The 288358-nt window shown below is 47.3% G+C and overlaps 1 protein-coding gene across 1 annotated transcript; it reads right to left on the bottom strand.

Annotated features, from left to right (window-relative positions):
* Nucleotides 1-2658: 2658 nt before the first annotated feature.
* Nucleotides 2659-143653, bottom strand: LOC138647834 (uncharacterized). The gene is made up of 13 exons (XM_069737116.1): nt 143620-143653; nt 129061-129090; nt 95468-95669; nt 91134-91190; nt 90609-90774; nt 62364-62488; nt 61291-61405; nt 43261-43446; nt 42773-42892; nt 42315-42456; nt 13884-16460; nt 3638-3811; nt 2659-2941 (listed from the first exon to the last, which is right to left on the bottom strand). The coding sequence occupies exons 1-13, from the start codon at nt 143642-143644 to the stop codon at nt 2757-2759; spliced, it is 4104 nt and encodes a 1367-aa protein (XP_069593217.1). The 5' UTR covers nt 143645-143653; the 3' UTR covers nt 2659-2756.
* Nucleotides 143654-288358: the final 144705 nt, after the last annotated feature.

Raw genomic sequence — 288358 nt, forward strand, 5'->3', positions numbered from 1 at the left:
ACCCTCTGACGCGCCCTGGTACTAACCGGGAACCTTCCTTCCTTCGAATCAGCGCTTGCAGGACCTTGCGGTGACGTCGCGGTGACATCGCGGCTTGTGATTGGTCGCGCGGCCGGCCATGTGACCGCTCGCGTGACCAATCACAAGCCGCGACGTCACCGCGACGTCACGCAAGGTCCTGCAAGCGCTGATTCTTAGTAAGGAAGGCTGCCGGAAAGAAGCAGGGCGCGTCCGAGGGTGAGTATATACCTAATAGGAATATGCTCACCCTCGGACGCGCCCTGCTTCTTTCCGGCAGCCTTCCTTCCTAAGAATCAGCGCTTGCAGGACCTTGTGTGACGTCGCGGCTTGTGATTGGTCGCGCGAGCGGTCACATGGGCGGCCGCGCGACCAATCACAAGCCGCGAAGTCACCGCAAGGTCCTGGAAGCGCTGATTCGAAGGAAGGAAGGTTCCCGGTTAGTACCAGGGCGCGTCAGAGGGTAAGTATAGCGATATTTTTATTTTAATTCTTTATTTTACACTTAAATATGGATCCCAGGGCCTGAAAGAGAGTTTCCGCTCCTTCAGACCCTGGGAACCATTGAAAACCCAATGCACTACATTGGGTTTCGAGTTTCGGCCGACCCCGACCCCGACTTTTTTATAGGATCGGCCGATTTCACTCGACCCGACTTTTGAGCGGTGCAGTTTTTAAAATGGTGTCACTGGTTAATTTCTGTCACTTAGAACCCTCAAAGTCTCTTCAAATGTGATGTGGTCCCTGAAAATTAGTTTTGTAAATTTTGGTGAAAAAATGAAAAATTGCCAATAAAGTTTTAACCCTTCTAACTTCCAAAAAATTATGTTTAAAAAATTATGCAGATTACTTGTAGACATGTGGTAAATATTAAGTATTATCTATTTTGTGTGATATAAGGATATAAAAATTAAGCGTTAAAAATTGCTACATGTTCAAATTTTTTTTTGTTAAATTTTATATATTTTCAAAAATAAATGCCAATCGTATCAACCTAAATTTACTTCTAAATTGAAGTCGAAGATGTCACGAAAAAAACAGTCTCAGAATCATGTTAAAGAATTCCAGAGTTAAAACCTCATAAAATGACACTGGTCAGAATTCACAAAATTGGCCTGGTCAAGAATGGGAGGTGAAGCAATTAACCTGCTGACAAGAAATTAATCTCCAGGTTAATAGTTTTATCAAGGTCCCCGGCCACAGTACTGAAAGTACGGCACCCAGAAGAAAATGAACTTGATTGCTCTCTGAAACCACTGGCTTTCATTCATGGAGGCATGCCTGGAACACGCCTGGGCACTGATTGACAACTGGCTCTGCACTATTAACCTGCATATTTAAAGGGGTTAACCTTATGTGCAGAATAATAGCATATTCGTATCTGTCAGATTCCCTTTAAGGTCAGTACTTTCATTTGGCCATTCCAAAAGCTTTAATCCCCAATTCATCGAGACCAGCGATTTTTCACACGGATCTTCCTGAGGGGGCATTTTGGACTCAGATGCTCCTGATTCATGAAGAAGCATATGCCTGACAAGTGGGATATGCCTACATGCGCTATGCAACAAATCTTACTCTAATCAATGACTGGAATAAGATTTCTGTAGTAAGGCTTGTCATGCCACAATTACAGCACCTCATCGTGCCATATTCCATGTTCTCTTGAGATTCAGGGCATGGACAGATGTCCTGACGTTTTCCTTTAGTATTTGCTGATATAATTCAGAAATAATTGTTCCATTAATGATAGCAAATGATTCCAAAGACATACTGATAGGGAATCTAGATTGTGAGCCCCATCGGGGACAGTGATGATAATGTGTGCAAAACTGTAAAGCGCTGCGGAATATGTTAGCGCTATATAAAAATAAAGATTATTATTATTATTTATTTTTATAGCAAGCCATCCTGGCTAAAATGCAGCATACTAGTCCCAAACCATGATACTACCAGCACCGTGTTTTACAGATGGGTTGAAGTTCCTATGCTGTAATGCCATTTTTTAGTTACACAGCTGTCTTGGATCCATGCTTTGCTTCCCTCACCCTCTGTTTGTGATGAAAAGGTTTCACAATTTTTCAGCTGTTTTTTAGTGGTCAAACACTCACCCAAGTTTTGAATTGTTAGAGATTTAACCTTTAGGCTGGGTTTTCCCAATGCATACATAGTATGATGTTGAAGCCACTCTAGACATCAGCATGGACATCGGTATATTTTATGATGTTGCGTACCATGTTAGCAATAGATAGCTTATGCTACAGATTTGAAAATCCACGTAGTGTCTTTAATCTGCTGCATATTTTCTTCTTATTGGGTTTGTTAAGCCCCATTCATTAATGCTGTACTCTTCTAAAGGTTCACAACAGGGAGGTATAAAATGTCAATGTATCTGTCTTATTGGTGCCAAACAATGAAACGTGCACTATTTACAGAGGGCGGTCCAGGTCATACTTCTGCACCAGTTCATACTGTGTTCTACCACAACTGAGAGGTGGCTCTACAGTAAAGTATCACCCCTGTGCAAAATTATGCTACTTGTAACCCCCAGAAAAGACTAACTTTTAGCTTTTTAACGACCACTAAAAAAACACTATGGCCAAGACAAAAAACTGGGCAACCACTTTTAAGTAGTGTAAAAAAATATTATTTCTTTCTAAATAAGTGCTATTAGATATTGCAAAACATTGCAGTTTACTTTAGTATTTGCTTCTATTGTTTGCCATTGGAACATAGAAATGTTAACTGTCACAGCATTTGCAACTTTCATCAAAAACAAGGCTGGCTGGGCAGGTCTGTTTGTAGCTTATTCCATTTGAACAAAGCCAGAAAGCATTTTTATCTCCAGCTACTGGGTAGAGACCATTGGCTCGCCCTAAACAGAAGTCTTTTTGACTTTTGCCTGTTGTTGGAGGCAGATAATTACCTGTAAAACAGTGAGCAAAACAGTCACATTGAATTTATCAGCATAATACAAGGCACTATTGAAAAGTGACATTTCATCGGATGTCATCAGGTCAAAAATAGCCAGTTTCAGCCCTTCTGTTATTCCCGCTACTCTGCTGACTATTTTTTTCAATGTCAACCATATGTCACCAGAGAAGCAGGCAATGTTCACAAGGTTCTCTGGGGTGTGTCCTCAGGCTGCTCTGTACCTGTGAGCAATGCCCCTTAGGTAAAGACCATGAAAAATTACACTAAATTACAAGCTCATATCTCTGGAACCAAATGGCGGATTTAAGAAGAAAAAGCAATGAAAAAAGGAATAATCGGAAGCAGGTGGACAAAAACTGCCCACTTTTGTCATGGTGACAGGTCCTCTTTAAGGACCACATATTACAGCTACAGGTCAGTACTCCTAGTTGACAAACAGTACGTTTTATGTTGTTGTTGTTGTTTTGGCTATTAGTAGCACAAACCATAGCAGTAGTATTCTGCTCTTATATAGAGCAGCATTTTAAGTTGATGGATTCATTCTAATGTCAAATTAGTCAGCTTTCATATAAACATACAGGGTATTATTGGCAAAAAGAATATATTCATTTTCTACTGAAAGTCAATAGTATTGCTGTCATTCTAAGAAAGAAAAAATGCTTTAGATTTATAGTAAAATACTACCTACAGCATTTACAGCTCACATCAAAGACAAGACCAATGGGACAATATTGTTGGAAGGTCATCCCATTAGAACAATGCCAGAAAGCATTTCTATCGCTAGCCACAGGGAACAGACCGTTGACTCTCCCAGCACAGAATCCTTTATGAGCTTTCATTGGATTAATATTTGGAGTTTTACCTAAAAGACAAAGTGATTATACAGTATAGTAATGAAAGAACAATCTGAGAATACATACAGTACAGACCAAAAGTTTGCACACACCTTCTCATTTAACCCCTTCACCCCAAAGCCTGTTTTCACCTAAGTGACAGGGCCAATTTTTACAATTCTGACCACTGTCACTTTATGAGGTTATAACTCTGAAACGCTTCAACGGATCCTGGTGATTCTGACACTGTTTTCTCGTGACATATTGTACTTCATGATAGTGGTAAAACTTCTTCAATATGACTTGCATTTATTTGTGAAAAAAACAATTTGTCGGAAATTATGAAAATTTAGCAATTTTCAAACTCTTAGTTTTTATGCCCTTAAATTAGAGAGTTATATCACACAATATAGTTAATAAACAACATTTCCCACATGTCTGCTTTACATCAGCACAATTTTGGAAACATAATTTTTTTTTGTTAGGACGTTATAAGAGTTAAAAGTTGACCAGCGATTTCTCATTTTTGCAACAAAATTTGCAAAACCATTTTTTTACGGACCACCTCACACTTGAAGTGACTTTGAGGGGTCTATATGACAGAAAATGCCCAAAAGTGACACCATTCTAAAAACTGCACCCCTCAAGGTACTCAAAACCACATTCAAAAAGTTTATTAACCCTTCAGGTGCTTCACAGGAATTTTTTGAATGTTTAAAAAAATTGAACATTTAACTTTTTTTTCACAAAATTTTTACTTCAGGTCCAATTTGTTTCATTTTACCAAGGGTAACAGGAGAAATTGGACCACAAAAGTCGTTGTACAATTTGTCCTGAGTACGCCGATACCCCATATGTGGGGGTAAACCACTGTTTGGGCACATGGCAGAGCTCGGAAGGAAAGGAGCGCTATTTGACTTTTCAATGCAAGATTTGCTGCAATTGAGATCGGAGCCCATGTCACGATTGGAGAGCCCCTGATGTGCCTAAACAGTGGAAACCCCCACAGGTGACACCATTTTGGAAAGTAGACCCCCTAAGGAACTAATCTAGATGTGTGGTGAGCACTTTGAACCTCCAAGTGCTTCACAGAAGTTTATAATGTAGAGCCGTAAAAAAAAATTTTTTATTAATTTTCACAAAAAATGATCTTTTTGCCCCAAATTTTTTATTTTCCCAAAGGTAAAAGGATAAATTGGACCCCAAAAGTTGTTGTGCAATTTGTCCTGAGTACGTCGATACTTCATATATGGGGATAAACCACTGTTTGAGCGCATGGCAGAGCTCGGAAGGGAAGGAGTGCCATTTGACTTTTCAATGCAAAATTGGCTGGAATTGAGATTGGACGCCATGTCGCATTTGGAGAGCCCCTGAGGTGCCTTAACAGTGGAAACCCCCCACAAGTGACCCCATTTTGGAAAGAAGACCCCCTAAGGAACTTATCTAGATGTGTGGTGAGCACTTTTAACCCCCAATTGTTTCACTAAAGTTTAGAATGTAGCATTGTGAAAATTAAAAAATCATTTTTTCTTTCCACAAAATGATGTTTTAGCCCGCAATTTATTTTTTCCCAAGGGTAACAGGAGAAATTGGACCACAAATGTTATTGTCCAATTTGTCCTAAGTACGCTGATACCCCACATGTGGGGGGGGGGAACCACCGTTTGAGTGCATGGCAGAGCTGGAAGGGAAGGAGCACCGTTTGAAATGCAGACTTAGATGGAATGGACTGCAGGTGTCATGTTGCATTTGCAGAGCCCCTGATGTACCTAAACAGTAGAAACCCATCACAAGTGACCCCATATTGGAAACTAGACCCCCCAAGGAACTTATCTAGATGTGTTGTGAGAGCTTTGAACCAACAAGTGTTTCACTACAGTTTATAACGCAGAGCCGTGAAAATAAAAAATATTTTTTTTCCCTCGAAAATGATATTTTATCCCCTATGTTTTTTATTTTCCCAAGGGTAACAGGACAAATTGGACCCCAAAAGTTGTTGTCCAACTTGTCCTGAGAACGCTGATACCCCATATGTTGGGGGGAACCACTGTTTGGGTGCACGGCAGAGCTCGGAAGGGAAGGAGCGCCATTTGAAATGCAGACTTAGATGGATTGGTGTGCAGGCGTCATGTTGCATTTGCAGAGCCCCTGATGTACCTAAACAGTAGAAACCCCTCACAAGTGACCCCATATTGGAAACTAGACCCCCCAAGGAACTTATCTAGATGTGTTGTGAGAGCTTTGAACCAACAAGTGTTTCACTACAGTTTATAACGCAGAGCCGTGAAAATAAAAAATATTTTTTTTCCACGAAAATGATATTTTATCCCCTATGTTTTTATTTTCCCAAGGGTAACAGGACAAATTGGACCCCAAAAGTTGTTGTCCAACTTGTCCTGAGAACGCTGATACCCCATATGTTGGGGGGAACCACTGTTTGGGTGCACGGCAGAGCTCGAAAGGGAAGGAGCGCCATTTGAAATGCAGACTTAGATGGATTGGTCTGCAGGCGTCATGTTGCATTTGCAGAGCCCCTGATGTACCTAAACAGTAGAAACCCCCCACAAGTGACCCCATATTGGAAACTATACCCCCAAAGGAACTTATCTAGATGTGTTGTGAGAGCTTTGAACCAACAAGTGTTTCACTACAGTTTATAACGCAGAGATGTGAAAATAAAAAATTTTTTTTTTTTCCACGAAAATGATATTTTATCCCCTATGTTTTTATTTTCCCAAGGGTAACAGGACAAATTGGACCCCAAAAGTTGTTGTCCAACTTGTCCTGAGAACGCTGATACCCCATATGTTGGGGGGAACCACTGTTTGGGCACACAGAAGAACTCGGAAGGGAAGGAGCCCTGTTTTACTTTTTCAAAGCAGAATTGGCTGGAATTGAGATCGGACGCCATGTCGCGTTTGGAGAGCCCCTGATGTGCCTAAACAGTGGAAACCCCCAATTATAACTGAAACCCTAACCCCAACCCTAACCCTAACCCTAACCCTAGCCCTAGCCCTAACCCTAGCCCTAACCCTAGCCCTAACCCTAGCCCTAGCCCTAACCCTAGCCCTAGCACTAATGGGAAAATGGAAATAAATACATTTTTTTACATTTTATTATTTTTCCCTAACTAAGGGGGTGATGAAGGGGGGTTTGATTTACTTTTATAGCGTTTTTTTGGCGGATTTTTATGATTGGCAGCTGTCACACACTAAAAGACGCTTTTTATTGCAAAAAATAGTTTTTGCATCACCACATTTTGAGAGCTATAATTTATCCATATTTTGGCCCACAGAGTCATATGAGGTCTTGTTTTTTGCGGGACGAGTTGACGTTTTTATTGGTAACATTTTCGGGCAGATGACATTTTTTGATCGCTTTTTATTCCGATTTTTGGGAGGCGGAATGAACAAAAACCAGCTATTCATGAATTTCTTTTGGGGGAGGCGTTTATACCGTTCCACGTGTGGTAAAATGGATAAAGCAGTTTTATTCTTCGGGTCAGTACGATTACAGCGATACCTCATTTATGTAATTTTTTTTATGTTTTGGCGCTTTTACACAATAAAAACTATTTTATATAAAAAAAATAATTGTTTTTGCATCGCATTATTCTGAGAGCTATAACTTTTTTATTTTTCTGCTGATGATGCTGTATGGCGGCTTCTTTTTGCGGGACAAGATGACGTTTTCAGCGGTACCATGGTTATTTATATCCGTCGTTTTGATCGCGTGTTATTCCACTTTTTGTTCACCTGTATGATAATAAAGCGTTGGTTTTTGCCTTGTTTTTTTTTTTTTTTTTTTGCGGTGTTCACTGAAGGGGTTACGGACGCGGCGATACCAAATATGTGTACATTTATTGTTTTTTTTTTTTTTTTACATAAATAAATGGATTTATTGGGAAATGTTTTTTTTTTTTTTATTTGGGGATTTTTTTTTATTTTTTTTTACACATTCTATTTTTTTTTTTTTTTACTTTCTAACATTGTCCCAGGGTGGGACATCACTGTATTAGATCAGATCGTTGATCTGACACTGTGCATAGCACACTGTCAGATCAACGATCTGACAGGCAGCTTAGCTGGCTTCCAGCGCCTGCTCTCAGCAGGAGCCGGCTAGCCAGGTCACTTCATGACCCGGAAGGAGTCCAGCGGCCATCTTGGATCCGGGGACTCCTTCCGGGTCACCGGAGCAACGCGATCTCATTGCGTTGCTCCGGTGGGAGAGCGCAGGGAGCCCCCGTCCCTGCGCGATCCCCCTCTATGCTGCTGTCACTACTGACAGCGGCATCAGAGGGGTTAAATGCCCGCGATCGGCGATAGCGCCGATCGTGGGCATTGCTGCGGGGTGTCAGCTGTCGTATACAGCTGACACCCGCACCCGATCACCGCAGCGCTCAGCGCGAGACCGCGGTGATCGGTGCGCCGTACTAGTACTGCTGCTGGCACTAATGCAGTGCCGGCAGCGCAGTACTAGTACGGCGCGTGTCGCGAAGGGGTTAAAGATGTTTCTGTATTTTCATGACTATGAAAATTGTACATTCACACTGAAGGCATCAAAACTATGAATTAACACATGTGGAATTATATACTTAACAAAAAAGTGTGAAACAACTGAAAATAAGTCTTATATTCTAGGTTCTTCAAAGTAGCAACCTTTTGCTTTGATGACTGTGCAGCGCCCCAGAGATCTGGTCGTTGCAGTATGACACTCTGCCACTAAGGGGAGTGATGGTACGTCTGATGGCACTGAAGGAATTCTACTGACCAGGTATCACCAGCACACATTACACTTCACACTCCGGCCACTAGGGGGAGCAAAAGGCTTTATTTATTGGGTCACTCCTCACACTGGTAAAACTAGGGGTTGGATAGGAAGTTAGTCAGAAGCTGACTGGGTTGGATTCAGGCAACATCCCGTGGCAGGAGGTGTTGCAGAAAGAAGACACAGGGGGGTCCCTGTCAGGCGTGGGAACCTGGCAGGTGCCTAGTGAATAGAACAGAACGTTACGGAACCGCGCCTGCACACCCCACGGCGGTATCCTAAGAAAGTGGCACGAAAGGAAGGATTTTGTGGAACACTGAGAAACGAGATCAAGCACAAAGGAGAACCAGTAGGAGTCGTGCCGTGAGACCGAGGCAGCATCCTACTGAGGCGCGTAGCCGGTGGCCGGAACACCGCCGAAGTAACTGACTCTAGGCCTTACTTCAAACTCCGCAGGACAGTTAATTATAGGTTGGCTGTCTACCTTAAATTTCCTATGAAGACATAGGGGGCAACGCGTGGAGAGGGGCATCTCTAGGGTCCCGGAAGAGCTCCGAGCCTTCCCGTCATACGGGTGCGTCCTAGCCATAACATACTGGGGGACGAGAAACTAGTAACATCTGGAACAAGCGAGAAAGAATTAGAAAGAACGAATGAACGAGAACAGAAGTTGTGAGGACTATTCCGAATGCTCAGCAGGTTAGCACTACAACACACAGGCGCTAGTGGTAGGCACTGATTTCCACCTGCAAAGGGAACTCTGGAAGTGCCCATCGGACCGGCCGGTCTCAGATAGCACTGTTAAGCGTGCTCTGGATTGAGGATCCTGAAGTCTTCAGTAAAGAGGTAAAGAGACTGCAACCTTGTGTCCTCGTTATTGCCTGCACCTCACACCATCACCATCCACCTTACTGGGAAGCCCTGGGGACATACTTCACCTGTGGGAAGGTATACCATCCAGCTGCCATTCCATCACCCCAGCGGACCCCATAGCAGCGTCGGTCACCCTGACCAAACACCACAGGTGGCGTCACGAATCCCTGACAGACTGTACCACCTTTATTGGACGCCCCTTAGCAGGGTCGCGGACCGGGTCTAGCCACCGTGACAGCCTCAGAACCGAACCAGAGAGGCCCGGTACTGAGAACTCGTGGCCCTGTGTCTGGGGGCGCTCCAACTGCTTTGCACACTCTTGGCATTCATTTGATGAGCTTCAGGAGGTAGTCACAGGGAATCTTCTAACAATCTTGAAGGAGTTCCCAGAGATGCTTAGCTCTTGTTGACCCATTTGCCTTCATTCTGCGGTCCACCTCACCCCAAACCATCTCGATTGGTTTCAGGTCTGGTGACTGTGGAGGCCAGGTCATCTGGCATAGCACCCCATCACTCTTCTCTTTGGTCAAATAGCCCTTACACAGCCTGGAGGTGTGTTTGGGGTCATTGTCCTGTTGAAAAATACATGATGGTCCAACTAAACGCAAACTGGATGGAATAGCATGCTGGTTCAGTGTGCCTTCAATTTTGAATAAATCCCCAACAGTGTCACCAGCAAAGCACCCCCACACCATCACTCCTCCTCCATGCTTCACGGTGGGAACCAGGCATGTAGAGTCTATCCATTCACCTTTTTTGCATCGCACAAAGACATGGTGGTTGGAACCAAAGGTCTCAAATTTGGACTCATCAGTCCAAAGCACAGATTTCCACTGGTTTAATGTCCATTCCTTGTGCCTTGTATTATTTAACCCAAACATGTCTCTTCTGCTTGTTGCCTGTCCTTATCAGTGGTTTCCTAGCAGCTATTTTACCATGAAGGCCTGCTGCACAAAGTCTCCTCTTAACAGTTGTTGTAGAGATGTGTCTGCTGCTAGAACTCTGTGTGGCATTGACCTGGTCTCTAATCTGAGCTGCTGTTAACCTGCAATTTCTGAGGCTGGTGACTCAGATAAACTTATCCTCAGAAGCAGAGGTGACTCTTAGTCTTCCCTTCCTGGGGCGGTCCTCATGTGAGCCAGTTTCTTTGTAGCGCTTGATGGTTTTTGCCACTGCACTTGGGGACACTTTCAAAGTTTTCCCAATTTTTAGGACTGACTGGCCTTCATTTCTTAGAGTAATGATGGTCACTAGTTTTTCTTTACTTAGAATTTATATTATGGCAAGAAAAAAACAGCTAACAGTCTATTCAGTAGGACTATCAGCTGTGTATCCACCAGACTTCTGCATAACACAACTAATGGTCCCAACCCCATTTATAAGGCAAGAAATCCCACTTATTAAACCTGACAGGGCACACCTGTGTAGTAAAAACCATTAGGGCAGCACGGTGGCGCAGTGGTTAGCATTGCAGCCTTGCAGCGCTGGGGTCCTGGGTTCCAATCCCAACCAGGACAATATCTGCACCGGGTTCTCCGGTTTCCTCCCACATTCCAAAGACATACTGATAGGGAATTTAGATTGTGAGCCCCAACGGGGGACAGTGATAATAATGTGTGCAAACTGTAAAGCGCTGCGGAATATGTTAGCACTATATAAAGATTATTATTATTATTATTCCCGGTGACTACTGCTTGAAGCTCATCAAAAGAATGCCAAAAGTGTGCAAAGCAGTCATCAAAGCAAAAAATTACTACTTTGAAGAGCCAAGAATATAAGACATAATTTCAGTTGTTTCACACTTTTTTGTTAAGTATATAATTCCACATGTGTTAATTCATAGTTTTGATGCCTTCCGTGTAAATGTACAATTTTCATAGTCATGAAAATACAGAAAAATCTTTAAATGAGAAGGTGTGTCCAAACTTTCGGTCTGTAGTGTACATTATAAAACATTCGAAAGAATAACTGTGACAATAAACCTACTCTGTCCTTTGTCCTCACCAGTGACCCTAGGCAGCAGCCAGTCACTAGTGAGGGGGACGTAACGAAAGTAGATGCCTTTTTATCATTTTGGTGCTAATAGCCAAATGGCACAATATGTAGGATGACAAATTCAGATTTAAAGGGTTAGTTCAATACATAAAATGTCCTATATCAATATCTATTTTTAAGCCCCAATCACTTTTATAATTTGCTTTATTTTAAAATTATCTATTATTGTTCCTATACAGCTAGTAGTCTTAAATTGTGGCCTCATATTCTGCCTTCACTGCCACACTTCTTCTGTCATCCTTGTCCAGCAGCTTTTGTGCCCACTGCCTCTTGACTAAAATGTGTTGTCATCAGGCTGAGTAACACCAGTTTCGCTCCCTCATGCTGATTTGTTACAGGGCGGTGATAGCACCGGTGAGGTGGCGCTGCTTCTATCACATGGCTGTGATAACTACCCCTGATGACCTCTCATTTCAGTGAAACAGGTGGCAGGAAAAAAAGCTATGGGATGGTGGTGACAGAAGTAATGGGTTAACTGTGAAAAAAACAGCAGTCATTTCTTCCTGCCTCCTTCACTATTACCACAATTGATTCTATGCGTTATTAGGGACCGGTAGTGAAATAATTTGGGGTGACTGCATTACTATCCCTTTTGGTGTTCTAATTTGGGGGGAGGTTATAGAAGCTATGGGGAAGAGACTGCAGGGCCATCCTCTTGATGTCGTCTTATGTGAGACTCAATTCAAGCAAAACATCACAGGAAATAAAGTTTAAAAAAACATCTATAGGGTTTAACCATATAGGGAGAATATTAGGACATTTAAAAATAAAGAAATTTATAAAAATGGTTAGGCTTAAAAATAGATATTTCTGAAGGACATTTTATGTATCACACAACCCCTTTAACCCCTTCCTGCCACGGCCCTTTTTCATTTTAGCATTTTCGTTTTTCGCTCCCCTCCTTCCCAGAGCCATAACTTTTTTATTTTTCCGAGTAAAGGAATGGAGCGCACTCACTGGTCGTACGGTGCAGGTAACTTTATTCGAACGTAGTAAAAGACATCTTCATGACTGGGGGTGCTGTACAGAGAGTGCGGCAAAGCTGGACGACGGCCGTTTCGCGCCTGGCTGGCGCTTCAACGGGTCAGTTTTTTATTTTTCCGTCAATATGGTCATGCGAGGGCTTATTTTTTGAGGGACGAGTTGTACTTTTGAACGACACCATTGGTTTTACCATATTTTGTACTAGAAAACAGGAAAACAATTCCAAGTGCGGTGAAAATGCAAAAAAAGTGCAACCCTACACTTGTTTTTTGATTGGCTTTTTTGCTAGCTTCACTAAATGCTAAAAATTACCTGCCATTATGATTCTCCAGGTCATTTCGAGTTCATAGACACCAAACATGTCTAGGTTATTTTTTTATCCAGGTGGTGAAAAAAAATTCTAAACTTTGCTAAAAAAAAAATGCGCCATTTTCAGATACCTGTAGCGTCTCCATTTTTCGTGATCTGTAGTCGAGTAGGGCTTATTTTTTGCATGCCGAGCTGATGTTTTTAATGATATCACTTTTGTGCAGATGCGTTCTTTTGATCGCCCGTTATTGCATTTTAATGCAATGTCGCGGCGACCAAAAAAAGTAATTCTGGCATTTCAAATTTTTTGTCGCTATGCCATTTAGCGATCAGGTTAATACTTTTTTTTATTGATAGATCGGGCGATTCTGAATGCTGCGATACCAAATATATGTAGGTTTGATTTTTTAAAAATTGTTTTATTTTGGATGGGGCGAATGGGGGGTGACTTAAACTTTTATGTTTTTTTATTTTATTTTTTTCATATTTTTAAAAACATTTTTTTTTAACTTGTGCCATGCTTCAATAGCCTCCATGGGAGGCTAGAAGCTGGCACAACTCGATTGGCTGCTATGTAGCTGAAATGCAGGCTTGCTATGAGCGCCGACCACAGGGGGCACTCACAGCAGGCCAGCATTAGTAACCATAGAGGTCTCAAGGACCTCTATGGTTACCATCCTGATGCATCGCCAACCCCTGATCATGTCAGGGGGGTCGGCGATGTGCTCATTTCCGGCCGCGCGGCCGGAAGCTCCGGTTAAATGCCACTGTCAGCGTTTGACAGCGGCATTTAACAGGTTAATAGCGGCGGGTAAATCGCGATTTCACCCGCCGCTATTGCGCGCGCATGTTAGCTGTACAAAAACAGCTGACATATCGCGACTTTGATGTGGGCTCAGCGCCAAAGCCCACCTCAAAGCGGGGGACCTGACATGCGCCGTACTAGTACAGCGTATGTCGGGAAGGGGTTAAAGCTATAATATATAACCAAACTACTACTAATAAATTTTAGTCTTTCCAAAAAATCAGGAGAATCTAGCAGCTTATCAAAATTAAAACAGAGTTTTTGTGATGTTAAAAGTCTATGTTAACAACGTTGACATTAATACTTACAGCATTGACAACTTAGTTCAAAGACAAGGTCAGATGGGCAATATTGTTTATAGGTGATTCCATTAATGCAGTGCCAGAATGCATTTCTGTCCCCCTCTACTGGATATAGACCACTGGCTTTACCAATGCAAAAACCAGAGGAATCATTTTTGGGAATTGTATGTGAGTGACTAACTACTGAAGGATTGTGCTTATGACTGTTATGTGAAGGAATACCCTCAGAATGACTCGTTTTGGGGATTCCTCCAGAGGAACTGGTCTTTGGAATGTTATGATTGGGAATGCTCTCATGATGAGTTGTCCCTGTCTTACTGCTTGGACTGGTCTTGGGGTCTTTGCTAGAGGGACCAGCCTTAGGACTGCTTTGAGAGGGAATACTGTCATGAGTGGCTGTGGGGACATTGCCAGATACACTGGTCTTAGTCTTAGGACTTCTATGAGAGGGATTGTTTTCATGGTGAGTATTCTTAGTGTTGCTACTTGGGTTGTTATGAGATGGAATGTTCTCATGATGAGAAGTCTTTGGGATGGTGCCAGAAGGATTAGTCTTTGGGTTGTTATGAGAGGGAATGTTCTCATGGTGAGTATTCTTGGGGTGACTGCTTGGGCTGTCCTGAGAAGGAATGTTATCATGATGAGTGGTCTTGGGAATATTACTAGATGGACTGGTCTTAGGGCTGCTTTGAGAGGGATTGATTTCATGGCGAGTATTCTTGGTGTTACTACTTGGGTTTTTATGAGAGGAAATATTTTCATGGTGAGTATTCTTGGGGTTGCTGCTTGGGCTATTATGAGAGGGAATGTCATCATGATGAGTGGTCTTGGGTATATTGATAGATGGGCTAGTCTTAGGGCTGCTATGAGAGGGAATGTTTTCCTGATGAGTATTCTTGGTTTTGCTATTTGGGCTGTTGTGAGAGTGAACGTTCTCATGATGAATGGTCTTAGGGATATTACTAGATGGACTGGTCTTAGGACTACTATGAGAGGGAATGTTTTCATTGTGAGTATTCTTGTGGTTACTGCTTGGGTTGTTTTGAGAAGGAATGTTCTCATGATGAGTGGTCTTGGGGATATTACTAGATGGACTGCTCTTAGGACTGCTATGAGAGGGAATGATTTCATGGTCAGTATTCTTGGTGTTGCTACTTGGATTGTTATTCTTGGTGCTGCTGCTTGGGTTGTTATGAGAGGGAATGGTCTCATGATGAGTGGTCTTTGGGATGGTGCCAGAAGGATTAGTCTTGGAGCTGCTATGAGAGGGAATGTTTTCATGGTGAGTATTCTTGGGTTTGCTGCTTGGGCTGTTATGAGAGGGAATGGTCTCATGATGAGTGGTCTTTGGGATGTTCCCAGAAGGAATAGTCTTTGGGCTGTTATGAGAAGGAATGTTTTCATGGTGAGTATTCTTGGGGTTACTGCTTGGGATTTTTTGAGAAGGAATGTTCTCATGATGAGTGGTCTTTGGGTTGGTGCCAGAAGGATTAGTCTTAGGGCTTTTATTGGAGGCAATGTTTTCATGGTGAGCATTCTTGGGATTACTGCTTGGGTTGTTTTGAGAAGGAATGTTCTCATGATGAGTGGTCTTGGGGATATTACTAGATGGACTGATCTTAGGGCTGCTATGAGAGGGAATGTTTTCATGGTGGGCATTCTTGGGATTACTGCTTGGGTTGTTTTGAGAAGGAATGTTCTCATGATGAGTGGTATTGGGGATATTACTAGATGGACTAGTCTTAGGACTGCTATGAGAGGAAATTATTTCATGGTGAGTATTCTTAGTGTTGCTACTTGGGTTGTTATGAGAGGGAATGTTCTCATGATGAGAAGTCTTTGGGATGGTGCCAGAAGGATTAGTCTTAGGGTTGTTATGAGACGGAATGTTTTCATGGTGAGTATTCTTGGGTTTGCTGCTTGGACTATTACCAGAAGGAATGGTCTCATGATGAGTGGTCTTTGGGTTGGTGCCAGAAGGATTAGTCTTAGGGCTTTTATGAGAGGGAATGATTTCATGGTGAGCATTCTTGGGGTTGCGGCTTGGGCTGTCATGAGAGGGATTGCTGTGATGATGAGTGGTTTTAGGTATATTGCTAGATGGACTAGTCTTAGGCCTGCTATGAGAGGGAATGTTTTCATGGTTATTTGTCTTAGGGTTGTTTCTTGGGCTGTTATGAGAAGGAATGCTCTCATGATGAGAACTCTTGTGGATGTTACCAGATGAACTGGTCTTAGAGCTGCTTTGAGAGGGAATGTTTCCATGGTGAGCATTTTTGGGGCTGGTGTTTGGATTGTTATGAGATGGAATGCTCTTATGAGTAGTCTTGCCAGAGGGAGCGCCCTTAGGATTGCTGCTTGGACTGTTGTCAGATGGAATGCTTTCATGATGAGTGGTCTTGGGGATATTGCCAGAAGGACTAGTCTCAGGGCTGCTCTGAGATGGAGTGTTCTTAGAGTTGCTGCTTGGAACTTTCTGCGAGTGAATGCTGTCAGGATGATTGGTCTTGGAGTTACTACCCGAAGGACTGCTTTTGGGGTTTGTTTGTGAGGGACTGATCTCACGATGCCTGTAAGTTGAACCTATTGAAAATTAAGAAAAGAAAAAAAGATTATCCACTTTTGATATTGCAAATAATCAGTACACTGCTATTTTTGCTATTTTAATATATGCACAAATGCTAAAAATTGATTTAAGATTTTAAATGTTGCTGCAAAATGTAATGATTGTGTATACTTAAATGATTAATATTTTTTGCACTAAACTGTGCGAATTCAATTAGTAATCTGATAAACTGATCACTATTCCTAAAGTAATCCACAGCCTCCACAAGGTAAAAAAAAGTAGTAATTAATTTATTTATATGACCCATCAGTACAGTAAAATGTTAAAATTTCACTGTTTTAACATCTAATTTTGTTAATAGGTCAGTGAATTGATTCTTAGGCTGAAAACCTATCCAAATGAGACAAAGTTATGGACGTTGTTATGATATACTTAACCCCTTCCCGACATTACATGAGCCCTCTCCATACTGGGCTGGGGCCAGCTGTGGAACAAGCTATGTTCGCTCCTGTCTAAAGGGGTTGTCTACTGCTTGGATAATAATTTCTTAAATATGACATTCCCCAATGTAAAATTAAAACAACTTTGCTCAGCTACCATTTCAGCAATATCAGCAACAGGTTTCCCAAAGCTGTTCTGACATTGGTGTTCCGCAATAGCTGTGCAGCCAATCAACTATTGGGTAGTTGTGCGTCCATTTGCTTCAAACAAACTTCAGATATCTGAAGGAAATGACAGCACATCAGCTCATTGGCGACCGCTACTTGGCTGCAGGGCACACGTGGCAAAACAGTGTCACAAGAGACCCAGCGCCGACATTGCTGGAACAGCGTCGACATTGCTGGAACAGCGTCAGTAGGTGAGTATAAAGTATTTTTATTTTATATTGGGTAATGTAGTTTTATAAAAAGGGGTTGCCTGAGGAGTGAACAAGCCATTTATGTATGTGCACATGTGTTGTTTTTGCTGCATTTTTTTAGCCCCCAAAAACTCAGCATTTTACTATCCCAGCAAAGTGAATGAGATTTCTTTAATCAGTTTGAAATCTGCAGCATATCAATTCTTTCAGAATTTTGCAATGTTTTTCACTCATTGTAATGACTGGAAACAAAAACATATATAAACACTCAACAAAAACTAAATAAAAAACGTGGCAAAAACACAAGTTTGTTACGCAGTGTTTTTCCTGCCACGTCACATGTTTTTGATGCAGAGATGTCTGCAACAAATACAGAATGTGTGCACATGCCCTTTAAACATTTAGATGTAGCTGTCAATCTCTGTTCTCATGGTCTTGGTGAACCAATGAACCCCACTAAGAGAAAATCATTACTTTCACTATATACATTTTTTGAAGACATACTGCAACTTTACATTTAGTTAGGTTAAAGTCAATAAAACTCATATTTATCAATTTCACAGATTCCATGTCAACAAAGTATAGTTCAAACAAGTAGTTTTAGATATCTACTTTGTACATGATACAATCAATTTTTAATTTCTTTCTCTATATAAAAATTGCAGTGGGGCAGACATTTACATGTACTAAATTGAATGTGCTTTTAATATAAAATTATGATTTTAATTATAAATCATGATCAATTCCCAGATATTACTTAACTATGATAGCTACAGGGACTGTCATCAATGGATGACACTCTGAATGCTGTATAATTTTGTGCAAATCACTGATGCAAGCAAATTTTTATAGAATAGATTACTTTTATATATATATATATATATACAGTGGGGCAAAAAAGTATTTAGTCAGTCAGCAATAGTGCAAGTTCCACCACTTAAAAAGATGAGAGGTGTCTGTAATTTACATCATAGGTAGACCTCAACTATGGGAGACAAACTGAGAAAAAAAAATCCAGAAAATCACATTGTCTGTTTTTTTATCATTTTTTTTGCATATTATGGTGGAAAATAAGTATTTGGTCAGAAACAAACAATCAAGATTTCTGGCTCTCACAGACCTGTAACTTCTTCTTTAAGAGTCTCCTCTTTCCTCCACTCATTACCTGTAGTAATGGCACCTGTTTAAACTTGTTATCAGTATAAAAAGACACCTGTGCACACCCTCAAACAGTCTGACTCCAAACTCCACTATGGTGAAGACCAAAGAGCTGTCAAAGGACACCAGAAACAAAATTGTAGCCCTGCACCAGGCTGGGAAGACTGAATCTGCAATAGCCAACCAGCTTGGAGTGAAGAAATCAACAGTGGGAGCAATAATTAGAAAATGGAAGACATACAAGACCACTGATAATCTCCCTAGATCTGGGGCTCCACGCAAAATCCCACCCCGTGGGGTCAGAATGATCACAAGAACGGTGAGAAAAAATCCCAGAACCACGCGGGGGGACCTAGTGAATGAACTGCAGAGAGCTGGGACCAATGTAACAAGGCCTACCATAAGTAACACACTACGCCACCATGGACTCAGATCCTGCAGTGCCAGACGTGTCCCACTGCTTAAGCCAGTACATGTCCGGGCCCGTCTGAAGTTTGCTAGAGAGCATTTGCATGATCCAGAGGAGTTTTGGGAGAATGTCCTATGGTCTGATGAAACCAAACTGGAACTGTTTGGTAGAAACACAACTTGTCGTGTTTGGAGGAAAAAGAATACTGAGTTGCATCCATCAAACACCATACCTTGTGTAAAGCATGGTGGTGGAAACATCATGCTTTGGGGCTGTTTCTCTGCAAAGGGGCCAGGACGACTGATCCGGGTACATGAAAGAATGAATGGGGCCATGTATCGTGAGATTTTGAGTGCAAACCTCCTTCCATCAGCAAGGGCATTGAAGATGAAACGTGGCTGGGTCTTTCAACATGACAATGATCCAAAGCACACCGCCAGGGCAACGAAGGAGTGGCTTCGTAAGAAGCATTTCAAGGTCCTGGAGTGGCCTAGCCAGTCTCCAGATCTCAACCCTATAGAAAACCTTTGGAGGGAGTTGAAAGTCCGTGTTGCCAAGCGAAAAACCAAAAACATCACTGCTCTAGAAGAGATCTGCATGGAGGAATGGGCCAACATACCAACAACAGTGTGTGGCAACCTTGTGAAGACTTACAGAAAACGTTTGACCTCTGTCATTGCCAACAAAGGATATATTACAAAGTATTGAGATGAAATTTTGTTTCTGACCAAATACTTATTTTCCACCATAATATGCAAATAAAATGTTAAAAAAACAGACAATGTGATTTTCTGGATTTTTTTTTCTCAGTTTGTCTCCCATAGTTGAGGTCTACCTATGATGTAAATTACAGACACCTCTCATCTTTTTAAGTGGTGGAACTTGCACTATTGCTGACTGACTAAATACTTTTTTGCCCCACTGTATATATATATATATAAAAATCTTTTTAGAAATATTACTTACAGCACTGGCAGTGAATGCTGAAAACCAAGCCAACTGGACAATCTTGCTGATATGTGAGACCTTTCCAGCAGTTCCAAAAGGCGTTTCTTTTTCCTGCTACAGGGTACAAGCCACTGGCTTTTCCTATGCAAAATCCACTGCCTCCAGAGTTTTGGAAGAATGGTTATCGCTGCCTTTTGAATGGTCTTTAGATTCAGTGTTCTTTGTGTGGTCTGTAGAATCACTGCTTTTTGAATGTCCATTAGAACTACTATTCATATTTTTCTTGGGATTGTCAACATGACCACTTCTTGAATGACTTCCAGAATCATTAGCTTTTGAATGCTCGTTATTGCTGCTCATATGATTGTCACAACTACTGCTCTTTGGTTGACAGGGATCTCTACTCTTTTCATTGCAATCTGGGAAATTAAAAAGTTCATTTAAGTGTATTTATGGTTTAAAGATGTATCTGCTTTGTGGGTATATGTATTCATAGTTTAAAAAATAATATAAAGTAACCCACAATTTCTCGGATAAGTTTGTGACCAATGCATGAAGATTAATTGCAGGAATTTTGGAATGCGCTTCCAAAATAATTAATTCAAGTTTATGGCATAGGATGTATTACAAAACCACAGGACACTCACAGTATTCAGAATATCATAGACTATTGTGGACACCCACAGAAGATAAAAATGTGTTCATGCTTCAATGACCATTGAATAAACTTTTATGTGGTGAAATATAATTATGTTGAGAGATCCATACACCAGGATACTAAGGATTATTGTATTCTGACAAGTGATAATAAGCTTTATAGAAGGAAGCAAGATATTTCATGATTGTGGTGTGCCAAAAAATGTAAACAAAACCATCTTCATTTTATGCAAGTATGGTTTTTCATTTGTTGACTAGAATGAATGTTTAATTCTTCCATTCTCGATAACTTTAAAGTAATGTGTACGGTCATCTTACAGTGGCATGTAAAAAAGTTTTAGCACCCCTGGTCAAAATTACTGTTATTGTGAATAGATAAGGGAGTGGAAGATGAAATTATCTCTAAAAGGCTCTTAAAGTTAACATATTTTTTTATGTTACCCCTCCCCCCCAAAAAAAATAAATTATATATATATATATATATATATATATATATATATATATATTTATTTATATTAGGACTGGCGGAATGCACCAAATAATAATTACAGATGATTTAAGGTGCGTTTGCAGTCCGAGGTCCACCGTGCAGCTAAGACTCCTGCTGCTTGGTAATGATGGACTATATGGCTGTATAATGTGAGTACATATGGGTAAGCTTCACCTGGTTTGAAGGAAGTGAACCCTGTTGTGACACAGGGCCTGCAATACCGCACAGAGAGCGCAAGCAAGGCGACACAGAACTCTGCCCCAAGACTCAGGATAAGAGTCCCTCTAGATCTCTTGCACTTGACACTGCTACTGCGGTGCTAGGGAAACAACTAAAGTAAATATTTACAGAAGCGCATGCAGTGCCGCTCTGGCGGACGCCACTAACCACCCTAGGGCCTGGAAAGCGCACTATCTGCGCATGGCGCCGCTCTGGCGGTCGCTGCTAACTGGATTCTTAACTTGTGTAATTGTGCAGGATAGCACTGTCGGGCGCTAGGTAGCTCTACCATTTGCGATCAGGCAACAACACTAGGAATGGGAATGATTTGGAGCTTTCATCCATCGACAGGCATTCATCTACACACAAGTTAATAAGTTTGCACTAGCGCATGGCCGAGCAGCCATTTGAACCTTTTATAGCAGTAGTGCTCCGGGACCTTCCTGATGGTCCAATAGGAGCTGCAGCAGGACCTGAGCCTTTGACCCCCGACCTCCAATGCGAGGTTGCCCCGTGGGCATGCTCAGTGTGGGAAAAGCAGGACTTAGTCCTTGAAATGCCTGCTTGCTGCTGAACAGTGCTGGCTACAAAGGCAGAGCCTGGAAAGGTTGCAGTACCCAAGTGCAGAGTTTCAGCTTGAGCCAGATGCTGCGACTGACGTCTCTGCTGAGCAGGTTCCACTGTGGCTGGAGGAGAATGGGAGACCACAGTGGACATGGTTCAAGATTCCACCTGTGCAGCGGTGGGAACTTGACTACCTCTTGAAGCTCATCAAGAGTGTGCAAAGCAGTCATCAAAGCAAAAGGTGGCTACTTTGAAGTACCTAGAATATAAGACAAAATTTCAGCTGTTTCACACTTTTTTGTTAACTATATAATTCCACATGTGTTAATTCATAGTTTTGATGCCTTTAGTGTGAATGTACAGTTTCCATAGTCATGAAAATACAGAGAAATCTTGAAATGAGAAGGTGTGTCCAAACTTTTGGTCTGTACTGTATATATATATATATATAAATATATATATAAAATATAACGCTGGGAGCATCACTCTGTCCCACCACTTTGTAGACTGCGCAAGCGCAAACGCCTGCACAGTCTTGGACCCCACATAGTGACGCAGCCCAGAGGAGATAGCGGTATGCATAAGCACTGAACGCATACCGTGATCTCTGAAGGAGAAGCAGGGACATGCCAGGAGAGTGAGTATGCTATATTCACCTGTCCCCGTTCCACCACTGTGCACCGCCGTCTTCCGTGTTCTCTGCCTCTGACATTCAGGTCAGAGGGTGCGATCACGCGATTAGTGCGCGCCGGCGCAGGATGAGAGCAGCACATGACAGAATGGGGCGCAGGATGAGAGCAGCACATGACAGCATAGGGGCACAGCATCGGAGCAGCACATGACAGAACGGAGGTGCAGGATGGGAGCAGCACTTGACAGAATGGGGGCACAGGATAGGAGCAGCACTTGACAGAATGGGGGTGCAGGATGGGAGCAGCACATGACAGGATGGGTGCACAGGATGGGAGCACATGACAGGATAAGGGCTCAAGAAGAGAGTAGCACATGAAAGGATGGGGGTGCAGGATGAGAGCCGCACATGACAGAATGGGGTGCAGGATGGGAGCAGCACAAGACAGAATTATGGTGCAGGATGGGAGCAGCACATGACAGCATGGGGGTGCAGGATGAGGAGCACCACATCACCGGATGGGGGTGCAGGATGGGAGCAGCACATGACAGGATTGGGGTGCAGGATGGGAGCAGCACATCACAGCATGGGGGTGGAGGATGAGGAGCACCACATCACAGGATGGGTGAGCAGGATGGAAGAACCACATGACAGGATTAGGGTGCAGGATGGGAGCACATGACATAATGAGGGCTCAGGAAGAGAGTAGCACATGACAAAATGGAGGCGCACAAAACAAGATGGGGGCTGCACATGACAGGATGGTGGCGCAAGATGGTAGCAGCACATGACAAGATTGGGGCGCAGGATGGAAGCACCCCATACCAGGATGGAGACCATATACCAATATAAATGCTCGCCACCCGAGCGTAGAACGGGTTCAATAGCTAGTATATCTACAATATAATTGTCTAAGGGTCACTTCCGTCTGTCTGTCTTTCTGTCTGTCTTTCTTTCTGTCATGGATATTCATTGGTCGCGGCCTCTGTCTGTCATGGAAATCCAAGTCACTGATTGGTCATGGCAAAACGCCCACGACCATTGCCCCAACCAATCAGCGATGGGCACAGGCCGGCGGCAAAATGGCCGTTCTTTCCTCCCTGCAGTCAGTGCCTGCTCCATACTCCCCTGCAGTCAGCCCTCACACAGGGTTAATGGCAGCGTTAATGGTCCGCGTTATGCCACGGTGTAACACACTCCATCCATTCACGCAGCTATTAACCCTGTGTGACCAACTTTTTACTTAAAAGATCAAATGTTACAAATAATAATAAAAAAACCCGTTATTCTCACCCTCCGACGTGCGCGGTGTCCTCGACAGTGCAAGCTGCAAGCTCCGGTGCCAAGGATGCTATGCGAGAAATGTGACTGCGACATCATCACAGGTCCTGCGCTCATACCAACCCTGGGACCGAAAGCAGCCGCGTGCACCGCACACAGGCACCAGGACTGCAAGGGGCCTCTCGGAAGGTGAGTATATGTTTATTTTTATTTTAAGTCTTTTTTAACCTGTTACATATGTGTCTGGGCAATATACTACGTGGCTGGGAAATATACTATGTGACTGGCCAATATACTACGCATCTGTGCTGTATACTACGTGGCTCTGTGCTGTATAATACGTCGCTTTGCAATATACTAAGTGGCTGGGCAATATACTACGTGACTGGGCAATATACTATGTGACTGGGCAACATACTATGTGGCTGGGCAATATAATACGTCACTGGGCAATATACTATGTAGCTGGGCAATATACTATGTGACTGGGCAATATACTACGTAGCTGGGCAATATAGTACGTGACTGGGCAATATACTACGTGACTGGGCAATATACTACGTGGCTGGGGAATATACTACGTGGCTGGGCAATATACTACGTGGCTGGGCAACATACTATGCAGCTGGCCAATATACTACGTAGCTGGGCAATATAGTACGTGACTGGGCAATATACTACGTGGCTGGGCAATATACTACGTGGCTGGGCAATATACTACGTGGTTGGGCAATATACTACGTGGCTGGGCAATACACTATGTGGGCTGTGCAATATACTACGTGGACATGCATATTCTAGAATACCCGATGCGCTAGAATCGGGCCACCATCTAGTATATATATATATATATATATATATATATACTGTATATATATATATATATATATATATATATATACACTGCTGAAAAAAATAAAGGGAACACTAAAATCCCACATCCTAGATATCACTGAATGAAACATTCCAGTTGGAAATCTTTATTAATTACATGGTGGAATGTGTTGAGAACAATAAAACCTAAAAGATGATCAACGTAAATCACTACTAATATCCCACGGAGGTCTGGAATTGGAATGATGCTCAAAATCAAAGTGGAAAATGAAGTTACAGGCTGATCCAACTTCAGTGGAAATGCCTCTAGACAAGGAAATGATGTTCAGTAGTGTGTGTGGCCTCCACGTGCCTGTATGACCTCCCTACAATGCCTGGGCAAGCTCCTGATGAGGTGGCAGATGGTCTCCTGAGGGATCTCCTCCCAGACCTGGACTAAAGCATTCGCAAACTCCTTGACAGTCTGTGGTGCAATATGACATTGGTGGATGGTGCGAGACGTTATGTCCCAGATGTATTCAATCAATTTCAGGTCTAGGGAATGGATGGGCCATTCCATAGCTTCAATGCCTTTATCTTGCAGGATCTCATCTCGATACCTAATGGCAGTCAGGCTACCTCTGGCGAGCACATGGAGCACTGTGCGGCCTTCCAAAGAAATGCCACCCCACACCATTACTGACCCACTGCCAAATCTGTCATGCTGAAGGATGTTGCAGGCAGGAGGTCATTTTGCAAGGCTCTGACAGTACTCCTCCTGTTCCTCCTTGCGCAAAGGCTGAGATAGCGGTCCTGCTGCTGGGTTGTTGCCCTCCTACGGCCCACTCCACATCTCCTGGTGTACTGGCCTGTCTCCTGGTAGCGCCTGCAGCTTCTGGACACTACGCTGACAGACACAGCAAGCCTTCTTGCCACAGCTCACATTGATGTGCCATCCTGGATGAGTTGCACTACCTGAGCCACTTGTATGGGTTGTAGAGTCCGTCTCACGCTACTATGAGTGTGAAAGCACAACCAACATTCAAAAATGACCAAAACATCAGCCAGAAAGCATTGGTACTGAGATGTGGTCTGTGGTCCCCACCTGCAGAACCTTTATTGAGTGTGTCTTGATAATTGCCAATAATTTCCATCTGTTGTCTATTCCATTTGAACAACAGCATGTGAAATTGATTGTCAAACAGTGTTGCTTCCTAAGTGGACAGTTTGATTTAACAGAAGTTTGATTTACTTGGAGTTATATTCTGTTGTTTAAGTGTTCTCTTTATTTTTTTGAGCAGTATATATATATATATATATATATATATATATGTATATATATATATATATATTCATTTTTTTACTTTAAAAATCACAAAAAGGAAAATGAACAGGTGCAAATGCCAGATAACTTTGATCAACATTTCAGACCTTAATTAGGCTTGGTTCATATTGCGTTAATGTGACCGCGCTAACGGACAGCGTTGCACGGCGAAATTAACGTTGTGCAACGCGTCCGTTAGCGCGCCCATTAACAGCAATGGGGACGCGCATCACTAGCGCGTGCCATTTTCGGCACGCGCTGGCGATGTGCCGGTGTTTTGTGCCGCGCCGCGGACGCTGCTTGCAGCATCCGCGGCGCGCCCAAGGTCCGTTCCCCACTCTCACAGATCGGAGATCTGCGAGAGCGGGGACGTTTAACGCGACCCCATAAAACAACATTGCGTTAGCGCAATCTGCTAGCGCTAGGCGCTAAACGGATTGCACTAACGCAATATGAACCTAGCCTTAGACTGCTAGTGTTAAGGCTTGTTTAATATCATCGTTAGTAAAGAGGCCAGGTGATGCAAATTTCCCGGTTTTATAAAAACCCAGTCTCCTTTAACCATGTGCCAAAAAACAGTAGTATTGGGTTCTTCTAAGCAACTGCCTAGAACTCTGAAAATGAAAATGAAAATGGCGTAGGCCCACAAAGCAGGAGACTATAAGAAGATAGCAAAGCTGTCATGATCCCAATGGCAGGGGATCACTAAAGGACAAGCACAGATACAAACAAGCTCTAGGGCGATGGAACCTGAGCTGACCGCGACCCTGAACCTAACACACAAATAAAAGTAGCCGGGGAACGTGCCTACGATGATCCTAGACGTCTCGCTCCAGCCGAAGATCTAACTTCCCCTATTAGAAGAAACACAGACCTCTCTTGCCTCCAGAGAAATCCCCCACAGAAATAGCAGCCCCCCACATATAATGACGGTGAAATGAGAGGAAAGCACATACGCAGTATGAAAACAGTTTCAGCAAAATGAGGCCCGCTAAAGCTAGATAGCAGAGGATACAAAAGTGAACTGCGCGGTCAGCGAAAAACCCTTCAAAAAACCATCCTGAAATTACTTGAACTCATGTGCCAACTCATGGTACATGAGGAGCAATTTCAGCCCACTAGAGCAACCAGCAGCAAGAATCACATATCTGCAGGCTGGACTAAAAACCAAATAAAGCAAAACACCAAAACAGGAAAATCCAAACTTAGCTTGACCAGAAGGTTCTAGGAGCAGGGAGCAGAGGTAACAAGACACACTGGATACATTGATAACCGGCGAGGAAATGCCAGCAAAGCCAGGTTAAATAGGAAACTCCCATATGCTGATGGAACAGGTGGAACCCAGAAACCCAGGAAAGACAAGTCACCCAGTACCATCAGCAACCACCAGAGGGAGCCCAAAAACAGAACTCACAACACAAAGCGTATTCAAGTTGCCCTTTCCTCAGTTCGAAATGTAATTAATAAATGGCAGTTAACTGGGACAGTGGAAGTCAAAATAAGGTCTAGAAAACCAACCAAAATTTTAGTGACAGCTGCTCTTAGGATTGTCCGAGAGGCAAATCAGAACCCCCGCTTGACTGTAAAAGACATTCAGAAAGGTTTAGCAGACTCTGGAGTTGTGGTACATTGCTCTTCTGTTAAGAGACAACTGTACAAATATAGCCTTCTTGGAAGAGTCATTAGAAGAAAACCTCTCATGCATCCTCACCATAGCATTCAGCATCAAAAGTATGCAAAACATCTAAACAAGCTGTGGCGACACAGCATTGTATCTTAATTAACCAGATGTCTATGTTTAGCAAGCCAAAAAGAATACACAGTTATCTGTATGTCAACTTTTGTATATATGTGTTTCTTTCTGGTTGGTCAAGAAAACAGACTTTTGCTTGTGTAAGCTTGTAATTAGGGTTGAGCGACCTTCACTTTTATAGGATCGGGTCGGGTTTCACGAAACCCGACTTTTGGAAAAGTCGGGTCGAGTGAAATCGGCCGATCCTATAAAAAAGTCGGGGTCGGGGTCGGACGAAACTCGAAACCCAATGCAGTGCATTGGGTTTCCATGGTTCCCAGGGTCTGAAGGAGCGGAAACTCTCCTTCAGGCCCTGGGATCCATATTTAAGTGTAAAATATAGAATTAAAATAAAAAATATCCTTATACTTACCCTCTGACGCGCCCTGGTACTAACCGGGAACCTTCCTTCCTTAGAATCAGCCTTCCAGGACCTTCGGTGACGTCGCGGGTGACGTCGCGGCTTGTGATTGGCCGCGCGGCCGCCCATGTGACCGCTCGCGCGACCAATCACAAGCCGCGACGTCACCCGCGACGTCACCGAAGGTCCTGGAAGGGCTGATTCTTAGGAAGGAAGGCTGTCGGAAGGAAGCAGGGCGCTTCCGAGGGTGAGTATATTCCTATTAGGTATATACTCACCCTCGGAAGCGCCCTGCTTCCTTCCGACAGCCTTCCTTCCTAAGAATCAGCCCTTCCAGGACCTTCGGTGACGTCGCGGGTGACGTCGCGGCTTGTGATTGGCCGCGCGAGCGGTCACATGGGCGGCCGCGCGGCCAATCACAAGCCGCGACGTCACCGCGACGTCACGGCAAGGTCCTAGAAGCGCGGATTCAAAGGAGGAAGGCTGCCGGTTAGTACCAGGGCGCGTCAGAGGGTAAGTATTGCAATATTTTTTATTTTAATTCTATATTTTACACTTTAATCTGAATTCCGATACCAATTCCCGATATCTTAAACATATCGGGAATCGGGATCGGAATTCCGATTCCAGATTCAAAAGATCGCCGACTTCATGGCCGACCCCCCACTGGGGTCGGGTCGGGTTTCATGAAACCCGACCTTGCCAAAAGTCGGCGACTTTTGAACAATTTCGACCCGTTTCGCTCAACCCTACTTGTAATATTGTTTTGTAAGTTGACATTTGATGTAACAAACTGTGCTGCTATCCTGGATGACTTGAGATGTTTGCTGATATGCTAATTACACATTGTCCAAGCCAGCTATCTTGACTTCGAAAATAGAGGAGGAAAAATTATGCAAATAGATTACGTAATCAGGTCGGCACCATTCTTCCCCTTAACTGTGACTGCTGAATGCAGGACACTTGTTAATTATGAAAAGAGGTTATATGCCTCTGTATAGAGAGCTCAAATAAGAAAAAGGTTTATATAACCATAAGTGGTGAAATAAAAACAACTTTTCTTAATGTATAGTAAAAATACAAAAACATACAGCTAGCCAATATAGTGGTCCACAAACCAGTAAATCACAGTAGCATGATGAGAAAAAATCCGTCTAAAAACTGGATTAAATCATTGGGAAGTATATTGAGAGTAACAGGAGCAATGAATAGCATAAGTAATAAAACACAAATACAATGTGCATAATATAATAGTCTAAAATGTTGAAACCAACCACAATTTTTATAAAAGCCAAGGGTACCCAAAAATATGAATGTAAATAGCACAATAAAGGGACCTAAAACATAACATTTAATATACTAGTTAAAAATGACATAACCCAATACACACAGACAAACATGTATAATACCAACAGTTGGTCAAACAGTTATCCAAGGAAATCACAGAGAAACGGTACTTAAAGCAGAAAAATACTCAAATTTACAACTGCTTCTCCTGCTAGCATGTCCTTACCCAAAGCTCCAAAAAAACGGCTGAAGGAGGGTATGTAATAACTAGCTATTGAACCCGTTCTACGCCCGGGTGGCGAGCATTTATATTGGTATATGGTCTCCATCCTGATATGTGCTGCTCCATCCTGCGTCCCCATCCTGTCATGTGCTGCTCCATCCTGCGTCCCCATCCTGTCATGTGCTGCACCCATCCTGCATCCTCATCCTGTCATGTGCTGCTCCCAACCTGTGCCCCCATTCTGACATGTGCTGCTCCCATCCTGCGCCCCCATTCTGACATGTGCTGCACCCATCCTGCACCTCCATTCTGACATGTGCTGCACCCATCCTGCGCCTCCATTCTGACATGTGCCGCACCCATCCTGCGCCTCCATTCTGACATGTGCTGCACCCATCCTGCGCTTCCATTCTGTCATTTGCTGCTCTCATCCTGTGCCCCTGTTCTGTCATGTGCTGCTTCCATCCTGCGCCCCCGTTCTGTCATGTGCTCTTGCCATCCTGCGCCCACGTTTTGTCATGTGCTGCTGCCATCCTGCGCCCCCGTTCTGTCATGTGCTGCTCCCATCCTGCGCCCCCGTTCTGTCATGTGCTGCTCCCATCCTGCACCCCCGTTCTGTCATGTGCTGCTCCCATCCTGCGCCACCGTTCTGTCATGTGCTGCTCCCATCCTGCGCCCCCATCCTGTCATGTGCTGCTCCCATCCTGCGCCCCCATCCTGTCATGTGCTGCTCCCATCCTGCGCCCCATCCTGTCATGTGCTGCTCCCATCCTGCGCCCCCGTTCTGTCATGTGCTGCTCCCATCCTGCGCCACCATTCTTTAATTTGCTGCTCCCATCCATATGCCCCATACGCTGCTCCATAAAGGTTTATGGCCCCCATAAGATGCTCCAAAATATATGCCCCGTACACTGCTCCATAAAGGTTGATGGCCCCCATAAGATGCTCCATAGTATATGCCCCCGTACACTGCTCCATAAAGGTTTATGGCCCCCATAAGATGCTCCATAGTGTATGCCCCATACGCTGTTCCATAAAGGTTTATGGCCCCCATAAGATGCTCCATGGTATATGCCCCCGTACACTGCTCCATTATGGTTTACGGCCCCATAAGATGCTCCATGGTATATGCCCCCCGTACACTGCTCCATAAAGGTTTATGGCCCCCATAAGATGCTCCATGGTATATGTCCCCGTACACTGCTCCATAAAAGTTTATGGGCCCCATAAGATGCTCCATGGTATATGCCCCCGTACACTGCTCCATTATGGTTGATGGCCCCATAAGATGCTCCATAGTATATGCCCCCGTACACTGCTCCATTATGGTTTATGGCCCCCATAAGATGCTCCATTGTATACGCCCCCATACACTGCTCCATTATGGTTTATGGCCCCCATAAGATGCTCCATACTATATGCCCCCATACACTGCTCCATTATGTTTTATGGCCCCCATAAGATGCTCCATACTATATGCCCCCGTACACTGCTCCATTATGGTTTATGGCCCCATAAGATGCTCCATACTATATGCCCCTGTACACTGCTCTTTTATGGTTTATGGCCCCATAAGATGCTCCATACTATATGCCCCGTATGCTACTGCAATATATAACAAAAAAATACCATACTCACCTATCGTCGCTGGGCGCCGAGTGCTGAGGGGCCTGAGCAGGCGGGAACACCGGTGCGCTGTGAGGGTCAGGTGCCGGTATCGCCACCAGCTCAGGCCCCCCAGCTCTTGCTATATTCACCTGGCCCCGTTCCACAGCTGCGCGCCGCCATCTTCCGGGTCCTCTGGCTGTGACTGGTCAGTCAGAGGGCGGCGCCGGCGAGCATTAAGCGGGTCATCGCGCCCTCTGAACTGAATGTCAGAGGCCGAGGACCGGGACACGGAGACGGAGCCGCACGCAGCGCTGGAACGGGGACAGGTGAATATAGCCGATACTTACCCTCCTGGTGGTCCCTGCTTCTCTGTTGGAGATCGCAGTGTGCGTTCAGTGTTTAAGCATACCGCGATCTCCTGGGAGCGTCACTCTGTGGGGGCCAGACTGCGCCGGCGCGTGCGCTTGCGCAGTCTATAAAGGCTTCGGACAGAGTGATGCTCCCAGCGTTACATTATAGATGCTGCTATTTGTACCTGTGTGCTTTTGCTCAGAAATGTGACATCAAAACAGTATCATCAATTCTCACTGCATCTGCAAAAGTCACTAACACAAAAAATGCACCATAAAGTATGGAACAATCTCACCCGTTCCTGAAGAAGCCATACAAAGGATGCACTCCACCACTCAGTCATTTAGGAGATTCAGAAATTCGGTATAACACTCCATAGACCATTTCTTATTCAGGACCACCTCCCTACGCGTTACATTCAAAAGCAACTCATCAGGGGATATGAAGGTCAGGTAGCAGCCTTGTATGATGGAATACCCAGCCATCAATACTTTCTATCCTGTCGGAACTCTCATAGATCAATAATAGATACATATAATATGATATATCAGGTAGACATAAGTACAATACATTTACCTATAGCATACTGTGGAGCCAGGTACCCCTATGCATATTTTGGCTCTCCTTGGAGCTGCTGGAGATATGATAGTTTCTTTCCCTTTGTTCTGGGGATTCGCCCTCCCCTTCTCTCTCATTGTTGGTCGCGTCTCTATGGTGACGCTGTGCTTGCCTTTCCCGGAGCAGTGTCATGTGTTCACATGGGCGGGGTTTTGGGTCATGTGACCACGTCATTGTCATGATGCTTCTCATGATGCAATGAGCAGGGGTAGGTGGGTAATTGCATGTGCTAATGAATACCGGTGGTACGGCAGTGTGCTCTGTAACTAGACCATTTTGTATTGGCTAGTGATATATATTTAACCCCTTCATGACCTTGGGATTTTTCGTTTTTCCGTGTTCGTTTTTCACTCCTCTCCTTCCCAGAGCCATAACTTTTTTATTTTTCCGTCAATTTTGCCATGTGAGGGCTTATTTTTTGCGGGATGAGTTGTAGTTTTGAACAATATCATTGGTTTTAGCATGTCATGTACTAGAAAACGGGAAAAAAATTCCAAGTGCGGTGAAATTGCAAAAAAAGTGCAATCCCACACTTGTTTTTTGTTTGGCTTTTTTGCTAGGTTCACTAAATGCTAAAACTGACCTGCCATTATGATTCTCCAGGTCAGTACGAGTTCATAGACGCCTAACATGACTAGGTTATTTTTTACCTAAGTGGTGAAAAAAAATTCCAAACTTTGCTAAAAAAAAAAAAAAATTGCGCCATTTTCCAATACCCGTAGCGTCTCCATTTTTCATGATCTGGGGTCGGTTGAGGGCTTATTTTTTGCGTGACAAGATGACGTTTTTAATGATAGCATTTTAGTGCAGATATGTTCTTTTGATCGCCCATTATTGCATTTGAATGCAATGTCGCGGCGACCAAAAAAACTTAATTCTGGCGTTTTGAATTTTTTTCTCGCTACGCTGTTTAGTGATCAGGTTAATAGTTTTAGTTGATAGATTGGGCGATTCTGAGAGCGGCGATACCAAATATGCGTAGATTTGATATTTTTTTATTGATTTATTTTGATTGGGGCGAAAGGGGGGTGATTTAAACTTTTATATTTTTTTATCTTTTTCACATTTTTTTTAACTTTTTTTTTTTTTTACTTTTCCATGCTTCAATAGCCTCCATGGGAGACTAGAAACAGGTACAGCACAATTGCCTCTGCTATATAGCAGCGATCTGCTGTTCGCTGCTATGTAGCTAAAAATCAGGTGTGCTGTGAGCACCGACCACAGGGTGGCGCTCATAGCTGCCGGCGATCAGTAACTATAGAGTTCTCAAGGTCTCACCGCCGGAGCCCGCATCAAAGCATGGGATCTGACCTCGGACGTACTATCCCATCTGAGGTCAGAAAGGGGTTAAGGAATGCTAGGCACACATTAAGATCACTCTTCCCTGAAGAAGGCTAATATGCCGAAATGTGCGTAGGGGTACCTGGCTCCACAATACCCTATAGGTAAATCTATTGTACTTATGTCTACCTGATATATCATTTGATTTGTATGTATTATTGATTGTCTCCATCTGCACCTTATTTTAATCACTCCTTGTAACTAGTGTTGAGCGATAGCTTCTGATATTTGAAAGTATCGGTATCGGATTTTATCGGCCGATATCCGAAAAATATCGGATATCGCCGATAACGATACCCGATACCAATACAAGTCAATGGGACACAAATATCATAATGTATCCTGGAATGGTTCCCAGGGTCTGAAGGAGAGGAAACTCTCCTTCAGGCCCTGGGATCCATATTCATGTAAAAAATAAAGAATAAAAAAAAATATGGATATATTCACCCCTCTGGCGGACTCAGGACCTTAGCGGTGTAACCGGCAGCCTCCGTTCCTAAGAATGAGCGGGTGAAGAACCTTCGATGACGTCACGCTCATGTGACCGCTCACGCGACCAATCACAAGCCGCGACGTCATCGCAGGTCCTTCACTCGCTCATTCTTAGGAACGGAGACTGCCGGTTGCAGCGGTTACAACCAGGGCGCATCCGAGGGTGAGTATATTCATATATTTTATTTTTATTCTTTATTTTACACATAAATATTCATCCTGATCCTGATTCCCGATATCGCAAAAATATCGGAACTCGGGATCGGAATTCAGATACCGCAAATATCGTCCGATACCCGATACTTGCGGTATCGGAATGCTCAACACTACTTGTAACTAATGAAATAAACTATTTTTTCTACACAATTTGGGTTTTAAATCAGGTTTTTCTTTCTCAGTCTATGATTTATCCTTACCAATATGCCCCATACTATGTCCATGGTAGACATGTGGTGTTTAAAAAATACATACTCTCTTTACTTTACTACTTTTCACCTTCTATTAATATAATCAATAATTTTACATGTGTATGTTGCCTTTGAGACTCTTGTGCATATACCATTATACAGTAGACTATTATATTATACTCATTGTATTTGTGTTTTACCACTTATCATGCTATTCATTGCTCCGGTTATTGTCAATATACTTCCCAATTATTTAATCTAGCTTCTAGACTGATTTTTTCATGTTACTGTGATTTACTGGACTGTGGACCACTATATTGGCTAGCTGTATGTTTTTGTTTTTTTACTATTTATTATTAAAAGTTGTTTTTTTTCACCATATTTGGTTATCTACACCTTTTTCTTATTTGAGCTCTGGTAAATAGGTGTTAACCAATATTGGTCCTATATATTTAATATCATACCACATTGCTTACCATTTTCACAAATGTATTATTTATGATTATATATTGATACTTATTGTTTGTTGCCAATCCCATTGGTGCTCTGTATAGAGAGACAGAGATTCAACCAAGACATCCCAACATCCAAAGAGCCAGAGACAGGACAACAGCCAAGACATCATGGCTCCATCACAAGGCACACAGATTTATCTTTCAACAGGATGCCAACTTAGGGGACCACAGCCCCGGCTGGAAGAATACAGATCTACTCCATTGACCATTGTGAACCATTGATACATTTGTGAAAGGAATTGGACCCACCGGTCGCCTGGCTCCACCGAGCTGTTCGGAGATGCCAGGCTGTGACCATCCAGTCAACTGACCTTGTACCTGAAGGGAATGTCATCTTCCTAAGCTTGTCGTTACCTTCTCTTTGTGAGTGCCACAGGTGGGGTAGTTGGCCCTGGAAAATTAAGCCATGTTGTGACCCTCTGGTCAACTGGCCTTGTACCTGAATGGACTGTCATCTTCCTACACTTGTTGTTACCTCCTCTTTGTGTGCATGCCACAGGTGGGGTAATCGGTGCCCTGGAAGATTTGAAGTAACAGCTGCTATTGTCCCAGTGAGTCAGCGGAAGGGCGAGACTCTGTAATGTGCACCATCTTGGGGTATTTTGCTGGGACTATTCTATGTGTTATTTGCCTGTTTTGTGGTTCAAGAAAGTATTGGCCCACTGTTTCACTCTCACCCTGTGTTGTCTGAGTAGCATTATGATCATGTTAATTGGAGCATGGGTGTTCGATGGGACAACCCCTGGTCTATGCTGTTACGGTAAGCACCTGCCAACCCTCCGTGTCTCCACACAAGCCTGATGCATTTTGGAAACAAGTAGAACTCTTTGGCCACAACGTTCAAAGGAAAAAAAGGGAGAAACAAGTCCTGTGGAGAAACAAGGGCACAGAATTTCAGGAAAAGAACTTCTCGACAACCATTAAGCATGGGGGTGGATCAATCATGCTTTGGAGTTGTGTTGCAGCTAATGGCAAAAGGAGCATTTCATGAGTAGAGGATAGAGTGGATTCAATTACATTTCAGGTAATTCTTGATGCAAACATAACATCTGTAAAAAAGCTGAAGTTGAAAAGATGATGGCTTCTGCAAATGGATTATGATCCTAAACACACGTCATAATCCACAATAGACTACCTCAAAAGGTGCAAGCTGAAGGTTTTACAATGGCCCTCACAGACCTATGATCTAAATGACAATGAAAATAAATGGCTAGACCTCTAAATTGCAGTGCATGCAAGACGACCCAGGAATCTCATTGCACTGGAAGAATTTTCCAAGGAAGAATGGATGAAAATCCCTCAAACAAGAATTGAAAGACTTTTGTTTGGCTGCAAAAAGCATTTATAATCTGTGATAGTATCAAAAGAGGTACTACTAGGTATTAACTGTTGCATCGGTCCATTTTCCTTTTTGTAAATTTTAAAATGTAAAAGATGACAATATTTTTTTTGCCTAACATACAAAGGAAAATGTGTCATTTTTAACTCTAGGCCTTTAAGAGATCATAAATTCTTCAACTTGCTTAACTGTTCATAATAACAGTAATTATGGCCAGGGGTGCCCAAACTTTTACATGCCACTGTAACTATGCCATAAACAAAATAAAAAAATTCCTTCAATCATATGTTGATAAATAATAAATTTATGCTCTTTTCAGCAGCTTTAAAAGTCTGGAAAACTGCTGCTACTTTTACTACATGTCCATAAAGATTATTTAGGTGTATGGAATACAACCAGTACACTTGGTTTACACTTTGAACTGATCTATCAGCCTGTTATGCTGTGCTATCAGGCAACACAGTGTGCAGTAATCAGCGCACATACAGTGATATGGCAATAACCCAAAAACAATAGAACAAGCTCTGAGACGTGGAATCTCTGCAGACTGCAATACCTGAACCTATCCTCACACAACTAAAAGCAGCAGTGGATTGCGCCTAACACTACCTATGCAACTCGGCACTGCCTGAGGAGCTGACTAGCCTGAAGATAGAAATACAAGCCTGACTTGCCTCAGAGAAATACCCCAAAGGAATAGGCAGCCCCCCACATATAATGACTGTTAGCAAGATGAAAAGACAAAACGTAGGAATGAAATAGATTCAGCAAAGTGAGGCCCGATATTCTAGACAGAGCGAGGATAGCAAAGAGAACTATGCAGTCTACAAAAAACCCTAAAGCAGAACCACGCAAAGGGGGCAAAAAGACCCACCGTGCCGAACTAACGGCACGGCGGTGCACCCTTTGCGTCTCAGAGCTTCCAGCAAAAGAGAATAGCACAGCTGGACAGAAAAAACGGAAACAAAAACAAAGTAACACTTATCTAGCAGAGCAGCAGGCCACAGGAAAGATGCAGTAGCTCAGATCCAACACTGGAACATTGACAAGGAGCAAGGAAGACAGACTCAGGTGGAGTTAAATAGCAAGGCAGCCAACGAGCTCACCAAAACACCTGAGGGAGGAAGCCCAGAGGCTGCAATACCACTTGTGACCACAGGAGTGAATTCAGCCACAGAATTCACAACAGTACCCCCCCCTTGAGGAGGGGTCACTGAACCCTCACCAGAACCCCCAGGCCGACCAGGATGAGCCACATGAAAGGCACGAACAAGATCTGGGGCATGGACATCAGAGGCAAAAACCCAGGAATTATCCTCCTGAGCATAACCCTTCCATTTGACCAGATACTGGAGTTTCCGTCTAGAGACACGAGAATCCAAAATTTTCTCCACAATATACTCCAATTCCCCCTCCACCAAAACAGGGGCAGGAGGCTCCATAGATGGAACCATAGGTGCCACGTATCTTCTCAACAATGACCTATGGAATACATTATGTATGGAAAAGGAGTATGGGAGGGTCAGACGAAAAGACACCGGATTGAGAATCTCAGAAATCCTATACGGACCAATAAAACGAGGTTTAAATTTAGGAGAGGAAACCTTCATAGGAATATGACGAGAAGATAACCAAACCAGATCCCCAACACGAAGTCGGGGACCCACACGGCGTCTACGATTAGCGAAAAGCTGAGCCTTCTCCTGGGACAAGGTCAAATTGTCCACTACCTGAGTCCAGATCTGCTGCAACCTGTCCACCACAGAATCCACACCAGGACAGTCCGAAGACTCAACCTGTCCTGAAGAGAAACGAGGATGGAACCCAGAATTGCAGAAAAATGGAGAGACCAAGGTAGCCGAGCTGGCCCGATTATTAAGGGCGAACTCAGCCAACGGCAAAAATGACACCCAATCATCCTGGTCAGCAGAAACAAAACATCTCAGATATGTTTCCAAGGTCTGATTGGTTCGTTCGGTCTGGCCATTAGTCTGAGGATGGAAGGCCGAGGAAAAAGATAGGTCAATGCCCATCCTACCACAAAAGGCTCGCCAGAACCTCGAGACAAACTGGGAACCTCTGTCAGAAACAATATTCTCAGGAATGCCATGCAAACGAACCACATGCTGGAAGAACAAAGGCACCAAATCAGAGGAGGAAGGCAATTTAGCCAAGGGCACCAGATGGACCAATTTAGAAAAGCGATCACAGACCACCCAAATGACCGACATCTTTTGAGAAACGGGAAGGTCAGAAATGAAATCCATCGAAATATGTGTCCAAGGCCTCTTCGGGACCGGCAAGGGCAAAAGCAACCCACTGGCACGTGAACAGCAGGGCTTAGCCCTAGCACAAATCCCACAGGACTGCACAAAAGCACGCACATCCCGTGACAGAGATGGCCACCAGAAGGATCTAGCCACTAACTCTCTGGTACCAAAATTTCCTGGATGACCAGCCAGCACCGAACAATGAAGTTCAGAGATAACTTTACTAGTCCACCCATCAGGGACAAACAGTTTCTCGGCCGGACAACGATCAGGTTTATTAGCCTGAAATTTCTGCAACACTCTCCGCAAATCAGGAGAGATGGCAGACACAATGACTCCTTCCTTGAGGATACTCGCCGGCTCAGATAACCCCGGAGAGTCGGGCACAAAACTCCTAGACAGAGCATCCGCCTTCACATTTTTAGAGCCCGGAAGGTACGAAATCACAAAATCAAAACGAGCAAAAAATAACGACCAACGGGCCTGTCTAGGATTCAAGCGCTTGGCAGACTCGAGATAAGTAAGATTCTCATGATCAGTCAATACCACCACGCGATGCTTAGCTCCCTCAAGCCAATGACGCCACTCCTCGAATGCCCACTTCATGGCCAGCAACTCTCGGTTGCCCACATCATAATTACGCTCAGCAGCAGAAAATTTCCTGGAAAAGAAAGCACATGGTTTCAACACTGAGCAACCAGAACCTCTCTGTGACAAAACCGCCCCTGCTCCAATCTCAGAAGCATCAACCTCGACCTGGAACGGAAGAGAAACATCTGGTTGACACAACACAGGGGCACAGCAAAAACGACGCTTCAACTCCTGAAAAGCTTCCACGGCAGCAGAAGACCAATTAACCAAATCAGCACCCTTCTTGGTCAAATCGGTCAATGGTCTGGCAATGCTAGAAAAACTACAGATGAAGCGACGATAAAAATTAGCAAAGCCCAGGAATTTCTGCAGACTTTTCAGAGATGTCGGCTGAGTCCAATCCTGGATGGCCTGGACCTTAACCGGATCCATCTCGATAGTAGAAGGGGAAAAGATGAACCCCAAAAATGAAACTTTCTGCACACCGAAGAAACACTTTGATCCCTTCACGAACAAGGAATTAGCACGCAGTACCTGGAAAACCATTCTGACTTGCTTCACATGAGACTCCCAATCATCAGAGAAGATCAAAATGTCATCCAAGTAAACAATCAGGAATTTATCCAGATACTCACGGAAAATGTCATGCATAAAAGACTGAAAAACAGATGGAGCATTGGCAAGTCCGAACGGCATCACCAGATACTCAAAATGACCCTCGGGTGTATTAAATGCCGTTTTCCATTCATCTCCCTGCCTGATTCTCACCAGATTATAGGCACCACGAAGATCAATCTTAGTAAACCAACTAGCCCCCTTAATCCGAGCAAACAAGTCAGATATCAATGGCAAGGGATACTGAAACTTAACAGTGATCTTATTAAGAAGGCGGTAATCAATACACGGTCTTAGCGAACCATCCTTTTTGGCTACAAAAAAGAACCCTGCTCCCAATGGTGATGACGATGGGCGAATATGTCCCTTCTCCAGGGATTCATTCACATAACTGCGCATAGCGGTGTGTTCAGGCACGGACAAATTAAATAAACGACCCTTAGGGAATTTACTACCAGGAATCAAATTGATAGCACAATCACAATTCCTATGCGGAGGTAGGGCATCAGACTTGGGCTCTTCAAATACATCCTGAAAGTCAGACAAGAACTCTGGGATGTCAGAAGGAATGGATGACAAAATAGACAAAAATGGAACATCACCATGTACTCCCTGACAACCCCAGCTGGTTACCGACATAGAGTTCCAATCTAATACTGGATTATGGGTTTGTAGCCATGGCAACCCCAACACGACCACATCATGCAGATTATGCAGTACCAGAAAGCGAATAACTTCCTGATGTGCAGGAGCCATGCACATGGTCAGCTGGGCCCAGTACTGAGGCTTATTCTTGGCCAAAGGTGTAGCATCAATTCCTCTCAACGGAATAGGACACCGCAAAGGCTCCAAGAAAAATCCACAACGTTTAGCATAATCCAAATCCATCAGATTCAGGGCAGCGCCTGAATCCACAAACGCCATGACAGAATACGATGACAAAGAGCATATCAAGGTAATGGACAGAAGGAATTTGGACTGTACAGTACCAATGACGGCAGAGCTATCGAACCGCCTAGTGCGCTTAGGACAATTAGAAATAGCATGAGTGGAATCACCACAGTAGAAACACAGCCTGTTCAGACGTCTGTGTTCTTGCCGTTCAACTTTAGTCATAGTCCTGTCGCATAGGCTCAGGTTTACTCTCAGACAATACCGCCAGATGGTGCACAGATTTACGCTCGCGCAAGCGACAACCGATCTGAATGGCCAAGGACATAGACTCATTCAAACCAGCAGGCATAGGAAATCCCACCATGACATCCTTAAGAGCTTCAGAGAGACCCTTTCTGAACCAAGCCGCCAGTGCAGATTCATTCCACAGAGTGAGTACTGACCACTTCCTAAATTTCTGACAATATACTTCTACATCATCCTGACCCTGGCATAAAGCCAGCAAATTTTCTCAGCCTGATCCACTGAATTAGGCTCATCGTAAAGCAATCCAAGGGCCTGGAAAAACGCATCAACATTACTCAATGCAGGGTCTCCTGGCGCAAGAGAAAACGCCCAGTCCTGTGGGTCGCCGCGCAAAAAAGAAATAATAATCAAAACCTGTTGAATAGGATTACCAGAAGAATGAGGTTTCAAGGCCAGAAATAGCTTACAATTATTTTTGAAGCTCAGGAACTTAGTTCTGTCACCAAAAAACAAATCAGGAATAGGAATTCTTGGTTCTAGCATAGATTTCTGATCAATAGTATCTTGCATCTTTTGTACATTTATAACGAGATTATCCATTGAGGAGCACAGAGCCTGAATATCCATGTCCACAGCTGTGTCCTGAAGCACTCTAATGTCTAGGGGAAAAAAAAAAAAAAACTGAAGACAGAGCTGAGGAAAAAAAAATGATGTCAGGACTTCTTTTTTCCCTCTATTGAGAATCATTGGTTTGGCTCCTTGTACTGTTATGCTGTGCTATCAGGCAACACAGTGTGCAGTAATCAGCGCACATACAGTGATATGGCAATAACCCCAAAACAATAGAACAAGCTCTGAGACGTGGAATCTCTGCAGACTGCAATACCTGAACCTATCCTCACACAACTAAAAGCAGCAGTGGATTGCGCCTAACACTACCTATGCAACTCGGCACTGCCTGAGGAGCTGACTAGCCTGAAGATAGAAATACAAGCCTGACTTGCCTCAGAGAAATACCCCAAAGGAATAGGCAGCCCCCCACATATAATGACTGTTAGCAAGATGAAAAGACAAAACGTAGGAATGAAATAGATTCAGCAAAGTGAGGCCCGATATTCTAGACAGAGCGAGGATAGCAAAGAGAACTATGCAGTCTACAAAAAACCCTAAAGCAGAACCACGCAAAGGGGGCAAAAAGACCCACCGTGCCGAACTAACGGCACGGCGGTGCACCCTTTGCGTCTCAGAGCTTCCAGCAAAAGAGAATAGCACAGCTGGACAGAAAAAACGGAAACAAAAACAAAGTAACACTTATCTAGCAGAGCAGCAGGCCACAGGAAAGATGCAGTAGCTCAGATCCAACACTGGAACATTGACAAGGAGCAAGGAAGACAGACTCAGGTGGAGTTAAATAGCAAGGCAGCCAACGAGCTCACCAAAACACCTGAGGGAGGAAGCCCAGAGGCTGCAATACCACTTGTGACCACAGGAGTGAATTCAGCCACAGAATTCACAACATCAGCCCAAAAAAAATTGACTTTCTAAATAAGGTAAGTAAAATGACTCACCAGTTGAGTGAATGCCAAGAGTGCTCTTCAATGTAGAAAGTAAAGGGAATTTACCCTGATTACAGAGGGTACCAGTGAAGTCATCCATATCAATTGACCAAACCATAGCACCTCCAAAGTTATTATGAATGAGCCATTCTGCCTAAATTTAAGAAAAAATGCAAGCAGACATAAGTGATTTCTGCGGAAACTTAACTATGTATGCAGTTAGAAAGTGATACTGAGATTTATAAACCATGTATTGTAAAAGAAAAAAAGAGATATAAAGTATGTATTCTCAGTGGTACTGTTACTGCTATAGAATTGATGGTAGCAAAAAATATCTTTCCTAATTAAAACAGTAAATTGCAATATGCAATATAATAAAAATGTGATCAATATTATCTTTTCACAGCTCAATTTCAAAAGTCCTATTGAACTGAACGTGCATAACGAATATGTATCTCATTTTAACATACCTTAAGTTGAAAGCTGTCGACATTATCATATCCCACCCAGTCTTTCCCCTTAAATGCAAAAGGAACATATTCTCCAAATGACCATTCACTAGTGGCTCCATCTTTCAAAAATGTGCAAATCTGAAAAATAAAAAATTTCATTTATACAGATACGTATTGAAAGCAAATTTGCAAGCTTTCCTGTTACAGACACTTATATCCTACTGTATGTTTTTATGCCTCTGATTTTACATGTAAAAATACTGAGGGTTTTAAATACAATAGAAACAAATTGTGGCATGTTTCATTGGACTATATGTATAAAGGTAAGTGAAGCGCCTTCATCTGAGCGTAGTACAGCTTGCGTGTAAATGCACAGGTTCTGAACAGCTCAGAATCAAAGGAGTTGATTATAACATTGTGAATTAGCCCTAAAGATTAGTAATACCATAAAGACAAGTGTAACTTTGAATTCAAAGAAAAGAAGCAAACAAAGAAAAGTATAATACCTCATAGTAAGCCCATATACCAGGTTGCCTTGTATAAGGACCTGCAGGCCCAGGGCCTACAGTTTGAGCACCCATAGCAGTATCAGAGGAGTTCTTCAATAGGAAGGTGCGGCCATAAGTTGGAAAGCCAGCAATCAGTTTTGAAGCTGGAGCTCCATGGGTCTTCCAGTAGTTCATTACAAATTCCTAGAAAACAATGTGTTTCAATTTTACTCTTATAAAATAGGAATTCCAGCAGACAAACCACACTAAAGTTCAGCTGAACTTTGATGTGGTCATACATCGGATTAGAAGAGTTCAGGAGAACAGAAATATTAATAACATAACTCTATTGCAAATATCAAATTTTAGCCCAGAATCAATTTAGTAAAAACTATTGACACCAAATGTGTTAAACAGAAACTGTGCACCAATTTCAAAATGTATTATATACTGTACATATATATATATATATATATATATATATATATATATATATATATATATATATATATATATATATATATCTACTATATAAAGCTGAATGTGTGTGTGTGTGTATGTGTGTGTGTATGTCCGGGATTGGCATCTGCACCGTCGCAGCTACAGCAACAAAATTTTGCACAGTCACACGTCTGGACCCCGAGAGCGTCATAGGCTATGTTGTGAGGCGAAATTTTAACCCCGCGCGTTCCAATTCACCAAACAATTTTGCCCCTATCTACAAAATGGGGAAAAAAGTGAAAGGAAAAGTGTTGGAGGCGTCGCAGCTACAGCAACAAAATTTTGCATAGTCACACGTCTGGACCCTGAGAGCATCACAGGCTATATTGTGAGGCGAAATTTTAACCCCGCACGTTCCAATTCACCAAACAATTTTGCCCCTATCTACAAAATGGGGAAAAAAGTGAAAGGAAAAGTGTTGGAGGCGTCGCAGCTACAGCAACAAAATATTGCACAGTCACACGTCTGGACCCTGAGAGCGTCATAGGCTACGTTGTGAGGTGAAATATTAACCCCGCGCTTTCCAATTCACCAAACAATTTTGCCCCTATCTACATAATGGGGAAAAAAGTGAAAGGAAAAGTGTTGGAGGCGTCGCAGCTACAGAAACAAAATTTTGCACAGTCACAAGTCTGGACCCTGAGAGCGTCATAGGCTTCATTGTGAGGTGAAATTTTAACCCCGCGCATTCCAATTCACCAAACAATTTTGCCCCTATCTACATAATGGGGAAAAAAGTGAAAGGAAAAGTGTTGGAGGCGTCGCAGCTACAGAAACAAAATTTTGCACAGTCACACGCCTGGACCCTGAGAGCATCATAGGCTACGTTGTGAGGTGACATTTTAACCCCGCGCTTTCCAATTCACCAAACAATTTTGCCCCTATCTACATAATGGGGAAAAAGTGAAAGGAAAAGTGTTGGAGGTGTCGCAGCTACAGCCACAAAATTTTGCACAGTCACATGTCTGGACCCCGAGAGCGTCATAGGCTATATTGTGAGGTGAAATTTTAACCCCGCGCGTTCCAATTCACCAAACAATTTTGCCCCTATCTACATAATGGGGAAAAAAGTGAAAGGAAAAGTGTTGGAAGCGTCACAGCTACAGCAACAAAATTTTGCACAGTCACACGTCTGGACCCAGAGAGCGTCATAGGCTATGTTGTGAGGTGAAATATTAACCCCGCGCTTTCCAATTCACCAAACAATTTTGCCCCTATCTACATAATGGGGAAAAAAGTGAAAGGAAAAGTGTTGGAGGCGTCGCAGCTACAGAAACAAAATTTTGCACAGTCACACGTCGGGACCCTGAGAGCGTCATAGGCTTCATTGTGAGATGAAATTTTAACCCCGCGTGTTCCAATTCACCAAACAATTTTGCCCCTATCTACATAATGGGGAAAAAGTGAAAGGAAAAGTGTTGGAAGCGTCGCAGCTACAGCAACAAAATTTTGCACAGTCACACGTCTGGACCCCGAGAACGTCATAGGCTATGTTGTGAGGTGAAATTTTAACCCCGCGCTTTCCAATTCACCAAACAATTTTGCCCCTATCTACATAATGGCAAAAAATGAAAGGAAAAGTGTAGGAGGCAAATTGACAGCTGCCAGATGTGAACAAGGGGGACTTAAAGAATGAGAGCCATGGCGCCAAAGAGTATATACCGTACAGTTGCTAAGGTGGGGCCTCGACATGGGATACTCACCACACACGGGGATATGAACACACACAAAATGCGCCACACACTACCACGTGCTTGAACACATATTACCCTCAGCACACATTTCACCACAAATACACCAACCTCGCCACATAAAAGTCAAAACACAAAAGTCGCCACTCAAAACTCGCCACGCGCAGAACTCGCCACATGCAAAAACTAGGCTCTTGCAAAACTCGCCACAAGTGCAAAATTCTCCTCATGAAAAACTCGCCACACGCTAAACTTGCACACGCGGAAAAATTGCCACATGCACAAAAGTTGCAACACATGCAAAAGTTGCCTCACACAAAACTTGCACATACTCAAAAGGCACCACACATAATACTCGCAACGCGCAAAACTCGCCATGCGCAAAACTTGCTGCACACAACTTGCTACACTAACCTGTCACATGCAACTCGACACACAAAAAGTTGCTACACGCATGTTGCTACACAAAACTCATCTCACAAAAGTCGCTACATGCATGTCGCCACACGCAACTCAACACACACAACTTGACAAACGAAACTCGCCCTAAAAAACACACAAGTCTGGTATTATCCTTCAAAAATAAAAATCTGATTAATAAGCAGACAAACTACAACAATTGCACCATATAGGAAATACGGCAGCTGTCAGTCACATGACCTGTCTATTATGTGTATGTGTGAGCTAATATATACTGCCAGAGGGAGGGCTTCCTGTTGGCTGGGGATTTATCAGGCTGCCAATTTAGCTTACAAATACTGAGGTAAAAATACTGAGCAAATAACGTGTGAACGAGGTCTAATACAGGAGGAGATGACACACAGGTATATACTATATACAGGGGAGATGACACACAGATATATACTATATACAGGAGAGATGACACACAGGTATATACTATATAGAGGAGGAGATGACATATAGGTACATATATATACAGGAGGAGATGACATACAGGTATATACTATATACAGGAGGAGATTGACATACAGGTATATGCTATATATAGAAGATGACATGCAGGTATATACTATATGCAGGAGGAGATGACACTCAGATATATACTATATACAGGGGAGATGACACACAGGTATATACTATATACAGGAGGAGATGACATACAGGTATATGCTATATATAGATGACATGCAGGTATATACTATATGCAGGAGGAGATGTCACTCAGATATATACTATATACAGGGGAGATGACACACAGGTATATACTATATACAGGAGGAGATGACATACAGGTATATACTATATATAGAAGGAGATGACATTCAGGTATATACTATATATAGGGGAGATGACACACAGCAGGTATATACTATATACAGGGGAGATGACATACAGGTATATACTATATACAGGAGATGACATACAGATGTATACTATATATAAGGGAGATGACAAACATGTATATACTGAGGTGATGAGGTGAAAATGAGAGGTGTGAGGTGAAAATGAAAAGGTGTGAGTGCAAAATGAGAGGAGTGAGGAAAAATAGTGGAGTGATCAGAAAATGACAGATGTGAGGCTGAAATGACAAGTGTTAGTGGGGAATGAGAGGAGTGAGGGAGAAAATGAGAGGTGTGAGGGAGAAAATGAGAGATGTGAGGGGGAAAATGAAAGATGTGATTGGGAAAATGAGAGGCGTGATGGGAAAATAAGAGAAGTGAGGTGCTATAACTAACCACAGATATTTACTATGCCCAGGCAACGCCGGGCTCTTCAGCTAGTCTACTATATAAAGCTGAATGTGTGTGTGTGTGTGTATGTGTGTGTATGTCCGAGATTGGCATCTGCACCGTCGCAGCTACAGCCACAAAATTTTGCACAGTCACACGTCTGGACCCCGAGAGCGTCATAGGCTATATTGTGAGGCGAAATTTTAACCCCGCGCGTTCCAATTCACCAAACAATTTTGCCCCTATCTACATAATGGGGAAAAAAGTGAAAGGAAAAGTGTTGGAAGCGTCGCAGCTACAGCAAAAAAATTTTGCACAGTCACACGTCTGGACCCTGAGAGCATCATAGGCTACGTTGTGAGGTGAAATTTTAACCCCGCGCTTTCCAATTCACCAAACAATTTTGCCCCTATCTACATAATGGGGAAAAAAGTGAAAGGAAAAGTGTTGGAGGCGTCGAAGCTACAGAAACAAAATTTTGCACAGTCACACGTCTGGACCCCGAGAGCGTCATAGGCTATGTTGTGAGGTGAAATTTTAACCCCGCGCTTTCCAATTCACCAAACAATTTTGCCCCTATCTACATAATGGGGAAAAAAGTGAAAGGAAAAGTGTTGGAAGCGTCGCAGCTACAGCAACAAAATTTTGCACAGTCACACGTCTGGACCCTGAGAGCGTCGTAGGCTACGTTGTGAGGTGAAATTTTAACCCCGCACTTTCCAATTCACCAAACAATTTTGCCCCTATCTACATAATGGGGAAAAAGTGAAATGAAAAGTGTTGGAGGCGTCGCAGCTACAGCCACAAAATTTTGCACAGTCACATGTCTGGACCCTGAGAACGTCATAAGCTATGTTGTGAGGTGAAATTTTAACTCCGCGCTTTCCAATTCACTGAACTATTTTTCCCCTATCTACATGATGGGGAAAAGTGAAAGGAAAAGTGTTGGAGGCAAATTGACAGCTGCCAGATGTGAACAAGGGGGACTTAAAGAATGAGAGCGATGGCGCCAAAGAGTATATATCGATCAATTGCTAAGGTGGGGCCCCCGACATGAGATACTCACCACATACGGGGATATGAACACATACACAAAATGCGCCACACACTACCACGTGCTTGAACACATATACCACCCTCAGCACACATTTCACCACACATACACCAACCTCGCCACATAAAAGTCGAAACACAAAAGTCGCTGCTCAAAACTCACCACGCGCAAAACTCGCCACATGCAAAAAATAGGCTCACGCAAAACTCGCCACAAGTGCAAAACTCACCTCATGGAAAACTCGCCACACGCAAAACTTGCACATGCGGAAAAATTGCCACATGCACAAAATTTGCAACACATGCAAAAGTTGCCTCACACAAAACTTGCACATACTCAAAAGGCACCACACATAAAACTCACCACGCGCAAAACTCGCCATGCACAAAACTTGCTGCACACAACTTGCTACACTAACCTGTCACATGCAACTCGACACACAAAAAGTTGCTACACGCATGTTGCCACACAAAACTCATCTCACAAAAGTCGCTACATGCATGTTGCCACACACAACTCAACACACACAACTTGCCAAAACGAAACTCGCCCTAAAACACACACAAGTTTGGTATTAGCCTTCAAAAATAAAAATCTGATTAATAAACAGACAAACAACAAGAGCAACAAATGTACCATGTAGGAAATACGGCAGCTGTCAGTCACATGACCTGTCTATTATGTGTGAGCTAATATATACAGCCAGGGGGAGGGCTTCCTGTTGGCTGGGGATTTATCAGGCTGCCAATTTATCTTACAAATACTGAGGTAAAAATACTGAGCAAATAACGTGTTAACGAGGTCTAATACAGGAGATCACACAGGTATATACTATATACAGGTGAGATGACACACAGATATATACTATATACAGGAGAGATGACACACAGGTATATACTATATAAAGGAGGAGATGACATACAGGTACATACTATATACAGGAGGAGATGACATACAGGTATATACTATATACAGGAGGAGATGACACACAGGTATATACTGTATACAGGAGCAGATTACCTACAGGTATATACTATATACAGGAGGAGATGACATACAGGTATATGCTATATATAGAAGATGACATACAGGTATATACTATATACAGGAGGAGATGATATACAGGTATATAATATATACAGGAGATGACATACAGGTGTATACTATATATAAGGGAGATGACAAACATGTATATACTGAGGTGAAAATGAGAGGTGTGAGGTGAAAATGAAAAGGTGTGAGTGCAAAATGAGAGGAGTGAGGGAAAATAGTGTAGTGATCGGAAAATGACAGATGTGAGGTCGAAATGACAAGTGTTAGGCGGGAATGAGAGGTGTGAGGGAGAAAATGAGAGATGTGAGGGGGAAAATGAAAGATGTGATTGGGAAAAGGAGAGGCGTGATGGGAAAATAAGAGAAGTGACGTGCTATAACTAACCACAGATATTTACTATGTCCAGGCAACGCCGGGCTCTTCAGCTAGTGTTAGGAGTCGAGTTTCCTCTGCTGCACAGGGGGAATCTCGATCCGTCTCCGCTGCGGTCTCCCATTCTCCTCCAGCCGCAGTGGAGCCTGCTCAGCAGGGACGTCGATCCCAGCGTCTCGCTCAGTCTGACTCTGTGAGAAGAGTTACTGCTGCTTCTCCAGCTTCTGCCTTTAAAGCCAATACTGGTCAGCAGCGAGTGGACTTCTCTGGGACTAAGTCCTTGTCTGCGCACACTGAGCATGCCCAGGGCAAGATCTCCCGTTGGAGATCGAGGGTCATGTGCTCAGACTCTGCAGCGCATTCTATTGGTCCTCTTGGCAGGTCTTGGAAGGGCAAAGTTTCTGTGGCCGCTTCCTGTCCTGCAGCTATATAAACTGCGCATGACCGCACGGCCATGCGCTAGTGTACAACTTTATACGTGTGTTTGTTGTGAGTGCAAGTCGTCCTTTAAATACCCCTACCCTACTGTATGATTGTTCGCGTATGGTGTATGGCTGCTATCTAGCGCCCGACTTAACACTCAACGTGTCACACACGTGTCAGCGTCCTCTGCTGTGACCGCCAGTGCGGCGCCACGCGCCTGTGTGCGCTTCCTGACCCATGTCTGGGTACTTAGTGGTGCCTGCCAGCACGGCACAGTTTGCACTTCGGTGCCTCTATTGTATATACTTTTCACACCCAGTTGTGGTGTAGTGCCAGCAAGGGTCTAATCGGACTACTATCCCTGTTGGGGTCTAGTTCGCTGACCACTTGCTCGCGCTCTATGTGCGGTACCGCGATCCTGTGACGCAACAGGATCGCTTTCTTCACGCTGGGTGAGGTTTAACCCACGCGTGTATACTTATGAGTACCGCCATATCGTCTGTCATGTCCTAGCAGCAGGTTTCACCTGCACGGTGGACCCCGGACTGCGAACGCATCCATTACATCTCTCTTGGTGCGTTCCGCCAGTCCTAACATTACACTAGCGCCAGGGTCTGGCTAGTGATGACAGACATACAGCAATCTCTGTGGCATATCCAGCAGCTGGAGGGTAGGTTGGCGGCTCTCGAGAGCGCGACCTCAGCTGTGGATGTTACTGCAGTAGCTGTACAGGCTGCCAGCGTGGCTGCAGCTACTATGTCCATTGCCACCCCTGTTCCGACATTATCTCACCTCCCGCTGCCAGAAAAATTTTCTGGTGATAGCAAGTTTTGTAGGGGATTTGTGAGTCAGTGCTCTATTCATCTCGAGCTCCTGGCTACACGTTTTCCCACAGAGCGGGCTAAGGTGGGATTTATTTTGTCTCTATTGTCGGACAGGGCGTTGGAATGGGCTACGCCGCTGTGGGAGCGTGGCGATCATGTGGTGCAGAGTGCTCCGCTGTTTCTGAGCGCTCTGAAACAGGTCTTTTTAGGACCTCAAGTCACCCATGATACTGCGCTCCAATTGCTGGCATTAACTCAGGGTGAGTCCTTGGTCAGTCATTTTGCCGTCCAATTCCGCACCTTAGCATCTGAGCTGGATTGGTCGGATAAAGCTCTTATCCCCATATTTTGGAGGGGCTTGGCTGACCACGTAAAGGACGCTCTGGCCACTAGGGAGATTCCTGCCACACTGGAGGAGTTAATAACTGTCTCCACTCGAATTGACCTCCGTTTTAACGAGCGGAGGTTAGAGCGAGCCCAGTGTAGGCAGAGGTTTCGGCTGGCTCCTACTTTTGCCAAACCTCTTGAATTTCCAGTCCTGGTTCCTGAGTCACATGAGGCCAGGGAGGTGTCACAAGCAGGATCTAAGTCCCGGACCGCTTGTGCACTCAGGGTCTGTCATGTTTGCCAGCAGTCAGGACATCTAGCCACCAGATGTCCTCAGCGGTCGAGGAAACGTCAGCGTCTAGTGGTAGTTGGTGGAGGTACACTAGACACGGCGACGTTTGCCTCTAAGTTGTCCTTTAAGGGGACAATTACTATTGGCCCATTTTCCCACTCGGTAGAGCTCTGCGTGGATTCTGGGGCGGAGGGCAACTTTATGTCTTCTGCCTTCGCCCAACGTCACGCAATACCCTTGGTTATGCTTGCTCAACCAGTAACGGTGCGAGTGGTGAATAGGTCGACATTGCCCTCACAGATAACACACCAGACCATCCCTTTTACTCTGTCCATGTCGCCATCTCATCAGGAGATAATTTCTCTGCTCGTCATTCCGGAAGGAATTGATGAGATCCTGTTGGGAATACCTTGGCTACGGTACCACTCTCCTCATATCGAGTGGTCCTCAGGCAGAATTCTGGGTTGGGGTGAATCTTGTGGGGGTAGGTGTCAGAGGGAGTTCGTTCAGGTTGCTACTACTGAGGTATCCGCAGATCTATCCTCTCTCCCCAAGCAGTATTGGTCATATGCAGACGTATTCTCCAAAAAGGCGGCGGAGACCCTTCCGCCCCATCGCCCCTATGACTGTCCTATTGACCTCTTGCCTGGTGCTGAGCCTCCCCGGGGTCGAGTCTATCCGCTATCTCTCCCGGAGACGGAGGCAATGTCACAGTACATACAGGAAAATCTGGCAAGAGGGTTCATCAGGAAGTCAGTGTCACCTGCTGGGGCAGGATTCTTCTTCGTGCAGAAGAAGAGTGGGGAATTGCGTCCATGCATAGACTACAGGGGTCTTAACGCCATCACCGTTAAGAATAAATACCCTTTGCCTTTGATATCTGAACTGTTCGATAGGCTTCGGGGAGCAAGGGTATTTACTAAATTAGATCTGCGGGGTGCTTACAACCTGATTCGCATCCGTGAGGGGGACGAATGGAAGACGGCTTTTAACACCAGGGATGGGCACTATGAATATCTGGTGATGCCCTTTGGGCTCTGTAATGCCCCAGCCGTTTTCCAAGACTTTGTGAACGATATCTTCCGGGATATGCTTTCCACCTCGGTCGTAGTCTATCTGGATGATATTCTCATCTACTCTCCAGATATTGACTCCCACCGGAGAGATGTTTGCAAAGTCTTCGACCTCCTACAGGCAAACTCCCTCTATGCCAAGTTGGAGAAGTGCATGTTTGAGCAGGAGTCCTTACCTTTCCTAGGCTACATCATCTCAGCCCAGGGATTGGCTATGGATCCTGCCAAACTACAGGCTGTGATGGACTGGCAGGAACCTCATTCTCTTAAAGCGGTGCAGCGCTTTATGGGGTTCATCAATTATTATCGCCAGTTCATCCCGCATTTCTCAACTTTGGTAGCTCCCTTGGTTGCCCTCACCAAGAAGGGGGCAAATCCTAAATTGTGGTCTGAGGAGGTCTCCAAGGCCTTTATCTCTATAAAGTCACACTTCGCTAGCGCTCCCATACTTCATCGCCCCGATGTTGATAAGCCATTTATCATGGAGGTGGATGCCTCTTCTGTTGGTGCTGGAGCAGTCCTCTTCCAAAAGGATGCTCAAGGTCGGAAGCATCCTTGCTTCTTTTTCTCCAAGACCTTCGCACCAGCAGAGAGGAATTATTCCATCGGGGACAGGGAGTTGCTAGCCATGAAGTTGGCTTTCTCGGAGTGGAGACATCTCTTGGAGGGAGCACGTTTTCCCTTCCAAGTCTTCACAGATCACAAAAATTTGGTGTATCTGCAGACAGCTCAGCGGTTGAATTCTCGCCAGGCCAGATGGTCCTTGTTCTTCTCCCGGTTTCATTTCACCCTCCATTTCCTTTCTGGGGAGAAGAACATTCGGGCCGATGCTCTCTCTCGCTCCGTTGTGTCATCTGCGGAGGAGGAGGAGGAGCCTCGGCTTATTGTCCCCACCGAGAGTTTGAGAACCGTGGCCCCGGTTTTGCTGGAGTCTGTGCCCCCGGGAACGACTTTTGTTCCATCTAGTTTGCGGCCGGAGGTTCTCTCTTGGGCGCACTCGTCCAGGGTGGGTGGACATTTTGGTACTAAAAGGACATCTGAGTTACTGGCGAGGACATACTGGTGGCCGCATATGGCTCGTGATGTCGCGGAGTACGTTCGGGCGTGTGTTTCTTGCGCCAGGAACAAGACTCCTCGGCAACGGCCAGCTGGTTTGCTTTACCCTCTGCCCGTGGCTGACAGGCCCTGGGAGATGGTCGGGATGGACTTTGTGGTGGGCTTACCCAAGTCTCGTAATTGCACCATTATCTGGGTGATCACTGACCATTTCTCCAAAATGGTGCATTTGGTGCCTCTTCCACGGCTACCATCTGCACGGGCGTTGGCTGTCTTGTTTATCAAGCATATCTTTCGCTTACACGGTATGCCAGACTGGTCAGACTCCATTCCTCTTAAATTACGGCCAGCATCCACGTGTTCCAGTGCCCATGCCTGTGTCTTCCGCTGATCCCAGGGTGGCAGACTGGGCTGTGGAGGCACGGGACATTTGGGATCGCACGCAGGATGCCATTCGGGCCTCCAAGGAGAGAATGAGGTCCTCCGCCGATGTTCATCGGCGCCCTGCTCCGACTTTTGTCCCTGGCGACTTGGTGTGGCTCTCCGCCCGTAACATCAGGTTGCGAGTTGAGTCCACTAAGTTTGCTCCTCGCTACTTGGGTCCCTTCAAGGTTCTCGAACAGGTTAATCCTGTGGTCTACCGCCTGGCTCTTCCTCCACGCTTGGGTATCACCGACACCTTTCATGTGTCCCTCTTGAAACCCGTATACATGTCCCGGTTTTCCGAGTCATCTGCCGGGACATCGGGTTCGTCTACGGACGATTACAAGGTGAACGCTATTTTGGGGTGTAAGGTGGTACGCGGCAAAAAGTTCTATCTGGTGGATTGGAAGGGTTATGGTCCAGAGAACAGGTCATGGGAGCCTACTGAAAACATTCGGGCCCCACAGCTCATTGCTGCCTTCGAACGTAGCGAGGCCCAAGGAGGGGGGGGCCTAGAAGGGGGGGTAATGTTAGGAGTCGAGTTTCCTCTGCTGCACAGGGGGAATCTCGATCCGTCTCCGCTGCGGTCTCCCATTCTCCTCCAGCCGCAGTGGAGCCTGCTCAGCAGGGACGTCGATCCCAGCGTCTCGCTCAGTCTGACTCTGTGAGAAGAGTTACTGCTGCTTCTCCAGCTTCTGCCTTTAAAGCCAATACTGGTCAGCAGCGAGTGGACTTCTCTGGGACTAAGTCCTTGTCTGCGCACACTGAGCATGCCCAGGGCAAGATCTCCCGTTGGAGATCGAGGGTCATGTGCTCAGACTCTGCAGCGCATTCTATTGGTCCTCTTGGCAGGTTTTGGAAGGGCAAAGTTTCTGTGGCCGCTTCCTGTCCTGCAGCTATATAAACTGCGCATGACCGCACGGCCATGCGCTAGTGTACAACTTTATACGTGTGTTTGTTGTGAGTGCAAGTCGTCCTTTAAATACCCCTACCCTACTGTATGATTGTTCGCGTATGGTGTATGGCTGCTATCTAGCGCCCGACTTAACACTCAACGTGTCACACACGTGTCAGCGTCCTCTGCTGTGACCGCCAGTGCGGCGCCACGCGCCTGTGTGCGCTTCCTGACCCATGTCTGGGTACTTAGTGGTGCCTGCCAGCACGGCACAGTTTGCACTTCGATGCCTCTATTGTATATACTTTTCACACCCAGTTGTGGTGTAGTGCCAGCAAGGGTCTAATCGGACTACTATCCCTGTTGGGGTCTAGTTCGCTGACCACTTGCTCGCGCTCTATGTGCGGTACCGCGATCCTGTGACGCAACAGGATCGCTTTCTTCACGCTGGGTGAGGTTTAACCCACGCGTGTATACTTATGAGTACCGCCATATCGTCTGTCATGTCCTAGCAGCAGGTTTCACCTGCACGGTGGACCCCGGACTGCGAACGCATCCATTACATCTCTCTTGGTGCGTTCCGCCAGTCCTAACAGCTAGTATATATATATATATATACAGTGGGGCAAAAAAGTATTTAGTCAGTCAGCAATAGTGCAAGTTCCACCACTTAAAAAGATGAGAGGCGTCTGTAATTTACATCATAGGTAGACCTCAACTATGGGAGACAAACTGAGAAAAAAAATCCAGAAAATCACATTTTCTGTTTTTTTAACAATTTATTTGCATATTATGGTGGCAAATAAGTATTTGGTCAGAAACAAAATTTCATCTCAATACTTTGTAATATATCCTTTGTTGGCAATGACAGAGGTCAAACGTTTTCTGTAAGTCTTCACAAGGTTGCCACACACTGTTGTTGGTATGTTGGCTCATTCCTCCATGCAGATCTCCTCTAGAGCAGTGATGTTTTTGGCTTTTCGCTTGGCAACACGGACTTTCAACTCCCTCCAAAGGTTTTCTATAGGGTTGAGATCTGGAGACTGGCTAGGCCACTCCAGGACCTTAAAATGCTTCTTACGAAGCCACTCCGTCGTTGCCCTGGCGGTGTGCTTTGGATCATTGTCATGTTGAAAGACCCAGCCACGTTTCATCTTCAATGCCCTTGCTGATGGAAGGAGGTTTGCACTCAAAATCTCACGATACATGGCCCCATTAATTCTTTCATGTACCCGGATCAGTCGTCCTGGCCCCTTTGCAGAGAAACAGCCCCAAAGCATGATGTTTCCACCACCATGCTTTACAGTAGGTATGGTGTTTGATGGATGCAACTCAGTATTCTTTTTCCTCCAAACACAACAAGTTGTGTTTCTACCAAACAGTTCCAGTTTGGTTTCATCAGACCATAGGACATTCTCCCAAAACTCCTCTGGATCATCCAAATGCTCTCTAGCAAACTTCAGACGGGCCCGGACATGTACTGGCTTAAGCAGTGGGACACGTCTGGCACTGCAGGATCTGAATCCATGGTGGTGTAGTGTGTTACTTATGGTAGGCCTTGTTACATTGGTCCCAGCTCTCTGCAGTTCATTCACTAGGTCCCCCCGCGTGGTTCTGGGATTTTTGCTCACCGTTCTTGTGATCATTCTGACCCCACGGGGTGTGATTTTGCGTGGAGCCCCAGATCGAGGGAGATTATCAGTGGTCTTGTATGTCTTCCATTTTCTAATTATTGCTCCCACTGTTGATTTCTTCACTCCATGCTGGTTGGCTATTGCAGATTCAGTCTTCCCAGCCTGGTGCAGGGCTACAATTTTGTTTCTGGTGTCCTTTGACAGCTCTTTGGTCTTCACCATAGTGGAGTTTGGAGTCAGACTGTTTGAGGGTGTGCACAGGTGTCTTTTTATACTGATAACAAGTTTAAACAGGTGCCATTACTACAGGTAATGAGTGGAGGAAAGAGGAGACTCTTAAAGAAGAAGTTACAGGTCTGTGAGAGCCAGAAATCTTGATTGTTTGTTTCTGACCAAATACTTATTTTCCACCATAATATGCAAATAAATTGTTAAAAAAAACAGACAATGTGATTTTCTGGATTTTTTTTTCTCAGTTTGTCTCCCATAGTTGAGGTCTACCTATGATGTAAATTACAGACGCCTCTCATCTTTTTAAGTGGTGGAACTTGCACTATTGCTGACTGACTAAATACTTTTTTGCCCCACTGTATATATATATATATATTTTTTTTTTTTAAACCAACACAAATATAAAGCTACTAGATGGTGGCCCGATTCTAACGCATTGGGTATTCTAGAAAATGTATGCGTAGTTTATAGCACAGCCCACGCAGTACATTGCGCTGCCTACACAGTACATTGCGCAGCCCACGCAGTACATTGCGCCGCCCACACAGTACATTGTGCAGCCCATGCAAAAAATGTTGTATATTGCGCAGCCCACATAGTATATTGCCCAGCCCACATAGTACATTGCGCAGCCCACGGTGTACATTGCGCAGCCCACGTAGTATATTGCGCAGCCCACGTAGTATATTGTGCAGCACACATAGTATATTGCGCAGCCCACGTAGTATATTGCGCAGCCCACGTAGTATATTGCGCAGCCCACGTTGTACATTGCGCAGCCCACCTAGTATATTGCGCAGCCCACATAGTATATTGCCCAGGCCACGTAGTACATTGCCCAGGCCACGTTGTATATTGCGCAGCCCACGTAGTATATTACGTAGCCCACGTTGTATATTGCGCAGCCCATGTAGTATATTGCGCAGCCCACGTAGTATATTGTGCAGCCCACGTTATATATTGCGCAGCCCACGTTGTATATTGCGCAGCCCACGTTGTATATTGCGCAGCCCACCTTGTATATTGCGCAGCCCACCTTGTATATTGCACAGCCCACGTTGTATATTGCGCAGCACACATAGTATATTGCGCAGCCCACGTAGTATATTGCGCAGCCCACGTTGTATATTGCCCAGCCCACGTAGTATATTGTGCAGCCCACGTAGTATATTGCCCAGGCCACATAGTACATTGCCCAGGCCACGTTGTATATTGCGCAGCCCACGTAGTATATTGCGCAGCCCACATTGTATATTGCGCAGCCCATGTAGTATATTGCGCAGCCCACATAGTATATTGTGCAGCCCACGTTGTATATTGCGCAGCCCACGTTGTATATTGTGCAGCCCACGTTGTATATTGAACAGCCCACGTAGTATATTGCACAGTCCATGTAGTATATTGCACAGCCCACGCAGTCTATAGCAATGTGGGCACCATATCCCTGTTAAAAAAAAGAATTAAAATAAAAAATAGTTATTTACTCACCCCCTTATATACTGTATATATATATATATATATATATATTTATATATATATATATATATACAAAAATTTTTTTTTTTTTTTAAAGCAACACAAATATAAAGCTACTAGATGGTGGCCCGATTCTAACGCATTGGGTATTCTAGAATATGTATGCGTAGTGCATAGCACAGCCCACGCAGTACATTGCGCAGCCTACACAGTACATTGCGCAGCCCACGCAGTAAATTGCGCAGCCCACACAGTACATTGTGCAGCCCATGCATGAAATGTTGTATATTGCGCAGCCCACGTAGTATATTACCCAGCCCACATAGTACATTGCGCAGCCCACGGTGTACATTGCGCAGCCCACGTAGTATATTGCGCAGCCCATGTAGTATATTGCCCAGGCCACGTAGTACATTGCGCAGCCCACGTAGTATATTGCGCAGCCCACGTAGTATATTGCGCAGCCCAAGTTGTATATTGCGCAGTCCATGTAGTATATTGCGCAGCCCACATAGTATATTGCGCAGCCCACGTTGTATAATCTTCAACTATATCAATAGTAAAAGAATAAAAACTGAAAATGTAGGCCCCTTAAAAAATAGTGAGGAAAGAATGGTTGTAGATGATGAGGAAAAAGCTAATATATTAAACACCTTCTTCTCCACGGTATTCACGGTGGAAAATGAAATGCTAGGTGAAATCCCAAGAAACAATGAAAACCGTATATTAAGGGTCACCAATCTAACCCAAGAAGAGGTGCGAAACCGACTAAATAAGATTAAAATAGATAAATCTCCGGGTCCAGATGGCATACACCCACAAGTACTAAGAGAACTAAGTAATGTAATAGATAAACCATTATTTCTTATTTTTAGGGACTCTATAGCAACGGGGTCTGTTCCGCAGGACTGGCGCATAGCAAATGTGGTGCCAATATTCAAAAAGGGTTCTAAAAGTGAACCTGGAAATTATAGGCCAGTAAGTCTAACCTCTATTGTTGGTAAAATATTTGAAAGGTTTTTGAGGGATGTTATTCTGGATTATCTCAATGAGAATAACTGTTTAACTCCATATCAGCATGGGTTTATGAGAAATCGCTCCTGTCAAACTAATCTAATCAGTTTTTATGAAGAGGTAAGCTATAGGCTGGACCACGGTGAGTCATTGGACGTGGTATATCTCGCTTTTTCCAAAGCGTTTGATACCGTGCCGCACAAGAGGTTGGTACACAAAATGAGAATGCTTGGTCTGGGGGAAAATGTGTGTAAATGGGTTAGTAACTGGCTTAGTGATAGAAAGCAGAGGGTGGTTATAAATGGTATAGTCTCTAACTGGGTCACTGTGACCAGTGGGGTACCGCAGGGTCGGTATTGGGACCTGTTCTCTTCAACATATTCATTAATGATCTGGTAGAAGGTTTACACAGTAAAATATCAATATTTGCAGATGATACAAAAATATGTAAAGCAGTTAATACAAGAGAAGATAGTATTCTGCTACAGATGGATCTGGATAAGTTGGAAACTTGGGCTGAAAGGTGGCAGATGAGTTATAACAATGATAAATGTAAGGTTATACACATGGGAAGAAGGAATCAATATCACAATTACACACTGAATGGGAAACCACTGAGTAAATCTGACAGGGAGAAGGACTTGGGGATCCTAGTCAATGATAAACTTACCTGTAGCAGCCAGTGCCAGGCAGCAGCTGCCAAGGCAAACAGGATCATGGGGTGCATTAAAAGAGGTCTGGATACACATGATGAGAGCATTATACTGCCTCTGTACAAATCCCTAGTTAGACCGCACATGGAGTACTGTGTCCAGTTTTGGGCACCGGTGCTCAGGAAGGATATAATGGAACTAGAGAGAGTACAAAGGAGGGCAACAAAATTAATAAAGGGGATGGGAGAACTACAATACCCAGATAGATTAGCGAAATTAGGATTATTTAGTCTAGAAAAAAGACGACTGAGGGGCGATCTAATAACCATGTATAAGTATATAAGGGGACAATACAAATATCTCGCTGAGGATTTGTTTATACCAAGGAAGGTGACGGGCACAAGGGGGCATTCTTTGCGTCTGGAGGAGAGAAGGTTTTTCCACCAACATAGAAGAGGATTCTTTACTGTTAGGGCAGTGAGAATCTGGAATTGCTTGCCTGAGGAGGTGGTGATGGTGAACTCAGTCGAGGGGTTCAAGAGAGGCCTGGATATCTTCCTGGAGCAGAACAATATTGTATCATACAATTATTAGGTTCTGTGGAAGGACGTAGATCTGGGGATTTATTATGATGGAATATAGGCTGAACTGGATGGACAAATGTCTTTTTTCGGCCTTACTAACTATGTTACTATGTTACTATGTTACTATTTTACTATATTGCGCAGCCCACATTGTATATTGCGCAGCCCACCTTGTATATTGCGCAGCCCATGTTGTATATTGCACAGCCCACGTAGTATATTGCGCAGCACACATAGTATATTGCGCAGCCCACGTAGTATATTGCGCAGCCCACGTTGTATATTGCGCAGCCCACTTAGTATATTGCCCAGGCCACGTAGTACATTGCGCAGCCCACGTTGTATATTGCGCAGCCCACGTTGTATATTGCGCAGCCCACGCTGTATATTGCACAGTTCATGTAGTATACTGCACAGCCCACGCAGTCTATAGCAATGTGGGCACCATATCCCTGTTAAAAAAAAGAATTAAAATAAAAAATAGTTATATACTCACCCTCCTCGTGCGCTCCGGTCTGGACTGCACGTCATCATCTCGCGAGATCGCAATGCATGGAGCGGTCAAGGGGGCGTCGCAAGGAGCGTCGGTAACTGCTTCGATCCGGGGGGCCACCGGAGGGTGAGTATATAACTATTTATATATATTTGCCGCGACCAATCAGCGACTTGGATTTCCATGACAGACAGAGGCTGCGACCAATGAATATCCGTGACAGAAGGACAGACAGACAGACGGAAGTGACCCTTAGACAATTATATAGTAGATAGATGCAATATTTACAATATTTAAGTATCTTGATTCTCCGGAATTGCCGAAGAGAGGACTATTTTCTCCAGTATACCCTTCCCAAGAGCCATGCAGGTCATAAGTCATAACGTTGATAAAATCCAAGGCTCTGTAAGAGATGGAATCTTTGTGAAAATAAATGTTAGCTGCCTATACTGTATATCCAGAAAATAAAGAAAAACTAGTCGTTTTTTATACCAAAGCAACATTGAGGTTGCACTCCTGGTGTCAATGTTACAACTGGGAAACTTATGGCAACCAAATCCTATTGAATTTATTCATAAAATATCTTTCTATGCAGAATTTTACTTGGCCTATTTGTAATAAAAAGTGAAAAATGAAGAGTTATTTGGCACAAGATTGAGCTAGCCTAATATCCACATTCTACTTCCTTTCTCCTGTGATTTTACATACAGGTGCCCAAGGGATTTATTTCCATGTATATAGACAAATCTTGTATACTTCCATAAATTCTGTATCACACATTTACTATATTTACCCCCTCTAAGTGTCACGTGTAGTAGCTGTCTTATTGGGGAAAAAAACCCTTTAGGCTATGTGCACACGTTGCAGAATGGGGTGCAGAATTTTCTGCACAAAATCTGCATCTCCTGGCAGAAACCACAGGTGCAGATTTGCCGCGGATTTTGTGCGGTTTTTACCACTGTGGATTTCTATCATGGAGGGGTGCAGAAACGCTGCAGATCCGCACAAAAGAATGCATTTCTTTTAAATCTGCAGCGTTTCCGCACGGATTTTTCCGCACCATCTGCACAGCTTTTTTTCCCCATTGATTTACATTGTACTGTAAATCACAGTGCGTATCTGCAGCTTTTCTGCGTGGAAAAATCCGCTGCGGATCCGCACTAAATCCGCATCAAGTGCACATAGCCTTAGGCTCTTGGAACTATACACATAAATGTAAAAAAAAAAAAATATGTTAATAACTCACATTATGAAAACATGCCAATATGTCCATAATGGTTTAATAACATAATATAATGGAAGACAGAAGATAGTTTTATAGATACATAGATACAAGGACAGGAAAATACATATGTTCTTACACAGCAATCTGTGGTATTTGATAACTTGATTGGATATTATTGATGCTTGCAGCCACTGCAGCAGTCAGCAAGAGTCTTGGCTGTTTGGATCTTACAGCTTCTTTTTCAAATGCTTCCTTAATTTCCTATAATAGTGTAAAAATACAGTTTTATCTAAAACAATATTGATAAAATCAATCAAACCAAACTGGAAAATATCTGCTATATGTACAGCCTCCTAGGGAAATACAAAGTAAAGCCTCAAGATTACCTCTCCCTCACAATTTTACTGAGCGAGGTGTTAAAATGTATTTCTTTTCAACTGATCATCTAAAGTAAAGCTAAATTAAAGCATTTGTATGATGAATTTAACCCGTGTGTCCAACTCCCTATAATGACAGCCATGGCTTCCTCCACCTAATTTAACAGCATTAGTTGTATATGTTTATTTTACATTATAGTTACATAGTTACATAGTTATTAAGGTTGAAGGAAGACTATAAGTCCATCTAGTTCAACCCTTAGCCTAACCTAACATGCCCTAACATGTTGATCCAGAGGAAGGCAAAAAAACCCATGTGGCAAAGAGTAAGCTCCACATTGGGGAAAAAAAATCCTTCCCGACTCCACATACGGCAATCAGACTAGTTCACTGGATCAACGCCCTATCAGGGAATCTAGTGTATATATAACCTGTAACATTATACTTTTCCAGAAAGGTATCCAGTCCCCTCTTAAATTTAAGTAATGAATCACTCATTACAACATCATACGGCAGAGAGTTCCATAATCTCACTGCTCTTACAGTAAAGAATCTGCGTCTGTTATTATGCTTAAACCTTTTTTCCTCCAAACGCAGAGGATGCCCCCTTGTCCCTGTTTCAGGTCTATGATTAAATAATCATCAGAAAGGTCTTTGTACTGTCCCCTCATATATTTATACATTAAAATAAGATCACCCCTTAGTCTTCGTTTTTCCAAACTAAATAGCCCCAAGTGTAATAACTAGAGTTGAGCGACCTTGACCTTTTTAGAGTCGAGCCAGGTTTCGCGAAACCCGACTATCTCAAAAGTCGGGTCGAGTGAAATCGGCCGATTATGACGTAAAGTCGGGATCGACCGAAACACGAAACCCAATGCAAGTCAATGGGGCAGCATAGTCGGCAGTGAGTGGGGGCCAGGAAAACACCTAGAGTGCCCATTTTAATGTCAAAACCATCCATTCTTCTTAATGAAGCTTGTCAAGCGTAATTTACCTTATAATAATTGGAAGGCATTTGAAATTGGGGGTCATTTGGCTAAAGTTGTGGGGGGTAGGGCTGGTTCAAGTAATTAGTGGGCCCAGGAAATCTGGACCACGTCAGGGCAGTGGAGCAGGGAGAGGTAAGTATTTCAACTTTGCAAGTGCTGTGAACCTGAGCAAGCAGGGGGGGCCCACTCGTTGGCATTGGCACTGGCACAGGGCCCCTCAAAGTACAGCGGTGTGTTTGCACGGCGGGGGCGCCTCCCACCGGCAGCAACACTTTTGCGTACTATGAGAGGCCCTGTGCCAGTGACGTCGCCAACTAGTATTCCTCCCCCCACCTGATGAAGGAACCTGCACTTTCATCTGCACCTTCCTCTTTGTCCCCGTGTAAGGTGGTATGGTATGCGGGAAGAGCAACCTGACTTTCAGCAGGGTCACAATGTTGTTGTGTAGCGTGCACGGGGAATGTTGCGTTATGGGTCAATGTACCAGCAGACTCATCTATCACTGGCTGGGCAATGGGCAGGATGAGGAGGAAACACAGATATAGGCCCAAAGAATAAAGTTGGCTAAATGCAGTTCAAAATTGGTAACACAGGAATAACCAGGGGGCATTGCAGTGGAGGACAACTGGAATGAGAGGCTGACACAGAGAGTAGGCCCAAATCAGTAAGTAGTCGAAATGCAGTTCAAAATTGGCAACCGTAGTAAACAGGCGGCACAGCTTTGTTCAGTGGAGGAGAACAGCAAGGAGTGGCAGACACCGATAGTAGGCCCCAACCCAACTAGTAGGCCAAATGCAGTCTAACATTAACAACTACTTAACGAGCGCCTGAAAACGGAATTTCAGGACAGGAAACCAGGAGAACAGCAAGGAGCGGCAGACACTGTTAGTAGGCCCCAAACCAACTAGTACGCCAAATGCAGTTGTTCCATTTAACCACAATTTAACGAGAGCCTGAAGATAGAAGCTCAGGAAAGGCAACCTGGAGAACACCTTGGAGTGGAACACACCATCTCTCTCCACCCCATACCCATTTTGTAGGCCTAATGCAGTGTAGTTTTCTACAACTACTAAACGAGAGTCGGAAGACCGAAGCAATGGCAAGGAAACCTGGGGAACACCTTGGAGTGTAACACACCATCTCTCTCCACCCGATACCCATTTTGTAGGCCTAATGCAGTGTAGTTTTCTACAACTACTAAACGAGAGTCTGAAGACCGAAGCAATGGCAAGGAAACCTGGGGAACACCTTGGAGTGTAACACACCATATCTCTCCACCCGATACCCATTTTGTAGGCCTAATGCAGTGTAGTTTTCTATAACTACTAAACGAGAGTCGGAAGATCGAAGCAATGGCGAGGAAACCTGGAGAACACCTTGGAGTGTAACACACCATCTCTCTCCACCCCATAGCCAATTTGGAGGCCTAATGCAGTGTAGTTTCCAACAACTACTAAACGAGAGCATTAAGATCGAAGCTCTGGAAAGGCAACCTGGAGAACACCTTGGAGTGGAACACACCATCTCTCTCCACCCTATACCCATTTTGTAGGCCTAATGCAGTGTAGTTTTCTACAACTACTAAACGAGAGTCTGAAGACCGAAGCAATGGCAAGGAAACCTGGGGAACACCTTGGAGTGGAACACACCATCTCTCTCCACCCCATACCCATTTTGTAGGCCTAATGCAGAGTAGTTTTCTACAACTACTAAACGAGAGTCAGAAGATCGAAGCAATGGCGAGGAAACCTGGAGAACACCTTGGAGTGTAACACACCATCTCTTACCACCCCATACCCATTTTGTAGGCCTAATGCAGTGTAGTTTTCTACAACTACTAAACGAGAGTCGGAAGACCGAAGCAATGGCAAGGAAACCTGGGGAACATCTTGGAGTGTAACACACCATCTCTCTCCACCCCATACCCAATTTGTAGGCCTAATGCAGCCTACTTTCCGACAACTACTAAACGAGAGCATGAAGATCGAAGCTCAGGAAAGGCAACCTGGGGAACACCTTGGAGTGTAACACACCCTCTCTCTACACCATGGAAGGGCTGATTCTTAGGAAGGAAGGCTGTCGGAAAGAAGCAGGGCGCGTCCGAGGGTGATTATATTCTTATTAGGTATATACTCACCCTCGGAAGCGCCCTGCTTCTTTATTTGTAATGAATGTTTATTTGCAATGTGGTTTTGACTTACTCTATTTTTTTGGTAAATAATGATTTTATTATTTTCATTGTTTTGCATCTTCTTGGCAATAATATAAAGAAGACGCGACAGGACAACACTCGGTGGATGCCATATCTGTGTTTTAAATTGAAAAAAACTTTCAGTTAACTACTTGCAGGAGAAAGTTATTGTAGCTGGTGGCCATTTTTAGTACTGTACCAGATTTTTGTTGTATGTGTTTGTTTTTAATGTTAAAATGTCTGCATTTGATATCTCTCCAGTATTTTCTTTTTTATAAGCAAAATACTTATTTTTATATTTTCTGATGTTGGTTCAAGGGGTACACGGGCAGCAGTAGACAGGTCAGTGGAGGCCTAGTGGAAGGAGGGACCGCAGACAGGCTTCGAAGGCCTAACATAATAAATTGGGCTGGCTGTCGGCAATTTTAAATTGGTTCCAGGGGAACACGGGCGGCAGTAGCCAGGTCAGTGTAGTAGTAGTGGAAAGAACGGGCCGCAGACAGGCTTCGAAGGCCTAACATAACAAAGATTGGGCTGTAGGCAATTTAAAATTGGTTCCAGGGGAACACGGGCAGCAGTAGACAGGTCAGTGGAGGCCTAGTGGAAGGAGGGACCGCAGACAGGCTTCGAAGCCCTAACATAATAAATTGGGCTGGCTGTAGGCAATTTAAAATTGGTTCCAGGGGAACACGGGCGGCAGTAGACAGGTCAGTGGAGGCCTAGTGGAAGGAGGGACCGCAGACAGGCTTCGAAGCCCTAACATAATAAATTGGGCTGGCTGTAGGCAATTTAAAATTGGTTCCAGGGGAACACGGGCGGCAGTAGACAGGTCAGTGGAGGCCTAGTGGAAGGAGGGACCGCAGACAGGCTTCGAAGCCCTAACATAATAAATTGGGCTGGCTGTAGGCAATTTAAAATTGGTTCCAGGGGAACACGGGCAGCAGTGGCCTGGTCAGTGTAGTAGTAGTGGAAAGAACGGGCCGCAGACAGGCTTCGAAGGCCTAACATAACAAAAATTGGGCTGTAGGCAATTTAAAATTGGTTCCAGGGGAACACGGGCAGCAGTAGACAGGTCAGTGGAGGCCTAGTGGAAGGAGGGACCGCAGACAGGCTTCGAAGCCCTAACATAATAAATTGGGCTGGCTGTAGGCAATTTAAAATTGGTTCCAGGGGAACACGGGCGGCAGTAGACAGGTCAGTGGAGGCCTAGTGGAAGGAGGGCCGCAGACAGGCTTCGAAGCCCTAACAATAAATTGGGCTGGCTGTAGGCAATTTAAAATTGGTTCCAGGGGAACACGGGCAGCAGTAGACAGGTCAGTGGAGGCCTAGTGGAAGGAGGGACCGCAGACAGGCTTCGAAGGCCTAACATAAGAAAAATGTCAATACAATGGTATTGACAGTGCCAGGCATTGAAGGATGTCAGCGCATAGACTAAACATTGGTGGAGCTGTGAGAGAAAATTTTGCAAGTGGTAGAGCACTGTTTGAGCTGGGGGGGGGACTGTCTTGTGGCCGGCGGTACAGGCCCAGGGCCCCTCATGTTACAACGGTGTGTCTGACGTTGGGTGCGCACCACCACCGCCAGACACTTTATTGTACTATGAGGGACCTAGTGGCAGTGCCGTCGACCAAAAGCGGGCACACCCACCTCTTCAGACAAACAGTACTCTCACGGGTGCTGGCGCCAAGTGGCGATACCACGGCCCCGTGTGGGGACATTGGCCATTTAGGGAGGTGTTAACTTGTCGGATGCTGGACAATCAGGTGCTGCAAATTACGAGATTGGAAAAGTCGTTCAGAATAGTCCACAGGCAAGACCTTTACATAGGAAAGCTAGGTGTCAGCCGGGCAAGGTGGGGCAAAAGATTTCGAAATCCAGTTGAGGTTCATTTTAATGAAGGTTAGATCATCTACATTTTGGGTAGCCAGACGAGTCCTTTTTTCTGTTAGTATTGAACCTGCAGCACTGAATACTCTTTCTGATAGGACACTAGCTGCCGGGCAAGCAAGCTCCTGCAATGCATATTCTGCCAATTCTGGCCAGGTGTCTAATTTTGATGCCCAGTAATCAAATGGGAATGATGGTTGAGGGAGAACGTCGATAAGGGATGAAAAATAGTTAGTAACCATACTGGACAAATGTTGTCTCCTGTCACTTTGAATTGATGCTGCAGTACCTGTCCTGTCTGCGGTCATAGCAAAATCACTCCACAACCTGGTCAGAAAACCCCTCTGGCCAACGCCACTTCTGATTTCTGCCCCTCTAACACCTCTGGTCTGCTGGCCCCTGCAGCTTGTGTTAGAACGATCACGGGCGCTGTGTGCAGGGAATGCCAGAAGCAAACGGTCAACAAGAGTTGATTGTTTGGTTGCTAATATTAGTTCCAAGTTCTCATGTGGCATTATATTTTGCAATTTGCCTTTATAGCGAGGATCAAGGAGGCAGGCCAACCAGTAATCGTCATCGTTCATCATTTTTGTTGTGCGTGTGTCCCTTTTGAGGATACGTAAGGCATAATCCGCCATGTGGGCCAAAGTTCCAGTTCTCAAATCTGTGGTTGTGCTTGGTTGAGGGGCAGTTTCAGGCAAATCCACGTCACTTGTGTCCCTCCAAAAACCAGAACCCGGGCTTGCCGCGCCAACAATTTCCACTGGCCCCGGAAAAGATTCCTCATTAAAAATATAATCATCCCCATCATCCTCCTCGTCCTCCTCCTCCTCTTCGCCCGCTACCTCGTCCTGTACACTGCCCTGGCCAGACAATGGCTGACTGTCATCAAGGCTTTCCTCTTCCTCAGCTGCAGACGCCTGATCCTTTATGTGCGTCAAACTTTACATCAGCAGACGCATTAGGGGAATGCTCATGCTTATTATGGCGTTGTCTGCACTAACCAGCCGTGTGCATTCCTCAAAACACTGAAGGACTTGACACATGTCTTGAATCTTCGACCACTGCACACCTGACAACTCCATGTCTGCCATCCTACTGCCTGCCCGTGTATGTGTATCCTCCCACAAAAACATAACAGCCTGCCTCTGTTCACACAGTCTCTGAAGCATGTGCAGTGTTGAGTTCCACCTTGTTGCAACGTCTATGATTAGGCGATGCTGGGGAAGGTTCAAAGAACGCTGATAGGTCTGCATACGGCTGGAGTGCACGGGCGAACGGCGGATATGTGAGCAAAGTCCACGCACTTTAAGGAGCAGGTCGGATAACCCCGGATAACTTTTCAGGAAGCACTGCACCACCAGGTTTAAGGTGTGAGCCAGGCAAGGAATGTGTTTCAGTTGGGAAAGGGAGATGGCAGCCATGAAATTCCTTCCGTTATCACTCACTACCTTGTCTGCCTCAAGATCTACAGTGCCCAGCCACGACTGCGTTTCTTTCTGCAAGAACTCGGACAGAACTTCAGCGGTGTGTCTGTTGTCGCCCAAACACTTCATAGCCAATACAGCCTGCTGACGTTTGCCAGTAGCTGCCCCATAATGGGAGACCTGGTGTGCAACAGTGGCAGCTGCGGATGGAGTGGTTGTGCGACTGCGGTCTGTGGACGAGGTCTCGCTTCTGCAGGAGGACGAGGAGGAGGAGGAGGGGGTGCGAACGGCTACAGCCAACTGTTTCCTAGACCGTGGGCTAGGCAGAACTGTCCCAAACTTGCTGTCCCCTGTGGACCCTGCATCCACCACATTTACCCAGTGTGCCGTGATGGACACGTAACGTCCCTGGCCATGCCTACTGGTCCATGCATCTGTTGTCAGGTGCACCTTTGTGCTCACAGATTGCCTGAGTGCATGGATGATGCGCTCTTTAACATGCTGGTGGAGGGCTGGGATGGCTTTTCTGGAAAAAAAGTGTCGACTGGGTAGCTCGTAGCGTGGTACAGCGTAGTCCATCAGGGCTTTGAAAGCTCCGCTTTTAACTAACCAGTAGGGCATCATCTCTAACGAGATTAGTCTAGCTATGTGGGCGTTCAAACCCTGTGTACGCGGATGCGAGGCTAAGTACTTCCTTTTTCTAACCATAGTCTCATGTAGGGTGAGCTGGACTGGAGAGCTGGAGATCGTGGAACTAGTGGGGGTGCCGGTGGACATGGCAGACTGAGAGACGGTGGGAGATGGTATTGTTGCCGCCGGTGCCCTAGATGCAGTGTTTCCTACTACGAAACTGGTGATTCCCTGACCCTGACTGCTTTGGCCTGGCAAAGAAACCTGCACAGATACTGCAGGTGGTGCAGAAAATGGTGGCCCTACACTGCCGGAAGGGATGTTGCGTTGATGACTAGCTTCATTGGCCGAGGGTGCTACAACCTTAAGGGACGTTTGGTAGTTAGTCCAAGCTTGCAAATGCATGGTGGTTAAATGTCTATGCATGCAACTTGTATTGAGACGTTTCAGATTCTGCCCTCTGCTTAAGGTAGTTGAACATTTTTGACAGATGACTTTGCGCTGATCAATTGGATGTTGTTTAAAAAAATGCCAGACTGCACTCTTTCTAGCATCGGATACCTTTTCAGGCATTGCAGACTGAGCTTTAACCGGATGGCCACGCTGTCCTCCAACAGGTTTTGACTTTGCCACGCGTTTTGGGCAAGATACGGGCCCGGCAGATGGAACCTGTTGCGATGTTGATGCCTGCTGCGGCCCCTCCTCCTCCGCTTCAGAACTGCTGCCGCCTGCACCCTGTTCCCCCAATGGCTGCCAATCGGGGTCAAGAATTGGGTCATCTATTACCTCTTCTTGTAGCCCGTGTGCAACTTCGTCTGTGTCACCGTGTCGGTCGGTGGTATAGCGTTCGTGATGGGGCAACATAGTCTCATCAGGGTCTGATTCTTGATCAGCACCCTGCGAGGGCAATGCTGTGGTCTGAGTCAAAGGACCAGCATAGTAGTCTGGCTGTGGCTGTGCATCAGTGCACTCCATGTCAGATTCAACTTGTAATGGGCATGGACTGTTAACTGCTTCACTTTCTAAGCCAGGGACGGTATGTGTAAAGAGCTCCATGGAGTAACCCGTTGTATCGCCTGCTGCATTCTTCTCTGTTGTTGTTTTTGCTGAAGAGGACAAGGAAGCGACTTGTCCCTGACCGTGAACATCCACTAACGACGCGCTGCTTTTACTTTTACCAGTTTCACGAGAGGAGGCAAAAGAGCTAGAGGCTGAGTCAGCAAGATAAGCCAAAACTTGCTCTTGCTGCTCCGGCTTTAAAAGCGGTTTTCCTACTCCCAGAAAAGGGAGCGTTCGAGGCCTTGTGTAGCCAGACGACGAACCTGGCTCCACAGCTCCAGACTTAGGTGCAATATTTTTTTTCCCACGACCACCTGATGCTCCACCACTACCACTACCCTCATTACCAGCTAACAATGAACGCCCCCGGCCACGACCTCTTCTACCAGACTTCCTCATTGTTTTAAAAACGTTACCAAACTAACGGTATTTGTTGCTGTCACACAACTTAAACGGTGAGCTATAACTTCAGTATGATTTAGCTACCCCTTTACAGGTGGGTGAGACCACAACGAAAATCAGGCACAATGTTACACACTCTGTTGTTGGTGGCAACAAATGAGAGAGATGCCACACACGCAGGAATGTCACTGAAGCGCAAATGTAAATATTAATCTCCCACTGATTTGTGTTTTTTTTTTTAAAAGGGAGACTTTAGAAAAAAAAAAATAATAAAAAAAAATGATTTTTTAAGGAAGAATTTATAAACCAAATAAAATGAAATGATTGTTTCAGGGAGAATTTAGAAAACAAATAAAAAAAAAATAGGCTTTCTATGGCCCACTGAGGGAGAGAGGACGCACACAGGAGTCAGGAGTGGCACACAAGCCCAGAGGCCAATATTTATCTCCCACTGATTGATTTAGTGATTTTTTCAGGTAGATTTTGGAACCCAAATCAAGCAAAAAAATTAATAGGCTTTCTATGGCCCACAATTGGAGAGAGAGAGATGGCACACCCAGGAGTCAAGACTGGCACACAAGCAGAAAGGGCAATATTAATCTCCCACTGATTTGATTTTTTTTTTTTTTTTCAGGGAGACTTTAGAAAAAAAAAATACAAAAAAAATGATTTTTTCAGGAATAATTTAGAAACCAAATAAAATAAAATGATTTTTTCAGGGAGAATTTAGAAAACAAATAAAACAAAAAATAGGCTTTCTAGGGCCCACTGAGTGAGAGATGACGCACACAGGAGTCAGGAGTGGCACACAAGCCCAGAGGCCAATATTTATCTCCCACTGATTTAGTGATTTTTTCAGGTAGATTTTGGAACCCAAATCAAGCAAAAAAATAAATAGGCTTTCTATGGCCCACAATTGGAGAGAGAGAGAGAGAGATGGCACACCCAGGAGTCAAGACTGGCACACAAGCAGAAAGGGCAATATTAATCTCCCACTGATTTGATTTTTTTTTTTTTTCAGGGAGACTTTAGAAAAAAAAAATACAAAAAAATGAATTTTTCAGGAAGAATTTAGAAACAAAATAAAATAAAATGATTGTTTCAGGGAGAATTTAGAAAACAAATAAAAAAAAATAGGCTTTGTAGGGCCCACTGAGTGAGAGAGGACGCACACAGGAGTCAGGAGTGGCACACAAGCCCAGAGGCCAATATTTATCTCCCACTGCTTGATTTAGTGATTTTTTCAGGTAGATTTTGGAACCCCAATCAAGCAAAAAAATTAATAGGCTTTCTATGGCCCACAATTGGAGAGAGAGAGAGAGATGGCACACCCAGGAGTCAAGACTGGCACACAAGCAGAAAGGGCAATATTAATCTCCCACTGATTTGATTTTTTTTTTTTTTTTCAGGGAGACTAGAAAAAAAAATACAAAAAAAATGATTTTTTCAGGAATAATTTAGAAACCAAATAAAATAAAATGATTTTTTCAGGGAGAATTTAGAAAACAAATAAAACAAAAAATAGGCTTTCTAGGGCCCTCTGAGTGAGAGATGACGCACACAGGAGTCAGGAGTGGCACACAAGCCCAGAGGCCAATATTTATCTCCCACTGATTTAGTGATTTTTTCAGTTAGATTTTGGAACCCAAATCAAGCAAAAAAATAAATAGGCTTTCTATGGCCCACAATTGGAGAGAGAGAGAGAGAGATGGCACACCCAGGAGTCAAGACTGGCACACAAGCAGAAAGGGCAATATTAATCTCCCACTGATTTGATTTTTTTTTTTTTTTCAGGGAGACTTTAGAAAAAAAAAATACAAAAAAATGAATTTTTCAGGAAGAATTTAGAAACAAAATAAAATAAAATGATTGTTTCAGGGAGAATTTAGAAAACAAATAAAAAAAAATAGGCTTTGTAGGGCCCACTGAGTGAGAGAGGATGCACACAGGAGTCAGGAGTGGCACACAAGCCCAGAGGCCAATATTTATCTCCCACTGATTGATTTAGTGATTTTTTCAGGTAGATTTTGGAACCCAAATCAAGCAAAAAAATTAATAGGCTTTCTATGGCCCACAATTGGAGAGAGAGAGATGGCACACCCAGGAGTCAAGACTGGCACACAAGCAGAAAGGGCAATATTAATCTCCCACTGATTTGATTTTTTTTTTTTTTTTTCAGGGAGACTTTAGAAAAAAAAAATACAAAAAAAATGATTTTTTCAGGAATAATTTAGAAACCAAATAAAATAAAATGATTTTTTCAGGGAGAACTTAGAAAACAAATAAAACAAAAAATAGGCTTTCTAGGGCCCACTGAGTGAGAGATGACGCACACAGGAGTCAGGAGTGGCACACAAGCCCAGAGGCCAATATTTATCTCCCACTGATTGATTTATTGATTTTTTCAGGTAGAATTTAGAACCCAAATCAACCAAAAAAATAAATAGGCTTTCTATGGCCCACTATTTGTGAGAGAGATGGCACGCTCAGGACTGGCACACAAGCCCAGAGGCCAATATTAATCTCCCACTTTTTTTTTTTTTTCCAGGGAAAATTTATAAACCCAATAAAAAAAATAATAAATAGGCTTTCTATGGCCCACTATCTGAGAGAGAGAGATGGCACGCTTAGGACTGGCACACAAGCCCAAAGGCCAATATTAATCTCCCACTGATTGATTTATTGATTTTTTCAGGTAGAATTTAGAACCCAAATCAACCAAAAAAATAAATAGGCTTTCTATGGCCCACTATTTGTGAGAGAGATGGCACGCTCAGGACTGGCACACAAGCCCAGAGGCCAATATTAATCTCCCACTTTTTTTTTTTTTTTTCCAGGGAAAATTTATAAACCCAATAAAAAAAATAATAAATTGGCTTTCTATGGCCCACTATCTGAGAGAGAGAGATGGCACGCTTAGGACTGGCACACAAGCCCAAAGGCCAATATTAATCTCCCACTGATTGATTTATTGATTTTTTCAGGTAGAATTTAGAACCCAAATCAAGCAAAAAAATGAATAGGCTTTCTATGGCCCACTGAGTGAGAGATGGCACTCACAGGAGTCAGGAGTGGCACACAAGCCCTGAGGCCAATATTTTTCTCCCACTGATTGATGTTGTGATTTTTTCAGGTAGATTTTGGAACCCAAATCAAGCAAAACAATAAATAGGCTTTCTATGGCCCACTGAGTGAGAGATGGCACACACAGGAGTAAGGAGTGGCACACAAGCCCTGAGGCCAATATTTTTCTCCCACTGATTGATGTAGTGATTTTTTCAGGTAGATTTTAGAACCCAAATCAAGCAAAACAATGAATAGGCTTTCTATGGCCCACTGAGTGAGAGATGACACAGACAGGGATGGCACTCTTGCAGAAATGCCAATCTTAATCTCCCACAAAAAAAAAAAAAAAAAGGAACTGTCCTTCAATTACTATCTCCCTGCAGTAATCTCAGCCAGGTATGGCAGGCAGCAATAAGGAGTGGACTGATGCACAAATTAAATAAAAAGTGTGGACAAACAAACAAGATAGCTGTGCAGAAAGGAAGGAACAAGAGGATTTGTGCTTTGAAAAAAGCAGTTGGTTTGCACAGCGGCGTACACACAGCAATGCAGCTATCAGGGAGCCTTCTAGGGCAGCCCAATGAGCTACAGCGCTGAGGAAAAAAAAAAATGTAGCTTCCACTGTCCCTGCACACCGAAGGTGGTGTTGGGCTGTGGAAATCGCTACAGCACAAGCGGTTTGGTGGTTAATGGACCCTGCCTAACGCTATCCCTGCTTCTGACGAAGCGGCAGCAACCTCTCCCTAAGCTCAGATCAGCAGCAGTAATATGGCGGTCGGCGGGAACGCCTCTTTATAGCCCCTGTGACGCCGCGGACAGCAAGCCAATCACTGCAATGCCCTTCTCTAAGATGGTGGGGACCAGGACCTATGTCATCACGCTGCCCACACTCTGCGTTTACCTTCATTGGCTGAGAAATGGCGCTTTTCGCGTCATTGAAACGCGACTTTGGCGCGAAAGTCGCGTACCGCATGGCCGACCCCGCACAGGGGTCGGATCGGGTTTCATGAAACCCGACTTTGTCAAAAGTTGGCGACTTTTGAAAATGTTCGACCCGTTTCGCTCAACCCTAGTAATAACCTATCTTGGTATTGCAGACCCCTCAGTCCTCTAATAACCTTGGTCGCTCTTCTCTGCACCCGCTCCAGTTCAGCTATGTCTTTCTTATACACTGGAGACCAGAACTGTGCACAGTATTCTAAGTGTGGTCGAACTAGTGACTTGTATAGAGGTAAAATTATGTTCTCCTCATGAGCATCTATGCCTCTTTTAATGCATCCCATTATTTTATTTGCCTTTGTAGCAGCTGCCTGACACTGGCCACTGAATATGAGTTTGTCATCCACCCATACACCCAGGTCTTTTCGATTGACGGTTTTGCCCAGAGTTTTAGAATTAAGCGCACAGTAATACATCTTATTACTTCTACCCAAGTGCATGACCTTACATTTATCCCCATTAAAGCTCATTTGCCATTTATCAGCCCAAGCTTCTAGTTTACATAAATCATCCTGTAATATAAAATTGTCTTCCTCTGTATTGATTACCCTGCAGAGTTTAGTGTCATCTGCAAATATTGAAATACTACTCTGAATGCCCCCTACAAGGTCATTAATAAATATGTTAAAAAGAAGAGGGCCCAATACTGACCCCTGTGGTATCCCATTGCTAACCGCTACCCAGTCCGAGTGTGCTCCATTAATAACCACCCTTTGTTTCCTATCCCTGAGCCAGCTCTCAACCCACTTACACATATTTTCCCCTATCCCCATTATTCTCATTTTATGTTTCAACCTTTTGTGTGGCACCGTATCAAAAGCTTTTGAAAAGTCCATATACACTACATCCACTGGGTTCCCTTGGTCCAGTCCGGAACTTACCTCTTCATAGAAGCTGATCAAATTAGTCTGACATGAACGGTCCCTAGTAAACCCGTGCTGATACTGGGTCATGAGGTTATTCCTCTTCAGATACTCCAGTATAGCATCCTATAGAATGCCCTCCAGGATTTTACCTACAGTAGAGGTTAAGCTTACTGGCCTATAATTTCCGAGTTCAGTTTTTGTCCCCTTTTTGAATATTGGCACCACATTTGCTATACGCCAGTCCTGTGGTACAGACCCTGTTATTATGGAGTCTTTAAAGATTAAAAATAATGGTCTATCAATGACTGTACTTAATTCCTGCAGTACTCGAGGGTGTATCCCATCCGGGCCCGGAGATTTGTCAATTTTAGTGATTTTTAGACACCACCGCACTTCCTGCTGGGTTAAGCAGGTGACATTTAGTTAGGAATTTTTATCACTGATCATTTTGTATGCCAAGGGATTTTCTTGTGTAAATACTGATGAAAAAAAGTAATTTAGCATATTGGCTTTTCCTAATCCTCATCCACCATTTCACCCAGACTATTTTTAAGGGGGCCAACACTATCATTTTTTAGTTTCTTACTTTTCATGTAGTTAAAGAATATTTTAGGATTATTTTTACTCTCTCTGGCAATGAGTCTCTCTGTTTCAATCTTTGCTGCCTTGATTTGCTTTTTACAGAATTTATTTAATTTTTCTAAATTTCTTTAATTCTCTAAATGCATTCTTTTTGTCACTTATTGTGCCCCTTACAGCTCTATTTAGCCATATTGGTTTCCTCCTATTTCTAGTACGTTTATTCCCATGCGGTATTTACTGTGCACAGGTCCTTATCCAGGATGCTAATAAATGTCTCCCATTTTCTTTGTGTATTTTTGTGTCTCAGGATATCGTCCCAGTTAATTGCACCAAGATCATCTCTCATCCATTGGAAATTTGCCCTCCCGAAGTTTAGTGTCCTTGTAACCCCTCTATTACACATCTTTTTAAAGGATGCGTGAAAACTTATTATTTTGTGATCACTATTTCCCAAGTAACCCCCAACCCTTATATTTGATATGCGGTGTTAGGTGTCGAGTTCCCGCTTCTGCACAAGGGGAATTTCGAGGCATCTCCGCTGCGGTCTCCCATTCTTATCCAGCCGCAGTGGAGTCTGCTCAGCAGAGACGTCGGTCCCAGCGTCTTGCTCAGTCTCACTCTGTACAAAGAGTTACTGCTGCTTTTCCTGCTTCTGCCATTGAAGTCAGTGTTGGGCAGCGGCGAGCAGATGCTTTTGGGGCTAAGTCCTGCTTTTCTCTTTCTGAGCATGCCCAGGGCAAGATCTCCCAATGGAGATCGAGGGTCACATGCTCAGGTACTGCAGCACATCCCATTGGTCCTCCAGGAAGGTCCTGAAAGGGCAAAACTTTGGTAGCAGCTTCCCATTGGTCCTTTATTGGAAGGTCCTGAACTTGCTGCAACTATATAAGCTGCGCATGACCGCACGGCCATGCGCTAGTGTACATTTGTAAATGTGTGTGTGTTGTGAGTGAAAGTCGCTCTTTAAATAACCCTCCCTATTGGATGACTGTTCGCGGAAGGTGTATGTTTGCTATCTAGCTCCCGACTTAGCCATCAGCACGTAAACACACAATACAGCGTCTTATTGCTGTGACCGCCAGTTCGGCGCCTTGTGGTTTCACAGCGCTTTAGCGACCCAAGCCTGGGTGGTTAGTGGCATTCGCCAGTGCGGCACTGCATGCACTCTCGTGCTTCTATTGCTGTCACTCTGACACCTCAGTAGCGGTGTCGAGCGCATGAGGTCTATGTACTCAAATCCTGTGTCTTGGGATTGAGTTCTGAGACTCGTTGCTTGCGCTCTTGGTGCGGTACCACGGCCCTGTGACGTAACAGGGTTCGCTTCCTTCACACAGGGTGAGGTTAGCCCATGTGTGTATTCACTTTATACCTCCATATAGTCCGTCATTACTTGGCAGCAGGTTCCATCTCTGCACGATGGATCCCGGGCTGCGAACGCACCATACTCTCTCTGTCTTATTATTTGGCGCGTTCCGCTAGCCCTAACATTACACTAGCGCCAGGGTCTGGCTAGTAATGACGGACAAACAGCAATCCTTGCGGTATATCCAGCAGCTGGAGGGTAGGTTGGAGGCTCTCGAGAGCTCAACCTCAGCTGTGGATGTTACCGCAGTTGCTGTACAGGCTGCTAGCGTGGCTGCAGCAACCTTGTCCATTGCCACCCCTGTTCCGACATTATCTCGCCTCCCGCTGCCAGAAAAATTTTCTGGTGATAGCAAATTTTGTAGGGGATTCGTGAGTCAGTGCTCTATTCACCTCGAGCTCCTGGCTGCACGTTTTCCCACAGAGCGGGATAAGGTGGGATTTATAGTGTCTCTCTTGTCGGACAGGGCGTTGGAATGGGCTACGCCGCTGTGGCGATCATGTGGTGCAGAGTGCTCCGCTGTTCCTGAGCACTCTAAAACAGGTCTTTTTAGGACCCCAAGTCACCCATGATACTGCGCTCCAACTGCTGGCATTAACTCAGGGTGAGTCCTTGGTCAGTCATTTTGCCATCCAATTCCGCAGTTTAGCTTCTGAGCTGGACTGGTCGGATAAAGCCCTTATCCCCATATTTTGGAGGGGCCTGGCTGATCACGTTAAGGACGCTCTGGCCACTAGGGAGATTCCTGCCACACTGGAGGAGTTAATAACTGTCTCCACTCGAATTGACCTCCGTTTTAACGAGCGGAGGTTAGAGCGAGCCCAGTGTAGGCAGAGGTTTCGGATGGCTCCTACCTTCGCCAAACCGCTGGAATCTCCGGTCCTGGTTCCTGAGTCACATGAGGCCATGGAAGTGTCAAAAGCGGGATCTAAGTCCTGGACCGCTTGTGCTTGTGCACTCAAGGTCTGTCATGTTTGCCAGCAGTCAGGACATCTAGCCACCAGATGTCCTCAGCGGTCGAGGAAACGTCAGCGTCTAGTGGTAGTAGGTGGAGGTACACTAGACACGGTGACGTTTGCCTCTAAATTGTCCTTTAAGGGGACAATTATTATAGGCTCATTTTCCCACTTGGTAGAGCTCTGCGTGGATTCTGGGGCGGAGGGTAATTTTATGTCTTCTGCCTTCGCCCAACGTCACGCAATACCCCTGGTTATGCTAGCTCAACCAGTAATGGTACGAGTGGTGAATGGGTCGACACTGCCCTCACAGATAACACACCAGACCATCCCTTTTACTCTGTCCATGTCGCCATCTCATCAGGAGATTATATCTCTGCTCGTCATTCCTGAGGGAATTGATGAGGTCCTGTTGGGAATACCTTGGCTACGGTACCACTCTCCTCATATCGAGTGGTCCTCAGGCAGAATTCTGGGATGGGGCGAATCTTGTGGGGGTAGGTGTCAGAGGGAGTGCATTCAGGTTGCTACTACAGAGGTACCCGCAGATCTATCCTCTCTCCCCAAGCAGTATTGGTCTTATGCAGACGTGTTCTCCAAAAAGGCGGCGGAGATCCTTCCGCCCCATCGCCCCTATGACTGTCCTATTGATCTCTTGCCTGGTGCTGAGCCTCCCCGGGGTCGAGTCTATCCGTTATCTCTCCCGGAGACGGAGGCAATGTCACAGTACATCCAGGAAAATCTGGCAAGAGGATTCATTAGGAAGTCAGTGTCACCTGCTGGGGCAGGGTTCTTCTTCGTGCAGAAGAAGAATGGGGAATTGCGTCCATGCATAGACTACAGGGGTCTTAACGCCATCACCGTTAAGAATAAGTATCCTTTGCCCTTGATATCTGAGCTCTTCGATAGGCTTCGGGGAGCAAGGGTATTTACTAAATTAGATCTGCGGGGTGCTTACAACCTGATTCGCATCCGTGAGGGGGACGAATGGAAGACGGCTTTTAACACCAGGGATGGGCACTATGAATATCTGGTGATGCCCTTCGGGCTCTGTAATGCCCCAGCCGTTTTCCAAGACTTTGTGAACGACATCTTCCGGGATATGCTTTCCACCTCGGTCGTAGTCTATCTGGATGATATTCTCATCTACTCTCCAGATATTGACTCCCACTGGAGAGATGTTTGCAAAGTCTTCGATCTCCTACGGGCAAACTCCCTCTATGGCAAGTTGGAGAAGTGTATGTTCGAGCAGGAGTCCTTACCTTTCCTAGGCTACATCATCTCTGCCCAGGGATTGGCTATGGATCCTGCCAAACTACAGGCTGTGATAGACTGGCAGGAACCCCATTCTCTTAAAGCGGTGCAGCGCTTTATGGGGTTCATTAATTATTATCGCCAGTTCATTCCGCACTTCTCAACTTTGATAGCTCCCTTGGTTGCCCTCACCAAGAAGGGGGCAAATCCCAAATTGTGGTCTGAGGAGGTCTCCAAGGCCTTTAACTCCATAAAGTCACACTTCGCTAGCGCTCCCATTCTACATCGCCCCGATGTTGATAAGCCATTTATCATGGAGGTGGATGCCTCTTCTGTTGGTGCTGGAGCAGTCCTCTTCCAAAAGGATGCTCAAGGTCGGAAGCATCCTTGCTTCTTCTTTTCTAAGACCTTCTCACCAGCAGAGAGGAATTATTCCATCGGGGACAGGGAGTTGCTAGCCATGAAGTTGGCTTTCTCGGAGTGGAGACATCTCTTGGAGGGAGCACGTTTTCCCTTCCAAGTCTTCACAGACCATAAAAATTTGGTGTACCTGCAGACAGCCCAGCGGTTGAATTCTCGCCAGGCCAGATGGTCCTTATTCTTCTCCCGGTTTCATTTCACCCTCCATCTTCTTTCTGGGGAGAAGAACATTCGGGCCGATGCTCTCTCTCGCTCCGTTGTGTCATCTGCGGAGGAGGAGGAGGAGCCTCGGCTTATTGTCCCCACCGAGAGCTTGAGAACTGTGGCCCCGGTTTCGCTAGAGTCTGTGCCTCCGGGCAAGACTTTTGTACCATCCAGTTTGCGACCGGAGGTTCTCTCTTGGGCACACTCGTCCAGGGTGGGTGGACATTTTGGTTCCAAAAGGACATCTGAGTTACTGGCTAGGACATACTGGTGGCCGCATATGGCTCGTGATGTTGCAGAATATGTTCGGGCGTGTGTCTCTTGCGCCAAGAACAAGTCCCCTCGGCAACGGCCAGCTGGTTTGCTTTACCCTCTGCCGGTGGAGGACAGGCCCTGGGAGATGGTCGGGATGGACTTTGTGGTGGGCTTACTCAAGTCTCGTAACTGCACCATTATCTGGGTGATCACCGACCATATTTCCAAAATGGTGCACTTGGTGCCTCTTCCACGGCTACCTTCTGCACGGGCGTTGGCTGTCTTGTTCATCAAACATATCTTTCGCCTACACGGTATGCCAGACAAAATTGTTAGTGACCGGGGTCCCCAGTTTGCGTCTCGATTTTGGAGAGAGCTTTGTTGTCTACTCAGTATTGAGTTGAATCTCTCTTCGGCATATCATCCCGAGACGAATAGGTTGGTAGAGAGGGCCAACCAGACCTTGGTCACATATTTACGACATTTTGTTTCTGCCAGGCAGGATGACTGGGCATCCTTGCTACCGTGGGCAGAGTTTGCGCTTAACAATGCCGTAGCCGACTCCACCGGTCAGACTCCATTCCTCCTAAATTACGGCCAGCATCCGCGTGTCCCTGTGCCCATGCCTGTGTCTTCTGCTGACTCCAGGGTGGCAGACTGGGCTGTGGAGGCACGGGACATTTGGGACCGCACTCAGGATGCCATTCAGGCCTCCAAGGAGAGAATGAGGTCCTCCGCCGATGCTCATCGGCGTCCCGCTCCGACCTTTGCTCCTGGCGACTTAGTGTGGCTCTCCGCCCGTAACATCAGGCTGCGTGTTGAGTCCACTAAGTTTGCACCTCGCTACTTGGGTCCCTTCAAGGTCCTTGAACAGGTTAACCCTGTGGTCTACCGTCTGGCCCTTCCTCCACGCTTGGGTATCACCGACACCTTTCATGTGTCCCTCTTGAAACCCGTATACATGTCCCGGTTTTCCGAGTCATCTGCCGGGACATCGGGTTCATCTATGGACGATTACGAGGTGAACGCTATTTTGGGGTGCAAGGTGGTACGTGGCAAAAGTTCTATCTGGTGGATTGGAAGGGTTATGGCCCAGAGGACAGGTCCTGGGAGCCTGCTGAAAACATTCGGGCCCCACAGCTCATTGCTGCCTTCGAGCGTAGCGAGGCCCAAGGAGGGGGGGGGTCTGTTATGAAAGGTAATTCAGTACCACAATGGACATAGAGGTCAGCGCACATACAGTGACCTGGCAATAACCCAAAAAACAAGAACGAGCTCTGAGACGTGGGAACTCTGTTGACCGCAATCTCTAATCCTCTCCAACCACACTAAAGGCAGCCGTGGATTGCGCCTAACGCTCCCTATGCAACTCGGCACGGCCTGAGAAACTAGCTAGCCTGAAGATAGAAAATAAGCCTACCTTGCCTCAGAGAAATACCCCAAAGGAAAAGGCAGCCCCCACATATAATGACTGTGAGTTAAGATGAAAAGACAAACGTGGAGATGAAATAGATTTAGCAAAGTGAGGCCCAACTTTCTGAACAGAGCGAGGATAGGAAAGGTAACTTTGCGGTCAACACAAAACCCTACAAAAACCACGCAAAGGGGGCAAAAAGACCCTCCGTACCGAACTAACGGCACGGAGGTACAACCTCTGCGTCCCAGAGCTTCCAGCAAGCAGAAAAAAACAAATTGACAAGCTGGACAGAAAAAAACAGCAAACAAATAGCAAAGAGGAACTTAGCTATGCAGAGCAGCAGGCCACAGGAACGATCCAGGAGGAAACAGGTCCAATACTAGAACATTGACTGGAGGCCAGGATAAAAGCACTAGGTGGAGTTAAATAGAGCAGCACCTAACGACTTCACCACATAACCTGAGGAAGGAAACTCAGAAGCCGCAGTACCACTTTCCTCCACCAACGGAAGCTCACAGAGAGAACCAGCCGAAGTACCACTTGTGACCACAAGAGGGAGCTCTGCCACAGAATTCACAACAGTACCCCCCCCTTGAGGAGGGGTCACCGAACCCTCACCAGAGCTCCCAGGACGACCAGGATGAGCCATATGAAAGGCACGAACAAGATCGGGAGCATGGACATCAGAGGCAAAGACCCAGGAATTATCTTCCTGAGCATAACTCTTCCACTTAATCAGATACTGGAGTTTCCGCCTTGAAACACGAGAATCCAAAATCTTCTCCACAATATACTCCAACTCCCCCTCCACCAAAACCGGGGCAGGAGGATCAACAGATGGAACCATAGGTGCCACATATCTCCGCAACAATGACCTATGGAATACGTTATGTATGGAAAAAGAATCTGGAAGGGTCAGACGAAAAGACACAGGATTAAGAACCTCAGAAATCCTATATGGACCAATAAAACGAGGCTTAAACTTAGGAGAGGAAACCTTCATAGGAATATGATGAGAAGATAACCAAACCAAATCCCCAACCCGAAGTCGGGGACCCACACAGCGTCTGCGATTAGCGAAACGTTGAGCCTTCTCCTGGGACAAAGTCAAATTGTCCACTACATGAGTCCAAATCTGCTGCAACCTGTCCACCACAGTATCCACACCAGGACAGTCTGAAGACTCAACCTGCCCTGAAGAGAAACGAGGATGGAACCCACAGTTGCAGAAAAACGGTGAAACCAAGGTAGCCGAGCTGGCCCGATTATTAAGGGCGAACTCAGCCAAAGGCAAAAAGGACACCCAGTCATCCTGATCAGCAGAAACAAAGCATCTCAGATATGTTTCCAAGGTCTGATTGGTTCGTTCGGTCTGGCCATTAGTCTGAGGATGGAAAGCCGAGGAAAAAGACAAGTCAATGCCCATCCTACCACAAAAGGCTCGCCAAAACCTCGAAACAAACTGGGAACCTCTGTCAGAAACGATATTCTCTGGAATGCCATGTAAACGAACCACATGCTGGAAAAACAATGGCACCAAATCAGAGGAGGAAGGCAATTTAGACAAGGGTACCAAATGGACCATCTTAGAGAAGCGATCACAGACCACCCAAATGACTGACATCTTTTGAGAGACGGGAAGATCTGAAATAAAATCCATAGAGATATGTGTCCAAGGCCTCTTCGGGACCGGCAAGGGCAAAAGCAACCCACTGGCACGAGAACAGCAGGGCTTAGCCCGAGCACAAATCCCACAGGACTGCACAAAAGTACGCACATCCCGCGACAGAGATGGCCACCAAAAGGATCTAGCCACTAACTCTCTGGTACCAAAGATTCCAGGATGACCAGCCAACACCGAACAATGAACCTCAGAGATAACTTTATTCGTCCACCTATCAGGGACAAACAGTTTCTCCGCTGGGCAACGATCAGGTTTATTAGCCTGAAATTTTTGCAGCACCCGCCGCAAATCAGGGGAGATGGCAGACACAATTACTCCCTCTTTGAGGATACCCGCCGGCTCAGATACACCCGGAGAGTCGGGCACAAAACTCCTAGACAGAGCATTCGCCTTCACATTTTTAGAGCCCGGAAGGTATGAAATCACAAAGTCAAAACGGGCAAAAAACAACGACCAACGAGCTTGTCTAGGATTCAACCGCTTGGCGGACTCGAGATAAGTCAAGTTCTTATGATCAGTCAAGACCACCACACGATGCTTAGCTCCTTCAAGCCAATGACGCCACTCCTCGAATGCCCACTTCATGGCCAGCAACTCTCGATTGCCCACATCATAATTTCGCTCAGCAGGCGAAAACTTCCTGGAAAAGGAGGCGCATGGTTTCATCACCGAGCAATCAGAACTTCTCTGCGACAAAACAGCCCCTGCTCCAATCTCAGAAGCATCAACCTCGACCTGGAACGGAAGCGAAACATCTGGTTGACACAACACAGGGGCAGAAGAAAAACGACGCTTCAACTCTTGAAAAGCTTCCACCGCAGCAGAAGACCAATTGACCAAATCAGCACCTTTCTTGGTCAAATCGGTCAATGGTTTAGCAATACTAGAAAAATTGCAGATGAAGCGACGATAAAAATTAGCAAAGCCCAGGAACTTTTGCAGACTTTTCAGAGATGTCGGCTGAGTCCAATTATGGATGGCTTGGACCTTAACAGGGTCCATCTCGATAGTAGAAGGGGAAAAGATGAACCCCAAAAATGAAACCTTCTGAACACCAAAGAGACACTTTGATCCCTTCACAAACAAAGAATTAGCATGCAGGACCTGAAACACCGTTCTGACCTGCTTCACATGAGACTCCCAATCATCCGAGAAGATCAAAATGTCATCTAAGTACACAATCAGGAATTTATCCAGGTACTCTCGGAAGATGTCATGCATAAAGGACTGAAACACTGATGGAGCATTGGCAAGTCCGAATGGCATTACTAGATACTCAAAATGGCCCTCGGGCGTATTAAATGCAGTTTTCCACTCATCGCCTCGCTTAATATGCACAAGATTATACGCACCACGAAGATCTATCTTGGTGAACCAAATAGCCCCCTTAATCCGAGCAAACAAATCAGATAACAATGGCAAGGGGTACTGAAATTTAACCGTGATCTTATTTAGAAGGCGGTAATCTATACAAGGTCTCAGTGAACCATCCTTCTTGGCTACAAAAAAGAACTCTGCTCCTAATGGCGACGATGACGGGCGAATATGCCCCTTCTCCAAAGACTCCTTCACATAACTCCGCATAGCGGCGTGCTCAGGCACAGATAAATTAAACAGTCGACCTTTTGGGAATTTACTACCAGGAATCAAATCGATAGCACAATCACAATCCCTATGCGGAGGTAGGGTATCGGACTTGGGCTCATCAAATAAATCCCGGTAATCAGACAAGAACTCAGGAACCTCAGAAGGGGTGGATGACGAAATAGTCAGAAATGGGACATCACCATGTACCCCCTGACAACCCTAGCTGGACACAGACATGGATTTCCAATCTAATACTGGACTTGTAGCCATGGCAACCCCAACACGACCACATCATGCAGATTATGCAACACCAGAAAGCGAATAACCTCCTGATGTGCAGGAGCCATGCACATGGTCAGCTGGGTCCAGTACTGAGGATCGCCACGCAAAAAAGAAATAACGATCCTAACTTGCTGAACTGGGTCACCAGAGGAGCGAGGTTTCAAAGCCAGAAATAGTTTACAATTATTTTTGAAACTCAGAAATGTAGTTCTATCTCCAAAAAACAAATCAGGAATAGGAATTCTCGGTTCTAACATAGAATTCTGAACCACAAAGTCTTGAATACTTTGTACTCTTGCCGTGAGCTGATCCACACATGAAGACAGACCTTTAATGTCCATTGCTACACCTGTGTCCTGAACCACCCAAATGTCTAGGGGAAAAAAAAGGCAAAACACAGTGCAAAGAAAAAAAAATTGTCTCAGAACTTCTTTTTTCCCTCTATTGGGAATCATTAGTACGTCGGGACTCCAGTACTGTTATGAAAGGTAATTCAGTACCACAATGGACATAGAGGTCAGTGCACATACAGTGACCTGGCAATAACCCAAAAAACAAGAACGAGCTCTGAGACGTGGGAACTCTGTTGACCGCAATCCCTAATCCTCTCCAACCACACTAAAGGCAGCCGTGGATTGCGCCTAACGCTCCCTATGCAACTCGGCACGGCCTGAGAAACTAGCTAGCCTGAAGATAGAAAATAAGCCTTCCTTGCCTCAGAGAAATACCCCAAAGGAAAAGGCAGCCCCCACATATAATGACTGTGAGTTAAGATGAAAAGACAAACGTAGAGATGAAATAGATTTAGCAAAGTGAGGCCCAACTTTCTGAACAGAGCGAGGATAGGAAAGGTAACTTTGCGGTCAACACAAAACCCTACAAAAACCACGCAAAGGGGGCAAAAAGACCCTCCGTACCGAACTAACGGCACGGAGGTACAACCTCTGCGTCCCAGAGCTTCCAGCAAGCAGAAAAAAACAAATTGACAAGCTGGACAGAAAAAAACAGCAAACAAATGGCAAAGAGGAACTTAGCTATGCAGAGCAGCAGGCCACAGGAACGATCCAGGAGGAAACAGGTCCAATACTAGAACATTGACTGGAGCCAGGATAAAAGCACTAGGTGGAGTTAAATAGAGCAGCACCTAACGACTTCACCACATAACCTGAGGAAGGAAACTCAGAAGCCGCAGTACCACTTTCCTCCACCAACGGAAGCTCACAGAGAGAACCAGCCGAAGTACCACTTGTGACCACAGGAGGGAGCTCTGCCACAGAATTCACAACAGGGGTCCTAGGAGGGGGGGAAATGTTAGGTGTCGAGTTCCCGCTTCTGCACAAGGGGAATCTCAAGCCATCTCCGCTGCGGTCTCCTATTCTTATCCAGCCGCAGTGGAGTCTGCTCAGCAGAGACGTCGGTCCCAGCGTCTTGCTCAGTCTCACTCTGTACAAAGAGTTACTGCTGCTTTTCCTGCTTCTGCCATTGAAGTCAGTGTTGGGCAGCGGCGAGCAGATGCTTTTGGGGCTAAGTCCTGCTTTTCTCTTTCTGAGCATGCCCAGGGCAAGATCTCCCATTGGAGATCGAGGGTCACATGCTCAGGTACTGCAGCACATCCCATTGGTCCTCCAGGAAGGTCCTGAAAGGGCAAAACTTTGGTAGCAGTTTCCCATTGGTCCTTTATTGGAAGGTCCTGAACGTGCTGCAACTATATAAGCTGCGCATGACCGCACGGCCATGCGCTAGTGTACATTTGTAAATGTGTGTGTGTTGTGAGTGAAAGTCGCCCTTTAAATAACCCTCCCTATTGGATGACTGTTCGCGGAAGGTGTATGTTTGCTATCTAGCGCCCGACTTAGCCATCAGCACGTAAACACACAATACAGCATCTTATTGCTGTGACCGCCAGTTCGGCGCCTTGTGCTTTCACAGCGCTTTCCTGACCCAAGCCTGGGTGGTTAGTGGCGTTCGCCAGTGCGGCACTGCATGCACTCTCGTGCTTCTATTGCTGTCACTCTGACACCTCAGTAGCGGTGTCGAGCGCATGAGGTCTATGTACTCAAATCCTGTGTCTTGGGATTGAGTTCTGAGACTCGTTGCTTGCGCTCTTGGTGCGGTACCACGGCCCTGTGACGTAACAGGGTTCGCTTCCTTCACACAGGGTGAGGTTAGCCCATGTGTGTATTCACTTTGTACCTCCATATAGTCCGTCATTACTTGGCAGCAGGTTCCATCTCTGCACGGTGGACCCCGGGCTGCGAACGCACCATACTCTATCTGTCTTATTATTTGGTGCGTTCCGCTAGCCCTAACATGCGGTCTGGCCTGTTGGTTAATATTAGGTCTGGTAGTGCCCCCCTTCTTGTTGGGTCCTGAACCAGTTGTGAAAGGTAATTGTCTCTCATAGTTGTCAAAAACCGATTACCTTTGCTGGAACTGCAGGTTTCTGTTCCCCAATCTATTTCAGGGTAGTTGAAGCCCTCCATAATAATGACTTCTCCTTGAGTCGCAGCTTCATCTATTTGCTTTACGAGGATATTCTCCATTGCTTCCATTATTTTTGGAGATTTATAACAAACCCCTATCAGTAATTTATTATTTTTTCCCCCTCCCCTTATCTCCACCCACAGGGATTCTACATTTTCATTAAATTCACCTATATTATCACGCAGGATGGGTTTTAAGGATGATTTTACATATAGACACACCCCACCCCCTCGCTTATCTGTACGGTCATTTCTGAACAGGCTATAGCCCTGCAAGTTAACAGCCCAGTCATGGCTCTCATCCAGCCATGTCTCAGATATCCCCACCATGTCATAATTATGCTCCAACAGCATTAGTTCTAATTCGTCCATTTTGTTGGCGAGGCTTCTGGCATTAGTATACATGCACTTGATGTACCTCTCTGTACCTCTATTTCTTAAATTATTAACTGTTCTAACCCCACCCCCCCATGCCACCGCCACCCCCAACTTCCTTATTTGTGCCCAGGTCTCTATCTGCACTATCTTCCCCTCCTATAAAATGAATACCCTCCCCCCCAATTCCTAGTTTAAACACTCCTCCAACCTTCTAGCCATTTTCTCCCCCAGCACAGCTGCACCTTCCCCATTGAGATGCAGCCCGTCCCTAGCGTAGAGCCTGTAGCCAACTGAGAAGTCGGCCCAGTTCTGCAGGAACCCAAACCCCTCCTTCCTACACCAATTCTTGAGCCACTTATTAACCTCCCTAACCTCCCGTTGCCTCTCTGGCGTGGCACGTGGTACAGGCAGTATTTCGGAAAATACCACGTTGGAGGTCCTTGCTTTCAACTTGCGGCCTAATTCCCTGAAATCATCTTTAAGGACCTTCCACCTACCTCTAACTTTGTCATTAGTGCCAATGTGCACCATGACCGCTGGGTCCTCACCAGCCCCTCCCAGTAATCTGTCCACCCAATCAGCAATGTGTCAGACTCGAGCGCCAGGTAGGCAGCACACCGTTCGACGATCCCTGTCTTTGTGACAAATTGCCCTATCTGTTCCCCTAATAATTGAGTCGCCCACTATCAGCACCTGTCTGGCCTGCCCTGCTCTCCTATTTCCCTCCTTACTGGAGCAGTCACTCCTCCGGCTTTCAGAGGACATGCCTGGCTGCAGTAGTGCTACCCCTGTACTGGCACCCCCCTCATCTGCCAACTTAGCAAACTTATTGGGGTGTTCCAGATGAGGACAAGCCTCCCTGGCACTCTTCCCTCTACCCCGCTTCCTAACTGTCACCCAGCTTGCTACTTCATCGTCCTGCGGCTCCATCCTACCATCCCCCCCTCATCTATCCCATTGAGCATTTGCTCCGTGAGCAGAAGACTCCTCTCCATATTGTCAATGCATCTCAGTGTTGCCAGCTGCACATTTAGATTCAGAATCTGGGTTTCCAAATGCACAATGTGCTCACATCTCGCACAGCAGTATGCACCCTCGACCGGCTGCTCAAGGATTGCATATATGTGGCACGAGGTGCACTGGATGGCATTAACAAGAGTGGAGCACATTTCCTAATGGGGATTGCACCAGACAGAAACGTTAAATAAAAAAAAAAAAAAATAAATACAAAGTATTAATAAAAAACAGACAGCAATTCAGTAATTCCTCCCTTGGAAACTCCCTGAATCCAAAGTCACTGAATCACAAGTCACACTTACCGCCGTCCACACTCACACTCAGGTCACACTCAGCTCGCTCACACTCGCTATGCTGAAGATTTATAGATTTCTTTTTCTCTAGTTCCCTTAACAGCAATACACCTTGCTGTCCAAATGCACTTCCAAAAAGGACTGGAGCCCCAAACAGCCGCCCCTTATAAACCCTTAATTATGAGCCCCCACCCTAAGTTATCCCCTTATGAATATAGCTACCCCAATTCAGCAACTCACACCAATTCACACAGGTATTTGTTAAAGGCTTTCCAAATACCTCTTCACTGAATCACAGAGAGAACTTTGTTACCTGAACTAGAATGGTGAACAGATGCCTGTCCCTTGGTGGACTTCCTCTGGAGCCAGGATACTCCCAGTCAATGTCCAATCCATCAAATTCATACTTTCTGAGAAAATCAATTACCGAGGAAACAAAGGTTTGACGGTTCTTTGGTGTCGACACCATGGTAGTGAAACTGCAGTTGGAAAAAGGGGCATCTTTTTACACATGTACTAAATATGAATTCTGATTTACTTCTGCTTAAAGGAGTTTTCTGGTTTCCAAAAATATCACATATCCTTATGATATGTGATATATTAAATTGGAGTGGGTTGCAGTACTGGAACCCCAGCACTTCAAACACCAAAATAGGGGACTTACTTCCCCCATGCTCCACCAACTACTCTCTTGTAGCACCCCTGGCTGTAGTCTTGAAGCGAGGTGAGAGCATGGTGTGGCCAAAAGTGAACAAACTCCAGTCTAATAATTATTGCTTATTCAGTGGTCAAGACATAATTTTTGGTAACTGGAACACTAAATAAGTTCTTTACTTACGGCCTTGTTCCAAAACTCCATCCTCCAAGAGATATTAAAGTTTTCAAGTCACTATTTCTACAAAGAAACATAACACACGTATTATACACAATTTAGCAAATGACATTTTCCAATATGTTTAGAAAATACATGTGAGGATTAAATTGGAAGTTAAAATAAATTAAAATCAACAACTTAATATGCCATTCAGCAGCTTTCATTTCCATGATGGGTATTATTTTTTTGTTGAATGACTCAGTCAAAACTTGTATGATCAAATCATTGTTTAAGAGGAAATTACATATTTGACAATTTAGTTTAGGCATAATGCGCTGTTCACACTAGTGTTCTGTCTTTTTCAGTGCAGTCAATTTTAGAATAAAAAGTAAAGAAACATTTCTGGATGTTGATATGCATTTTTTCTCTGGCTATGCATAAACTGCTCTGCCCTATACACTTCATAGAGCACAGATCATCACTTGGTTATTTTACCAAAAAGTGTTGCACCGTGCTCCAAGAACATATATGTATAGAGGTATGTATGGGATGAGCCACGGTTACAATATTTACAAGTTTCTGTTGACAGCTAGCTAACTGCAGCTTGTTAGGCAGTTCACAAATAATATAAGGCACATTTTGGTGTAGCAAAAGGTCAATATCTATTGATGCAGCCAGTGTCCCCAACGCACGTTTTTTAAGTGTTGCTTCCACAGAATGCGTAGTTGCAGCTAAGTGGATAGGATTTATAGAGATTTCATGCCCTCTGTGCTTTTTACACACAGCATAAACTGACCTCAGATAAGGGTTTTAAATCTGCAGCATGTCAATTTTATCTTTCAAGTATACTGAGTTATAGGTGCAGATTTTCCCCATTTAATTGCATTAGATGGGAAAATTCACAGGTATAAAACACATACAAGCTGCACATGAGTATGTTATAGAGTAGAGAAGCTTCCCACTCCCTCCCTTGAAGATCTTATATTTATATAGTGCATTGCCATTTTGTAAATGTTGGTTTATCAGGTTTGCATTCTGCAAGAGAGGGTTAGCCACAGACAGTGTTAACTATTGGGGACAGTCCATAGTAGGAGTAGTTAAGTGGTCAAAATGAACTAGTACTAGTTGTTAGGGAGATAGGGAAGACTATTCAGAAGTAGAAGGACCTACAGTCCTAATGTAACAGACCTGCATTGAAGCGGGTGTTTGTGTGCAAAGAGGGGAGATCAGACATTGGATAGCAAGGACATGGGCTAGGAAACAAGAAATAAGTAGCAGTAGGATTCTTTATTAATCAGGCAAGCAGGTCTTAAGCAAACAATTAGGCTAGAGAATAGCCAGATCTGAGGGTCATAGCGGAGAAGATGGCCAGGCTAGGACACGATATTTCCTACTGGGATCAACAGCTGCAGTGGCACAATAAAGAGTGTGTGACCCTCATCGAATGAACTTTGAGAATAATAGAGGGAAGTTGTAGCGATACATCTCAGGCAGTAAGTTCCTCACAAATCAACTGGTGGTTAAGACTAGCTGTGAGGGGCCGTAATGACACCTCAACCTACATCGTCCTCACAAGTTGTTCAGTAACAAAAGTTTATTTTTGGACTCTAGTCTCCCTCATTAATTTCTATTCTCTCTCGTCTTGGCCTGCCAAGTTAAGCGGTAGCTTGCAGTCTGCAAATGCGTATCGCCAAGGTAAAAACATCACACCAGGCTGGGCATAGGTTTGCACAATGGCCTTGTCTGTCACCATGCCCATTACAACCATTTCAAGAAAGTTTTATCTGTGTCAAATACCAGGAAGTATCAAACACAAAGAGCCAAAATCCACAGCTTCAAAAATGCACTCAAATATTTAAGGAAAAAGTAAGCAAAGCACTTAATCTAATTGATCTACTAGTTGCAGAAATACAATAGAAAATATGAAACATCAAAAACTCACTAAATACTTATTGTGAGAATGTTGCCTCATGGTATGTGCACACAAAGCTTTTTTTACAGTGATTTAGAAATACATTTTGCTCCTAAATCGACATTGAAATCTGCATCAATTACTCTGTGAATAACTTTCTGACTGCATTTAATTGGATAGTTCCATTAGCACACACAATACTAGTTTTTTTTACGTTATTTTGAACATTTCCCAAAAAAAAAACAAATAGGAAGATTATCAAAAGAGTTTTTTAAGCATTTCTTATGTGGATTTGCAGAAAATTCTCCTCTACATTCTTGTAAAATTGTGCAAACAGGAAGAGGAAGAAGTCATGCATGCACATGGCTCTCTGCAATAGGTCATGTGTTTTTGCTTACTACCTAATGTTTCAGGACTGCCATAAACTGCAGTGGAGTGAGTCACAGACATTGATTGCCATCTGTCTAATTCATATATTACATTTTGCAGTGCCAAAGGGGTTAAGAGACCTCATTTTCATGTATGAGGCATCCAGAGATGTCTTCACCATTAGCACTTGCCAGCCTGTCTGTGGCTGCTCACATATAGTTTACCTGTCTATCAAGCATTTTTATGTCCATATGGTTGGGGAATGCACAGTTTAGCATCACAGGCTGCATGTGGCCCCCAAGATGCAGTTTGTTGCCCCCAGATCTACAATAAGAACAATAAGGATCTGTCCTGGCAAAAGTGTTGTTCAGCATTTTTATAAATTATCTAATTAAGGGAAATGAAGGTAAATTAATCAAATTTGCACACAATACAAAGCTAGGAGGGATAGCTAACACTAGAGAAGGCAGAGAAATGATTCAGAAGGCTCTAGATAAGCTTGAACAATGGACAGTGAGTATTATAATGGTATTTAAGAGGGAGAAATGCAACATGTAACAACACGAGTGAAAAAGACTTAGGTATACTAATAGATCACAGACTGCACATGAGTCAACAGGGGGATGCAGCAGCAGAAAAGGCTAACACAGTTTTAGGATGTATTAAGAGAAGCATAGAGTTTAGATAATGTGAAGTAATTATCTCCCTCTACTCCTTGGTCAGGCCTCATCTGGAATACTGTGTCCAGTTCTGGACACCACATTCTAAATGACACATTAAAAAATGGTGCAAGTTCAGAGAAGAGCTACCAGGATGGTAAGCAAACTGCAAAGTATGTCCTACGAGGACAGATTAAGGGATCTGGGAATGTTTAGCTTGCAACAAAGGCAAGAGGAGCCTTAGTAACTGTCTACAAATATCTGAAGGGATGTCAAAATGGAACTAGAGAGAGTACAAAGGAGGGCAACAAAATTAATAAAGGGGATGGGAGAACTACAATACACAGATAGATTAGCGAAATTAGGATTATTTAGTCTAGAAAAAAGATGACTGAGTGGCGATCTAATAACCATGTATAAGTATATAAGGGGACAATACAAATATCTCGCTGAGGATCTGTTTATACCAAGGAAGGTGACCGGCTCAAGGGGGCATTCTTTGCGTCTGGAGGAGAGAAGGTTTTTCCACCAACATAGAAGAGGATTCTTTACTGTTAGGGCAGTGAGAATCTGGAATTGCTTGCCTGAGGAGGTGGTGATGGCAAACTCAGTCGAGGGGTTCAAGAGAGGCCTGAATGTCTTCCTGGAGCAGAACAATATTGTATCATACAATTATTAGGTTCTGTAGAAGGACGTAGATCTGGGGATTTATTATGAACTGAACTGAACTGGATGGACAAATGTCTTTTTTCGGCCTTACTAACTATGTTACTATGTTACCAGTCTAGACGGGTCATCCTTATTCTAATTTTCACATAGAAACACAAGAAGCAATTGAATTAAACTGAAAGGAAGAAGATACAGACTAGATAATATAAAAAAAAAAACTTTTTGACAGTGAGGGTGATCAATAAGTGGAACAGGCTGCCATGAGAGGAGGTGAGTTTTTCTGCAATGGAAGTCTTCAAGCAGAGGTTGGATAGACATTTGTATACGATGGTTTAGTGAATCCTGCATTGAGCAGGGGGTTGGACATGATGACCCTGGAGGTCGCTTCCAAGTCTAACATTCTATGATTCTATGACAGTGAAAATATTACATCTGCTTAAAATTACTTTTCAACATGTAGGTAAAACATTTCAGTACATATAAGATATTACTTATTTACTTCATGTTACATTGTAGATTGTATAAGTTACGAGTCACTGTCAATATGGCCACGTTCCTGCATTCAGTATTTGGTCAGTGTTTTACATCAGTATTTGTAAGCCAAAATCAGGAATGAAACAATTAGTAAAATGTAAAATACTGACCAAATAATGAATGTGTGAACGTGGCCTAATGCAGAGTTATAATGAATAATCTGTTGTGGTTTGTTCCTGCAAATGACACAAAAGCAGTGAAATTAGGGTACATACTGCTTCTTTAGGCTTTTGAATGCATTATATTGGTTGACATCGTTCCATTCGGAGGCCGTGATGTGATTGTTGGACATTCCAGCATAAGAGTAGATTAGGTGTGTACACAGACATGGATCAATATTATCTGTGGTAAATTTCCCTAATCCAGGTCGATACTGTGCCAAGTTGCTAAAATAGCAAATCAATTTATAAGCCGAGCCTGTGTTTGGAAGAGGATAAATAAATCATTAGTAAGCTGCTTATGGCATGTAATACTTGCAAGTAAGTATATGTAGGCTTCATTTAGATAATAGAAAAGATACTGTATAGCTATGAAGAAAACCTGACAACAGTTATGAAAACTCCACACTAAAAAAATACAATACATATAGGTCTGTGGTAGAGAAGAGTTAATAGAGTCAAACCAATCAAATTTGTAGAATTTGCAAATTGTCTCTTCAGAGCGCAGCAGGGCTAGAACGCTAGTGCCACCTCTAGGAAGTAGCAATCCTAAAGTCAATATCGAATTTCTAGCGAGCTTTGCCACATATCTTAGGATAAAGGCCAAAAACAAAATCTCAATTTGCAGACACTGTGTTTTGGGGTAGTGACCCTCGTGACTGCAAACTGTGACATCTGGTTTTTGACTTCTATCCTAAGTCATGTGACAAGGCTCATTAGAAAGTCGATATTGACTTTTAGGATTGCTACTTCCTATAGGTGGAACAAAAGTTCTAGTCTTCTTCCTCTCTGAAGAGGAAATTTGCTTTTTTGCCAGAGGAGCATTGAGACTTAAAAGTCTCCTCACCTTGGCATGTTTGGCTTAACGTGTTGCTCTCCACATGGAGGAACATTACCCCTTGAATCCCAGTCAGACACCTGTCACCCAGCCAAACTAGATCTCACGTTTGGCACTGGCGAGGGGCAGTACCCAGAAACAGAGTGTCTGCAAACTGAGATTTTGGTTTTATCCTAAATCATATGACAAGGCTTGTTAGCAAGTGGATATTGAGTTTTAGGATAGCCACTTCCTATAGGTGGCATTAGAGTTCTAATCCTCTTTGTCTCTGAAGAGACAATTTACATATTTACCAAAGGAGCATTGCAGCTTAAAAGTCTCTTTACCTTGGCATCTCAGGCTTGACATGTTCCTTTCCACAAGGAGAAATGTTACCCCTTGGATCTCAATGTAGAATTTTTAGAAACTTACTGAACCCGGCGAAGTCAAACTAATTGCAATACACTTAACAAGAATCACCTAAAATGGTCAAGGCCATTTCACATATTGCAGAAGGTTGCATCATTTATAGAAGAATCATGTAATATCAGGTGTGGCCAGGACAGCTTCCTCATAATGCCTTTTAGCTATCTTACCATATAGCTTCAGCTATTTGGACTGACTACTACAGCCTGTATTAAAACAGATGCAGGAAATGCAGCCGCCATTTTTTGATACATCTGGATAGTGAGAGGAAGACACAACTCATAGCTTAGGCATAGAGATATGAAAGAAAGTCATTCAATGCTGAACAATGTGTGACAGCACACTACTGAAAGAAAATAGTCTATGAGGAAAAGTGGAAAATACAGAATTCTTTTGATGTGCAGTGAATTGATTCACTACAAGTAAAATTTGACTAAAAAATTCAGCTAATCTAAAGAACATCAAATTTCAAAAGATTTGCTCATCTCCAGTATGCTTCATAGAGCCAAAAACAAAGCATTTACATTTGTTAAATGTATGTAATGCAGTTTTGGTTCGCTTAGTAAAACTTTAAGAAATTAAACAAATTAGGTTTAAACCTAGGACTTTGAGGCATTCGGACCTTATAGTCATATGTCAAAAAATGGTCTGCTACTCATCAGCGTTTGGTCAGTATGTCAGATTTTACCATTAGAGATTTCTATCACTTGATGGAAGCTTCTCAAGCTTCTCCTGTCAAGCAGTCTGTGAAAAATTGACAGCACATGGATGGCACCCGAGTGCTGTCTGATTGGTTGAGGACCCTTAGACTTAAATTGGCAATTTTGATCCATGACTTGATCCGTGACATGACTACTTATCGGACAATTCTCTGTGATTTTGTGCGGACCAGTCAGATAGAACTTGTACATAAAAAACAGAGCCCTAATACTATCCTCTCTCTTCTCCTTCTGAGTCTCAGACAATAAAAGGTGAATTCTGTAGCAGTTTTTCTCCACTCACTCTTCCTCATTGGTAATTATTTACTATTTCAATATCAACAAATGTTTCAACGACAAAGGAAGTTTCTGAAGATTTGTGGTGAGCCTGCAGTCAGAGAAAGGGGAGCTAGAGAATGCTGGGAGATGAGGATGGTTTTACATGCAGTGTTAAATTGGGATGCCAAGGAACCACCAGTAACATTGACTCTGGGGGCCCACTGTCCAGCTATATGCATACTGTATATTACATTAATCACAGAGAAAAAAGCAGAGATGATTACCTGCTCAGGCCTCCAAAACAAATGCACTGGCAGGGTGCAGCGGACCCGATTAATGATGGCAGAAAAACAGGTGCAACAATACCGATGAAACAACTACTTTCAATCCAGTGTTGACTAGTGTTGAACGATATCTTCCGATATTTGGAAATATCGGTATCAGATTGGATTGGCCGAGATCCAAAAAATATTGGATATCGCCGATACCGATACCCAATACCTATGCAAGTCAATGGAACAAAAATATCAGAATTAAAATAAACCCTTTCTTTCCTTGTAGGTTAATTCTGCATGAAGGAAAACAACTAAGAATAATGTGGAATGTATTGGGGGAGGTGGAGGAGACATTAAATCATAGAGGTTTAGCCCAATCAAATGGAATAGCAGGAATTAATTTTTTTAAAGACGTTCGGAGTTACAAAGATATTGACTAGGGTGGAGCGAAACGGATCGGACAAATTCAAAAATCACCGACTTTCGGCAAAGTCGGGTTTCATGAAACCCGACCCGATCCTAGTGTGGGATCGGCCACCAGGTCAGCGCCAATTTTCAGCCAAAGAAAGAGGATGCAGAGTGCGGGCAGCATCATGGTGGGGCATGACAGTGATTGGCTTGCTTTCTGCGGCGTCACAGGGGCTATAAAGGGGCGTGCACACCGACCGCCATCTTACTTCTGCCGATTGAACGAGGGAGAGGTTGCTGCAGCTTCATCAGAAGAAGGGATATAGATCGGGAGGGAAGATTAACCCCCAAACCGCTTGTGCTGTTTCGATTTCCACTGTCCAACACCACCTTTTCTTTGAAGGGACAGTGGAGGCTATATTTTTGTGCATCAGCTCTGTAGCTTGTTAGGCTGCCTTATAAGGCTCCCTGATAGGTGCATTGCTGTTTGTATGCTGCTGTGCAAACCAACTGCTTTCTTAAAAGCAAAAATCCTGTTGCTCCTTTCTGCACAGTTATCTTGTTTATTTGTCCACACTTTTGTGTGCGGCAGTCCTTTTTATTGCTGCCATACTTGTCCTGAGATCATTGTAGGGAGATTGAAATTGTACTACAGTCCTTGTATTTTTTCATATATCTTCCAGCCACGTTCTGCCACTTACATTGTGCAGTGTTATACACTGGGCCTGAGTTTTGGTGCATTCTCCCCCCCAAAAAAGGAAGATTCAAATTGTCACAAAGTGGACCTACGTCAGTTCTGTTAGTTTGTCGTATATCTTCCAGCCACGTTCTGCCACTTATATTGTGTAGTGTTATATACTGGGCCTGAGTTTTGGTGCAGTCTTCCCTCCAAAAAAGGGAGATTCAAATTGTCACAAAGTAGATCTACGTCAGTTCTGTTAGTTTGTCGTATATCAACCAGCCACGTTGTGCCACTTACATTGTGTGGTGGTATACACTGGGCCTGAGTTTTGTTGCAGTCTCCCCCCAAACAAGGGAGATTTAAATTGTCACAAAGTGGATCTACGTCAGTTCTGTTTGTTTGTCATATATCAGCCAGCCACATTCTGCCATTTACATTGTGTAGTGTTATACACTCGGCCTAAGTTTTGTTGCAGTCTTCCCCCAAAGAAAGGGAGATTCAAATTGTCACAAAGTGGATCTACGTCAGTTCTGTTAGTTTGTCGTATATCTTCCAGCCACGTTCTGCCACTTACATTGTGTAGTGTTATACACTGGGCCTGAGTTTTGGTGCAGTCTCCTCCCCCAAAAAAAGGAGATTCAAATTGTCACAAAGTGGATCTACGTCAGGTCTGTTAGGCTACGTTCACACTAGCGTTGCGCCGCCCTGCGTCGGCGACGCAACGCGCGACGCATGCAAAAACGCGCGCAAAAGCACGCAAAAACGCGCGCGTTTTGCGACGCGTGCGTAGTTTTTTGACCAAAATCGGACGCACAGAAAATGCAACTTGTTGCATTTTCTTGCGTCCGACGCTAGTGTCGAAAACGACGCAAGTGTCGAAAAACGCCACCCAAAAAACGCACGCGTCCCCTATGTTAAACATAGGGGCGCGTCGCCGCTGCGTCGCCGCTGCGTCGCCGGCGCAACAGCGACGCACATTGGCAGAACGCCAATGTGAACGTAGCCTTAGTTTGTCGTATATCAGCCAGCCACGTTCTGCCACTTACATTGTGTAGTGTTGGGGGGGCGTGTCCTGGCTGCTGCAATGTGAGGAAGCAGGAGTCTTAAGCTCTCACAGAAACCCTGACAACAAAGCGTCAAAAGTGACTTTGAGACCTTTTTTTTGCCAAGATTTTGCCTTCAATCAAAAGCCTAACTTCTAAAGCTTAAAATGAGACCAAAACCAGGTCTCTGGGCAAAGCAGAAACCGAGATAAGAAGATCTGAACTTTCTGTGCTAGAAGCACCTCATGGTGACACTGCCATTGTGAGAAGTCTTTGTCTCCCCTCCTGAAGGATTACAACATCTACAGGCTCTCACACACTGGAGCTGAGCTGTGACAAGCAGCTGAAGAAAGAGCCTGTTGCTGGGGATATCCCCAGACACCTCCGGCTGCCAGGAGGATTGCAGTTCGATTATTGCAGTGCAGGACCGTGGGGGCCGCTCCAGAGCCCCCCTCATCACAGCTCAGGGGCCGATCCGGACCGCTGCAGCGGCGGGAGGGAGACCTTTTGCCGCTGCGGCCATCGCTGGAGAGGACACCTCCGCGCCAGATGTGAAGCCGCGACTTGCCGCTAATCACTAGAGGACACAGCAAACTAGGACGCGAGCACCGCAGCACAGCATTCTCAGGCCAGGATCCGGAGATCTACAGCTGGTCCAGGAGCAACCGTCACCGCAGCCTCAGAGGACGGCACACTGTAGCAGAACCCCTGCAAAAGTATCACAGCATTACAGTAGCGGCCGCAAGAACTGGTGCAGGGGACACAGCAGCACCGCCTTAATAGGCAGAAGGTAAGACTGCTACAGAAATCACCCCTAGTACCGACGAGCATATTTAAAGCTGGGAGCATGCAGCTATGGAACACTGATAACTTTATTAGCGGAAGCCGCGCTGTGGTATAAATTTGTGTACTGTTTGCTGGAAAATACTGCAATAAGGTGCGGGTAGCAAAGCTGTGGAATATAAATAATTGTGCACTGTGATCCAGAAAGTGATGCAATAGTGAGCGGGCAGTAAAGCTGTGGAATAAACAACTGCCTTCATATAAAGTAAGGGGTATAAATCCTGAGAGGCTAAGACTATATAACAGAGGGGACTTTGGAGCTGTGTACCACCAAAATAACATCAATTAGTGCGCATATAGGCACAAACAAGTCAGAGTGATTATCAAATACTGTGGCAGAGCTGGGCAGCTGCAGCAGGGGGGGGGGAGGTGCACTTAGCCTTGCATAGTGGTAACCTGAGTACAGAAACCTAACATATGTGAAGATACTATTATCACTGTGCAAAATAAATCTGGGGAGATCCCTCAAAAAGTAACTTATAAAGGGATTGTGGTCACATTATAATCGTAATACTTATTAAATGGAGCAAAGAACCGGAATAAAAAAACACGCTTCCAGATCATATGTGGACATACCTAATTTGCTGAGCCCAGACAAGTCTAGATCCCCACAAAAAGGGGACGATTATAAATCAAATAAAGCAACAAGGTTGCAATCAAGTAACATAAAAATGGCTTTGCAAAAAAGTGCGCCCGCAACACGGTCCAACAACACAAAAACAAACACAGAAGTGAAAGTTAAGGGTTCCCCTTCTCCAATTGTTGTTATCCCAGCTGGGGTACAAGCGATGGATACTTCCTTGTCAGCAAAAAGATCCGCTTCTGAGGAGCCATTAGTACCTATAGGTAACACTAAAAGGGATCGTCCGGACTCGGACATAGGGGCAGTTAAACCAAATATTCAAGAAGAATTTTTTCAAACCATCATATCATTAATAGATGACAAACTAAACGCCGGATTTGATAAACACAATTCAATATTTGAAGAAGTATGTGGAGGTTTTGCAAAAAAACTGGAACTGCAAGACTCTAGAATATTCGAATTAGAACAGAAAACGGAGTCCCTAACTACCCAAAACATGGCACTAAAAAAGGAAATAAATGACATGAGGCTTAAAATAGCGGACATTGAAGATAGGAGTCGCAGGAATAATCTAAAAATAAGGGGTATACCGGAGGAAGTAAAACAGTCAGACCTTCAGGACTTTGTAAAAACAGTGTTCAAAAAAGCTTTGCCCGATATCTCAAATCTGGAACTTTGCATTGACAGAGCCCATAGATTGCCTAAACCAAAAGGAATATCAGAGGAGAAGCCTAGGGACACTATTCTCCGCTTACATTTTTACGGGACTAAAGAAAAAATACAGAATTTTGTCAAAAATAAGGGATCCCTACCGGAACCTTATGATAGGTTGAAAATCTTCACAGACCTTTCTAAACATACATTGGATACGCGCAGGTCCTTTAAACCTCTGACTGATATTCTCAAGGAGGAACATATCCAATACAAGTGGGGTTTCCCTACAAAACTTATGTTCCATTATAAGGACAAATTCAAGATCATTAACTCAGTAGAGGAGGGTCTGAACCTCTTTAGATCTCAAAATTGACAGAACTGGGTAGTTTTTCTAACCTTTTCTCTCCTTTATAATAGGCTTTAGTTAAAAGATGGTCTCTAATTAAGGGGGTATTGTGGGAGTTTTATTACACACAAACTTTTCCCCCATTGGATCAAAGGTCCCTTTAGGGACGAAGATCGGTCGATTGAACTGGATTATTTGAAGTTAAACAACACAACTGGTTTTTCTTTTTTTTTTCTCTTTTATTTTCTATATTTCTAGTTCAATCTTGATATTCTTTAGGTATTAAATTTGTTTTAAGTTTTTTTCTTGCAGCATCATCAACGGTCCACAACATGCAACTGAAATTCATGTCCTACAACGTCAGGGGACTCAACAATCCGTGGAAGAGGTATGCCGTCTGGAGGGAGATTAAACAACTGCAGGCAGAAATTGTATGCCTGCAGGAAATAAAGCTCCGAGAAGGTAATCACCCCACATTCTCAAATAAAAACTTCTCACACTGCTTTTCTTCATTGAACAAAGGAAGGAAGGCAGGAGTGATTACATTGGTTAAAAACACTGTTCCATTCCAACTTATAGAAGAGCTTAAAGACACAAATGGCAGATTTCATATTTTAATTTGTCAAATTAACGCGGTAATTTGTACCATCGTAAATATATATGCCCCTAATACAAAACAACTAAGCTTCCTAAATAAGGTTATGAGGAAAATCCATAAATGTAAACAAGGAGAATTATACATTATGGAAGATTTTAATATGGTCCCCGATGGGAAACTTGACTCTACTTCTGCCTCACGTAGTTCCTTTATTAATCTCGACAAATGGATTACCAGTAACGAGTTATTTGACACTTTCAGATGTTTAAACTCTATCTCGAGGGAGTTTTCCTTCTTCTCACTGGTACATAAAACAGAGTCCAGGATTGACCTGTTTCTAACAGAAATATATACTATAACTAAAATAAAAAAAGCCACTATTCTGGACAGGTCAATATCTGATCACTCACCCATAGTAACTGAAGTCATGATTGGACCCTATCTTAAAAATTCTGCTTTGTGGAAATGCAATAGTTACCTGCTGAACGTTCCAGAATACAGAGAGGAAATTAAAACCTCATTGCAAAATTATTTCAAAGAAAACATAAATGGTGAAACACACCCATTTGTGATATGGAACGCCCACAAAGCAGTAATTAGGGGAAAATTAATTCAGATCTCAGCTAGACATAACGCAAAACAAAGAGAAAAAATTATGAATATTCAGAAAAAAATCAGAGAAAAAGAAAATAATCTTAATAACCCAAATAATGACGCGCAAAGCGTTTACAAAGACATACTCGCACTGAGACAACAATTGAATAAAGCTATTATGGAGGACTATGAAAAAATAATTAAGGCATCAAAATTTAAGAACTATTCCGAGACTAATAAACCGACGAAATACATGCTAGCCAAACTTAAAAGAGACAGGATAAATAAAAGAGTAAATAAAATAAAAAATAGTTTGGGGGATATGATCCACCATCCAACAAACATAGCAGAAGAATTTCCTAAATTCTACCACAAATTATACAGGTCCTTCTCAAAAAATTAGCATATAGTGTTAAATTTCATTATTTACCATAATGTAATGATTACAATTAAACTTTCATATATTATAGATTCATTATCCACCAACTGAAATTTGTCAGGTCTTTTATTGTTTTAATACTGATGATTTTGGCATACAACTCCTGATAACCCAAAAAACCTGTCTCAATAAATTAGCATATCAAGAAAAGGTTCTCTAAACGACCTATTACCCTAATCTTCTGAATCAACTAATTAACTCTTAAACACATGCAAAAGATACCTGAGGCTTTTATAAACTCCCTGCCTGGTTCATTACTCAAAACCCCCATCATGGGTATGACTAGCGACCTGACAGATGTCAAGAAGGCCATCATTGACACCCTCAAGCAAGAGGGTAAGACCCAGAAAGAAATTTCTCAACAAATAGGCTGTTCCCAGAGTGCTGTATCAAGGCACCTCAATGGTAAGTCTGTTGGAAGGAAACAATGTGGCAGAAAACGCTGTACAACGAGAAGAGGAGACCGGACCCTGAGGAAGATTGTGGAGAAGGACCGATTCCAGACCTTGGGGAACCTGAGGAAGCAGTGGACTGAGTCTGGTGTGGAAACATCCAGAGCCACCGTGCACAGGCGTGTGCAGGAAATGGGCTACAGGTGCCGCATTCCCCAGGTAAAGCCACTTTTGAACCATAAACAGCGGCAGAGGCGCCTGACCTGGGCTACAGAGAAGCAGCACTGGACTGTTGCTAAGTGGTCCCAAGTACTTTTTTCTGATGAAAGCAAATTTTGCATGTCATTCGGAAATCAAGGTGCCAAAGTCTGGAGGAAGACTGGGGAGAAGGAAATGCCAAAATGCCTGAAGTCCAGTGTCAAGTACCCACAGTCAGTGATGGTGTGGGGTGCCATGTCAGCTGCTGGTGTTGGTCCACTGTGTTTCATCAAGGGCAGGGTCAATGCAGCTAGCTATCAGGAGATTTTGGAGCACTTCATGCTTCCATCGGCTGAAATGTTTTATGGAGATGAAGATTTCATTTTTCAGCACGACCTGGCACCTGCTCACAGTGCCAAAACCACTGGTAAATGGTTTACTGACCATGGTATTACTGTGCTCAATTGGCCTGCCAACTCTCCTGACCTGAACCCCATAGAGAATCTGTGGGATATTGTGAAGAGAAAGTTGAGAGACGCAAGACCCAACACTCTGGATGAGCTTAAGGCCGCTATTGAAGCATCCTGGGCCTCCATAACATCTCAGCAGTGTCACAGGCTGATTGCCTCCATGCCACGCCGCATTGAAGCAGTCATTTCTGCCAAAGGATTCCCGACCAAGTATTGAGTGCATAACTGAACATTATTATTTGTTGGTTTTTTTGTTTGTTATTAAAAAACACTTTTATGTGATTGGATGGGTGACATATGCTAATTTATTGAGACAGGTTTTTGGGGTTATCAGGAGTTGTATGCCAAAATCATCAGTATTAAAACAATAAAAGACCTGACAAATTTCAGTTGGTGGATAATGAATCTATAATATATGAAAGTTTAATTGTAATCATTACATTATGGTAAATAATGAAATTTAACACTATATGCTAATTTTTTGAGAAGGACCTGTATAACTTAAAGGATGATCCTTTAACCCCCATTCCAGATCCAAAAGAAATTAGGTCATTTCTTAGTAAATTACACCTTCCAACAGTGGAATCATCAGATCTAGATAATTTAACAAAGGCCATCACAGTATCTGAAGTCAGAGATACAATAAAATCCCTGAAACTCCAAAAATCACCAGGACCAGATGGGTTGGTTAATGAATATTACAGGATCTTCTCAGATCTATTGGCTCCTCACATGACTAATATTTTTAACACTGCATCAAGTTTAGGTGTTCTTCCCAAAGAAATGCTGGAGGCAACTTTGATAATGATCCCAAAACCACAGAGCAACATTGACGAAATAAAAAACTATAGGCCTATTTCACTTATAAACACAGACGTTAAAGTTTATTCGAAAATCTTAGCTAATAGGTTAAAAGAAATCTTACCAAAAGTGATAAAATATGACCAATCTGGGTTTATCGAGGGGAGACAAACCTCCGATGCCACCAGGAGATTACTCAACATTCTCAGCAAAATTAACGCCAATGGTACTTCATCTGTCCTGTTGACACTTGATGCCGAAAAGGCGTTTGATCGAATAAATTGGCAGTATCTTAAAATGGTGATGGAGAAATTCGGTTTTGATGATAAATGGCTCACGTCGGTATTTGCGCTTTACTCGATACCCAGTGCAAAAATTTACATTAACAACAACTTATCAAAATCCTTCCCAATAAGTAATGGAACTAGACAGGGTTGTCCACTGTCCCCCCTGTTGTTTGCCCTGGCAATTGAACCCTTAGCAGAAATGATTCGTATTAACAAGAATGTTCTAGGAGTGGACATCGGTAACAACCAATATAAAATATCCCTGTTTGCAGACGATATGTTACTAACTCTAACAGACCCCCACAATTCCATTAAAAACCTCCTGGAAACACTTGAGGAATTTTCTAAAATTTCTCTATTTAAGATAAACAATATTAAATCAAAGATACTCCAACTCAATTTACAAGAAGAAACCATTAATTCAATAAAACAAATGGTAGATTTTACCTGGGAGGAGGAACAGATTTCATATTTAGGAATTACTTTTACAAAAAGGGTTAGCGAATTGGCCAAGACTAATGGGGAGAACATTCTTTCAGTAATTAATAAAGATTTTCAATCATGAGGTAAAGTGGGGTTATCGTTGATGGGTAGGGTTCTAGCGGTCAAATCAATGATACTTCCAAAAATTCTGTACATCTTTAGAACATTACCTTTGATGTTTTCTTCAGAATTTTTCAAAAACTGTCAAAAAAAAAATACTGTCTTTTGTCTGGAGTGGGAAAAAAGCCAGAATATCTAGGGACATCCTTTACAAAAGTAAAAGAAATGGTGGATTAGGTCTCCCGAACTTACAAGCATACCACAAAATTAATTTAATAAAACATAGCCAGGGATGGTTCAATAAAAAAGATAACCCGGTGTGGCTCGATATGGAGTTGTCTTTAAATAAATCTGATTCTTTGGGACACCTTCTCATTAAACATACCCTAAATTTAGACAAATATAAACGTAGTCATCTGATTATCTCAGCCAATCTTCAAGCATGGGATAAATTAGCTAAAATCCCGGGGGAAAAAAATAAAACAACAATTGGGGAAATTCTACCAATTTCATTAATAACCTCTCTATTCGGACAAAAATTTCCAACATTATGGGAACAAAAGGGAGTAAAAAAATTAGGAGACTTGTTGGCAAACAATAAACTACTAAATTTCTCAGAAATCAAACAAAAATTTAATATCCCTTCGTCAGAATTTAATCAGTACCTCATTGTTAAAGAATGCCTTCAGATCTTCATTTCTAAGGCTTCTCCTAAATTCGAACCAATATATTTATTGCTTAGAAATCTTGATCATAAAGTTTTCTGGAGCACTAAGTTCCTATATAATATTTTCAATAAAGACTATACATTTAAAAAGAACAAATACATGAAAAAATGGGGGAAAACATTAGGCCTACAAATAGATGACGAGCAGTGGGAAGAAGCATTAAAAAACACTTATGCCTCTAATATCTCGCTTCCACTCCACGAGACATATTACAAATTAGTTACAAGGTGGTATCTTACACCAGATAGAATTACTCATTTCGGCGGAAGCTCTTCACCGTTGTGTTGGAGGGGATGTGGAAACAAGGGGGACTTACTTCACATATTTTGGTCATGTCCAAAATTAACAAACCTGTGGAAGCAGGTCTCCAAATACATTAGTACTCTGCTCAATGAGGACTTTGTCCTGACTCCCCAGACGGCTCTCCTATCAGTGGACATCGAAAAATTACATTACTCAATGAGGTTTGTAATAATCCATATCTTGTTGATAGTTAAAAACAAAATTGCAGCGATGTGGAAGAGCTCTGAGGCTCCGAGTTTCCCTGACGTTGTGGACAATCTTAATCTTCACAATTCCTTAGATCTTAAATTCGCTATAGCGAATGGATGTTTACAAAAATATGAAAAAAAATGGAATAAATGGAACCTCAGATTCCAAAATCGGTAATCTTTTCGGTGGATTGTGGTGTTGTTGACGAGTAACTAAGTTAAAAGTTTTCTTTCTTTATTAGGGCAATTTGTTTCTGGCCTAACTAGGTCAGTGGCCCAAAAAGCAAGGTTATTGCTTATCTGTTAGTTTTGTTCTTTCTTGTTTTGTTATTATGTTTCCCCTGCCCCTTCCTCTTCCCCTCCTGTTCCCCTATTCCCCTCACCCCTTCTCCCAACCACTTCCTTTTCTTTGATGTAGATGCATACTAATATTTCACAAATGCATTATATTGGTTTTGTTTAAAAAAAATTGTTAATAAAAATTATTTGAAAACATTGTGTAGTGTTATACACTGGGCCTGCGTTTTGGTTCATTCTCCCCCAAAAAAGGGAGATTTAAATTCTCAACAAGTTTATATGCACCTTCTACCTTGTTTTACAGTACCAAGTACAAGGAAAGTGAGAGGCACAAGGGGGCATTCTTTGCGTCTGGAGGAGAGAAGGTTTTTCCACCAACATAGAAGAGGATTCTTTACTGTTAGGGCAGTGAGAATCTGGAATTGCTTGCCTGAGGAGGTGATGATGGCGAACTCAGTCGAGGGGTTCAAGAGAGGCCTGGATGTCTTCCTGGAGCAGAACAGTATTGTATCATACAATTATTAGGTTCTGTAGAAGAACGTAGATCTGGGGATTTATTATGATGGAATACAGGCTGAACTGGATGGACAAATGTCTTTTTTCGGTCTCACTATATTACTATGTTACTATGTTACCATATAAAATGGTTGTTATTTTGGTTAGATTTTCCCAAAAATGAGGAAGTCTGGTGGAAGAGGCCGTGGGCGGTCGTTGCCAGCTGGTACTGATAGTGGTGGTGGAGCATCTGGTGGTAGTGGGAAAAGCAAAATAGCACCTAAGGCTCGAGGTGTTGAGCCAGCGTCATCGTCTGGCTACACAAGGCCTCGAAGGCTCCCTTATCTGGGAGTAGGAAAACCGCTTTTAAAGCCAGAGCAGCAGGAACATTTTTGGCTTTCTTTGCTGACTCAGCCTCTAGCTCTTTCGCCTCCTCTTCAGAAAGTTCCAAATATAACAGCAGCGAGTCGTCAGTGGATGCTCCTGGTCAGGGACAAGTCGCTTCCTTGTGTCTTTCACCCAAACCAAAAGTGAAGGATGCGGCAGGCGACACTACAGTTTACTCCATGGAGCTCTTTACACATACCGTGCCTGGGTTAGAAAGGGAAATTGTTAACAGCCCATTACAAGATGAATCGGACATGGAGTGCACTGATGCACAGCCACAGCTAGATTATTATGCAGTTCCATTGACTCAGATCACTACATTGCCCTCGCAGTGTACCGAGCCAGAATCTGACCCTGATGAGACTATGGTGCCCCGTCCCGAACGCTATAGCACCTTACATGGTGACACAAAGGAAGGTGCACATGACATTGAAGAGGAGGTGATAGATGACCAAGTTGTTGACCCAGATTGGCAACGATTGGGGGAAGAGGGTGCCGCTGCCAGTATCTCAGAAGCAGAGGAGGATGATCCGCAGCAGCCATCTACATCGCAATACCTTTCATCAGGCAGGCCCGTATCTAGCCAAAAACGTTTGTCAAAAACAAAAACAGTTTTAAGATAGCGTGGCCATCTGGTGAAAGTAGCACAGCGTGCAATGCCTGAAAAGGTGTTCCATAGTAGGAAGAGTGTAGTGTGGCAATTTTTTAACCAAGATCCGAATGATCAGTGCAAAGTTACCTGTAAGAAATACTCAAAGACCTTTAGCAGAGGGAAGAATCTCCAAAATTTAAATACAACGTGCATGCTTAGACATTTAACCAGCATGCACTTGCAAGCCTGGACTAACTACCAAACGTCCCGTACTGTTGGTGCACCTGCTCAGAATGAAGGTAGTCAGCAACGCTACATTGCTTCCCTCACTGTAAGCTCACTGGTTAGGACATCACCAGCAGCAAGTGTGGAGGTATCATCGCAAGGCCAAAGCTGTCAGTGAATCATAAGGTTCTTGGTAGGAAACACTATACAGTATGTAGGCCAACATCAAGAATACCATCACCAACCCTCTCTCAATCTTCCATGTCCACCACCACCCCCGCTAGTTCCACCATATGCTGCTCTCCAGTCCAGCTCACCCTACAAGAGACTCTCATTAGGAAAAGAAAGTACTCATCCTCTCATCCGCGTACACAGGGTTTGAACACCCCCATTGCTAGACTAATCTCATTAGAGATGATGCCCTACCGGTTGGTTGAAAGCAAAGCTTTCAAAGACCTAATGGCCTATGCAGTACCACGCTATGACCTACCCAGTCGGCACTTCTTTGCGAGAAAAGCCATCCCAGACCTCCACCAGCATGTCAAAGACCGCATTGTCCATGCACTGAGGCAATCAGTCAGTGGAAAGGTGCACCTCACAACAGATGCATGGACCAGTAGGCATGGCCAGGGACGCAACGTGTCCATCATGGCGCACTGGGGACAGCCAAAGTGGGACAGTTCTGCCTAGCACACAGTCTAGGAAACAGTTGGCTGTAGGCGTTTGCCACCCCTCCTCCTCCTCCTCCTCCTCCAGAAGCGAAAGCTCGTCCACAGAGCGCAGTCGCACGACCACTCCATCCGCAGCTGCCAGTGTTGCACATGAGGTGTCCCATTATGGAACAGCTAGTGGTAAGCGTCAGCAGGCTGTGTTAGAAATGAAGTGTTTGGGCGACAACAGACACACCGCGGAAGTACTGGCCGAGTACTTGCAGCAAGAAACTCAGTCATGGCTGGGCAGTGTACATCTTGAGGCAGGCAAGGTAGTCAGTGATAACAGAAGGAATTTTATGGCTGCCATAGCCCTTTCAGAACTGAAACACATACCTTGCCTGGCTCACACCTTGAACCAGGTGATGCAGTGCTTCCTGAAAAATTATCCGGGGTTACCTGCCCTGCTTCTGAAGGTGCGAAGACTTTGCTCGCACATCCGCCGGTCGCCCGTATACTCCAGCCGTATGCTGAACCATCAGCGATCGCTGAATCTTCCCCAACACCACCTAATAATCGAGGTTGCAGCAAGGTGAAACTCCACACTGCACATGCTTCAGAGGCTGCGCATGCGCCGCTGGTGCCGCCATCATTGGCCGGATATGGACATGTGACGGAGGTCAGCTAGGTTATTAGCAGGTCCTGGTCGCCCTTCACTCAGTACTCCCTTGAAGAAGCGGCGTGTTTTAGCCGCGAAACGCGCGTCGGGGACGTTATCCTGGCGGGATTCCCCTCCTCTGTTGCCCTTTTGAGCCGGTAAGCTGACTTGCGTTGACCTACTATACTTGCACTTTGGCTATTTGGATTGGCATCGTATTACTGGTCAGCCTGCCGCTTTGCACTAGGTCACATTGCATAGGAAGGCTCTCTACATTCTCTTTCTTCCATGTTCTTTATGTGCGATTTAGGGACTCTAGAGGGGTGGTTCTCCCCTTGTCTATGTTAATCGTGGAAATATCTGCACCTTAAATATTACTGATGTATGTTGTTTTTAATGTTTGTATTAATAAAGCAATTGTTTATATTATGCTCCGGGTTCTCCTATCTTTATTCAGATTATATGGAGCGAATTTGATGTGTCTGGCTATATATAACACACATGTGTTCTTTTTCCCAGACCACTGATATGACTTTGGGATTTGTTATATCATTAATTGTTTCTGTGTGTTTCACAGTCTTTCCCTCTACATCCATGGATTTCCGTGCACGTGATCGTACCTGGCGTGCACAACTGAACGAGGTGTTCCATGATAGCATAGAAGGGGGTAATGATGGGCCCAGCAGAGAGTTACAGGAGACGATTACACGCTTTAAAGATCTTCTGCGCAAAAGAACGCGCATCTGGTGGAACCACAAATTCCTGGATAAATACATCCAAAAAGATCTCATTCCAAGGGGACTCCGGATACAGGTGTTCCCCTCATTTCCTATAGAGGATGAGGAATTCAAGGGGAAATGGGAGGATCTAACCAATAATTGCTCTAAGGGCTTTATGATTCTTCTCAAACAAATGAACCAGAAATCATTGGAAAGTATGGAGGCTGAGATTGATGGCTTACAAGCCACCCTACATAAAGACATGACAGGGGAGTCTCTCAAAAAGTTGAATGATGAGGTTGACATCGAGCTTCAGAGATGGGCTAGTGATATTCAGTCTACCAAGGCCAAGAAATTTCAGCGAGATGCCCAGGACAAACAACTATGCCGAGTATATAGATGGCAGAACTCCTTTGGACGGTCTCGTGTCAGATCTAGGAATAACTATCAGTCCAGATCTAGATCCACCTCCACACGGTCCAATAGATCTACTTATGATGATGATCTAACCATCATGCCGCAACCCAGTGGTTCAACCCCTGTGGGATCTATTGATAATAAAAGAATGGCTACAAGACAACTTGCCAAAACCAAGACTACTGGAGGGAGGGCCGCCCAGGTAAATACGCAGGGGCAATTGCAGGTAGTGAATTTGTCTACACATATTCTTTCAGTGAACCAGGTGGATGTTCTCAGTAGAGGCTTGACATTCTCCCCCACTAATTCTTTTAATTATTTTTCAGCATTAAAAGATCTTCATTTGTTCTCACGTAAGCTGATTCTCAAGAAACTTCATACTAGTAGATACAGCGACGTTGAGATGAGCGAAAGTGAGAGAGAGACCCTTCGTGATTTGGAGGATTTGCTTGAGGAACAACGAATATCTAGCCCAAGTAAGTTTCCACCTTCCACTCATCCTAAATCCGCCAGGTTCCCCCCCTTGTCCTTGTCGCCAGCGATTGAAATCTTCACCAAACTGGTGGGTGATGATTTCAAAAAACTATCTTCACGGCGTACATATGATAATCTAACGTCACAACAACGCCATGCCATCAAACAATTGAAAGAAATGAAAGACGTAGTATTTAAACCGGCGGACAAGGGGGGGAACGTGGTGGTTTGGCCTTGTGTGAAATACGAGCGGGAAGTTTTCCGACAACTTAAGGACTCTAATACTTACCTCAAGCTCTCCTCCAATCCCATGGTCTCTTTCTCACGGGAGCTACAAAAAATATTGGTGGGGGCCTTTGAAGCCAACATCATTACCAAACAGGTACTTGACGGATTAACCGTCAAGTTACCTAGGGTCCCCACATTCTATTTATTGCCTAAGATCCACAAGGATGCCCTTAACCCTCCGGGACGTCCAATTGTGTCAGGTATTGATGGCATTTGTGATCCTGTGTGTCAATTCATCGACTTTTATCTCAAACCATTCGTTGAAACTCTACCGTCATACATTAAAGACACTACGGATGTCCTGTCGAGGGTTGATGGCATCCTTGTGGATCATGATACAATTCTAGTTACAGCCGTCGTCGAGCGTTTATATACGTGCATAGATCACTCCCATGGGCTAGATGCTGTTCGCCGCTTTCTGGGGGCCTCCGACCTGGGCGGCCCTCTGTGTGAGCTTATCCTCGAGCTGGTGGAGTACATCCTCACCCACAATTTTTTCGTCTTTAAGGATAATTTTTATTTACAGATACGTGGCACGGCCATGGGCGCGGCTTGTGCGCCCTCGTACGCCAACCTCTTCCTTGGCGCCTGGGAGAGGGGGATTTTTGGTGACGAGGGCCCACCTGCCGCAGCCCATGTGCTGTGCTGGTATCGTTATATTGACGATATTTTGTTTTTGTGGGGGGGGTCTGCCCGCCAGCTCGGGGATTTTATGCAGACTTTAAATAACAACAGATTAAATATACGGCTTACATATACTTCTAGTAAGGTTGCGGTGGACTTCCTGGATATCCGTCTGGAGATCGATTCCGACCGGCGCATCCAGACGGATGTCTTCAGGAAGTCCACCTCTGTCAACTCTTTATTGCACGCTACTTCTGCTCACTATCCTGCCACCGTGAGGGCCGTCCCGGTCGGACAGTTCCTCAGGATGCGGCGAATTTGCTCCTCTGAGGTTAAATTCGAATCACAGGCGAACGATCTAAAACAGAGGTTTTTGGCTCGTGGCTATAGCCGCAGATCTATTAAAGCCGGCTATGATCGTGCCCGCAGAACCCCACGGAGTGACCTATTGCACTGTACCACTCGACGTCGGGCTGAAGATGGAGGTGGACAAATTAGATTCATTTCCACCTTCAATCATGAGTGGGAGAGCATGCGTTCAATCCTCATAAAGCACTGGCCTGTCCTTAAGACTGAACCGTCCCTGCGTGTCGCCCTGGGTGACCTACCCTCTATGACTCCAAGAAGGGGGATGAATCTTGGTGACATGTTGGTCAGGAGCCATTACATCCCCACTCTGGCAAACCCTTTTGGTACCACTGGTCCGCGCCCAGGTTGCATCCCGTGTGGGCACTGTCTTGCCTGCGCCAATGTCCTGCGCTGCTCCGATTTTAAGTCTAGTGATGGCTCTAGAATCTTCCAAATCAGACAACGCATTTCTTGCGGGACTACGAACATCATATATTATGCCACTTGTCCTTGCCCGAAGATTTACGTGGGTCTCACTACACGTGAATTTAGGGTTCGAGTACGTGAGCATGTGCGGGACATTGACGCGGCCAGGACGGTGCCCACAGGGACTGAATTAAAAACGCTCCCCCGACATTTTCAGTTGCATCACAATTGTAACTCAAAATTATTTTCTGTTCGGGGGATTGATGCATTACATCTGGGCGTGAGGGGCGGGGATAATAAAAAACGGCTCGCACAGATCGAAACAAAATGGATTGTTATGCTGGATTGTATGACTCCTAGAGGTCTTAACGAGTCCTTGAGCTTTGCTCCGTATCTCTAGCCATTTGTCATCTTTTAGGCTCTGTATATATGGGTTTCCATCATTTACCTGCCGGATTAATTTTTCTGTTTTTAAAGTTTTGTCTCTATTTTTAATCTTTGTTTTTTCGTTTCTATTATGAGTAATTGTTTCTACCTGTGGGCTCTCTACTGACCGCTGCCTCCTTCCCCCTCTGGTCGTTTGGATTCATCACGTCATTACTTACATCATCTATTGAGACGTTAATGCCTATGTGAACTGAAGCTGGATGTGTGCTATCTGATTACTATTAATGGACCTTTTTTACTTTGTATTATGGTATATAACTGTAGGATGGTATTTACATATGTGCACACTGCTGCATTATACGATATGAATTTCAGTTGTATTTTCCATATTTGCAAAATGTATGTGTCCATGCATTGCCACCCTCTTTAAGCCATGACCCTTTTTTTCTTCGGATATCTATCCATTTGTCACTAGCACTTTAGCATCATATGGTACATACCAGCGGCACCTCTCTACCTGGGGTCTGGTAATACTTTGCCGCACCCCCTCTCGTCTCACTCCTTTATGACATTTGGGGTTATTATGCTCCCATTGCCGGCCAGTATTTGTGGCAGCTATTGCTGTCCTCTCTTGGCATCGCCCGGCTGATGGGCGGCTCTCCCATGTGGGCGGGCGTCTGTGTGCTTTGTGCGGGCGCTCCGGGATGTTTCCCGGCGCGTGCGCCCTGGGCCTGACGCCCAGCCCCCATGGGAGACCTGTCCGTCGCCGTGCGCATGCGCCGCTGGTGCCGCCATCATTGGCCGGATATGGACATGTGACGGAGGTCAGCTAGGTTATTAGCAGGTCCTGGTCGCCCTTCACTCAGTACTCCCTTGAAGAAGCGGCGTGTTTTAGCCGCGAAACGCGCGTCGGGGACGTTATCCTGGCGGGATTCCCCTCCTCTGTTGCCCCTTTGAGCCGGTAAGCTGACTTGCGTTGACCTACTATACTTGCACTTTGGCTATTTGGATTGGCATCGTATTACTGGTCAGCCTGCCGCTTTGCACTAGGTCACATTGCATAGGAAGGCTCTCTACATTCTCTTTCTTCCATGTTCTTTATGTGCGATTTAGGGACTCTAGAGGGGTGGTTCTCCCCTTGTCTATGTTAATCGTGGAAATATCTGCACCTTAAATATTACTGATGTATGTTGTTTTTAATGTTTGTATTAATAAAGCAATTGTTTATATTATGCTCCGGGTTCTCCTATCTTTATTCATGCTTCAGAGGCTGTGCGAACAGAGGCGTGCTGTAATTTATTTGTGGGAGGATACACATACACGGGCAGGCACTTGTATGACAGACATGGAGTTGTCTGGTGTGTAGTGGTCAAAGCTACAAGAGCTCTGTCAAGTCCTTCAATGTTTTGCGGAATGCACACGGCTGGTAAGTGCAGACGATGCCATCATAAGCATGAGCATCCCACTAATGCGTCTGCTGATGCAAAGTTTGGTGCACATTAAGGAGCAGGGGTCTGCAGCCGAGGAGGAGGGAAGCCTTGATGACAGTCAGCCATTGTCTGCTCAGGGAACTCTCCTGGACGAGGTGGCGGATGAAGAGGAGGAGGAGGATGATGGGGATGAATATTTATGGGAGGAGGATGCTTCTCAGGGGGCAATAGAAACTGGTTGCGTTGCAAGGTCAGGTACAGGGTTTTTGCGGGACACAACTGATGTTGATTTGCACGAAAGTGCTCCTCAACCAAGCAGTGAATTGACACCTGGAACATTGGCCCACATGGCTGATTATGCCTTGCGTATCCTAAAAAGGGACCCCCGCATTATTAAAATGATGACCGATGATGATAACTGGTTGGCCTGCCTCCTAGATCCACGATATAAAGGAAAATTACAAAATATCATGCCACATGAGCACCTTGAGCAAATATTGGCTACCAAACAAGCAACTCTTTTAGACCGTTTGGTTCAGGCATTCCCAGCATACAGTGGCGGTGATTGTTCTCACACAAGCTGTAGGGGGCAACATGGCTGAGGTGTTAGAGATGCACAAATCCGAAGTGGCGTTGGACAGAGGGGTTTTATGACCAGGTGGTGGAGTGATTTCGCAATGTTCGCAGACACGACAGGTACTGCTGCATCAATTCAAAGTGACAGGAGACAGCATTTGTCCAGTATGGTTACGAACTATTTTTTGTCCCTTATCGATGTTCTCCCTCACAGGTCATTCCCCTTTGATTACTGGGCATCTAAAATAGACACCTGGCCTGAATTGGCAGAATATGCATTACAGGAGCTCGCTTGCCCTGCTGCTAGTGTGCTATCAGAAAGAGTCTTCAGTGCTCCTGGTTTAATAATGACTGAAAAAAGGACACGTCTGGCTACCCAAAATGTTGATGATCTAACCTTCATTAAAATGAACCAATCATGGATTTCAAATTATTTTGCCCCACCTTCCACTGCTGACACGTAGCTTGCCTGAAAAATGTCTTGCTTTTGGCCTCCTCTTACTGACTGCTCCAATCCCCCCATTTTCAGCTGCTGAATGTTAATACTTTGGTCCACTACCACTGTCTGCTACTCAGCAGAGGAGCCCACCCCTGTACCTCGCTATGCCACCTGTTTGTTTATGAACAATTTTTTGGCAGACATTTAGCCCACTTTATTATTTGGGCGTACTAACTGTGTCAGCCACTCATTAAAGTTGTCGTCCACTGAATAAAACAATGCCACCTGTTTAGTCCTGTTACCTATTTTGAACTGCATTTAGCCTATTTACTTATTTGGGCCTAGTAACTGTGTCTGCCACTCATTACAGTTTTCTTCCACTGAACAAAGCAATGCCGCCAGTTTTGTCCTGTTACCTATTCTGAACTGCATTTAGCCCACTTTATTATTTGGGCCTACTAACTGTGTCAGCCACTCATTACAGTTGTCCTCCACTGAATAAAGCAAAGCCGCCTGTTTAGTCATGTTACCAATTTTGAACTGCATTTAGCCTACTTACTTATTTGGGCCTAGTAACTGTGTCAGGCACTCCTTACAGTTGTCCTCCGCTGAACAAAGCAATGCCGCCAGTTTAGTCCTGTTACTAATTTTGAACTGCATTTGGCCTACTTACTTATTTGGGCTTAGAAACTGTGTCTGCCACTCATTACAGTTTTCCTCCACTGAACAAAGCAATGCCGCCTGTTTAGTCCTGTTAGCAATTTTGAACTGCATTTGGCCTACTTACTTTTTTGGGCCTAGTAACTGTGTCAGCCTCTCATTACAGTTGTCCTCCACTGAACAAAGCAGTGCCGCCTGTTTAGTCCTGTTACCAATTTTGAACTGGATTTAGCCTACTTTCTTATTTTGGGTCTATAGCTGTGCTTCCTTCTCATCCTGCCCATTGGCCAGCCACTGCTAGATGAGTCTACTGGTACATTGACCCAGACCACTACATTCCCCTTGCACTCTACACAGCCAGAATCTGACCTTGCTGAAAGTCAGATTCCCCTTCTCACATACTATACCACCTTACACGGGGACAAAGAGTAAGGTGCCGATGAAAGTGCAGGTTCTTTCATTAGGTGGAGAGGCATACTCGTTTGTGACGTCACTGGCACAGGGCCCCTCATAGTACGCAAAAGTGTCTCTGCCGGTGGGAGGCGCCACCCGCCGTCAAACACACCACCGTACTATGAGGGGCCTTGTGCGAGTGCCAATGCCAACGAGTGGGCCCCTACTGCTCGGTCAGGATCACAGCACTTGCAAAGTCGAAATACTTACCTCTCCCTGCTCCACCGCCGTGACGTATTCCGCGTTTCCCGGGCCCACGAAAATCTTGAGTCAGCCCTACCCCCCACAACTTTAGCCAAATGACCCCCAGTTTTCAATGCCTAACTATTATTATGAAGTTAATTAAGATTGACAAGCATCAGTAATACGAATTGATATTTTTGGCATTAAAATGGGCACTGTAGGTGTTTTCCTGTTCTCCACTCACTGCCGACTTTGATTCCCCATTGATTTGCATTGGGTTATGTGTTTCGGTCAGCCTCCAACTTTTCGCAATAATCGGCCGATTTCACCCGACCCGACTTTTGACAAAGTCGGGTTTCGCGAATCCCGACTCAATCCAAAAAAAGTAAAAGTCGCTTAACTCTAATATTGACTATGTTAAGATTTTTTATATTTTGTCAGATATTTATGTTTCACTACTTCCATGCTCTTCACCTTCTTTTTTTACTTCTCCCACACTTTCTCCTTCATCATCCTCAGCGGCAGCATCTTTTTCATCAACTTGTCCCTCACCTTATTCATCTTCTTCTTCTTCACCTTCTTACTACAATTCTTTTTTTTTACATATACTTCATATTTTTTTATTCAACTATTATTCTTCTTCATATTCTACTTCTTCATCTTCTTCATATTCTTCTTCTTCATCATATTCTTATTTGTGACAGGCGTTCCTGTAGTTGTTATCTATAAAAGTTTGAAGATTACACCTTCCGTTCTGCCTGTCACAAAAGATTAACAACAGGATTTGTCAGCGTTCAGTTTGGCCTGCAGCCACAGGTTTTTTCCAGGGGCACCACGAGGAGGAACGGACTCACTCCCATACACTGCTTAGTCTTCTTCTGCTTATAATTTAGATAATATCTTTTGCTCTGATTTTTAGTCTTATGCTTAATGTTCTTCTGCTTTTTGTTCTGCAGCTTCTTGTTCTTCTGCTTCTTGGTCTTCCGGGTCGTCATCTCCAGGGTTGTCGTCTCCAGGGTCGTTGTCTCTGGGGTCGTCGTCTTCTTCGGGGTGGTCTTCAGGATCGTAGTCTCCGGGGTCGTCGTCTCCCGGGTTGTCGTCTTCTTCGGGGTGGTCTTCAGGGTCGTCTTCTTTAGAGTCGTCGACAGGGAGATCCAGAGTGATTACCAAAAACTATTTCCAAAAGCTTTGACTTGGAAATGTAGCAGAAGGTACAAGAAGACTGATGAACTGCCGAGAACCAGCTGATGGTACTGGAACCCGGATGGCTACCTGAAGGTACAAGAGCCAATGGAACTATCGAGGACATGCTGACGGTACTGGAACCCGGTTACTAAGCAGGAGGTACCCATGCCAGAGAGCACTACCAAGGACCACCAGACATTGGTGGAACTCGGATACCCAGAAGGAGGCACCTAAGTCAAAGGCTCTGCCTGGAACCAGCTGATGGTACTGGAACCAGGATGGAGAGCAGAAGGTACAAGATCAAAAGACACTGCCGAGTATCAGCTGACGGTACTGGAACCCGAATGGGTAGCAGAAGGTACAAGAGCCAATGGAACTACCGTGGACCAGCTGATGGTACTGGAACCCAGTTACTAAGGAGGAGGTATCCGTGCCAGAAAGCACGACCAAGGACCACCAGATGATGGTAGAACTTGGATACCCAGAAGGAGGCACCTAAGCCAAAGGCTCTGCCTGGAACCAGCTGACAGTGCTTGATCCAGGGGGATCTATTCAAAATTGTCTTCCAAAGAACCAGCTAATGGTGCTGGAACTCACATAGGCAGCAGAAGGTCCACAGGAAAAAAAAAATTGCTATGCCGCGAGCCGGTCGTAGTTACCGAAAACCCACAGTCCTACAGGGGGAGCTTGTCCTATTGACACTATGGAACTAGCCTTGATTGCCAGTTCCCGCAGCCCACATAGGAAGCACCGAAACTGCAGGCACCATAGAGTTGTCTATCCCGACAGCAACACGACAGGACAATGTTTTGGAGGCAAAGTGACCTTGACATTACCCGGAAACAGCTGGCGTGCTGGAACCAGGCTGGGCAGGAGGGAGTACACATGCCAAAGACACTTCTGAGCAGCAACTGACGGTGTTGGAGCCCAGAGATTACATGAGAAACAGAGTGTAGGCTGAGGCCTAATTGGAGCAAGTTTAAAATCTGTAGTGGTGTCAATGTGGAGGGAGCCGGGGAAATTGCCGCACACACAGCAGGGGATCAGCTGACGTTACTGAACCCCAAAACACTGGAGCATATGTTGACTGTGCAGACAGCACTTCCGAGCAGCAACTGGCGGTGTTGGAGCCCAGATATTACAGGAGAAAGAGAGTGTAGGCTGAGGCCTAATTGTAGCAAGTTGAAAGGGAACCTGTAACCCCCCAGGCATTTGTAACTAAAAGAGCCACCTTGTGCAGCACTAATGCTGCACAAGGAAAGGGTGGCTCTTTTACTTATGCTCCTTGCATACGCTGAAGTTAACACTTATAAAATGTGCCCCCTCATAACGTGAAACCGTCGCGGATGTGGGACTTTCCTTCGTAATGAGATGCAGCACAGCCATCATTCATACCCCCTTGGTGCCTGGCGCCACCTCCTCAGCGTTGTTTGAATCTGTTCCGGAGCCTGAGCTGTTATGTTATCCCTTGGGCATGCGCAGTTAGCGCTGCCCATCTTCTGACATCATTTGTTGTCAGGCTGACTGCTCCTGTGCGGCTGCGCTGCCCGAGATCCTGCCCAGCAGTGTCTTCTGATTTATTCACACTGCGGGGCTAGGATTCATGGGCATGCCGAGTGCATATCTTCACCTCTCACTCATCTCCTTCCGCCTCCTTCAGACTATGCGGCGTCAGCTGATCCCTAAGCGCATGCCATGGTGACAGAGGAGCAACTGTTGACTGTGCGGACAGCAACTGGCGGTGTTGCAGCCCAGGGTAAATGCAAAAAACTGGCAGGAGAACTTGCTGCACACACAGCAGGGGAACAGCAGGCGATACTGAACCCCAATAACAGAGGAGCAACTGTTGACTGTGCGGACAGCACTTATGGGCAGGAACTGGCGGTGTTGGAGCCCAGGGTCAATGCAAGAAAATGGCAGGAGAAGTTCCCGCACACAGCAGGGGAACAGCTGGCGTTACTGAACCCCAAAAACAGGAGCAACTGTTGACTGTGCAGAGAGCACTTCCGTGCAGCAACTGGCGGTGTTGAAGCCCAGGGTAAATGCAAAAAAATGGCAGGAGAACTTGCAGTACACACAGCAAGGGAACAGCTGGCGTTACTGAACCCCAATAACAGAGGAGCAACTGTTGACTGTGCGGACAGCACTTCCGTGCAGCAACTGGCGGTGTTGGAGCCCAGGGTCAATGCAAAAAAATGGCAGAAGAACTTGCCGCACACACAGAAGGGGAACAGCTGGCGTTAATGAACCCCAATAACAGAGGAGCAACTGTTGACTGTGCGCACAGTACTTCTGGGCAGCAACTGGTGATATTGGAGCCCAGGGTCAATGCTAGAAGCATAGTTAAGGCCAAGGCCTAATTATAGCAAGTTAAATATCTGTTGTAGTCTTAGTGTGGAGGGAGCAGGAGAAATTGCTGCACACACAGCAGGGGAGCAGCTGGTGTTACTGAACCCCAATAACAGAGGAGCAACTGTTGACTGAGCAGACAGCACTTCCGAGCAGCAACTGGAGGTGTTGGAGCCCAAGGTCAATGCTAGAAGCTGAGTGGAGAAATTGCCGCACACACAGCAGGGGAGCAGCTGACGTTACTGAACCCCAATAACACAGCAGCAAGTGTTGACTGTGCAGACAGCACTTCCAGGCAGCAACTGGCGGTGTTGGAGCCCAGGGTCAATCATGGTGTAGGCCGAGGCCTAATTGAAGCAAGTTTAATATCTGAAGTAGTGTGAGTGTGGAGGTACCAGGAGCAATTGCCGGATACACAGCAGGGGAGCAGCTGATGTTCCTCGGCCACCTTGGTTGCAGAAATACTTGACAAGGCCACCGTTTCTGGATATCGGGTGGCATAATCCACAACAGTGAGAATGTACTGTTTTCCAGATTTACTTGGTTTAGCCAGGGGTCCAATAAGCCAGGGTTCTTCTATTATTGGGAGCGGTTGCAGGGGAGCCTTTGGGTGATCTCCGGGTCGCCCTCTACGCTGACATATGTCACAAGTTCGGCAGAAATGCGCTACGGCTTGAGAAATTCCCGGCCAATAGAAAGTTTGAGTCAATCGTCTCTCCGTGCGAGTTTTGCCTTGATGGCCAGCAGTAGGAATCTCATGAGCAAGGTGTAATAGGGAAATTCTAAATTCTGTACTTCTGAGGAACAATCAGCTGTTTGCTATAAGTCCAGGGCTTATCTAGGGTGTTGGCATTGGTAATCCGATATAGAAGTTCATTTTCTCTGATAATTCTTTCCCTGTTCTCCCCTAGCTGCCCTATCTCAGCTCGAGCTCTAAAACTAGCAAGGGTGGGGTCAGTCTCTACCTCTTGTCTAAACTGAACTTTATCCCAAGTAACTTTCATATTATCACCACAAGAAGAATCACTCACCGGCTGTGACGGCAGTTCTGGTGGCCCCATTTCCATGGATGGGTTGTACACATCCACATCCACTGCTCTCTTGGCTTGACTTCTGGTTAACGCACCGACAATGTGGCAATGAAGATTTCCCACATCATTTCCTAGAAGAACATCTGCATGGACTGAATCCAGCTCTTCTCCTGGTGAGGGGGTCTGTAGATAATGAACAGGCAAAGGCGGTCTGTAGCTGTTCTGCCTCCGAACACCTGGTCATTGGAATTGCAGATGCCCACTCTGCCCACATCCATAACATCTGCGCTCTGGGAGTTCCCTCATGGTGGGTGCTGAGGTTACAGTCTGTCTGGAGCTTCTAGCTGCTTCCAAAGCGATCTGCCTCTCCAGCAATGCCATCTCCTGAGCTCTGTGAATGGCCTCACTCTTATCTTCTATGGTGGCCTCTTCTCCCAGCAATGCTATTTCCTCCTCGTACCACACAACCCACGGACTTTTTTGGGTATTTACCTCCAGCTGCCGTTCGCTTCCGCAGTCACAGATGGAGGTGGGGTCTTGCCTCAGCTAAGAATCCCCACTCCTTCTCCTTCAAGGGTCAACTCACATCTGATCTCAAAAATAAGAATGGATTGTCTGAGTTCCTGGGATCAGCCAATGAAGGGGGTAAGGGTCACACCTTCTATTCAATGGTTGGGTCCACCAGAAGATTCTAGACTGGTCGGCTCCACTTAGTCTATTCAGTATGTGCATTTGACTAGCCACCTGCTGTGAGGAAGAATGGCTATTCCTTCACTAGTGTTGTGGACAAAGCTTAATTACATTATAGCTCAGGGCTTCAAGTATTGGGGAAAAAAGACAGGTTAGTTACATACATCCCATGACTTTGCAAAATGTACAGTAAATACAACCAAAGAGAAGTCGCATCACATCATGACATATTATACAAAATACAGGACAGGGAAAAAAATGCAGATCATGACAGTAACGTTACTGAAACCCTATAACACTGGGTCATGTGTTGACTGTGCAGATGGCACTTCTGAGCAGCAACTGGCGGTGTTGGAGCCCAGGGATTACAGTTCAGGTGGTAGAAACATGAACACAACAGGAGACCTGGATACTGTTGCCAACCAATTATTTAATCTGGAAGAGGAGAGGCAAATTCCTGCGAGATCCAGGCCTTGTTCATTTTCAGAAAAGTAAGCCAGTCAACATTATCGGAGGATAGTCGCATGCGACCATCTGTTAGTATACCACCTGCGGCACTAAAGGCGCGTTCCGATAATACACTAGCAGTATGGCAAGCCAGCACCTCCAATGCATACTGGCAAAGCTCTGGACATGTATCCAGCTTAGAGACCTAAAACTTGAAGGGGGAAGAGCCATCTGGGAGGACACTGAGAGGGCAAGACATGTAGTCTGTCACCATCTGACGGAAACGTTGCCTCCTGCTGACAGGAGCCATCTGTGGTGGTGTAGACATTTGTGGTGGGCACACAAAACTTTGCCACATTTGGGCCATACTGGTCTTCCCTTGTGCTGAGGCACTGCTTCTGCTACCTCTTTGTGCAGAGCTTCCTCCACTGCCTCGACGCACTGAGCTGCTTTGTAAAGCACTAGCAGTACTGCTCTCGGTTGGACTGGAGAAGATGATGGAATGCACCAGTGTGTCTTCGTACTCCCGCATTTTACAGTCCCGGTTCAACAGTGTCATGAGGCTTTGTTAGTTGTCCCGGTAGCGAGGATCTAGGAGGGTGTACACCAAATAATCAGCTGTGTTGAGAATGTGGGCGATGCGGCGGTCGTTTCTCAGGCACTGCAGCATGAAATCAACCATGTGCTGCAGACTGCCAACTGGCCAATAAACGCTGTCCCCTGCTTGAGGCATGATCTCTGCCTGCTCTGCATCACCACCCTCCTAGATCTCTCCATGCCTCGCTCTACATACTGACTACTAGAGTATTGTGTAACTCCCTCCTCTGGACAGATGTCTTCCTCCTCCATTGACTCCTCATCCTCCTCACAAAGTGTCCCCTGCCTAGGCCTTTGTGAGGAAACACGTTGCACAGACTGTTCAGAAGCAGATGGCATTTGTGACTCCTCATCCTCATATCGGTCGTAACAGGTAAGCGTTCACGGGTCCATGTGGAGGTGGACTGTGCTGGCTCCTGCAGCGATGATTCAGAAGAACTGGTGTATGAGGAGTCGTCAATGTGTACAGACTGGATTCCTGCAATACATGGAGTTGGCAGAACACGTACAGCACCACTCTCAAGATCTGTACATGGCTCCACAACATTTACCCAATGGGCAGTGAGGGAAAGGTATTGTCCCTGGTCATGGTGACTGGTCCACGCATCGATGGTGAGGTGGACCTTGCTACTGATGGCGTTTAGTAGCGCATGTTCAATGTTTCCCTCCACATGCTTTTGCAGGGCAGGGATGGCTTGCCTGCTAAAATAAAAGCGGCTGGGCATGTTGTATTCTGGGACTGCCAATGCCATCAAGTTACGGAAGGTGTCAGTCTCCACCAGCCTGAATGACAGCATTTCAAGGGACAGTAGTTTTGCAATGCCAGCATTCAGAGCCTGTGCTCTGGGGTGGTTTGCCAAGAATGGCCACCTTTTCTCCCATGCCTGTGCTACCAATGGCTGTAGACTGGGCTGGGAGTGTGAGGATGACAGGGAACGTGGTGCTGTGGGTGGAATTACACTGGGTCTCTGGACAACAGTGCCCGAGGTTCTTCCATGGCGATCCTGTGAGGAAACCGAACAAGCTGTGTGTGAGCTGAAGGAAGAGGCTACAACACGAGCTGAAGAGGTGGTAGGTGCGCCGTAGGTTTGCCTAGGTCTTCAGTGTGTTTTTGTAAATCCACCACGTGATTGGTCCGCACATGTTTCCACATATTTGTGGTATTGAGGTTGCTGACACATTTCCCTCTCTTGATTTTCTAATTACACAGCTTGCATTTGACAAAGCAAATGCCATCTGCAACTGTGTCCAAAACAGACCAGGCACTGCAAGTCTTGGGAGCGCTCGTTTTGGCTTTTGGAAGAGGCGTGCTCCTAATGGGTGCCGAAGTGGAGGCTATAGGCAATGCAGTCTTCCCCCTCCCTCTCCCTCTTTGGGCCATTCGGGGAATCTCTTCCTCAGAGCTGCTCCCACCACCTTCCTGTACCTCGCGCCATGATGGGTTAAGGACCTCATCATCTACACTACTCTCTTCCAACAACTGCTTCTCCTGGGTAGTCTCGGCAGCACAGTACGCACCAGAAAGTGGCACCTGAGTCTAATCATCAGATGCGTACTGAGGTGTGCTGACCGTAGGCACTGGTCCACCTGCCTCTTCAGTTTGAGAGAGATAAAGCAGTTGCACATCACTGCATACTGCCTCTTCTTCAGTTTCTCGAATGCTGCTTGGCTGGCCCTCTCTTTCCAAGCAAAGAGATTCAGAGAACATAAGTAGAGATGGCTCCTATCCTGGGCTCTCTGACTGCCTGGGCAATTTGGCAGGTGGTGAAGAGATAGATGGGTGCTCTTCAGTGCTCTGTGCCTGAGAGGATGTGGCACTAATTGAAGTCGATGCATTAGCTGCCATCCATCCGACAACGGCTTCAATTTGTTCGTCCCGCATCAGTGGGGTACGGCGAGCTCCTGCAAAGCTGCGCATGAATGACTGTTCCCTGCGTGGCCTACACAACTCTAAAGTGGAGAGTTTGGTGAACTTTATAAACTTTTAGTTTTTTTTGCAGAACAGACTACAGCGTGAGCTGAACTCACAGAGACCTTGCAGACAGCCGTGAACGGCGCTGCAAGGCCAAAAAATGCTCCTCTATGTACTCCTATATAGTGTTTTTCCACAATCTAGCAGGATGCGGATGGTAACCCACTAATAGAATAAATCAGGAAAAATGTGCAGCAGGCAGCACTAATTGAAAAAAGGACAATGGAACAGTATGAGGTAGTGACACACGCTGAGCTGACTATAACCAGCTGTGGCTGCAGAACAGACTACAGCGTGAGCTGAACTCACATAGAGACCTTGCAGACAGCCGTGAATGGTGCTGCAAGGCCAAAAAATCTCCTCTATGTACTCCTATATAGAGTTTTTCCACAATCTAGGAGGATACGGATGGAAACCCACTAATAGGATACATCAGGACAAAATGTGCAGCAGGCAGCACTAATTGAAAAAAGGACAATGGAACAGTATGAGGCAGTGACGCACGCTGAGCTGACTATAACCAGCTGTGGCTGCAGAACAGACTACAGAGTGAGCTGCACTCACACAGAGACCTTGCAGACAGCCGTGAACGGCGCTGCAAGGCCTAAATAAGCTCCTCTATGTACTCCTATATAGTGTTTTTCCACAATCTAGCAGGATACGGATGGAAACCCATAATAGGATAAATCGGGACAAAATGTGCAGCAGGCAGCACTAATTAAAAAAAGGACAATGGAACAGTATGAGGCAGTGACGCACACTGAGCTGTCTACAACAGGCTGTAGCTGCAGAACAGACTACAGAGTGAGCTGCACTCACACACACAGAGACCTTGCAGACAGCCGTGAACAGCGCTGCAAGGCAAAAACAAGGTTCTCACACAGCGGTTGCTAAATTAGCCTGGGTAAAGCACAATGAAGCAAATCGCTATCTCAAACTATCCCTCAGTCAGAACACAGCGTCCTGTCCCTAACTGAATTCACAGCAGAGTGAACCCAAAATTGCGGCGGCAACTTTTATAGTGCATCATGGCATCATTTCCGCAGCCAATCACAGCCATGCCAGTAGTTACATGACTAACATGCATAACAGGATGTGCCCATTGGCTGAATTAAAATCAAACTGGCTCATTGGGAACTTCCGATTCTGGTATCCGATATTGAGAAAGTATCGGAACTCGGTATCGGAATTCCGATACCGCGAATATCGGCCGATACACGATATTTGCAGCATTGGAATGCTCAACACTAGTGTTGACTGTTTGGTATTAGTGCACAAAAAGATAAAAGATACTAGTCTGTATGTAACATTATTCTCACAGATTATGCAGAGCTGGGCAGCCAGCCAGTATGTGTTTTAGGCCGGGATCACACAGACGTGAGATACGGCCGAGTCTCGCAGGTGAAAACCTAGCTCTGGCGCCGGCATTCTGGAGCGGAGCGTGCAGCTCCATGTATTGCTGTGCGGCTGCACGCTTCGCTTTGGAGTGCCGGAGTATGTGTGATCCCAGCCCCAGTAATGGGCTGTAAGCCAGATGCTCTGCATTGCCTGTGTGAATAATGCCACATGCAGACTACTATCCTTTATCTTTTTGGGCACTAAAATACCAAACAGCCAACACTGGATTGAAAGTGGTTGTTTCATTGGTACTGTTGCACCTGTGTTTTTGCCATCATTAATTAGGTCCGCTGTACCCTGCCAGTGCATTTGTTTTGGACGCCTGAGCAGGTAATCATCTCTGCTTTTTTCTCTCTGACTTTTTTCAACTTTTAAGAGGATCTTTTAAGTCCTCTTTTTGTGTCTGTGAGCTTTGATGTATATTACATTACCCTTATTCACAAATGAATGATGAGATGCTGCGTTTTGTGGTGAATTGAGCCAAATCCTAGTCATGTAAGTGGATGGAGGACTCTCTACTGCACAGATGCCCACAATGAGATTCATATGTTCCCCTGTAAACCAGTCTGACCCTGTTCACATGTACTTTAACTATTTTGCAAAAATATGATAGTGAAGGTACTATTTATATGAAAAACATGTAGGTATGGGAACTTACCAATTTGAGCTCCAAGGGCAAGAGCCAAAACTGCAAAAAAAGAATATAAGTCACATTTCAAGCAAAAAATGTAATATTTACTACTGAGACTGTAAAATAAAAGAAGGTTCAAGTCACTTGTGGTATGATAAATTTAAAAAAGTATAGTGTTCAAAAAAATACTTAAAACTTGCAAATGATATCACCTCTTTTTTCTAATTTTGGGGGAAAAAAAAACTTACAATAAATATTTGCAACTGTGGTGTCCAAAAAAGTTTTATCTTTTAACACGTCACATTACTTATTCTACCTGCTAAATACAGTGAAAAAAAGCCAGAATTGCAAGGGAGTTTTGTATAAAAAGTGATGAATAAAATGTACCCCATGATATTGTAGCTTCATTAAAATCCATAGCGCAACCCCCCAAATATCACTGGAATAATAGAAGAGATGGGGGGCTAACATATGGAAACAGAAATTGATTTTTTTATTTTTGAAAAGTAGTAAAACATAAAACAGATATCACTGAATACATACCAACATGTTAACTAATATGTTATTCTTCTTACTTAACTTAACCCCTTAGCGACCGCCGATACGCCTTTTAACGGCGGCCGCTAAGGGTACTTAAACCACAGCGTTAAATAACGGCGCTGTGGAAAAAGTGAATAGCGCCCCCCAGAGTCGGATTTTCTCCGGGGTCTCGGCTGCCGGGGGTAGCCGAGACCCCAGAGAACATGATTCGGGGTTTTTTTTACCCACCCCGCATTTGCGATCGCCGGTAATTAACCATTTACCGGCGATCGCAAAAAAAAAAAAAAAAAAGCGATCTCTTTTTAATTTCTCTGTCCTCCGATGTGATCGCACATCGGAGGACAGAGAAAAGGGGTCCCAGGTGGCCCCCCAATACTTACCTATCTCCCCCGGTGCTCCTCATGGCTCCCGGTGGGCGCCGCCATCTTAAAAATGGCGGGCACATGCGCAGTGCGCCCGCCGGCCGGGGGTAGCCGAGACCCCAAAGAGCATGATCGGGGTCGGTTTTACCGACCCCTGTTTTGCGATCGCCGGTAATTAACTGTTTACCGGCGACCGCAAAAAAAAAAAAAAAGTGAAGTGTAATTCTCTGTCCTCTGATGTGATAGCACATCAGAGGACAGAGAAATAGGGGGATTCGGGGACCCTACAATACTCACCTGCGTCCCTGGATCCTCCTGCTGCTCCTCCTGGCCGCCGGCAAAAGAAAATGGCGGGCGCATGCGCAGTGCGCCCGCCATCTGTCTCCATCTGCTGGCCGGCAGGAGAACAGCAGTTGGGGCTAAAATTAGGGTTAGGGGTAGGGTTAGGGTTAGGGGTAGGGTTAGGGCTAGGGTTAGGGGTAGGGTTAGGGCTAGGGTTAGGGTTAGGGTTAGGGCTAGGGTTAGGGCTAGGGCTAGGGTTAGGGTTAGGGTTAGGGTAAGGGCTAGGGTTAGGGTTAGGGTTAGGGGTAGGGTTAGGGGTAGGGCTAGGGTTAGGGTTAGGGCTAGGGTTAGGGCTAGGGTTAGTGTTAGGGCTAGGGCTAGGGTTAGGGCTAGGGTTAGGGCTAGGGTTGGGGCTAAATTTAGGGTTAGGGTTAGGGCTAAATTTAGGGTTAGGGTTGGGGCTAAATTTAGGGTTAGGCTTCTTTCACACTTACGTCGGTACGGGGCCGTCGCAATGCGTCGGCCCGACATACCGACGCACATTGTGAAAATTGTGCACAACGTGGGCAGCGGCTGTAGTTTTTCAACGCATCTGCTGCCCAATCTATGTCCTGGGGAGGAGGGGGCGGAGTTACGGCCACGCATGTGCGGTCAGAAATGGCGGATGCGACGTACAAAAAAAGTTTAATTGAACTTTTTTTGTGCCGATGGTCCGCCAAAACACAACTGATCCAGTGCACGACGGAGGCGACGTGTGGCCATCCGTCATGATCCGTCGGCAATATAAGTCTATGGGCAAAAAACGCATCCTGCGGGCACATTTGCAGGATCCGTTTCTTGTCCAAAACGACGGATTGCGGCGGATGCCAAACAACGCAAGTGTGAAAGTAGCCTTAGGGCTAGGGTTAGGGTTGGGGCTAAAGTTAGGGCTAGGGTTGGGGCTAAAGTTAGGGTTAGAGTTGGGATTAGGGTTAGGGTTTGGATTAGGGTTGGTATTAGGGTTAAGGTTGGCATTAGGGTTACGCTTGGGATAAGGGTTAGGTTTGGGATTAGGGTTAAGGTTAGGGTTGTGATTAGGGTTAGGGTTAGGGTTGTGATTAGGGGTGTATTGGGATTAGGGTTAGGTTTGAGGTTAGGGTTGAGATTAGTATTAGGGGTGTGTTGGATTTAGGGTTTTGATTAGGGTTATGGTTAGGGTTGACATTAGGGTTGTTTTGGGGTAAGGGTTGTGATTATGGTTAGGGTTAGTGATTAGGATTATGGATCAGGTTGGGATTAGGGTTAGGGGTGTGTTGGGGTTAGGGTTGGAGCTAGAATTGGGGGGTTTCCACTGTTTAGTTACATCAGGGGGTCTCCAAACACGACAGCCAATTTTGCGCTCAAAAAGTCAAATGGTGCTCCCTCCCTTCTGAGCTCTGCCGTGCGCCCAAACAGTGGGTTACCCCCACATATGGGGCATCAGCTTACTCGGGATAAATTGGACAACTTCTGGGGTCCAAGTTCTCTTGTTACCCTTGTGAAAATAAAAACTTGGGGGCTACAAAATCTTTTTTGTGGAAAAATATATATATATTTTTTTATGACTCTGCATTATAAATTTCTGTGAAGCACTTGGGCATTCAAAGTTCTCACCACACATCTATATAAGTTCCTTGGGGGGTCTAGTTTCCAAAACGGGGTCACTTGTAGGGGGTTACTACTGTTTAGGTACATCAGGAGCTCTGCAAACACAACATAACGCCCACAGACCATTTTATCTAAGTCTGCATTCCAAAACGGCGCTCCTTCCCTTCCGAGCTCTGCCGTGTGCCCAAACAGTGGTTTACCCCCACATATGGGGCATCAGCGTACTCGGGATAAATTGGACAACAACTATTGCAGTCCAATTTCTCCTGTTACCCTTGTGAAAATAAAAACTTGGGGGCTACAATATCTTTTTTGTGGAAAAAAAAATATTTTTTATTTTCACGACTCTGCATTCTAAACTTCTGTGAAGCACTTGGGCATTCAAAGTTCTCACCACACATCTATATAAGTTCCTTGGGGGGTCTAGTTTCCAAAACGGGGTCACTTGTGGGGGGTTACTACTGTTTAGGTACATCAGGAGCTCTGCAAACGCAACATAACGCCCACAGACCATTCTATCTAAGTCTGCATTCCAAAATGGCGCTCCTTCCCTTCCGAGCTCTGCCGTGCGCCCAAACAGTGGTTTACCCCCACATATGGGGCATCAGCGTACTCGGGATAAATTGGAAAACAACTATTGCAGTCCAATTTCTCCTGTTACCCTTGTGAAAATAAAAACTTGGGGGCTACAATATCTTTTTTGTGGAAAAAAAAATATTTTTTATTTTCACGACTCTGCATTCTAAACTTCTGTGAAGCACTTGGGCATTCAAAGTTCTCACCACACATCTAGATAAGTTCCATGGGGGGTCTAGTTTCCAAAATGGGGTCACTTGTGGGGGATTTCTACTGTTTAGGTACATCAGGGGCTCTCCAAACGCGACATGGCTTCCGATCTCAATTCCAGCCAATTCTAAATTGAAAAAGTAAAACGGCACTCTTTCTCTTCCAAGCTCTGCGGTGCGCCCAAACAGTGGTTTACCCCCACATTTTGGGTATCGACGTACTCAGGAGAAATTGCACAACAACTTTAGTGGTCTAATTTCTCCTGTTACCTTTGTGAAAATAAAAATTTGTGGGCAAAAAATCATTTTTGTAGAAAAAATGTAATTTTTTTTTTCACGGCTCTACATTATAAACTTCTGTGAAGCACATGGGGGTTCAAAGTGCTCACCACACATTTAGATAAGTTCCTTAAGGGGTCTAGTTTCCAAAATGGGGTCACTTGTGGGGGGTTTCCACTGTTTAGGCACATCAGGGGCTCTCCAAACGCGACATGGCGTCCAATCTCAATTCCAGCCAATTCTACATTGAAAAAGTAAAACGGCGTTCCTTTACTTCCAAGCTCTGCGGTGCGCCCAAACAGTGGTTTACCCTCACATATGGGGTATCGACATATTCAGGAGAAATCGCACAACAACTTTTGTGGTCTAATTTCTACTGTTACCCTTGTGAAATTAAGAATTTGTGGGCGAAAAGATCATTTTTGTTTAAACAAAAGCGATTTTTTATTTTCACGGCTCTACGTTATAAACTTCTGTGAAGCACTTGGGGGTTCAAAGTGCTCACCACACATCTAGATAAGTTCCTTAAGGGGTCTAGTTTCCAAAATCGTGTCACTTGTGGGGAGTTTCCACTGTTTAGGCACATCAGGGGCTCTCTAAACGTGACATGGCGTCCGATGTCAATTCCAGCCAATTCTGCATTGAAAAAGTCAAACGGCGCTCCTTCACTTCTAAGTTCTGCGGTGCGCCCAAAAAGTGGTTTACCCCCACATATGGGGTATTGGCGTATTCAGAAGAAATTGCATAAAAAAATTTATGGTTACATTTCTGTTTTTACACTTGTGAAAATAAAAAAAATGGTTCATTTTTTCCTTCCACATTGTTTCAGTTCCTGTGAAGCACGTAAAGGGTTAATAAACTTCTTGAATGTGGTTTTGAGCACATTGAGGGGTGCAGTTTTTAGAATGGTGTCACACTTGGGTATTTTCTATCATATAGACCCCTCAAAATGACTTCAAATGTGATGTGGTCCCTAAAAAAAAATGGTGTTGTAAAAATGAGAAATTGCTGGTCAATTTTTAACCCTTATAACTCGCTAACAAAAAAAAATTTTGTTTCCAAAATTGTGCTGATGTAAAGTAGACATGTGGGAAATGTTATTTATTAACTATTTTTCGTGACATATCACTCTGATTTAAGGGCATAAAAATACAAAGTTTGAAAATTGCAAAATTTTAAAAATTTTCGCCATATTTCCGTTTTTTTCATAAATAATCGCAAGTAATATCGAAGAAATGTTACCACTAACATGAAGTACAATATGTCACGAAAAAACAATCTCAGAATCAGTGGGATCCGTTGAAGCGTTCCAGAGTTATAACCTCATAAATTGACAGTAGTCAAAATTGCAAAAATTGGCTCGGTCATTAAGTACCAAATTGGCTCTGTCACTAAGGGGTTAACAAACAATGAAAAAAAGAAAACCAAAGAAATAATCATTGAATTGGATTGTTTTTCCAATCCACCAAAGAATTTTTTTTCTCATTTTTCAGTAGATCGTGTGGTGGATTAAATGTTCGCATTTAAATTTAAACTCATCCCTCTAAAGTCAAGCATATGTAGAAACTAGATGGTGGCCCGATACTAACGCATCGGGTATTCTAGAATATGCATGTCCACGTAGTATATTGCCCAGTGACGTAGTATATTGCCCAGCCACGTAGTACATTGCCCAGCCACGTAGTACATTGCCCAGCAACGTAGTATATTGCCTAGTGGCGTAGTATATTGCCCAGCCACATAGTATATTGCCCAGCCACGTAGTATATTGGCCAGTCATGTAGTATATTGCCCAGCTACATAGTATATTGCCCAGCCACGTATGTAACAGGTTAAAAAATAAAAAAAGAAACATATACTCACCCTCCGAAGGCCCCTTGTAGTCCTGTCGCCTGTGTGCGGTGCACGCGGCAGCTTCCGATGCCAGGGTTAGTGTGAGCGCAGGACCTGTGATGACGTCGCGGTCACATGACCGTGACGGCATGGAAGGTCCTTCTCGCATAGCATCTTTTTAACCGGAACCTGCCGCTTGCACTGCCGAGGACAGCATGCACGTCAGAGGGTGAGAATAACCTTTTTTTTTGTAATATTATTATTTTTAACATTAGATTGTTTTACTATTGATGCTGCATATGCAGCATCAATAGTAAAAAGTTGGTCACACAGGGTTAATAGCTGCATAACCGGAGTGCGTTACACCATGCTCCGGTAACGCTGGCATTAACCCTGTGTGAGGGCTGACTGGATATACACTGGAGGGGAGAATGGAGCGGGCATTGACTGCAGGGTGGAAAGAGCGGCCATATTGCTGCTGGACTATGGCCGTCGCTGATTGGTCGTGGCAATGGTCGTGGGTGTTTTGCCACGACCAATCAGCGACTTGGATTCCATGACAGACAGAGGCCACGACCAATAAATATCCGTGACAGACAGAAGGACAGACAGACAGAAAGACAGAAGTGACCCTTAGATAATTATATAGTAGATGGGCAAATTTATTTGAGTGAAATTGAATTTGCCTTGAATTTTACAAAAGTCCCTATTCTACAGAATATGGAGTTGTTGCAGTTTGCTTCGCATGAATTCAGTAAAATGATGGCCAGCTGAGGTCATTTGCCAAACCATAGGGGGACAGGCATGTGGCATTCTCCTTTGAATCTTCAGTCCAGGCCAGATCTTAAAGCTGGACAAGGCTTTGGACGTCACTTTGATCCATGCCATTGCAGTAAATGTTGCAATGTCATGATGTTACTACACGTATTGCCCAAGTTATACCATGCCACAGGCTGAAGTCAGTCAGAGGTCTTGTCAAACTGGAAGCCAGGGTCTGAAGTGAAGAAGGCCACAGAAAATGCACACAATGGGAAAAAGAGAATAGAAGAGGTTCCGAGACTGAAAATGAACTGTGGGGATTTCAGGTGAGGTGAGTATTATTTTATTTTGCTTTTATCCTACATTATACTCTTGGACTGTACCATAAATTCACAGAAAATATTTTCACTGCTAATCAAATTTCATGATTCGCAGAATTTGAATCTTCACAGATGCATTCATCTCTACTCATATAGTGATGTCAACTAGAAAATAAAAAATTAGGAGGCAGGGATAAACAAAAGCAGAAAATGAACCCAAAATGGCACAAACTGGAATGGGTTAATTTTAGAAATGTTTTAAAGAATTGCAGGATTGAAACATCCCATTATCTTATTGTGAAATGAAAGCGATTCATTCATGGCAGTGATATTGTGGTATTTTAAAAATCAACCAAGAAGCATGAGGATATTCAGGAAGTAAGTCTCAGAAGTAACAATCGTATCTACACCATTGTTGTCTTCATTTGTGATATAAATAAGGGCTCATTCAGATGTCTGATTTTTCTCATATGGAAAAAACAAGAATCCAAGTGTTAGGACTGGCGGAACGCACCAAGTATAAGGTGAAATAATATTAGTGCGTTCGCAGTCCAGGGTCCACCGTGCAGGTGAAAACCTGCTGCTAGTAAATGGCAGTGCTATATGGCGGTGGAAGCGAACCCTGTAAAGCCACAGGTCCGCAATACTGCATTAATGAGTGCAAGCAAGTAGTCAGCGAACTCAATCCCAAGACTAAGGGTTGAAGTCTGTACAGACTACTTGCGCACAACACCGCAACTGCCTGTGTTAGATAACTGTTAGATATAGTTAGAGCACCGAAGTCCGAACTGTGCCGTGCTGGCAGACACCACTAAGCACCCGGACGTGGGTTAGGAAGCGCACTACTGGCACGTGGTGCCGCACTGGCGGTCACAGCAATAGCCACTGATTAGTGTGTAACACGTTGAGAGGTTAGACGGGTGCTAGATAGCAGCCATACACCTTACGCAAACAGTCATACAATAGGGTAGGGGTATTTAATGAACGACTTGCACTCACAACAAAACACACGTATACAATTGTACACTAGCGCATGGCCGTGCGGTCATGCGAAGCTTATATAGCTGCAGCACGTTCAGGACCTTCCAATAAAGGACCAATGGGAAGCTGCCACAAAAGTTAGCACCTTCAGGACCTTCCAGGAGGACCAATGGGAACCGCTGCAGCATCTGAGCATGTGACCCTCGATCTCCAATGGGAGATCTCACCCTGGGCATGCTCAGAAGGGAAAAAGCAGGACTTAATCCCAAAAGTGTCCGCTCGCTGCTGCCCAGCACTGGCTATAAAGGCAAAAGCTGGGAAAGCAACAGCAAGCCTAAGCACAGAGTGAGACTTAGCCAGACGCAAGGACCGTCGTCTCCGCTGAGCAGGCTCCACTGCGGCAGGAGAAGAATGGGAGACCGCAGCAGAAACGGCCCGAGATTCCCCTTGTGCAGAAGTGGGAATTCGACCCCTAACATTACCCCCCTAGCGCCCTTCCCCCCTGGGCCTCGCTATGCTCAAAGGCAGCAATGAGCTGCGGAGCCCGAATGTGCTCAGCAAGCTCTCAGGACCACAGCCCTTCCAATCCACCAGATAAAATTTTTTGCCACGTACCACCTTGTACCCCAGAATGGCATTCACCTCGTAATCGTCCCTATACGAACCCGATGTCCCAGCAGATGACTCGGAAAACCGGGACATGTATACGGGCTTCAAAAGGGACACATGAAAGGTGTCGATGATACCTAGGTGAGGCGGAAGGGCTAAATGGTAGACCACAGGATTAACCTGTTTGTGGACCTTAAAAGGACCCAAGTAGCGAGGTGCAAACTTACTGGACTCAACTCGCAGCCTGATGTTATGGGCAGAGAGTAGTGTTGAGCGATACCGTCCGATATTTGAAAGTATCGGTATCGGATGGTATCGGCCAATATCTGAAAAATATCGGATATCGCCTTTACCGATATCCTATACCAATACAAGTCAATGGGACACAAATATCGGAAGGTATCCTGTAATGGATCCCAGGGTCTGAAGGAGAGGAAGCTCTCCTTCAGGCCCTGGGATCCATATTTATGTGTAAAATAAAGAATAAAAATAAAAAATATTGATATACTTACCCTCTGACGCGCCCTGGTCGTCACCGCTGCAACCGCCTTGCTTTCGTTCCAAAGAATGAGCGCGTTAATGACCTTCGATGACGTCGCGGCTTGTGATTGGTTGCGTGAGCGGTCACATGACCGCTCAGGGACCAATCACAAGCCGCGACGTCATCGAAGGCCCTTTACGCGCTCATTCTTCGGAACGAAAGCAAAGCGGTTGCAGCAGTGACGACCAGGGCGCGTCAGAGGGTAAGTTAACAATATTTTTTATTTTTATTCTTTATTTTACACATTAATCTTAATCCCGATACCGACTCCCGATATCACAAAAATATTGGAACTCGGTATCGGAATTCCGATACCGCAAATATCGGCTGATACCCGATACTTGCGGTATCGGAATGCTTAACACTAGCGGAGAGCCACACTAAGTCGCCGGGAGCAAAGGTCGGAGCGGGGCGCCGATGTGCATCGGCGGAGGACCTCATTCTCTCATTGGAAGCCCGAATGGCATCCTGAGTGTGATCCCAAATGTCCTGTGCCTCCACAGCCCAGTCTGCCACCCTGGAATCGGCGGAAGACACGGGCATGGGCACAGGCACCCACGGATGCTGACCATAGTTAAGGAGGAATGGAGTCTGTCCAGTGGAGTCGGCTACAGCGTTGTTCAGAGCAAACTCCGCCCACGATAGCAAAGATGCCCAGTCATCTTGCCTAGCAGAGACAAAATGTCGCAGATATGTGACCAAGGTCTGGTTGGCTCTCTCTACCAACCCATTCGTCTCAGAATGATAGGTAGAAGAGATATTTAACTCAATACTGAGAAGATGACAAAGCTCTCTCCAGAACCGAGATGCAAACTGGGGACCCCGATCACTGACAATTTTGTCCGGCATACCGTGAAGGCGGAAGATATGTTTAATAAACAACGCTGCCAAGGCCCGTGCAGAAGGTAGCCGAGGAAGCGGCACCATGTGCACCATTTTAGAAAAATGGTCGGTGATTACCCAAATGATGGTACAGCCACGTGACTTGGGCAAACCCACCACAAAGTCCATCCCGACCATCTCCCAGGGCCTGTCTGCCACCGGCAGAGGGTATAACAAACCAGCTGGCTGCTGTCGGAGAGACTTATTTTTGGCACAAGAGACACATGCCTGAACATAGTCTCCGACGTCACGAACCATATGTGGCCACCAGTACATTCTCGCCAGCAACTCAGATGTCCTCTTTGCCCCAAAGTGTCCACCCACTCTGGACGAATGAGCCCAAGAGAAAACCTCTGGTTGCAAATTGATAGGAACAAAAGTCTTGCCCGGAGGCACAGACTCTAGCGAAATCGGAGCTACAGTTCTCAGACTCTCCGAAGGGACAATAAGCCAAGGCTCCTCTTCCTCTGCGTCAGTTGACACAAGGGAGCAAGAGAGGGCGTCAGCACGAATGTTCTTCTCCCCGGCGAGATAATGGAGAGTGAAGTGGAACCGGGAGAAGAACAAGGACCATCTGGCCTGATGAGAATTCAGCGGCTGGGCTGTATGCAAATAGACCAAATTTTTGTGGTCCGTGAAGACTTGGAAGGGAAACCGAGCACCTTCCAAAAGATGTCTCCACTCCGAAAAGGCCAACTTCATTGCTAGCAACTCCCTATCCCCGATGGAGTAATTTCTCACCGCTGGTGTGAAGGTCTTTGAGAAGAAGAAGCATGAATGCTTCCGACCTTGAGCATCCTCTTGATAGAGGACTGCTCCAGCACCAACGGATGAGGCATCCACCTCCATTAGGAATGGCTTATCCACATCGGGATGATGTAAGATGGGAGCGCTAGCAAAATGAGACTTTATAGAAGTGAAGGCCTTGGAGACCTCTTCAGACCACAATTTGGGATTCGCACCCTTCTTGGTGAGGGATACCAAAGGAGCTACCAAAGTTGAGAAGTGGGGAATGAACTGGCGATAGTAATTTATGAACCCCATAAAGCGCTGCACCGCTTTAAGACAATGAGGTTCTTGCCAGTCCATCACAGCCTGTAGTTTGGCAGGATCCATAGCCAAACCCTGGGCGGAGATGATATAGCCCAGGAAAGGTAAAGACTCCTGCTCAAACACACACTTCTCCAACTTTGCATAAAGGGAATTCGCCCGTAAGAGTTCGAAGACTCTGCCAACATCTCTCCGGTGGGAGTCAGTATCTGGAGAGAAGATGAGAATATCATCCAGATAGACTACGACTGAGGTGGAAAGCATATCCCGGAAGATATCGTTGACAAAGTCCTGAAAAACGGCTGGGGCATTACAGAGCCCGAAGGGCATCACCTGATACTCATAGTGCCCATCCCTGGTATTAAAAGCCGTTTTCCATTCGTCCCCCTCACGGATGCGAATCAGGTTGTAGGCACCCCACAGATCTAGTTTGGTGAATACCTTTGCTCCCCTTAGCTTGTCAAAGAGCTCAGAAATCAGGGGCAACGGGTACTTATTTTTAATGGTGATGGCATTAAGACCCCTGTAATCAATGCAAGGACGTAATTCCCCGTTCGTCTTCTGTACGAAGAAGAATCCCACCCCTGCAGGAGACACTGACTTCCTAATGAACCCTCTTGCCAAATTCTCCTGGATGTATTGAGACATAGCCTCCGTCTCAGGGAGAGAGAGGGGATATACCCTTCCCCGAAGAGGTTCCGCTCCAGGCAAGAGATCAATAGGACAGTCGTAGAGTCGATGAGGCGGTAGAGTCTCTGCAGCCATTTTTAGAGAATACGTCTGCATAACCCCAGTAGCACTTGGGAAGAGAAGAAAGGTCTGCGGGTATCTCGGTAGTAGAAACCTGTACACACTCTTTCACACACCTGCCCATACAAGACTCACTCCAACCCAATATTCTCCCTGAGGACCACTCAATATGTGGGGAGTGGAAACGGAGCCAGGGTGTTCCCAGTAAAATCTCATACATTCCCTCGGGAAGGACAATAAGGGAAATAATCTCCTGGTGGGAAGGGGACATGAACAACGAGAATGGAACAGTTTGGTGTGTGATTTGCTGTGGAAGTGTCGACCCATTCACAACTCTAACTGTTACAGGTTTGGCGAGCATTACAAGTGGTACAGCGTGGCGCAGAGCAAAAGCCAGAGGACATGAAATTTCCCTCTGCTCCTGAATCCACACAAAGCTTGCCTGCTAGAGTGGATGAGTAAAACAGGATTGTCCCTTTAAAGGACAGTTTAGAGGAAAATGCTGCTGTGTCTAGTGAACCTCCCCCAATGGTTCTAGACGCGATCGTTTTCCCGACTGCCGTGGACATTTATTGGTGTAATGTCCTATTTGGTGACAATTTTTTATTAACCATGGGTCCTTGAGCGGCCTGAGGCTTAGGTCCCACTCGAGAAACCTCCATGGCCTCATTGGAGTCGGACACCAGAATGGGAGATTCAAGAGGTCTGGCGAAGGTGGGAGCCAGTCGAAACCTCTGCCTACACTGGGTCCGCTCTAACCTCCGCTCGTGAAAACGGAGGTAGATGCGGGTAGATATAGAAATAAGTTCCTCCAGTGTGGCGGGTATCTCCGTGGTGGCCAAGGCATCCTTAACGTGGTCTGCCAGTCCCTTCCAGAACACCGGAATTAGAACTTTATCTGACCACTCTAACTCTGAGGCTAGAGTCCGGAACTGGACGGCAAACTGGCTGACCACGGACGAGCCCTGAGTAATTGTCAATAACGCGGTATCGTGGGTAATACGGGGTCCCAAAAAGACCTGCTTCAGAGCATCCAGAAAGAGAGGAGCACTCTGTACCACACGATCATCACACTCCCAAAGTGGCATTGCCCACTCCAACACCCTGCCCAACAAGAGAGATAAAATAAATCCCACTTTCGCCCGTTCCGTAGGGAAACACGCCGCCTGGAGCTCGAGGTGTATGGAGCACTGGCTCACGAATCCGCGACATTGTTTACTGTCACCAGCAATCTTGTCAGGAAGCAGGAGATGGGAAATAGTCGGAGCAGGGGTGGCAGCGGACAAACTGGCTGCGGCTACATTTGCAGCCTGAACAGCGACAGCAGTGACATCCACAGCTGAGGTTGAACGCTCTAGAGCCGCCAACCTTCCCTCCAGCTGCTGGATGTACCGCTGTAAACGCTGATCGTCCGCCATTTACTAGCCAGACCCTGGCGCTAGTGTTCTATTAGGACTGGCGGAATGCACCAAGTATAAGGTGAAATAATATTGGTGCGTTCGGAGTCCGGGGTCCACCGTGCAGGTGAAAACCTGCTGCTAGTAAATGGCAGCGCTATATGGCGGTGGAAGCGAACCCTGTAAAGCCACAGGTCTGCAATACCGCACTAGAGTGCAAGCAAGGAGTCAGCGAACTCAATCCCAAGACTCAGGGTTGAAGTCCGTACAGACTACTTGCGCACACAACACCGCAACTGCCTGTGTTAGATAACTGTTAGATATAGTTAGAGCACCGAAGTGGGAACTGTGCCGTGCTGGCAGACACCACTAAGCACCCGGAAGTGGGTTAGGAAGCGCACTACTGGCGCGTGGCACCGCACTGGCGGTCACAGCAATAGACGTTGATTCGTGTGTAACACGTTGAGTGGTTAGTCGGGCACTAGATAGCAGCCATACTCCTTACGCGAACAGTCATACAATAGGGTAGGGGTATTTAATGAACGACTTGCACTCACAAAAAACACACGTATGCAATTGTACACTAGCACATGGCTGTGCGGTCATGCAAAGCTTATATAGCTGCAGCACGTTCAGGACCTTCCAATAAAGGACCAATGGGAAGCTGCCACAGAAGTTAGCACCTTCAGGACCTTCCAGGAGGACCAATGGGAACCACTGCAGCATCTGAGCATGTGACCCTCGATCTCCAACGGGAGATCTCACCCTGGGCATGCTCAGAAGGGAAAAAGCAAGACTTGGTCCCAAAAGCGTCCGCTCGCTGCTGCCCAGCACTGGTTTTAAAGGCAAAAGCTGGGAAAGCAACAGCAAGCCTAAGCACAGAGTGAGACTGAGCCAGACGCAAGGACCGTCATCTCTGCTGAGCAGGCTCCACTGCGGCAGGAGAAGAATGGGAGACCGCAGCAGAAACGGCCCGAGATTCCCCCTGTGCAGAAGCGGGAACTCGACCCCTAACACCAAGTTTCATAAGTCTTTTTGATCAGCGTTATGTCAGCATTTTGTTTGTGTGCCTGTTTTACCATTAGTTTGGTCAGAGTTTCATCAGTTTCTGAAGCTTCTCCTATTAAACGGTCTATGAAAAATGAATCGCACACAAATGGCATTAGTGCTGTCTGATTTTTTCATAGACCCATAGACTTCAATTGGTGTATATGATCAAGACTTAGATCGTTTTAAGACATGTCCCTGACATTTTTTGTGGACCAATTGATCTACAAAAATACATGGGCATGTGAACAGCAACATAGGTACAAGTTCTATCTGAAAAAAATGGAAAGAACTTGTACATGAAAAACTAATATCTGAATAAACTGTTAGTGTGTTTGTCTGGAAGTTTATATTAACTAGGTAATTAACTAGGAAAAATAACTATAGCAACAGAACAGAAGGACTCTATCTTTTTCTAAGAGGTACAGTACGCACAATATTTCATCATATGTGTTAAAGTACCATTATCTGTATAACATATAAAAGAGGCTGAATGGACTTTAAATTCTACTTTATTTTTTAAAAAGCATGTTAAGCACTTACCAGTCCAGAGGAGAACCTTGGCCATTGCTGCCTCCACACCAGTGATCATGCGCAACTTATGAGTATTTATAGTTTATGGTCGGTATGACATGGGTGATGGGTCACCTATCAGGAAACAAAATAGTCATTGTGAAATTTCATTAACAAACAGGGTACTAGTACATGCAGTGACACTTGGCACTTGATGTATTCATTCAGGAATTTAGTTTATCTGCTTACACATCAGACATGATATGATTATGCAATGAGTACAAAAACTTTATCTTTATTTCCATTTATTTAATAGGCAAAGGGGTCTGTATTATGCAATATAGTCTGATAATCTTACAACTAACATTCAATAATCATAAGTGATAAAGTCAGTTTAGAAATGAATTAAGGTAACGCCAAAACAATACTTAACTATGGAAATAAAATAAGTAAATCTTGTATAACTGATAAGCCAAGGAGATCTGATAAAATCAAGGTCACAAAGATATAATACACACTTACAGTGCCTTGAAAAAGTATTCATACCCTTGGAGCTTTTCCACATTTTTCACACTATACCCATAAATGTATTTTATTGGGATTTTATGTGATATACCGATACAATGTTGCAAGTATTTGTGAAGTGTAAAACAGATGATACATTGTTTTCAAAATATTTTAAAAATATAAGTTTGAAATTTGTGACGTGCATTTGTATTCAGCCCCCTGTAGTCTGATACCCCTAAATAAAATCCTGAGTGACCAATTGCCTTCAGATGTCACATAATTAGTAAATCTATTCCACATGTCTGTCATTTATTCTCAGCATAATTATATATCCTAGTTGTTTTCCTCCTTGCATAAAACATTCCATAAAATGTATTAAACATAAACCTGCAAAGTTCCATTTCTTAAAATATTCCAACAATTTATGTAATAGTGTCTGTTCACGTGTCAGATTTGATAAGGTTTTACATGTCATATCTGATAAACTGGTTTTCAGCAAGTCTGTTAACATGCCACAAATATTTTAACTTGAAATATTGTTTGTTTGAAATTGCTTTTTATCATGGCAGGTTCTGGTAATAAAAGCCAAGATTTAGCCACACTAAACATTAGGTTTATCCTCATTGATTCAGCTGCACACCCATAGCACATTCACAACAGATTTTCACGAGTCAGCCTTTAAAATCTCAAAGTGCAAGGGTTTTAGAATCAATTATGTTATGGGCATTTTTAATGCCCATGATTTATATGGTTTTGTTAAATGCCTTATGCATTTACTGCCTTCAGCCATTTTTTGGTTGATCCAGAAAAACCTTTTTAAATATTCTTAGTTCTTCTACTAATACAGACTTAGGCAATCAATGTTTCAAAACCACCTTAGAAGCTTCATCATTGCTCGCACACTTATGTTTTGACAAAGTCATGTCAAGAACCCCCAGGACACATATTTTGGGGATAATCTTGTAAAGATTGTTCACCTTAACCAACGTCTTAAGTGCCTCAATAGCCAGGACACAGGCAAGATTGGGATATGGAATCTAATTGATATTATGATCCTCAACCTTTAATACAGGAAAGATACATATCTTGGTACCGTGTTAGCCAGTAGATAGAAAAATATTTAGAATTGAGAGTCCTCAGTGGTTGATACCTTTTAATGGCTAACTGAAAAGATGGTAACAAATTGCAAGCTTTCGAGACTACAGAGGTCTTTGCCTGATGAAGAGACCTGTGTAGTCTCGAATGCTGGCAATTTGTTACCATCTTTTCAGTTAGCCATTAAAAGGCCTCAACCTTTAACACATTCACATAGATATGGACTTCAGGTCCTCAAAATAGTCATTGACCAGTAGTAGAAGATAAAAGAAGCCTTATCATAAAGATAAAAAGTGAAGTAAATTTTTTAGTAAATTGGGAGTAAGCCAGAATCAAAACCAGGAAAGTGACACTACTGAAACCAGGGATGGAGTTAAAAGTCTTACAAGACTCTTCTGCTTAACCAGTTGAACAAGCGTCCTAATTGTACAAATGGCAAAATCCCATGGTTGCTTGAATGTGTGTGCATTATATACAGACACCATCCAACCATCTCACCAGCCTTGTCACATTTCTTCACTGCGGTGTCTGCTTGGAACCGTCAACAACACAGGAGCATGGAGTGGTGAGTATATGTTTATTCTATTCTTGTTTTTGGAGTTGTTGTAAATTAATTTACAAGACCTGGTCTCTTGGCCACATCAGTAATCTGTGGCTGCTAAGAGCTGTGAAAACTGCGTCTTTCATTTTGGCATCTGCAGCTGTTCTTTTGATTAGTTGGCCAGGCTTGATGTCACAAGTGTGACATGCAAAAGAGGGACTGGAGATGCCATGAGATAGGAAGTGGATCTCAGGACTCCAATCCAGCTGCCACAGATTACTAACATGACCAAAGAACCAGGTCCTGTGAATTGATTCGCTTCAACAAAAATCCTAACCCCAATAAATATATTCATTAACTAGCCTCCAAGTTTTTAATAAACACATTTACAAGAAAGCGTTATAACTAGTGTTGAGCGATACCTTCCGATATCGGAAAGTATCGGTATCGGATAGGATCGGCCGATATTCAAAAAATATCGGATATCGCCGATACCGATACCCGATCCCAATGCAAGTCAATGGGACCAAAATATCGGAATTAAAATAAACCCTTTCTTGCCTTGTAGGTTCATTCTACATGAAGGAAAACAACTAAGAATAATGCCGGATGTATTTGGGGAGGTGGCGGAGACATTAAAGTCATAGAGGTTTATCCCAATCAAATAGAATAGCATGTTTTTTGTTTTTTTTTAAGACGTTCGGAGTGACAAAGATATTGACTATGTAAATTTTTTTTTTGATTTTGTCAGATATTGATGTTTCACTATTCCACGCCCTTCCCCTTCTTTTTTTTCTTTTTTTTTTTTCTTTTCCCACACTTTCATCTTCATCATCATCAGCATCCTTGACATCAACTTCTTCTTCACCTTATTCATCTTCTTCTTCATCCTTTACCTTTTTTTTTTTTGATTACATTCTTCATATTCATTTTATTCAACTATTATTATTCTTCCTATTCTACATATTCTTTTTATTCCACTGTTATTATTCTTCCTATTCTACTTCTTCATCATATTCTCATTTGTGACAGGCATTCCCGTAGTTGTTATCTATAAAAGTTGGAAGATTACACCTTCCGTTCTGCCAGTCACAAAAGTTACATTTGTCCGCGTTCAGTTTGGCCTGCAGCATCAGGCTTTATCCAGGGGCACCACGAGGTGGAACGGACTCACCCCCATACACTGCTTAGTCTTCTTCTGCATATAATTTAGATAATATCTTTTGCTCTGATATTAAGTCTTATGCTTAATGTTCTTCTGCTCTTTGTTCTGCAGCCTCTTGTTCTTCTGCTTCTCGGTCTTCCATGTCGTCGTCTCCAGGGTCGTCGTCTCCAGTGTCGTCATCTCCGCCGTCGTCGTCTTAGCCGTCGTCGTCTCCGCCGTCGTCGTCTCCGCCGTCGTCGTCGTCGTCGTCATCGGGGTGGTCTTCCGGGTCGTCGTCGTCGTCATCGGGGTGGTCTTCCGGGTCGTCGACTTTAGGGTCTTCAACTTGGAAATGTAGCAGAAGGTACAAGAAGGCTGAGAAAATGCCAAGAACCAGCTGATGGAACTGGAACTCGTATGGCTACCCGAAGGTTCAAGAGCCTATGGAACTACCGAGGACCAGCTGACGTTACTGGAACCCGGTTACTAAGCAGGAGGTACCCGTGCCTGAAAGCACTACCAAGGACCACCTGACGTTGGTGGAACTTGGATACCCAGAAGGAGGCACCTAAGCCAAAGGCTCTGCCCGGAACCAGCTGACGGTACTGGAACCAGGATGGGGAGCAGAAGGAACAAGAGCAAAAGACACTGCCGAGAACCAGCTGACGGTGCTGGAACCAGGTGGTGGACCTGAAGGCCCACAGGAGAGGAGAGAACAGCTAGGCCGCGAGGCAGCCGCAGTTACCGAACCCCAACAGTCCTACAGGTGAAGCTGGGCCTACTGGCACTACAGAACCAGCCTTGACTACCAGTTCACGCAGCCCACATAGGAAGCTCCTAAACTGGAGGCACCCTGGAGTTGGCTAACCCGACCGCACCACGATGGGGCAAGCATAGGCGTCTCAGTGAGCTTGACACAACCCGGAAACAGCTGACGGTGCTGAAACCAGGCTTGGCACGAGGGAGTACCTGTGACAAAAACACTGCCGAGAACCAGCTGGCGTTGCTGGAACCCAGATGCGTTGCCCCAGTGTGCAAGAGCCAATGGCACGACCGAGGACCAGCTGACGGTGCTGGAACCCGGTTACTAAGCTGTAGGTGCCCGCGCTTAAAAGCACTACCAAGGACCGCCTGACGTTGGCGGAACTCGGATACCCAGGAGGAGGCACCTAAGCCAAAGGCTCGGCCTGGAACCAGCTGACGGTGCTGGAACCAGGAGGTGGACCCGAAGGCCCACAGGAGAGGAGAGAACAGCTAGGCCGCGAGGCAGCCGCAGTTACCGAACCCAACAGTCCTACAGGGGGAGCTGGGCCTACTGGCACTACAGAACCAGCCTTGACTACCAGTTCACGCAGCCCACATAGGAAGCTCCTTAACTGGAGGCACCCTGGAGTTGGCTAACCCGACCGCACCACGACGGGGCAAGCATAGGCGTCTCAGTGAACTTGACACAACCCGGAAACAGCTGACGGTGCTGAAACCAGGCTTGGTACGAGGGAGTACCTGTGACAAGAACACTGCCGAGAACCAGCTGGCGGTGCTGGAACCCGGATGCGTTGCCCCAGTGTGCAAGAGCCAATGGCACCGAGGACCAGCTGACGGTGCTGGAACCCGGTTACTAAGCTGTAGGTGCCCGCGCTTAAAAGCACTACCAAGGACCGCCTGGCGTTGGCGGAACTCGGATACCCAGGAGGAGGCACCTAAGCCAAAGGCTCGGCCCGGAACCAGCTGACAGTGCTGGAACCAGGTGGTGGACCCGAAGGTCAACAGGAGAGGAGAGAACAGCTAGGCCGCGAGGCAGCCGCAGTTACCGAACCTCAACAGTCCTACAGGGGGAGCTGGGCCTACTGGCACTACAGAACCAGCCTTGACTACCAGTTCACGCAGCCCACATAGGAAGCTCCTAAACTGGAGGCACCCTGGAGTTGGCTAACCTGACCGCACCACGACGGGGCAAGCATAGGCGTCTCAGTGAACTTGACACAACCCGGAAACAGCTGACAGTGCTGAAACCAGGCTTGGCACGAGGGAGTACCTGTGACAAGAACACTGCCGAGAACCAGCTGGCGGTGCTGGAACCCAGATGCGTTGCCCCAGTGTGCAAGAGCCAATGGCACCGAGGACCAGCTGGCGGTGCTGGAACCCGTTTACTAAGCTGTAGGTGCCCGCGCTTAAATGCACTACCAAGGACCGCCTGGCGTTGGCGGAACTCGGATACCCAGGAGGAGGCACCTAAGCCAAAGGCTCGGCCTGGAACCAGCTGACGGTGCTGGAACCAGGAGGTGGACCCGAAGGCCCACAGGAGAGGAGAGAACAGCTAGGCCGCGAGGCAGCCGCAGTTACCGAACCCCAACAGTCCTACAGGGGGAGCTGGGCCTAATGGCACTACAGAACCAGCCTTGACTACCAGTTCACGCAGCCCACATAGGAAGCTCCTAAACTGGAGGCACCCTGGAGTTGGCTAACCCGACCGCACCACGACGGGGCAAGCATAGGCGTCTCAGTGAGCTTGACACAACCTGGAAACAGCTGACGGTGCTGAAACCAGGCTTGGCACGAGGGAGTACCTGTGACAAGAACACTGCCGAGAACCAGCTGGCGGTGCTGGAACCCGGATGCGTTGCCCCAGTGTGCAAGAGCCAATGGCACCGAGGACCAGCTGACGGTGCTGGAACCCGGTTACTAAGCTGTAGGTGCCCGCGCTTAAAAGCACTACCAAGGACCGCCTGACGTTGGCGGAACTCGGATACCCAGGAGGAGGCACCTAAGCCAAAGGCTCGGCCTGGAACCAGCTGACGGTGCTGGAACCAGGAGGTGGACCCGAAGGCCCACAGGAGAGGAGAGAACAGCTAGGCCGCGAGGCAGCCGCAGTTACCGAACCCAACAGTCCTACAGGGGGAGCTGGGCCTACTGGCACTACAGAACCAGCCTTGACTACCAGTTCACGCAGCCCACATAGGAAGCTCCTTAACTGGAGGCACCCTGGAGTTGGCTAACCCGACCGCACCACGACGGGGCAAGCATAGGCGTCTCAGTGAACTTGACACAACCCGGAAACAGCTGACGGTGCTGAAACCAGGCTTGGTACGAGGGAGTACCTGTGACAAGAACACTGCCGAGAACCAGCTGGCGGTGCTGGAACCCGGATGCGTTGCCCCAGTGTGCAAGAGCCAATGGCACCGAGGACCAGCTGACGGTGCTGGAACCCGGTTACTAAGCTGTAGGTGCCCGCGCTTAAAAGCACTACCAAGGACCGCCTGGCGTTGGCGGAACTCGGATACCCAGGAGGAGGCACCTAAGCCAAAGGCTCGGCCCGGAACCAGCTGACAGTGCTGGAACCAGGTGGTGGACCCGAAGGTCAACAGGAGAGGAGAGAACAGCTAGGCCGCGAGGCAGCCGCAGTTACCGAACCTCAACAGTCCTACAGGGGGAGCTGGGCCTACTGGCACTACAGAACCAGCCTTGACTACCAGTTCACGCAGCCCACATAGGAAGCTCCTAAACTGGAGGCACCCTGGAGTTGGCTAACCTGACCGCACCACGACGGGGCAAGCATAGGCGTCTCAGTGAACTTGACACAACCCGGAAACAGCTGACAGTGCTGAAACCAGGCTTGGCACGAGGGAGTACCTGTGACAAGAACACTGCCGAGAACCAGCTGGCGGTGCTGGAACCCAGATGCGTTGCCCCAGTGTGCAAGAGCCAATGGCACCGAGGACCAGCTGGCGGTGCTGGAACCCGTTTACTAAGCTGTAGGTGCCCGCGCTTAAATGCACTACCAAGGACCGCCTGGCGTTGGCGGAACTCGGATACCCAGGAGGAGGCACCTAAGCCAAAGGCTCGGCCTGGAACCAGCTGACGGTGCTGGAACCAGGAGGTGGACCCGAAGGCCCACAGGAGAGGAGAGAACAGCTAGGCCGCGAGGCAGCCGCAGTTACCGAACCCCAACAGTCCTACAGGGGGAGCTGGGCCTAATGGCACTACAGAACCAGCCTTGACTACCAGTTCACGCAGCCCACATAGGAAGCTCCTAAACTGGAGGCACCCTGGAGTTGGCTAACCCGACCGCACCACGACGGGGCAAGCATAGGCGTCTCAGTGAGCTTGACACAACCTGGAAACAGCTGACGGTGCTGAAACCAGGCTTGGCACGAGGGAGTACCTGTGACAAGAACACTGCCGAGAACCAGCTGGCGGTGCTGGAACCCGGATGCGTTGCCCCAGTGTGCAAGAGCCAATGGCACCGAGGACCAGCTGACGGTGCTGGAACCCGGTTACTAAGCTGTAGGTGCCCGCGCTTAAAAGCACTACCAAGGACCGCCTGACGTTGGCGGAACTCGGATACCCAGGAGGAGGCACCTAAGCCAAAGGCTCGGCCTGGAACCAGCTGACGGTGCTGGAACCAGGAGGTGGACCCGAAGGCCCACAGGAGAGGAGAGAACAGCTAGGCCGCGAGGCAGCCGCAGTTACCGAACCCAACAGTCCTACAGGGGAAGCTGGGCCTACTGGCACTACAGAACCAGCCTTGACTACCAGTTCACGCAGCCTACATAGGAAGCTCCTAAACTGGAGGCACCCTGGAGTTGGCTAACCCGACCGCACCACGACGGGGCAAGCATAGGCGTCTCAGTGAACTTGACACAACCCGGAAACAGCTGACGGTGCTGAAACCAGGCTTGGTACGAGGGAGTACCTGTGACAAGAACACTGCCGAGAACCAGCTGGCGGTGCTGGAACCCGGATGCGTTGCCCCAGTGTGCAAGAGCCAATGGCACCGAGGACCAGCTGACGGTGCTGGAACCCGGTTACTAAGCTGTAGGTGCCCGCGCTTAAAAGCACTACCAAGGACCGCCTGGCGTTGGCGGAACTCGGATACCCAGTAGGAGGCACCTAAGCCAAAGGCTCGGCCCGGAACCAGCTGACAGTGCTGGAACCAGGTGGTGGACCCGAAGGTCAACAGGAGAGGAGAGAACAGCTAGGCCGCGAGGCAGCCGCAGTTACCGAACCCAACAGTCCTACAGGGGAAGCTGGGCCTACTGGCACTACAGAACCAGCCTTGACTACCAGTTCACGCAGCCTACATAGGAAGCTCCTAAACTGGAGGCACCCTGGAGTTGGCTAACCCGACCGCACCACGACGGGGCAAGCATAGGCGTCTCAGTGAACTTGACACAACCCGGAAACAGCTGACGGTGCTGAAACCAGGCTTGGTACGAGGGAGTACCTGTGACAAGAACACTGCCGAGAACCAGCTGGCGGTGCTGGAACCCGGATGCGTTGCCCCAGTGTGCAAGAGCCAATGGCACCGAGGACCAGCTGACGGTGCTGGAACCCGGTTACTAAGCTGTAGGTGCCCGCGCTTAAAAGCACTACCAAGGACCGCCTGGCGTTGGCGGAACTCGGATACCCAGGAGGAGGCACCTAAGCCAAAGGCTCGGCCCGGAACCAGCTGACAGTGCTGGAACCAGGTGGTGGACCCGAAGGTCAACAGGAGAGGAGAGAACAGCTAGGCCGCGAGGCAGCCGCAGTTACCGAACCCCAACAGTCCTACAGGGGGACCTGGGCCTACTGGCACTACAGAACCAGCCTTGAGTACCAGTTCATGCAGCCCACATAGGAAGCTCCTAAACTGGAGGCACCCTGGAGTTGGCTAACCTGACCGCACCACGACGGGGCAAGCATAGGCGTCTCAGTGAACTTGACACAACCCGGAAACAGCTGACGGTGCTGAAACCAGGCTTGGCACGAGGGAGTACCTGTGACAAGAACACTGCCGAGAACCAGCTGGCGGTGCTGGAACCCAGATGCGTTGCCCCAGTGTGCAAGAGCCAATGGCACCGAGGACCAGCTGGCGGTGCTGGAACCCGTTTACTAAGCTGTAGGTGCCCGCGCTTAAAAGCACTACCAAGGACCGCCTGGCGTTGGCGGAACTCGGATACCCAGGAAGAGGCACCTAAGCCAAAGGCTCGGCCTGGAACCAGCTGACGGTGCTGGAACCAGGAGGTGGACCCGAAGGCCCACAGGAGAGGAGAGAACAGCTAGGCCGCGAGGCAGCCGCAGTTACCGAACCCCAACAGTCCTACAGGGGGAGCTGGGCCTAATGGCACTACAGAACCAGCCTTGACTACCAGTTCACGCAGCCCACATAGGAAGCTCCTAAACTGGAGGCACCCTGGAGTTGGCTAACCCGACCGCACCACGACGGGGCAAGCATAGGCGTCTCAGTGAGCTTGACACAACCTGGAAACAGCTGACGGTGCTGAAACCAGGCTTGGCACGAGGGAGTACCTGTGACAAGAACACTGCCGAGAACCAGCTGGCGGTGCTGGAACCCGGATGCGTTGCCCCAGTGTGCAAGAGCCAATGGCACCGAGGACCAGCTGACGGTGCTGGAGCCCGGTTACTAAGCTGTAGGTTCCCGCACTTAAAAGCACTACCAAGGACCGCCTGACGTTGGCGTAACTCGGATACCCAGGAGGAGGCACCTAAGCCAAAGGCTCGGCCTGGAACCAGCTGACGGTGCTGGAACCAGGAGGTGGACCCGAAGGCCCACAGGAGAGGAGAGAACAGCTAGGCCGCGAGGCAGCCGCAGTTACCGAACCCCAACAGTCCTACAGGGGGAGCTGGGACTACTGGCAATACAGAACCAGCCTTGACTACCAGTTCACGCAGCCCACATAGGAAGCTCCTAAACTGGAGGCACCCTGGAGTTGGCTAACCCGACCGCACCACGACGGGGCAAGCATAGGCGTCTCAGTGAACTTGACACAACCCGGAAACAGCTGACGGTGCTGAAACCAGGCTTGGCACGAGGGAGTACCTGTGACAAGAACACTGCCGAGAACCAGCTGGCGGTGCTGGAACCCAGATGCGTTGCCCCAGTGTGCAAGAGCCAATGGCACCGAGGACCAGCTGGCGGTGCTGGAACCCGGTTACTAAGCTGTAGGTGCCCGCGCTTAAAAGCACTACCAAGGACCGCCTGGCGTTGGCGGAACTCGGATACCCAGGAGGAGGCACCTAAGCCAAAGGCTCGGCCTGGAACCAGCTGACGGTGCTGGAACCAGGAGGTGGACCCGAAGGCCCACAGGAGAGGAGAGAACAGCTAGGCCGCGAGGCAGCCGCAGTTACCGAACCCCAACAGTCCTACAGGGGGAGCTGGGACTACTGGCAATACAGAACCAGCCTTGACTACCAGTTCACGCAGCCCACATAGGAAGCTCCTAAACTGGAGGCACCCTGGAGTTGGCTAACCCGACCGCACCACGACGGTGCAAGCATAGGCGTCTCAGTGAACTTGACACAACCCGGAAACAGCTGACGGTGCTGAAACCAGGCTTGGCACGAGGGAGTACCTGTGACAAGAACACTGCCGAGAACCAGCTGGCGGTGCTGGAACCCAGATGCGTTGCCCCAGTGTGCAAGAGCCAATGGCACCGAGGACCAGCTGGCGGTGCTGGAACCCGGTTACTAAGCTGTAGGTGCCCGCGCTTAAAAGCACTACCAAGGACCGCCTGGCGTTGGCGGAACTCGGATACCCAGGAGGAGGCACCTAAGCCAAAGGCTCGGCCTGGAACCAGCTGACGGTGCTGGAACCAGGAGGTGGACTCGAAGGCCCACAGGAGAGGAGAGAACAGCTAGGCCGCGAGTCAGCCGCAGTTACCGAACCCCAACAGTCCTACAGGGGGAGCTGGGCCTACTGGCACTACAGAACCAGCCTTGACTACCAGTTCACGCAGCCCACATAGGAAGCTCCTAAACTGGAGGCACCCTGGAGTTGGCTAACCCGACCGCACCACGACGGGGCAAGCATAGGCGTCTCAGTGAACTTGACACAACCCGGAAACAGCTGACGGTGCTGAAACCAGGCTTGGCACGAGGGAGTACCTGTGACAAGAACACTGCCGAGAACCAGCTGGCGGTGCTGGAACCCAGATGCGTTGCCCCAGTGTGCAAGAGCCAATGGCACCGAGGACCAGCTGACGGTGCTGGAACCCGGTTACTAAGCTGTAGGTGCCCGCGCTTAAAAGCACTACCAAGGACCGCCTGGCGTTGGCGGAACTCGGATACCCAGGAGGAGGCACCTAAGCCAAAGGCTCGGCCTGGAACCAGCTGACGGTGCTGGAACCAGGAGGTGGACCCGAAGGGCCACAGGAGAGGAGAGAACAGCTAGGCCGCGAGTCAGCCGCAGTTACCGAACCCAACAGTCCTACAGGGGGAGCTGGGCCTACTGGCACTACAGAACCAGCCTTGACTACCAGTTCACGCAGCCCACATAGGAAGCTCCTAAACTGGAGGCACCCTGGAGTTGGCTAACCCGACCGCACCACGAAGGGGCAAGCATAGGCGTCTCAGTGAACTTGACACAACCCGGAAACAGCTGACGGTGCTGAAACCAGGCTTGGCACGAGGGAGTACCTGTGACAAGAACACTGCCGAGAACCAGCTGGTGGTGCTGGAACCCAGATGCGTTGCCCCAGTGTGCAAGAGCCAATGGCACCAAGGAGCAGCTGGCGGTGCTGGAGCCCGGTTACTAAGCTGTAGGTTCCCGCACTTAAAAGCACTACCAAGGACCGCCTGACGTTGGCGAAACTCGGATACCCAGGAGGAGGCACCTAAGCCAAAGGCTCGGCCTGTTACCAGCTGACGGTGCTGGAACCAGGAGGTGGACCCGAAGGCCCACAGGAGAGGAGAGAACAGCTAGGCCGCGAGGCAGCCGCAGTTACCGAACCCCAACAGTCCTACAGGGGGAGCTGGGCCTAATGGCACTACAGAACCAGCCTTGACTACCAGTTCACGCAGCCCACATAGGAAGCTCCTAAACTGGAGGCACCCTGGAGTTGGCTAACCCGACCGCACCACGACGGGGCAAGCATAGGCGTCTCAGTGAACTTGACACAACCCGGAAACAGCTGACGGTGCTGAAACCAAGCTTGGCACGAGGGAGTACCTGTGTCAAAAACACTGCCGAGAACCAGCTGGCGTTGCTGGAACCCAGATGCGTTGCCCCAGTGTGCAAGAGCCAATGGCACGACCGAGGACCAGCTGACGGTGCTGGAACCCGTTTACTAAGCTGTAGGTGCCCGCGCTTAAAAGCACTACCAAGGACCGCCTGACGTTGGCGGAACTCGGATACCCAGGAGGAGGCACCTAAGTCAAAGGCTCGGCCTGGAACCAGCTGATGGTGCTGGAACCAGGAGGTGGACCCGAAGGCCCACAGGAGAGGAGAGAACAGCTAGGCCGCGAGGCAGCTGCAGTTACCGAACCCAACAGTCCTACAGGGGGAGCTGGGCCTACTGGCACTACAGAACCAGCCTTGACTACCAGTTCACGCAGCCCACATAGGAAGCTCCTAAACTGGAGGCACCCTGGAGTTGGCTAACCCGACCGCACCACGACGGGGCAAGCATAGGCGTCTCAGTGAACTTGACACAACCCGGAAACAGCTGACGGTGCTGAAACCAGGCTTGGCACGAGGGAGTACCTGTGACAAGAACACTGCCGAGAACCAGCTGGCGGTGCTGGAACCCAGATGCGTTGCCCCAGTGTGCAAGAGCCAATGGCACCGAGGACCAGCTGGCGGTGCTGGAACCCGGTTACTAAGCTGTAGGTGCCCGCGCTTAAAAGCACTACCAAGGACCGCCTGGCGTTGGCGGAACTCGGATACCCAGGAGGAGGCACCTAAGCCAAAGGCTCGGCCTGGAACCAGCTGACGGTGCTGGAACCAGGAGGTGGACCCGAAGGCCCACAGGAGAGGAGAGAACAGCTAGGCCGCGAGGCAGCCGCAGTTACCGAACCCCAACAGTCCTACAGGGGGAGCTGGGCCTACTGGCACTACAGAACCAGCCTTGACTACCAGTTCACGCAGCCCACATAGGAAGCTCCTAAACTGGAGGCACCCTGGAGTTGGCTAACCCGACCGCACCACGACGGGGCAAGCATAGGCGTCTCAGTGAGCTTGACATAACCCGGAAACAGCTGACGGTGCTGAAACCAGGCTTGGCACGAGGGAGTACCTGTGACAAGAACACTGCCGAGAACCAGCTGGCGGTGCTGGAACCCGGATGCGTTGCCCCAGTGTGCAAGAGCCAATGGCACCGAGGACCAGCTGACGGTGCTGGAACCCGGTTACTAAGCTGTAGGTGCCCGCGCTTAAAAGCACTACCAAGGACCGCCTGACGTTGGCGGAACTCGGATACCCAGGAGGAGGCACCTAAGCCAAAGGCTCGGCCTGGAACCAGCTGACGGTGCTGGAACCAGGAGGTGGACCCGAAGGCCCACAGGAGAGGAGAGAACAGCTAGGCCGCGAGGCAGCCGCAGTTACCGAACCCAACAGTCCTACAGGGGGAGCTGGGCCTACTGGCACTACAGAACCAGCCTTGACTACCAGTTCACGCAGCCCACATAGGAAGCTCCTAAACTGGAGGCACCCTGGAGTTGGCTAACCCGACCGCACCACGACGGGGCAAGCATAGGCGTCTCAGTGAACTTGACACAACCCGGAAACAGCTGACGGTGCTGAAACCAAGCTTGGCACGAGGGAGTACCTGTGTCAAAAACACTGCCGAGAACCAGCTGGCGTTGCTGGAACCCAGATGCGTTGCCCCAGTGTGCAAGAGCCAATGGCACGACCGAGGACCAGCTGACGGTGCTGGAACCCGGTTACTAAGCTGTAGGTGCCCGCGCTTAAAAGCACTACCAAGAACCGCCTGACGTTGGCGGAACTCGGATACCCAGGAGGAGGCACCTAAGCCAAAGGCTCGGCCTGGAACCAGCTGATGGTGCTGGAACCAGGAGGTGGACCCGAAGGCCCACAGGAGAGGAGAGAACAGCTAGGCCGCGAGGCAGCCGCAGTTACCGAACCCAACAGTCCTACAGGGGGAGCTGGGCCTACTGGCACTACAGAACCAGCCTTGACTACCAGTTCACGCAGCCCACATAGGAAGCTCCTAAACTGGAGGCACCCTGGAGTTGGCTAACCCGACCGCACCACGACGGGGCAAGCATAGGCGTCTCAGTGAACTTGACACAACCCGGAAACAGCTGACGGTGCTGAAACCAGGCTTGGCACGAGGGAGTACCTGTGACAAGAACACTGCCGAGAACCAGCTGGCGGTGCTGGAACCCAGATGCGTTGCCCCAGTGTGCAAGAGCCAATGGCACCGAGGACCAGCTGGCGGTGCTGGAACCCGGTTACTAAGCTGTAGGTGCCCGCGCTTAAAAGCACTACCAAGGACCGCCTGGCGTTGGCGGAACTCGGATACCCAGGAGGAGGCACCTAAGCCAAAGGCTCGGCCTGGAACCAGCTGACGGTGCTGGAACCAGGAGGTGGACCCGAAGGCCCACAGGAGAGGAGAGAACATCTAGGCCGCGAGGCAGCCGCAGTTACCGAACCCCAACAGTCCTACAGGGGGAGCTGGGCCTACTGGCACTACAGAACCAGCCTTGACTACCAGTTCACGCAGCCCACATAGGAAGCTCCTAAACTGGAGGCACCCTGGAGTTGGCTAACCCGACCGCACCACGACGGGGCAAGCATAGGCGTCTCAGTGAGCTTGACATAACCCGGAAACAGCTGACGGTGCTGAAACCAGGCTTGGCACGAGGGAGTACCTGTGACAAGAACACTGCCGAGAACCAGCTGGCGGTGCTGGAACCCGGATGCGTTGCCCCAGTGTGCAAGAGCCAATGGCACCGAGGACCAGCTGACGGTGCTGGAACCCGGTTACTAAGCTGTAGGTGCCCGCGCTTAAAAGCACTACCAAGGACCGCCTGACGTTGGCGGAACTCGGATACCCAGGAGGAGGCACCTAAGCCAAAGGCTCGGCCTGGAACCAGCTGACGGTGCTGGAACCAGGAGGTGGACCCGAAGGCCCACAGGAGAGGAGAGAACAGCTAGGCCGCGAGGCAGCCGCAGTTACCGAACCCAACAGTCCTACAGGGGGAGCTGGGCCTACTGGCACTACAGAACCAGCCTTGACTACCAGTTCACGCAGCCCACATAGGAAGCTCCTAAACTGGAGGCACCCTGGAGTTGGCTAACCCGACCGCACCACGACGGGGCAAGCATAGGCGTCTCAGTGAACTTGACACAACCCGGAAACAGCTGACGGTGCTGAAACCAGGCTTGGCACGAGGGAGTACCTGTGACAAGAACACTGCCGAGAACCAGCTGGCGGTGCTGGAACCCAGATGCGTTGCCCCAGTGTGCAAGAGCCAATGGCACCGAGGAACAGCTGACGGTGCTGGAACCAGGTTACTAAGCTGTAGGTGCCCGCGCTTAAAAGCACTACCAAGGACCGCCTGACGTTGGCGGAACTCGGATACCCAGGGGGAGGCACCTAAGCCAAAGGCTCGGCCTGGAACCAGCTGACGGTGCTGGAACCAGGAGGTGGACCCGAAGGCCCACAGGAGAGGAGAGAACAGCTAGGCCGCGAGGCAGCCGCAGTTACCGAACCCCAACAGTCCTACAGGGGGAGCTGGGCCTACTGGCACTACAGAACCAGCCTTGACTACCAGTTCACGCAGCCCACATAGGAAGCTCCTAAAGTGGAGGAACCCTGGAGTTGGCTAACCCGACCGCACCACGACGGGGCAAGCATAGGCGTTTCAGTTAGCTTGACACAACCCGGAAACAGCTGACGGTGCTGAAACCAGGCTTGGCACGAGGGAGTACCTGTGACAAGAACACTGCCGAGAACCAGCTGGCGGTGCTGGAACCCGGATGCATTGCCCCAGTGTGCAAGAGCCAATGGCACCGAGGAGCAGCTGACGGTGCTGGAACCCGGTTACTAAGCTGTAGGTGCCCGCGCTTAAAAGCACTACCAAGGACCGCCTGGCGTTGGCGGAACTTGGATACCCAGGAGGAGGCACCTAAGCCAAAGGCTCGGCCTGGAACCAGCTGACGGTGCTGGAACCAGGAGGTGGACCCGAAGGCCCACAGGAGAGGAGAGAACAGCTAGACCGCGAGGCAGCCGCAGTTACCGAACCCCAACAGTCCTACAGGGGGTGCTGGGCCTACTGGCACTACAGAACCAGCCTTGACTACCAGTTCACGCAGCCCACATAGGAAGCTCCTAAACTGGAGGCACCCTGGAGTTGGCTAACCCGACCGCACCACGACGGGGCAAGCATAGGCGTCTCAGTGAACTTGACACAACCCGGAAACAGCTGACGGTGCTGAAACCAGGCTTGGCACGAGGGAGTACCTGTGACAAGAACACTGCCGAGAACCAGCTGGCGGAGCTGGAACCCAGATGCGTTGCCTATCAAAGATTGGATTCCTACAGCCCCAACTAGCGATGTTGAAGAAAAGGGTAAGCAGGGGGAGCAGAGTGTAGGCCGAAGCCTGCACTGGAGTCAGCTTTGTGTCTGCATTGCGTTTGCAGGACACATTGCCGGCTACACAGTGGGGGAACAGCAGGCGGTGCTGAACCCCACTAACACATTGGCTGGTGTTTTTCTCTGTGCAGCTAGCACTTCCAGGCAAAAACTAGCGTTGTTAGAGCCCAGGGTCAGCAGGAGGAGGAGAGGAGCAGAGTGTAGGCTGAAGCCTTGTTGAACCAATTTCAAAGGTAACCTTTAACCCCCCTCAGGTGTTGCAAGGTACAAGAGCCACACCTCGTGCAGCATTAATGCTGCACAAGTAAAAGGTTGCTCTATTAATTTGTCTACTTGCACACGCTGAATGCAACACGTACACAATTTAGCCCATTCTACAGTCAAACTGTAGTTGAGGCGTGACTTGTATTTTTAAGGAGACGCACCACAGGTGTCCCAAATAACGCCTTGGTGCTTGGCGCAGCTTCCTGAGCGTTGTTTTTTGCTGTATAGGAGTCTGCGCTCTTGTGTTATCCCTTGGCAATGCCCTGTTAGCGATGCCCGTCTTATGACCTCATTTTATGTTGGCTGCTGCGGTTAACGATGGCCATAAATCCCAGACCCACAGTGCCTTTTCATAAAGTCACACTGCGGTGCTGGGATTCGTGGCCTTGAGCAGTAAATATTTTCGCCGCTCACACAAGTCCTTACACCTGCTTCAGACTGGGTGGCCTGATCCCATTTCGCATGCTGCGGCCATGAGGCCGCACAGTCTGAAGAAGGCGGAAGGAGATGAGTGACGACAGGCGAACATATGCACTGCTCGTGCCCATAAACCACACCCTCGCTGACAAAATAAATATGCCAACGAGGGGCGTTGTTTCTAGCAGGGCGGATGCACAGGCGCAGCCAGCTAACCATGATGTCAAAAGACGGGAAACGCTACCAAGGGGGGTGCTGCGTATCATTAGAAAGGAAAGTCACACCTCAGGGACAGTGGAATGGTCTCAATGAGACACATTTAGTACGTGTTTAATTCAACGTGGGCAAGGAGAAAAAGTCAGCCACCTTGTACAAATGCAGCAGTACTGCTGTACAAGGTGGCTGTTATACATAGAAACACCTGGGGGTGGGGGGCAGGCTCCCTTCAATTTCAGTTCATGTGCCTGCGTGGCGTTTGCAGGTCACGTTGCAAGCTACACAGCAGGGGAACAGCTGGCGTTGCTGAACCCCACTGACACATTGACTGGTGTTTTTCTCTGTGCAGCTCGCATGTCCGGGCAAAAACTGGCAGTGTTAGAGCCCAGGGTCAGCAGGAGGAGGAGAGGAGCAAAGTGTAGGCCGAAGCCTGCACTGGTGGCAGCTTTTGGTCGGTTGTGCCAGCGTGGCTTGTGCTGGACACGATGCAAGCTACACAGCAGGGGAACAGCTGGCGTTGCTGAACCCCACTGACACATTGACTGGTGTTTTTCTCTGTGCAGATCGCATGTCCGGGCAAAAACTGGCGGTGTTAGAGCCCAGGGTCAGCAGGAGGAGGAGAGGAGCAAAGTGTAGGCCGAAGCCTGCACTGGTGGCAGCTTTTGGTCGGTTGTACCAGCGTGGCTTGTGCTGGACACGATGCAAGCTACACAGCAGGGGAACAGCTGGCGTTGCTGAACCCCACTGACACATTGACTGGTGTTTTTCTCTGTGCAGCTCGCATGTCTGGGCAAAAACTGGCGGTGTTAGAGCCCAGGGTCAGCAGGAGGAGGAGAGGAGCAAAGTGTAGGCCGAAGCCTGCACTGGTGGCAGCTTTTGGTCGGTTGTGCCAGCGTGGCTTGTGCTGGACACGATGCAAGCTACACAGCAGGGGAACAGCTGGCGTTGCTGAACCCCACTGACACATTGACTGGTGTTTTTCTCTGTGCAGATCGCATGTCCGGGCAAAAACTGGCGGTGTTAGAGCCCAGGGTCAGCAGGAGGAGGAGAGGAGCAGAGTGTAGGCCGAAGCCTAGTTGAACCAATTTCAAAGGTTACCTTTAACCCCCCCTCAGGTGTTGCAAGGTACAAGAGCCACACCTTGTGCAGCATTAATGCTGCACAAGTAAAAGGTTGCTCTATTTAGTTTGCTCCTTGCACACGCTGAATAAAACACGTACACTATTTAGCCCATTATACTGTCAAACAGTTGTGGAGGCGTGACTTGTCTTTTTAAGGAGACGCAGCACAGGTGTCAAAATTTGCACCTAGGTACTGGGCGCAGATTCATGAGCGTTGTTATTAGCTGTACAGGAGTCTGCGCTATTGTGATCCCTTGGCCATGCGCTGTGAGCGCTGCCTGTCTTCTCACCTCATTTCATGTTGGCCGTTGCGGTTAGCAATGAATATGAATCCCAGACCCGCAGTGTGTTTTCCAAAAAACACTGCGTGGCTGGGATTCGTGGCCTTTTGCAGTAAATAGGTTTGCTGCTCACACATGTCCTTACACCTGCTTCAGACTGGGCGGCGTCAGCTGATCCCTTATAGCCTACCACGGCCAGGAGGCCGCACAGTCTGAAGAAGGCGGAAGGAGATGAGTTAAGACAGGCGAACATATGCACTGCTCGTGCCCATAAACCACACCCTCGCTGACAAAATAAATATGCCAACGAGGGGCGTTGTTTCTAGCAGGGCGGATGCACAGGCGCAGCCAGCTAACCATGATGTCAAAAGACGGGAAACACTACCAAGGGGGGTGCTGCGTATCATTAGAAAGGAAAGTCACACCTCAGGGACAGTGGAATGGTCTCAATGAGATACATTTTGTACGTGTTGAGTTCCACGTGGGCAAGGATAAAAAGTCAGCCACCTTGTACAAATGCAGCAGTACTGCTGTACTAGGTGGCTGTTATACATAGAAACACCTGGGGGGGTGGGGCCAGGTTTCCTTTAATTTCAGTTCATGTGCCTGCGTGGCGTTTGCAGGTCACGTTGCCGGCTACACAGCAGGGGAACAGCTGGCGTTGCTGAACCCCACTAACACATTGGCTGGTGTTTTTCTCTGTGCAGCTAGCACTTCTGGGCAAAAACTAGCGGTGTTTGAGCCCAGGGTCAGCAGGAGGAGGAGAGGAGCAGAGTGTAGGCTGAAGCCTGCACTGGTGGCAGCTTTTGTTCTGTTGTGCCAGCGTGGCTTGTGCTGGACACGTTGCCGGCTACACAGCAGGGGAACAGCTGGCGTTGCTGAACCCCACTAACACATTGGCTGGTGTTTTTCTCTGTGCAGCTAGCACTTCCGGGCAAAAACTAGCGGTGTTTGAGCCCAGGGTCAGCAGGAGGAGGAGAGGAGCAGAGTGTAGGCCGAAGCCTGCACTGGTGGCAGCTTTTGTTCTGTTATGCCAGCGTGGCTTGTACTGGACACGTTGCCGACTACACAGCAGGGGAACAGCTGGCGGTGCTGAACCCCACTGTCTAGTGTTGAGCATTCCGATACCGCAAGTATCGGGTATCGGCCGATATTTGCGGTATCAGAATTCCGATACCGAATTCCGATACTTCCCGCGTATCGGATACCGGAATCGGAAGTTCCCAGAATTCAAACTGAACGCAGCAGCCAATGAGGAATGATTGGAAGTGTGGGCACATCCTGTTTAGCATGGTGGGCATGTAAGTACTGGCAAGGCTGGGATTGGCTGCTGAAATGATGTCACTCTGCACTATAAAAAACGCTGCCGCCATTTTGCGCTCACTCTGCTGTGATTTCAGTTAGGGACAGGACGCTGTGTTCTAACTGAGGGCCAGTCGAGCTAGCTAATTGCTTTATTTTCCTTTCCAATGGCTAATTTAGCAAAACGCTGTGTGTTCTTCACTGTTCACCTTGCTCTTGCCTTGCAGCGCTGTTTTAACAGCGTTCTGCAAGGTCTCTGAGTGTGTGTGTGTGTGCAGCTCACTCTGTAGTCTGTGTGCAGCCATATACCCGGTTGTATTCAGCTCAGGGGGGGTTCACACTGCCTCACACAGTTGTCCTTTTTTGCTCTTAGTGCAGCCTGCTGCACATTTTTCTCAAATTTCCTATTAGTGTTTTTCCACCAGTCTCCAGCTCTATTGTGGAAAAATACTACATAGGATAACCTAGAGGGGTTTTTTTGGGCCTTGCAGCGCCGTTTACGGCTGTCTGCACGGTCTCCGTGTGAGCCCAGCTCGCCCTGTAGTCTGTGTGCAGCCATAGCCGGTTGGATTCAGCTCAGGGTTCGTTACTGGCTCATACCTTGAGAAAAATTTTCCTTTTTTTCAAATAGTGCAGCCTGTTTAAAATTTGAAAAAAAAAATTCCTATTAGTGTCTTTCCACTCGTATCCAGCTAAATAGTGGAAAAACACTATATAGGATAACCTAGAGGAGGGTTTTTTGGCCTTGCAGCGCCGTTTACGGCTGTCTGCACGGTCTCCGTGTGAGCCCAGCTCGCCCTGTAGTCTGTGTGCAGCCATAGCCGGTTGGATTCAGCTCAGGGTTCGTTACTGGCTCATACCTAGAGAAAAATTTTACTTTTTTTCAAATAGTGCAGCCTGTTTAAAATTTGAAAAAAAAAATTCCTATTAGTGTCTTTCCACTCGTATCCAGCTAAATAGTGGAAAAACACTATATAGGATAACCTAGAGGAGGGTTTTTTGGCCTTGCAGCGCCGTTTACGGCTGTCTGCACGGTCTCTGTGTGAGCGCAGCTCGCCCTGTAGTCTGTGTGCAGCCATAGCCGGTTGGATTCAGCTCAGGGTGCGTTACTGCCTCATACCTTGAAAAACAATTTCCTTTTTTTCAAATAGTGCAGCCAGTTTAAAATTTGAAAAAAAAAATTCCTATTAGTGTCTTTCCACTCGTATCCAGCTAAATAGTGGAAAAACAATATATAGGATAACCTAGAGGAGGTTTTTTTGGCCTTGCAGCGCCGTTTACGGCTGTCTGCACGGTCTCCGTGTGAGCCCAGCTCGCCCTGTAGTCTGTGTGCAGCCATAGCCGGTTGGATTCAGCTCAGGGTTCGTTACTGGCTCATACCTTGAGAAAAATTTTACTTTTTTTCAAATAGTGCAGCCTGTTTAAAATTTGAAAAAAAAAAATTCCTATTAGTGTCTTTCCACTCGTATCCAGCTAAATAGTGGAAAAACACTATATAGGATAACCGAGAGGAGGGTTTTTTGGCCTTGCAGCGCCGTTTACGGCTGTCTGCACGGTCTCCGTGTGATTTAAACTAGCTCTGTAGCCCGATCTGCACCAAAAAAAAAAGTAAAGTTCACCAAACACAACTTAACACTTGTGTAGGCCACATTTGAAAAATAATAAAGTTTAGTCCATAATTTACAACATTAGTGTTTCTTACACCTGTTAGGAGGAGCATTTCAGGAATAAGCACACTAAGGCCTTAGTACTTTTCTGCTTATCTTTATCTGTCAACCAAGATGAAGAGGGCAGGGAGTAAGGCACGTGGGCGTGGGCGCGGAGCAGGGAGAGGAGCAGGGAGAGGACGTGGTGATTCTGTGCCTGCTGCGGGCGCCGGTGACTCGTCGTCACTCAGTTTCAGCAGGGAACAGTCCTTCATGCGCAGCTTTGTCGGAGAGCGCCGTGCACCGCTGCTGCGTGAAGACCAAATTGAAGCCGTTGTCGGGTGGATGGCAGCTAACGCCTCGGCATCGACTTCAGTTAGTGCCACATCCTCTCAGGCACAGAGCACTGGAGAGCAGCCATCTGTCTCTTCACCACCTGCCAAATTGGCCAGGCAGTCAGAGAGCCCAGGACAGGAGCCGTCTCTACTTCTGTTCTCTGAATCTCTTGGCTTGGAAACAGGGGGCCAGCCAAGCAGCATTGGAGAAATGGAAGAAGAGGCAGTGTGCAGTGATGCCCAACAGCTTTTTCTCTCTGACTCTGAAGAGGCAGGTGGGCCAGTGCCTCCGGTGACCACAGCGCAGTACGCATCTGATGATGAAACTCAGGTGCCGCTTTCTGATGCGTACTGTGCTGCCAAGACTACCCAGGAGGAGCAGTTGGTGGCAGAGGGTAGTGGAGATGATGAGGTCCTTGACCCATCGTGGCGTGAGGAACAGGAAGGTGGTGGGAGCAGCTCTGAGGAAGAGCTTCCCCTTACGGGCCAAAGAGGGAAAGGGAGGGGGAAGACTGCAGAGCCTGTAGCCTCCACTTTGGCACCCGTTAGGAGCCTGTCTCTTTCCAAAGCCAAAAAGGGCGCTCCCAAGACTTGCAGTGCCTGGTCCTTTTTTGACACAGTTGCAGATGACATTTGTTTTGTCAAATGCAAGCTGTGTCATCAGAAAGTAAAAAGAGGTAAAAGTGTCAGCAACCTCAATACCACAAATATGTGGAAACATGTGCGGAACAGGCACGCGGTGGAGTTACAGAAACACAGTGAAGACGTAGGCCAACCAACAGCGGCAGCTACCACCTCTTCATCTCGTGTTGCCTCTTCCTCCACTGTTGTCCAGAGACCTAGTGTAATTCCACCCACAGCACCACCTTCCCAGTCATCCTCACACTCCCAGTCTACTCTACAGCCATCGGTAGTCCAGGCATGGGAGAAAAGGCGGGCATTCTCGGCCAACCACCCCCGAGCACAGGCTCTGAATGCAGGCATTGCCAAACTGTTCTCCCTGGAAATGCTCTCGTTCAGGCTGGTGGAGACTGACAGCTTCTGTGACTTGATGGCATTGGCAGTCCCACAGTACAAGGTGCCCAGCCGCTTTTACTTCAGCAGGCAGGTTGTCCCTGCCCTGCACAGGCATGTTGAGGCAAACATAAAACATGCGCTACTGAACGCCGTCAGTAGCAAGGTCCACCTCACCACCGATGCGTGGACCAGTCAGCATGGACAGGGGCGATATGTTTCCCTCACTGCCCATTTTTTTTAATGTTGTTGAGCCAGGTACAGATCGTGCGAGTGGCGCAGGACGTGTCCTGCCCACTCCAAGGATTGCAGGAATCCAGTCTGTACGCATCGACTCCTCCTCTTACACCAGTTCCTCAGATTCCTCTCTGCAGGATCCGTCACAGTCCACCTCCACATGGACCCGTGAACTTTTACCTATGACCGACATGAGCACAGCCGTGGCCAAACGTCAGCAGGCCGTCTTGAAACTAGTTTCATTGGGGCATCGAAGCCACACAGCGCAGGAGCTCTGGAATGCCATCAAGCAGGAGAGCGATGTGTGGTTACTGCCAGCGAATCTCCAGCCAGGCATGGTAGTGTGTGACAATGGCCGAAATCTGGTGGCAGCTTTGGCCCTTGGCAACCTCACTCACATCCCATGTCTGGCACATGTGCTCAATTTGATTGTGCAGAGTTTTCTGAGGGACTATCCGGATCTTGATGCCCTGCTGCACAAGGTCCGCCTAGAGTGTGCTCACTTGCGGCGTTCCAGCTTGGCCAGATCCCGCATTGCTGCTCTGCAGCGCCGATTCCGCCTTCCGGAACACCGCATCATATGTGACCTACCCGGTGGAATTCCACGTTACATATGTTGGAGCGGTTGTGTGAGCAGCAGCAAGCAGTTATGGAGTACCAGCTGCATCAGGCGCAAAGAAGTCGCAGTCAGCGCCGATCAGACTTCACAACCACAGAGTGGGCCACTATGAAGGACGTCTGCCAGGTTTTGCGTCCTTTTGATTATTCCACGCGGATGGCAAGTGCAGATGATGCACTAGTCAGCATGACTGTCCCCCTTATCTGCCTGCTTCAGCAAACTTTGCAAGGGTTAAGGGATGATGTGGTGGAAGAGGTGGAGGATGAGGAGTCACCTTTTCCATCAGCTTCTGGAGAGTCAGCGCCACGTGGTTCCTCACAAAGGGGTACGCAGGGGCCAATTTGTGAGGAGGATGAGGAGGAGTCAATGGAGGAGGAAGAGCTCCGTCCAGAGGAGGGAGCGACACAATTGTCCAGTGGTCAGTGTGTACAGCGAGGGTGGGGTGATGACGAGCGGGCAGAGATCATGTCTCAAGCAGGGGACAGCGTTTCTGGGCCAGTTGGCACTCTGCAGCACATGGTGGATTTCATGCTGCAGTGCCTGAGAAACGACCGCCGCATCGACCACATTCTCAACATGCCTGATTATTGGGTGTTCACCCTCCTCGATCCTCGCTACCAGGACAACGTCCAAAACCTCATCCCTGCGTTGACCCGGGAGCGTAAATTGCGGGAGTACCACGACACACTGGTGAATTCCATCATCTTCTCCTGTCCAACTGAGAGGAGTGCTGCTAGTGCTTTACAAAGCAGCTCAGTGCGTCGAGGCAGTGGGGGAGGCTCTGCCCAAAGAGGGAGCAGAAGCAGTGCCTCTGCCCAAGGCAAGCCCAGTATGGCACAACTCTGGCACACTTTTGTGTGCCCGCCCCAAATGTCTACACCATCACCGGCGGCTCCAGTTAGCAGGAGACAACGGTTCCGTCAGATGGTGACAGACTACATGGCTTGCCCTCTTACTGTACTCCCAGACGGCTCTTCCCCGTTCAAGTTTTGGGTCTCTAAGCTGGATACATGGCCAGAGCTAAGCCAGTATGCATTGGAGGTGCTGGCTTTCCCTGCGGCTAGTGTCTTATCGGAACGTGTCTTTAGTGCCGCAGGTGGTGTACTAACAGACCGTCGCATGCGACTATCCTCCGATAACGTTGACCGGTTTACTTTCCTGAAAATGAACCAGGCCTGGATCTCGCAGGAATTTGCCACTCCTCTGCCTGATTAAGTAATTGGGTGTCATCCAGGTCTCCTGCTGTGTTCATCTTTCTACCACCTGAACTGCTATTCCTGGGCTCCAACACCACCAGTTGCGGCTCAGAAGTGCAGGCTGCACAGTAAAAACATACGACCCAGTGTTATTGGGTTTCAGTAACGTCAGCTGATCCCCAGCTGTGTAGCCGGCAATGTGTCCTGCGACCGCCACGCTGGCACAACAACCTAAATGTAAGGGAACCTGTCCACCCCCCCCCCCCCGTCGTTTGTTACTGAAAGAGCCATCTTGTGCAGCAGTAATGCTGCACAAGGAAAAGGTAGCTCTTTTTTTTTAGCTCCTTGCACACGCAGAACTTAACACTTATAAAATGTGTTCACTGATACCGTTATACCGTCCCGGAGCTGGGACTTTCCTTCGTAATGTGACGCAGCACAGCCGTCATTCCTACCCCCTTGGTGCCATGCGCTGCCTCCTCAGCGTTGTTTTAAGCTGTCACGGAGCCTGCGCTGTTCTGTTATCCCTTGGGCATGCCCTATTTGCGCTGCCTGTCTTCTGACATAATTTGGTGTCAGGCTGGCTGCGCCTGTGCGGCCGCGCTGCCCGAGATCCCGCCTCGCAGTGTCTTCTGATTGAGTCACACTGCGGGCCTGGGATCCATGGGCATGCGCAGTGCATATCTTCCCCTCGGGCTCTCGCTCATTTCCCTCCGCCTTCTTTAGACTGTGCGCCGTCAGCTGATCCCTAGCATGCCACGGCCGTGACACCGCACAGTCTGAAGAAGAGGGAAGGAGGGGAGTGAGAGTCGAGGTTATGCACTGTGCATGCCCATGGTTCCAAGGCCCGCAGTGGGATTACGTTAGACGAGACTGCGAGGTGGGATCTGGAGCAGCGTGGACGCACAGGCACTGACAGCCTGACACCAAATTATGTCAGAAGACAGGCAGCGCTAATTGGGCATGGCCAAGGGCTAACAGAACAGCGCAGGCTCCGTGACAGCTTAAAACAACGCTGAGGAGGCAGCGCACGGCACCAAGGGGATAGGAATGACAGCTGTGCTGTGTCCCATTACGAAGGAAATTCGCACCTCCGGAACGGTTTAACGGTATAAAGGGACACATTTTTAGTGTTTACTTCGGTGTTTGCAAGGAGCATAATTAAAAGAGCAACCTTTTCCTTTTGCATCCTTAGTGCTGCACAAGATGGCTCTTTCAGCTACAAACATCTTGGGGGGGGGTTAAAGGTTCCCTTTCAACTTGCTCCAATCAGGCTTCGGCCTACACTCTGTTCCTCTGCTCCTCCTGCTGTCCCTGGGCTCTAACACCGCCAGTTGGTGCCTGGAAGTGCTGTGTGCACAGTCAACAGTCGCTCCTCTGTTATTGGGGTTCAGTAACGTCAGCTGATCCCCAGCTGTGTATCCGGCAACGTGTCATGCGACCGCCACGCTGGCACAACTAAAATGTAAGGGGACCTGTCCCCCTCCCCCCCTAGGCGTTTGTTACTGAAAGAGCCACCATGTGCAGCACTAATACTGCACAAGGGAAAGGTCGCTCTTGAAATTATGCTCCTTGCAAACGCTGAACTACACACTCATGTAATGTGTCCCCTCACACCGTCCAACCGTCCCGGAGGTGGGACTTTCCTTTGTAATGTGACGCAGCACAGCCGTCATTGCTACCCCCTTGGCACCGTGCACTGCCTCCTTAGCGTTGTTTGATTCCGTCATGGACCCTGCGCTGTTATGTTATCCCTTGGCCATGCACAGTTTGCGCTGCCTGTCCTCTGACATCATTTGTTGTCGTCCTGGCTGCGCCTGGGCGTCCACGCTGCCCAAAATCACACCTCGCAGTGTCGTCTAATGTGATCCCACAGTGGGCCTGGTATCCATGGCCATGCGCAGTGCATATACTAGCCTCTCACTCCCCTTCTTCACGCTTCTTCAGACTAGGCGGCGTCAGCTGATCCCTAATAGCATGCCACGGCCGTGACGCCGCACAGTCTGAAGAAGCAGGAAGGAGGTGAGTGAGAGGCGATGATATGCACTGCGCATGCCCATGGATCCCTGGCCCGCAGTGGGACTACATTAGATGACACTGCAAGGTTGGATCTCGGGCAGCTTGGACGCACAGGCACTGCCAGCCTGACACCTACATGATGTCAGAAGACGGGCACCGCTAACTGTGCATGGCCAAGGAATAACATTACAGCGCGGGCTCCATGACAGAACCAAACAACGTTGAGGAGGTGGCGCCTGGCACCAAGGGGGTTGGAATGACGGCTGTGCTGTGTCACATTACAAAGGAAAGTCCCACTTCCGGGATGGTTTGACGGTGTGAGGGGACACATTATATGAGTGTGTACTTCAGCGTTTGCAAGGAGCATAATTTTCGGAGCCACCATTTTCCATGTGCAGTATTACTGCTGTACAAGATGGCTCTTTCAGCAACAAATGCCTGGGGGGGGGGGGTTAAAGGTTCCCTTTCAACTTGCTCCACTGCAGGATTCGGCCTACACTCTGCTCCTCTTTGATTCCCTGGGTTTCAACACTGTCAGTTGCCACCTGGAAGTGTTGTCTACACAGAAAAAATACTAGGTGATGTGTCAGTGGGGTTCAGCACCGCCAGCTGTTCCCCTGCTGTGTAGTCGGCAACGTGTCCAGCACAAGCCACGCTGGCACAACAGAACAAAAGCTGCCACCAGTGCAGGCTTCGGCCTACACTCTGCTCCTCTCCTCCTCCTGCTGACCCTGGGCTCAAACACTGCCAGTTTCTGCCCGGAAGTGCTAGCTGCACAGAGAAAAACACCAGCCAATGTGTTAGTGGGGTTCAGCACCGCCAGCTGTTCCCCTGCTGTGTAGCCGGCAACGTGACCTGCAAACGCCACGCAGGCACATGAACTGAAATTGAAGGGAGCCTGCCCCCCACCCCCAGGTGTTTCTATGTATAATAGCCACCTTGTACAGCAGTACTGCTGCATTTGTACAAGGTGGCTGACTTTTTCTCCTTGCCCACGTTTAATTAAACACGTACCAAATGTGTCTCATTGAGACCATTCCACTGTCCCTGAGGTGTGACTTTCCTTTCTAATGATACGCAGCACCACCCTTGTTAGCGCTGCCCGTCTTTTGACATCATTGGTTAGCTGGCTGCGCCTGTGCGTCTGCCCTGCTCGAAACAACGCCCCTCGGTGTCTTATTTTTTTGGACAGCGAGGGTGTGATTGATGGGCATGTGCAGTGCATATGTTTGCCTGTGTTCACTCATCTCCTTCCGCCTTCTTCAGACTGGGTGTCCTCATGGCCGCGTCAGGCGATAAGGGATCAGCTGAGGCCGCCCAGTCTGAAGCAGGTGTAAGGACATGTGTGAGCGTCAAACATATTTACTGAACAAGGCCACGAATCCCAGCCACGCAGTGTGATTTTTTGAAAACACACTGTGGGTCTGGGATTCATGTCCATCGCTAACCGTAACGGCCGACATGAAATGAGGTCAGAAGACAGGAAGCGCTCACAGCGCATGGCCAAGGGATCACAATAGCGCAGACTCCTGTACAGCAAATATCAACGCTCAGGAATCTGCGCACAGCAGCTAGGTGTAAATTTTGACACCTGTGCTGCATCTCCTTAAAAAGACAAGTCACGCCTCCACTACTGTTTGACAGTATAATGGGCTAAATAGTGTACGTGTTTTATTCAGCGTGTGCAAGGAGCAAATTAAATAGAGCAACCTTTTACTTGTGCAGCATTAATGCTGCACAAGGTGTGGCTCTTGTACCTTTCAACACCTGAGGGGGGGTTAAAGGTAACCTTTGAAATTGGTTCAACTAGGCTTCGGCCTACACTCTGCTCCTCTACTCCTCCTGCTGACCCTGGGCTCAAACACCGCTAGTTTCTGCCCGGAACTGCTAGCTGCACAGAGAAAAACACCAGTCAATGTGTTAGTGGGGTTCAGCACCGCCAGCTGTTCCCCTGCTGTGTAGTTGGCATCGTGTCCAGCACAAGCCACGCTGGCACAACCGACCAAAAGCTGCCACCAGTGCAGGCTTCGGCCTACACTCTGCTCCTCTCCTCCTCCTGCTGACCCCGGGCTCAAACACCGCCAGTTTCTGCCCGGACATGCTAGCTGCACAGAGAAAAACACCAGTCAATGTGTTAGTGGGGTTCAGCAACGCCAGCTGTTCCCCTGCTGTGTAGTTGGCATCGTGTCCAGCACAAGCCACGCTGGCACAACCGACCAAAAGCTGCCACCAGTGCAGGCTTCGGCCTACACTTTGCTCCTCTCCTCCTCCTGCTGACCCTGGGCTCTAACACCGCCAGTTTTTGCCCGGACATGCGATCTGCACAGAGAAAAACACCAGTCAATGTGTCAGTGGGGTTCAGCAACGCCAGCTGTTCCCCTGCTGTGTAGCTTGCAACGTGACCTGCAAACGCCACGCAGGCACATGAACTGAAATTGAAGGGAGCCTGCCCCCCACCCCCAGGTGTTTCTATGTATAATAGCCACCTTGTACAGCAGTACTGCTGCATTTGTACAAGGTGGCTGACTTTTTCTCCTTGCCCACGTTTAATTAAACGCGTACTAAATGTGTCTCATTGAGACCATTCCACTGTCCCTGAGGTGTGACTTTCCTTTCTAATGATACGCAGCACCACCCTTGTTAGCGCTGCCCGTCTTTTGACATCATTGGTTAGCTGGCTGCGCCTGTGCGTCTGCCCTGCTCGAAACAACGCCCCTCGGTGTCTTTTTTTTTTGGACAGCGAGGGTGTGATTGATGGGCATGTGCAGTGCATATGTTTGCCTGTGTTCACTCATCTCCTTCCGCCTTCTTCAGACTGGGTGTCCTCATGGCCGCGGCAGGCGATAAGGGATCAGCTGAGGCCGCCCAGTCTGAAGCAGGTGTAAGGACATGTGTGAGCGTCAAACATATTTACTGAACAAGGCCACGAATCCCAGCCACGCAGTGTGATTTTTTGAAAACACACTGTGGGTCTGGGATTCATGTCCATCGCTAACCGCAACGGCCGACATGAAATGAGGTCAGAAGACAGGAAGCGCTCACAGCGCATGGCCAAGGGATCACAATAGCGCAGACTCCTGTACAGCAAATTACAACGCTCAGGAATCTGCGCACAGCAGCTAGGTGTAAATTTTTACACCTGTGCTGCATCTCCTTAAAAAGACAAGTCACGCCTCCACTACTGTTTGACAGTATAATGGGCTAAATAATGTACGTGTTTTATTCAGCGTGTGCAAGGAGCAAAATAAAATAGAGCAACCTTTGACTTGTGCATCATTAATGCTGTTCAAGGTGTGGCTCTTGTACCTTGCAACACCTGAGGGGGGGGGGGTTAAAGGTAACCTTTGAAATTGGTTCAACTAGGCTTCGGCCTACACTCTGCTCCTCTACTCCTCCTGCTGACCCTGGGCTCAAACACCGCTAGTTTCTGCCAGGAACTGCTAGCTGCACAGAGAAAAACACCAGTCAATGTGTTAGTGGGGTTCAGCACCGCCAGCTGTTCCCCTGCTGTGTAGTTGGCATCGTGTCCAGCACAAGCCACGCTGGCACAACTGACCAAAAGCTGCCACCAGTGCAGGCTTCAGCCTACACTTTGCTCCTCTCCTCCTCCTGCTGACCCTGGGCTCAAACACCGCCAGTTTCTGCCCGGACATGCTAGCTGCACAGAGAAAAACACCAGCCAATGTGTTAGTGGGGTTCAGCACCGCCAGCTGTTCCCCTGCTGTGTAGTCGGCATCGTGTCCAGCACAAGCCACGCTGGCACAACTGACCAAAAGCTGCCACCAGTGCAGGCTTCGGCCTACACTTTGCTCCTCTCCTCCTCCTGCTGACCCTGGGCTCAAACAACGCCAGTTTCTGCCCGGACATGCTAGCTGCACAGAGAAAAACACCAGCCAATGTGTTAGTGGGGTTCAGCACCGCCAGCTGTTCCCCTGCTGTGTAGCTGGCAACGTGTCCTGCAAACGCCACGCAGGCACATGAACTGAAATTGAAGGGAGCCTGCCCCCCACCCCCCCAGGTGTTTCTATGTATAACAGCCACCTTGTACAGCAGTACTGCTGCATTTGTACAAGGTGGCTGACTTTTTCTCCTTGCACACGTGGAACTCAACAAGTACAAAATGTGTCTCATTACAGACCATTACAATGTCTCTGAGGTGTGACTTTCCTTTTTAATGACACGCAGCACCCCCATTGTTAGCGCTGCCCGTCTCCTGACATCATTGGTTGGCTGGCTGTGCCTGTGCGTCCCCCCTGCCCGACACAAAGCCCCCCGTTGTCTCATATATTTTGACTGCGAGGGTGTGATTGATGGGCACGAGCAGTGCATATGTTCCCCTGTCTTCACTCCCCTCCTTCCGCCTTCTTCTGACTGTGCGGCCTCATGGCCGCGGCATGCGATAAGGTATCAGCTGAGGCCGCCCAGTCTGAAGCAGGTGTAAGGACATGTGTGAGCGGCGAACATATTTACTGCACAAGGCCACGAATCCCAGCACCGCAGTGTGACTTTAGGAAAAGCCACTGTGGGTCTGGGATTTATGGCCATCGTTAACCGCACCGGCCAACATGAAATGAGGTCATGAGACGGCCTGCACTAACAGGGTATTGCCAAGGGATAACACAAGAGCGCAGTTTCCTGTACTGCAAATAACAACGGTAAGGAATCTGCGCCCAGCACCTAGGTGTAAATTTGTACACCTGTGCTGCGTCTCCTTAAAAAGACTAGTAGTCACGCCTCCACTACTGTTTGACAGTATAATGGGCTAAATAGTGTACGTGTTTTATTCAGCGTGTGCAAGGAGCAAAATTAAATAGAGCAACCTTTGACTTGTGCATCATTAATGCTGTTCAAGGTGTGGCTCTTGTACCTTGCAACACCTGAGGGGGGGGTTAAAGGTAACCTTTGAAATTGGTTCAACTAGGCTTTGGCCTACACTCTGCTCCTCTCCTCCTCCTGCTGACCCTGGGCTCAAACATCGCTAGTTTTTGCCCGGAACTGCTAGCTGCACAGAGAAAAACACCAGTCAATGTGTTAGTGGGGTTCAGCACCACCAGCTGTTCCCCTGCTGTGTAGTCGGCATCGTGTCCAGCACAAGCCACGCTGGCACAACTGACCAAAAGCTGCCACCAGTGCAGGCTTCGGCCTACACTTTGCTCCTCTCCTCCTCCTGCTGACCCTGGGCTCAAACAACGCCAGTTTCTGCCCGGACATGCTAGCTGCACAGAGAAAAACACCAGCCAATGTGTTAGTGGGGTTCAGCACCGCCAGCTGTTCCCCTGCTGTGTAGTCGGCATCGTGTCCAGCACAAGCCACGCTGGCACAACTGACCAAAAGCTGCCACCAGTGCAGGCTTCGGCCTACACTTTGCTCCTCTCCTCCTCCTGCTGACCCTGGGCTCAAACAACGCCAGTTTCTGCCCGGACATGCTAGCTGCACAGAGAAAAACACCAGCCAATGTGTTAGTGGGGTTCAGCACCGCCAGCTGTTCCCCTGCTGTGTAGTCGGCATCGTGTCCAGCACAAGCCACGCTGGCACAACTGACCAAAAGCTGCCACCAGTGCAGGCTTCGGCCTACACTTTGCTCCTCTCCTCCTCCTGCTGACCCTGGGCTCAAACACCGCCAGTTTCTGCCCGGACATGCTAGCTGCACAGAGAAAAACACCAGCCAATGTGTTAGTGGGGTTCAGCACCACCAGCTGTTCCCCTGCTGTGTAGTCGGCATCGTGTCCAGCACAAGCCACGCTGGCACAACTGACCAAAAGCTGCCACCAGTGCAGGCTTCGGCCTACACTTTGCTCCTCTCCTCCTCCTGCTGACCCTGGGCTCAAACAACGCCAGTTTCTGCCCGGACATGCTAGCTGCACAGAGAAAAACACCAGCCAATGTGTTAGTGGGGTTCAGCACCGCCAGCTGTTCCCCTGCTGTGTAGCTGGCAACGTGTCCTGCAAACGCCACGCAGGCACATGAACTGAAATTGAAGGGAGCCTGCCCCCCACCCCCCCAGGTGTTTCTATGTATAACAGCCACCTTGTACAGCAGTACTGCTGCATTTGTACAAGGTGGCTGACTTTTTCTCCTTGCACACGTGGAACTCAACAAGTACAAAATGTGTCTCATTACAGACCATTACAATGTCCCTGAGGTGTGACTTTCCTTTTTAATGACACGCAGCACCCCCATTGTTAGCGCTGCCCGTCTCCTGACATCATTGGTTGGCTGGCTGTGCCTGTGCGTCCCCCCTGCCCGACACAACGCCCCCCGTTGTCTCATATATTTTGACTGCGAGGGTGTGATTGATGGGCACGAGCAGTGCATATGTTCCCCTGTCTTCACTCCCCTCCTTCCGCCTTCTTCTGACTGTGCGGCCTCATGGCCGCGGCATGCGATAAGGGATCAGCTGAGGCCGCCCAGTCTGAAGCAGGTGTAAGGACATGTGTGAGCGGCGAACATATTTACTGCACAAGGCCACGAATCCCAGCACCGCAGTGTGACTTTAGGAAAAGCCACTGTGGGTCTGGGATTTATGGCCATCGTTAACCGCACCGGCCAACATGAAATGAGGTCATGAGACGGCCTGCACTAACAGGGTATTGCCAAGGGATAACACAAGAGCACAGTTTCCTGTACTGCAAATAACAACGGTAAGGAATCTGCGCCCAGCACCTAGGTGTAAATTTGTACACCTGTGCTGCGTCTCCTTAAAAAGACTAGTAGTCACGCCTCCACTACTGTTTGACAGTATAATGGGCTAAATAGTGTACGTGTTTTATTCAGCGTGTGCAAGGAGCAAAATTAAATAGAGCAACCTTTGACTTGTGCATCATTAATGCTGTTCAAGGTGTGGCTCTTGTACCTTGCAACACCTGAGGGGGGGGTTAAAGGTAACCTTTGAAATTGGTTCAACTAGGCTTCGGCCTACACTCTGCTCCTCTCCTCCTCCTGCTGACCCTGGGCTCAAACACCTCTAGTTTTTGCCCGGAACTGCTAGCTGCACAGAGAAAAACACCAGTCAATGTGTTAGTGGGGTTCAGCAACGCCAGCTGTTCCCCTGCTGTGTAGTCGGCATCGTGTCCAGCACAAGCCACGCTGGCACAACTGACCAAAAGCTGCCACCAGTGCAGGCTTCGGCCTACACTTTGCTCCTCTCCTCCTCCTGCTGACCCTGGGCTCAAACACCGCCAGTTTCTGCCCGGACATGCTAGCTGCACAGAGAAAAACACCAGCCAATGTGTTAGTGGGGTTCAGCACCGCCAGCTGTTCCCCTGCTGTGTAGTCGGCATCGTGTCCAGCACAAGCCACGCTGGCACAACTGACCAAAAGCTGCCACCAGTGCAGGCTTCGGCCTACACTTTGCTCCTCTCCTCCTCCTGCTGACCCTGGGCTCAAACAACGCCAGTTTCTGCCCGGACATGCTAGCTGCACAGAGAAAAACACCAGCCAATGTGTTAGTGGGGTTCAGCACCGCCAGCTGTTCCCCTGCTGTGTAGCTGGCAACGTGTCCTGCAAACGCCACGCAGGCACATGAACTGAAATTGAAGGGAGCCTGCCCCCCACCCCCCCAGGTGTTTCTATGTATAACAGCCACCTTGTACAGCAGTACTGCTGCATTTGTACAAGGTGGCTGACTTTTTCTCCTTGCCCACGTTTAATTAAACACGTACTAAATGTGTCTCATTGAGACCATTCCACTGTCCCCGAGGTGTGACTTTCCTTTCTAATGATACGCAGCACCCCCCTTGGTAGCGCTTCCCGTCTTCTGACATCATTGGTTGGCTTGTTGCGCCTGTGCGTCCGCCCTGCCTGAAACAATGCTCCTCGTTGTCTTATTTTGACTGCGAGGGTGTGATTGATGGGCACGAGCAGTGCATATCTTCACCTGTCTTAACTCATCTCCTTCCGCCTTCTTCAGACTATGCAGCCTCATGGCCGCGGCATGCGAGAAGGGATCAGCAGAGGCCGCCCAGTCTGAAGCAGGTGTAAGGACGTGTGTGAGCGGCCAAAATATTTACTGCTCAAGGCCACGAATCACAGCACCGCAGTGTGAATTTATGAAAAGGCACTGTGGGTCTGGGATTTATGGCCATCGTTAACCGCACCGGCCAACATGAAATGAGGTCATAAGACGGGCAGCTCTAACAGGGCATTGCCAAGGGATAACACAAGAGCGCAGACTCCTGTACAGCAAATAACAACGCTCAGGAAGCTGCGCCAAGCACCAAGGCGTTATTTGGGACACCTGTGCTGCGTCTCCTTAAAAAGCCAAGTCACGCATCCACTACAGTTTGACTGTAGAATGGGCTAAATTGTGTACGTCTTTCATTCAGCGTGTGCAAGTAGACAAATTTATAGAGCAACCTTTCACTTGTGCAGCATTAATACTGCACAAGGTGTGTCTCTTGTACTTTGTAACACCTGAGGGGGGGTTAAAGGTTTCCTTTGAAATTGGTTCAAATCGGCTTCGGCCTACACTCTGCTCCTCTCCTCCTCCTCCTGCTTCAACACGGGCTCTAACATCGCTAGTTTTTGCCCGCAAGTGCTAGCTGCACAGAGAAAAACACACGCCATTGTGTTAGTGGGGTTCAGCAACGCCAGCTGTTCCCCCACTGTGTAGCCGGCAAAGTGTCCTGCAAACGCAACGCAGACACAAAGCTGCCTCCAGTGCAGGCTTCGGCCTACACTCTGCTCCCCCTGCTTACCCTTAGCTCCAACACCGCTGGTTGGGGCTCTAGGAAGACAATCTTTAATAGGCAACGCATCTGGGTTCCAGCACCGCCAGCTGGTTCTCGGCAGTGTTCTTGTCACAGGTACTCCCTCGTGCCAAGCCTGGTTTCAGCACCGTCAGCTGTTTCCGGGTTGTGTCAAGCTCACTGAGACGCCTATGCTTGCCCCGTCGTGGTGCGGTCGGGTTAGCCAACTCCAGGGTGCCTCCAGTTTAGGAGCTTCCTATGTGGGCTGCGTGAACTGGTAGTCAAGGCTGGTTCTGTAGTGCCAGTAGGCCCAGCTCCCCCTGTAGGACTGTTGGGGTTCGGTAACTGCGGCTGCCTCGCGGCCTAGCTGTTCTCTCCTCTCCTGTGGGCCTTCGGGTCCACCTCCTGGTTCCAGCACCGTCAGCTGGTTCCAGGCCGAGCCTTTGGCTTAGGTGCCTCCTCCTGGGTATCCGAGTTCCGCCAACGCCAGGCGGTCCTTGGTAGTGCTTTTAAGCGCGGGCACCTACAGCTTAGTAACCGGGTTCCAGCACCGCCAGCTGGTCCTCGGTCGTGCCATTGGCTCTTGCACACTGGGGCAACGCATCTGGGTTCCAGCACCGCCAGCTGGTTCTCGGCAGTGTTCTTGTCACAGGTACTCCCTCGTGCCAAGCCTGGTTTCAGCACCGTCAGCTGTTTCCGGGTTGTGTCAAGTTCACTGAGACGCCTAAGCTTGCCCCGTCGTGGTGCGGTCGGGTTAGCCAACTCCAGGGTGCCTCCAGTTTAGGAGCTTTCTATGTGGGCTGCGTGAACTGGTAGTCAAGGCTGGTTCTGTAGTGCCAGTAGGCCCAGCTCCCCCTGTAGGACTGTTGGGGTTCGGTAACTGCGGCTGCCTCGCGGCCTAGCTGTTCTCTCCTCTCCTGTGGGCCTTCGGGTCCACCTCCTGGTTCCAGCACCGTCAGCTGGTTCCGGGCCGAGCCTTTGGCTTAGGTGCCTCCTCCTGGGTATCCGAGTTCCGCCAACGTCAGGCGGTCCTTGGTAGTGCTTTTAAGCACGGGCACCTACAGCTTAGTAACCGGGTTCCAGCACCGTCAGCTGGTCCTCGGTCGTGCCATTGGCTCTTGCACACTGGGGCAACGCATCTGGGTTCCAGCAACGCCAGCTGGTTCTCGGCAGTGTTTTTGACACAGGTACTCCCTCGTGCCAAGCCTGGTTTCAGCACCGTCAGCTGTTTCCGGGTTGTGTCAAGCTCACTGAGACGCCTATGCTTGCCCCGTTGTGGTGCTGTCGGGTTAGCCAACTCCAGGGTGCCTCCAGTTTAGGAGCTTCCTATGTGGGCTGCGTGAACTGGTAGTCAAGGCTGGTTCTGTAGTGCCAGTAGGCCCAGCTCCCCCTGTAGGACTGTTTGGGTTCGGTAACTGCGGCTGCCTCGTGGCCTAGCTGTTCTCTCCTCTCCTGTGGGCCTTCGGGTCCACCACCTGGTTCCAGCACCGTCAGCTGGTTCTCGGCAGTGTCTTTTGCTCTTGTACCTTCTGCTCCCCATCCTGGTTCCAGTACCGTCAGCTGGTTCCGGGCAGAGCCTTTGGCTTAGGTGCCTCCTTCTGGGTATCCAAGTTCCACCAACGTCAGGTGGTCCTTGGTAGTGCTTTCAGGCACGGGTACCTCCTGCTTAGTAACCGGGTTCCAGTAACGTCAGCTGGTCCTCGGTAGTTCCATTGGCTCTTGGACCTTCGGCTACCCATCCGGGTTCCAGTACCGTCAGCTGGTTCTCGGCAGTGTCTTTTGCTCTTGTACCTTCTGCTCCCCATCCTGGTTCCAGTAACGTCAGCTGGTTCCGGGCAGAGACTTTGGCTTAGGTGCCTCCTTCTGGGTATCCGAGTTCCGCCAACGCCAGGCGGTCCTTGGTAGTGCTTTTTAGCACGGGTACCTCCTGCTTAGTTACCGGGTTCCAGTAACGTCAGCTGGTCCTCGGTAGTTCCATAGGCTCTTGAACCTTCGGGTAGCCATCCGAGTTCCAGTTCCATCAGCTGGTTCTTGGCATTTTCTCAGCCTTCTTGTACCTTCTGCTACATTTCCAAGTTTAAGACCCTAAAGTCGACGACCCGGAAGACCACCCCGATGACGACGACCCGGAAGACCACCCTGATGACGACGATGATGACGGCGGAGACGACGACGGCGGAGACGACGACGGCGGAGATGACGACACTGAAGACGACGACCCTGGAGACGACGACATGGAAGACCGAGAAGCAGAAGAACAAGAGGCTGCAGAACAAAGAGCAGAAGAACATTAAGCATAAGACTTAATATCAGAGCAAAAGATATTATCTAAATTATATGCAGAAGAAGACTAAGCAGTGTATGGGGGTGAGTCCGTTCCTCCTCGTGGTGCCCCTGGATAAAGCCTGATGCTGCAGGCCAAACTGAACGCGGACAAATGTAACTTTTGTGACTGGCAGAACGGAAGGTGTAATCTTCCAACTTTTATAGATAACAACTACGGGAATGCCTGTCACAAATGAGAATATGATGAAGAAGTAGAATAGGAAGAATAATAATAGTTGAATAAAATGAATATGAAGAATGTAATAAAAAAAAAAATAGGTAGAAGATGAAGAAGAAGATGAATAAGGTGAAGAAGTTGATGTCAAAGATGCTGATGATGAAGAAGATGAAAGTGTGGGAAAAGTAAAAAAAAAAAGAAGGGGAAGGGCGTGGAATAGTGAAACATCAATATCTGACAAAATAAAAAAAAAAATTACATAGTCAATATCTTTGGCACTCCGAACGTCTTTACCAAAAAAAAAAAAATCATGCTATTCTATTTGCCTTAAATGTCTCCGCCACGTCCCCAAATACATCCTACATTATTCTTAGTTGTTTATCTTCATGTAGAATGAACCTACAAGGAAAGAAAGGGTTTATTTTAATTCCGATATTTTGGTCCCATTGACTTGCATTGGGATCGGGTATCGGTATCGGCGATATCCGATATTTTTTGAATATCGGCCGATCCAATCCGATACCGATACTTTCCGATATCGGAAGGTATCGCTCAACACTACCACTGACACATCACCTAGTGTTTTTTCTGTGTAGACAACACTTCCAGGTGGCAACTGACAGTGTTGAAACCCAGGGAATCAAAGAGGAGCAGAGTGTAGGCCGAAGCCTGCAGTGAAGCAAGTTGAAAGGGAACCTTTAACCCCCCCCCAGGCATTTGTTGCTGAAAGAGCCATCTTGTACAGCAGTAATACTGCACATGGAAAATGGTGGCTCCGAAAATTATGCTCCTTGCAAACGCTGAAGTACACACTCATATAATGTGTCCCCTCACACCGTCAAACCGTCCCGAAAGTGGGACTTTCCTTTGTAATGTGACACAGCACAGCCGTCAATCCAACCCCCTTGGTGCCGGGCGCCACCTCCTCAACGTTGTTTGGTTCTGTCACGGAGCCCGCGCTGTAATGTTATCCCTTGGCCATGCACAGTTAGCGGTGCCCGTCTTCTGACATCATGTAGGTGTCAGGCTGGCAGTGCCTGTGCGTCAAAGCTGCCCGAGATCCAACCTTGCAGTGTCATCTAATGTAGTCCCACTGCGGGCCAGGGATCCATGGGCATGCGCAGTGCATATCATCGCCTCTCACTCACCTCCTTCCTGCTTCTTCAGACTGTGCGGCGTCACGGCCGTGGCATGCTATTAGGGATCAGCTGAAGCCGCCTAGTCTGAAGAAGCGTGAAGAAGGGGAGTGAGAGGCTAGTATATGCACTGCGCATGGCCATGGATACCAGGCCCACTGTGGGATCACATTAGACGACACTGCGAGGTGTGATTTCGGGCAGCGTGGACGCACAGGCGCAGCCAGGACGACAACAAATGATGTCAGAGGACGGGCAGCGCAAACTGTGCATGGCCAAGGGATAACATAACAGCGCAGGGTCCATGACGGAATCAAACAACGCTAAGGAGGCAGCGCACGGTGCCAAGGGTGTAGCAATGACGGCTGTGCTGCGTCACATTACAAAGGAAAGTCCCACCTCCGGGACGGTTGGACGGTGTGAGGGGACACATTACATGAGTGTGTAGTTCAGCGTTTGCAAGGAGCATAATTTCAAGAGCGACCTTTCCCTTGTGCAGTATTAGTGCTGCACATGGTGGCTCTTTCAGTAACAAACGCCTAGGGGGGGAGGGGGACAGGTCCCCTTACATTTTAGTTGTGCCAGCGTGGCGGTCGCATGACACGTTGCCGGATACACAGCTGGGGATCAGCTGACGTTACTGAACCCCAATAACAGAGGAGCGACTGTTGACTGTGCAGACAGCACTTCCAGGCACCAACTGGCGGTGTTAGAGCCCAGGGACAGCAGGAGGAGCAGATTGGAGGTATTGCTGCACACACAGCTGGGGATCAGCTGACGTTACTGAACCCCAATAACAGAGGAGCGACTGTTGACTGTGCACACAGCACTTCCAGGCACAAACTGGCGGTGTTAGAGCCCAGGGACAGCAGGAGGAGCAGATTGGAGGTATTGCCGCACACACAGCTGGGGATCAGCTGACGTTACTGAACCCCAATAACAGAGGAGCGACTGTTGACTGTGCACACAGCACTTCCAGGCACCAACTGGCGGTGTTAGAGCCCAGGGACAGCAGGAGGAGCAGAGGAACAGAGTGTAGGCCGAAGCCTGATTGGAGCAAGTTGAAAGGGAACCTTTAACCCCCCCCCCAAGACGTTTGTAGCTGAAAGAGCCAACTTGTGCAGCACTAAGGATGCAAAAGGAAAAGGTGGTTCTTTTAATTATGCTCCTTGCAAACACTGAAGTAAACACTAAAAATGTGTCCCCTTATACCGTTAAACCGTCCCGGAAGTGCGAATTTCCTTCGTAATGGGACACAGCACAGCTGTCATTCCTATCCCCTTGGTGCCGTGCGCTGCCTCCTCAGCGTTGTTTTAAGCTGTCACGGAGCCTGCGCTGTTCTGTTAGCCCTTGGCCATGCCCAATTAGCGCTGCCTGTCTTCTGACATAATTTGGTGTCAGGCTGTCAGTGCCTGTGCGTCCACGCTGCTCCAGATCCCACCTCGCAGTCTCGTCTAACGTAATCCCACTGCGGGCCTTGGAACCATGGGCATGCACAGTGCATACCCTCGACTCTCACTCCCCTCCTTCCCTCTTCTTCAGACTGTGCGGTGTCACGGCCGTGGCATGCTATTAGGGATCAGCTGACGGCGCACAGTCCAAAGAAGGCGGAGGGAAATGAGCGAGAGCCCGAGGGGAAGATATGCACTGCACATGCCCATGGATCCCAGGCCCGCAGTGTGACTCAATCAGAAGACACTGCGAGGCGGGATCTCGGGCAGTGCGGCCGCACAGGCGCAGCCAGCCTGACACCAAATTATGTCAGAAGACAGGCAGCGCAAATAGGGCATGCCCAAGGGATAACAGAACAGCGCAGGCTCCGTGACAGCTTAAAACAACGCTGAGGAGGCAGCGCATGGCACCAAGGGGGTAGGAATGACGGCTGTGCTGCGTCACATTACGAAGGAAAGTCCCAGCTCCGGGACAGTATAACGGTATCAGTGAACACATTTTATAAGTGTTAAGTTCTGCGTGTGCAAGGAGCTAAAAAAAAAGAGCTACCTTTTCCTTGTGCAGCATTACTGCTGCACAAGATGGCTCTTTCAGTAACAAACGACGGGGGGGGGGGACAGGTTCTCTTACATTTAGGTTGTCGTGCCAGCGTGGCGGTCGCAGGACACATTGCCGGCTACACAGCTGGGGATCAGCTGACGTTACTGAAACCCAATAACACTGGGTCGTATGTTTTTACTGTGCAGCCTGCACTTCTGAGCCGCAACTGGCGATGTTGGAGCCCAGGAATAGCAGTTCAGGTGGTAGAAAGATGAACACAGCAGGAGACCTGGATGACACCCAATTACTTAATCAGGCAGAGGAGTGGCAAATTCCTGCGAGATCCAGGCCTGGTTCATTTTCAGGAAAGTAAGCCGGTCAACGTTATCGGAGGATAGTCGCATGCGACGGTCTGTTAGTACACCACCTGCGGCACTAAAGACACGTTCCGATAAGACACTAGCCGCAGGGCAAGCCAGCACCTCCAATGCATACTGGCTTAGCTCTGGCCATGTATCCAGCTTAGAGACCCAAAACTTGAACGGGGAAGAGCCGTCTGGGAGTACAGTAAGAGGGCAAGCCATGTAGTCTGTCACCATCTGACGGAACCGTTGCCTCCTGCTGACTGGAGCCGCCAGTGATGGTGTAGACTATTGGGGCGGGCACACAAAAGTGTGCCAGAGTTGTGCCATACTGGGCTTGCCTTGGGCAGAGGCACTGCTTCTGCTCCCTCTTTGGGCAGAGCCTCCCCCACTGCCTCGACGCACTGAGCTGCTTTGTAAAGCACTAGCAGCACTCCTCTCAGTTGGACAGGAGAAGATGATGGAATTCACCAGTGTGTCGTGGTACTCCCGCAATTTACGCTCCCGGGTCAACGCAGGGGTGAGGTTTTGGACGTTGTCCCGGTAGCGAGGATCGAGGAGGGTGAACACCCAATAATCAGGCATGTTGAGAATGTGGTCGATGCGGCGGTCGTTTCTCAGGCACTGCAGCATGAAATCCACCATGTGCTGCAGAGTGCCAACTGGCCCAGAAACGCTGTCCCCTGCTTGAGACATGATCTCTGCCCGCTCGTCATCACCCCACCCTCGCTGTACACACTGACCACTGGACAATTGTGTCGCTCCCTCCTCTGGACGGAGCTCTTCCTCCTCCATTGACTCCTCCTCATCCTCCTCACAAATTGGCCCCTGCGTACCCCTTTGTGAGGAACCACGTGGCGCTGACTCTCCAGAAGCTGATGGAAAAGGTGACTCCTCATCCTCCACCTCTTCCACAACATCATCCCTTAACCCTTGCAAAGTTTGCTGAAGCAGGCAGATAAGGGGGACAGTCATGCTGACTAGTGCATCATCTGCACTTGCCATCCGCGTGGAATAATCAAAAGGACGCAAAACCTGGCAGACGTCCTTCATAGTGGCCCACTCTGTGGTTGTGAAGTCTGATCGGCGCTGACTGCGACTTCTTTGCGCCTGATGCAGCTGGTACTCCATAACTGCTTGCTGCTGCTCACACAACCGCTCCAACATATGTAATGTGGAATTCCACCGGGTAGGTAGGTCACATATGATGCGGTGTTCCGGAAGGCGGAATCGGCGCTGCAGAGCAGCAATGCGGGATCTGGCCAAGCTGGAACGCCGCAAGTATGCACACTCTAGGCGGACCTTGTGCAGCAGGGCATCAAGATCCGGATAGTCCCTCAGAAAACTCTGCACAACCAAATTGAGCACATGTGCCAGACATGGAATGTGAGTGAGGTTGCCAAGGGCCAAAGCTGCCACCAGATTTCGGCCATTGTCACACACTACCATGCCTGGCTGGAGATTCGCTGGCAGTAACCACACATCGCTCTCCTGCTTGATGGCATTCCAGAGCTCCTGCGCTGTGTGGCTTCGATGCCCCAATGAAACTAGTTTCAAGACGGCCTGCTGACGTTTGGCCATGGCTGTGCTCATGTCGGTCATAGGTAAACGTTCACGGGTCCATGTGGAGGTGGACTGTGACGGATCCTGCAGAGAGGAATCTGAGGAACTGGTGTAAGAGGAGGAGTCGATGCGTACAGACTGGATTCCTGCAATCCTTGGAGTGGGCAGGACACGTCCTGCGCCACTCGCACGATCTGTACCTGGCTCAACAACATTAACCCAATGGGCAGTGAGGGAAACATATCGCCCCTGTCCATGCTGACTGGTCCACGCATCGGTGGTGAGGTGGACCTTGCTACTGACGGCGTTCAGTAGCGCATGTTTTATGTTTGCCTCAACATGCCTGTGCAGGGCAGGGACAGCCTGCCTGCTGAAGTAAAAGCGGCTGGGCACCTTGTACTGTGGGACTGCCAATGCCATCAAGTCACGGAAGCTGTCAGTCTCCACCAGCCTGAACGAGAGCATTTCCAGGGACAACAGTTTGGCAATGCCTGCATTCAGAGCCTGTGCTCGGGGGTGGTTGGCCGAGAATGCCCGCCTTTTCTCCCATGCCTGTACTACCGATGGCTGTAGAGTAGACTGGGAGTGTGAGGATGACTAGGAAGGTGGTGCTGTGGGTGGAATTACACAAGGTCTCTGGACAACAGTGCCAGAGGTTCTTCCATGGCGATCCTGGGAGGAAGCCAAACCAGCTGTGCGTGAGCTGGAGGAAGAGGCAACATGAGCTGAAGAGGTGGTAGCTGCCACTGTTGGTTGGCCTACATCTTCAGTCTGTTTCTGTAACTCCACCGCGTGCCTGGTCCGCACATGTTTCCACATATTTGTGGTATTGAGGTTGCTGACATTTTTCCCTCTTTTTACTTTCTGATGACACAGCTTGCATTTGACAAAACAAATGTCATCTGCAACTGTGTCAAAAAAGGACCAGGCACTGCAAGTCTTGGGAGCGCCCTTTTTGGCTTTGGAAAGAGACAGGCTCCTATCGGGTGCCAAAGTGGAGGCTACAGGCTCCGCAGTCTTCCCCCTCCCTCTCCCTCTTTGGCCCGTAAGGGGAAGCTCTTCCTCAGAGCTGCTCCCACCACCTTCATGTTCCTCACGCCACGATGGGTCAAGGACCTCATCATCTCCACTACCCTCTGCCACCAACTGATCCTCCTGGGTAGTCTCGGCAGCACAGTACGCATCAGAAAGCGGCACCTGAGTTTCATCATCAGATGCGTACTGCGCTGTGGTCACCGGAGGCACTGGCCCACCTGCCTCTTCAGAGTCAGAGAGAAAAAGCTGTTGGGCATCACTGCACACTGCCTCTTCTTCCATTTCTCCAATGCTGCTTGGCTGGCCCCCTGTTTCCAAGCCAAGAGATTCAGAGAACAGAAGTAGAGACGGCTCCTGTCCTGGGCTCTCTGACTGCCTGGCCAATTTGGCAGGTGGTGAAGAGACAGATGGCTGCTCTCCAGTGCTCTGTGCCTGAGAGGATGTGGCACTAACTGAAGTCGATGCCGAGGCGTTAGCTGCCATCCACCCGACAACGGCTTCAATTTGGTCTTCACGCAGCAGCGGTGCACGGCGCTCTCCGACAAAGCTGCGCATGAAGGACTGTTCCCTGCTGAAACTGAGTGACGACGAGTCACCGGCGCCCGCAGCAGGCACAGAATCACCACGTCCTCCCCCTGCTCCTCTCCCTGCTCCGCGCCCACGCCCACGTGCCTTACTCCCTGCCCTCTTCATCTTGGTTGACAGATAAAGATAAGCAGAAAAGTACTAAGGCCTTAGTGTGCTTATTCCTGAAATGCTCCTCCTAACAGGTGTAAGAAACACTAATGTTGTAAAGTGTGGACTAAACTTTATTATTTTTCAAATGTGGCCTACACAAGTGTTAAGTTGTGTTTGGTGAACTTTACTTTTTTTTTTGTGCAGATCGGGCTACAGAGCTAGTTTAAATCACACGGAGACCGTGCAGACAGCCGTAAACGGCGCTGCAAGGCCAAAAAAACCTCCTCTAGGTTATCCTATGTAGTGTTTTTCCACTATTTAGCTGGAGACGGGTGGAAAGACACTAATAGGAATTTTTTTTTTAAAATTTTAAACAGGCTGCACTATTTGAAAAAAAGGAAAATTTTTCTCAAGGTATGAGCCAGTAACGAACCCTGAGCTGAATCCAACCGGCTATAGCTGCACACAGACTACAGGGCGAGCTGCGCTCACACAGAGACCGTACAGACAGCCGTAAACGGCGCTGCAAGGCCCAATAAACCCCCTCTAGGTTATCCTATGTAGTGTTTTTCCACTATTTAGCTGGAGACTGGTGGAAAAACACTAATAGGAATTTTTTTTTTTAAATTTTAAACAGGCTGCACTATTTGAAAAAAAGGAAAATTTTTCTCAAGGTATGAGCCAGTAACGAACCCTGAGCTGAATCCAACCGGCTATGGCTGCACACAGACTACAGGGCGAGCTGGGCTCACACGGAGACCGTGCAGACAGCCGTAAACGGCGCTGCAAGGCCCAAAAACCCCCCTCTAGGTTATCCTATGTTGTGTTTTTCCACAATTTAGCTGGAGACGGGTGGAAAAACACTAATAGGGAATTTTTTTTTAAATTGTTAAACAGGCTGCACTATTTGAAAAAAAGGAAAATTTTTCTCAAGGTATGAGCCAGTAACGAACCCTGAGCTGAATCCAACCGGCTATGGCTGCACACAGACTACAGGGCGAGCTGGGCTCACACGGAGACCGTGCAGATAGCCGTAAACGGCGCTGCAAGGCCCAAAAAACCCCCTCTAGGTTATCCTATGTAGTGTTTTTCCACAATTTAGCTGGAGATGGGTGGAAAAACACTAATAGGAAATTTGAGAAAAAATGTGCAGCAGGCTGCACTATGAGCAAAAAAGGACAACTGTGTGAGGCAGTGTGAACCCCCCCTGAGCTGAATACAACCGGGTATATGGCTGCACACAGACTACAGAGTGAGCTGCACACACACACACACAGAGACCTTGCAGAACGCTGTTAAAACAGCGCTGCAAGGCAAGAGCAAGGTGAACAGTGAAGAACACACAGCGTTTTGCTAAATTAGCCTTTGGAAAGGAAAATAAAGCAATTAGCTAGCTCAACTGGCCCTCAGTTAGAACACAACGTCCTGTCCCTAACTGAAATCACAGCAGAGTGAGCGCAAAATGGCGGCAGCGTTTTTTATAGTGCAGAGTGACATCATTTCAGCAGCCAATCCCAGCCTTGCCAGTACTTACATGCCCACCATGCTAAACAGGATGTGCCCACACTTCCAATCATTCCTCATTGGCTGCTGCGTTCAGTTTGAATTCTGGGAACTTCCGATTCCGGTATCCGATACGCGGGAAGTATCGGAATTCGGTATCGGAATTCCGATACCGCAAATATCGGCCGATACCCGATACTTGCGGTATCGGAATGCTCAACACTAGTTATAACTAAAGATAAACAAATTTGTGGTGAATTGAATTCCTATTCGAAAATGAAAAATATTAATCTCAAAGGGAGAAGTGACCAATTTGTGTACTTATATCCCTTAAATTCATATATTTTAATTATCGGTTCTTAAAAATGCACCTATAAACCCCCGTGCAAAGCGAAAGACATAAATTCTGTTTAGAGGATCAGTATAATGATATAAAAAAGTACATAGTTTATGTCTGATACATCAATATATAAACACTAGATGGTGGCCCAATTCTAATGCATCGGGTATTCTAGAATATGTATGTATGTATGTATATAGCAGCCACATAGTATATAGCACAGGCCACGTAGTATATAGGAGCCATGTAGTATATAGCAGACAAATACTACGTGGCCTGTGCTATATACTATGTGGCTGCTATATACATACATATTGTAGAATACCCGATGCGCTAATACAGGCCACGCAGTATATAACAGTGGCCACGCAGTATATAACACAGCCCAAACAGTATATAACACAGCCCACGCAGTATATAACTCAGCCTACGTAGTATATAACACAGCCCACGCAGTATATAACACAGCCCATGCAGTATATAACTCTGCCCACGTTGTATATAACACAGCCCACACAGTATATAGCAGCCACGTAATATATAACACAGGCAACGTAGTATATAACACAGGCCACCCAGTATATAACACTGGCCACGTAATATATAGCACAGCCCACACCGTATATAACACAGCCCACGCAGTATCTAACACAGCCCACGTAGTATATAGCAGTGTGGGCACCATATCCCTGTTAAAAAAAATAAATTAAAATAAAAAATAGTTATATACTCACCCGCCGGGATCCAGCGAAGCTGTGCCGATGCGCACGCGGCTGCCGCCATCAACCGTTCCCAGGATGCATTGCGAAATTACCCAGATGACTTAGCATCATAAACTATCCTAAAATTGTTAATCTTTATTAATACATGGAACCTAAACATTGGTTCACACCACAGAAGGGACAAAAAATGACAAAAAACAAAAAAATGTGCTTAAAACCCAACACTAAGTTTAAAAATGGGGTATGCTATGTATCCCTAGTGAGTACTACACTCACAGCCTGCCTAACTGTGGAGGTTGGCACCCTACAGGGGAACGTACTGGCGCCCCCACTCCGCGGCGGCCGTCCCTGGATTCCTGATGTACCCTACGATAGCCACGGGACACCCACTACCCACAGCCTAGGGCCCACTGCAGGCTAGACAGAGATATTCCTGTTGTGAATTCTGTGGCTGAATTCACTCCTGTGGTCACAAGTGGTACTGCAGCTTCTGGGCTTCCTCCCTCAGGTGTTCTGGTGAGCTCGTTGGCTGCCTTGTTATTTAACTCCACCTGATTCTGTCTTCCTTGCTCCTTGTCAATGTTCCAGTGTTGGACCTGAGCTTCTGGATCTTTCCTGTGGCCTGCTGCTCTGCTTAGATAAGTGCTTCTTTGCTTTTGTTGTTGTTTTTTCTGTCCAGCTTGTCTATTCGTTTTTGCTGGAAGCTCTGAGACGCAAAGGGTGTACCGCCGTGCCGTTAGTTCGGCACGGTGGGTCTTTTTGCCCCCTTTGCGTGGTTTTTTGCTTTAGGGTTTTTTGTAGACTGTAAAGTTCTCTTTGCTATCCTCGCTCTATCTAGAATATCGGGCCTCACTTTGCTGAATCTATTTCATCCCTACGTTTTGTCTTTTCATCTTGCTAATAGTCATTATATGTGGGGGGCTGCCTTTTCCTTTGGGGTATTTCTCTGAGGCAAGTCAGGCTTGTATTTCTATCTTCAGGCTAGTCAGTTCCTCAGGCTGTGCCGAGTTGCATAGGTAGTGTCAGGCGCAATCCACAGCTGCCTTTAGTTGTGTTTAGGATAGGTTCAGGTGTTGCGGTCTACAGAGATTCCACGTCTCAGAGCTCGTTCTATTGTTTTTGGGTTATTGTCAGATCACTGTATGTGCTCTGATTACTGGCACACTGTGTTACTGGATTGCCTTCATAACAGTACAAGGAGCCTTACTAATGATTCTCAATAGAGGGAAAAAAGAAGTTCTGACATCATTTTTTTTTCTCAGCTCTGTGTTCAGTCTTTTTTTTCCCCTAGACATTAGGGTGCTTCAGGACACAGCTGTGGACATGGATATTCAGGCTCTGCGCTCTTCAATGGATAATCTCGTTATAAATGTACAAAAGATTCAAGATACAATTGATCAGAAATCTATGCTAGAACCAAGAATTCCTATTCCTGATTTGTTTTTTGGTGATAGAACTAAGTTTCTGAGCTTCAAAAATAATTGTAAGCTATTTCTGGCCTTGAAACCTCATTCTTCTGGTAATTCAGTTCAACAGGTTTTGATTATTATTTCTTTTTTGCGCGGCGACCCTCAGGACTGGGCATTTTCTCTTGCGCCAGGAGACCCTGCATTGAGTGGTGTCGATGCGTTTTTCCTGGCGCTCGGATTGCTGTACGATGAGCCTAATTCAGTGGATCAGGCTGAGAAAAATTTGCTGGCTTTGTGCCAGGGCCAGGATGATATAGAAGTATATTGTCAGAAATTTAGGAAGTGGTCAGTACTCACTCTGTGGAATGAATCTGCGCTGGCAGCTTTGTTCAGAAAGGGTCTCTCTGAGGCTCTTAAGGATGTCATGGTGGGTTTTCCTATGACTGCTGGTTTGAATGAGTCTATGTCTTTGGCCATTCAGATCGGTCGTCGCTTGCGCGAGCGTAAATCTGTGCACCATCTGGCGGTATTGTCTGAGATTAAACCTGAGCCTATGCAGTGCGATAGGACTATGACCAGAGTTGAACGGCAAGAACACAGACGTCTGAGTAGGCTGTGTTTCTACTGTGGTGATTCCACTCATGCTATTTCTGATTGTCCTAAGCGCACTAAGCGGTTCAATAGGTCTGCCGTCATTGGCTTGAAGGAGCTAAGCATCACGTGGTGGTATTGACTGATCATAAGAACCTTACTTATCTCGAGTCTGCCAAGCGCTTGAATCCTAGACAGGCCCGTTGGTCGTTATTTTTTGCTCGCTTTGATTTTGTGATTTCGTACCTTCCAGGCTCTAAAAATGTGAAGGCGGATGCTCTGTCTAGGAGTTTTGTGCCCAACTCTCCGGGTTTATCTGAGCCGGCGAGTATCCTCAAGGAAGGAGTCATTGTGTCTGCCATCTCCCCTGATTTGCGGCGAGTGTTGCAAAAATTTCAGGCTAATAAACCTGATCGTTGTCCTGCCGAGAAACTGATTGTCCCTGATAGGTGGACTAGTAAAGTTATCTCTGAACTTCATTGTTCGGTGTTGGCTGGTCATCCAGGAATCTTTGGTACCAGAGAGTTAGTGGCTAGATCCTTCTGGTGGCCATCTCTGTCACGGGATGTACGTACTTTTGTGCAGTCCTGTGGGATTTGTGCTAGGGCTAAGCCCTGCTGTTCACGTGCCAGTGGGTTGCTTTTGCCCTTGCCGGTCCCGAAGAGGCCTTGGACACATATTTCGATGGATTTCATTTCTGACCTTCCCGTTTCTCAAAAGATGTCAGTCATTTGGGTGGTCTGTGATCGCTTTTCTATAATGGTCCATCTGGTGCCCTTGGTTAAATTGCCTTCCTCCTCTGATTTGGTGCCTTTGTTCTTCCAGCATGTGGTTCGTTTGCATGGCATTCCTGAGAATATTGTTTCTGACAGAGGTTCCCAGTTTGTTTCAAGGTTCTGGCGAGCCTTTTGTGGTAGGATGGGCATTGACCTATCTTTTTCCTCGGCTTTCCATCCTCAGACTAATGGCCAGACCGAACGAACCAATCAGACCTTGGAAACATATCTGAGATGTTTTGTTTCTGCAGACCAGGATGATTGGGTGTCCTTTTTGCCGTTGGCTGAGTTCGCCCTTAATAATCGGGCCAGCTCGGCTACCTTGGTCTCTCCATTTTTCTGCAAATCTGGGTTCCATCCTCGTTTCTCTTCAGGACAGGTTGAGTCTTCGGACTGTCCTGGTGTGGATTCTGTGGTGGACAGGTTGCAGCAGATCTGGACTCAGGTTGTGGACAATTTGACCTTGTCCCAGGAGAAGGCTCAACTTTTCGCTAATCGCAGACGCCGTGTGGGTCCCCGACTTCGTGTTGGGGATCTGGTTTGGTTATCTTCTCGTCATATTCCTATGAAGGTTTCCTCTCCTAAATTTAAACCTCGTTTTATTGGTCCGTATAGGATTTCTGAGATTCTCAATCCTGTGTCCTTTCGTCTGACCCTCCCGGACTCCTTTTCCATACATAATGTATTCCATAGGTCGTTGTTGCGGAGATACGTGGCACCTATGGTTCCATCTGTTGAGCCTCCTGCCCCTGTTTTGGTGGAGGGGGAATTGGAGTATATTGTGGAGAAAATTTTGGATTCTCGTGTCTCTAGACGGAAACTCCAGTATCTGGTTAAATGGAAGGGTTATGCTCAGGAAGATAATTCCTGGGTTTTTGCCTCTGATGTCCATGCTCCAGATCTTGTTCGTGCCTTTCATGTGGCTCATCCTGGTCGGCCTGGGGGCTCTGGTGAGGGTTCGGTGACCCCTCCTCAAGGGGGGGTACTGTTGTGAATTCTGTGGCTGAATTCACTCCTGTGGTCACAAGTGGTACTGCAGCTTCTGGGCTTCCTCCCTCAGGTGTTCTGGTGAGCTCGTTGGCTGCCTTGTTATTTAACTCCACCTGATTCTGTCTTCCTTGCTCCTTGTCAATGTTCCAGTGTTGGATCTGAGCTTCTGGATCTTTCCTGTGGCCTGCTGCTCTGCTTAGATAAGTGCTTCTTTGCTTTTGTTGTTGTTTTTTCTGTCCAGCTTGTCTATTCGTTTTTGCTGGAAGCTCTGAGACGCAAAGGGTGTACCGCCGTGCCGTTAGTTCGGCACGGTGGGTCTTTTTGCCCCCTTTGCGTGGTTTTTTGCTTTAGGGTTTTTTGTAGACTGCAAAGCTCTCTTTGCTATCCTCGCTCTATCTAGAATATCAGGCCTCACTTTGCTGAATCTATTTCATCCCTACGTTTTGTCTTTTCATCTTGCTAACAGTCATTATATGTGGGGGGCTGCCTTTTCCTTTGGGGTATTTCTCTGAGGCAAGTCAGGCTTGTATTTCTATCTTCAGGCTAGTCAGTTCCTCAGGCTGTGCCGAGTTGCATAGGTAGTGTCAGGCGCAATCCACAGCTGCCTTTAGTTGTGTTTAGGATAGGTTCAGGTATTGCGGTCTACAGAGATTCCACGTCTCAGAGCTCGTTCTATTGTTTTTGGGTTATTGTCAGATCACTGTATGTGCTCTGATTACTGGCACACTGTGTTACTGGATTGCCTTCATAACATATTCCTACACTAAGGGGACACTAGATCCCCATAAATAAAAACAAATGTGAAGAACACATAAGGCAAACAGATATTGACGTATTGTTAGGGAGTACTTATTGGGGCACAGTCTTTTATAGGTGCATTCCGCCAGTCGTGGCAGATCCCACTAACTATGGCTGAACCAGTAGAGCAGTGTCACCCAGCAATGCGCAGATGTGCAATCACATATCCCGATACTATGATATAAGCACTTATCTCCCTCTGTACGTAGTTTGCCACAGACCACAGCGCCTCTACGCGTTTCGCCCTCTGCGGGCTCCTCAGGAGGCAAGATTCATTGATATAGTGTGTCCTGATGCGGTGTCATGGCTAAGCAGCCCTCGGGTCCCCCGCTTTTTAAACCTCCCGCCACAGTCACCGCAGATCAAATGCCCAACCCCCTACCTCGCGTTTCCGGTGAGTGTGATGCAGCCGCGCATGCTCCCGCTGACCCGCAAAAGACTCCACTAGCGCCGATATGGCGTCCGGGTCCCCGCTGTCCTTTCATTTCCGGGGCATGCGCTAGGCAGCTCGTGCTGCTTCCGGGTCACCTCTCATGTGCACACACTGCACATGCTCCAAATTCACATCTTGCAGCTGCGCACATCCTCCGGTACAAACTGCGCCTGCGCATCTCCTGTCTATACACCGTAGCGGTGAGGTGGTGCATAGCGATCTTTTTGATGGGACATTAGGGCTGGACCTCATTTTTGGCAGAGTATTCATCACCCCCCAATTTCATAGACACTTTGATGTCGGAAGATCCAGCCATATCACACCGCCGCAGATCGTTAGCGCATGCGTATGGCCATAATCCACCAGACATCTCCTCTTCATGTAAGGGGGGCCTCAAAGGCTCTTTCCCATTAGACCACGCCCCCTCCAGTCCCCCAGCCAAAGGTGTAGGATCCAGTGGTGGTGCCCGCACCTGCGCACATCCCCCGGTGTATACTGCGCCTGCGCACTGTTTGTACATATACCGTGGCGGGGATTTGGTATATTCCAGTCTTTATATTATTCTTTCCCCATTTGATATTGGGGCCGGACCCCCAGGGAAAAGAATATTACTCTCCCCCTTATCTTATCAATACTTTTATGTCCGGAAGTTTCAGCCAAAGCACACCGCCGTAAACCGCATGCGCATGGCTATCATTAACCACATCTCTCCTCCTCATACAGTGAGACCTCCCACCCTCTTATTCCATCGTAGCTTGCATTTGTGATGACCTGATGCACATCATCGCATAGCTCCGTGGCTGATGGGTGGCACTCACAGTATCTCCCTGATAGTCGTACTGATGAACATCTATTTTAATACCCCAGACCGAGTGCATCTGCCCACAGGAGGCATTATGATGTAGTTAGAGGGTTATGCGGATTTATTGTCGGCAGTGGGGAAGCGGGGTATTGATACATGGACCGATATTGCACACTGATCTATGCAGCTCCCCTATTTCATCGGGAGACTACAGACAAAAGTTAGAAATATGCACGGCTTTAAAATATTGACCCCTCACTGATACTCATAATTTGACTGTACTACAAAAAACAGGCATATGACAATTGATCATTCAGCCCTTTAGGTTCAAGGCTCCCCATTCTAAATATCCATTCGCACTCCCTCCTTAGAATGGTCTTATCCGTATCGCCCCCTCTGGGGTTAGTGTTAACCACTTCAATAATAGTGAAGTTCATACTTTTAACATCTCCTCCATGATGGGTTTGTATATGCTTTGCTAATGGGGTATCCCGGTTATTTCTAATGTCCACCATATGCTCCCCCACTCGTCTCCTAAATTCCCTCTTTGTTTTGCCTATATAATCTTTCGGGCATGAGGATTTCGCCATATACACCACCATGCTCATGCCCGAAAGATTATATAGGCAAATATCAGAAATAACCGGGATGCGAATGGATATTTAGAATGGGGAGCCTTGAACCTAAAGGGCTGAATGATCAATTGTCATATGCCTGTTTTTTGTAGTACAGTCAAATTATGAGTATCAGTGAGGGGTCAATGGGATAAGAGGGTGGGAGGTCTCACTGTATGAGGAGAGACGTGGTTAATGATAGCCATGCGCATGCGCTAATGGTTTACGGCGGTGTGCTTTGGCTGAAACTTCTGGACATAAAAGTATTGATAAGATAAGGGGGAGAGTAATATTCTTTTCCCTGGAGGTCCGGCCCCAATATCAAATGGGGAAAGAATAATATAAAGACTGGAATATACCAAATCCCCGCCACGGTATATGTACAAACAGTGCGCAGGCGCAGTATACACCGGGGGATGTGCGCAGGTGCGGGCACCACCACTGGATCCTACACCTTTGGCTGGGAGACTGGAGGGGGCATGGTCTAATGGGAAAGAGCCTTCGAGGCCCCCCCTACATGAAGAGGAGATGTCTGGTGGATTATGGCCATACGCATGCGCTAACGATCTGCGGCGGTGTGATATGGCTGGATCTTCTGACATCAAAGTGTCTATGAAATTGGGGGGTGATGAATACTCTGCCAAAAATGAGGTCCAGCCCTAATGTCCCATCAAATATATCGCTATGCACCACCTCACCGCTACGGTGTATAGACAGGAGATGCGCAGGCGCAGTTTGTACCGAAGGATGTGCGCAGCTGCAAGATGTGAATTTGGAGCATGCGCAGTGTGTGCACATGAGAGGTGACCCGGAAGCAGCACGAGCTGCCTAGCGCATGCCCCGGAAATGAAAGGACAGCGGGGACCCGGACGCCATATCGGCGCTAGTGGAGTCTTTTGCGGGTCAGCGGGAGCATGCGCGGCTGCATCACACTCACCTGAAATGCGAGGTAGGGGGTTGGGCATTTGATCTGCGGTGACTGTGGTGGGGGGTTTAAAAAGCGGGGGACCCGAGGGCTGCTTAGCCATGACATCGCATCAGGACACACTATTGTTATGGCTGGCAATCAGGCAACACAGCGTGCAGTAATCAGCGCACATGCAGAGATCTGGCAATAACCAAAAACAATAGGACGAGCTCTGAGACGTGGAATCTCTGTAGACTGCAGTACCTGATCTATCCTCACACAACTATAAGCAGCAGTGGATTGCGCCTATCACTACCTATGCAACTCGGCACTGCCTGAGGAGCTGACTAGCCTGAAGATAGAAATACAAGCCTGATTTACCTCAGAGAAATACCCCAAAGGAATAGGCAGCCCCCCACATATAATGACTGTTAGCAAGATGAAAAGACAAACGTAGGAATGAAATAGATTCAGCAAAGTGAGGCCCAATATTCTAGACAGAGCGAGGATAGCAAAGAGAACTATGCAGTCTACAAAAAACCCTAAAACGAAAACCACGCAAAGGGGCAAAAAGACCCACCGTGTCGAACTAACAGCACGGCGGTGCACCCCTTTGCTTCTCAGAGCTTCCAGCAAAAGTTAATAGCAAGCTGGACAGAAAAAAACAGAAAACAAACTAGAAGCACTTATCTAGCAGAGCAGCAGGCCCAAGGAAAGATGCAGTAGCTCAGATCCAACACTGGAACATTGACAAGGAGCAAGGAAGACAGACTCAGGTGGAGCTAAATAGCAAGGCAGCCAACGAGCTCACCAAAACACCTGAGGGAGGAAGCCCAGAGACTGCAATACCACTTGTGACCACAGAAGTGAATTCAGCCACAGAATTCACAACAGTACCCCCCCCTTGAGGAGGGGTCACCGAACCCTCACCAGAACCCCCAGGCCGACCAGGATGAGCCACATGAAAGGCACGAACAAGATCTGGGGCATGGACATCAGAGGCAAAAACCCAGGAATTATCTTCCTGAGCATAACCCTTCCATTTGACCAGATACTGGAGTTTCCGTCTAGAGACACGAGAATCCAAAATCTTCTCCACAATATACTCCAATTCCCCCTCCACCAAAACAGGGGCAGGTGGCTCCACAGATGGAACCATAGGTGCCACGTATCTCCTCAACAACGACCTATGGAATACATTATGTATGGAAAAGGAGTCTGGGAGGATCAGACGAAAAGACACCGGATTGAGAATCTCAGAAATCCTATACGGACCAATAAAACGAGGTTTAAATTTAGGAGAGGAAACCTTCATAGGAATATGACGAGAAGATAACCAAACCAGATCCCCAACACGAAGTCGGGGTCCCACACGGCGTCTGCGATTAGCGAAAAGCTGAGCCTTCTCCTGGGACAAGGTCAAATTGTCCACTACCTGAGTCCAGATCTGCTGCAACCTGTCCACCACAGAATCCACACCAGGACAGTCCGAAGACTCAACCTGTCCTGAAGAGAAACGAGGATGGAACCCAGAATTGCAGAAAAATGGAGAGACCAAGGTAGCCGAGCTGGCCCGATTATTAAGGGCGAACTCAGCCAACGGCAAAAATGACACCCAATCATCCTGGTCAGCGGAAACAAAACATCTCAGATATGTTTCCAAGGTCTGATTGGTTCGTTCGGTCTGGCCATTAGTCTGAGGATGGAAGGCCGAGGAGAAAGATAGGTCAATGCCCATCCTACCACAAAAGGCTCGCCAGAACCTCGAGACAAACTGGGAACCTCTGTCAGAAACAATATTCTCAGGAATGCCATGTAAACGAACCACATGCTGGAAGAACAAAGGCACCAAATCAGAGGAGGAAGGCAATTTAACCAAGGGCACCAGATGGACCATTTTAGAAAAGCGATCACAGACCACCCAAATGACCGACATTTTTTGAGAAACGGGAAGGTCAGAAATGAAATCCATCGAAATATGTGTCCAAGGCCTCTTCGGGACCGGCAAGGGCAAAAGCAACCCACTGGCACGTGAACAGCAGGGCTTAGCCCTAGCACAAATTCCACAGGACTGCACAAAAGCACGCACATCCCGCGACAGAGATGGCCACCAGAAGGATCTAGCAACCAACTCCCTGGTACCAAAGATTCCTGGATGACCGGCCAGCACCGAACAATGAAGTTCAGAGATAACTTTACTAGTCCACCTATCAGGGACGAACAGTTTCTCGGCCGGACAACGATCAGGTTTATTAGCCTGAAATTTCTGCAACACTCTCCGCAAATCAGGGGAGATGGCAGACACAATGACTCCTTCCTTGAGGATACTCGCCGGCTCAGATAACCCCGGAGAGTCGGGCACAAAACTCCTAGACAGAGCATCCGCCTTCACATTTTTAGAGCCCGGAAGGTATGAAATCACAAAATCAAAACGAGCAAAAAATAACGACCAACGGGCCTGTCTAGGATTCAAGCGCTTGGCAGACTCGAGATAAGTAAGGTTCTTATGATCAGTCAAAACCACCACGCAATGCTTAGCACCCTCAAGCCAATGACGCCACTCCTCGAATGCCCACTTCATGGCCAGCAACTCTCGGTTGCCCACATCATAATTACGGTCAGCAGCAGAAAATTTCCTGGAAAAGAAAGCACATGGTTTGAACACTGAGCAACCAGAACCTCTCTGTGACAAAACCGCCCCTGCACCAATCTCAGAAGCATCAACCTCGACCTGGAATGGAAGAGAAACATCAGGTTGACACAACACAGGGGCACAGCAAAAACGACGCTTCAACTCCTGAAAAGCTTCCACGGCAGCAGAAGACCAATTAACCAAATCAGCACCCTTCTTGGTCAAATCGGTCAATGGTCTGGCAATGCTAGAAAAATTACAGATGAAGCGACGATAAAAATTAGCAAAGCCCAGGAATTTCTGCAGACTTTTTAGAGATGTCGGCTGAGTCCAATCCTGGATGGCCTGAACCTTAACCGGATCCATCTCGATAGTAGAAGGGGAAAAGATGAACCCCAAAAATGAAACTTTCTGCACACCGAAGAGACACTTTGATCCCTTCACGAACAAGGAATTAGCACGCAGTACCTGGAAAACCATTCTGACTTGCTTCACATGAGACTCCCAATCATCTGAGAAGATCAAAATGTCATCCAAGTAAACAATCAAGAATTTATCCAGATACTCACGGAAAATGTCATGCATAAAAGACTGAAAAACAGATGGAGCATTGGCAAGTCCGAACGGCATCACCAGATACTCAAAATGACCCTCGGGCGTATTAGATGCCGTTTTCCATTCATCTCCCTGCCTGATTCTCACCAGATTATACGCACCACGAAGATCAATCTTAGTAAACCAACTAGCCCCCTTAATCCGAGCAAACAAGTCAGAAATCAATGGCAAGGGATACTGAAACTTAACAGTGATCTTATTAAGAAGGCGGTAATCAATACACGGTCTTAGCGAACCATCCTTCTTGGCTACAAAAAAGAACCCTGCTCCCAATGGTGACGACGATGGGCGAATATGTCCCTTCTCCAGGGACTCCTTCACATAACTGCGCATAGCGGTGTGTTCAGGTACGGACAAATTAAATAAACGACCCTTAGGGAATTTACTACCAGGAATCAAATCGATAGCACAATCACAATTCCTATGCGGAGGTAGGGCATCAGACTTGGACTCTTCAAATACATCCTGAAAGTCCGACAAGAACTCTGGGATGTCAGAAGGAATGGATGACGAAATAGACAAAAATGGAACATCACCATGTACTCCCTGACAACCCCAGCTGGTTACCGACATAGAGTTCCAATCCAATACTGGATTATGGGTTTGTAGCCATGGCAACCCCAACACGACCACATCATGCAAATTATGCAGTACCAGAAAGCGAATAACTTCCTGATGTGCAGGAGCAATGCACATGGTCAGCTGGGCCCAGTACTGAGGCTTATTCTTGGCCAAAGGTGTAGCATCAATTCCTCTCAACGGAATAGGACACCGCAAAGGCTCCAAGAAAAATCCACAACGTTTAGCATAATCCAAATCCATCAGATTCAGGGCAGCGCCTGAATCCACAAACGCCATGACAGAATACGATGACAAAGAGCACATTAAGGTAATGGACAAAAGGAATTTGGACTGTACAGTACCAATAACGGCAGAGCTATCGAACCGCCTAGTGCGTTTAGGACAATTAGAAATAGCATGAGTAGAATCACCACAATAGAAACACAGTCTGTTCAGACGTCTGTGTTCTTGCCGTTCTACTTTAGTCATAGTCCTGTCGCACTGCATAGGCTCAGGTTTACTCTCAGACAATACCGCCAGATGGTGCACAGATTTACGCTCGCGCAAGCGACGACCGATCTGAATGGCCAAGGACATAGACTCATTCAAACCAGCAGGCATAGGAAATCCCACCATTACATCCTTAAGAGCTTCAGAGAGACCCTTTCTGAACAAAGCCGCTAGTGCAGATTCATTCCACAGAGTGAGTACTGACCACTTCCTAAATTTCTGACAATATACTTCTACATCATCCTGACCCTGGCATAAAGCCAGCAGATTTTTCTCAGCCTGATCCACTGAATTAGGCTCATCGTAAAGCAATCCCAGCGCCTGGAAAAATGCATCAACATTACTCAATGCAGAATCTCCTGGTGCAAGAGAAAACGCCCAGTCCTGTGGGTCGCCGCGCAAAAAAGAAATAATAATCAAAACCTGTTGAATAGGATTACCAGAAGAATGAGGTTTCAAGGCCAAAAATAGCTTACAATTATTTCTGAAGCTCAGGAACTTAGTTCTGTCACCAAAAAACAAATCAGTAATCGGAATTCTCGGTTCTAGCATCGATTTCTGATCAATAGTATCTTGAATCTTTTGTACATTTACAACGAGATTATCCATTGAGGAGCACAGAGCCTGAATATCCATGTCCACAGCTGTGTCCTGAAGCACTCTAATGTCTAGGGGAAAAAAAAGACTGAAGACAGAGCTAAGAAAAAAAAATGCTGTCAGGATTTCTTTTTTCCCTCTATTGGGAATCATTGGTGTGGCTCCTTGTACTGTTATGGCTGGCAATCAGGCAACACAGCGTGCAGTAATCAGCGCACATACAGAGATCTGGCAATAACCAAAAACAATAGGACGAGCTCTGAGACGTGGAATCTCTGTAGACTGCAGTACCTGATCTATCCTCACACAACTATAAGCAGCAGTGGATTGCGCCTATCACTACCTATGCAACTCGGCACTGCCTGAGGAGCTGACTAGCCTGAAGATAGAAATACAAGCCTGACTTACCTCAGAGAAATACCCCAAAGGAATAGGCAGCCCCCCACATATAATGACTGTTAGCAAGATGAAAAGACAAACGTAGGAATGAAATAGATTCAGCAAAGTGAGGCCCAATATTCTAGACAGAGCGAGGATAGCAAAGAGAACTATGCAGTCTACAAAAAACCCTAAAACGAAAACCACGCAAAGGGGCAAAAAGACCCACCGTGCCGAACTAACAGCACGGCGGTGCACCCCTTTGCTTCTCAGAGCTTCCAGCAAAAGTTAATAGCAAGCTGGACAGAAAAAAAACAGAAAACAAACTAGAAGCACTTATCTAGCAGAGCAGCAGGCCCAAGGAAAGATGCAGTAGCTCAGATCCAACACTGGAACATTGACAAGGGGCAAGGAAGACAGACTCAGGTGGAGCTAAATAGCAAGGCAGCCAACGAGCTCACCAAAACACCTGAGGGAGAAAGCCCAGAGACTGCAATACCACTTGTGACCACAGAAGTGAATTCAGCCACAGAATTCACAACACACTATATCAATGAATCTTGCCTCCTGAGGAGCCCGCAGAGGGCGAAACGCGTAGAGGCGCTGTGGTCTGTGGCAAACTACGTACAGAGGGAGATAAGTGCTTATATCATAGTATCGGGATATGTGATTGCACATCTGCGCATTGCTTGGTGACATTGCTCTACTGGTTCAGCCATAGTTAGTGGGATCTGCCACGACTGGCGGAATGCACCTATAAAAGACTGTGCCCCAATAAGTACTCCCTAACAATACGTCAATATCTGTTTGCCTTATGTGTTCTTCACATTTGTTTTTATTTATGGGGATCTAGTGTTCCCTTAGTGTAGGAATATCTCTGTCTAGCCTGCAGTGGGCCCTAGGCTGTGGGTAGTGGGTGTCCCGTGGCTATCGTAGGGTACATCAGGAATCCAGGGACAGCCGCCGCGGAGTGGGGGCGCCAGTACGTTCCCCTGTAGGGTGCCAACCTCCACAGTTAGGCAGGCTGTGAGTGTAGTACTCACTAGTGATACATAGCATACCCCATTTTTAAACTTAGTGTTGGGTTTTGAGCACATTTTTTTGTTTTTTGTCATTTTTTGTCCCTTCTGTGGTGTGAACCAACGTGTAGGTTCCATGTATTAATAAAGATTAACAATTTTAGGATAGTTTATGATATTATAGTTGAGATCCTATTTGGCATTATATTGTTTTCTATATCCCAGATGACTTAGCAGTCTCGCGAGACCACTAAGTCTTCTGGGTAATTTCGCAATGCATCTCTGGGAAAGGAAGATAGCGGCAGCCGCGCGCGCCTCGGCGGACTACGGAAGGTGAGAAAAGAAGGTTTTCTTGTTTTTTTATTATTTTTAAAATGACTTCTTTTTACTATTGATGCTGCATAGGCAGCATCAATAGTAAAAAGTTGGGGACACACAGGGTTAATAGCAGCATTAATGGAGTGCGTCCTTTAACGCTGGCATTAACCCTGTGTGAGCGCTGACTGGAGGGGAGTATGCGGGCGCCGGGCACTGACTGCAAGGGAGTAGGGAGCCAGCCAGGACAAGCAGCTGGCGAGACCAATCAGCGACGTGGGATTTCCGTGACGGAAGTTGCCGACAGACAGAAGGACAGACAGAAAGACGGAAGTACCCCTTAGACAATTATATAGATGTAGATTTTAGGTAAAATAGAACTTTCAGACAAAGAGTTCCAAACTCAACAGTCTTTATGTATAAAGTTTTAATACATATGTACCCAGAAAACTACCAGATATAGTCAAAAAATAATGACACCCTCTTTCCATGCAAATTTATTAATGCTGTATTGTGTCTGATAATAAATATCATATATTGTCATCTTAGGATATATCACAGATGATGGGACTATACTGCCCTAGGCTGTCCACTGCGTTATTACTGCCTAGCAGTGGAGGTTGGCACCCTACTTACATAAGATTTGGCGCCCCCGCTGTATGGTGGCTTGCCCTTAGGCCTCTGCTCTTTCACATTTCCATCTTTCTGCTTACGTCGCAATCTGTCGATTTTTGAAATTTGCAGGATCTTGCATTTTCCCATAGACTTGTTTTGCTGACGGATCGCGACGTATGGCCACACGTTGCGTCTGTCGTGCACTGGATGCGTCGGGTTTTGGCGGCCCGTCATCACAGAAAAACGTTGAAGGGAACATTTTTCTGTACGGCGCATCCAGTGTTTCAGACTGTGCATGCTCAGCAGGAGATATCGCTCTCACAATCTTTCCTGCTCGGCAATGCACACGGAAGTGTGAAAGCAAGCACTTTCGTCGGTACATCACGACGACGCTTCGTGACGGCCCCGTACCGACGGAAGTGTGAAAGAAGCCTTACTTGTCCAAATTAGACCTAGATGCTGGTATCTGTAACAGAAGATTTGCTCACGTGGTTATTGTATGAGAATTCGGCCCAAAGAAAGAGTTCAGCCCAGTCACTGTGGTGAGCATTGACAAAATGCTGGAGGAAATTAGTTAAGATCTGATTGACTCGTTCCACTTGGCCATTGGACTGAAGATCGTAGGATGAAAAAAAATCCAAAGTAACATCCAGTAGCTTACAGGTGGCCCTCCAGAAATGAGAGGCAAACCAAATACCTCAATCGGAGACTTTGTGAGGCGGAAGGCCATGGAGGCAAAAAATATGAAGAATAAATTATTTTGCCAATACTGGCACAGATGGAAGAGCAGATAGTGGGGTAAAGTGTGCTTTCTTGAGAAAACTATCCACAACCAACTAGATAGCAATACTCTTAGCCGATATTGGCAGATGTGTGTTAAAATCCATGGAGATATACTGCTAGGGGGCAGATGGCAATGGCAAGGGAAGCAACCAACCGATCATCTGTTTGAGAGTGTTATTTTGAGCACACGAGGGACAGGCAGAGACAAAATATGCAATATCTTTGTGCAGGGCCGGCCACCAATAGTGTTGAGAGGTAAGGAGAGCTGTCTTCTTCTGTCCAATATGGCCCGCTAATCTAGATGAATGGCCCCAGAGAAGAACCTGGTTCCTATCAGGTTCAGACATGTAAGTCTTACCGGTGGGAAGACGAGACAAGTCCAGTTTAGCGACTGTGATTTTGGAGGGCTCGATGATGTGTTTAAGCTCCTCCTCCTGGTCAGAGTCCTGGAAGGATCTGGAGAGAGCGTGCACCATGATATTTTTATCAGCTGGCCGAAAATGGAGAATGAAGTTGAAGTGAGCGAAGAACAAAGACCACCTGGCTTGTCGATGGTTAGGCCACTGTGCAGATTGCAGATAAGCAAGATTATTGTGGTCAGTGTAAATAACCACAGGGTGCAATGCTCCATCCAGCAAGTATCGCCACTCCTCTAGAGGCAGCTTTATTGCGAGCAGTTCTCTCTTGCCAATAAAGTAAATGCGTTCCGGTGCAGAGAACAGCTTACAGAAGACACAGCAGGACACCTTGTGACCGCATGAAGACTTCTGAGTAAGAACGTTACCTTTCCCTGATGAAGATGCATCCATCTCCAGGAAGAACTGCTTGTTATAGTTAGTATGATGCAGCAAAGGGGCCGAGGAGAATGCCTGCTTGAGGATACAAAGGCGTCTTCTGCCTCTGGAGTCCAATACTTAGGATTGGCTCCTTTGCAGGTCAGGGCAGAAACAGGAGCAGTCCGGGAGCAAAAAAAAAAAGTGAATAAAATTGGCAATAATAATTTGCAAACTCGAGAAACCACTGGATAGCCTTTAGATGGTCTGGACGAGGCCACTTCAGAACAGTGGATACCTTCTTGGGATCCATCTTCAGACCAGTCTTGGAAATGATATAACTAAGAAACTGAAGGTAGGCCTGCTTGAAAATGCATTTTTCATCTTTGGCATACAGACGGTTAGTTCTTAACCTTAGCAGAACATCCCTCCTGTGTGTTGGCAGATCGAGAGGGAATACCAAGATGTTGTCTAGCTATACTACCACACACATAGAGAGCAGGTCCCAGAAGATATCATTTACCAGTTCCTGGAAGACGGCTGGGGCAATACAGAGTTCAAATGGCATAAGGCTACTTTATACTCATAATGGCCATTGCGGGTGATAAAGGCCGTCTTCCATTCGCCTCCCTGGCGAATCCAAATCAGGCTGTAAGCCCCTCATAGGTCAAGGTTCATGAAGACTCTGGAATCCTTCAGGCAATCAAACAGTTCAAAGATGAGAGGTAGGGGGTACTTATTTTTATCTATGATTTGACTAAGGCCCCTATAGTCAATGCAGGGTTGGAAAGAACCATCCTTCTTTTTCACAAACATAAACCCAGCTCTAGTTGGAGAGGAAGATGTCTGGATAAATTCCCTAGCAATGTTCTCCTCAATATATTCAGACATGGCATGAGTCTTAGCCTGGGACAGGGGGTAGATTCTGAGTTGATGAGCTAGGCAGAAGGCCAATCGGGCAGTCATGCAATGGCAAGGTCTCAGCCTCTTTCTTGTCAAAGATGTCCGTATACATCCAATATGCCTCAAGCAGGATAGACAAATTAGCAGGAAAAATAGGAGACTGGACAGGATGAATGGGAACAAGGCAACTCTGGTGACAACCTGAACCCCAATGGAGTACTTCTCCAGACCTCCAGTCCAGAACTGGCTTGTGTCTTTGCAGCCATGGGAGACCTAGAAGTAGAGGAAAAGATAGACCAGACAGCACATAGAGAAAAATCTTCTCAGAATAGATCATCCCCACCTGAAGTTCCACGGACTCCATTATGAACAAGACAGTCTCAGGAAGAGGCTTTCCATTCACTGAAGAAATCACCAATGGATCCGGAATGTGTAAGGTCATGATTTTATACTGCTCAAAAACAGCCTATTGAACAAAATTGAACAAAATTGCCAGGCTGAGTCCAAGTGGGCCAATTCAACAAAATACTTTTTGCTGCAGGAGACCGATACAGTCAGGGTCCATGATGGATAGGAGGAAGTTTTGTCCAAGGAAGCCTCTCCTACAGACCATAGATGCTGGTGTTTCTTGATCTCTGGGTACAGGATAAGATAAAGTGTTTGAATCTACCACAATAGAAGCATGTTCCTTCAGCACGATGAACCTCCTGGCAGCGTTTACAGTAGATAGCTTCACCTGGTCAATCTGCATGGGTTGAAGGAAAGATGTCGCAGCAGGAACTTTCTTAGTGATCAGCCTTTGAAAGGTGGGAGCCAAGGGCACCGATCTCCTTTTGCTGTTTTCCTCTTTGGTCCTCTCCTGGAACCTGATGTCAATCTTGGTTTGCCAGGAACACCAGGTCATCCAGAGAGGTGGGTATCTCCTAACCAGCCAGTTCATCCTTGATTCACCTGGAGAGGCCCTACCAGAAGTTTGCCACCAGAACCTCATTATTCTATGCGAGTTTGGAGGACAATGTGCGAAAAAGGACCATATCCACAGACCACAGACCGGTTACCTTGGCGTAACCGAAGTAGAGAAGTAGCTGCAGATGAAACGTGACCAGGCTCATCGAAGACTTTACGGAAGGTTTCCAAGAAGGACTGTAGGTTTGACACCAAATGGTCCCCTCTATCCCACAGAGGATTGAGCCATGCTAGCCTCACAAGATAGACGGAACATGATGTAGGCCACTGTGGCTCGGTCTGAGAAGAACTGATAAGCCATTAGTTCAAAGTGCAGCATGCACTGGTTAATGAACCCCCGCCAAAGGGCTTGATCTCCTTCAAAGCGTGGAGGAGCCGACAAACGAGGTCCAGAACCTAGCGCATAACTGGCAGGCTGGTTGGTCACTGTTGTGGTAACTGCCTCCAGAGAGGATGTGGAAGAGGCTCATACTGCCAGCATGTCTAGACAGCTATTCACAGGCCATAGATAGGATATCTTATCCTGCTGCTCCTACTGGTGGGAGACCTATGGAAGATGCCTGGAAGACAACGAATTCCATGGGCTGTGTAAACTGTAACAAGCTGGGTGGTGGAACCACTATGCCGGAGCCCAAAGAAGACCTGGAAAAGAATGACTGGCAGTCTCACTCAATCTGATCACGGATATGCAGCAATGTATGATACCAAGATCAGATGAGAGAAAAGGGAGGTGGTCTAGGTACTACTTCAGAACTGACTTTGAGTAGTTGGCAGCTGACCCCCTAGGAATAGGTAGCTGGGGCGGCCCAAGGAGAGGTCTAACAGATGCAGGCAGGCAGAGTAATATGATAGCTACCATGGATGCAGAGGGACCGGTTGATGTTGAGATGAGTACTGGCAGGTGCAACGGGATTGACTGACGTTGAGACGAGCACTGACAAGTGAAGCGGGACTGTCTGATGTTGAGATGAGCACTGACAGGTGCAGCGGGACCGTCTGACATTTAGAAGAGCACTGGCAGGTGCAACTGATGTTGAGAGAGTATTGGCAGGTGCAGCGGGACCAACTGACATGGAGATGAGCACTGGCAGGTGCAGCAGGACTGGCTGACATGGAGATGAGCTCTGGTAGGTGCAGCAGGCAGGGATACCAGCACTGGTTCCTAAGAACTCACAAGAGTGTTAGGAAACAAAAGCACAACATTGCACATGCACCTCCATATCAGAGGAGGAGTCTTAAATGGTAAGTGCCCTCCAACTATTGGCTGGGTACACTTTTGGAAAACACTTGTGGCCCATTTAAGAAGTCATAGTGCCCGGGGCATGTGTAGTGCACAGGTTGGGGGCCACCGCAGTGAGTACGCTGGCGTCTCTGCAAGGGAGAAGGGCTGCAGGCAGAGACGCCGAACCTGCAGAATACAATGCATTCTATTTTAACAGAGTAATCCTAATCTAAAGATGTATCAAGCACACCCCATATACATAATATAATGAAACTTATCATTTTGTTATTTTATCATGATGTCAGCAATCTCTATATCTCATGCCTTGATGCATTTCCCTATATGCAGGATCATCAGGATACCCAATATGCAGTTTATGAGAGATAACTTCAATGGATGCAACAGATACAGGATACAAGTTTACCCATTGTGATATTCCTGGGCTGGAAATGGCAGTGCTTTAAATATGGTGCCCAATGTTTTAATGCAGTACCATATTGAAAGCCCAATTGAAAAAAATAAGAAAAAAGTAGGAGCGCACTTACCCTTGTGTGGTACACATCACTTTATTAGGACATAGAAAATGGACAGCAGGGAGGGGCAGGATCAGCCATGGACAACGGCCGTTTCGTGCTAGATGGCACTTCAACGGGTCCTAGTGCTGAGTGAGTCGGAGGAGTGTTATATAGACCGGATCAAGTCCCAAACTCCTCCCCTCCGGCACTCAAACAGATATAATGTGAAATTTAAAAACAACAAATAGTTAAAAACAGCAAACGCTAAATACAATCTGGAAAGTTGGATATAATATTAGAGGTATGTTAGACAATATTTACAAAAAAACGGACATGTCAACTTTCTCGTTTAAACCAGATGGTCCTGCTGCGTCTGCACGCAGGATCCATCTGGCTTCTCTGCGCAGCAAAAGACGACATAAATCTCCTCCCCCCTCCGGCAGCGAAACACGTTCCAGACCTGCAAATCTCAACGCTTGAACGTCCCCCGCATGGTGAGTCCTAACATGATCTATTAATCTAGGAGCCCCCTTACCAGTTTTTATAGAATTAAAGTGTTCTCTAATCCGGATAAAAAGGGAACGAATAGTCTTACCGATGTAAAAACATCGGCACGGGCAGAAGAGAATATGCACAACGTGAGTGGTCCTACAGGATATGAAGTCTCGCACTGTGTGCTGTATATGACCCACCCTAACTGTATTTCCTGTGTGGTGATACTTACAAAAATTGCAGCCCCCACATTTGAAATTACCTTTGGGTGTATTATCTGTGAGCCAATTATTTCTATTCGTCGTGAAACGATTCCGGACTACAATATCTCTGATGTTTTTACTACGACGACTAGCGAAAAGGGGTCCTCTCTCTACCACTTCTTTTAGATCATTATCCTGACGCAGGATCTGCCAATTTTTTCGTATGACTGATCTGATGTGATTGTCCAGCGGACCAAACTTAAAGCTGAAAACAAACTTTTTTCAAATTTTTTTCAATTGGACTTCTTATATGTTTCTTGAAGCTGCACCCCTGACATTTTGTGTGGAGGATATATCCAGCCAGTACTGCAGTCACAGGTGCTAGACCGTTTGGTTTATACGGTCGGTGGGTTTGTAATATCAGCAGTGCGGATACACATGTGCGTTCTGTGCTTTTGGACCATATTGAAAGCCCACCCACACTTTTCAGTATACTAAGTTGCTAACTTGCGGGAGGAAAATACTTCCTGTAGGGGTCAGCATGAGCAACTATGCTCTCCAAGCTGGAACACATTGCGTACCTTAACGCATGCACTCCAAAATCCTGGCCATGGAGTGTCCGACTTTTCCATAACAAATGGGAGCGCAGGTGCCAGATATGAGCTATACAGCAGGTCACATGGCGTCAACGTCAGTTCACATCACCAGTGTGCTTCAGGCATGAAACCCACAGTGACGCGTGTATCAGACAAGGGCGCACAAGACACAGCAACTGTGCGGCCACGTGTCATCATCTTGGATGTCCCAGTCTGAGACTCACATTTAGGATAGGATAGTAGTTGCCGGTGAAATGACCATTCTTGCTTCTATTGTATACAGGAGTAAGGTCAGAAAACTTTAAAGGACTATTAGACACCGATTGTAACTGAAGGTAAAGATGCAATATTTCATAGAATTATATTTCCCAATAGACAATGACATACCATAAATGATAGCATCCTTGGCAATTCAAATATCATTACTACAGTATCTAGGAGGCCTCAAAGTTGTTTAGCCCTAATGTAGCACTAAATATGTCCTTAGGTTTCCGGGATTTTAAATAGTGCTAAAATATCTAGATATTTCTCAATAAATACTGTACATACCTGTAGTGATATTAGAATTAAGCAACTTAGTATAGAAGAGGAGGCTTATAATGTATGTGTTAGATACGTGTCTCCAATTGTAATTAACAATATGTAAAATACAGATAAATAACTCCTAATAGAGATATCACAAAGAGTGATACATGCCAGTTTGTTTAATTAAGACATTAACTCATACCAACAGTAGGACACCAATGAAATCTACTAGAGAAAGCATGTACATGAGATTTGTTCCTTGAGTCCCTTGGGAACCAATGTTTGCAGCCTACAAATACATTCTGCCTCCTTCTTGAGAATCTTGTTATCAGAATTCGCGCCTCTCACATTTGGTCTGTTAAATTCGACCATACAGAATGATACGTCATCAAGACATCCCTTGTGCCGTGTCCTGCCTCTCTACTCCTCAGGGAATGGCAGGTTTTTCTTGGGAAGGGCTTATGGAGCCCCAGGCTCCTGCCTTCCATCTACATTGTCTACCAGGGTGAGGAGGACAGTATCCCCAGGTCCTGCGCCCAAGGAAGGACCCACTCGGCAGCAGCAGCAAGATAAGGGCTTATGCCTGCCTCGGGGATGGCCAGTAGTGTAACTAGTTGAGGGACCAGCAGGATGACCCTGGAGAAGTACATGGAGGTTATGGATCCATGTGAGACAGTGGACATTTTAATGGCCCGGGAACTCACATGTTCAAGATCTATGAGGACTAGTGTTGAGCGATACCTTCCGATATCGGAAAGTATCGGTATCGGTTTGGATCGGCCGATATTCAAAAAATATCGGATATCGCCGATACCGATACCCGATCCCAATGCAAGTCAATGGGACCAAAATATCGGAATTAAAATAAACCCTTTCTTTCCTTGTAGGTTCATTCTACATGAAGGAAAACAACTAAGAATAATGTAGGATGTATGGGGGAGGTGGCGGAGACATTAAAGGCAATGAGGATTAGTCCAATCAAATAGAATAGCATGATTTTTTTTTTTTTTAAAGACGTTCGGATTGAAAAAGATATTGACTATGTAAATTTTTTTTTATTTTGTCAGATATTGATGTTTCACTATTCCACGACCTTCCCCTTCTTTTTTTTCCTTTTCCCACACTTTCATCTTCATCATCATCAGCATCTTTGACATCAACTTCTTCACCTTATTCATCTTCTTCTTCATCTTCTACCTATTTTTTATTTTGATTACATTCTTCATATTCATTTTCTTCAACTATTATTATTCTTCCTATTCTACATATTCTTTTTATTCCACTGTTATTATTCTTCCTATTCTACTTCTTCATCATATTCTCATTTGTGACAGGCATTCCCGTAGTTGTTATCTATAAAAGTTGGAAGATTACACCTTCCGTTCTGCCAGTCACAAAAGTTACATTTGTCCGCGTTCAGTTTGGCCTGCAGCATCAGGCTTTATCCAGGGGCACCACGAGGAGGAACGGACTCACCCCCATACACTGCTTAGTCTTCTTCTGCATATAATTTAGATAATATCTTTTGCTCTGATATTAAGTGTTATGCATAATGTTCTTCTGCTCTTTGTTCTGCAGCCTCTTGTTCTTCTGCTTCTCGGTCTTCCATGTCGTCGTCTCCAGGGTCGTCGTCTTCAGTGTCGTCATCTCCGCCGTCGTCGTCTCCACCGTCGTCGTCTCCGTCGTCGTCTCCGCCGTCGTCGTCGTCGTCATCGGGGTGGTCTTCCGGGTCGTCGTCGTCATCGGGGTGGTCTTCCGGGTCGTTGACTTTAGGGTCTTAAACTTGGAAATGTAGCAGAAGGTACAAGAAGGCTGAGAAAATGCCAAGAACCAGCTGATGGAACTGGAACTTGGATGGCTACCCGAAGGTTCAAGAGCCTATGGAACTACCGAGGACCAGCTGATGTTAATGGAACCCGGTTACTAAGCAGGAGGTACCCGTGCTAAAAAGCACTACCAAGGACCGCCTGACGTTGGCGGAACTCGGATACCCAGAAGGAGGCACCTAAGCCAAAGGCTCTGCCCGGAACCAGCTGACGTTACTGGAACCAGGATGGGGAGCAGAAGGTACAAGAGCAAAAGACACTGCCGAGAACCAGCTGACGGTACTGGAACCCGGATGGGTAGCCGAAGGTCCAAGAGCCAATGGAACTACCGAGGACCAGCTGACGTTACTGGAACCCGGTTACTAAGCAGGAGGTACCCGTGCCTGAAAGCACTACCAAGGACCACCTGACGTTGGTGGAACTTGGATACCCAGAAGGAGGCACCTAAGCCAAAGGCTCTGCCCGGAACCAGCTGACGTTACTGGAACCAGGATGGGGAGCAGAAGGTACAAGAGCAAAAGACACTGCCTAGAACCAGCTGACGGTGCTGGAACCAGGTGGTGGACCCGAAGGCCCACAGGAGAGGAGAGAACAGCTAGGCCGCGAGGCAGCCGCAGTTACCGAACCCCAACAGTCCTACAGGGGGAGCTGGGCCTACTGGCACTACAGAACCAGCCTTGACTACCAGTTCACGCAGCCCACATAGGAAGCTCCTAAACTGGAGGCACCCTGGAGTTGGCTAACTCGACCGCACCACGACGGGGCAAGCATAGGCGTCTCAGTGAAGTTGACACAACCCGGAAACAGCTGACGGTGCTGAAACCAGGCTTGGCATGAGGGAGTACCTGTGACAAGAACACTGCCGAGAACCAGCTGGCGGTGCTGGAACCCGGATGCGTTGCCCCAGTGTGCAAGAGCCAATGGCACGACCGAGGACCAGCTGACGGTGCTGGAACCCGGTTACTAAGCTGTAGGTGCCCGCGCTTAAAAGCACTACCAAGGACCGCCTGGCGTTGGCGGAACTCGGATACCCAGGAGGAGGCACCTAAGCCAAAGGCTCGGCCCGGAACCAGCTGACGGTGCTGGAACCAGGTGGTGGACCCGAAGGTCCACAGGAGAGGAGAGAAAAGCTAGGCCGCGAGGCAGCCGCAGTTACAGAACCCCAACAGTCCTACAGGGGGAGCTGGGCCTATTGGCACTACAGAACCAGCCTTGACTACCAGTTCACGCAGCCCACATAGGAAGCTCCTAAACTGGAGGCACCCTGGAGTTGGCTAACTCGACCGCACCACGACGGGGCAAGCATAGGCGTCTCAGTGAAGTTGACACAACCCGGAAACAGCTGACGGTGCTGAAACCAGGCTTGGCACGAGGGAGTACCTGTGACAAGAACACTGCCGAGAACCAGCTGGCGGTGCTGGAACCCGGATGCGTTGCCCCAGTGTGCAAGAGCCAATGGCACGACCGAGGACCAGCTGACGGTGCTGGAACCCGGTTACTAAGCTGTAGGTGCCCGCGCTTAAAAGCACTACCAAGGACCGCCTGGCGTTGGCGGAACTCGGATACCCAGGAGGAGGCACCTAAGCCAAAGGCTCGGCCCGGAACCAGCTGACGGTGCTGGAACCAGGTGGTGGACCCGAAGGTCCACAGGAGAGGAGAGAACAGCTAGGCCGCGAGGCAGCCGCAGTTACCGAACCCCAACAGTCCTACAGGGGGAGCTGGGCCTACTGGCACTACAGAACCAGCCTTGACTACCAGTTCACGCAGCCCACATAGGAAGCTCCTAAACTGGAGGCACCCTGGAGTTGGCTAACTCGACCGCACCACGACGGGGCAAGCATAGGCGTCTCAGTGAAGTTGACACAACCCGGAAACAGCTGACGGTGCTGAAACCAGGCTTGGCACGAGGGAGTACCTGTGACAAGAACACTGCCGAGAACCAGCTGGCGGTGCTGGAACCCAGATGCGTTGCCCCAGTGTGCAAGAGCCAATGGTACGACCGAGGACCAGCTGACGGTGCTGGAACCCGGTTACTAAGCTGTAGGTGCCCGTGCTTAAAAGCACTACCAAGGACCGCCTGGCGTTGGCGGAACTCGGATACCCAGGAGGAGGCACCTAAGCCAAAGGCTCGGCCCGGAACCAGCTGACGGTGCTGGAACCAGGTGGTGGACCCGAAGGTCCACAGGAGAGGAGAGAACAGCTAGGCCGCGAGGCAGCCGCAGTTACCGAACCCCAACAGTCCTACAGGGGGAGCTGGGCCTACTGGCACTACAGAACCAGCCTTGACTACCAGTTCACGCAGCCCACATAGGAAGCTCCTAAACTGGAGGCACCCTGGAGTTGGCTAACTCGACCGCACCACGACGGGGCAAGCATAGGCGTCTCAGTGAAGTTGACACAACCCGGAAACAGCTGACGGTGCTGAAACCAGGCTTGGCACGAGGGAGTACCTGTGACAAGAACACTGCCGAGAACCAGCTGGCGGTGCTGGAACCCAGATGCGTTGCCCCAGTGTGCAAGAGCCAATGGCACGACCGAGGACCAGCTGACGGTGCTGGAACCCGGTTACTAAGCTGTAGGTGCCCGTGCTTAAAAGCACTACCAAGGACCGCCTGGCGTTGGCGGAACTCGGATACCCAGGAGGAGGCACCTAAGCCAAAGGCTCGGCCCGGAACCAGCTGACGGTGCTGGAACCAGGTGGTGGACCCGAAGGCCCACAGGAGAGGAGAGAACAGCTAGGCCGCGAGGCAGCCGCAGTTACCGAACCCCAACAGTCCTACAGGGGGAGCTGGGCCTACTGGCACTACAGAACCAGCCTTGACTACCAGTTCATGCAGCCCACATAGGAAGCTCCTAAACTGGAGGCACCCTGGAGTTGGCTAACTCGACCGCACCACGACGGGGCAAGCATAGGCGTCTCAGTGAAGTTGACACAACCCGGAAACAGCTGACGGTGCTGAAACCAGGCTTGGCACGAGGGAGTACCTGTGACAAGAACACTGCCGAGAACCAGCTGGCGGTGCTGGAACCCAGATGCGTTGCCTTGCCTATTAAAGATTGTCTTCCTAGAGCCCCAACTAGCGGTGTTGGAGCAAAGGGTACGCAGGGGGAGATGAGTGTAGGCCGAAGCCTGCACTGGAGGCAGCTTTGTGTATGCGTTGCGTTTGCAGGACACTTTGCCGGCTACACACTGGGGGAACAGCTGGCGTAGCTGAACCCCACTAACACAATGGCGTGTGTTTTTCTCTGTGCAGCTAGCACTTGCGGGCAAAAACTAGCGATGTTAGAGCCCGTGTTGAAGCAGGAGGAGGAGGAGAGGAGCAGAGTGTAGGCCGAAGCCTAGTTGAACCAATTTCAAAGGAAACCTTTAACCCCCCCCTCAGGTGTTACAAAGTACAAGAGACACACCTTGTGCAGTATTAATGCTGCACAAGTGAAAGGTTGCTCTATTAATTTGTCTACTTGCACACGCTGAATGAAAGACATACACAATTTACCCCATTCTACAGTCAAACTGTAGTGGATGCGTGACTTGGTTTTTTGATGAGACGCAGCACAGGTGTCCAAAATAACGCCTTGGTGCTTGGCGCAGCTTCCTGAGCGTTGTTATTTGCTGTACAGGAGTCTGCGCTCTTGTGTTATCCCTTGGCAATGCCCTGTTAGCGCTGCCCATCTTATGACATCATTTCATGTTGGCCGTTGCGGTTAACGATGGCCATAAATCCCAGACCCACAGTGTCTTTTCATAAAGCCACACTGCGGTGCTGGGATTCGTGGCCTTGAGCTGTAAATATTTTGGCCGCTCACACACGTCCTTACACCTGCTTCAGACTGGGCGGCCTCTGCTGATCCCTTCTCGCATGCCGCGGCCATGAGGCTGCACAGTCTGAAGAAGGCGGAAGGAGATGAGTTAAGACAGGCGAAGATATGCACTGCTCGTGCCCATCAATCACACCCTCGCAGTCAAAATAATTAAGACAACGAGGAGCATTTTATTCAGGCAGGGCGGACGAACAGGCGCAAGTAGCCAACCAATGATGTCAGAAGACGGGAAGCGCTACCAAGGGGGGTGCTGCGTATCATTAGAAAGGAAAGTCACACCTCAGGGACAGTGGAATGGTCTCAAAGAGACACATTTTGTACGTGTTGAGTTCCACGTGGGCAAGGAGAAAACATCAGCCACCTTGTACAAATGCAGCAGTACTGCTGTACAAGGTGGCTGTTATACATAGAAACACCTGGGGGTGGGGGGCAGGCTCCCTTCAATTTCAGTTCATGTGCCTGCGTGGCGTTTGCAGGTCACGTTGCAAGCTACACAGCAGGGGAACAGCTGGCGTTGCTGAACCCCACTGACACATTGACTGGTGTTTTTCTCTGTCCAGATTGCATGTCCGGGCAAAAACTAGCGGTGTTAGAGCTCAGGGTCAGCAGGAGGAGGAGGAGAGGAGCAAAGTGTAGGCCGAAGCCTGCACTGGTGGCAGCTTTTGGTCGGTTGTGCCAGCGTGGCTTGTGCTGGACACGATGCCGGCTACACAGCGGGGGAACAGCTGGCGGTGCTGAACCCCACTAACACATTGGCTGGTGTTTTTCTCTGTGCAGCTAGCATTTCCGGGCAAAAACTAGCGGTGTTTGAGCCCAGGGTCAGCAGGAGGAGGAGAGGAGCAAAGTGTAGGCCGAAGCCTGCACTGGTGGCAGCTTTTGGTCGGTTGTGCCAGCGTGGCTTTTGCTGGACACGATGCCGGCTACACAGCGGGGGAACAGCTGGCGGTGCTGAACCCCACTAACACATTGGCTGGTGTTTTTCTCTGTGCAGCTAGCATTTCCGGGCAAAAACTAGCGTTGTTAGAGCCCAGGGTCAGCAGGAGGAGGAGAGGAGCAGAGTGTAGGCCGAAGCCTAGTTGAACCAATTTCAAAGGTTACCTTTAACCCCCCCTCAGGTGTTACAAAGTACAAGAGCCACTCCTTCTGCAGCATTAATGCTGCACAAGTAAAAGGTTGCTCTATTAATTTGTCTACTTGCACAAGCTGAATGCAACACGTACACTATTTAGCCCATTATACTGTTAAACAGTAGTGGAGGCGTGACTTGTCTTTTTAAAGAAAAGCAGCACAGGTGTCGAAAACAACACCTTTTTGCATGGGCGCAGCTTCCTGAGCGTTGTTAGTTGCTGTACAGGAGTCTGCGCTCTTGTGATCCTTTGGCCATGCGCTGTGAGCGCTTCCTGTCTTATGACCTCATTTCATGTTGGCCGTTGCGGTTAGCGGTGGACATGAATCCCAGACCCACAGTGTGTTTTCAAAAAATCACACTGCGTGGCTGGGATTCGTGGCCTTGTGCAGTAAATATGTTTGACGCTCACACATGTCCTTACACCTGCTTCAGACTGGGCGACCTCATCTGATCCCTTATCGCCTGCCGCGGCCATGAGGACACCCAGTCTGAAGAAGGCGGAAGGAGATGAGTGAACACAGGCAAACATATGCACTGCACATGCCCATCAATCACACCCTCGCTGTCCAAAAAAATAAGACACCGAGGGGCGTTGTTTCGAGCAGGGGAGATGCACAGGCGCAGCCAGCTAACCAATGATGTCAAAAGACGGGCAGCGCTAACAAGGGTGGTGCTGCGTGTCATTACAAAGGAAAGTCACACCTCAGGGACATTGTAATGGTCTCTAATGAGACACATTTTGTACGTGTTGAGTTCCACGTGGGCAAGGAGAAAAAGTCAGCCACCTTGTACAAATGCAGCAGTACTGCTGTACAAGGTGGCTGTTATACATAGAAACACCTGGGGGTGGGGGGCAGGCTCCTTTCAATTTCAGTTCATGTGCCTGCGTGGCGTTTGCAGGTCACGTTGCAAGCTACACAGCAGGGGAACAGCTGGCGTTGCTGAACCCCACTGACACATTGACTGGTGTTTTTCTCTGTGCAGATTGCATGTCCGGGCAAAAACTAGCGGTGTTAGAGCCCAGGGTCAGCAGGAGGAGGAGGAGAGGAGCAAAGTGTAGGCCGAAGCCTGCACTGGTGGCAGCTTTTGGTCGGTTGTGCCAGCGTGGCTTGTGCTGGACACGATGCCGGCTACACAGCGGGGGAACAGCTGGCGGTGCTGAACCCCACTAACACATTGGCTGGTGTTTTTCTCTGTGCAGCTAGCATTTCCGGGCAAAAACTAGCGGTGTTTGAGCCCAGGGTCAGCAGGAGGAGGAGAGGAGCAAAGTGTAGGCCGAAGCCTGCACTGGTGGCAGCTTTTGGTCGGTTGTGCCAGCGTGGCTTTTGCTGGACACGATGCCGGCTACACAGCGGGGGAACAGCTGGCGGTGCTGAACCCCACTAACACATTGGCTGGTGTTTTTCTCTGTGCAGCTAGCATTTCCGGGCAAAAACTAGCGTTGTTAGAGCCCAGGGTCAGCAGGAGGAGGAGAGGAGCAGAGTGTAGGCCGAAGCCTAGTTGAACCAATTTCAAAGGTTACCTTTAACCCCCCCTCAGGTGTTACAAAGTACAAGAGCCACTCCTTCTGCAGCATTAATGCTGCACAAGTAAAAGGTTGCTCTATTAATTTGTCTACTTGCACAAGCTGAATGCAACACGTACACTATTTAGCCCATTATACTGTTAAACAGTAGTGGAGGCGTGACTTGTCTTTTTAAAGAAAAGCAGCACAGGTGTCGAAAACAACACCTTTTTGCATGGGCGCAGCTTCCTGAGCGTTGTTAGTTGCTGTACAGGAGTCTGCGCTCTTGTGATCCTTTGGCCATGCGCTGTGAGCGCTTCCTGTCTTATGACCTCATTTCATGTTGGCCGTTGCGGTTAGCGGTGGACATGAATCCCAGACCCACAGTGTGTTTTTAAAAAATCACACTGCGGTGCTGGGATTCGTGCCCTGGTGCACTAAATATGTTTGCCGCTCACACATGTCCTTACACCTGCTTCAGACTGGGCGGCCTCATCTGATCCCTTATCGCATGCCGCGGCCATGAGGACACCCAGTCTGAAGAAGGCGGAAGGAGGTGACTTAAAACAGGCGAACATATGCACTGCACATGCCCATCAATAACACCCTCGCATCCAAAATATGAGACAACGAGGGGCGTTGTGTCGGGCAGGGCGGACGCACAGGCACAGGCAGCCAACCAATGATGTCAGAAGACGGGCAGCGCTAACAATGGGGGTGCTGCGTGTCATTAAAAAGGAAAGTCACACCTCAGGGACATTAGCATTGGTCTCTAATGAGACACATTTTGTACGTGTTGAGTTCCACGTGGGCAAGGAGAAAACATCAGCCACCTTGTACAAATGCAGCAGTACTGCTGTACAAGGTGGCTGTTATACATAGAAACACCTGGGGGTGGGGGGCAGGCTCCCTTCAATTTCAGTTCATGTGCCTGCGTGGCGTTTGCAGGTCACGTTGCAAGCTACACAGCAGGGGAACAGCTGGCGTTGCTGAACCCCACTGACACATTGACTGGTGTTTTTCTCTGTGCAGATTGCAGTTCCGGGCAAAAACTAGCGTTGTTAGAACCCAGGGTCAGCAGGAGGAGGAGAGAAGCAAAGTGTAGGCCGAAGCCTGCACTGGTGGCAGCTTTTGGTCGGTTGTGCCAGCGTGGCTTGTGCTGGACACGATGCAAGCTACACAGCAGGGAAACAGCTGGCGTTGCTGAACCCCACTAACACATTGGCTGGCGTTTTTCTCTGTGCAGCTAGCATTTCCGGGCAAAAACTAGCGTTGTTAGAACCCAGGGTCAGCAGGAGGAGGAGAGGAGCAGAGTGTAGGCCGAAGCCTAGTTGAACCAATTTCAAAGGTTACCTTTAACCCCCCCTCAGGTGTTACAAAGTACAAGAGCCACTCCTTCTGCAGCATTAATGCTGCACAAGTAAAAGGTTGCTCTATTAATTTGTCTACTTGCACACGCTGAATGCAACACGTACACTATTTAGCCCATTATACTGTTAAACAGTAGTGGAGGCGTGACTTGTCTTTTTAAAGAAAAGCAGCACAGGTGTCGAAAACAACACCTTTTTGCATGGGCGCAGCTTCCTGAGCGTTGTTAGTTGCTGTACAGGAGTCTGCGCTCTTGTGATCCTTTGGCCATGCGCTGTGAGCGCTTCCTGTCTTATGACCTCATTTCATGTTGGCCGTTGCGGTTAGCGGTGGACATGAATCCCAGACCCACAGTGTGTTTTTAAAAAATCACACTGCGGTGCTGGGATTTGTGCCCTGGTGCACTAAATATGTTTGCCGCTCACACATGTCCTTACACCTGCTTCAGACTGGGCGGCCTCATCTGATCCCTTCTCGCATGCCGCGGCCATGAGGCTGCACAGTCTGAAGAAGGCGGAAGGAGATGAGTTAAGACAGGCGAAGATATGCACTGCTCGTGCCCATCAATCACACCCTCGCAGTCAAAATAATTAAGACAACGAGGAGCATTTTATTCAGGCAGGGCGGACGCACAGGCGCAACTAGCCAACCGATGATGTCAGAACATGGGAAGCGCTACCAAGGGGGGTGCTGCGTATCATTAGAAAGGAAAGTCACACCTCAGGGACAGTGGAATGGTCTCAAAGAGACACATTTTGTACGTGTTGAGTTCCACGTGGGCAAGGATAAAAAGTCAGCCACCTTGTACAAATGCAGCAGTACTACTGTACAAGGTGGCTGTTATACATAGAAACACCTGGGGGAGAGGGGGCCAGGCTCCCTTCAATTTCAGTTCATGTGCCTGCGTGGCGTTTGCAGGACACGTTGCCAGCTACACAGCAGGGGAACAGCTGGCGTTGCTGAACCCCACTAACACATTGGCTGGTGTTTTTCTCTGTGCAGCTAGCAGTTCCGGGCAAAAAGTAGCGGTGTTTGAGCCCAGGGTCAGCAGGAGGAGGAGAGGAGCAAAGTGTAGGCCGAAGCCTGCACTGGTGGAAGCTTTTGGTCGGTTGTGCCAGCGTGGCTTGTGCTGGACACGATGCCGACTACACAGCAGGGGAACAGCTGGCGGTGCTGAACCCCACTGACACATCACCTAGTGTTTTTTCTGTGTAGACAACACTTCCAGGTGTCAACTGACAGTGTTGAAACCCAGGGAATCAAAGAGGAGCAGAGTGTAGGCCGAAGCCTGCAGTGGAGCAAGTTGAAAGGGAACCTTTAACCCCCCCCCCCCAGGTATTTGTTGCTGAAAGAGCCATCTTGTACAGCAGTAATACTGCACATGGAAAATGGTGGCTCCGAAAATTATGCTCCTTGCAAACGCTGAAGTACACACTCATATAATGTGTCCCCTCACACCGTCAAACCATCCCGGAAGTGGGACTTTCCTTTGTAATGTGACACAGCACAGCCGTCATTCCAACCCCCTTGGTGCCGTGCGCCACCTCCTCAACGTTGTTTGGTTCTGTCACGGAGCCCGCGCTGTAATGTTATCCCTTGGCCATGCACAGTTAGCGGTGCCCGTCTTCTGACATCATTTAGGTGTCAGGCTGGCAGTGCCTGTGCGTCAAAGCTGCCCGAGATCCAACCTTGCAGTGTCATCAAATGTAATCCCACTGCGGGCCAGGGATCCATGGGCATGCGCAGTGCATATCATCGCCTCTCACTCACCTCCTTCATGCTTCTTCAGACTGTGCGGCGTCACGGCCGTGGCATGCTATTAGGGATCAGCTGACGCCGCCTAGTCTGAAGAAGCATGAAGAAGGGGAATGAGAGGCTAGTATATGCACTGCGCATGGCCATGGATACCAGGCCCACTGTGGGATCACATTAGACGACACTGCGAGGTGGGATTTCGGGCAGCGTGGACGCACAGGCGCAGCCAGGACGACAACAAATGATGTCAGAGGACGGGCAGCGCAAACTGTGCATGGCCAAGGGATAACATAACAGTGCAGGGTCCATGACGGAATCAAACAACGCTAAGGAGGCAGCGCACGGTGCCAAGGGGGTAGCAATGACGGCTGTGCTGCGTCACATTACAAAGGAAAGTCCCACCTCTGGGACGGTTGGACGGTGTGAGGGGACACATTACATGAGTGTGTAGTTCAGCGTTTCCAAGGAGCATACATACATACAGTAACAAATGCCTAGGGGGGGGGGGGACAGGTCCCCTTACATTTTAGTTGTGCCAGCGTGGCGGTCGCATGACACGTTGCCGGATACACAGCTGGGGATCAGCTGACGTTACTGAACCCCAATAACAGAGGAGCGACTGTTGACTGTGCACACAGCACTTCCAGGCACCAACTGGCGGTGTTAGAGCCCAGGGAAAGCAGGAGGAGCAGATTGGAGGTATTACCGCACACACAGCTGGGGATCAGCTGACGTTACTGAACCCCAATAACAGAGGAGCGACTGTTGACTGTGCACACAGCACTTCCAGGCACCAACTGGCGGTGTTAGAGCCCAGGGACATCAGGAGAAGCAGATTGGAGGTATTACCGCACACACAGCTGGGGATCAGCTGACGTTACTGAACCCCAATAACAGAGGAGCGACTGTTGACTGTGCACACAGCACTTCCAGGCACCAACTGGCGGTGTTAGAGCCCAGGGACAGCAGGAGGAGCAGATTGGAGGTATTACCGCACACACAGCTGGGGATCAGCTGACGTTACTGAACCCCAATAACAGAGGAGCGACTGTTGACTGTGCACACAGCACTTCCAGGCACCAACTGGCGGTGTTAGAGCCCAGGGACAGCAGGAGGAGCAGAGGAACAGAGTGTAGGCCGAAGCCTGATTGGAGCAAGTTGAAAGGGAACCTTTAACCCCCCCCCCAAGACATTTGTAGCTGAAAGAGCCATCTTGTGCAGCGCTAAGGATGCAAAAGGAAAAGGTTGCTCTTTTAATTATGCTCCTTGCAAACACAGAAGTAAACACTAAAAATGTGTCCCCTTATACCGTTAAACCGTCACGGAGGTGCGAATTTCCTTCGTAATGGGACACAGCACAGCTGTCATTCCTATCCCCTTGGTGCCATGTACTGCCTCCTCAGCATTGTTTTAAACTGTCACGGAGCCTGCGCTGTTCTGTTATCCCTTGGCCATGCCCAATTAGCGCTGCCTGTCTTCTGACATAATTTGGTGTCAGGCTGTCAGTGCCTGTGCGTCCACGCTGCTCCAGATCCCACCTCGCAGTCTCGTCTAACGTAATCCCACTGCGGGCCTTGGATCCATGGGCATGCACAGTGCATATCCTCGACTCTCACTCCCCTCCTTCCCTCTTCTTCAGACTGTGCGTTGTCACGGCCGTGGCATGCTATTAGGGATCAGCTGACGGCGCACTGTCTAAAGAAGGCAGAGGGAAATGAGCGAGAGCCCGAGGGGAAGATATGCACTGCGCATGCCCATGGATCCCAGGCCCGCAGTGTGACTCAATCAGAAGACACTGCGAGGCGGGATCTATGGCAGCGCGGCCGCACAGGCGCAGCCAGCCTGACACCAAATTATGTCAGAAGACAGGCAGCGCAAATAGGGCATGGCCAAGGGATAACAGAACAGCGCAGGCTCCGTGACAGCTTAAAACAACGCTGAGGAGGCAGCGCATGGCACCAAGGGGGTAGGAATGACGGCTGTGCTGCGTCACATTACGAAGGAAAGTCCCAGCTCTGGGACGGTATAACGGTATCAGTGAACACATTTTATAAGTGTTAAGTTCTGCGTGTGCAAGGAGCCCCCAAAAAATAGCTACCTTTTCCTTGTGCAGCATTACTGCTGCACAAGATGGCTCTTTCAGTAACAAACGATGGGGGGGGGGGGCAGGTTCCCTTACATTCAGGTTGTTGTGCCAGCGTAGCGGTCGCAGGACACATTGCCGGCTACACAGCTGGGGATCAGCTGACGTTACTGAAACCCAATAACACTGGGTCGTATGTTTTGACTGTGCAGCCTGCACTTCTGAGCCGCAACTGGCGGTGTTGGAGCCCAGGAATAGCATTTCAGGTGGTAGAAAGATGAACACAGCAGAAGACCTGGATGACACCCAATTAATTAATCAGGCAGAGGAGTGGCAAATTCCTGCGAGATCCATGCCTGGTTCATTTTCAGGAAAGTAAGCCGGTCAACGTTATCGGAGGATAGTCGCATGCGACGGTCTGTTAGTACACCACCTGCGGCACTAAAGACACGTTCCGATAAGACACTAGCCGCAGGGCAAGCCAGCACCTCCAATGCATACTGACTTAGCTCTGGCCATGTATCCAGCTTAGAGACCCAAAACTTGAACGGGGAAGAGCCGTCGGGGAGTACAGTAAGAGGGCAAGCCATGTAGTCTGTCACCATCTGACGGAACCGTTGCCTCCTGCTGACTGGAGCCGCCGGTGATGGTGTAGACATTTGGGGCGGGCACACAAAAGTGTGCCAGAGTTGTGCCATACTCGGCTTGCCTTGGGCAGAGGCACTGCTTCTGCTCCCTCTTTGGGCAGAGCCTCCCCCACTGCCTCGACGCACTGAGCTGCTTTGTAAAGCACTAGCAGCACTCCTCTCAGTTGGACAGGAGAAGATGATGGAATTCACCAGTGTGTCGTGGTACTCCCGCAATTTACGCTCCCGGGTCAACGCAGGGAGGAGGTTTTGGACGTTGTCCCGGTAGCGAGGATCGAGGAGGGTGAACACCCAATAATCAGGCATGTTGAGAATGTGGTCGATGCGGCGGTCATTTCTCAGGCACTGCAGCATAAAATCCACCATGTGCTGCAGAGTGCCAACCGGCCCAGAAACGCTGTCCCCTGCTTGAGACATGATCTCTGCCCGCTCGTCATCACCCCACCCTCGCTGTACACACTGACCACTGGACAATTGTGTCGCTCCCTCCTCTGGACGGAGCTCTTCCTCGTCCATTTACTCCTCCTCATCCTCCTCACAAATTGGCCCCTGCGTACCCCTTTGTGAGGAACCACGTGGCGCTGACTCTCCAGAAGCTGATGGAAAAGGTGACTCCTCATCCTCCACCTCTTCCACCACATCATCCCTTAACCCTTGCAAAGTTTGCTGAAGCAGGCAGATAAGGGGGACAGTCATGCTGACTAGTGCATCATCTGCACTTGCCATCCGCATGGAATAATCAAAAGGACGCAAAACCTGGCAGACGTCCTTCAGAGTGGCCCACTCTGTGGTTGTGAAGTCTGATCGGCGCTGACTGCGACTTCTTTGCGCCTGATGCAGCTGGTACTCCATAACTGCTTGCTGCTGCTCACACAACCGCTCCAACATATGTAACGTGGAATTCCACCGGGTAGGTAGGTCACATATGATGCGGTGTTCCGGAAGGCGGAATCTGCGCTGCAGAGCAGCAATGCGGGATCTGGCCAAGCTGGAACGCCGCAAGTGAGCACACTCTAGGCGGACCTTGTGCAGCAGGGCATCAAGATCCGGATAGTCCCTCAGAAAACTCTGCACAACCAAATTGAGCACATGTGCCAGACATGGGATGTGAGTGAGGTTGCCAAGGGCCAAAGCTGCCACCAGATTTCGGCCATTGTCACACACTACCATGCCTGGCTGGAGATTCGCTGGCAGTAACCACACATCGCTCTCCTGCTTGATGGCATTCCAGAGCTCCTGCGCTGTGTGGCTTCGATGCCCCAATGAAACTAGTTTCAAGACGGCCTGCTGACGTTTGGCCACGGCTGTGCTCATGTCGGTCATAGGTAAACGTTCACGGGTCCATGTGGGGGTGGACTGTGACGGATCCTGCAGAGAGGAATCAGAGGAACTGGTGTAAGAGGAGGAGTCGATGCGTACAGACTGGATTCCTGCAATCCTTGGAGTGGGCAGGACACGTCCTGCGCCACTCGCACGATCTGTACCTGGCTCAACAACATTAACCCAATGGGCAGTGAGGGAAACATATCGCCCCTGTCCATGCTGACTGGTCCACGCATCGGTGGTGAGGTGGACCTTGCTACTGACGGCGTTCAGTAGCGCATGTTTTATGTTTGCCTCAACATGCCTGTGCAGGGCAGGGACAGCCTGCCTGCTGAAGTAAAAGCGGCTGGGCACCTTGTACTGTGGGACTGCCAATGCCATCAAGTCACGGAAGCTGTCAGTCTCCACCAGCCTGAACGAGAGCATTTCCAGGGACAACAGTTTGGCAATGCCTGCATTCAGAGCCTGTGCTCGGGGGTGGTTGGCCGAGAATGCCCGCCTTTTCTCCCATGCCTGTACTACCGATGGCTGTAGAGTAGACTGGGAGTGTGAGGATGACTGGGAAGGTGGTGCTGTGGGTGGAATTACACAAGGTCTCTGGGAGGAAGCCAAACCAGCTGTGCGTGAGCTGGAGGAAGAGGCAACACGAGCTGAAGAGGTGGTAGCTGCCGCTGTTGGTTGGCCTACATCTTCAGTGTGTTTCTGTAACTCCACCGCGTGCCTGGTCCGCACATGTTTCCACATATTTGTGGTATTGAGGTTGCTGACATTTTTCCCTCTTTTTACTTTATGATGACACAGCTTGCATTTGACAAAACACATGTCATCTGCAACTGTGTCAAAAAAGGACCAGGCACTGCAAGTCTTGGGAGCGCCCTTTTTGGCTTTGGAAAGAGACAGGCTCCTAACGGGTGCCAAAGTGGAGGCTACAGGCTCCGCAGTCTTCCCCCTCCCTCTCCCTCTTTGGCCCGTAAGAGGAAGCTCTTCCTCTGAGCTGCTCCCACCACCTTCCTGTTCCTCACGCCACGATGGGTCAAGGACCTCATCATCTCCACTACCCTCTGCCACCAACTGCTCCTCCTGGGTAGTCTCAGCAGCACAGTACGCACGAGAAAGCGGCACCTGACTTTCATCATCAGATGCGTACTGCGCTGTGGTCACCGGAGGCACTGGCCCACCTGCCTCTTCAGAGTCAGAGAGAAAAAGGTGTTGGGCATCACTGCACACTGCCTCTTCTTCCATTTCTCCAATGCTGCTTGGCTGGCCCCCTGTTTCCAAGCCAAGAGATTCAGAGAACAGAAGTAGAGACGGCTCCTGTCCTGGGCTCTCTGACTGCCTGGCCAATTTGGCAGGTGGTGAAGAGACAGATGGCTGCTCTCCAGTGCTCTGTGCCTGAGAGGATGTGGCACTAACTGAAGTCGATGCCGAGGCGTTAGCTGCCATCCACCCGACAACGGCTTCAATTTGGTCTTCACGCAGCAGCGGTGCACGGCGCTCTCCGACAAAGCTGCGCATGAAGGACTGTTCCCTGCTGAAACTGAGTGACGACGAGTCACCGGCGCCCGCAGCAGGCACAGAATCACCACGTCCTCTCCCTGCTCCTCTCCCTGCTCCGCGCCCACGCCCACGTGCCTTACTCCCTGCCCTCTTCATCTTGGTTGACAGATAAAGATAAGCAGAAAAGTACTAAGGCCTTAGTGTGCTTATTCCTGTAATGCTCCTCCTAACAGGTGTAAGAAACACTAATGTTGTAAATTGTGGACTAAACTTTATTATTTTTCAAATGTGGCCTACACAAGTGTTAAGTTGTGTTTGGTGAACTTAACTTTTTTTTTGGTGCAGATCGGGCTACAGAGCTAGTTTAAATCACACGGAGACCGTGCAGACAGCCGTAAACGGCGCTGCAAGGCCAAAAAACCCTCCTCTCGGTTATCCTATATAGTGTTTTTCCACTATTTAGCTGGATACAAGTGGAAAGACACTAATAGGAATTTTTTTTTTCAAATTTTAAACTGGCTGCACTATTTGAAAAAAAGGAAATTGTTTTTCAAGGTATGAGGCAGTAACGCACCCTGAGCTGAATCCAACCGACTATGGCTGCACACAGACTACAGGGCGAGCTGCGCTCACACAGAGACCGTGCAGACAGCCGTAAACGGCGCTGCAAGGCCCAAAAAAAACCCTCTAGGTTATCCTATGTAGTGTTTTTCCACAATTGAGCTGGAGACTGGTGGAAAGACACTAATAGGAATTTTTTTTTTTTCAAATTTTAAACAGGCTGCACTATTTCAAAAAAAGGAAAATTTTTCTCAAGGTATGAGCCAGTAACGAACCCTGAGCTGAATCCAACCGGCTATGGCTGCACACAGACTACAGGGCAAGCTGGGCTCACACGGAGACCGTGCAGACAGCCGTAAACGGCGCTGCAAGGCCAAAAAACCCTCCTCTAGGTTATCCTATATAGTGTTTTTCCACTATTTAGCTGGATACGAGTGGAAAGACACTTATAGGATTTTTTTTTTTTCAAATTTTAAACAGGCTGCACTATTTGAAAAAAAAGGAAAATTTTTCTCAAGGTATGAGCCAGTAACGAACCCTAAGCTGAATCCAACCGGCTATGGCTGCACACAGACTACAGGGCGAGCTGGGCTCACACGGAGACCGTGCAGACAGCCGTAAACGGCGCTGCAAGGCCAAAAAACCCTCCTCTAGGTTATCCTATATAGTGTTTTTCCACTATTTAGCTGGATACGAGTGGAAAGACACTAATAGGAATTTTTTTTTTCAAATTTTAAACAGGCTGCACTATTTGAAAAAAAGGAAAATTTTTCTCAAGGTATGAGCCAGTAACGAACCCTGAGCTGAATCCAACCGGCTATGGCTGCACACAGACTGCAGGGCGAGCTGGGCTCACACGGAGACCGTGCAGACAGCCGTAAACGGCGCTGCAAGGCCCTAAAACCCCCCTCTAGGTTATCCTATGTAGTGTTTTTCCACAATAGAGCTGGAGACTGGTGGAAAAACACTAATAGGAAATTTGAGAAAAAATGTGCAGCAGGCTGCACTAAGAGCAAAAAAGAACAACTGTGTGAGGCAGTGTGAACCCCCCCTGAGCTGAATACAACCGGGTATATGGCTGCACACAGACTACAGAGTGAGCTGCACACACACACACACACAGAGACCTTGCAGAACGCTGTTAAAACAGCGCTGCAAGGCAAGAGCAAGGTGAACAGTGAAGAACACACAGCGTTTTGCTAAATTAGCCTTTGGAAAGGAAAATAAAGCAATTAGCAAGCTCAACTGGCCCTCAGTTAGAACACAGCGTCCTGTCCCTAACTGAAATCACAGCAGAGTGAGCGCAAAATGGCGGCAGCGCTTTTTTATAGTGCAGAGTGACATCATTTCAGCAGCCAATCCCAGCCTTGCCAGTACTTACATGCCCACCATGCTAAACAGGATGTGCCCACACTTTCATTCATTCCTCATTGGCTGCTGCGTTCAATTTGAATTCTGGGAACTTCCGATTCCGGTATCCGATACGCGGGAAGTATCGGAATTCGGTATCGGAATTCCGATACCGCAAATATCGGCCGATACCCGATACTTGCGGTATCGGAATGCTCAACACTAATGAGGACACGAACAAGGAGGTGTGCCATCTTCAGGAACAAATGAAGGGTGCAAGGTTCGAGAACGACAATGAGTCCAGAAAGGTACAGCCAAAGGTGGAAGACAAGGGTGAGAACTAGGGTTGAGCGACCTTGACTTTTTTAGAGTCGAGTCGGGTTTCGCAAAACCCGACTATCTCAAAAGTCAGGTCGAGTGAAATCGGCCGATTATGTCGTAAAGTCGGGATCGACCGAAACAAGAAACCCAATGCAAGTCAATGGGGCAGCATAGTCGGCAGTGAGTGGGGGCCAGGAAAACACCTAGAGTGCCCATTTTAATGGCAAAAACATCCATTCTTCTTAATGAAGCTTGTCAATCTTAATTTCCCTTACAATCATAGTTAGGCATTGGAAATTTGGGGTCATTTGGCTAAAGTTGTTGGGGGTAGGGCTGGTTTTAGTATTTTGTGGGCCCAGGAAATCTGGACCACGTCACGGCAGTGGAGCAGGGCGAGGTAAGTATTTAAACTTTTCAAGTGCTGTGATCCTGAGCAAGCGGGGGGGGGGGGCCCACTCGTTGGCATTGGCACTGGCACAGGGCCCCTCAAAGTACGGCGGTGTGTTTGCACGGCGGGGGCGCCTCCCACCGGCAGCGACACTTTTGCGTACTATGAGGGGCCCTGTGCCAGTGACGTCGCCAACGAGTATGCCCCCCCCACCTGATGATGGAACTTGCACTTTCATCTTCACCTTCCTCTTTGTCCCCTTGTAAGGTGGTATAGTATGTGGGAAGGGGAACCTGAATTTCAGCAGGGTCAGATTCTGGCTGTGTAGCGTGCAAGGGGAATGTAGTGGTCTGGGGCAATGTGCCAGCAGACTCATCTATCACTGGCTGGGCAATGGGCAGGATGAGGAGGAAACACAGATATAGGCCCAAAGAATAAAGTGGGCTAAATGCAGTTCAAAATTGGTAACAGGACTAACCAGGGGGCATTGCTTTGTTCAGTGGAGGACAACTGTAATGAGAGGCTGACACAGTGAGTAGGCCCAAATCAGTAAGGAGGCTAAATGCAGTTCAAAATTGGAAACAGAAGTAAACAGGCGGCACTGGTTTGTTCAGTGGAGAACAGCAAGGAGCGGCAGACACCATTAGTAGGGCCAACAAAACAAGTAGGCCAAATGCATTGTTATATTACAAAATTTAACGAGAGCCTCAAAATTGAAGCTAAGGAAAGGCAACCTGGAGAACACCTTGGAGCGGCAGACACCATTTCTAGAACCCAACCAAACAAGTAGGCCCACTGTAGTTTTTAAATTAAAAAACTCTTCAACAAGAGCCTGAAAATTGAAGCTCAGGAAATGCTACCAGGAGAACACTTTGGAGCGGCAGACACCGTTAGTAGGCCCTACCGAAGTAGTAGCCCCAATGCAGTTTTCAAATTCCTATAGGCTGAAAACCAGACAATTGACGCTCAGCTTTTTTCAGAGGAGGACAGCTGTATTGAGTGGCGCAGACAGACACAGGTAGTAGGCCTTAAACAAAAAATTTGGCTCAATGCAGTTTAAAAAAGGTTACAGGGGTACACAGGCAGCATTGGTGTTGTCAGCGGAGGACAATTTGAATTAGGGACTGCAGACAGACTTAGTAGGCTGTCCCCTGTGGACCATGCATCCACCACATTAACCCAGTGCGCCGTAATGGACACATAACCATCCGTGGACATGCCTACTGGTCCATGCGTCTGTTGTCAGGTGCACCTTTCTACTCTTAGATTGCCTGAGTGCATGGACAATGCGGACTTTTACATGCTGGTGGAGGGCTGGGATGGCTTTTCTCACAAAAGAAGTGTCGACTGGGTAGCTCATACCGTGGTACAGCGTAGTTCATCTGGGCTTTATAAATATAAAATAAAGAAAAAAAGTAGGCTCTATGCACTTTCAACTAGGTTCCAGGGGTACACGGCCAGCATTGGTCTGGTCAGTGGAGGACAATTTAAATTATGGACCGCAGACAGACTTAGTACACCTACAATTAAAAAAAGGATGCTCTATGCAATTTAAAATAGGTTCCAGGGGTACACGGCCAGCATTGGTCTGGTCAGTGGAGGACTATTGGAAGGAGGGACCGCAGACAGGCTTAGTAGGCCTAACATAAGAAAAGTAGGCTGTAGGCACTTTAAAACAGGTTCCAGGGGTACACGGGCAGCAGTGGTGTGGTCAGTGAAGGACAATTTCTATTATTGACCGCAGACAGACTTAGTAGGCCTACAATTAAAAAAAAGATGCTCTATGCAATTTAAAATAGGTTCCAGGGGTACACGGCCAGCATTGGTCTGGTCAGTGGAGGACTATTGGAAGGAGGGACCGCAGACATGCTTAGTAGGCCTAACATAAGTAAAGTAGGCTGTAGGCACTTTAAAATAGGTTCCAGGGGTACACGGGCAGCAGTGGTGTGGTCAGTGAAGGATAATTTCTATTATGGACCGCAGACAGACTTAGTAGGCCTAACATAACAAAAGTAGGCTCTATGCACTTGGAATTATCTTGCAGGGGTACACAGGCAGCATTGGTGTTGTCAGCGGAGGCCGATTGTAAGGAGTGTCTGACAGTTAGTACTCCCAAAAAATAAATAGATGTTAATGTCTCGCAATACAACAAAACCAAAAAACAAAAGGGTGGCATACTTAGGTACAGGGGTGGGCTCCTCTGCTGAGTTTCAGACCTAGTAATTTGGCGCTAAGTATTTACTGGTGTAAATATAGGACACTGCCCCTGACTATTTTAAGTAGCATCATACATGTCAACACATTGGTATTGTCAGTGCCAGGCATTGAAAGATGTCAGCGCATAGACTAAACATTGGTGGAGCTGTGAGAGATAATTTTGCAAATCGTAGAGCACTGTTTGAGCTGGGGGGAACTGTCTTGTGGCCGGCGGTACAGGCCCAGAGCCCCTCATGTTACAACGGTGTGTCTGACGTTGGTTGCGCGCCACCACTGCCAGAGACACTTTATTATACTATGAGGGACCCAGTGGCAGTGCCGTCGACCAAAAGCATGCACACCCACCTCTTCAGACAAACGGCACTCTTACGGGTGCTTGCGCCAAGTGGCGATACCACGGCCCCGTGGGGGGAGTTTGCCCATTTAGGGAGGTGTAAACGTCGTGTGCTGGACAAACAGCTGCTGCAAATTACGAGATTGGAAAACTCAGACCAGTCCACAAGCAAGACCTTTTCCTAGGAAAGCTAGGTGTCAGACGGGAAAGGTAAAGCAAGATAACTCAAAATCCAGGAGTGGTTCATTTTAATGAAGGTTAGATCATCAACATTTTGGGTAGCCAGACGAGTCCTCTTTTCGGTTAATATTGAACCAGCAGCACTGAATACTCTTTCTGATAGCACACTAGCTAGTGGGCAAGCAAGCTCCTGCAATGCATATTCTGCCAATTCTGGCCAGGTGTCTAATTTGGATGCCCAGTAATCAAATGGGAATGACGGTTGAGGGAGAACATCGATAAGGGATGAAAAATAGTTAGTAACCATACTGGACAAATGTTGTCTCCTGTCACTTTGAATTGATGCTGCAGTACCTGTCCTGTCTGCGGTCATAGCAAAATCACTCCACAACCTGGTCAGAAAACCCCTCTGTCCAACGCCACTTCTGATTTGTGCACCTCTAACACCTCTGGTCTGCTGCCCCCTGCAGCTCGTGTGAGAACCATCACCGGCGCTGTGTGCTGGGAATGCCTGAATCAAACGGTCAACAAGAGTTGATTGTTTGGTTGCTAATATTTGTTCCAGGTTCTCATGTGGCATAATATTTTGCAATTTGCCTTTATAGCGAGGATCAAGGAGGCAGGCCAACCAGTAATCGTCATCGGCCATCATTTTAATAATGCGTGGGTCCCTTTTGAGGATACGTAAGGCATAATCCGCCATGTGGGCCAAAGTTCCAGTTGTCAAATCTGCGGTTGTGCTGGGTTGAGGGGCAGTTACAGGCAAATCTACGTCACTTGTGTCCCTCAAAAAACTAGAACCCGGCCTTGCCACGCCACCAATTTCCATTGGCCCCGGAGAAGCTTCCTCATTAAAAAAATACTCATCCCCATCATCCTCCTCATCCTCCTCCTCCTGTTCGCCCGCTACCTCATCCTGTACACTGCCCTGACCAGACAATGGCTGACTGTCATCAAGGCTTTCCTCTTCCTCTGCTGCAGACGCCTGCTCCTTTATGTGCGTCAAACTTTGCATCAGCAAACGCATTAGGGGGATGCTCATGCTTATTATGGCATTGCCTGCACTAACCAGCCATGTGCATTCCTCAAAACACTGAAGGACTTGACACATGTCTTGTACCTTCGACCACTGCACACCTGACAACTCCATGTCTGCCATCCAACTGCCTGCCCGTGTATGTGTATCCTCCCACAAATACATAACAGCACGCCTCTGTTTGCACAGTCTCTGAAGCATGTTCAGTGTTGAGTTCCACCTTGTTGCAACGTCGATGGTTAGGCGATGCTGGGGAAGGTCAAAGACCGCTGATAGTTCTGCATATGGCTGGAGTGTACGGGCGAACGGCAGATATGCGAGCAAAGTCTGCGCACGTTGAGGAGCAGGTCGGATAACCCCGGATAACTTTTCAGGAAGCACTGCACCACCAGGTTAAGGTGTGAGGCAAGGATTGTATTTCAGTTGGGAAAAGGCTATGGCAGCCATGAAATTCCTTCCGTTATCACTCACTACCTTGCCTGCCTCAAGATGTACAGTGCCCAGCCATGACTGCGTTTCTTTCTGCAAGAACTCGGACAGAACTTCCGCGGTGTGTCTGTTGTTGCCCAAACACTTCATTGCCAATACAGCCTGCTGACGCTTGCCAGTAGCTGCCCCATAATGGGACACCTGGTGTGCAACAGTGGCAGCTGCGGATGGAGTGGTTGTGCGACTGCGGTCTGTGGACGAGCTCTCGCTTCTGCAGGAGGATGAGAAGGAGGAGGAGGAGGAGGGGGGGGCGAACGGCTACAGCCAACTGTTTCCTAGACCGTGGGCTAGGCAGAACTGTCCCAATATTGCTGTCCCCTGTGGACCCTGCATCCACCACATTCACCCAGTGTGCCGTGATGGACACGTAACGTCCCTGGCCATGCCTACTGGTCCATGCATCTGTTGTCAGGTGTACCTTTGTACTCACAGATTGCCTGAGTGCATGGACGATGCGCTCTTTAACATGCTGGCGGAGGGCTGGGATGGCTTTTCTCGAAAAGAAGTGTCGACTGGGTAGCTCGTAGCGTGGTACAGCGTAGTCCATCAGGGCTTTGAAAGCTTTGCTTTCAACTGACCGGTAGGGCATCATCTCTAACGAGATTAGTCTAGCAATGTGGGCATGCAAACCCTGTGTACGCGGATGCAAGGCTGAGTACTTCCTTTTTCTAATGAGAGTCTCATGTAGGGTGAGCTGGACTGGAGAGCTGGAGATCGTGGAACTAGCGGGGGTGCCGATGGACATGGCAGACTGAGAGACGTTGGAGACGGTATTGTTGCCGCCGGTGCCCTAGATGCAGTGTTTCATACTACGAAACTGGTGATTCCCTGACCCTGAGTGCTTTGGCCTAGCAACGAAACCTGCACAGATACTGCAGGTGGTGCGGAAAATTGTGGCCTTACAGTGACGGAAGGGATGTAGCGTTGCTGACTAGCTGCATTGGCCGAGGGTGCTACAACCTTAAGGGACGTTTGGTAGTTAGTCCAGGCTTGCAAATGCATGGTGGTTAAATGTCTATGCATGCAACTTGTATTTAGACTTTTCAGATTCTGACCTCTGCTTAAGGTAGTTGAACATTTTTGACAGATGACTTTGTGCTGATCACTTGGATGTTGTTTAAAAAAATGCCAGACTGCACTCTTTCTAGCATCGGATCCCTTTTCAGGCATTGCAGACTGAGCTTTAACCGGATGGCCACGCTGTCCTCCAACAGGTTTTGGCTTTGCCACGCGTTTTGGACCAGATACGGGCCCGGCAGATGGAACCTGTTGCGATGTTGATGCCTGCTGCGGCCCCTCCTCCTCAGCTTCAGAACTACTGCCGCCTGCACCCTGTTCCCCCAATGGCTGCCAATCGGGGTCAATAACTGGGTCATCTATAACCTCCTCTTCTATCTCGTGTGCAACTTCATCTGTGTCATCGTGTAAGTCGGTGGTATAGCGTTCGTGACGGGGCACCATAGTCTCATCAGGGTCTGATTCTGGCTCAGTACCCTGCGAGGGCAATGTTGTGGTCTGAGTCAAAGGAACAGCATAGTAATCTGGCTGTGGCTGTGCATATGTGCACTCCATGTCCGATTCAACTTGTAATGGGCATGGCCTGTTAACTGTTTCACTTTCTAAGCCAGGGACGGTATGTGTAAAGAGCTCCATGGAGTAACCCGTTGTGTCGCCTGCCGCATCCTTCTCTGTTGTTGTTTTTGCTGAAGAGGACAAGGAAGCGACTTGTCCCTGACCGTGAACATCCACTAACGACGCGCTGCTTTTACATTTACCAGTTTCAGAAGAGGAGGCAAAAGAGCTAGAGGCTGAGTCAGCAAGGTAAGCCAAAACTTGCTCTTGCTGCTCCGGCTTTAAAAGCGGTTTTCCTACTCCCAGAAAAGGGAGCATTCGAGGCCTTGTGTAGCCAGACAACGAACCTGGCTCCACAGCTCGAGACTTAGGTGCTATATTGTTTTTGCCACGACCACCTGATGCTCCACCACCACTACCATCATTACCAGCTGTCAATGAACGCCCATGGCCACGACCTCTTCCACCAGACTTCCTCATTGCTTTAAAAACGTAACCAAAGTAACGGTATTTGTTACTGTCAAACAACTTACAAGATGAACTCTAACATCTGTAGGATTTAGATATCCCTTTGTAGGTGGGTGAGACCGCAAGGAAAATCTGGCACAATGTTACACACTCGGTTTTCTGTGGCACCAAATGAGAGAGATGCCACACACACAGGACTGTCACTCAAGCACAAAGGCCAATATTAATGTCCCACTGTTTTTTTTTTTTAAGGGAGAATTTAAAAACCAAAAACAGGCACTAGGCTTTCTGTGGCTAACTATTTGAGAGAGATGGCACACACGACTGGCACAGAAGCACAAAGGCCAATATTAATCTCCCACTGTTTTTTTTTAAGGGAGAATTTAAAAACCAAAAACAGGCACTAGGCTTTCTGTGGCTCACTATTTGAGAGAGATGGCACACAGGACTGGCACAGAAGCACAAAGGCCAATATTAATCTCCCACTGTTTTTTTTTTGGTCAGGGAGAATTTAAAAACCAAATTAAAACAAAAAAAAACACTAGGCTTCCTGTGGCCCACTATTTTAGAGAGATGGCACACACAGGACTGGCACACAAGCACAAAGTCCAATACTAATCTCCCACTGTTTTTTTTGTCAGGGAGAATTTATAAACCAAATAAAAAAAAAAACCCAATAGGCTTTCTGTGGCCCACTATTTGAGAGAGATGGCACACACATGACTGGCACACAAGCACAAAGGCCAATATTAATCTCCCACTGTGTTTTTTTTGTCAGGGAGAATTTATAAACCAAATACAAAAAAAAAACTAGGCTTTCTGTGGACCACTATTTAAGAGAGATGGCACACACAGGACTGGCACGCAAGCACAAAGGCCAATATTAATCTCCCATTGTTTTTTTTTTTTAAGGGAGAATTTAAAAACCAAAAACAGGCACTAGGCTTTCTGTGGCTAACTATTTGAGAGAGATGGCACACACGACTGTCACAGAAGCACAAAGGCCAATATTAATCTCCCACTGTTTTTTTTTTGGTCAGGGAGAATTTATAAACCAAATTAAAACAAAAAAAAAACACTAGGCTTTCTGTGGTCCACTATTTGAGAGAGATGGCACACACGACTGGCACACAAGCACAAAGGCCAATATTAATCTCCCACTGTTTTTTTTGTCAGGGAGAATTTATAAACCAAATTAAAACAAAAAACAAACAATAGGCTTTCTGTGGCCCACTATTTGAGAGAGATGGCACACACAGGACTGGCACACAAGCACAAAGGCCAATATTAATCTCCCACTGTTTTTTTTTTTAAGGGAGAATTTAAAAACCAAAAACAGGCTCTAGGCTTTCTGTGGCTCACTATTTGAGAGAGATGGCACACAGGACTGGCACACAAGCACAAAGGCCAATATTAATCTCCCACTGTGTTTTTTTGTCAGGGAGAATTTATAAACCAAATACAAAAAAAACACTAGGCTTTCTGTGGCCCACTATTTGAGAGAGATGGCACACTCAAGACTGGCACACAAGCACAAAGGCCAATATTAATCTCCCACTGTTTTTTTTTAAGGGAGAATTTAAAAACCAAAAACAGGCACTAGGCTTTCTGTGGCTCACTATTTGAGAGAGATGGCACACAGGACTGGCACAGAAGCACAAAGGCCAATATTAATCTCCCACTGTTTTTTTTTTGGTCAGGGAGAATTTAAAAACCAAATTAAAACAAAAAAAAAACACTAGGCTTTCTGTGGCCCACTATTTGAGAGAGATGGCACACACAGGACTGGCACACAAGCACAAAGTCCAATACTAATCTCCCACTGTTTTTTTTGTCAGGGAGAATTTATAAACCAAATAAAAAAAAAACCAATAGGCTGTTAGGAGTCGAGTTTCCTCTGCTGCACAGGGGGAATCTCGATCTGTCTCCGCTGCGGTCTCCCATTCTCCTCCAGCCGCAGTGGAGTCTGCTCAGCAGGGACGTCGCTCCCAGTGTCTTGCTCGCTCTCACTCTGTACAGAGAGTTACTGCTGCTTCTTCAGCTCCTGCCATTAAAGTCAGTGCTGGTCAGCGGCGAGCGGACTTCCCTGGGACTAAGTCCTTGTTTGCGCACACTGAGCATGCCCAGAGCAAGATCTCCCGTTGGAGATCGAGGGTCATGTGCTCTGGCTCTGCAGCGCATTCCATTGGTCCTCTTGGCAGGTCTTGGAAGGGCAAAGTTTCTGTGGCCACTTCCTGTCCTGCAATTATATAAACTGCGCATGACCGCACGGCCATGCGCTAGTGTACATTTGAATACGTGTGTTTGTTGTGAGTGCAAGTCGTTCATTAAATACCCCTACCCTATTGTATGACTGTTCGCGTATGGAGTATGGCTGCTATCTAGCGCCCGACAAATCACTCAACGTGTCACACACGTATCAGCGTCTATTGCTGTCACCGCCAGTGCGGCGCCACGCGCCAGTAGTGCGCTTCCTGACCCACGTCTAGGTGCTTAGTGGTGCCTGCCAGCACGGCACAGTTCGCACTTCGGTGCTCTAATTATAAGTGTTGCCTTTACACACCCAGTTGAGGTGTTGTGCCAGCAAGGGTCTAATCGGACTTCAATCCTAGTTGGGGTTAAGTTCGCTGACTGCTTGCTCGCCTTCTATGTGCGGTACTGCGATCCTGTGACGCAACATGATCGCTTCCTTCACGTTGGGTGAGGTTTAACCCACGTGTGTATTCTTATGAGTACCGCCATATAGTCCGTCGTTACTTAGCAGCAGGTTCCATCTCTGCACGGTGGACCCCGGGCTGCGAACGCACCATACACTATCAGTCTTATTATTTGGTGCGTTCCGCTAGCCCTAACATTACACTAGCGCCAGGGTCTGGCTAGTAATGACGGACAAACAGCAATCCCTGCGGTATATACAGCAGCTGGAGGGTAGGTTGGCGGCTCTCGAGTGCGCAACCTCAGCTGTGGATGTTACCGCAGTTGCTGTACAGGCTGCCAGCGTGGCTGCAGAAACTTTGTCCATTGCCACCCCTGTTCCGACATTTTCTCGCCTCCCGCTGCCAGAAAAATTTTCTGGTAATAGCAAATTTTGTAGGGGATTTGTGAGTCAGTGCTCTATTCATCTCGAGCTTCTGGCTGCACGTTTCCCCACAGAGCGGGCTAAGGTGGGATTTATTGTGTCTCTATTGTCGGACAGGGCGTTGGAATGGGCTACGCCGCTGTGGGAGCGTGGCGATCATGTGGTGCAGAGTGCTCCCGTGTTTTTGAGCACTTTGAAACAGGTCTTTTTAGGACCTCAAGTCACCCATGACACTGCGCTCAAACTGCTGGCATTAACTCAGGGAGAGTCCTTGGTCAGTCATTTTGCCGTCCAATTCCGCACTTTAGCATCTGAGCTGGAATGGTCGGATAAAGCCCTTATCCCCATATTTTGGAGGGGCTTGGCTGACCACGTAAAGGACGCTCTGGCCACTAGGGAGATTCCTGCCACACTGGAGGAGCTAATAACTGTCTCCACTCGAATTGACCTCCGTTTTAACGAGCGGAGGTTAGAGCGAGCCCAGTGTAGGCAGAGGTTTCGGCTGGCTCCTACTTTCGCCAAACCTCTGGAATCTCCGGTCCTGGTTCCTGAGTCACATGAGGCCAGGGAAGTGTCACAAGCGGTATCTAAGTCCCGGACCGCTTGTGCACTCAGGGTCTGTCATGTTTGCCAGCAGTCTGGACATCTAGCCACCAGATGTCCTCAGCGGTCGAGGAAACGTCAGCGTCTAGTGGTCGTAGGTGGAGGTACACTAGACACGGCGACGTTTGCCTCTAAATTGTCCTTTAAGGGGACAATTACTATTGGCTCATTCTCCCACTCGGTAGAGCTCTGCGTGGATTCTGGGGCGGAGGGCAATTTTATGTCTTCTGCCTTCGCCCAACACCAAGCAATACCTCTGGTTATGCTAGCTCAACCTGTAACGGTACGAGTGGTGAATGGGTCGACTCTGCCCTCACAGATAACTCACCAGACCATCCCTTTTACTCTGTCCATGTCGCCATCTCATCAGGAGATTATTTCTCTGCTCGTCATTCCCGAGGGAATTGATGAGGTCCTGTTGGGAATACCTTGGCTACGGTACCACTGTCCTCATATCTAGTGGTCCTCAGGCAGAATTCTGGGATGGGGTGAATCTTGTGGGGGTAGGTGTCAGAGGGAGTGTGTTCAGGTTGCTACAACAGAGGTACCCGCAGATCTTTCCTCTCTCCCCAAGCAGTATTGGTCTTATGCAGACGTATTCTCCAAAAAGGCAGCGGAGAACCTTCCGCCCCATCGCCCCTATGACTGTCCTATTGACCTCTTGCCTGGTGCTGAGCCTCCCCGGGGTCGAGTCTATCCGCTATCTCTCCCGGAGACGGAGGCAATGTCACAGTACATCCAGGAAAATCTGGCAAGAGGGTTCATCAGGAAGTCAGTGTCACCTTGCTGGGGCAGGGTTCTTCTTCGTGCAGAAGAAGAGTGGGGAATTGCGTCCATGCATAGATTACAGGGGTCTTAACGCCATCACCGTTAAGAATAAATACCCTTTGCCTTTAATATCTGAACTATTCGATAGGCTTCGGGGAGCAAGGGTAATTACTAAACTGGATCTGCGGGGTGCTTACAACCTGATTCGCATCCGTGAGGGGGACGAATGGAAGACGGCTTTTAACACCAGGGATGGGCACTATGAATATCTGGTGATGCCCTTCGGGCTCTGTAATGCCCAACCGTTTTCCAAGACTTTGTGAACGATATCTTCCGGGATATGCTTTCCACCTCGGTCGTAGTCTATCTGGATGATATTCTCATATACTCTCCAGATATTGACTCCCACTGGAGAGATGTTTGCAAAGTCTTCGACCTCCTACGGGCAAACTCCCTCTATGCCAAGTTGGAGAAGTGTATGTTTGAGCAGGAGTCCTTACCTTTCCTAGGCTACATCATCTCAGCTCAGGGATTGGCTATGGATCCTGCCAAACTACAGGCTGTGATGGACTGGCAGGAACCCCATTCTCTTAAAGCGGTGCAGCGCTTTATGGGGTTCATCAATTATTATCGCCAGTTCATCCCGCACTTCTCAACTTTGGTAGCTCCCTTGGTTGCCCTCACCAAGAAGGGGGCGAATCCCAAATTGTGGTCTGAGGAGGTCTCCAAGGCCTTTATCTCTATAAAGTCACACTTCGCTAGCGCTCCCATTCTTCATCGCCCCGATGTTGATAAGCCATTTATCATGGAGGTGGATGCCTCTTCTGTTGGTGCTGGAGCAGTCCTCTTCCAAAAGGATGCTCAAGGTCGGAAGCATCCTTGCTTCTTTTTCTCCAAGACCTTCGCACCAGCAGAGAGGAATTATTCCATCGGGGACAGGGAGTTGCTAGCCATGAAGTTGGCTTTCTCGGAGTGGAGACATCTCTTGGAGGGAGCACGTTTTCCCTTCCAAGTCTTCACAGATCACAAAAATTTGGTGTATCTGCAGACAGCTCAGCGGTTGAATTCTCGCCAGGCCAGATGGTCCTTGTTCTTCTCCCGGTTTCATTTCACCCTCCATTTCCTTTCTGGGGAGAAGAACATTCGGGCCGACGCTCTCTCTCGCTCCGTTGTGTCATCTGCGGAGGAGGAGGAGGAGCCTCGGCTTATTGTCCCCACCGAGAGTTTGAGAACCGTGGCCCCGGTTTCGCTGGAGTCTGTGCCCCCGGGCAAGACTTTTGTTCCATCTAGTTTGCGACCGGAGGTTCTCTCTTGGGCGCACTCGTCCAGGGTGGGTGGACATTTTGGTACTAAAAGGACATCAGAGTTACTGGCGAGGACATACTGGTGGCCGCATATGGCTCGTGATGTCGCGGAGTACGTTCGGGCGTGTGTCTCTTGCGCCAGGAACAAGACTCCTCGGCAACGGCCAGCTGGTTTGCTGTATCCTCTGCCCGTGGCTGACAGGCCCTGGGAGATGGTCGGGATGGACTTTGTGGTTGGCTTACCCAAGTCTCGTAATTGCACCATTATCTGGGTGATCACCGATCATTTTTCCAAAATGGTGCATTTGGTGCCTCTTCCACGGCTACCATCTGCACGGGCGTTGGCTGTCTTGTTTATCAAGCATATCTTTCGCTTACACGGTATGCCAGACAAAATTGTTAGTGACCGGGGTCCCCAGTTTGCGTCTCGATTCTGGAGGGAGCTATGTCGTCTACTCAGTATTGAGTTAAATCTCTCTTCGGCATATCATCCCGAGACGAATGGGTTGGTAGAAAGGGCCAACCAGACCTTGGTCACATATCTGCGACATTTTGTTTCTGCCAGACAGGATGACTGGGCATCCTTGCTACCGTGGGCAGAGTTTGCACTTAACAATGCCGTAGCCGACTCCACCGGTCAGACTCCATTCCTCTTAAATTACGGCCAGCATCCGCGTGTTCCTGTGCCCATGCCCGTGTCTTCTGCTGATCCCAGGGTGGCAGACTGGGCTGTGGAGGCACGGGACATTTGGGATCGCACGCAGGATGCCATTCGGGCCTCCAAGGAGAGAATGAGGTCCTCCGCCGATGTTCATCGGCGCCCCGCTCCGACTTTTGCCCCTGGCGACTTGGTGTGGCTCTCTGCCCGTAACATCAGGCTGCGAGTTGAGTCCACTAAGTTTGCTCCTCGCTACTTGGGTCCCTTCAAGGTTCTCGAACAGGTTAATCCTGTGGTCTACCGCCTGGCTCTTCCTCCACGCTTGGGTATCGCCGACACCTTTCATGTGTCCCTCTTGAAACCCGTATACATGTCCCGGTTTTCCGAGTCATCTGCCGAGACATCGGGTTCGTCTACGGACGATTACGAGGTGAACGCTATTTTGGGGTGCAAGGTGGTACGCGGCAAAAAGTTTTATTTGGTGGATTGGAAGGGTTATGGTCCAGAGGACAAGTCTTGGGAGCCTGCTGAAAACATTCAGGCCCCACAGCTCATTGCTGCCTTCGAGCGTAGCGAGGCCCAAGGAGGGGGGGGCCCTAGGAGGGGGGGTAATGTTAGAAGTCGAGTTTCCTCTGCTGCACAGGGGGAATCTCGATCCGTCTCCGCTGCGGTCTCCCATTCTCCTCCAGCCGCAGTGGAGTCTGCTCAGCAGGGACGTCGCTCCCAGTGTCTTGCTCGCTCTCACTCTGTACAGAGAGTTACTGCTGCTTCTTCAGCTCCTGCCATTAAAGTCAGTGCTGGTCAGCGGCGAGCGGACTTCCCTGGGACTAAGTCCTTGTTTGCGCACACTGAGCATGCCCAGAGCAAGATCTCCCGTTGGAGATCGAGGGTCATGTGCTCTGGCTCTGCAGCGCATTCCATTGGTCCTCTTGGCAGGTCTTGGAAGGGCAAAGTTTCTGTGGCCACTTCCTGTCCTGCAATTATATAAACTGCGCATGACCGCACGGCCATGCGCTAGTGTACATTTGAATACGTGTGTTTGTTGTGAGTGCAAGTCGTTCATTAAATACCCCTACCCTATTGTATGACTGTTCGCGTATGGAGTATGGCTGCTATCTAGCGCCCGACAAATCACTCAACGTGTCACACACGTATCAGCGTCTATTGCTGTGACCGCCAGTGCGGCGCCACGCGCCAGTAGTGCGCTTCCTGACCCACGTCTGGGTGCTTAGTGGTGCCTGCCAGCACGGCACAGTTCGCACTTCGGTGCTCTAATTATAAGTGTTGCCTTTACACACCCAGTTGAGGTGTTGTGCCAGCAAGGGTCTAATCGGACTTCAATCCTAGTTGGGGTTAAGTTCGCTGACTGCTTGCTCGCCTTCTATGTGCGGTACTGCGATCCTGTGACGCAACAGGATCGCTTCCTTCACGTTGGGTGAGGTTTAACCCACGTGTGTATTCTTATGAGTACCGCCATATAGTCCGTCGTTACTTAGCAGCAGGTTCCATCTCTGCACGGTGGACCCCGGGCTGCGAACGCACCATACACTATCAGTCTTATTATTTGGTGCGTTCCGCTAGCCCTAACATTGGCTTTCTGTGGCCCACTATTTGAGAGAGATGGCACACAAATGACCGGCACACAAGCACAAAGGCCAATATTAATCTCCCACTGTGTTTTTTTTGTCAGGGAGAATTTATAAACCAAATACAAAAAAAAAAACTAGGCTTTCTGTGGCCCACTATTTAAGAGAGATGGCACACACAGGACTGGCACGCAAGCACAAAGGCCAATATTAATCTCCCACTGTTTTTTTTTTTTTAAGGGAGAATTTAAAAACCAAAAACAGGCACTAGGCTTTCTGTGGCTCACTATTTGAGAGAGATGGCACACACGACTGGCACAGAAGCACAAAGGCCAATATTAATGTCCCACTGTTTTTTTTTTTGGTCAGGGAGAATTTATAAACCAAATTAAAGCAAAAAAAAAACACTAGGCTTTCTGTGGCCCACTATTTTAGAGAGATGGCACACACAGGACTGGCCCACAAGCACAAAGGCCAATATTAATCTCCCACTGTTTTTTTTTTGGTCAGGGAGAATTTATAAACCAAATTAAAACAAAAAAAAAACACTAGGCTTTCTGTGGCCCACTATTTTAGAGAGATGGCACACACAGGACTGGCACGCAAGCACAAAGGCCAATATTAATCTCCCATTGTTTTTTTTTTAAGGGAGAATTTAAAAACCAAAAACAGGCACTAGGCTTTCTGTGGCTAACCATTTGAGAGAGATGGCACACACGACTGGCACAGAAGCACAAAGGCCAATATTAATCTCCCACTGTTTTTTTTTGGTCAGGGAGAATTTATAAACCAAATTAAAACAAAAAAAAACCACTAGGCTTTCTGTGGTCCACTATTTGAGAGAGATGGCACACACGACTGGCACACAAGCACAAAGGCCAATATTAATCTCCCACTGTTTTTTTTGTCAGGGAGAATTTATAAACCAAATTAAAACAAAAAACAAACAATAGGCTTTCTGTGGCCCACTATTTGAGTGAGATGGCACACACAGGACTGGCACACAAGCACAAAGGCCAATATTAATCTCCCACTGTTTTTTTTGTTAAGGGAGAATTTAAAAACCAAAAACAGGCTCTAGGCTTTCTGTGGCTCACTATTTGAGAGAGATGGCACACAGGACTGGCACAGAAGCACAAAGGCCAATATTAATCTCCCACTGTTTTTTTTTTGGTCAGGGAGAATTTAAAAACCAAATTAAAAAAAAAAACACTAGGCTTTCTGTGGCCCACTATGTGAGAGAGATGGCACACACAGGACTGGCACACAAGCACAAAGTCCAATATTAATCTCCCACTGTTTTTTTTGTCAGGGAGAATTTATAAATCAAATAAAAAAAAACTAATAGGCTTTCTGTGGCCCACTATTTGAGAGAGATGGCACACACACGACTGGCACACAAGCACAAAGGCCAATATTAATGTCCCACTGTGTTTTTTTTGTCAGAGAGAATTTATAAACCAAATACAAAAAAAAAACCTAGGCTTTCCGTGGCCCACTATTTGAGAGAGATGGCACACACAGGACTGGCGCGCAAGCACAAAGGCCAATATTAATCTCCCACTGTTTTTTTTTTTAAGGGAGAATTTAAAAAACAAAAACAGGCACTAGGCTTTCTGTGGCTCACTATTTGAGAGAGATGGCACACACGACTGGCACAGAAGCACAAAGGCCAATATTAATCTCCCACTGTTTTTTTTTTTTTGGTCAGGGAGAATTTATAAACCAAATTAAAACAAAAAAAAAACACTAGGCTTTCTGTGGCCCACTATTTGAGAGAGATGGCACACACAGGACTGGCACACAAGCACAAAGGCCAATATTAATCTCCCACTGTTTTTTTTTAAGGGAGAATTTAAGAACCAAAAACAGGCACTAGGCTTTCTGTGGCCCACTATTTCAGAGAGATGGCACACACGACTGGCACACAAGCACAAAGGCCAATATTAATCTCCCACTGTTTTTTTTGTCAGGGAGAATTTATAAACCAAAAAAAAAAAAAAACAATAGGCTTTCTGTGGCCCACTATTTGAGAGAGATGGCACACACATGACTGGCTCACAAGCACAAAGGCCAATATTAATCTCCCACTGTTTTTTTTTTAAGGGAGAATTTAAAAACCAAAAACAGGCACTAGGCTTTCTGTGGCTCACTATTTGAGAGAGATGGCACACAGGACTGGCACACAAGCATAAAGGCCAATATTAATCTCCCACTGTTTTTTTTTTTTGGTCAGGGAGAATTTATAAACCAAATTAAAACAAAAAAAACACTAGGCTTTCTGTGGCCCACTATTTGAGAGAGATGGCACACACACGACTGGCACTCTAGCAGATATACCAATCTTAATCTCCCACTGCTTTTTTTGGTTAGGGAGAATTAAAAAAAAAAAAAAAAAAAAAAGGGACTGTCCTACAATTACTATCTCCCTGCAGTAATCTCAGCCAGGTATGGCAGGCAGCAATAAGAAGGAGTGGACTGCTGGACAAATTAAATCAAAAGTGTGGACAAACAAAAAAGATAGCTGTGCAGAAAGGAAGGAACAAGAGGATTTGTGCTTTGAAAAAAGCAGTTGGTTTGCACAGCAGTGTACACACAGCAATGCAGCTATCAGGGAGCCTTCTAGGGCAGCCCAATGAGCTACAGCGCTGAGAAAAAAAAAATGTAGCTTCCACTGTCCCTGAAACCAAAGGTGGTGTTGGACAGTGGAAATCACTACAGTACAGGCAATTTGGGGGTTAATGGACCCTGCCTAACGCTATCCCTGCTTCTGACGAAGCGGCAGCAACCTCGCCCTATGCTCAGATCAGCAGCAGTAAGATGGCGGTCGGCGGGAACGCCTCTTTATAGCCCCTGTGACGCCACAGACAGCAAGCCAATCACTGCAATGCCCTTCTCTAAGATGGTGGGGACCAGGACCTATGTCATCACGCTGCCCACACTCTGAGTCCACCTTCATTGGCTGAGAAATGGCGCTTTTCGCGTCATTGAAACGCGACTTTGGCGTGAAAGTCACGTACCGCATGGCCGACCCCAAACAGGAATCGGGTCGGGTTTCATGAAACCCGACTGTGCCAAAAGTCGGCGACTTTTGAAAATGAACGATCCGTTTCGCTCAACCCTAGTAGCAGGACTAAACTGGCGTCATTCCTTTGCTCAGCGGAGGACAACTGTAATGAGGAGCAGACACAGGTAGTAGGCCCAAATAAGTAAGTAGGCTAAATGCAGTTCAAAATTGCTAACAGGACTAAACTGGCGGCATTGCTTTGTTCAGCGGAGGAGGACAACTGTAATAAGAGGCTCAAACAGACTTAGTAGGCCTAAAATAAAAAAGTAGGCTAAATGCAGTTCAAAATTGGTAACAGAAGTACACAGGCGGCATAGCTTTGTTCAGCGGAGGAGGACAACTGTAATAAGAGGCTCACACAGACTTAGTAGGCCTAAAATAAAAAAGTAGGCTAAATGCAGTTCAAAATTGGTAAGAGGAGTACACAGGCGGCATAGCTTTTTTCAGCGGAGGAGGACAACTGTTATGAGAGGCTCACACAGTTACTAGGCCCAAGTAAGTAATTAGGCTAAATGCAGTTCAAAATTGGTAAGAGGAGTACTGTTATGTAGGCAATCAGTGACACAGTGTGCCAGCAATCAGAGCACATACAGTGATCTGACAACAACCCAAAAACAATAGAACGAGCTCTGAGACGTGGAATCTCTGTAGACCGCAATACCTGAACCTATCCTAAACACAACTAAAGGCAGCTGTGGATTGCGCCTGACACTACCTATGCAACTCGGCACAGCCTGAGGAGCTGACTAGCCTGAAGATAGAAAAACAAGCCTGACTTGCCTCAGAGAAATACCCCAAAGGAAAAGGCAGCCCCCCACATATAATGACTGTTAGCAAGATGAAAAGACAAACGTAGGGATGAAATAGATTCAGCAAAGTGAGGCCCGATATTCTAGACAGAGCGAGGATAGCAAAGAGAACTTTGCAGTCTACAAAAAACCCTAAAGCAAAAAAAACCACGCAAAGGGGGCAAAAAGACCCACCGTGCCGAACTAACGGCACGGCGGTACACCCTTTGCGTCTCAGAGCTTCCAGCAAAAAGAAATGACAAGCTGGACAGAAAAAGTAGCAACAAAAGCAAAAAGCACTTATCTAAGCAGAGCAGCAGGCCACAGGAAAGATCCAGAAGCTCAGATCCAACACTGGAACATAGACAAGGACCAAGGAAGACAGAATCAGGTGGAGTTAAATAACAAAGCAGCCAACGAGCTCACCAGAACACCTGAGGGAGGAAGCTCAGAAGCTGCAGTACCACTTGTGACCACAGGAGTGAATTCAGCCACAGAATTCACAACAGTACCCCCCCTTGAGGAGGGGTCACCGAACCCTCACCAGAGCCCCCAGGCCGACCAGGATGAGCCACATGAAAGGCACGAACAAGATCTGGAGCATGGACATCAGAGGCAAAAACCCAGGAATTATCTTCCTGAGCATAACCCTTCCATTTAACCAGATACTGGAGTTTCCGTCTAGAAACACGAGAATCTAAAATTTTCTCCACAATATACTCCAATTCCCCCTCCACCAAAACCGGGGCAGGAGGCTCAACACATGGAACCATAGGTGCCACGTATCTCCGCAACAACAACCTATGGAATACATTATGTATGGAAAAGGAGTCTGGGAGGGTCAGACGAAAAGACACAGGATTGAGAATCTCAGAAATCCTATACGGTCAAATAAAACGAGGTTTAAATTTAGGAGAGGAAACCTTCATAGGAATATGACGAGAAGATAACCAAACCAGATCCCCAACACGAAGTCGGGGACCCACACGGCGTCTGCGATTAGCGAAAAGTTGAGCCTTCTCCTGGGACAAGGTTAAATTGTCCACAACCTGAGTCCAGATCTGCTGCAACCTGTCCACCACAGAATCCACACCAGGACAGTCCGAAGACGCAACCTGTCCTGAAGAGAAACGAGGATGGAACCCAGAATTGCAGAAAAATGGAGAGACCAAGGTAGCCGAGCTGGCCCGATTATTAAGGGCGAACTCAGCCAACGGCAAAAAGGACACCCAATCATCCTGGTCTGCAGAAACAAAACATCTCAGATATGTTTCCAAGGTCTGATTGGTTCGTTCGGTCTGGCCATTAGTCTGAGGATGGAAAGCCGAGGAAAAAGATAGGTCAATGCCCATCCTACCACAAAAGGCTCGCCAAAACCTTGAAACAAACTGGGAACCTCTGTCAGAAACAATATTCTCAGGAATGCCATGCAAACGAACCACATGCTGGAAGAACAAAGGCACCAAATCAGAGGAGGAAGGCAATTTAACCAAGGGCACCAAATGGACCATTTTAGAAAAGCGATCACAGACCACCCAAATGACTGACATCTTTTGAGAAACGGGAAGGTCAGAAATGAAATCCATCGAAATATGTGTCCAAGGCCTCTTTGGGACCGGCAAGGGCAAAAGCAACCCACTGGCACGTGAACAGCAGGGCTTAGCCCTAGCACAAATCCCACAGGACTGCACAAAAGTACGTACATCCCGTGACAGAGATGGCCACCAGAAGGATCTAGCCACTAACTCTCTGGTACCAAAGATTCCAGGATGACCAGCCAACACCGAACAATGAAGTTCAGAGATAACTTTACTAGTCCACCTATCAGGGACGAACAGTTTCTCCGCCGGACAACGATCAGGTTTATTCGCCTGAAATTTTTGCAACACTCGCCGCAAATCAGGGGAGATGGCAGACACAATGACTCCTTCCTTGAGGATACTCGCCGGCTCAGATGAACCCGGAGAGTCGGGCACAAAACTCCTAGACAGAGCATCCGCCTTCACATTTTTAGAGCCCGGAAGGTACGAAATCACAAAATCGAAGCGGGCAAAAAATAACGACCAACGGGCCTGTCTAGGATTCAAGCGCTTGGCAGACTCGAGATAAGTAAGGTTCTTATGATCAGTCAATACCACCACGCGATGCTTAGCTCCTTCAAGCCAATGACGCCATTCCTCGAATGCCCACTTCATGGCCAGCAACTCTCGGTTGCCCACATCATAATTACGCTCAGCAGCCATAAACTTCCTGGAAAAGAAAGCACATGGTTTCAACACTGAGCAACCAGAACCTCTCTGTGACAAAACCGCCCCTGCTCCAATCTCAGAAGCATCAACCTCGACCTGGAACGGAAGAGAAACATCTGGTTGACACAACACAGGGGCAGAACAAAAACGATGCTTCAACTCCTGAAAAGCTTCCACAGCAGCAGAAGACCAATTAACCAAATCGGCACCCTTCTTGGTCAAATCGGTCAATGGTTTGGCAATGCTAGAAAAATTACAGATGAAGCGACGATAAAAATTAGCAAAGCCGAGGAATTTTTGCGGACTTTTCAGAGATGTCGGCTGAGTCCAATCCTGGATGGCCTGGACCTTAACCGGATCCATCTCGATAGTAGAAGAGGAAAAGATGAACCCCAAAAATGAAACTTTCTGCACACCGAAGAGACACTTTGATCCCTTCACAAACAAAGAATTAGCACGCAGGACCTGGAAAACCATTCTGACCTGCTTCACATGAGAGTCCCAATTATTTGAGAAGATCAAAATGTCATCCAAGTAAATAATCAGGAATTTATCCAGATACTCACGGAAGATGTCATGCATAAAAGACTGAAACACAGATGGAGCATTGGCAAGTCCGAACGGCATCACTAGATACTCAAAATGACCCTCGGGCATATTAAATGCAGTTTTCCATTCATCTCATTGCCTGATTCTCACCAGATTATACGCACCACGAAGATCTATCTTAGTGAACCAACTAGCCCCCTTAATCCGAGCAAACAAGTCAGATAACAATGGCAAGGGATACTGAAATTTCACAGTGATCTTATTAAGAAGGCGGTAATCAATACACGGTCTCAGCGAACCATCCTTCTTGGCTACAAAAAAGAACCCTGCTCCCAGTGGTGATGACGATGGGCGAATTTGTCCCTTCTCCAGGGATTCCTTCACATAACTGCGCATAGCAGCGTGTTCAGGCACGGATAAATTAAATAATCGACCTTTAGGGAATTTACTACCAGGAATCAAATTGATAGCACAATCACAATCCCTATGCGGAGGTAGGGCATCGGACTTGGGCTCTTCAAATACATCCTGATAATCAGACAAGAACTCTGGGACCTCAGAAGGAGTGGATGACGAAATAGACAAAAATGGAACATCACCATGTACCCCCTGACAACCCCAGCTGGATACCGACATAGAGTTCCAATCCAATACTGGCAAGGGATACTGAAATTTCACAGTGATCTTATTAAGAAGGCGGTAATCAATACACGGTCTCAGCGAACCATCCTTCTTGGCTACAAAAAAGAACCCTGCTCCCAGTGGTGATGACGATGGGCGAATTTGTCCCTTCTCCAGGGATTCCTTCACATAACTGCGCATAGCAGCGTGTTCAGGCACGGATAAATTAAATAATCGACCTTTAGGGAATTTACTACCAGGAATCAAATTGATAGCACAATCACAATCCCTATGCGGAGGTAGGGCATCGGACTTGGGCTCTTCAAATACATCCTGATAATCAGACAAGAACTCTGGGACCTCAGAAGGAGTGGATGACGAAATAGACAAAAATGGAACATCACCATGTACCCCCTGACAACCCCAGCTGGATACCGACATAGAGTTCCAATCCAATACTGGATTATGGGTTTGCAGCCATGGCAACCCCAACACGACCACATCATGCAGATTATGTAGCACCAGAAAGCGAATAACTTCCTGATGTGCAGGAGCCATGCACATGGTCAGCTGGGTCCAGTACTGAGGTTTATTCTTGGCCAAAGGTGTAGCATCAATTCCTCTCAACGGAGTAGGACACCGCAAAGGCTCCAAGAAAAACCCACAACGTTTAGCATAATCCAAATCCATCAGATTCAGGGCAGCGCCTGAATCCACAAACGCCATGACAGAAGACGATGACAAAGAGCATATCAAGGTAATGGACAGAAGCAATTTGGATTGTACAGTACCAATGACGGCAGACCTATCGAACCGCTTAGTGCGCTTAGGACAATCAGAAATAGCATGAGTGGAATCACCACAGTAGAAACACAGACCATTCAGACGTCTGTGTTCTTGCCGTTCAACTCTGGTCATAGTCCTATCGCACTGCATAGGCTCAGGTTTAATCTTAGACAATACCGCCAAATGGTGCACAGATTTACGCTCGCGCAAGCGTCGACCGATCTGAATGGCCAAAGACATAGACTCATTCAAACCAGCAGGCATAGGAAAACCCACCATGACATCCTTAAGAGCCTCAGAGAGACCCTTTCTGAACAAAGCTGCCAGCGCAGATTCATTCCACAGAGTGAGTACTGACCACTTCCTAAATTTCTGACAATATACTTCTATATCATCCTGACCCTGGCACAAAGCCAGCAAATTTTTCTCAGCCTGATCCACTGAATTAGGCTCATCGTAAAGTAATCCGAGCGCCAGGAAAAACGCATTGACATTACTCAATGCAGGGTCTCCTGGCGCAAGAGAAAATGCCCAGTCCTGAGGGTTGCCGCGCAAAAAAGAAATAATAATCAAAACCTGTTGAATAGGATTACCAGAAGAATGAGGTTTCAAGGCCAGAAATAGCTTACAATTATTTTTGAAATTAAGAAACTTAGTTCTATCACCAAAAAACAAATCAGGAATAGGAATTCTTGGTTCTAACATAGATTTCTGATCAATAGTATCTTGAATCCTTTGTACATGTGTAACGAGATTATCCATTGAAGAGCACAGACCCTGAATATCCATGTCCACATCTGTGTCCTGAAACACCCAAATGTCTAGGGGAAAAAAAAGACTGAACACAGAGCTGAGAAAAAAAATGATGTCAGAACTTCTTTTTTCCCTCTATTGAGAATCATTAGGTTGGCTCCTTGTACTGTTATGTAGGCAATCAGTGACACAGTGTGCCAGCAATCAGAGCACATACAGTGATCTGACAACAACCCAAAAACAATAGAACGAGCTCTGAGACGTGGAATCTCTGTAGACCGCAATACCTGAACCTATCCTAAACACAACTAAAGGCAGCTGTGGATTGCGCCTGACACTACCTATGCAACTCGGCACAGCCTGAGGAGCTGACTAGCCTGAAGATAGAAAAACAAGCCTGACTTGCCTCAGAGAAATACCCCAAAGGAAAAGGCAGCCCCCCACATATAATGACTGTTAGCAAGATGAAAAGACAAACGTAGGGATGAAATAGATTCAGCAAAGTGAGGCCCGATACTCTAGACAGAGCGAGGATAGCAAAGAGAACTTTGCAGTCTACAAAAAACCCTAAAGCAAAAAAAACCACGCAAAGGGGGCAAAAAGACCCACCGTGCCGAACTAACGGCACGGCGGTACACCCTTTGCGTCTCAGAGCTTCCAGCAAAAAGAAATGACAAGCTGGACAGAAAAAGTAGCAACAAAAGCAAAAAGCACTTATCTAAGCAGAGCAGCAGGCCACAGGAAAGATCCAGAAGCTCAGATCCAACACTGGAACATAGACAAGGAGCAAGGAAGACAGAATCAGGTGGAGTTAAATAACAAAGCAGCCAACGAGCTCACCAGAACACCTGAGGGAGGAAGCTCAGAAGCTGCAGTACCACTTGTGACCACAGGAGTGAATTCAGCCACAGAATTCACAACAGAGTACACAGGCGGCATAGCTTTTTTCAGCGGAGGAGGACAACTGTTATGAGAGGCTCACACAGTTACTAGGGCCAAGTAAGTAAGTAGGCTAAATGCAGTTCAAAATTGGTAAGAGGAGTACACAGGCGGAATAGCTGTATTCAGCAGAGAAGGAAAACTGTTATGAGAGGCTCACACAGACATAGTAGGCCTAAAATAAAAAGTAGGCTAAATGCAGTTCAAAATTGGTAACAGGAGTACACAGGCGGCATAGCTTTGTTCAGCGGAGGAGGACAACTGTTATGAGAGGCTCACACAGTTACTAGGCCCAAGTAAGTAAGTAGGTTAAATGCAGTTCAAAATTGGTAAGAGGAGTACACAGGCGGAATAGCTTTGTTCTGCGGAGGAGGACAACTGTTATGAGAGGCTCATACAGACTTAGTAGGCCTAAAATAAAAAAAGTAGGCTAAATGCAGTTTAAAATTGGTAACAGGAGTACACAGGCGGCATAGCTTTGTTCAGCGGAGGAGGACAACTGTTATGAGAGGCTCACACAGAATTAGTAAGCCTAAAATAAAAAAGTAGGCTAAATGCAGATCAAAATTGGTAACAGGAGTACACAGGCAGCATAGCTTTGTTCAGTGGAGGAAGACAACTGTTATGAGAGGCTCACGCAGTTAATAGGACCAAGTAAGTAAGTAGGCTAAATGCAGTTCAAAATTGGTAACAGGAGTACACAGGCAGCATTGCTTTGTTCAGTTGGGGACAACTGTAATAAGTGGCTCAGACAGACTTAGTAGGCCTAAAATAAAAAAGTAGGTTAAATGTAGTTCAAAATTGGTAAGAAGAGTACACAGGCGGTATAGCTTTGTTCTGCAGAGGAGGACAACTGTTATGAGAGGCTCACACAGACTTAGTGTTAGGACTGGCGGAACGCACCAAGAGAGATGATATAGATGCGTTCGCAGTCCGGGGTCCACCGTGCAGGTGAAACCTGCTGCTAGGAAATGACAGACAATATGGCGGTATTCAAAAGTATACACGCGTGGGTAAAACCTCACCCAGCGTGAAGAAAGCGATCCTGTTGTGTCACAGGACCGCGGTACCGCACATAGAGCGCGAGCAAGTGGTCAGCGAACTAAACCCCAACAGGGATTGTAGTCCGATTAGACCCTTGCTGGCACTACACCGCTACTGGGTGTGAAAGGATTTATATAATTAAGGCACCGAAGTGCGAACTGTGCCGTGCTGGCAGGCACCACTAAGCACCCAGACGTGGGTCAGGAAGCGCACACTGGCGCGTGGCACCGCACTTGCGGTCACAGCAGTAGACGCTGACACGTGTGTGACACGTTGAGTGATAAGTCGGGCGCTAGATAGCAGCCATACTCCATACGCGAACAATCATACAATAGGGTAGGGGTATTTAAAGAACGACTTGCACTCACAACAAACACACGTATTAAATTGTACACTAGCGCATGGCCGTGCGGTCATGCGCAGTTTATATAGTTGCAGGACAGGAAGCGGCCACAGAAACTTTGCCCTTCCAAGACCTGCCAAGAGGACCAATAGAATGCGCTGCAGAGTCTGAGCACATGACCCTCGATCTCCAACGGGAGATCTTGCCCTGGGCATGCTCAGTGTGCGCAGACAAGGACTTAGTCCCAGAGAAGTCCACTCGCTGCTGACCAGTATAGGCTTTACAGGCAGAAGCTGGAGAAGCAGCAGTAACTCTTCTCACAGAGTCAGACTGAGCGAGACGCTGGGATCGACGTCCCTGCTGAGCAGGATCCACTGCGGCTGAAGGAGAATGGGAGACCACAGCGGAGACGGATCGAGATTCCCCCTGTGCAGCAGAGGAAACTCGACTCCTAACATTACCCCCCCTCCTAGGGCCCCCCCCTCCTTGGGCCTCGCTACGTTCGAAGGCAGCAATGAGCTGTGGGGCCCGAATGTTTTCAGCAGGCTCCCATGACCTGTTCTCTGGACCATAACCCTTCCAATCCACCAGATAGAAATTTTTGCCGCGTACCACCTTACACCCCAAAATAGCGTTCACCTCGTAATCGTCCGTAGACGAACCCGATGTCCCGGCAGATGACTCGGAAAACCGGGACATGTATACGGGTTTCAAGAGGGACACATGAAAGGTGTCGGTGATACCCAAGCGTGGAGGAAGAGCCAGGCGGTAGACCACAGGATTAACCTGTTCGAGAACCTTGAAGGGACCTAAGTAGCGAGGCGCAAACTTAGTGGACTCAACTCGCAGCCTGATGTTACGGGCGGAGAGCCACACCAAGTCGCCAGGAGCAAAGGTCGGAGCGGGGCGCCGATGAACATCGGCGGAGGACCTCTTTCTCTCCTTGGAAGCCCGAATGGCATCCTGAGTGCGATCCCAAATGTCCCGTGCCTCCACAGCCCAGTCTGCCACCCTGGAATCGGCGGAAGACACGGGCATGGGCACAGGTACCCGCGGATGCTGACCATAGTTAAGGAGGAATGGGGTCTGTCCAGTGGAGTCAGCTACAGCATTGTTAAGAGCAAACTCCGCCCACGGTAGCAAAGATGCCCAGTCATCTTGTTTAGCAGAGACAAAATGTCGCAGATATGTGACCAAGGTCTGGTTGGCTCTCTCCACCAACCCATTCGTCTCGGGATGATATGCCGAAGAGAGATTCAACTCGATACTGAGAAGGCGACAAAGCTCTCTCCAGAACCGAGACGCAAACTGGGGACCCCGGTCACTGACAATTTTGTCTGGCATACCGTGAAGACGGAAGATGTGTTTAACAAACAATGCTGCCAAGGCCCGTGCAGAGGGTAGCCGGGGAAGCGGCACCAAATGCACCATTTTAGAAAAATGGTCGGTGATAACCCAAATGACAGTACAGCCACGTGACTTGGGCAAACCCACCACAAAGTCCATCCCGACCATCTCCCAGGGCCTGTCTGCCACCGGCAGACGGTATAACAACCCAGCTGGCCGTTGACGGAGAGACTTATTTTTGGCACAAGAGACACATGCCCGAACGTAGTCTCCAACGTCACGAACCATATGTGGCCACCAATACATTCTCGCCAACAACTCAGATGTCCTCTTTGCCCCAAAGTGTCCACCCACTCTGGACGAATGAGCCCACGAGAGAACCTCCGGACGCAAATTGATGGGGAAAAAAGTCTTGCCCGGAGGCACAGACTCAAGCGAAACAGGAGATACGGTTCTCAGACTCTCTGAAGGGACAATGAGCCGAGGCTCGTCCTCCTCCTCCACAGTTGACACCAGGGAGCGAGAGAGAGCGTCAGCATGAATGTTCTTCTCCCCGGCGAGATAATGTAGAGTGAAGTGGAACCGGGAGAAAAACAAGGACCATCTGGCCTGACGAGAATTCAGCCGCTGGGCTGTCTGTAAATAGACCAAATTCTTGTGGTCTGTGAAGACTTGGAATGGGAACCGAGCACCTTCCAAGAGATGTCTCCATTCCGAAAAGGCCAACTTCATTGCCAGCAACTCCCTATCCCCGATGGAGTAATTTCTCTCCGCTGGTGAGAAGGTTTTTGAGAAGAAGAAGCATGGATGCTTCCGACCTTGAGCATCCTTTTGATAGAGGACTGCTCCTGCACCAACAGAAGAGGCATCCACCTCCATTAGGAATGGCTTATCCACATCGGGACGATGTAAGATGGGAGCGCTAGCAAAGTGGGACTTAATAGAAGTGAAGGCCTTGGAGACCTCTTCGGACCACGATTTAGGATTCGCTCCCTTCTTGGTGAGGGATACCAAGGGAGCTACCAGGGTTGAGAAGTGGGGAATGAACTGACGATAGTAATTTATGAACCCCATAAAGCGCTGCACCGCTTTCAGAGAATGGGGTTCCTGCCAGTCCATCACTGCCTGTAGTTTGGCAGGATCCATAGCCAATCCCTGGCCGAGATGATGTAGCCCAGGAAAGGTAAAGACTCCTGCTCAAACATACACTTCTCCAATTTGGCATAGAGGGAGTTTGCCCGTAGGAGGTCGAAGACTTTGCAAACATTCCTCCGGTGGGAGTCAATATCTGGAGAGTAGATAAGAATATCATCCAGATAGACTACGACCGAGGTGGAAAGCATATCCCGGAAGATATCGTTCACAAAGTCTTGGAAAACGGCTGGGGCATTACAGAGCCCGAAGGGCATCACCAGATATTCATAGTGCCCATCCCTGGTGTTAAAGGCCGTCTTCCATTCGTCCCCCTCACGGATGCGAATCAGGTTGTAAGCACCCCGCAAATCTAATTTAGTAAATACCCTTGCTCCCCGAAGTCTATCGAATAACTCAGATATCAAGGGCAAAGGATACTTATTCTTAACGGTGATGGCGTTAAGACCCCTGTAGTCTATGCATGGGCGCAATTCCCCATTCTTCTTCTGCACGAAGAAGAACCCTGCCCCAGCAAGGTGACACTGACTTCCTAATGAATCCTCTTGCCAGATTTTCCTGGATGTACTGTGACATTGCCTCCGTCTCCGGGAGAGATAGCGGATAAACTCGACCCCGGGGAGGCTCAGCACCAGGCAAGAGATCAATAGGACAGTCATAGGGGCGATGAGGCGGAAGGACCTCCGCCGCCTTTTTGGAGAACACGTCTGCATAAGACCAATACTGCTTGGGGAGAGAGGATAGATCTGCGGGTACCTCAGTAGTAGCAACCTGAACGCACTCCCTCTGACACCTACCCCCACAAGATTCACCCCAACCCAGAATTCTGCCTGAGGACCACTCGATATGAGGAGAGTGGTACCGTAGCCAAGTTATTCCCAACAGGACATCATCAATTCCTTCCGGAATGACGAGCAGAGAAATTATCTCCTGATGAGATGGCGACATGGACAGAGTAAAAGGGATGGTCTGGTGTGTTATCTGTGAGGGCAATGTCGACCCATTCACCACTCGCACCGTTACTGGTTGAGCAAGCATAACCAGGGGTATTGCGTGACGTTGGGCAAAGGCAGAAGACATAAAATTGCCCTCCGCCCCAGAATCCACGCAGAGCTCTACCGAGTGGGAGAATGAGCCAATAGTAATTGTCCCCTTAAAGGACAATTTAGAGGCAAACGTCGCCGTGTCTAGTGTACCTCCACCTACTACCACTAGACGCTGACGTTTCCTCGACCGCTGAGGACATCTGGTGGCTAGATGTCCTGACTGCTGGCAAACATGACAGACACTGAGTGCACAAGCGGTCCGGGACTTAGATCCTGCTTGTGACACTTCCCTGACCTCATGTGACTCAGGAACCAGGGCCGGAAATTCCAGAGGTTTGGCGAAAGTAGGAGCCAGCCGAAACCTCTGCCTACACTTGGCTCGCTCTAACCTCCGCTCGTTAAAACGGAGATCAATTCGAGTGGAGACAGTTATTAACTCCTCCAGTGTGGCAGGAATCTCCCTAGTGGCAAGAGCGTCCTTTACGTGGTCAGCCAAGCCCCTCCAAAATATGGGGATAAGAGCTTTATCCGACCAATCCAGCTCAGATGCTAAGGTGCGGAATTGGACGGCAAAATGACTGACCAAGGACTCACCCTGAGTTAATGCCAGCAATTGGAGCGCAGCATCATGGGTGACTTGAGGTCCTAAAAAGACCTGTTTCAGAGCGCTCAGAAACAGCGGAGCACTCTGCACCACATGATCGCCACGCTCCCACAGCGGCGTAGCCCATTCCAACGCCCTGTCCGACAATAGAGACAGAATAAATCCCACTTTAGCCCGCTCTGTGGGAAAACGTGTAGCCAGGAGCTCGAGGTGAATAGAGCACTGACTCACAAATCCCCTACAAAACTTGCTATCACCAGAAAATTTTTCTGGCAGCGGGAGGCGAGATAATGTCGGAACAGGGGTGGCAATGGACATAGTAGCTGCAGCCTAGCTGGCAGCCTGTACAGCTACTGCAGTAACATCCACAGCTGAGGTCGCGCTCTCGAGAGCCGCCAACCTACCCTCCAGCTGCTGGATATGCCGCAGAGATTGCTGTTTGTCTGTCATCACTAGCCAGACCCTGGCGCTAGTGTAATGTTAGGACTGGCGGAACGCACCAAGAGAGATGATATAGATGCGTTCGCAGTCCGGGGTCCACCGTGCAGGTGAAACCTGCTGCTAGGAAATGACAGACAATATGGCGGTATTCAAAAGTATACACGCGTGGGTTAAACCTCACCCAGCGTGAAGAAAGCGATCCTGTTGCGTCACAGGACCGCGGTACCGCACATAGAGCGCGAGCAAGTGGTCAGCGAACTAAACCCCAACAGGGATTGTAGTCCGATTAGACCCTTGCTGGCACTACACCGCTACTGGGTGTGAAAGGATTTATATAATTAAGGCACCGAAGTGCGAACTGTGCCGTGCTGGCAGGCACCACTAAGCACCCAGACGTGGGTCAGGAAGCGCACACTGTCGCGTGGCACCGCACTGGCGGTCACAGCAGTAGACGCTGACACGTGTGTGACACGTTGAGTGATAAGTCGGGCGCTAGATAGCAGCCATACTCCATACGCGAACAATCATACAATAGGGTAGGGGTATTTAAAGAACGACTTGCACTCACAACAAACACACGTATTAAATTGTACACTAGCGCATGGCCGTGCGGTCATGCGCAGTTTATATAGTTGCAGGACAGGAAGCGGCCACAGAAACTTTGCCTTTCCAAGACCTGCCAAGAGGACCAATAGAATGCGCTGCAGAGTCTGAGCACATGACCCTCGATCTCCAACGGGAGATCTTGCCCTGGGCATGCTCAGTGTGCGCAGACAAGGACTTAGTCCCAGAGAAGTCCACTCGCTGCTGACCAGTATAGGCTTTACAGGCAGAAGCTGGAGAAGCAGCAGTAACTCTTCTCACAGAGTCAGACTGAGCGAGACGCTGGGATCGACGTCCCTGCTGAGCAGGATCCACTGCGGCTGAAGGAGAATGGGAGACCGCAGCGGAGACGGATCGAGATTCCCCCTGTGCAGCAGAGGAAACTCGACTCCTAACACTTAGTAGGCCTAAAATAAAAAGTAGGCTAAATGCAGTTCAAAATTGGTAACAGGAGTACACAGGCGGCATAGCTTTGTTCAGCGGAGGAGGACAACTGTAATGAGAGGCTCACACAGACTTAGTAGGCCTAAAATAAAAAAAAGTAGGCTAAATATAGTTCAAAATTGGTAACAGGAGTACACAGGCGGCATAGCTTTGTTCAGCGGAGGAGGACAACTGTTATGAGAGGCTCACGCAGTTACTAGGCCCAAGTAAGTAAGTAGGCTAAATGCAGTTCAAAATTGGTAACAGGAGTACACAGGCGGCATTGCTTTGTTCAGTGGAGAACAACTGTAATAAGTGGCTCAGACAGACTTAGTAGGCCTAAAATAAAAAAGTAGGCTAAATGCAGTTCAAAATAGGTAAGAGGAGTACACAGGCGGCATTGCTTTTTTTAGTGGAGGACAACTGTAATAAGTGGCTGACACAGATAGTAGGCCAAAATAATAAAGTGGGCTAAATGTCAGCCCAAAAAATGTTGGCGCAAAGTGTTAACTGGTCTAAATGGAGGCCAGGGCCCCTGTATATTTTAACTATCATCTATCATTCCAACAAATTTGTATTGGCAGTGCCATTGAAGGATTTAACAGCACAGACTACACAGTGGTGGAGCAGGGAGAGGTAAGTTTTGAAAGTGGTAGAGCACTATTAGAGCTGGGGGGGGACACTCTCTCGTGGGCGGCGGTACTGGCACAGGGCCCCTTATATTACGACGGTGTGTCTCACATTGGTTGTGCACCACCACCATCAGAGACACTTCATTGTACTATGAGGGACCCTGTGCCAGTGCCGTCGCCCAAGAGTGGGCACACCCTCCTGTCCAGGAAAACGGCACTCGCACGGGTGCATGCGCCAAGTGGTGACCACGACCCTGTGGGGGGAGTCAGCCCATTTAGGGAGGTATAAAAATGGCCTATGGTGGACATTCAGCAGCTGCAAATGGAGGAATTGGAGCAGTCAGTAAGAGGAGGCCAAAAGCAAGACATTTTTAAGACAAGACAAGCCCCTCATATTACGACGGTGTGTCTCACATTGGTTGTGCATCACCACCATCAGAGACACTTCATTGTACTATGAGGGACCCTGTGCCAGTGCCGTCGCCCAAGAGTGGGCACACCTTCCTGTCCAGGCAAACGGCACTCGCACGGGTGCATGCGCCAAATGGTGACCACGGCCCTGTGGGGGGAGTCAGCCCATTTAGGGAGGTATAAAAATGGCCTATGGTGGACATTCAGCAGCTGCAAATGGAGGAATTGGAGCAGTCAGTAAGAGGAGGCCAAAAGCAAGAAATTTTTAAGACAAGCTACGTGTCAGCAGGGGAAGGAGGGGCAAAATAATTTGAAATCCATGATTGGTTCATTTTATTGAAGGTTAGATCATCAACATTTCGGGTAGCCAGACGTGTCCTTTTTTCGGTCAGTATTGAACCAGCAGCACTGAAGACTCTTTCTGAGCACACTAGCAGCTGGCCAAGCGAGCTCCTGTAATGCATATTCTGCCAATTCAGGCCAGGTGTCTATTTTAGATGCCCAGTAATCAAAGGGTAATGACCTGTGAGGGAGAACATCGATAAGGGAGGAAAAATAGTTGGTAACCATACTGGACAAATGCTGTCTCCTGTCACTTTGAATTGATACAGCAGTACCTGTCGTGTCTGCGGTCATTGCGAAATCACTCCACAACCTGGTCATAAAACCCCTCTGTCCAACGCCACTTCGGATTTGTGCACCTCTAACACCTCTGCCATGTTGCCCCCTACAGCTTGTGTGAGAACCATCACCGCCTCTGTGTGCTGTGGAATGCCTGAACCAAACGGTCAACAAGAGTTGCTTGTTTGGTAGCCAATATTTGCTCAAGGTTCTCATGTGGCATGATATTTTGTCATTTTCCTTTGTATCGTGGATCCAGGAGGCAGGCCAACCAGTAATCGTCATCGGTCATCATTTTGATAATGTGGGGGTCCCTTTTTAGGATACGCAAGGCATACTCAGCCAAGTGGGCCAATGTTCCAGGTGTCAATTCACTGCTTGTGCTGGGTTGAGGAGCACTTTCTTGCAAATCAACATCACTTGTGGCCCGCAAAATCCCTGTAACTGACCTTACAGGTCATCCCCATCATCCTCCTCCTCCTCCTCTTCGTCCGCCACCTCGTCCAGGAGAGTTCCCTGAGCAGACAATGGCTGACTGTCATCAAGGCTTCCCTCCTCCTCGGCTGCAGACGCCTGCTCCTTGATGTGCGTCAAACTTTGCATCAGCAGATGCATTAGTGGGATGCTCATGCTTATGATGGTGTCGTCTGCACTTACCAGCCGTGTGCATTCCTCAAACACTGAAGGACTTGACAGAGGTCTTGGAGCTTCGACCACTGCACACCAGACAACTCCATGTCTGCCATCCAACTGCCTGCCCGTGTATGTCTATCCTCCCACAAATAAATGACAGCACGCCTCTGTTCGCACAGCCTCTGAAGCATGTGCAGTGTGGAGTTCCACCTTGTTGCAACGTCGATTATTAGGCGGTGCTGGGGAAGATTCATCGATCGCTGATGGTTCTGCATACGGCTGGAGTGTACGGGCGACTGGCGGATGTGCAAGCAAAGTCTTCGCACCTTCAGGAGCAGGGCTGGTAACTCCATATAATTTTTCAGGAAGCACTGCACCACCAGGTACAAGGTGTGAGCCGGGCAAGGAATGTGTTTCAGTTCTGAAAGGGCTATGGCAGCCATAAAATTCCATCCGTTATCACTGATTACCTTGCCTTCCTCAAGATGTACACTGCCCAGCCATGACTGAGTTTCTTGCTGCAAGTACTTGGCCAGAACTTCCACGGTGTGTCTGTTGTCGCCCAAACACTTCATTTGTTGCACAACCTGCTGACGCTTACCACTAGCTGTTCCATAATGGGACACCTCATGTGCAACAGTGGCAGCTGCGAATGGAGTGGTCGTGAGACTGCGCTCTGTGGATGAACTTTCACTTCTGGAGGAGGAGGAGGAGGAGAAGGAGTAGGAGGGGTGGCGAACGCCTACAGCAAACTGTTTCCTAGACCGTGGGCTAGGCAGAACTGTCCCACTATGGCTGTCCCCTGTGGACCCTGCATCCACCACATTAACCCAGTGCGCCGTGATGGACACATAACGTCCCTGGCCATGCCTACTGGTCCATGCATCTGTTGTGAGGTGCACCTTTCTACTGACTGATTGCCTCAGTGCATGGACAATGCGGTCTTTGACATGCTGGTGGAGGGCTGGGATGGCTTTTCTCGCAAAGAAGTGTCGACTGGGTAGGTCATATTGTGGTACTGCATAGGCCATCAGGGCCTTGAAAGCTTCGCTTTCAACCAACCGGTAGGGCATCATCTCTAACGAGATTAGTCTAGCAATGTGGGCGTTCAAACCCTGTGTACGCGGATGACAGGATGAGTACTTTCTTTTCCTAACGAGAGTCTCTTGTAGGGTGAGTTGGACTGGAGAGCTGCATATGGTGGAACTAGCGGGGGTGGTGGTGGAAATGGCAGATTGAGATAGGGTTGGTGATGGTATTCTTGATGTTGGCCTACCTACACTGTTTCCTACCAAGAACCTTGTGATTCCCTGACTACTTTGGCCTTGCGACGATACCTCCATATTTGTTGCTGGTGGTGTCCTAACCGGTGGGCTTACTGTGAGGGAAGCAATGTAGCGTTGCTGACTACCTTCATTCTGAGCAGGTGCACCAACGGTATTATTATTATTATTATTATTTATTGTTATAGCGCCATTTAATCCATGGCGCTTTACATGTGAGGAGGGGTATACATAAAAACAAGAACAATAATCTTAAACAATACAAGTCATAACTGGTACAGGAGGAATGAGGACCCTGCCCGCGAAGGCTCACAATCTACAAGGGATGGGTGAGAATACAGTAGGTGAGGGTAGAGATGGTCATGCAACGGTACTGGACGTTTGATAGTTAGTCCAGGCTTGAAAGTGCATTCTGGTTAAATGTCTACGCATGCATGTTGTATTTCAATTTAGGAGATTCTTTCCTCTGCTAAAGGTCTTTGAGCACTTCTTACAGATAACTTTGCACTGATCATTCAGATCTTGGTTAAAAAATTCCCACACTGCACTCTTCCTACTATGGATTACATTTTCAGGCATTGCACGCTGTGCTACTTTCACCAGATGGCCACGCTGTCCTAAAACTGTTTTTGGTTTTGACAAACATTTTTGGGCAGATACGGGCCTGCCAGATGAAAGCTGTTGCGATGTAGATGGCTGCTTACGGATCACCCTCTTCCCCCAATGGCTGCCAATCTGGGTTAACAACTGGGTTATCTATCACCTCCTCTTCAATGTCATGTGCACCTTCCTCTGTGTCACCGTGTAAGGTGCTATGGCGTTTGTGACGGGGCACCATAATCTCATCAGGGTTAGATTCTGGCTCAGTACACTGCGAGGGCAATGTAGTGATCTGAGTCAATGGAACAGCATAATAATCTAGCTGTGGCTGTGCATCTGTGCACTCCATGTCCGATTAATCTTGTAATGGGCTTTTAACAATTTCCCTCTCTAACCCAGGCACAGTATGTGTAAAGAACTCCATGGAGTAAACTGTAGTTTCGCCTGCCGCATCCTTCACTTTTGGTTTGGGTGAAGGACACAAGGAAGCGACTTGTTCCTGACCGGGAGCATCCACTGAGGACTCGCTGCTTTTAGATTTCGGACCGTCTGAAGAGGAGGTGAAAGAGCTAGAGGCTGAGTCAATAAGGAAAGCCAAAACTTTTTCCTGCTGCTCCGGCTTTAAAAGCGGTTTTCCTACTCCCAGATAAGGGAGCCTTCGAGGCCTTGTGTAGCCAGACGATGACGCTAGCTCAACACCTCTAGCCCTTGGTGCTATTTTGCTTTTCCCACTACCACCAGATGTTCCACCACCACCACCACCACCATCAGTACCAGCTGGCAACGACTGCCCATGGCCTCTTCCACCAAACTTCCTCATTTTTGGAAAAATCTAACCAAAATATCAACCGTTATATGGTACTATGAAACAAGGTAGAAGGTGTATATAAACTTGTTGAGAATTTAAATCTCTCTCTTTTTTTGGGGGGGGGGGGAACTGCAACAAAACTCAGGTCCAGTGTATTACACTACACAAGGTAAGTGGCAGAACGTGGCTGGAAGATGTACGAAAAACTAACAGAACTGAGGCATAGATCAACTTAGTGCCAATTTAAATCTCCCTTTTTTGTGGGGGGAGACTACACTACACAATGTAAGCGGCAGAACGTGGCTGGAAGATGTGTGATAAACTAACACAACTGTTACGTAGATCCACTTAGTGCCAATTTAAATCTCCCTTTTTTTGGGGGGAGACTGCAACAAAACTCAGGCACAGTGTGTTATACTACACAATGTAAGAAGCAGAACGTGGCTGGAAGATGTACGACAAACTAACAGAACTGTCACGTAGATCCACTTAGTGCCAATTTAAATCTCCCTTTTTTGTGGGGGGAGACTGCAACAAAACTCAGGCCCAGTGTATTACACTACACAATGTAAGTGGCAGAACGTGGCTGGAAGATGTACGACAAACTAACACAACTGTGACGTAGATCCACTTAGTGGCAATTTAAATCTCCCTTTTTTTTGGGGGGGAGACTGCACCAAAACTCAGGCCCAGTGTATTACACTACACAATGTAAGTGGCAGAACGTGGCTGGAAGATGTACGACAAACTAACAGAACTGTGACGTAGATCCACTTAGTGCCACTTTAAATCTCCATTTTTTGGGGGGGAGACTGCAACCAAACTCAGGCGTAGTGTATTATACTACACAATGTAAGTGGCAGAACGTGGCTGGAAGATATACGACAAACTAACAGAACTGATGTAGATCCACTTAGTGCCAATTTCAATCTCCCTTTTTTGGGGGGAGACTGCAACACAACTCAGGCCCAGTGTATTACTCAGTGTAAAACTCAGGCCCAGTGTGTGTAAGATGACTTTACAGGTAAGCCTTTAAGAATTATGTACTAGGACATCATACACACCTTTGAAAATTTAGGAACGAGGGTCGGATCATGACTCTGTAGGTATGGTGGAGTAGGAGGAGGACAATAAAAATTACAAAACAAGAACTTATATCTTTGTTTGTGTGGGACAGATTGCATGAGAATACACTAGAATAAAAAGTAATATTTTATTTGACTTTATGTTCTGCTGCCGTCGTCCGATGGGGTCGAGAAGTCTTGACCAATCCAGGCCTTGTTCATTTTGATGAGAGTCAGCCTGTCAGCATTTTCAGTTGACAGGTGGATGTGCCAAAAACCCACTCTGACAAAGCGCTGTCAGGGAAGGCCACCACCTGCAAGGTATTGGGCACACAATAATTGTACGGCACAAAGGAATGTACTCCTTCACCATCTTCATTGATGTTTCCCTCTTGTCAGAGTACCTGCAAATCAGGGCCTGGGTGCTCGGAGGATCTAATGAAACTGTGCAAGATCTTTGAAAGTGTTCCCCTCCCTCTGTTCAACCTGTTGGGTGCCTCCCGCCTCTACTCCTTGGTTGTCCAAAGAACTCTGACCTCTGCCGCCAGCGATTTCACACAGGAATTTTGTACCAATTCTTCTACTAAGGCCTACTGATATTGCAACATTTTCGTAGCCCTCTCTGCCGCAGAAAGGAGAGATGAAAATGTTGTCTTGTAATGAAGGGTAAACAACTAGTAATAGGTGGTGCCCAAAATGTGTATAACATGAAGGTGAAGTGAAACATTCAAGACTTTACTGTCCCCATCATGAGGACGACTTTCCTTCCATCTGCTCCTCCCTCTCCTCCATTTCAGACCATCCACACTGAACAGATGAGAAGCTGGTGTTGGTAGTACCTTCTGTACCACAGGTAACAGTCTGTTCCTTCTCTGCTTCCTCCTCCTCATTATCATGCAATGCACATAGAGAAGATGAGATGAGGCAAGGCTGGGTAATATCACCCTTTCTACTTTATTTCTCCATCGCCACCTGGTCCGCATGCAAAGCTTCATTCTTCACTGTGACCTGAAAGCATTTGAGTTTACACAAAAGCAGGATGGTCATGCTAATTATGTCGCCATCACCATTCACCATCTTGGTTGATCCCTCAAAGTTTTGCAGTACCACACAGATGTCAGACATCCATGGCAACTCGTCAGATGTTTTGTGCTGAGACTGAGCTTAATACCGATGGGCATGTTGGAGCTGGTATTCAACTACTGCCCTCTGCTGCTCTCAAAGCCTAGCTGTCATGTACCTGCTTCTCAGCACTTGACTAGGGGTTGCGCCTGCAAGGGTTAATCTAACTCCTCTCACTCAATCCATCATTCAACCTCTGTCCTATGCTGCAATGGAAGCATAAATCACACCCCGACACAGACCACGCACCCTTTTTCACACACGCTGCCACCACTCACCGAACACATGGGCAATGAGTTCTGGAAGTACTACTACTACTGTCTGCCAATCACCAAGATCACACACTCTAAGGCTATGGATTCTTTTAGAGCCTACATGGGTCACACTTAATAAAGTTTTAAGCCTTAATAGAAAAGGTACAGTGCTTACAATAAAAGGATATAAAAATATGTAAATAAAAAGTGACATACAAATATGCAAAACAGTTATAAAATATAAGGGAGAAAACTTACAGAGATATTTAAAGTTTGCAGTCTGGTATTCAGTTCCCTGAGGGTGGGAATATGAAATGGATCACATCAGCTTGGTTGCCCTCAATCTGTGAACAACTTTCTTTGTGGAGGGTGCACTTTATATGCTTAGCCTGGAGACCAGATCTCTAGTCCAGCCTTTCATGTTAATATTCTAATTCCTGGTTTGTGACTGGGCCACGGCTACTTTACCAATGAACATATTATTTTTTCTCTAAACGCTCTTTGTCGTAACCTTTCTTTCCCATAGTAAATAGAAAGTGTCAGGCTGCACTAAGTCCAATTTGGCATCTTCCTTCAAAGGCAGCATAGGTGTGTCATGGTTCCAATTCTGGCGTTCTCAGGAAGGCACCCTGGGGTCTTTGACCCTGAAACCAGACCTTTGTAAAGAGTTGCATCCCAAAAGACAGTTGCTAATTTACTGCATGCCATTAGTGATGAGCGAACCTGCTCGCTACTACTCGTTACTCGCCCGAGTATCACTATACTCGGTCCGAGCATTTCCGGGATTATTCGGTGGTAACTGGTGTCTCCACCCAGCATTTTTGGTGGACTTTAGGCTGGTTTCACATTTGCGGTTGTGTCCACAGCGTTTCTTCTGCAAATACCCGCATGCGTTGTTTATTCCTATCTTTAACATTAGAGACGCATGCTTTGTGATTGTTCGCGTTTTGCCGCATTTGGCCTTTATATGTTCTTGTTGTATTGCCTGAGTAGATTATTTCTTTCTTGTTAGGTTGTTTTGGGGTTGTTGAAGGGATGTCGTTTGCTTTGCCCAGTACAGGCTTGTCGTGACCCTATCTATAGGTTTCCATGGGCATATAGATGTTTGGGTCTTACTATTATATTAGCTTTTAGTACTGGCTCATTAGGTAGGCTGATAGGCTATTTTGGCCCTATGACAATACAGGTCCTTCTCAAAAAATTAGCATATAGTGTTAAATTTCATTATTTACCATAATGTAATGATTACAATTAAACTTTCATATATTATAGATTCATTATCCACCAACTGAAATTTGTCAGGTCTTTTATTGTTTTAATACTGATGATTTTGGCATACAACTCCTGATAACCCAAAAAACCTGTCTCAATAAATTAGCATATCAAGAAAAGGTTCTCTAAACGACCTATTACCCTAATCTTCTGAATCAACTAATTAACTCTAAACACATGCAAAAGATACCTGAGGCTTTTATAAACTCCCTGCCTGGTTCATTACTCAAAACCCCCATCATGGGTAAGACTAGCGACCTGACAGATGTCAAGAAGGCCATCATTGACACCCTCAAGCAAGAGGGTAAGACCCAGAAAGAAATTTCTCAACAAATAGGCTGTTCCCAGAGTGCTGTATCAAGGCACCTCAATGGTAAGTCTGTTGGAAGGAAACAATGTGGCAGAAAACGCTGTACAACGAGAAGAGGAGACCGGACCCTGAGGAAGATTGTGGAGAAGGACCGATTCCAGACCTTGGGGAACCTGAGGAAGCAGTGGACTGAGTCTGGTGTGGAAACATCCAGAGCCACCGTGCACAGGCGTGTGCAGGAAATGGGCTACAGGTGCCGCATTCCCCAGGTAAAGCCACTTTTGAACCATAAACAGCGGCAGAGGCGCCTGACCTGGGCTACAGAGAAGCAGCACTGGACTGTTGCTAAGTGGTCCCAAGTACTTTTTTCTGATGAAAGCAAATTTTGCATGTCATTCGGAAATCAAGGTGCCAGAGTCTGGAGGAAGACTGGGGAGAAGGAAATGCGAAAATGCCTGAAGTCCAGTGTCAAGTACCCACAGTCAGTGATGGTGTGGGGTGCCATGTCAGCTGCTAGTGTTGGTCCACTGTGTTTCATCAAGGGCAGGGTCAATGCAGCTAGCTATCAGGAGATTTTGGAGCACTTCATGCTTCCATCAGCTGAAATGCTTTATGGAGATGAAGATTTCATTTTTCAGCACGACCTGGCACCTGCTCACAGTGCCAAAACCACTGGTAAATGGTTTACTGACCATGGTATTACTGTGCTCAATTGGCCTGCCAACTCTCCTGACCTGAACCCCATAGAGAATCTGTGGGATATTGTGAAGAGAAAGTTGAGAGACGCAAGACCCAACACTCTGGATGAGCTTAAGGCCGCTATTGAAGCATCCTGGGCCTCCATAACATCTCAGCAGTGTCACAGGCTGATTGCCTCCATGCCACGCCGCATTGAAGCAGTCATTTCTGCCAAAGGATTCCCGACCAAGTATTGAGTGCATAACTGAACATTATTATTTGTTGGTTTTTTTGTTTGTTATTAAAAAACACTTTTATTTGATTGGATGGGTGACATATGCTAATTTATTGAGACAGGTTTTTTGGGTTATCAGAAGTTGTATGCCAAAATCATCAGTATTAAAACAATAAAAGACCTGACAAATTTCAGTTGGTGGATAATGAATCTATAATATATGAAAGTTTAATTGTAATCATTACATTATGGTAAATAATGAAATTTAACACTATATGCTAATTTTTTGAGAAGGACCTGTATTAGCCCTTACTACTGGCTCATTAGGCAGGTCTATGGTTATCCATTCTCGTTATGAGAGTATTTCTTCCTTCCCTTCTTATTTGGGCATCTTTGGGTTCGCTTTTGCCCCTCTTTGCTTCGGGACGTATTTGCTGCTGTAGGTTATCATGCCTTATAATGTTTGTAAAAGGTTCTCCACAGATGTTCAATAACATTTTATATAAATGTGTATGCCTTTGTATTATATTATGTTGCAGGATTTAATAAAGTTGTTTTGGGTATTATGGACCTGAGTAGGATTGACCTATGTCTGTGTGACTTTTGTATGTGGTTGCCCATGGTGGACTCTCCGGAGAGTGTTTGATGTATGGTTTGGGATGTATGGTATATGGTTGTTGCCCCCCCCCCCCCCTCCTTTTTTTCTTATCGGGGCTATGCCTGTTCGCCTTTATTTTGGATCCACATCTCACATACATTACACTTTCTTGTACCTATTATGTGTACTATCCGGGGGTTACCAGATATTTCTACGCATGTGTCCATCATGGTCTATATGGCACCTTATCTGCACGCAGTTCTAGGTCATCCTGTACTGATCATATACATATTCTGCTTTTATATGGCGCTTTATTTGTACATGTATCCAGGTCTTCCTATATTGATTTATACTTATTTTGCATCAATATATGCAGCGGTTTAGAGCTAGGGTCTGTTTCATTTTCGGTGACTGGGTGGTCTCCGCAGTGATTCTGCTATTACTGCCCAGTTCATTTCCCTATGCATTTTTATGCAGGCACACTTTACATCCGTCCTCCACATGGGGGCGGTGTTGTGCTTGTGTGCCTGCTTCATGCTCTATGGGCATACACTGTTTGTCCCATTTCCGGATGCCGTGTGGTCTCCATGAAGCTGAGACAAGCCTCCATGCAGCTTGTTACTGTGCATCTGCGCAGGCGCGCTTTTGCTCTGTCCTTTCGATGGGGGGTGGAGCTGTACTTACGCACCAGGTTGTATGCTCATTTAGATCTTACTATGAGTTTTCTTTGTGCCGTTTTTATGGGGATATGTGTATTTTCTTTCTGTTTCCCCTGCTTGCTCCTTATTAGTGGCTGGTTTATCCTGTTAGAGCCACATAGGATACTATAATATGAGCCAGTTAGGTTAGGCATTGGTGTTTACCTCATTATATACGGCTATTCAACCTGAGATGTATTGTTTTTGGTGCTTTTTAAGTATGTTTTAATTGTTGGTGTGTTTTAGATGTGTCAATAAACTATATTATTTTCTATATATTGGTTATTATTTGGATGGTGTGCATGTGGTGCAGTGATGCATTTTTCTACCTACTTTTGCCGCATTTGACGACGCATGCGTCATTTCGTCGTCTGCGGTTTGCCGCAGAAATGCAACATTTTTATACACCAAGGGATCTCATATATCAATATAACTCCAAAATTCACTATAGCACATCAACCTCTATTGTGTATAACTCAATGAGGTAAGGAGAATTTCTTTCAAATATAAATATTTTTATTGTACAAACACAAATAAATTACATACGGTAAGAGTACCACAAACCAAGCAGGTTTAGATGGGAATGTAGCCAGGTAAGTTAACAATAACAATTTATTATGTAGGCAAAAAAATGTCCAAAAAGAGGGCTATTATTTGCCAACTTTGCACAAGACATATCTTTAAAAATGTGTGGAGGTATATGGCACTTGTTTTGATAGCCCTCTTTTTGGACATTTTTTTGCCTACATAATAAATTGTTATTGTTAACTTACCTGGCTACATTCCCATCTAAACCTGCTTGGTTTGTGGTACTCTTACCGTATGTAATTTATTTGTGTTCGTACAATAAAAATATTTATATTTGAAAGAAATTCTCCTTACCTCATTGAGTTATACACAATAGAGGTAGAAATGCAACATGTAGTAATTTTTGGAGGCATCAATTTGCCACCTGGAAACTTATGCGGTCAATTGCGCAAGGAATGCACTAAAAAAATGCATTGTTGTCTATATAAACGCATGCGTTCCCAAGCACATGCGTTTGGTTGCGCTCGTGAACGCATGCGTTATACAAGAGAAAAACATGTCTAGACACTGATAAGCCACCCCCCACCTAGTAGGTGATAAAGGGAGGGAGTGGACATTTGCAGGTCACTACTCAGCAGACACTGAAGCAGACGAGACACAGGCTACATCTTGGAGGAAAACAAGACACTGAACAATGTGAGTATATCTTAGCAAATGCCTTAATTTTCTATTTTCTGTCTCTACATGTCCTAATTTCTTGCATTTCTTTCTCTCTACATTCATCAGAATGTCTTCTTCTTCTCCTGATGAGAAGCAACGTCCTGGGCCGTCGGAAGTCAAACATGTCAGTGAGGTAAGTTCTTGCCTCCTCAGATTGGTAAGTATTCACTGTCACATCCACACGTGACAATTTTTGTTTTTCATTTTTTGACTGTTTACTGTATCCTCAGTGTAATATTTTTGAATCTTCCTTTCTTTCCATTCATATTTCTTTACTTTTTTCTTCTGGAATCCTTTTGTATGTTGACTTTCCTATTCATGCCATTTCTCAGCATCTTTTTTCTTTCTTTTCCTTATGTTAATTGACCAAACTTTAATGACTTTATCTAATTTTTAGGTTCCACAACGGGAGGATGACCTAATTGAAAATGACCTCCTCATCTCCCTGGTCCAGAGCGAGTCCCGTTGTGGGACACCCAGGATCCACTGCACTCAAACAACGTCACGATGCAGCGCCTATGGAATGAGGTGGCCAAAGAGATGTGGGATGGCTGGGACAATGCCCCGACTCGGGTCCAAAGTGCATTTGGTAAGTATTGCACTGCAGTGTGAAGCAGCAGAGACCTTGGCCGTGCTCACTCAACTGTGTGTGATGAAAGACAGTTGTGTGAGCACGGCAAAAAGTCCATTTTCTGACCATAATGTTTTTTTTTTAACAGTGGACAAAGTCAAAACTTGTTGGTGTTCGATGAAGGACCGCTTCAACAAGGACCTGCATCAACATAGTAACATAGTTAGTAAGGCCGAAAAAAGACATTTGTCCATCCAGTTCAGCCTATATTCCATCATAATAAATCCCCAGATCTACGTCCTTCTACAGAACCTAATAATTGTATGATACAATATTGTTCTGCTCCAGGAAGACATCCAGGCCTCTCTTGAACCCCTCGACTGAGTTCGCCATCACCACCTCCTCAGGCAAGCAATTCCAGATTCTTACCGCCCTAACAGTAAAGAATCCTCTTCTATGCTGGTGGAAAAACCTTCTCTCCTCCAGACGCAAAGAATGCCCTCTTGTGCCCGTCACCTTCCTTGGTATAAACAGATCCTCAGCTAGATATTTGTATTGTCCCCTTATATACTTATACATGGTTATTAGATCGCACCTCAGTCGTCTTTTTTCTAGACTAAATAATCCTAATTTCGCTAATCTATCTGGGTATTGTAGTTCTCCCATCCCCTTTATTAATTTTGTTGCCCTCCTTTGTACTCCCTCTAGTTCCATTATATCCTTCCTGAGCACCGGTGCCCAAAACTGGACACAGTACTCCATGTGCGGTCTAACTAGGGATTTGTACAGAGGCAGTATAATGCTCTCATCATGTGTATCCAGACCTCTCTTAATGCACCCCATGATCCTGTTTGCCTTGGCAGCTGCTGCCTGGTACTGGCTGCTCCAGGTAAGTTTATCATTAACTAGGATCCCCAAGTCCTTCTGCCTGTCAGATTTACCCAGTGGTTTCCCGTTCAGTGTGTAATTGTGATATTGATTCCTTCTTCCCATGTGTATAACCTTACATTTATCATTGTTAAACCTCATCTGCCACCTTTTAGCCCAAGTTTCCAACTTATCCAGATCCATCTGTAGCAGAATACTATCTTCTCTTGTATTAACTGCTTTACATAGTTTTGTATCATCTGCAAATATCGATATTTTACTGTGTAAACCTTCTACCAGATCATTAATGAATATGTTGAAGAGAACAGGTCCCAATACCGACCCCTGCGGTACCCCACTGGTCACAGCGACCCAGTTAGAGACTATACCATTTATAACCACCCTCTGCTTTCTATCACTAAGCCAGTTACTAACCCATTTACACACATTTTCCCCCAGACCAAGCATTCTCATTTTGTGTACCAACCTCTTGTGCGGCACGGTATCAAACGCTTTGGAAAAAGCGAGATATACCACGTCCAATGACTCACCGTGGTCCAGCCTATAGCTTACCTCTTCATAAAAACTGATTAGATTGGTTTGACAGGAGCGATTTCTCATAAACCCATGCTGATATGGAGTTAAACAGTTATTCTCATTGAGATAATCCAGAATAACATCCTTCAGAAACCCTTCAAATATTTTACCAACAATAGAGGTAAGACTTACTGGCCTATAATTTCCAGGTTCACTTTTAGAGCCCTTTTTGAATATTGGCACCACATTTGCTATGCGCCAGTCCTGCGGAACAGACCCCGTCGCTATAGAGTCCCTAAAAATAAGAAATAATGGTTTATCTATTACATTACTTAGTTCTCTTAGTACTCGTGGGTGTATGCCATCCGGACCCGGAGATTTATCTATTTTAATCTTATTTAGCCGGTTTCGCACCTCTTCTTGGTTTCGCACCTCTTCAAGAGAGCTGTGTTTCCAGTGGTTCAGGAGCAAGGATCCGAAGATATAAATACCATCGTGTTCTGGCATTTTTAAGACGGGTCCTTGCCCAGAGAACGTAAGTATTTTTCCCTTGCATTAGGTTGTATTGTATTGCCATAATCTGTATGTTTCAATTCCACAGGATTTTGCATCTGGTTGTTTTTTGGTATTAATTTTCTTTTTACTTTTTTCACAGCACATGGAGCACTACTGTTGGCCCAGGTTCTGGAGCGGTCCTTCATCAGACAGCCACGGACCCGTCCCAGCCTTCCAGCAGCGCTGCAGCAAGTGGGCCTGCCACACTAACTGGAGACCAGGGAGCTAGTCCATCAGGTGTTCCCCTTTCCCAGTCCTCTGCCACTGCCCCTTTTTTGGGGGCTCCTCCCAGCAGTGGCAGAGGGCATCGGACAGGTCCCTCATGCCCGAGTTTTTGCACTTGAGCTCGGTTTTTCACGAAGGACCCAAGGCTTTGGGTGACCGAATGGATATTTCACTTAGCCACATGAATACACGTATCCATCAGGTCACCAAAAGCCTTGACCAAGTAAAAGCCAACCTCCAGAGGCCAGCACATCATTTTTTTAAGCAAATTGAGCAGGGCATGTTGGAACACCTTACTCCTGATCTCCAGCTGAGTGTCATGCAGGCCTGCAATGCTGCTTACGTGCAGGCTATGCAGCAGAGTCGGTATTTTCAGCAGACAGTGGCGGCGTATCCACCTTTGCCTTCACTGTCACGATTAACCTCAATACAGACCTCTGCTTACCACTGCACGGCCACCTCTATTCCTAGCACTGCCGGACACAACTGCAGCACCACCACCATGCCGAGTGCAGTTGGACAGCCCACCGCCACCATCATGACAACCGCTGCTCCTGTTGGACCTCCTCCACTGACACCACGATGCAGCAGGACCCTGGCATGGCCTTCCGTACCGCCACCACCATGATGCAGCAGGACCCTGGCATGGCCTTCCGTACTGCCACCACCACGATGCAGCAGGACCCTGGCATGGCCTTCCGTACCACCACCACCACGATGCAGCAGGTCCCTGGCATGTCCTTCCTTTCTACGAGCGCTATGGACTTTGGCATGGCTGCACGCTCTGCGAGCACTATGGACTCTGGCATGGCTGCACACTCTATGAGCACTATGGACTCTGGCATGGCTGCACGCTCTACGAGCACTATGGACTCTGGCATGGCTGCACGCTCTATGAGCACTATGGACTCTGGCATGGCTGCATGCTCTATGAGCACTATGGACTCTGGCATGGATGCATGCTCTACGAGTACTATGAACTCTGACACAGTGCAGCCGGACCCTGACAGGTCACCCACCACGACCATGGCAAGACATATGAGCCCACCGAGGCTTCCCAGAACCCGGCTATCCCAAAAAAAACAAAAACAAAAAACAGTGGAAAAAAAACAGTATTCCTCCCCCTTCACCTCCCAGTGTGTCTGTAATGTCAGGTTTGTCTCACCCTTCCAGTGCGTCTCAAGCCTCTCATGTGTCAAGCCCCATCCCCGAACTACCAGACCCCACTAGTTTCATTGCCCCTTCTCCTGCCACCTCTGCATCGTCCACGGTTAGCCAGGCCTTAGTGCTTCACACCCCCTGTTTACATCACTCTACCCCAAGTCGGCACAGTAAATAAATATTTTTGCTGTTAAAAAATAAATACATTTTTTTTACCAATTATGTTTGGTTTATTGTGTCTTTCGCCGCCGGCAACACACATCGTGCGCCAAGAAACTTCGCCACACACTTTATTTTTGGGCCACATCATATCTCCAGTAGTTACCAAATAAAAGACTGCAGCTAGGTGTGTCTTTAGTATAAAGATATGAGGTGGGCCCAAAAATTAATTGATGTATTATTTCCATAATTTCTTCCTTCTGCTTCTAGTGTTGCAGTCTGAAGAGAAAATGGTCGAAATACAATGCAGAACTATACTCAACAGTGTCAAAAAACTCATTAGTTTAGACACCTGACCTGGTGAGTAGAGAACTGCCTTGTATAACCTCCATTTTCTCTTCTGTGTACGTAATCTATTCCACACAAAGTGAAGGGACGATGCTGGTCATACACGGTATATCTATGCTCACCTGCACAGGTGTCAGAAATAGTGAAATAATGAGGCTGTTATATGTGCATCATGAATTCATTATTTCGGACACCTGACTTGATGAGTATGGATCTCTTTAGTGTGACAGTCATTGTCTCTTCAGTCTGTGTCCAATGGATACTGCAGAACAGAATCAGGACGCAATGACATCACCAAGCTTACCACTAAAGCAACATGGCTGACGTCACACTAGCAGTATGTGGTCAGTGTTTTATATCCGTATTTGTAATCCAAAACAAGGAGTGGAACAATTAGAGGTTAATTAGGATATTAACAGACTAACTAGCACCTCTGCCTTTATCACCCACTCCTGGTTTTGGATTAGAAATACTGATATTAAATACAGAACAAATACTGCTAGTTTTAGGACAGCCTTGGTTTGTAGAGGAAATACATAGGAGACATGGTCAACACAACCAAAACTAAAGTTTATTAATGAGAAATATTATTATTTAAGAAAGTTACTTGTACAGATAAAATCACAACAGGACATTTACACAACATTGTCCTGCCATGACACACAACATTGTCCTGCCATGACACATGTCCAATATCAGAATCAAAAAAGGCAGCAAATTGGTCCCGCATGTGACCAACTTCTGCAGTTGACCGCAGCGGGTGATGCTGGAAATCGGGCAGTGGGTGTGCAACTGGTTCATCCAGTTCAATGTGGGGTTGCTCCTTTGCCATTATATAATTGTGCAGAACCACACAGGCTTTGACCACTTCGTCGACTGTCTCCAATTTTAGATTAATAGCGGATGCAAGAATGCGCCATTTTGAGACTAGAATCCCAAAGGTACACTCTACTGTTCTTCGGGCCCGGTCAGTCTGTAGTTAAAAATCCTTCTAGTGTGGTTCAAGTCCTGACTGGAATAGGGCTTCAGTAGGTTTTCACACATCTGAAAGGCCTCATCCCCAACCATAACAAATCGGTGGACCTTGAGTGTTGGGGAGCGGTTGTGGCCGTGGAAAATTAAAATTTTTGCCATACACACAGCGGCCCATATCAGAGTTCTTAAAAGTCTGAGAATCGTTGCCATGACCAAAAGCTCCAATGTCCACGGCGATGAAGCGACAGTCCGCATTGGCTATTGCCATGAGCACAACAGAAAAATATTTTTTGTAATTGAAGTACTCCGATCCTGTTTTGGCTTTTTTGATAATGCGAATGTGCTTTCCATCAACCGCTCCCAAACAGTTTGGGAAATCACACACACTCCAGAATTTTTCCGCAATTTCAAGCCACATGTCCAAGGTGGGTAGGGGTATAAACTCATCCCGGAGTACATTCCACAAAGCCCGGCAGGTGTCCGCAACTATTCCGGACAGGGTGGATATTCCAAGCCGATATTGGAAGTGGAGGGATGATAAACTCTCTCCGGTTGCCAGAAATCTGGAAGAAAAACAAACCAAAAAAAAATTACAATCTATTCTATTTATGGTGTGGTTACGCTAAAGACAGAAAGGAAAATACCCAAAACATACATGTCAGAAAACACCAAATTTGGACTGTCATTGGTTTAGAAACTAACAGTCTTTTTTAGAGCTAATTCGTGGGTCCCGAGATTGCAGCACTAGGTAGGCAGGGCACAGCATATCCACATCAGTGGAAAGTCTGCAGGCACTGTATTTGGGAACATAGCTCCCACTGCATCCGTCCAAAAGTTCCATAACTGCCTGCTGCTGCTTATTTACTATATAACTAGTTGCAGTTTTCATTTTTCTTTCTTTCTATTTCCAAAAATTCACAAATTCACCCCCCCCCCCAAAAAAAAAAAATATATATATACAGTCTGTTATGTCAGACTGAGCCCTGGTGCGGCATACGTAGTATAGTTGTGTGTGCTAGCCTTGTTCTATTTTTTTTTATTTGTATAAATTTACCCAAAGCCCCCCCAAAAAAAATTAATACAGTCTGTTATGTTAGGCTGAGTCCTGGTGTTTTTTTTTAAATCGTATTTCCGCAGTAGCATAGTTCTGTATGGTAGAATTGGCTAAAAAACAAAAAAGGCTTCATATATCGTCGTGCTCCAAGTTTGGGCATTTTAGGCCGGTTTTCCACTGTTTTTGCTGTCTGTGACTATACTTATATACAGCACTATTTTGCAGACCCCCAAAAAATACAGGCCACATATTTGGCAGTGTTCTGTGACAGGCCTCAGATATCTGTGTGCTCCAAGTTTTGCCATTTTAGGCCATTAGTCTATTTTTTTCCCATCTGTGATTCCACTTAAATACAGCTCTATTTTTCATTTTAAAAAAAATTCTACAAATTCCCCCCCAAAAAAAAAATTAAGACAGTCTGTTATGTCAGACTGAGGCCTTATGTATCTGTGGTGAAAAAATCGTAGCTTGACAGGCATAAGTTTCATTGCTCTGTCTGCTAGCCTTGTTCTTTTTTTTTTAAATTATACAAAACCCTAAAAAAAAAGTTAATACAGTCTGTAACGTCAGACTGAGTTCTGTTGTATCTTGTTTAGAAAAATTGTGTTTCAGCAGGCATACGTAGCATAGTTCTGTCTGCTAGCCTTGGTCAATTTTTTTGGGACCAAAAAGAAAAAAAGACATTAATACAGCCTGTTAAGTCAGACTGAGTCCTGGTGTATCGTATCTGTTTTTGAAAAATCTAACTTCCGCAGTAGTATAGTTCTGTGTGGTAGCCTTGTGCCACTCTTTTTTTTTTTTGTTTTAAATTCACCAAAACACAAAAAAGGCCTCATAAATCTGAATGTTCCAAGTTTGGGCATTTTAGCCCGGTTTTCCACTGTTTTTGCTGTTTGTGATTCTACTTATATACAGCACTATTTTGCATTTAAAAAAATACAGGCCACATATTTGGCAGTGTGGTACTTCCGTGACAGGCCTCATATATCTGTGTGCTCCAAGTTTATGCATTGTAGGCCGGTTTCCCACTGTTTTTGATGTCTCTTACTCTACTTATATACAGCACTATTTAAATTCAGCAAAAGCCCCCCAAAATTTAATGCAGTCTCTTATGTCAGGCTGAGGCCTAGTGTTTGCGTTTGAAAAATTGTAGCTTTGCAGGCATACTGTCATGGTTAGGACAAGGTTAATGTCCTTTCTCTCAGGGTTAATGTTGTTAGCCTCTCTTTCAAGATGGGAGGGCTATTTATACTCGCTCCTAATCTGGTATCCTTGTCAGCTATAGGTTTTCTGCAGACTGTATGCTTGACCTCTGAAGTGTGTGCTGGCTGGCATATTGTCTTGCTGTCACGTGCTTTATTCATTTTCCTGGATTACTGACTTCTTGCTTGGCTTCATGCAGCGCCCCAAAGATCTGGTCGTTGCAGTATCACACTCTGCCACTGAGGGCAGAGATGGTACGTCTGATGGCACTGAAGGAATTCTACTGACCAGGTATCACCAGCACACATTACACGTCACACTCCGGCCACTAGGGGGAGAAAAAGGCTTTATTTATTGGGCCACTCCTCACACTGGTAAAACTAGGGGTTGGATAGGAAGTTAGTCAGAAGCTGACTGGGTTGGATTCAGGCAACATCCCGTGGCAGGGGGTGTTGCAGGGAGAAGACACAGGGGGTCCCTGTCAGGCGTGGGAACCTGGCAGGTGCCTAGCAAACAGAGCAGAACGTTACGGAACCTGCGCCTGCACACCCCGCGGCGGTATCCTAAGAGAGTGACACGAAGGGAAGGATATTGTGGAACAGTGAGAAACGAGATCAAGCACAAAGGAGAACCAGTAGGAGTCGTGCCGTGAGACCGAGGCAACATCCTACTGAGGCGCGTAGCCGGTGGCCGGAACACCGCGGGAGTAACTGACTCTAGGCCTTACTTCGAACTCCGCAGGACAGTTAATTATAGGTACCTTAAATTTCCTACGAAGACATAGGGGGCAACGTGTGGAGAGGGGTGTCTCTAGGGTCCCGGAAGAGCTCCGAGCCTTCCCGTCATAGGGGTGCGTCCTAGCCATAACTTACCTGGGGGATGAGAAACTAGTAACATCTGGAACAAGCGAGAGAGAATTAGAAAGAACGAACAAACGACAACAGCAGTTGTGAGGACTATTCCGAATGCTCAACAGGGTAGCACTACAACACACAGGCGCTAGTGGTAGGCACTGATTTCCACCTGCAAAGGGAACTCTGGATGTGCCCATCGGACCGGCCGGTCTCAGAAAGCCCTGTTAAGCGTGCTCTGGATTGCGGATCCTGAAGTCTTCAGTAAAGAGGTAAAGAGACTGCAACCTTGTGTCCTCATTATTGACTGCACCTCACACCATCACCATCTGCCTTACTGGGAAGCCCCGGGGACATACTTCACCTGTGGGAAGGTATACCATCCAGCTGCCATTCCATCACCCCAGCGGACCCCACAGCAGCGTCGGTCACCCAGACCGAACACCACAGGTGGCATCACGAATCCCTGACAGACTGTACCACCTTTATTGGACGCCCCTTAGCAGGGTCGCAGACCGGGTCTAGCCACCGTGACAACCTCAGAACCGAATCAGTGAGGCCCGGTACCGAGAACTCGTGGCCCTCTGTCTGGGGGCGCTCCATTCAGACTTTTCCCTTCTCTGTTTCCCAGCATCTGGCTCTGCCCCCTGACCGCCTCCCACTTTGTCACATGGTCTAAGGTCCTGTTGCTTTAGCTAATCACTCTGTCACATGTGTAAGGTCCCGTTGATGATCAGGTTAGTAACCTGGTGTCTAGTCGAGCTCCGTTGCTGCTGGGTGCAGTTTCCCCTGCAGCATTAATACCCGGGTATTGTGACATATACTGATCAGATATCATTTAGCTCCAAATAAATACATTTGTGTTGAGCTTTTGAAATAGTGCAATAGTCCATTTAAAATGGGCAAGGCAAGGGACTGGGAAGTTTACGTGTTTCATGTTTGCATGTTTTAGCGCTGCAGTGTGCTGCCTTATTTACCTGACTATATACGAGTTGGTTACTCTAGGTTCAGCACCTGTTCACACTTAGTTTATGTTTGGATGTGACGGTCAGTTTTTTTAAATGCATTATTTAGCCTTCTGACCGAGCAGTCCGCCTCCTAGCCACAGGTGTTTTAATCGCAACAGGTCCATACCCCCTCCACAGAGAGAGAGAATTTTAGTCTAAGAAGAGGTTTCACAGGTACCCATTCAGATGGAGACGTTTATTCTCAACGAGGAAAGGCAAGTGTAGGACCTGGTATAAGAGAGATGCCGTAAAGTGGCTACCAGGTACACATAAAATTGGCCATTTTTATGTGCTAAACGCTCTCATATTTCATATTTCTAATGCAATAATGCAGTTCAATTTTCGTGTTTCACGTTTGCATGTTTTAGCGCTGCAGTGTGCTGCCTTATTTACTTGGTTATTTTTTAAAGACGTTAACAATAACCCCAAACAGGCCATTTGCAGCACCTGCCATGCCCGCATCAGCAGGGGTAGCAAAACAACCAGCCTGACTGCCACCAGCATGATCAGGTACATGGCAGCAAAGCACCGAACTTTGTGGACCGAACCACAGGCTCCAGGAACACTGTCTGCAGGTGACACCACTGCTACTTCCACTGTTTGGCGTAGAAGACGAAGCCAATCCCCAGTCCACCATGCATGTGAATATGCCTCTAGCCCTGTACCTGTTGTTGCCCACAGTCAAGCAGCACCATCATCAAGCCCATCCACATCCTTGTCCCAGCATAGCCTTCAGTTGTCTATACCTCAGTCTTTGGAACGCAAGCGGAAATACCCAGCCAACGTCCCACAGGCCACAGTCCTAAATTCTAACATTTCTCTTCTGCTTGTGCTCGAAATGTTGCCTTTTAGGCTTGTTGAGATGGAAGCTTTCCGCAACCTGATGGCGGCGGCCATCCCAAGGTACTCGGTCCCCAGTCACCACTATTTCTCCCGCTGTGCCGTACCGGCATTACACCAGCATGTGTCCCACAACATTACCCGTGCCCTCAGCAATGCTGTTACAGGGAAAGTTCACCTAACCACAGACACGTGGACAAGTGCTTGTGGGCAGAGTCGGTACATCTCACTGACGGCACACTGGGTTAACATAGTGGAAGCCGGGACCCAGTCGGACCTTGGGATGGAACACATCCTCCCCACACTGAGGATTGCTGGCCCTACGTCAATCAGGGTTGCCCCCACAGTCTACAGCTCATGCACCTCCTCCTCATCCTCCTCATCCTCCAGCTCTGAAATCAACACATCAGTCAGAAGCTGGAAGCACTGCAGCCAAGTGGCAACAGGCTGTGCTGAAGCTAATCTGCATAGGTGACAAACCACACAATGCAGAAGAGTTGTGGACAGCACTGAAAGAGCAGTCAGATATTTGGATGACACCGCTGAATCTACAGCCAGGCATGGTCGTGTTTGACAATGGCCATAACCTGGTGATGGCTCTGAGGCAAGGTGAGCTTACATATGTACCTTGCTTGGCCCATGTGCTTAACCTTGTGGTTCAACATTTTCTGAAAAGCAACCCAGAGCTGCCGTATCTGCTAGTGAAAGTACACCATCTGTCTGCCCATTTTAGAAAGACAGCTACAGTTTCAGCCTCCCTTGTCATGCTTCAGCAGCATTTGCAGCTTCCAGCTCACAGACTGGTGTGTAATGTCCCCACGAGCTGGAACTCTGCGCTGCATATGTTGGAAAGGACTTGTGAGCAGAAGAGGGCAATTGTTGACTACCAACATCAACAAGGCCTTCAATATTCAGTTCAGACTCCACACATAAGACCTCAGGAGTGGACATGGATGTCAGACATATGTACCATCCTCCAAAACTTTGAAGACTGCACCAAAATGGTGAGCGGCGATGATGCCATAATTAGCGTCACCAAGTTACCTGTCTGCCTCAATACCCAGGAGACACATAGAGCCTGGGGCATGATAGAGTCCCTGTAAAAAGGCTAGAGTCACCTGTCATGCAGGCTTATGTCCTATACTATATGGGGGACAGAGAGAAGAACTGTGAGGATCATATCAGAAGCCATAGGCAGTAAGGGACTACATTACCACCGTGCTAGAAGGAAGGCTTTAATCTCCACAAGGAAAAGGAGACTCCCAACTTGCCTCCAAGCTGGCCGGACCCTGCCTGTCCTGTGATTTGGTACCCTGGTCTGCGGTTACCTGAAGCCTTCAGTAAACAAGGTAAAGAGGCTGCAAACCTGTGTCCTCGTTCTTTACTGTACCCTTCACCATCGTCCATCTACACACCAGGAGCCCTGGGGACCTACTTCACCTGTGAGAAGTTATACCATCTATCTGTTATAACTAGAGTTGAGCGACCTTGACCTTTTTAGAGTCGAGCCGGGTTTTGCGAAACCCGACTATGTCCAAAGTCGGGTCGAGTGAAATCGGCCGATTATGACGTAAAGTCGGGATCGACCGAAACACGAAACCCAATGCAAGTCAATGGGGCAGCATAGTCGGCAGTGAGTGGGGGCCAGGAAAACACCTAGAGTACCCATTTTAATGTCAAAACCATCCATTCTTCTTAATGAAGCTTGTCAAGCGTAATTTACCTTATAATAATTGGAAGGCATTTGAAATTGGGGGTCATTTGGCTAAAGTTGTGGGGGGTAGGGCTGGTTCAAGTAATTAGTGGGCCCAGGAAATCTGGACCACGTCACGGCAGTGGAGCAGGGAGAGGTAAGTGTTTCAACTTTGCAAGTGCTGTGAACCTGAGCAAGCAGGGGGGGCCCACTCGTTGGCATTGGCACTGGCACAGGGCCCCTCAAAGTACAGCGGTGTGTTTGCACGGCGGGGGCGCCT

The sequence above is a fragment of the Ranitomeya imitator genome, chromosome 8 (genome assembly GCF_032444005.1).
Source record: "Ranitomeya imitator isolate aRanImi1 chromosome 8, aRanImi1.pri, whole genome shotgun sequence".
NCBI lineage: Eukaryota > Metazoa > Chordata > Amphibia > Anura > Dendrobatidae > Ranitomeya > Ranitomeya imitator.

Excerpts from the sequence above, each read along its gene's own strand:
- LOC138647834 (XM_069737116.1), bottom strand. The coding sequence starts at position 143,644 with ATGGCCAAGGTTCTCCTCTGGACTG. Across the intron at positions 91,191-95,467 it reads TTCAAAAGCCTAAAGAAGCA|AAATAGTGACTTGAAAACTT; the intron begins GTATGTACCCTA and ends GTTTCTTTGTAG. Across the intron at positions 62,489-90,608 it reads TGTTCACCATTCTAGTTCAG|GAAATTAAGGAAGCATTTGA; the intron begins GTAACAAAGTTC and ends ACACTATTATAG.